Genomic DNA, 288,358 nt, shown 5'->3' with positions numbered 1-288,358 from the left:
TTTGAAACATTTCTTTAGTGAAAAAATAAAGCCAGAATACATGCAATGGTCTTCATCAGACATTGTTTTCCACATTACAAAAATGAATATGTTATCTTAGATGACTTGGAAATTATTTCTACCAAAACTTCTTCTTTTAAAAGAAGTTACATATTCCTTGTTATGATTTATTGATCTATCCATTGTAGATTTCCTTCTTTAATGTTGAACTGTAACTGTATTCTGGGACATAACTTTATTAAATGTTCATTTACTTGCTTTGCTGAGGTGCTGTCTATTATTTTCTAAACAGCGATTTTATGTTTGAATTTTCTAAGCACAGCAGAAAAGCTCTGAGTAGATAAGGAAGTGCTCTGCTCCCACTGTTGCTCTCCATTCCATAGGGATGCTATGACTAGCAAGGGAGAAGGAAAGAAAAAGCTGCCATTTCAGCTGGAAGAATCCCTTTCCTTCCTGCTCTCTCCTCTAAGAGTTAAAATTTAAGTATATATAAAAGGGTTTGTGACCTGCATTGTTTTGTGCCTCAGTTACTCTCTTCTGAGAGGAAAAAATGGAAAATTAGACAGAATTCATTTTGCTATGTTTACATTGGATTACATAAGCTAGAAAGAAAGTATAAGCAATCTGTACTTTATCTGTGTAAGGAATGCTGGATCTATGATGCTCCATTACTTTTTGGGTGATCTACCTGTTGAATATAAAGTTGGTTGCCTAGTCTGCAGGAAACAGTAAGAAAGGAAATCAGAGTAAGAAAGTAAGAATCAAAATCAAACACACTATGTTGCAAAATAGAAAGTAACCCAGGAAGAAATTAAAGAAAACCAAGAATGAAGATTAACCTAAATTGTATGAGCTACAGCAGAAAAAGCATAGCAGGCATGAACTGTAGGAAGAAGACACCTTTCTTACTACATAAACAAAAGTCATCAGTCTCAGAGATAAGTCAAAAAAGCAACACAAAGTTAATAACTAATCATTGAAAACCTAAACTGAGCAAAGTCCCAGCAGGCCTATTCTGAATCCGCGTCTTACACAAAATGTACAGAACTCTTGACCTTTCAGGAAATTGCTGTGTCCAAGTGTATTATCCCTGCAACAAATGAGAAATTTCACCATTGGTTTCCTGCATTTTCTCCCCATGCTGTTTGGCCACTGCTAATTACAATTTTCTCCAATTCCACAGATCATTTTCCTGAACATATTCTCTCTTTGAATTTAGCAGAATTTTTTTGAAAAACCATAATTTATACTTCTGCAAATGAAACAGATTTAATTTTCTTGGTAAATGTAGATGAAAAATCAAACCTAAATCCTCTGTTATACTGTAAAAAGATAACTAAATATCAACATCTAACTTAAAGAAAAATTAAAAGACAGAGCAATAGTGACATATTGTCTTGTATCCGCAGATATTAATGTGACACCATTTTCACAGCATCTGAGATCCACATATTTTTCACATCAGTCATATATTGTTCTCTCCTCTGCTAAAAAAAGATTCTTCCATTAAACTACAAAAGAGTGCAGAAAATTATAATTGGGAAAAAAATTATATCTCTTAAAAGTAGTTTTACTCTATAAAAGAAAGGAGCATAACATGCTGTTCACATCCTACCACATGCTCTATAAATTGTCCAAAATAACTTATGAGCCTCTCTTACTGAGATGGAGGGAATGTGGAAACAAAGGACAATTTATGCATATTTGGAAGCAAATCCTTTAGAAAAACCATGCTGGCAACAGATCAGGTAAATTTGCTATAAGATATGGGGGGAAAAGTAAATAAAAAGGGAGCCTTTTCCTTCAGAGAGTGTTCAGCTTTCACAGTCTGCAGCAATCTGTCCCTTTGTGTACACAGGAGATCTGATGAGTCATCCTACATCTCTGTGGCAGTGAGAAACAATCTTGCTCTGTATTGAAGATCAAAACCACACACATGAGTGGGCCATAGTGAAGATAAAAAACAACCATCCTTGAAAGGAAACAGGAGTAATTATGCTATTAAAAATAATCATGCATATTAATTATACTGCTGTAAATGGCATGTGTCTTTCAAGTTTGGAAGGCTTTTGCGATCTCAGTGGAATCTGTCTCTAGTGGAATTCTTTCCCCAATGTAAGTATAGCAGCATAGAAATTTGTGTTTGGCTTTGCACTGTGTAGAACTCACCCTTTTTATTTGTCCAGTTTAAAGAGAACAGATTTTTTTTTTCTTAGTAGGACAGAAGTATAATCAGTACTTCCCTGCACAGTTTCCAATTCAGTTGAATGAAAGAAGGTTCATTGGCAATAGGGAAGGGTTAGGGAGAACACAAATTGTCACAGCCTTCACAGATTTATTCTACAGTTATCCCTACTAAAGAGCCTTTCCTGAGGATGCTAAACCAGGCAGATATCTGATTGAGGAATCCAAATCCTTGGATACACATATCATCAGTATCAGCTTACACTGAACCCAGCACAGGGCTTTGTGGTTACACAGACAATGAAGAAGTTATTTGTTTTCAACTTCATGAGAGTAAATTTTATAAAGAACAAATATAGAATTTAAAAATCTTTTTATTCATTTAACATTAAGGTAAAAAACCCTAACAAATAAAACCCACTTCTGCAGCTGCTTTAGGGCATGGCATTGAACCATCCTCTCCCTCATAGATATCAGAACTGGTAAAGAAACAAACTTTCAAACAAAACAGAACACATAATTAATTTTTACTTCTACATTGAATAGGTCCTCATAGAGGAGGTTATAGGTGTTCCAACACCAGCAGCTCCTTATTCTGCTTTTCACAGAGATTTATAAACACGATCAAGAGGGGAGCGTTCTAGATAAGAATCTACACTGATCCTTATTAAGATCTTTGACACACAGTCAGAATCAAACACTGGAGAGGAAAACATCACTTGTGAACATACACACTGAAATTACCTTAACCCAGTTCGGATTCTTCTTTTTCCAGGTTAATATTTGTTTCTGCCAGACACTTTCTCCCTTTCCTCTGCTCCGCAGTTGCAGTTCTACAGTCAGTTCTACAATATGACAGAAGTTTATCATATGGCATGGAAATCTGGGGATGTCACTGCAACTGGACTCTACCTCGTGTCTGTAGATGGAGAAAAGTCCACAAAGGCAGTTCAACTATGAAGAGGATGAAGAAGATTCCTCAGGAGCCACTTCCTCCTCATTGGCTAGAGAGAGCACCCACAGTGACTACACTCCTAACTATAGTACTTCAGCTGTGCAGGGCTGATGCAAACAGTTTATTTACTTACTTAAAATAAAAGGCCCATTTCTTTGCAGTGAATATATCTATATATATTTGGCTTAAATTTTTTTAAGGTATGATTATTTTTCAAGTTGGAATGATAACTTGAGGTGCATATTTTGGGGTGCTAAATTTGGGTAGGAAAATAAGCAGGGCTATGGAAAATCAGGATGCAAAGGAGAAAATGCCACCAGAGGAGGTCTCATTAACTTTTGTTTTATCCAAATCTGCAGCGAAAAGTTTTCTTTTTGTACAGAATATCACTAGTCTTATCAATGTCTGAACAGCTGAGCAACTAAAATTAAAATCAGCTAAGCTTCAGTTCTATTTGCCCTCACAGAACTGCTACTCAGCTCAATTTAATACAAACAAAATTGACACTGCCTTTTTATGAGGGCACAACTGAGACTCTGTACCTTCAAACTACCCCTTTACCTGTAACACAGATTCACAAAACATCAAAACTACAGCAAAATGCAATTTCCTCTGAACAGCAGCCTATGAAAGAAGAAGAGAATTTGATTATGAGAGACAAAGAGATGAGGTGTCAGTTCCCATTTTGAAATGAGCTATCAAGAGGCACCACTTAAGGAGAGAGATTGAATAAGCATATTTCAGTTCTAACAGCTTTACTCTCTGCAATGTCACTAAACAATAATTATAATGCATTGTAAGTGATCCAGGGAGGCCCTCCATAAAGAGAAAAAAACCACAATTTAAAAGGGGCAGGAGCTAATGCCTCCTTCAGTTACTGTAATTTGTGTTAGTAGAGGGCTTCCTAACTTGTGCGTTACATAGCTCAGACACCTGAAAATTAAACACTGCAAAATCAGGATTAGATCGTGACAAGTTTAATTTGCAAATGCCCTGTCTTTGTTTTGCATTATAGTTACCATTAAAAAAAATAATCGTATTATATGTCGGTTTTCTTTTGCCACTTCACAGTACAGCTTTTATAGTGACAGATGTGCCATTCTGGCAATCTGCAAATGTGGCTCAGCACTTTCATCACTAAGACCCATTCCAAGGGATTCATAACACAGCTTGGAAATGAAAGCTTTTCTGTATAAAGGACTCCATCTCAAACTGAAAGAAAAAAAACCCAAGCACAAAAGAAGACTATTTTTTTTTCCTATCTTTCAGAACTACATGAGATAGAACAGAGTGGATGAAGGCTTCCTCTGAAATATTTAAAAACATGTCTTTGTTTTCTCTACTGTCATGAAATAAAAGACATCTGATCAGGAAAAAGCAACCCACCAGTGATTTTTTCCTTGAAATCATGCACTGGACTCATGTACTTCTTATTGGCTAAACATCCATTAGCATAAAAATGTGACCCTTGTTAGTAGCAAGGAACTCAACAACTGGGTTAGAAGTCAGGTTTCTTCCTCCTTTCTCCTTCTTGCTGCGAACAGTACCTCTTCCATCTATAATTTATGTGGGATCGCAATAACCAATTTAACTCATGGTTGGAATTATCTTTTATTAAACATGCACAACTCTTTATAGTGAAAAATAAAGACAGGATATTTTTGTGCCGATTCATGCATCTACTTTTTGATTTATATGTTTCATTTTGTGCTTTTGAATAGTCACATGCTCTTTAAATTGCAATCACTTTGCTATGGTACTTTTCAGTTTTCCTGTTATGCACAGAAAAAGCAATCCAAGTGATAAGATTACTCACACACAGAAATGGCTTACATGACTAAGCAATAGGTGAACAGAGCAATGTAAGCTAACAGTCCATCAGAAAACAGTCTTCTAGCTAAAACTCTTTTGAACAATTGGTTAATTACAATTAATGATACGGAATATTCAAACTTTACAGCCAAAAATTAGATTAGGATTTCCTGGAAAATAAAAAACATAAAATCACTGAAATCTATTGAAACCATTTTTTTCAATGAGGGAAGAGAGAGTAAAACCCTGAGCAATTTGGTCTGATTTCACAACTGCCCCTGCTTTAAACAAGTTGCATTAGAGTTTTTCTATAGTTCTGTGGAGAAAGGCGCAATCACATAAAATACTAACCAGAATTTCACTTAGACAATCCACAAGGTATGGAATCAAAAATTACAAACTGAATATACAAGAGAGAGAAGTTGTTATTCCAGCAGACCCACATTTGATCTTCACAGAACTAAAAATCACACCATTAAAAAATCGCAGCATAAGTTGTAACTTGCGCCAGTTTAAATCACCAGGGGAGAAACCTCTGTGGCCACACATTTGCTCTGTACTGAAATCTTGGCACAATTTATGTCAGAAAGAGCTGCATGAACAATAATAGTGAAGCTGATGGACAAATTTGAGAAGACACAGTGCACTGGATAAATTCCTATGTAATATAGCCTTTAGCAAGAGGAAAGGAGATACCAGAGAAAGATAGATATATTTGAAAACTAATGTTCATTTTTGTAGAAATGGTTTTGGCAATGATGTTCACTTTCAGATAGTTCAGACAAGTTCTTATTTAAAAGCAAACACAAGACTTAGAGAAATGACAAGATGACAAGACTTTTTTGGTATTTTGTAAAAATATTTTGGTAAGAATATTTTGTATTCTTTTACATGAACTGGTAAAAAGTTAATCCTTATCTGAGAAGCTCAAATAACCCCCATGCAACAACGTACATTGTTAGAACAATCTTTTTTGGCCTAAACAGAGATAATATGTCCCTCCTCCCAAAAACACACTCAAAACAAGACAAAATTTCTGAGGAGACAGCACTTCTGTCCACTTTTTTGCACTGAGCTCCAGACAGTACTTTTCAGAGGACCACAAGTAAGCTGCTGTAAATTAAAGCATTCATAGCTTGATCTCAGTTGATTTTTATTAAAATTTATTTCCATTTTCTTCTTGAAGTTCTGGGATGTTTGAAGTTTCTTATGCTGACCTGGTGGTTTGTTTTCAGTAGATATTTATCACATTACCTCATAGTGAATTTTTCCACAAAAATATGGCATAAAAAGTATTGTGTCAGCATTACAAAAACAACCAGGATTTTATTTGAATACATTTGAATATTTGAAACATGACCATTGCTGTTTTCAAAGATTTTCTAAAAATTACTTGTAACTGAACAATGATAAAAGATCGAAGAGCATCATGGCATCTGAGTCCCATTTTCTTTCTTTAGTCTGTAGCCTAGAAGAAAATCTCAGTAACATTACAGTCTTTTATATAACAGTTACAAATGATGCTCAGCATGAATATTTCCACTTTTCCCTTATGCTTCTTTTTGCTTTGAGACTCTCATCAAATGCACTGATTGGCTTTATTTTGAGAACTAGAACAGAAGTGATATAACTATAAAAATTTCATGTGTATATTTCCACTTTATAGGATGGAACTTTCCATCTTAAAACATTTCAGCTTAGCATTAGTGAGATATTTTTCACTCCCTTTTTTATTCAGTTGTTTGTTTGGAACCATTCCCCTTGATATGGAAAACAAACTGCTTAAATAGGGAGAACAGTGTCAGTCTGGTAATCAGACAGTGATTTTCTTGCTCTGTTTAAAGCATAGGACAGTCGTGTCCTTAAGCATTGTCTTATTCCAGTCTTACATCAGTTATGGGAAAGTTATTGCCAAACTATTAGATGTGGAGTGGCAACTGAGAACAAGGGCACAGGGATGCTTCTGAAGAGGTACCTCCTTGCTCTTGAGGAGAGGAAAAAGTGGGGATCTGCTGCTGATTGCTACCAGTGAATTTGAGATCTTTGCTCTCTGTCCTTGGCTCTGTGATGACACTCAACTACAGCCAGATCTGCTGATGCTGCAGGACACTGCTGAAGAATGATGCTGTTTTTCTACCAGGAAAGCAGTATTAATTCCACATTTTTGCATGTGCTTAAACTTTTCTTTATGTGGACCAGTAGGCAATTAAAAGAAAAACCAGACTAATTTCCTGGCAATGATAAGAAATTTGCCTGTTTTCTCACCTATAATTCTGGGGCAATTCACCAAAACCATAAATATGTCCTTATTTAATTGAATAAAAATTATCCATTTTGATAAATCTGAGAAAATTTTGAAGCAATTTGTGAGTATTTGGGAAAAAAAGCAAGAAATGTGTGATAAGTATCACAGTAATAAAGAACTCATGTCAAGCCAAATTATTTGCTTCTTTTGCAGACAGTGGAGAAACCATAAATCACAACTAAAGGTTTTGAAACTGCCTCAAGGTGGCTTTCTTAAAAAAATAATTTGGTTGATGAGATTTCTAGATTATGGAACTCAAACTTCTGAAAGCAGCTGAAGTGTAAGACACGCCAGGCAAATGGGCTGAGGCAGAAGGACAGAGCGGGAGGCATGGAGGGAGCCTTCTGCTTCATTCAGCATTGGAATGGCTTCAAACATGGAGGCTTTGTTTCAGGCCAGATACAAAGCTTTGTGTTTGCACAGCCAGAACAGAACTTAGAAATAAATCAGAAGAAGGAAAAGTATTGCCACAGTATTTTTGAAAGACAAAATAAATATACAAGTCATTACAGTCCTGAAGCATTCAAGCTACAGGAAAAAAAGGGAGAAAACTTTAAAATTATCATACCTATCACAAATATAATAATCCATCATAAAGCAAATGCACAACACTTTTGCATAAGATCGTGCAGAAAAAGGGAAAATAAGATTAAACTAGTAGGAGAAATCCAATATGAATAAAAATAAGTACTTTATACAACAGGCAGTGACCTTCTGGAACTTTTTGCCACAGGAGACTGAGGAGGCACCTGTCAGCTGCACTTTGAAAGGAGGATGAGAGAAATATATGGATCCACAACCAGATAACAAAAGGATCAAACTCTTTAAGGGATTGCAGAATTAGGCATGTAAACTCTAGGAGGCCTGGGAGCTAGTGAAGTGAAAGGGCACAGAAAGCATTGATGCTGATGTGCTCTCCCTAAGCAGCATTTCTCTCACAAAGAAATAATTTTCTCTCATGAAGTGAGGCATTTCTTACCTTCTCAGGATATGTAGGACAAGAAAAACTTATTAAGTAGCCACTCCTTCCAATTACATGTTCTTAAAGTAAAACCTGTAAAACATACACACAATTTTGATAATTAGGTAAGAAAATTATATTAATGAAATAAAAGAGGTACAGTTAATTCTGCTTTAAACTATGTGTGTTTCAAACTTTTGGTGCAGAACCAGAAATATCTTAGGTTGTATTTCACCAAACAGGTGCCCAGGGTGACAATTTATGCTGCTTACCAGTAAGTTTAGCAATTTTACTAGTTCAGGATTGGGTTGTACTTTATAAAGCTAGGATCCTTGGATCTCCCATTGTCTTGCTGTCCAGATTTCTGCTGCTGCAAAATTAGCATTGGCTTAAACAACAAGCTTGCAGGCCTTATGAACAGAAGTATAGTTTTATTCTAAACTCTATTTGACATTGAAGATAAAAGGAAATTGCAGCGAAATCCACAAATATATTGCCTGAGGTTGAACACCATCTTCAGTTCACTGTCAAGAGTTCAATCAGGATAGTAGAAACATTTCTGCAGATTATCTTGATATCTTGAAGAGAACTGGGGGCACCAGAGAAATATGATGCTAGTTTAGAGACTCTGGTGTGTTTCCAGCCAACCCATAACAGTTACCAGCAGCTATAACCACTGTAAAGGCAGAATTTGCTAGTGCTATAACCCATTTGTATACGGCAAAGTGAGGGAGGATACATTCAGGATACTTAGATCTAAGAAAATGTATAAAATTATATACAGTTTTATACATTGCAAGAGTAGCATCTTTTTGATGTGACTATATAATATTAATTAAAATCCAAAAGCTTAGCAAGGAGTATCTAAAGCAGTCTGATTCTTGAATAGCCTTGCAAGTAAAGGGAGAAAGCAGTTGATGATGTCCTTTTTCAGTGCAGAAATTCCAATAAGTTTAGAGAAATTGGCCTAATGACTCAATGAATAGCACATTTCCTACTTCATCTGGCAGTCAATACATAACTCATTGATGTATCAGGTTCCCTTAAGTAATTTTAATATATTTTATTAAAAGCCCCTTAAGAAAAAGAAAAATGTCTACATCATTAGATACTCTGCTAGTGATCATGAGTCTCCACTGACTCTACGCTCCCTAGAAGATATTTTCACCATAGATTGAGTTAGGGTAGAGTATTACTTTTTTACATTCTGGATCCTTTATGTGTTTGGATGAGCTCTCTGTCTCTTTGAAGCTAAGATTAGCCAGATATTTAATTTTACAATTTTAGATACCTTAAGAGTAAAATAGGATATTGATCACCAGCTTAGCATAAGATATTTAAACAATTAACAGGACACTGTATATTTATAGATAACTAACCTCTCCTAAAAGTTGTACTACTTACTGCAGTTAGAGTCATATATGCAGTTCCTAACTCTATTCCACTTCCGTTTTACAGAAAATTATATATGCGGTAATTTTAAAGAATTAGCTTCCTTTAAACAGTAAAAAAAAAAAGCTTTACAGCAAAAAAAATTAAAGCTTCAAAATTGTAATTGCCACATCAACACTGCAAATCACTTGGGTTGTCTAAATAAAAACCAGAAGGACTATGTCATCTATATTAAGTATCTGGGCTACTGTACAGTGAATGCAATTTTACTGCAGGTAAATGTGCACATATTTCAGAATAGATTCAGTGTAGTAATAAATCTGCAAAGGTTCAAGAGAGAAAATATAAATTACACTAAATGGAAGAATGATACAGCATAAAGACTTAAAAAAGCCCTCCAGCACCTCAATCAGCTCTCTAATCTGTTTCATTTTCCCTGTCTACAATTCTCCATGCAGTTTCAAATGTCTGATATTTATCTTCACTTCTTCGCTTAAGCTCTTTCAACCAATATTTGGGAAACAGGTAATTCACACATTTCTAAGGACTGAACACCTCATGAGTAAACAGATTCCACCTGAAAATATTTAATTCATCAAGTACAGTTTTCTCCAATTTAGGAAAGCATTCAAAATGTTAACACAGATGAGGAAAATTACAAGCATAAGGGATACATTTTCCTTACTAATGCATTCTAAGCAAGACCTGAGAAATCAGTAGAATTTGGAGTCAGCAAAGCTTTGTAGGGCAGAGCACAGCAGAGACACAGATGCCTAGGAATTTCCCTCTATACATTGAATGGCTATGCTGCTTTTCAGAGAGCCAAAATTCATTTCAACCCAGTGCAATGTTAAGATTTGTCAGAAAACTTCTGGAGCTAAAACACTAAGTAGTGGCTTCTAACACTGCCCTTACTTTAAACCTCAGTGAAAGGAATTATGATTAGTGCACTTTACCTCATGAATGTGATGGTAATTCATAAGAAAAAAACAAGGTCTTTCTCCACTTGTTCAGTCCAAAGAGTTAAGAGGCTAGGGTGAAACTGTCAATTTATCATGTTTTAACAGATATCGCATGTGGCAGTTGCTCCTACACTCAAATCTCTCTATGAGACTTTTCTTCTTATTTAATGAGAGATGAAAAATGCAAATACTTGCTGAATAGCATTCCCATCATTTATCATTGGTGCTTCCTTCCTCAATGTAATAGGACCTCCAATACCCAGAGACAAGATGAAGAGCTGTTTATTGAGATAAAGGGTGTGCTGGAAAACCAAATTATAGTGAAATGTAACTTTAATCAACATTTATTAGGCATTTGAGAATAGATGGCATTGCTAGAACAAAATGTTAAAGGTTTAACATCAAAAATATTGTGAACCAGTCATAACAGTGTTTTTTAACCCATGCAATCACGGAAATGAAGAAAAAGGAAATACTTTTCAGGTGTGCAAAATAGCATCCTGTATCTTGGTCTCTTGCCCATTGTCATTACTCACTGCTACTAGGGAAAAGACAAATGCTTTGAAGTAGGATTGTAAATCAATTGTTAGTCTGAGAGACATGATAACCATGGACACATAATAATTACAAGGGAAAGTCTGGGGAGACCAGACCTGTATCCTGTTTAGGAAAGCTGAAAATGTTTATGTCTTCAACTCATTTGCATTCCAAGTTATCATCAGTGGTAATAATGACAAAGACCTTAGTAACTTAAAGGAAGTAATATCATAAAATACAAGGCCCAGTCTAATTTTCTCTTTCCACATACATTCCCCCCGCCTTAGTTTTCTGCTTAATAGGTTTGGTTATTGCTCCAAGAAACAGTTATGTATAAAACTAATTCAGTTTTGGCTTGCTTCTGCCATTTGTTCCCTACAAAACATTGTATTACAGGGAGGAGGACCCTAGGCTTGGCAGAACTAAATAAGTAATTTTTTTTCTGTAAATATTTGTTCAGTTACCTTAATATTTTGCTTCCTTTCCCAGTAGAATGGGCTTCTTTTACTTCCTCACTTTCATTTGGTATCAGACCAAAATGGAAGTTTCAACTGTGGCACTGGCAGCTCATTTTTAGAAACAATGATTTTGTGATTCAATATCATCTTCATTATACCTATTGTCAATACTTATTGCTCTTTTTCACAAACTTTTTTTTGTATATTTCAATAAATTCTTCTCAAATCTCTACTAAAGAAACATATCTATATCGTATTATAGTGCCTTTCAAATAAAGAATTGTTGGCCATGCCCTTTTTCAGTTCAAAAGTAGATTATCAGGTGAGGAAACCAGAGGTTCTCTCTGTTTCAAGACATGAGTCTGTGCCAGACTTCTCAAGTGACCATGGGGACATCATCTATGATGGATAGGGATCTTGTCACTAGGGTTATGTCCCTATCAGCCTTCTGCAATTTTTGTGACAAGGATTTCTTTATGCTGACTCCGTTTTCTACTGTTAAACACGGGTATGGCTCACCTGTCTTTGAAAAATACAGATAAGAAATGCAGTGCAAATACCCAAGCAAATTATTTTAATTCTTGGTTTCTTGCAATATTTTCTTTTCTGGCATTTTACTAGTGTTGTATCTACATGGTTTCCCATCATCCAGGGGTAGCTGACATGCATTTTTCTCAGAAATGAGCAAATATCTTCTTGGATATCTGTTTCTTTCAGAGGTAAGATGTACATTTTGTAGAAATACAGCCCAGAGAAAAATCACTTATATTGATGGAAAGACTGTTCTTTATGGAAGAAGTTTGTGGGAGTATTATTTATTATATAAACTCAGTTAAAGCAGTATAAGGGAAGCATACCTTTTTGAGTAGGAGTGGCTATTTAAAACACATTTTAAGATTTTTGAATTTTAAAACTGTTCTATAAAAACAGATAAACAGTGAAGCATCTGAGATGCATGCTTGTTTGAGAACCTAAGGGTTCTCATGAGGGGCTATCCTTAAGTCACACTTGTGACCATCATATGACAGCAGGACACAGAGACATTAATTTTAGGCTGATCGATGTTACTATAGCAGTCCATCTGTGACAAAACACTTCAAACAGATCTGTGATCTGGTAAATCTATTAGCCTGTTAATTGTTTAAGCCAGTCAACGTTAATGGGGTTTTCCTGGTAATGGGACCTAAGCTGCCTTGCACTGTGCAGACTTCACTGGACTAGTGGGCAGTACCTTGAGCATTTCCAAGCCACAGAGGCAGGGTCTTTTAGCAGTTTGCTATTGATGGAAGTCTTTTTGCCAGGGGCAGCAACAAAGATCCTGTCTAACAGCTCTCTTAGTGAATTAAGTCGTGTGCATTTCAGTTTCTAATGTACATTTTTTTCTCTCCTGCCTTCCAGTCCCTTCAAGTCTCTTCGGAAGAAGTCTGGTTCTTTCATCTGGAAAAAGGAGAAACATCTGTTCATGTTACATAAACAAAAATTCTCAAGCAGTTGTAAATACAACAGGACCTTGATTACTGACTCTACTTCCAGAAATCCAATAATATGACACCTTGCTGTAAACTCACAGGTCACTAACTCCCACTCAGAACATACTGACCAATGGCTGAGTCTAACTCAAGAGATATGCTTTAAATTAGGTAATTTGCCATGGCATGTGAATATTTTTCTTAATACCTAGCTCCTATTTTCAAGTTACCATGGTCAAAAGTTAAGATTTCTTTAATCTAAAAATGTTTTCTCACCAAAACTGCAGAACAAGTAAGAGCAACCACATCTCTGTTGTTCTTTTAAAAATAGTAATCTTTTATGAATCTTATAATGTCATAATTTTTGGAAACACTTTAAGTATTTTAGATTGCATGGGCCTGAATCAACAAACACAATTATTTTATATAAAGCTCATTAAACAGAATAACAAGAAATATAGTTATTATTTCTATGATTTCAGCAAGCAGTGGAATTCTGTGAAAGTGTTACCTACCTTTAATAACACCTTAATTTTCCTTGTACAATTATATAATTTTTTAAATATTACTGCTGAGAAACAATGGCAAGTGGATTTGATAATTAAATTAGTATTATAGCTGAGCTATATGACCTTCTTTCATGTACTTACTGTATAGCAATGCCAAGAAGAAATCTGAAGGGAGATGACTGAATAGTTTGGGGGCAGGGAAAATGTGTGTCTTTCTAAGGACAGAGAGAAAAAATATTTCATCAAAGCTATAATAATTTTAAATTTTTATTCCAAACAGTAATTGTAAGGATTATTACAATTCTGCTCTTATTATCTCTCATGTAAAAAGCAGTATAATATATACAAACTACACATATTTTTGAGGATTCATTCTACCAGTTGTCTACTTCTATAACAAAATGGGAAATGAAGCTTGATTCAAGAACACTTGATATCAAAGTATAACAAATTAGAATCAGAAACAAAATATGTCATATTTTGCATTCTCAGACAAATGATCTACTATTTTGCAGCACTGAAAAGTAGGGCTATGCTGCAGATTTTCTAAATCTCAGATTTCACAATTGTGAAAAAAACAGATCAATTTCCTTGCAAGTCTTGTCAAGAGCAAATCCAAACTAGATAGAAATTATGTGCATTTTTATTATATATCAGTTTAGATCCTATATTTTTTCAGAAATTGTGTTTAGCATATCGTACCTCACATTTGGAGTCACTTTTTTATAGATTTCTCTAAGAGTATCAGCCTGTGATGTAAAGAATGTTTAGATATAGTGTTAATTTTCATTTGTATGCTCACATGATTTTATATTAATTATAAAAAAGGAAGAAAAGCAGAAAGCATGTATTGTTTACCTGGGAACAATCCTGCAGATTGTTCTTGGATAACATCTAGAACATAATGAGGGAAAGATAAGAGAATATATTTCCTAGAGAAATTAGAATGTAGTAAGATAACAAGATATTAATAAATCTCATCTAATAGAGGTAAAGATTACTTGTTTTCATTGTAATTCAGAATAAAATTAAAGATTATCTATTTTAATTACAACTCTCCTCTGAAAATCAAAAATAAATCCTGTTTATTGTTTTCTTTGTTTATTACCTCCCACCAATTGATTTCCCCACTGAGAAATGCTCATTCCACATACAAAATCATATTTCCTAACTTCAAACACTCTTTATATCCAGTCATTTTTTTGGTCCAAATATTGCTTTTATTAGTGCAGATACAGATCAAAGGGTGAAGAACACTTGAGAAAATCTCATAAAGCTCATCAGAAAAAACTTCTGTGAATGTAGTGTTATTGGCTTTACACATCTTACATCAACACTCATTTAATTTCATTCTGTACACAAGAGCAGTAGACTTGAGTGGGAAAATCAGATAATGTTCAATTCCTAATCTAAGTCATGAGTACTTTCTGTCAACTATAACCTCAAAAAAAAAGAAATTCCTGGTACTAATTTGATTAAACAATGAAAATAATCAAATTAACAATACTGTTAAGGCAAGAGACGTGTTGAAACCTGGTTCAGTTTCAACTTTATTGTTTTTTTGGCTTTTTGTTTGTCTTTTTTAAGCAAAAGACTAACCATTCATTTCTGAGAATATAGCTTTGCAAATTCCTTAAACAAGGAAAAAACTGGTGCTTTTAAATGCGTGAGCATGACATTTGGTGGACACTTTCTGCAAACTCTAGCACACTGTCAAGCTGGGTGACCTTTCATGAGCATTGATGCAAGATGGGCTTCTTCCATAAAAACAAGGCTACTCAGTATATTTTTAAAAATTCTGTTTAAATATTGCCAGACTCAATTCAATTAAAATAGTTCTTATAGTTAGAAGCTATGTTCCTTGAAAAGGCAGAACTTTAATATATTATTTGGATGATTCATGAGAACAACACTATTATATATAAATGCAGTAGTGAATCTTTTACAGCCTAATGGTCTTGACTGTTTTTTGAGATAATTGAGTTTGCAGTTAGCTTCAGTCTTGATCTCATTTGAAAAATTACCACAACTGTTCAGAACTAGTTAGATAAAAGGTATGTTAATTTTTTCATTTAAGTTTGCAATATTATCCAGAATATCTAAAAACCAGTAACAACGTTCTTAAAAGTAGTATCAAATTTCTTTTTTCTGCTGTATTTTAAAACCATTTTTCCTAGTTTTGGTTTGAACATATTAAGAGATTAATTCTAGAGATTAATTCCTCACCAATGATTCAGATGAAATGCTTCTGGAGTAAAAGAAGGCCAAAGAGGAAGGATGTATTTAATTTGAACTTTAAGTGAACTGGACTGCTGGCCTTTAAAAAAAAAAATCTTGCGAGTGAACTTTTAAACTGAAGACTGGGGAAAAGATGAGATGTATAAAAGAGCATGTCTTTCACACAGAACACCAAACAAATTGTATGACTTGTGAAGGATAAGAAAGAGTCCATTAAGAAATGACAGCATGCCATTTAAATGGGATGCTCAGAGGACCAAAACATGATTTTACAGCACTGCTAAAAATCTAGGAATTAAAAAAGCAGAAAAGGAAAGCTGAAAATGAATAAGCATGCTGCAAACTTGGTGCAATAAAAACACTGTCACTCAGGAATAATCAAAGTACAAAAAATTGAGAGAGTGGTCTGTGCTAGTGATGGAACCCTGTATCTTTAAAAGGCTGTTCCTATTATGACAGGACAGACTGTATCTTTGTGCTGCTTTATACCTCTACTATCACCCGAGTTTAAAATGAGAGAAGGGCAACAAGATACAGAGTGGCTGCTGGAGGAGAAAGAAGTAAATTGGACAAATAACAACAATTTTGCACAATCAGAAGAGGTAGGAAGCATGTTATAGGATGGGCCAACTGTTTGCGCTCTCTTCAAGGACAAGAACTGAGAGCTAGCAGCCAGGTTCAAACTAGCAGAAAGATTAAATTCTTCATGCAACAGGATGTTAGATAGAGAATATGTAGGCTCATGTTCACAGAAATAAATTATTAATAGCTACTGCGTAGATACAGATTACAACAAGGTAATAATTCCAGATGCCTATTAAATGAAACAGGTCTGCCTAATCTTACTTTTCCTCTCTGAGATATTCATGACCTCAGTTAGAATACACTGTTAGAGTATTCTGACAGTGGGAGGGAGGGACATGATCGTTTGGTGCAGTCTAGTAGAGCTATTTTTCCAATTGTGATGTGAGGAATATTTTATTCACAATTAAGTACTTGCTATGTGTTCTTCATAATTCACTTCACAGAGGGTATTGCCTCTGCTTAGCAGATATGTTTCAAACCTGAAGGGGTAAAAAGTTAAACCCTATGAAGTCTGCTTTTAAGCTCCAATTCAAGTATGATCGCAAATATATGTGCATACATTACTATAAGCAAAAAATTGGTCCCAGAAGGAACAAATGTGCCCACAATGAGAAAAGAAGTAAGTTTGTGCACCTCTGGCATGTGTATTTTTTTTTTAAGAAAGCCTTATTCTTTTGACATTTTGATCTGTTTTTATTCCTCTGAAACCTACTCCATGACAGCAAAGAGGATGAAAAATAAACCAATGAGAAATAAATGCCATTTTCATTTGTACTAAAATTAATTTATTATCACTAGATATAAGAAAACTGGAATATAGAACCAAGTGACTGTCTTTGTCTTCACTCTTCCTGAGCCTATTTAACCTACACCTGATTTAGCAAAATCAGTGTTTATTACACTATTGGGCATTCCACACAATAGCTCAGATCTTTGAAGGATATAAAGGAAATTTAATTCTCTGAAGGCTGCATGAATCAGAAGAAAGTTGTTAAAATCTTCTCTTTTTTACAAAAAAATAGTTGTAATCTATTAGGTTCATGCAAAATTATTTGTCTCTTATTTTAGGATTAAATACAGACATCAATGATACAACAATTATCCTGTCAGAGATTGATTGTTTAATTTTACTGACTATATAAGTGACTCCCATAAAGCAGTCGCTAAAAGAGACATCAAGCATGCTTTTTACAGTCTCTAGGTCCCATATATTTAGGTAAATAGTATTATCTATAAGACTTGCAGAAGCACTAAATATTGACACCAAATATTATTATGGTCACAAGCCAAAACAATGTTGTTGTTTAGCCCCACACAGCAACCAAGGCTCATTCAGCTGCTCACTCACTCCCCTACCAGTGGGACTGAGGAGACAATCAGAAAGTGAAAAGTTTGAGAATTTTTGGGTTGAGATAATGGCAGTGAACTGACAGATAACAGCAGATAACTAACAGTTTAATAGGGAAAGCAACATCCACACACAAGCAAAGCAAATCAAGGAATTCACTGCTTCCCATGAGTAGACACATGTTCAATCATCTCTAGGAGAGCAGCAGCACATGCAATGCTTACTTAGGAAGACAAGATCACTCCAAATGTCTTCCTTTTTCCTCCTTCTTCCCCCCACATTATATACTGAGCATGATGTCACATGATCTGGGATATCCCTTTGGTCAACTTGTGTCACCAGTCCTGGCTGTGTCTCCTCCCAACCTCCCATGCATCCATGCCAGCCCCCTCAACAGTGCGGCAGTACAAAAAGCAGAAAAGGCCTTGGCTCTGCCTAAGCCTTGTTCAGCAATAACAAAAACATCTCTTTATCATCAACCCTGTGTTCAGCAAAAATCCAAAACATAGCACCATACTAACCAGTGCAAAGAAAACTAACTCCATGACAGCTAAATCCAGCACAAACACAAGAATCTCAAGGATTAAAATGATCCAACTTGAAGACTGGCAGCTGAGGTTAGATAGATCCCCTCTCTTCCATTTCCTTTATATTACAAGATAGTCTTTGATGTAAGAGGGTGTGTAGTCACAAGCCACAAGGTGTCAACTTCAACCTGTCAAGAAAATATGCACATGAAAATAAAAGCATTAGGTGGTCAAAGGGTGAAAGAAAGTGATATATCAACTTTTTGGTCCTGAAGCTCCACTTGGAAAGTCCATATCTGCCACAATCCTGAAAGGTGGAGGAAGACTATAGAGTTTTGAAAGGGTCATTTGGAAATATCAAGTAACATGAGAAACATTCTCACTGCATGTATGTCTGATACTGTTCTGCTTCTTTGAGTTTGCAACACCAGCAAAGAAAATTCGTTAGTCTCCCTGAGACACCTTGAGGTGTACTGGTGTTTCCTGAAGAATTTAAAAAAAAAAAAAAAAAGAAGTAATACATCCTTCCACATCATGACTGCAGATACTTTGTGTCAAGTGTCTCATTTACATAAAAAACCAAACTATAACCCCCATCTTCTTTTTAGTTTGACTCCATCAATATTTCCTGACTAACTAACTACCCTCCATAGACAACTAACTTGCTCGTTAGTTTTCCTAGATGAATTTAAACTTCTACAATCATAGGGAAGAAGGGATACAATTATCCCACTTATTATTTTCTCAGACTTTTCCCGAGTCCTTTCTTACAGGCATCCTTAAATCTTCCTTTCATCTGCCATTCATAGTTATTTGCTACAATCATGATGCCCTTCTGAATTTTAAAGAAAAATAATAACTCCAGCACAGTAAGTGCCAAGCTTTCCATCACAGGTCCAGCTACCCATATACCCCTGGTATGTTTTGATCATCATAAACCATAGTTAGTGTTGGTTTAACATCTATTCTCCTGGAAAACTATTTCTGAAGACACTCCTGAAAGCCAAGAGAAACTGGTAGAACACTAAGAATAGGAGGATTAAGGTGGGCACTGAAATATAAACTGTACTAATAATGATACAAATCAAAATAATGTAATGCTGGCTTTGACACTGAGGTATTAAAAGGAGTAAATTCTCTCTAAGTTGCTATAATGGGGTGAATGCATCAACATCATCTTGCTTCTACTGTACAATCACCCACAGAAATAACTGCAGACAATTTACTTCTCCAACTCTTCTAACTCCTCAGTATAAAAGCCCTGTGTTTTCACCCTTTTCAGACTCGGTTCTTGACTGCTGTTCTACAGATGACTTATTCCCTCTCTTTCTGTAACACAATCTTTTATTTATATGCAAGAGACTCTATTACAACAACTTGGAACAAAGCCTGATTTTGTCAAGTAGTTGATTTAAAGGATTTGCATTTCTAAACATTCTGTATGCATTTTAATGCACTTAAATAAGAAAACCATCTGTGCATTTCTTTCTTTATTTGAAACTATGCTTGGCAAACAATCATTACAATTATAAGCAGCATACCATTAAGCATATGGTTAAATGACAACGTATTTGCTTATTTCAAGATCAACTCTCTTGAAAGCACTGCTTTGCTTAATATTGAAATTCATAAATCAGAGTTTTATAATAATAAAAGACATGCACCTATAAAATAATGCTGCTTTGCCTCGGGAGTAAATACATGACCATTGTGTCTAGAGGTTTAGAGTTGTACATAAAGTTAGGTTGTTGACACAGTTCAACATCCCACTTGGCCTCCTGCTCAAGAAAACATTTGTTAAATTCTGACAATCTCAGACACAGGGCCTGGAAAATATTTACCACTTTTATATTAACTTAAGGAGACCTCATCTGAGCTGCAATATGTATTACTGCAGTTCTTGCCAGCCCATAATAAAATGTCACAGTCCCCAAAAGAAAGATACTGTATGAATATTTGCAATATCCCTCTGCCTCACAGTCATCTTGGACTCTCAGGATACAAGACAAATAAAAGACAGGAGATCAGGCCTTATTTTAAAAAATGAACTCATATACAATTAAGCAACTTAGAGGCATAGGTCCCCTTTAACATTTATTCCTTCCCACTTTTGCCATGGAAGATGGTAAAGTTTACCTGTGAATGCCCACATAAAAAAAACATAATTGCACATTATCTCTCAAGTAGTGAAAAAAACCTACTTTAATTTGAATTCAAAATGTGATTCCATGAAGCTGTTTGACCTGCTTTATGAAAGAGGCTGGGATGTGACATTTAGACTACTTTTTTTCTTGCTCCAGTAGCACTCCCAGACTAATATTGAAAAATTTGAATGAAAAACAGAAAGTTTCCAATACATTGTCTCAACAATACATTTACTCAACCGAATGAACAGAAAAAATATGGAAGCAAGAGAGCAAAATGGATATATGACTGTCTGGTCTCAATTACATATATAGGATAGTGTTGTACTTTCTTAATTGCACTCTTTACATGTAAAAATTAAATTAACAAAATTATAAGCAGACATGTTACCTTTGGACAGTGCTGAAGAAATTCCTCTGTAAAACAGCTCATTCTGTTTTACCAGTGAAGGTGTGTAGTCACAAACCACAAGGTGTCAGCTTCAACCTGGCAAGAAAATATTTACCTGAAAATAAAAACATTAGATGGTCAAAGAGTAATATATCTGAGTTTTCTAGTCCTCAAAAACTCCAGTTTGAACATAATACCTGCCACAATTCTGAAAGGTGTTGGAAGTCTATGGAGGGTTGTCTGGAGACATCAAGTAACATGAGAAACATGAGTATTTGTTTATTAGTTGCTAGAAATAAAAGCAGATTGGGTCCTGTTCTCCTTTTGTATAATTTGCCACAGGATAATGAGCAGCTGATGTAAAGCAGAGGTAATGCTCTGAACATTTAGGATTTAAAATCTAGTGTGGTGAAGGACAGTTACACTTTTCCATCAACTCGATGAACAGGAGCAACATAGGGCACAAAGAGATCTTCTCTCATGAGGAGGTGTTTTGTGCACAGAAAGCAAGAGAAAACATTTTCCAAGATCAATGTATGAGAGGTTAGGCGAGCCAACTCTTCTCCTTCAAGGTAATCATGCAGCTTTTTTCCTTTTACTTTCTCTCTCCATGCTTTTCATCAGAACAGGTATTTCAGTCCTCTTCATTCCTGCTCTGAGCAATCTTTTAAACTTACTCCATAAGGAAAATGGATTTTTTGTTTGTCACAGGATGAAGCCAGGATATTGACTAAATCTATTTCTCCTCCTTTCTTGTCCTCTGAAAATGCATTTATTTTTATCAGTGGAATACTCTCAGTAGGAGAGCTCAAAAACCACCCTCAAACTTTGCTATAACTACCAGATTAGAGCCTTACTCTCACATGTAAACCATGGGTTCAGACTCCTTATCAAAATCCACTAGACATCCTAATTAAAACAGAACTCCAGTATGATGGATGTTTAGAGCTCTATCTTATTAACACCTGCAAAAGGACAATAAATTAATTCTAAATATTTGGCCTGTTTTCCCTGTAATTTTTTTCTCTTAACCCACTGTAGCCTAACAATTGTTCTATGCTGCTTTTCACTGCCCTGTCCACTTTTTTACCATGGCCTCTTTCATAAAACCTTAGAAGAAATACCATCTTAGTTCTGAAGTCTTGAAGTTTTTCATTAGTACTAAATTACTAAATACTTCTGCCTCACTGGTCACAAAATCATTCACAGGACTGCATACACAAGTAGTGTGATTTTCCTGATCTCTCAAGTACATACCATGTAATGGTATGCTTTATCATTCCTTGCATCTTTTCTAATTCACTCCTGTGATGTTTTAATTTCTTTCTTCAGTGAATTCTCAGGGCTTTTTCACCTAAAAAATAGTCTTGTCTATGTTTCTATAGGTCTAATTTTAGTTCTCTTCTAATGTATTCTTCTTTTTATAGCATTCAGTATTTTGCTTAAATTCTTTTCATGATTTATGTCTTCTGTTGTTGCTTACACTGTTCACATAGCTGTTGACTTTTATTCTTGTCTAAATTGGTCTAGTGATTTTATACTATATTTAGTCAGGATTTTTCTTATGCTGAATAGATATTTATATAAACTAGGATATTTATTACTGAGTCCTTCATATTTCACTCAAGTTCATTTCAGTCCAATAAGAACTTTCAGGTGCTTGTTATGTAAAGGAAGTAAAGGAAGAATACTAATGCCTTGAATCCAGCAAATTATCTAGAGGTCCCATCTTCCCCATCCCAATTCTGTTTTCTTAGTATTCATCATTTCACTTTCTACTCTAAACTAATTTAAATTTTTTTCAACATTTATTGTTTCATCATCTCCAAGAGGGATAAATAGCAATATTGTGCCCTTTGGATGAGCCAGGCAGGACAAGTAGCCTTCAGAACTGTCTCTGACATAAGCTCAACTCTCTAATATAGGATGCAGGGAGCAGGAGATTTGTAACAATTCAAATGTTTGTTCTGCCTTTTGTGCCACGGGTATGATTATGGGGAACTTGGAGCCAACAAAGATGCTCCATGTCTAGAATTATTCTCTGCACAGCCAGAATAAAAGGTTTTTAAATGAACAATGGATCAGGCCTTGAGGGAAAATTTTATGTAAACTGTAAATTATAACAGTTTAGACTCCTTCAGGCTAATATTTGATGTTGACCATTAGTCCTTTTCTGCTGTAATGTGAGCCATAATAGTTTCATTCACTATGCTGTTTTAATTATACACATCTAATGAATATTATGAGGCCTTGTTTCCCTGTTGTATTCTGTCTTTTTGAAATATCGTGTCACCCAAACTTAAGACCTAAATTATGGATCTTTAATGATCTGTAGGTAATGACCCTCATAACTTCCTCTTGCCAAATAAGCTTTCATTTCTGGCAATTTTATTACTCCTTAGCAATATAAACACAAGTACACCTTTTTTGTTTATGAAAGCTTTCATTCTTGGTGTTTTATCCATCCCTCCCCCATTTAATTTCTACAGCTATCACAGATTTTGCAGTTTAAATACCCAGCTAGGATATCCTTTAGGATACCCTATACAAAGAACAATTGAACTGGCTACTCACTGCTGTCTCATTCAGGGTATTCAAAAGCAAAGGGTATGTGGAGGATGATTTAAAGTGCTTAAAATCATCTTGCATTGAAATGATCATGTCAGTATCTGGTCTTAGCCAGTGTAAGGGCTTCTCTGCTCCCGAAGAAGAGCAAGGAGGACCTTCATTTACCTCTGCACATTGTGCACTTCTAAAGGTCTTTGCATGTCTCAGGCTAGGAAAGGCTAGTACCCTACTAGGGTCTCCTTTTTGTAGTTAGTTTGTTCCCTTTCCCATCCAAAGCATACACTGCTAACACAGGTCTTGGGAAGTTGGCTTCACCCTATCACCTTCCATTAACTGGGAAAAATTTGTGATTAGAATAGGCAGAGTATAAAAAAAAACAAACAGAAGTCTCCTGCTGAGCCTAAGGCTGAACTACAGAGAGAGGAGGAAACATCAAGCATTTCTGTTGATTGACAATTTTAGTTAAGGCTGATAGGTGTGTTGAATATTCAGCAGGAAATCAGTGCTCCAGCCACACTGTGAGTCATAGGGATCGATACCATTCTATATTTGCAACAAGACTCACTAAGGCTTTTAATGATGCCAGACATTGGATCCATGCATCAGAGTAGAGCATGGTGGGCTCCCAGAATCATAGAATATAATCATAGAATATAATCAAAGAATAGTCCAGGTTGGAAGAGACCTTTAAGATCATCAAGTCAAACCACCAACCCAGCACCAGCACCGTAACCCCTAAATCACTAAACCAATCATCCAGCACCTCAAATGCCTCTTAAACCAGGAACAGCAACTCCACCACCTACCTGGGAAACCTATTCCAATGCCTGACCACCTTAACAGTGAATTTTTTTTGAGAGGATGATTTTCTCTGCCATTTCAACATAAACTAATGACACAAATGCAATTTCTGGTCCCAGCTGCAATATTCCATCTCACCTGCCCCAGGACATTAGCTTTTGTGGTTAACTTGTCCCATAGTCAGCTATACTACTGACAAAATATAATATCCACACTAACAGAACTTAGAATTTTTCTTTGCAGCTATTCTCTGCTATCATGCAAAAGAATTACAGGGTATACTCATAGCTTCTTAAAAGGGCAGAGAAGGTAATGACCAGCTATCTCTCTAAGTTCTATAAACAGATCTTTGAAAACAATAAAAGTCTCCCACAGTTCAATTACAGAAACAATCTTCACTGAATGTATCTGTCCACAGAAACCTAAGAAAATACTCAAGAATATTTGCAACAGCCCTCATTCTCTTTTCAATGGAAGATTGCAGTACTGACTTTCCTGAGCTTCAATATATGAATAATACAAAAAAAAAAAAAAAAAAAGGGAGCAAAAAATGTAGAAATACTGCTGACTTGCTTTTGCCAGATGTCAGATTTGTTCTACTAGATAGGGAACAAAGAAAACAAGCAGAAAAATGTCTTTGATATATCTTGATTGCTTAACAGTTTGTTCCTGTCAGCAACCTCTTAGAAACTTCATTTTAGTGAAGAAGCTGTACCCCAGGGATAGATGGTAATATGTTTATTTGGTTGGGAATCACAAAGATTTTTGTGCTGTAGCTATGTGCTGTCATCCATTAGAGGAACTGCAGGACTGTCACAACCTACTGTTTGCTCTGATTACACCTGCAGCCCTGATTCCAAAATGCTCTGCAGTGTCTCCAACACAGCCTTCTTTCATCTATGCTGTTGTAGGAAGGTATAGAAGTATGGTAAAAATTTACACCAAAAAATGTCTCAGTACCCAGGGTATTGGTACAATCTGATACCAATACCCATGAATAGAACTGCTGCCTCCTTATGGATGATGAATATCTGTTAGGTTAAAACTGTACCTGATTTATACATGCTACATGAGAACTATTTTACAAAAGCAAACACTGACTGAAAATCGTAACAAATCATGGTAAAGTGAAGATAGGAAGACAATGCATGGCTTTGAGGCACAATTGTTTGTCTAGTAGCAAAATCAGCCATAAATTTTGGTCACAAATAAAACTGGGACTTTTTATACCATCATCATTGATGAATCATATTTTTCATATTTATCAGACAGTACTATATCATGCATATGTATACAAGGTCTTTTATTAAATTATTCTTTTTATTATAAATAATATGCTTGCATATTTAGATAGAAATCTACAGCTGCATAGAGAAAGGCTAACTTTATCTGCAGGGGAAGAAGATCTACTTACTGTAGTTTTTATTCTTTTACAAAAAATTGAGAAATACACAAATACTATTAGACCCACAATGAAGGTTAGTAGGATGCACTGTTGCCTGTTACCTTCTTTTACAAGTTCACTGAAGCTTAAACTACTATGCTACCTTTTCTCCACACCCCTCTTTACTGTCTACTGCTTAATAAAGAAGTTTAGTAAAGAAACTCATTCTTAGACATTTACGTGAACAAGTTCCTGGACATATCATCAATCCAGTCAGGTAACTACAAAAAACTTTGTGCATACTTTTAACTGATTGGATGAGAACATCCTTTCCCTTATCTCCAACATCAGCATTATCGCTCCATTCCACCTTACTTTAGGAACACATACTGGAAGCTGAAGCAATAAACACATTTAATCATTTGAATTTAGAGTCACCTCTTCTAGCAGACTCCAGCAATTCATATGGGTAGGAATCAGACTCAGCCAGTTCAACCTCAACCCATTCAAAAGCTTTGTAAATAAACCTGAGATATTTACTCTGGGACTTATCCTCTATGCAAGGCAAACATACAACTGAATATCACCACTCTCCTGAAAACACTACTCCTGTAGATTTCACATGAATTTTTACATTGCATATCAATCCCTGGAAGTGCTCAAGGACAAACTGGATGGGGCTTTGAGCAACCTGGTCTAGTGGAAGTTGTACCTGCCAAGAGCAGGGAGAATGGAACTAGATGACCTTGTAGGTTGCTTCCCTTTCAGATATTTATAGACAAAGATTTAAGAGAGAATAGTCACCATCTCCATCACTCCTCATTTTGTACCTGATGTTAAATATGTAGGTGTCCAGACTTCTTTCATTCAGTACTCTCAAATCTGATTTCAAAGTATTTTACTTCAGAGCTGTGTGCCCTCTCCTACTACTTACAACAGGATTAGTACAGAAATATATGTCATCTTTTACCACTTATCCCTATGAAATCCCTTTTCTTTACTGAAAAGTATTACTGGCACTTTCTCATTCTAGGAGATTATTCTCAAACATCACTGTCAGATCTCAGTTAAAGAAAATAACCTTTGCAATTTGTGCTACCACAAAAAAAGTATATTCTGACATATTTTTAGTGAGATAAAAATGCAATATAATTTTTATAGATGACACAAGAGAAAGAGATTTCATTTAAAAGTTAAAGAAAAAATAAAAACATAAAACCTGTAACATAAAACCTGAAAAATTGAACAGCAGTGTCTTCAAAAACATAAATCTGGAATTAACAATACTTTTATTTGATCTTTCCAATTCACTTTTATGACGAATTTTTGAACCAGCAACTAGTGAAGTACAACAACTACTCTGATTACTTGCAGACATCATCTACTGGGAGATGTAGTGATTTTAATGAATGTTGTCTCATATGAAAAAGAGCATTCTTTTGACTGAACAGCCTCCTGTGAAAATCTTATTAAAATTTCTTTTCAAGATAACCCACTAAAATGATTAAGTATCTTGTATGGATAAAAAGAACTTAAATTGTCTAGAAAAACATTTTTCAACTATTAGCTGAATTGTTTCTTGCACATGAAAGTAAAGCTCTGGCCTGGATAATTTTACAGAATCAGAGAATGTTAATAGGTTGGAAGGGATCTTAAAGATCATTTAGTCCCAAATTCCCTGCAATGGTCTGAGACACACTTCCTGGACCAGTTTGGCCTTATCCAATCTGGTTTTGAACTCCGCCAGAGCTGGGACATTTACAACCAGGGTAACTTGTTCCAGAGTTCCACCACCCTCACAGTAAAAAAATTTCTTCCTTATCTAACCTAAATTTCTCCTCTTTTAATTTGTACCCATTACTCCCTGTCCTATCACTTCTGTTCCTGATGAAGTGTCTCTCTCCAACTTCCCTGCAGGCTCTCTTCAAATACTGAAAAATTGCTATGAGGTCTCCACAAAACCTTCTCTTCTCCAGGCTGAACACTTTCTCAACCTGTTTTCATAGTGGAGGTGCTCCAGTGCTCTAGTCAACCTCATGGCCCTTCTCTCAATCTCCTCCTGCAGTTTGATGTCCTTCTTATGTTGGGAGCATCTTTTCAACTTTTTTGACTTTACAAAGAGAACCTTGCATTACCTTACATACCTCTTGATCAGTATTTTCATAACCTCTGTTATACAAACCACAAGGCACAAGTGACCCATTTAATATTTCTACTTTAATCACATATGGGAGAACCATTCACATATTGCTGCTGCTAAAAATTCAGTGTTCAGTATGAGTTTCTAGGCCAGCACAACCTGACATTTACACCTGCAATAAGACAGTTCAAGACAGCTTGGACACTGAAGGGATTAGGAGCCAAGAAGGACATTAGCTTAAGAAGTATTTCTGCTGCTTTCAATTGTAGTAAGCATTGAAAATCCAGTACTTCCTCATAACCTTTATCTGTGCTGTTTGACAGCCCTCAGAGGTTTGTCTGCCTTAAATTGAGAAGCAACTCATAAAATTTCTGAAAGGAAGCCATTGCAAAGTGCTCACTCCCTCCCATGAGAAACCAAAGAATTGCAAAAGAAGCTTCTTAAATTCTCTTTTCAAGCTGTAGACAGCTACAATCAGACCTGCACATGGAGGACAGAGAACGCAACAAAACCCCCAACAAATTCCATGTAAATTCAGAAATCCTCAGATTCTATTCCACCAGAGGATACAAAAGAAAACCCTAGTGACATGAATCTGCTCAGCTGTGCATGGATTGGCATGCTCTCACTGAAAACAAAACAATGGTAGGAAAAAAGATTAATAGCTACTGAAAATTTTCAAAGCACTGAAGTCAGATCTAGCTTCATGGAGATGTCAAACCGTCCAATTGAAAGAGATAGGGGCAAGTTGAAAACATGAGACATATTTAGCTGTCAGTTTTTAAGTGATAAAAGTGGAATTTTCTTTATGTGCCCTTGGGAAACTGCTGATAGTTATTGAAGCACATTTTCTTTCCTGTGTAACTCACTTATACAGAAACACAATATGTGAAAATGCTCTGACAAAACTCTGCTTCACCAACATCCTTTTAGATTTAAAAGTTTTGTTAATTCATCAAACTGAGGATGTCCAAAGTTCAAACTACCCTTCAAAATTCTGAAAAACCAACAGTGACATTTGTTCCTGCTCAGAGTAAGCTACCCCTCTGGAGCAGCAATTCATCTCACGCCCCATAAAGTCTATGTTAATAATGATCATAATTGCCAACAAGAAAGCACAAGGGCTGTGCATTACTGACTTTCAGGCTTGCAACTCTTCTTTTATGAAAGACTAAGGTGCTGTTCAAACTGTTTCTCTGTGTATAAATTATTCCACCCTCCCTTTTGATGTAGAGGTTTGATTCTCCTTTGCTTTCACAATTTCAAAACTCAAAATTGAGTGTAGAGACACTCCAGAAAACAATGGTGTGAATATTCAAGGCCATGATCTCCACAGTCGACATAAACCAAGCAAAAATAAAATCTAGAGAAACCTGCAGTGAGCTGCTGAATGTATAATGGTTGCAGTTTGCTGATGCCCTTTAACTGCTTCATTGAAAGAAAGAAAAGTTCCTGTAAAAATGCGAATTGCACCTTTCTTTTTGTTTCTTAATGCACTGGAACATCTGTATCTAAGGTATCAGTTTACAAGCAAAGACTCAATTGAATAATAAAGTGTCAGATCAGGAACATAAACCTGAGATTATTTAGAAGGTTGTTTTGAGCAGTCAGACCTGTGCTATGTCTGAGTTCAAAACTGTTTTAGCAGCAGTGTTTATTACTGTGAAATTGAAGCAGGTGGTATCTTCAGACAGAGATAAAAATATACAAAAACTGTTGATATCTACAAATTGGAAAATATATTTGTCATATAACATCCCCTGTTACATGATCTCAAGAGACATGCAAGCCCAAAACTGTTTCAAAGGTAGTAATGGCGTAAAACATCATCCTGAGAGATGATTAATCAGAACATCTGATTCCTGTTCTAAGTATCACTCGTTATTCCTGATTTCATCACCAATGGAGACATCCATGTTTCCTCTCTAACTGCATGGTCCTGGGATTTTCAATCTTTTTTAAAACACTAGGTTTTCTCTGGGTTTGGGTGTTTTTTTTTAAATGTCTGGTTTTCAAATTCCTGTATTCCTAATGTTTTTGTGTATTATGCTTTCCCTCCTTTTTAAGAAGGACTGCTACAGAAGGCAGTAGCTGCAGGAGGGCAGTTCTGCCTATGATTTGCATAATGACAGCCTACCAGTCTGATTTTGACTTGTTGCTTTTTGTTATGTTTAGGTACCAAACTCATACAGGTTGTAATATATGTTATAAATTAATTCATGCTTAAGAGGAGAATGTATAAAATAAAAATCGTAAAAAGACTCCAACATCCAATGAGCCTCTGACCACGAGCAACCGGGAGACAGATGACAACATTGGAATTATGAAACTCCTGGTGGCAGCAGGAGCACAGTTCCCCATTTGCTAATAAAAGACGTGGCCAGCAAGGAGATGGGCTTCCTCTGGAGCCATCAGGGAGCACCCAAGAGTAATCATCGCTTGGTAGGTACCATCAGTACCATAATAACCAAGCCAAGGAACATACATCTGAATAGGCGACTTCCCCTGACATGATCAGCACCTGCCACTGCTCAGGAAACAGCAATTGTCCAGCCCTGCACAGTGAAAGAAGCCTTCATATATATGCAGGGTGACAAAAGAAGTTGGGGCACCTCTGCCTTAGGCATAAAAAACTGTATAAAATATCCTCGCTGGAGGTGGCACTCATGAACAGAGGGAGGTCCAATGTGATAGAGGTCAGATCCAGGTTCAGCCAGCGCAGATCCTGGGCTCGACGCTGGCTGTGATTTTGAGGACCGTATTTTGGTCACGAAAATAAAATTTTTCGCATTTTTTAATTTGGATTTCTGGCTGATCATTCATAACAAGGTTGAGTCCGACCACCCTGTCAATAAGAGTGCATCTGTCCTCTAGGCTGCCCAAGGTGGGACTGCAGCCTGGGCATGTATAACACATCTGTACCCATAGATGTGCTGTTTTGGGTAAGGAAAGGACAGTGGTACAGCAGAAGCTATAAAGCCCTCCTGAGAAGCCATGCACCTGTATATTTAGGCAATCAGGCTAGGCCTCACTGCTTCTAAGTGCATTTTGCTGGCTCATGTCCAGCCTCTCATCCACCAGCAGCCCCAAGTCCTTCTCAGCAGGGCTGCTGTTGATGCCCCAGGAAACTTACTGCTGCTTAGGAACTTATCCCCCACACATATCAGGAGGATCCTGGACTGCCTATAGCTCACCATGACATTTTTCCAGTGGATATCAGGATGGTTGGAGTCCCCCAGCAGGATAGGAGCCTGTGAGGGCAATGCCTCCTGTAGCTGGAGCAGGATGGCTTCGTCAATAGGTCCCCTTTATCAGGCAGCCTGCAGCAGACAACAGTCACAAGGTTCCCTTTGTTATATCAGTCCCTGATTCTTACCCACAAGCTTTCAACCCATTCATGGCTAGTCTTCAGACACATCCTCCCAACTGCCCATGCCCAAAACTCAGAAGAAACTCATCAGTGTTTGTACTGGAATTTCATTAGTTGTCCCCATTGTGTTTCAAAAGCTAACACTAATGACACACTGATTGATACTGTGCATTTTTGCTTGCTTTGAATTGAGACAGATAGGAAATGTCTGATTTTGTTTTGGTTTTGTACCTTTTGTAATCAAAGAGTAAGAGCTGTCATTTTCAAGAATAAGAAGCACAATGGGGATACAAACTCTATTTTAAAAATGACAAAAAATTCCCTTCTTTTATATCATTGTTTTGAACTTCTAGTTTAGGAAGTCAGCCTTGATGATGCAATAATAAACAAAGACTTCAAGCTTAAAAGATGTCTTCATCTTGTGTTAAACAAAGCACAAACTGAATTTTTAAACAAAAGAGATGGGGAAATACAGTTGTATTGGCAACAAATCTAATTTCCATGCTGCCCTTTGGCATCAACGACAAAAGAATATTTGAAAGGACTGTGCAGGGGATTATTGTTTGATCCCTGTTTCAAGCTCAGAATTTGCACTGTGCTCCATTCTCTGATGATTAATATCTCAGCTTTCGTAGGCAAAGCCAGGCACTTTGCCTCACAACTCCAAATGCCTTCCTGGAGATTAGGTGAGCTTGCAGGGAGCAGGATGCAGCTCAGAGGATGTCAAGCCATGGAAGGGAAACAAAGAACACTTTTGTGCTATGGTTTTTGGGTTGTTTTTTTTTTGTTTTGTTTTGTTTTGTTTTTGTTGGTTTTGGTTTGTTTTTTGCGGGTTTTTTTTGTGGGAGGAGGGTTTGTTATTAACATTATTTCAGCCAGAAGTACCATGGAGTTGAACATGTAATGTGAGAACAATAGCAAATCAGTTTACCTAACTTTCCTGTATTTAAAAATAGGGCAAATTTACATTTAGGGAAGGAGTGTCTGAGATACATTATACCTAACTCCATGTCTTTGGGAACTATTTGCTTTTGTAAATTTTCTACTGTTCATAATATATGTCTATTACTTCCATTATACCTTTCACCTCTCTTTTGTATTCATCAGGAAATGAAATATTTCCTCTCCAAAACTGGTACAAAGGGAAGGGGAAGAAGTAGGGAGCTTGTCATCTTTGCAACACATAACACTGTTTTGGTTTTTTTGTGTAGAGGATTCTTTTAGTACTTCAATTTCAAATATTAGAGGAGACAGTGAAAAACTTTACAATTTTCAGATCAATCCCATGACAATAATTTTCAGAGGAACACCATTAGTTACAGAAAAAATAGAACACTAATGAGAAGTTAGACCTGTATAATTTTCATACACTGTGCATAAGCAATTTTCCAGGAAACACACAAATTATTTTCCTTTTTCCTGCTTATTTTTAACAGTGGTTCATCACGTTTGGGGGTTTATATATTTTAATTTTACACATAATTTTGCTTTACACATGTTTGAGATCTAGATTAAAACAGTGCTACTTTTTTGCCTTAGGAATTAATCTTAACAAGAGTAATCAATCAATTAATTATTTTTGGTTGATGATTAAACTTATTTCTGTAGTTTACTCCAGTACTTACCTGTATTGCAATTTGAACTCAGACACCTATGGATATTAAATCAAGATTTCAGGACTTAACATTTAAGAATGATGAGAAAAAGAATCCAGTGAATAATTTTCACCTTCCATGTTATGTTTAAAATGGAAGTACATTAATTGGCCAGAGATTACCAAAATTGTCCCTTGTTCAGAAAAATAAGTTATATTTCAGGTTATATTTCAGCATTGTGCCATGCTGAGTCAAAAACCTAAAGGTTGTCTGTTCTCCCTAGCAGTATACAAACGTTTTTGATTTATGCACACAAGCGTGCACATACATGCATACACCCATTGTGAGCTCTATTGCTAACTGGAAGACAGAAGGGGAAGTAAAGACTTTAAAGACTGTTCTCAACTTTCACTTTAAACAGAAAATTCTCTCAGCAGCTGTTGCTACTCATTGAAAAACACTATTCATAGCAGTGAAAAGAAGTGCTGTTCTTTACTGGACATTCAAGAGAAATTCTTTGTAGAATACAGAATTGGCTTGTGACAAAAGGAGAAAGCTTACAGTGAACAGAAATGGTGAAAGCACAAGCAGGGTCTCCAGTAGCTTTCAGAAGCTCTAATGATTAAAATTATTTAAAATGACGCATACTTTCTTCTACCCAAGTGAGCTAGGTCCAATAATTCTATGCTTACTGAGAAGATAGGCTTCATATTTTCATATTGTCCAAGAACAAGATAGGATTCCTATAATAATCCAACTTCATGACATAGAGTGGAAAAAAATAATAGTCTGGACAGAAAAAATTCCTATATAAAAGGACTTTCAAAGCTAACATAAGCCTGCCTACAACAGATACAAACTCCACTGGCAACTCGAGGTGACAGTCACTGTAATTGAAGACACATAGGTTAGAATCAGATTGAACTTTAAAGTGCTAATCAGAGCTATAGTGCTCATCGATTTTGAACAATTTTAACCCTACTTATCAAATTATCTGGACTGACAATTAAGTAAAATGTTAAAATAATGAGTTCAGGAAGAAAGACATGGTATTGATTGGAGACTGGAAGACAGAACACATGAATTTCAGAAATGTTTATTTCTTAGGTGATGGAAATACAAGTTCATTACTGCCTAAATATGGACAATAAACAAAAGCTTAATTAGAAAAAAAAGCTGTATTAAGTTTAGATGAGTGCTGTAACGGAAGAGTGGCAATGGGTATTATTAATCCTGAATAATGTATTCAGAATTTATAAATGCTTCTGTCTGAATGTAAATTATCCAAGAAGAGTGCATACGTACAGACATTAGCTAGATATTTTTAGACTCAGAAGTCTTTAAAACTCTGCAGTGATATTTTCATGAGTTTTTTGATATCTTTGACCACCTGTAGTTCACTGCTCCTATTGGGCAAACACCATGCTTCTCTGCAAAGAGAACTCTGAGGACCAAGATCTGTCCCAGAAAAATGTACTGCCATTTTGCATTACTGAAGTAGCTCTAAGCAACTGCAACCATAAAGAGAGGGAATTGCCTTGACTTCCATACCCAAGGAAAAAGTATAAGTATGTTAAGCAAACATCTATCAGAGACAATACAAACAAGTAATGACATCTGAATGCACATGGAGAGAAGCTTAAACTAGAACCACTGAAACTGTTCAAGTGGTGAATGTGCAGATTAGGACACTTTCTGTCAAACTGATGCATGTCCACTTAACACAATGCCCTGACTGATGTTGTCCTTTCAAACAATAGGCTGTGAATACAAATAATCCCTAAATAGCAGCAGGTCTGGATTCTGGCACAGATTCTAAGTGCTTGCAAACTTAAGAATGAGGTTTCAAAATATAGCCTTAAGCCCAAATTAACACCCATGAGTCATCCCTGTCTGTTATAGCTAAAAACAGAAGCCACCAGCAGCTTTGAGGAAAAGATTTTTGAAATCTGCAGCAGCACTACCACACCATAGGAATTGCATCATCCTAATAAAACTCATTTTACAGATGACCAGACCAGCTATTTGTGAACAAACACCAACACAACTGCACTTTTGTCATCATATATATGGGAAAGATAAGAGGGGAACAAATGGTCCAACAGGCTATACTCTGAACGTTTCCTCTTGTTGCAGTTTCAGACTCTTGACTGCAGCACATATTGCTCTTGTTTATCTCTCTGAAATACAAACAGGCTCCAAACCACTCAATGCTTCTTCCACTTTCAGCTCTATTTTTTGCTGGCTTTGTAGGATAAAGCTCTTCATGGGAATGACAGAGCCTTTAGTACACGCATCAGTTATTCTCTGGCTGTATCAGTAGAATCATCCCTGACCTACTTTCCTTTATTTCTTTGCATCTGCACTTTTGATTATGTTCCTATTTACAGGACTGCCACTTGATGCCTTCCATTTCCTCTTTGAAAATGTCTCACATATGGGAACAATTCTCCACTACTGACCTTTCCAGATTTGATTACTTTGAGACTTCCCTACCTGTTATGACAAATAATCATGCTGCTTAGGCTAGTGATTAATAGCAAACCAGAACAGGACAGCCCTGTAACAGACTATCAAACAGAAACAGAAAATATACAGCTGACAAGTTTGAAGATTTAGATATCAAGGCACAACAGAAATCATTCCCTTTAATATCCTATTTCAAAAGGAGGGGACTACAGCTTAATCAAATTGAATACTGTGGGCAGTTGTTCAGTATACCTCTGATGGTCAGAAATATTCTGAAGCATCTAAAAAAGAGACATTAGCCTAAAGAACAGGAACTAGTGGCAGATGCTGAATGGTAGTTTTCATAAATTGATGGTAAATATGCTTTCAGAATGAATGCCTTGTTTTTCTTTTTTCTTTCCCATATCATTGCAATTTTAAACCACAGAGTTCCTTTTCCAGAGTTCAGAAAACTTAATAAGTGCTCAAAAAAAAAAAACAAAAAAAAAAACCCCAGAAAACCATTTTACAAAGTCAATAAAGGTAGATAGTCACTACAGACAGAATTTGGTTAAGTCAGTTTTCCCTTTCCAGTCCAAATTAATCATTTAGGCTTCCTTTAGAGATGACAGAAACATTCTACACCTTTCCAGAGGTTGATTAATCCTCCCTGTTTTATGATGGGAAGCAGGCATCTAGAGATACAATTTACTACAGAGAAAAATAGTGTGACTAAAAGAATTTGCATATTCAGAAAATAAGGCAAATAAAAGGGAGAGATCCATAGATTATACTGGCTGAAACAACAAACACACACAAAAAAGCCCCAATGCAACAACACCCATGGGAAAAATAAATAACTTTTAGAGTATTGTTGGAATATGGCATAGCCAATAACAACATCCCAATTTTTGTTTGCATATTCATTTAACACATAATGCAAAATCATCAGCTGTTATAAACTATCATTTTCCCATTAAAGTCAATAAGACTTCATTAATTTACACTAATAGGATGTTTGCTTAATAAAATTTACAATCAAAGGAAAAATTAGAGCAGATGGGAGACAGAAACTAAGGGATTTTAAAGAAAGTAGAGAATATGAAGATGTAATGTGTTTATTCTTTGGAAAATAAACAAATGGACCTCATTCAGAAAATATTGAAGGAGCAGGGACAAATGTTTCATCATTAGAAAACTGTCACATGAAAGAACTCAGGGTATAGACTGAAACCTAAGGAAGGGTATAGACAGAAACCTAAAATCAGAAAAGCATACTTTCTTTCAGGGAGCCATGCAGAATACAAGTATATATTTGAGCAAATCTATACAGACTTTTCTTCAGCTGATTACCATAACCCATAATCTCCCTGTCCTTTTTGAACCCTGAGATGACTGCTACTGTACTTTCATGGGACACTCTGGAATTTTATGTTGCTGTTTCAATACCAGGAGTATTTACTGAAGAACAATTGTACACTTCAGTATGATGACCCTTAAAACTGGAGGAAGCAAAGTCCTACACCGCCAAATAATCTTTACAAGCAAATTACCGTGCAAACTTTTTGGCTCTCAACCTGTCTTTATAAAAATTTGTACAGTAGGAACTATTTTACTTAAAGAACATAAGAGAGTATGAATCTGTGTATCAGGAAATATAAATAGTTCCAGGGTCAGCTGTTGGCATTCTTGAAATACTTGTAACTGCATTTACAAGAATAAAGCATTGTCACCTATATTTACAACTAGCCGTGATTTTGTGTACTCTAACAAAGCTCTGTGTGAAAATTTGCTTTGAAAGGCATACAAGAAAGTTAAAATATTAAAAGTGCTTTGCTCCCCTGGGGACATAGTCTGTTCTCTTCCATCTTAACTGTAAATTACAGCAGTCAGCTTGTCAAATATTCTTCAGATATACCAGCAAAGTTTTTATACAGCTATGCATATCTGACAAACAAGAAGTGTCTTTGTCATCAGCCTATTATACCAGACTTTTCAAGGGATCACTGAAATACTGAGGAGTTTTAGTGATATGCATGTATGTATGTCTGGGGCACAGATGTGGGCATAGTTACACAAGTACTTTTCTGGTCCAACTCTGAAAAACTCAATAGACTTGATATTTGAAATGAATTTTAGGTTTTCTGTTTGTTATTACTCAGAAATATTGCCGATGATGCTAAAATTAGATGGACTTAGGCTATGCTGTATTTATCAGCCTTTGAATTTAAGCCATTGTGGACCCTCTTATTAAATCCCACAATACAGAAGGTAAAGATTTTTGCATATCTCTATGCTTTTTAATATATAACAGAATCATAGAATAAGTTGATTTGAAATCACACGGATCATCAAGTCCAACTCCTGGTCCTGCACAGCACCATCTTCCAATGTCACACCATGTGCCCAAGGGCATTGTCCAAATGTTTCTTGAACTCCGTCAGGCTGGTGCTCTGCTCACTTCCCTGGAGAGCCTGTCCCAGTGCCCAACCATCCTCTGAGGGAAGAACCTTTTTTTAATATCCAGTCTAAACCTCCCTTGACACATTTTCTGGACCTATTATATCTTCCCTCTTTCTCATGCTCATTACTTACGTAATGTGTAAATATGTATGTGTATATATATATATATATATATATATATATATATATATATATGAAATTTACACAAAGGCTTCATATATACACTTCTCTCCTACAAAGAAAAGCCCCCAACCTACAGTACTGGTCACACTAAGCTCCCCATGGTGCATGGCAAGTCTTCCACCTAGAGAAAGAGAGGAGTGTTGACCTCTGCAGATCATGAAATGCATCAGGAATGAGGAGCAAAGAGAAACAGCATTCTCAGACCTTTTCCTTTTTAAGTTCCTGAAAAGTGTGTGTATTCTGTCTTCAGTTTTCTTTAAACATTCCCAAATAAAGATAGCAACATAGCAATAATCACTCAAAACTGGGTCTCAAACTGCTTTGCCTTCACAGGTTTTCTTTGGGTCTCGCTTCCTGCTATCAGTTCTGTCTTCCTGAGTCTTCACATCTTCTGTGTTTGTTTGGCAAACAAGACAAGACAATACCATGTTTGTCTCTGTGTACTGGATAAAAGCTTTCCACTTCCCCTTCTGCCCAATGGTGCTGTTGCTGCTCAAAACACACTTTTAAGATGAAAAGCCCATAGAAAGCCAGCACACACTACAGAATTTCTGTTCTGTTGCTGACTACAAAATATAAGGCATAGCAAGTAGCGAGCTGCATGCAGAAGCTCTGCAGTTACAGAGACAGTTTCCCTTGCCATATCATCTACCACAATAGCATTTTGTGGATCTGATTAAATTCAGCCAATTATTGTGTACTCTGAATGTGCCAACAGCTCTGTAATGTATTCTTTAAGTGTTCAGAATTAATTGCCACTCCTTTTTTCATATGCAAAGAATCAAACTTATAAAAACCTGTTATTAACTACCTTGAGTAGTATTCTATACTGACAAACAGAAAATCTGAAGTAGAAAATGTCCCTATGCCTAAGAATTACTCATAGGTGAAGCCAAAAAAACCCAATTCAGTAAAACCTGCCAGTTGTAGGATAGGATTGTATGCCATATGACAAAGAATTGAAGAAATGGTTTAAAAGAAGATAAAGGCTCTCATTATTTGTAGATAGACTTTTCATTGGACTGCTAGAAAGATGTATAAGAGAAATAAAGGAGGATTCTTCTGTTGCCTATAAGGTTTCTTGAGAACATATAAAAGCACCTAAACTGACAAGAAAGCTAACTGAATGTTTATCAATTTATGCATTTGTCAGAACAGCTTGCAGGAGAAATAGGATATTCATCCATATTCTACCTTATAACTTTGTGGCCCAACCTGATGTCACATGGTTTCTTCCCTCTCTTTCATGATGAACTCTCAAGTGGCCTTTCCAGAATCAGACGCTTAGGCAAAAAAGAATCAGCAATTTCCATTATAGGAGCATCCCTCTACATCAGTGGTAGCAAAAAAAGAGAAATATTTCATTTTGCAGAAAAGTATGGAAGGCAAGTACAGAATGAATTTACAATTAAAGTCTTTGTGACATCTCTTTCCTCGCCTTAGTATTCTCATAGTTTCTAAATACACTATTGCAATACTGGGATAAGGCCTTAAAAGCATATTTAAAAATAATAATTTATTTAACATCAGAATATAGCAAAAAAAAAAAAAAAGAAAAGTTGCTTTCTCACATAGAATCACTTCAAGAGGAAGAAATTATACCATTTAATAGAGCAACTGAGAACTGAGGAGCACACAGGCAACCCTTAATGCCAGAGGCATAGCTGCTGCCAGCAGAGTTCTAATGAAAACATTTCCTGAGATTTTTCACTCCTTAACATTAGAGTTTCTTTGACTTCATTTAAAGGAATAAATGAGGAAAATACAACTATGTCTTAGTGTCTCTTCCTTTCCTAAGTACAGCTGTAAAGAGAAAATAAAGAGCAATGTTCAAAATTAGCCCAGAGGGAGGATGATTAGCTGAGTGAAAAAAATTACCACCACTAAAGCTGAGCTGAACTCATTCAGCTTTAAATTAAGAGACTTTCTTTGTCATGTTGTGGGTATGTAGCCTGACACCACTGGTGCACTTTATGAGAAATATTATGCTGTCAAGTAGTGCTATGGAATTTGTTAAAATTTAGAATTTTTTAGGCTTGTCTTGGACTTCAGGTATAAAATACTAATAATGCCCAGTGGTAGCTACTTGCATGTTACCATCACAAATATTTTTGTGAAAAGCTATCCTATGTTCACAGGGGGACAGCTGTTTGCAGCACCTCTTGTGTTCTTCCAGTAAGGGATAACACAGGAATTCTGTTAAGAAGATAGCACTGCTGAAAAGACTACTACTAATCAAGTATACTTGTACTCTTGCAAACCTTGAAAATTGTGGGGGCTTATGCAAGGAGGATTAAGGGTTTCTATAGGGACTTGATTTTTTTTTTTACTATTTTTGGTCCAAGTAATTCAGAGATGTGCAGCAGCAAATAGAGAAACAGCATGTATATTAGATTCACTTGTGTTCTATGAAAGTATAGGGCAGTGTCAGATCTTGTTCTGTAAAAACCATTATTTTGTCTTTACATGACAACAAAAGTTACTCTATACATAAGTATCACAACTTACATTATAGCTGTGGCTTAACCTAGCAAGAGGAGAAAGAGAACTATTTGCTGTATTTCATTTAACAGTCCCACAAAAGCATACTGTATATGACATTTAACATGCTCTTGCTTTCTTTTTGAATTCCTTTTGAATTCAGAAACACAGCTTATCACAGCATTAGGAGGACTGGACAGGAAAAAGAAATGGAACCAAATTAGAGAAAAAACAGCTTGCATTAGGTTGGGAAAAATTCACTATTAGAAGTTGAGTAAAGAGATGCAGTATCTGAGAATGAAGGCATGGAGCTGACCTTATGAATTCTCTTCATGCTTTTCTGCATGAAGAGAATTCATTCTGTGTGGGATTTATCATAAACAGCTTAATACTGCTAGACTTTAATACATGTACCATCAATATCCTGAAAATAACAGCATTTCTGTACCTCAAAAAGATATGAGAGCTGAATGCTGAGTGATAATGTGCTGAATCCTGGATTTTCTTTTACATCTCCTGTTTCCTTTATTCCTACATTTGAACAGACCTGTTCTGTCTGTAATTACTTGTGAAACAAGTAACACCCAGAGACTGCAGTTAATATCAGCCTTGCCCTACTATGATAGAACAAGCATGAAGAGATGAGCACACAGGCCAAAGATAACTTTGCCAGTTCAGGAGATGTTTGCACTCCACCTAAAGCCTTCTCATGTAAAACTTTTCTGCATGCATGTGCTGTCATTTTCCCTTGCCTAGGGCAGATTGTAAGACAATTTTCTTCTTGTGTAGGCCCCCTCTTAAAGCATTTCCCTCCAGTTTTATTCAATAGTCTTTTGTAATAAATATCTTACCTATTCCTTGCTGTCATTGGTTCCTGCATTAAATGGCCATGCAAATAGAAATTATACACCTCTAAAAAGGGCCTATGTCTGAATAAATCTGGCTGTCTGCAGAACCAAACTATACCTGGAGGTCCATTGGTCCATCTTCAGTTGTTATCTTTGTTTACACTCAGCTCTGAAGACCAAAGCAAAGCAATGGGAAGCCAAGGAGATTTGCTGAATTTGGTGTGCTGAAGTGGTACCTTTGGGGCTCCTGATATCACCTTTTGGCCAATCACAGCCATGCAATAGCTCTCGGTTTTGCACATTTTTGAAATTTATGAGCATTGAATGGCTTCCATCCAGAAATTCATTAAAATAACAGAAAATTTATAGTTGCTGGATCAACCTTTTGCCTATCAAAATACAACTCCCCCCACCACACTTCTTTCAAGAACACACTAAAAGGATTGGAAAAAAATCCTAAATTTTTCAAGGGTCTGAAAGTGGGTGAAATAATTTGTAAAAGTCTATTTGGAACAATGTTTGCCCAAGATTGGATGAAAACATGGACAGACACGTTTGCTTTAGTGAGACAATAATGTAGGAGCCTAACTCTCCCAAACTCCATATATTGGCAACAGACAGACAAACAGAGATGGGCCAAATCATTCCTGGGATGTGCTTATCTCTTCATATTAATTGCAAGACACTCTGTGGTAACCACAACTCTAACTCGAGCTTTATAGCTGAGTGTGTCAAATTAGATTAGGGGAATCTGTGGCAGAGTGAGGAATGATGTCAGGTTTTCTGATATCACCAGACTAGTACACAATCAAGAGGCAGGTAGAAATCCATATCAAATGTTTCTGATGTGTGTAGTCATGTGGAGCATAGTCTCTGCTCCTGGTAATGAGCATCCTTTTGGTCAAGTGATTTAAAGCTGTACCAGCTGTGGAATACATAAGCATGTGTAGGGTGAATTTACCGTTTTCTTTGCACTAAAGATTACACAAAACTCCTTGGTCATGTAGCAAAGAGAGCATGTCTTTTTAGGAATGTGTTAGCACACATTTTAAATCTAATTTGAAATAGCATATGAGAATCAAATTTAAACAACAGGGAGAAAAGAGAATATACAACAAAAAGAAAGGATTACTTTATCAGTCAACAGAACAAAGCACATATTTACCTTGCTGATGTGTCACACTGCTTTTTGCTCTTGCATTAGGCTATGCGGTCTCAAATTCATTATTCAAGGACTGAAAATTTCAGTAAAACGAAAAAAAGACAGAAAAGGTAAACATATAAAATTCTTTAAGGACTCCTGCTGAAATCATCTTGAAGGTTAGGTCAGGTTTGACCCTCAAGCTGTCTCCTACCTAACTGAGCTAAAATCCCTTAGTCTTGAGTTTCAAGACACAGCTATCCTCCTAGTTATTATGCACTAAAGGCAGAGCTCTTTATGGTTAGCTCATAATGCCTTCCATATCATACAAACTTCAATTCAAGTGTGTTTGAGTGATAGAAGCTCCCAGGGCAAGACATCCTTCTTTATTATTGTTTGGCCCATGAGTCCTGTCTAAAAATCCAATGAAACAAAAAATCCTGTCCTCAGTCTTAAACTATGATTAACTCAGAAAGACTTTGTATTAACAAACAAGCCCATTTCTACTTTACAGCTAGGAGCTGTTTCCACTGAAATAGCTGCTAAAACTCCCATTGACTTGAAATATTCAGTATCTTGTTCTTCACAGGAATGAAAATTGCCATCCAGTTTCATTGACTTGGTGGAAGGCCAACCCGTTTCAAAAGAACCAGGTTCACCTTCGTCATTACAGGTACACATTCTCATGCCTGTGAATGAGAAGGTGACTCAAAACAAGCAGCATGGATTTACTAAGTGCAAATGGCACCTTACCAGCCTGGTTGTCTTCTATGTTAAAATCGCTACAGCCACCATTTAGTCAGACTGCAACCAACACTCTGACACCGACAGGGTGTCAAGTTGTATTCTGACTCTGTCAGTGTTTTTGTAATGCTGCATTTTATTTTAATTTTCCCATTAAATTATAGTTCTAACTTAATATCTCCCACTGGTCTGCTTTCAAACCAGCAGAGTGAACTAGTGGATCAATAAAAAATGTCTGAGTGATCAGGCTTAGAGTGCCACTGTTAATGGATGATATGGAGCCAGAAAGCCAGACAAAAGTTGTCATGGTTAAGGAATAATATCTCCCAATTTAGTGCTGCCACTGAAACTGCTCCAGCACTCACTTTTCATTTGCCCTACAGTTGGAAGCAAAAAGTTAAAGATCACAGGTGGAGATAAGAATTTACTGGGAATAGCAATGAGATGAGAGAACAAACAGTAACAGCAACAATACTAATAGCAAAAGTGTACAAAGAGAGGGTGATTTACATGCAAAATGCTCACCAATTGCAGAACAATAAAAATAATGATGGACAGACTCTGCACTCCATGCTTTCTCTTCAATGGGAAAGGGTCACCCTTTCTTTCTGGAAAATAAAGAATCCTTTTCCCTGTCCCTGGCAATGATGTAAGGATGGTATAGAATAACATCAGGGTATTGGTCATGTTCACACAGCTCTGGGCTGTGGCTATGGGATGTAGTGCTGAAAGGAAAGCAGTGAAAATGTGAATTGCCTGCAGTGCTGAACCGACAGCTCCTATACAGACACTGCCACGGGGAAAGGAACAGCTGGGAATTACTCCAACCTGGCCAAAACTGTGGATCCCAGTGGAAGGAAGCTCAGCTGAATGCAGCTGAACTGACCAAAAGGAGTGCAGCAGAATGGAAAGCAGCAACAGCAGGACTGACCTCCGGCACAGCAGAGCCATAGAAACAGCAGCTGAGGACCCTGTGGAGACTGGAGCCCAGAGGAGTGGTAATGGGATCCAATTGGATGAGCAGCTTTTGTGGGGTTCGTTTGTCACTGATTTTTCAGTGGCTTGTGGGGTGGGAAACACTATCCATGGAAGCACCCTGCCATCTTGCCTTTCCTCTCTACTGTCACATGGGTGGCACATGGGAACAATCACCCTATTTTCTTTATCTGGGGAAACCACTGGACATGACCTGCAGCGACCATACGCCATCTCGTTTTTGTTCCCAGTGAGGAATACTTTTCTGGGGATGAAACACCTCTCTTTGCAAACTTTTGGTATTATTTTTGTTGTTATTGTACATTTCTTATTCCATTGGTTTTTGTTTTCAGTAAATTTTTACCTCAACCCATAGTCTCTGTTTTTGTCCCTCCCATATCAGAAGGAAGGAAATAGGAAGCAGCTTACTTGGAGTTTAATTTCCTGTTGTATTAAACCACCACCTGGCTTCAGTGAGGAGGATATCCCAGTATCTACAGGGAGGTCATCCAGGAAACAAACCCAGGCTCTTGATGACAGTGTGTACTGCAAGGAGAAGACACATCAGGCACAAATTTAAATAAGAAAGGCTAAAACTGCCCATAAGAAAAAGCTTTTTCACAGTGAGAACACTCAGATATTAGAGCAGGGTGTACAGAGAGACTTTTCAAACTTCATCCCTGGAGGTTTTCAAGTCCTGACCAAAACAGTCTTAAGAAACCTGGCCTGACCTACCTGGTTCTGCTTTGATCAGGAGATTGGGCTGAAGATGTCCTGAGGTCTTTTTCAACACAAATTAGGTCCTGAAATATGGATGTAGAAAAACAAGAATAGATGAAGTAGGATAGGAGGAATTGCATGTCAAAATAAAGCAAAGTTAGAGCAGTGAAAATATAGCCAAGAAGGCATTATTAGACATTCTTTAGAAGTCAGGCATACAAGTCTCATCTTCATAGGCCATGTTTCAAAGTTTTCTCTCTTGCACACATGAAAGGCTTCCCCCTCCCAAACCTTCCTTCTTCCACTACCAGGGATGCCCCCTTGACAATCAAAGGATTACAGAAAGCCTAACAGCTGTGATTCTTACTGACAAATTGTCTTCCTACTGATATGCACAAATCAGTAATTTTATCAAAAGTTATGTTTCTCATTATAGTAGGAACTGTCTTTCCAAATATTTCATGACAAAATCCCTTGATAACTATTCTGCAAGATCCCTGCATAGGACAGGCAGCAAATCAATTACACATAAAGCTACTATAAGAAAAACAGCTTTAAGGCATTAGACCTGAACAGTGCTTCCAAGCCTTACCTTTTTGAGGTTTGATCTCTGTTAACTCAATTCATACATGCAAGTGAAATTGCTGTCACAAAGGAACTGTCCTTTAATTCCTCGGTGCTTCGCTTTGCAATCATAAAACTGTTTCAAATGTGGAAGATAAACAAAGTCACAGAATGAATCAGGTTGGAAAGGACCACAGTGAAATCTGTGGTCCAGCCTCCCTGCTCAAGCAGGGTCTTCCCAGCACACATGGCACAGAATTGCGTCCAGACAGTTCTTGAATATCTCCAGTGAGGGAGACTCCACAACCTCTCTGGACAATCTGCGCCAGTGCTCGGTCATCTGCACAGTAAAAAAAGTTCTTCTTTATCTTCAGGTGAAACTTCCTGTGCATCATTTTCTGCCTGTTGCCTCCTGTCCTATTGCTTGGCGCCACTGAGCAGAGCCTGGATCTACACTCTTGACATATCTGCCCCTCAGATACTGACAGACACTGATGAGGTCCCCTCACAGTCATCTCTTCTTGAGACTGCACAGCCCAAGTTCCCTCAGGCTCTCCTCAGAAAAGGGGTGCTCCAGTCCCCCATTCATCTTTGTAGTCCTCTGCTAGACCGATTCAATGAACTCCATGTCTCTCTTGTCCTGAGGAGCCCAGAACTGGACACAGAACTCCAGATGTGGCCTCGTGGGGGCTGAGAAGAGGGGAAGGATCATTGCTCTTTACCTGTGGGGAATGCTCTTCTTATTGCACCCCACTGCATGCAGAGCTGGACTCTGCTGGAGCCAGTGAAGGTCCCAAGTGAAGGGATGGCCCTTGGGATCATCCCTGCTCATGTCTGTCTCACACACTGGAGGACAGAAGGACAATGCTATCAGACTTAACCCTGCAAGGACTCATGCAGCATCAGTCAGGCTTCATTGAATTTTTGTGAGTGCCATCTCTCTTAAAATACTTTGCTTATAGAGAACAGCAATAACCCTCTTGAAATGGACACGCGAGAGTGCATCCATGCCTGTCAGAATCGGTACTTTTCAGAGCGGACAGAAAATTACTCTTTTCTTAGCCATCTTGTCCCATTATGGAGGCAAGATACTTGAAAAACACTTTGACAGGGAAAGCAATTTCATATCTTGTAACTATCTTCAAGTTATTGGATCTTTTTTGGTATTATCCTGCATTTTCTCTTTCATATGCTGGGATGGTTTAATTTCTAGTCTTTCAAAAGTTTATTCCTTTATTTATTTTCAAATCACTTCTACATAGAGACTCCTATAAAAAACTTCACAATATTCTGTTTACTATAGAAACAGATAACTTTTTAAATTGAAATTGTAATGTATTATCTCAAAAAGTTCTTTCAAGCTCCCACTCCACCTTTCTTCAATTCATCTCTGAGTTTTTTCAATTATTCTGTCTTGAAATTATGATCAATAAAATTCTCTTATAAAAAGTTTGAATTGCACTTCTAAGGTTTCTTTTCTTTTACAATAACAACAAGAAAAATACTCTTAAAAGTAGAATAGTCCATTTGATCATCTCTGAGATCAGGTGGTTTTCTATGTTATGTTTCTATGTGTGTTGCAATACAGTTCACTTAGTTGCTCCTTTACTATGTCTGTATGATACCCTTCACAAAGACTTTAGAGATGCAGCAAAAATATCTTCATCATCTACACAGCATAAGTGTTAAAGTTTGATGGCAAAGTTTCACAAATTCCAGATAGCTGTTGCAAAATAAAAAAATATGGGGGATTTCCACACCATACATTGTTGAGTAACTTTGGCACATTTCAGATTCTAAGTTCTGAAATTTAAGATTTGAAGAGAAAAGGTAGGTGTTTGGATGGATTATGTAGGTAGTCAGAATTCAAGTGTTTTTGTTGGAGGGAATTAACCCATCTGAATATTTCCACAATGTTGTAGAAGTTTTTCAAAACACTGCTAAACCCAGGAAGGTGTTTTTATTTCAAGACATATCTAGGCATGAGGATGACTATTCTCTGAAATAAAGGTAATAAAAGCAAAGGAACAGCTCATGTCCTTTACCCAATTCACATATGGAAACATAAAAAAGAATTGTGTCCATAACTATTTCAGATTATTTAATAGAGGGATCAATGTATCTTTTAAAGGTGTGAAGTAATTTTTTTAATCTCTAAAACTCTAAGCACAGGCAAGCAAAAATAAGTAAGTGCAAGTCCATATTCGTCTCTCCTATGTAGACCTGAATTCTTCATACCTCTTCATACCTGTTGATGCCTAAATGCACCAAAACCCTTAATTGTATAAATCCCTAACAGGTAAAGCAGTGAGCCAGAGAAAGCTTACAGAAGGAGAGACAGGAATCTGGTGTTCTAATCTGGGCGCTCCGTGGCACTTTTTTAAGGTTGATTGAAATCTGTGGTTATGTTTATATCTTCAGAATATGATTCTTGATGTTATAATCATCAGGGAGTGATTCTCAAATTCATCACTCCAGCCCATCTGAAAAGCCTTTTCTGGGCACAGTCTGTAGGCAGCAAGTTGATACATGAGCATGTACTTGATCATCAAAATTCAAGATGCTCAGTTTAGCTTTAATTAAGTCCCACATTTCATTGTAGCAGATGCAAATGTGTTGCTACTGGTCAGTGAGGGCAGAAAGAATTTCAGATTTTCTCTGATATGCTGGTGAAAAAGGAAGGATTTACTTTTCTAGTTCCTCACATGCCTTCAGTGTAACTACTGCGACCCTTGCTAGAATAACTGGAGAGAGGAAAAAAGAGCGTAATGGGAGCTCTGATCTGATTTACTAAACCACTGAAAAAAAAAGAAAATATGGTTTCCCTTTCTATTGGAGGGCTGTCCACTACAAACTATGGTAAAAATAAGAACAAAATCACATTCCAAGAACACTGATGTCACTTTAAGCTATCTACAAGCAGCAATACCATCACTTATTTTCTGCAAATTTATAAAAGACTTCCTTTTTCAATCACAGCTAGGCTGATAATCAATTATATGCGAAGCAAACTTTTGCCTTCAACTATAATCTTAAGATTCCAGGCATCTTCTTTTTTGAGAAGCCTGTTTTTTAAAATCATGCATGAAAATATTTAAAAAAACCCTCACACTCTGGGTTGTCATTTTCATTGCAATCATTAAAGTAAACTCAAATTATGCCAACTTGATGAGGCTTTGGAACTCTGTGATGAACATTAACAGATCAAAGGTATTGGCAACTATCTTTAGCAAAAGTGGAAAAAAACCCCATTAACAATCCTGGTAGAACTGAAACTTTTATTTTAGTAAAAACACTTCAGACTGTGCCTTATTTGATGTCAAAATCAGAGTTCAGGAAAAAATTGCTAGTTGCCTTTTTTGTCAAGGTAATTGGTACATATTGTTTACAAAATATTTATCAATGCTTCCATTGCTCAGTGTACCATCATGAGAGAGAGAAAATACAAAATATAATATACATTACCAGCAGTTTCAAGGAGTTGTGTTGGCACTAGATAAATAATAGGCTATTACACAACAGCAAAAGTATAATATATCAAAATCCCTGCCTACACCTCCTAATCTTCATAGCTACTGGAAAAACACAGCACCCAGACCTGACTCACTCAGAGGTCCAGCTGGGGAGGTAAAGCTATTCTTTGTGCAGCTGTAACACTTCACTCCCACTTTGCAGAAACTTTTCACTGGGGTACGCCCATTTGCACTTGGGCCTTGAACCTCTCATTCCACTTGGGCATGCTGGCAGAGCTTAGAGGCTAAAAAAATATATAAAACACCTGAAATGTGATCCAAATAAACCCAAAGCTCAACTGTTTCCTATGATAAATCGTACAAATCTGCAGTGATGGCTCATACAGCATCTGAAAGCGAAGGTAGTTCCATGCTTTATAATGTGGGTATTACACAGACAAAATGTTCTTTTGGCACTTTGTGAACAGCTTAAACACTAGAGCCCACATTATCCTGTGACTGGTACAGATGAGCCATGTATTTAATTTCCATGAGCTCAGCTGACCAGAGAGGTCTCTGCATTTCAAATGAGAAGCAAAGCTCTCTCTCCAGGGTGCTGTGTGCTGAACATCTCAGCCTCTCACTCACTTCCACTCACTCTCTTCATATATCAAAAAGAGGGACAGCAAGTAAAGTAAAATTTTTAAAAGATATGCTCAGCTATTGCCTCAAACAACAAGAGAGCACCTAGAATACTTACGTTGAGGATCTTCCTTAAGTAAAAAGGTATCAATTTTCCAGCTTGTCAAAAGCAATTGCCAGAAGAAGGCACTATTTCTGACAGTAAATATTCAAGCAGAACTAAGCTAATCCTATCTACAGCTACCTATATGCATACCAAAGAAATCAAGAGCCAGTCCTTTCTCTTTCAATAAGTTAAAAGAAAGGACACTGGGCTGAATCATTGAAGTTTGTTGCAAAACTTTATTCAATATCACATAGTGGTAAAAAGGGTGAGCATGTACTTTTTTTGACCACAGATGAATTGCCTGATTTTAATAAGTGCTAAACACCTGCAGCTTTTATATAAGTGGAGATTGTCTCTGACAATAGATGCATAATTATCAAAACAGCAGCATATCTGGCATATGAATATGATGAGCTAAAATACTGCCCAATTTTAAGAAGCCACATTCACTTAATCATTGCTCTGTAAGTACATAAAAGGATTACAAAAATCAAGATGTTATTTACCCAGTAGATCCATTTCACTTATTGCTTCTGTGGCTCCTTAGCCCAAGCAGAGAAGCAATAAATTGAAGGCATGTGAGCAATTTCCACTACTTTCAATAAAAAAAATTTCTTCTTCTCACAACAATTCTTCTTTTATTTTCAGACTTTTCCAGTCTTCAACTTTATGTAAATGCAGAATTACTCCAGAGTTAGTAGCTATGAGTTCATATCAGGATAACTGAAAACTTTTCTGTTTTTCTTTTATAATCAGAATATATGGAAGTAAAATGTAGTTCTTTTTTTCCTATATAATAAATACATAATTTTAAAAGCCCTGCACTTATGAAAAAATATGCAATTAAAATTATAATGAAAATACATAAAGAAAATGTATTCTCTGGCTTTGAAAAAAGTATGACAGTCTGTATTCAAGTAGGATGCCATTCATTATTACCCTGGATAATACACAAATATTGAGACCTATTTCGTTTAAGGCTTCTCATGCACTGATTTCAATCATTTCATTCAGAAAACTTCTAGGAAGCTAAGATATATCTTCTAGCAAAAACATATGCAGTATACAAATATATATAGAGGCTGCCTCCTAGAATGGCTGGAATTTCAGAAACCTTCACAAAATGAAAAAAAAACTAAAAATATTTCAAATGAAAATTCTTATCTATTTTAGCTGCATCAAGATTGCTGCCTTCCATTCCAGAAAGAATGGAAGGCAGCAAAAAAACCCCCCAAATCAGCAGAAAAGTTTGACACATTCAGAGCCTATGTTATGCTGGTTATTTGAACACAGATGGTAATTCAAGATGGAGAGAGCTCAACAGCTTGGCTGATCCTTTACTCCTAATCATGGGACAGTCAGACAGCTTCTTTAGTCTATGGCCTTCTCTGACTCAAAAAATTACTGTGGGCTTGGGGTGAAAGTTGAGCTCTGACCTAGAGAAGCTAGATTTTATGATCAGAACAGTCTAAAAAACAGCCCACAGACTATGAACCTGGGGCAGCTTTGATCTCTTACTCTGAGGAGAGATTGGCTTCAGAAGCAGACAAAGGATGGGGTTTAATGTCTCTAGAATCTTGCATCATTCAAGATAACCATCCAAAGATGGATTAAAGCCTTCCTCATTCACAGAAACATTTTAAGTACATGTTAAATTCCAAACATGCATGAAATTCTCATTGATCTCAATGAGATTTAAGATTATTATTGAATGTTACTTTCAGTGCTGTCTTCAGGAAGGACATTTTCCTAACCTGGGATATGAAGTGACCAAGTGTCCTGGTTCTGGCCAGGAGAGGATTCATTTTTTGCAGTAACTAGGATGGGGGCATGCCAACGACACAGGTGTTGTTCTGTCCTCCCTCACTCATTTTCCAGAAAGGGGGGAAAGGGTTCAGGACCACGTGGCAGAGCGAGTGGTCAGGTACTGCAGGTGGTTTCTGCAGAGTAAGAAATAATATTTCTTTTCTTATACACTCAGTCATGAGTATTGTTGCTGTTACTGTTCATTTTCTTATCTCATTGCTGTTTCCAGTAAATTGCTCTTACCTTTTGTGCCCCTAGTTTCCCTCTCCAGCCTGCCACAAGGGAGTGGAGTGGAGGCATGAGGTGAGAGCAGTGTGTGGCTCAAAGTGGCTTCCGTAGGAGCACTAAATTGGAGAATACAGTTCCTAACACTAAGTTAATCTTTAGGGGCAGCGCTGTATTCCTAGATACACTGCAGAGGAATATGCTTCTGTACAAAATTTTTGTTAGGTGTTAACAGTAATGCACTTTGGATAAGTAGCAACAGTAATAATTCTGGCTTTATCTTCTCAGAAAAACAACCCTAATTCCAGAATAGTTCAATCCTCAAATTAAGCTTCAAAAGCCTTCTTGACACCTAACCTGCCACAGATACCACAGATTTGATTTTGGAATAAAGTTTTGTTTTTATAAATAAGGGTACTAAGAAATAAATATTGAAATGTTAGTACATGAAAGTTATTAAGGATGTACACCAAAAGTCTGGGCATCAGGAAAAGTCCTGTAGACTGAATTTCCAGTTCAAGGGAAAAACTGTTTACAGGGATGGTCCTGTCACTATAGCAGCTCTCACTCTGCAGCAGGAGTCACTGAGCACATGGCTGCACCCTATCCAGTATATCACTGCTTCACCCAGTCCTGGGGTGAGCTACAGTAAAATCAGAGCACTGGTATAAATGGACCTATTTTTGTTTGTTGCAAAAACAATAGCAAAGAAAACTGGGATGTAGCAGAGATATCAGCAAATGTAATCCAGAAATAAACTGAAATTTTTACAAAGGGTTGGCACTTCTTTAATTGTCAAGGGAGAATATAATTGCAAGGCAGAAGATATTATAACAAAACTACAAAAGGCTCACAAATATTGAAGTAAAATGTGCTATCTACACGGAAGAGGGAACTATTAAAGAAATCTCCACATCTCACTGCACACTGGTTTTTCATGCCACCATTTTACCTGTGGTTGGGAGGTGCCACTGCTGCCTGACATCTTGTTGGCATATTTAGAAGAAATATTGCAAGGCAAGGGCCAAAACAGTTAACATGGAATGGCTGATAGTGGAAGTCTTGAAGTGGCTATGCCTGCGTACATAGACCAGGCGAAAGAAAAGAGGCACTGAGTTTCTTCCCACTTCACCTTCAGAAGAGGCAACTGCATATTGGAACTTGCCCTGCCTCTTGCTGACAGTGTTTTAAAGCACAAATAAAGCCTCTCTTGGCAAGCTGGGAGAGACAGAATTCGAGCTCTCTGTACTGGGAACCTCCTGCTACACGTGCTCTGCCTCCAAGAGCATTCCTCTAGCAAGGGCTGCTGCCACCTGCCCATCCACAGCTCCCCCTAAGCCTTAGGGGCAGGTGTCACCTCGCATTGTCCTCAGACTGTGCATGAGTTGGCAGATGTCCTAGGCCAAGCATTTCCAAAGTTATCCTGCTCTTATTTATACAAAGCAGTGCCTAAAGTTTCCAAGAAAGACAAAGGAGAGCAGGAAAGAGAGAATTTAAATTATTTACCACCATGATGCTTGTGGTGCCTCATGAAAAACAGGCTTTTTCAGCACTGTAGAATTGTATTTAAAATTCATTGTACTGGCATTGTTGTTCACAAATCCCAGGAGGAGGCAGCCAGTAATATCAAACACACTAAGATGAGAATATTCCCCTAAATGTCTTTGATTTTCCAAAGCTACTGGCAGATTATAATTGAGACGAACATGCAAGTGGGCTAATCCACTTGGGTAAAACATCTATTTATTGGCTGGGGTGAATAACCAAAATGAAATGCTGTGCTCACCAGAATGAATTATTTTATTCTAGAAATAGTTAATATGACTGGGCAGGGGGGACACTAGGGAAAATATTCTCTTATCTGCTATAGTACTTATTGCATATCATTTCTTTTTTTAGTTTTCTTTTTATTTTTTTCCTTAGGACAGAAAGATTTAGGTCAGGAAATATTTTTCGTGGAAAACAACTAGTTCATTTACAAATCCTCCTTGGAAGGCACATGCTCTTGGCAGGTTAACGTTTGCCTAAAGGGGTCTCTGATGAGGAGAAACAAGGACTTCTGGTTCCATCAGAGCCAGCCCTTAGCAGTAGCCTAGATCAACACACAGTCGGCATTCAGAGATATGAAAACAAAAGCATCCCCTCAAAACCAGAAACAAAAAGGGAAGGGGGTGGGGAGGAGAAGGAGAAGAATGATGTTAGCGTATGTATGTGGGAGTAAAAAACAATAATTGGACAAAACATTACAAACGAACAAAATTCCCAAAACCAATGAAAAATATCACTTCAGTTTTGATTATGGTTTGTGTTTTGTTGGGGGATTTTTAATGGTGTATTAGTTTTATTTACCTGTATGGTAGGGTAGACCTCTACCCTAAGGATTCAACCTCCAGTAAGCAGTTGCATTTTTGAGAACTTTTACCTTCTTGCTCCCTCTAGTGCTCCAAGAAACCCTGCACAATTTTACATAGTTCTAACAAGATTTTCCTCATTATTTTCTTTTCTATTGCAAGCAACCAAAGTAACTTGATAGGAAAGGACCAAGACTGAATTTATTTTGGCAATAATTTTAAATATAAGCCTTCATTTGGCATGCTGCTATGTAATCCAAATTGTAGTGAGGTCCTTTCCACTGCTCAGATTATTATGGTTTATCATTTGTAGACAAAGCAATATTCAGATTTGAGGTAAGAAGTACAAATATGCACATCTCTACAATTGCTTTTGAACACTTTTTGATGTTGATGGCATAGACCCAAGCTGTTAAACTTTTTGCAATTAAACTTTCCTATTACCAAAAGGAAAAAAATTGTCCGCACGTTGTACTTAGGAACTTGTCTGCATCATGGTGCAGAGCCATAAAGCTAGCCACTCTCAGCTTCAAGCAAACAAGTGAAATAAGTTTCTATGCTTAAAGGAAAAGCCAACCTCTACTAGCTGTCACCATGAATATTTGCCACCCTACAGACTGCTAGAGCTGGCAACAAGCCTGAACTACTTAATTATACATGAGAAGCAGCACTGCTACATTTGCACAGGACAGCAGGTAGCAAATTCATCCTATTCCCCAAACACCACTGCTTCTACATTTTAAGAAGTTCACTTTTTTTATTTTTTTATTTTAAAGAGAAGTTATAAACTTTGGATCTGAAACATGAGCACAGCACAACACACTTACTGCCCATAACTGCAATTGGCCTAAGACAATGCTGCTTCCAGGCACCTCAGTGCTGCAAGTTAAAGTCTGAAATGCCAAGTTAGCAAGACAAGACAGAGATAATTAGCTTCCCAAGGAGTAGAAGTACTTACAGTATAGGCATCTACACAATCAGTGGTGGAAAACATTGTTCTGTGATCTAGACATGGGCAGAGCCCAGAAAACTACTACTTGTAGTTTTTCCAGTCTGACTTTTGCCAGTGGCAAGCTAGAAATTTTCTCACGGCAATAAAGCATAATGAGACCAAATCTTCTGCTGCACCAGCACAATCCTCCTGCCACTGTGTAAATTAGAGATGGGGAACCACAAAGCCCTTGATTCTCTTAGTTATTAAAGACATTTTTTAAAGCTATTTTGGCTACACACAGGAATAGAATGGATCAGAACAATATTAAAATAAAAAATTTTCTTCCTTTTTTTAAGATCTACAGATTACTGTGTCAAGCTTGTCAGAGATAGCAATGGTCTTAATATATAAATATTGTTTCAAGTTCCCAAGTCAAATAAACTGTCATATTCCCTAATGATACATCAAGAAGCCAACATATTTTGCTTGCATGACTTCAGTTGAAATTCTGTGCTCTTGCAATGTATGCAATGTACCCAAGTCCTTGAAGGAAGACTTAAGCCAACTGCTATGTAGAAGGAAAAACTATAATATAGCAATGAATACTGGAGAAAGTTTTAGTTACATGTCTAATGCTGATACAATGGCAGATGCATTTGAGTATCTGCCACAGGTGTACTCTTTGAGAAATCAGCTCAAAACATTTTAAATGGTACATATAATTCAAAGTCATACTCCTTTCTTTAGAAAATCAATTCAATGTGAACCAAGAAAATGAGTCATCCTTGTTTCTTCTAAGTCTTTAATGTTTCTGGCTGCTCAGAGTTCGGTTTCAGATCAAAGCAAGATAAAAGTGAATTAAAGATTCTTCTAATCTGTTATTCATATCTGTTTAAAATATATTTCCTTTTTCCTATTGCATAATACGTCATATATTTTGTTTTAATGTGTTTTGGCAAGAAAATGGAATACGATATGTTTGAGGAAAATGAAGTTTTATTTAAATTTAGGAAATCCTTTATCTGCACTTGTATCAAAACATATAAAATCTCTATAGAGGTAAGTAAATAAGTTAGAATAATCATTAACCTATCTGCTACCAAAATAAATGTTTATACTTAGTTGATCAAGGTTTGCATGGTAAAAAATAATAAAATTTTCAAAAGAATCTAAGTGATTTAATGCCATTTAGGAAGCTGAAAAAAGAAAAGTATAGGCTTAAGATAATTTTAAAAGATCTACTATTTAATTTGAAAAATTTCAGAGCCAGAAGTATTTTCTTCATCCACTTCTGCTCCTGGCTATTAACTTTTCCACATGAAAAAAAGAAGATTAAAAATTCTACATAAATATTACACAAAAGAAAACGTTTTGCTACCACCCAATTAAAAAAAAAAAACAAACAAAACAATAAAAACCCACAAATCAAAACAAAACAAAATAAACAATAAAGAAAAGACACACACACACAAGAAACCTCAAAAAATGGAAAGAGGAATAGCAAGCAAAACCAAGAAGAATTACTTGTATTTCCCTGGTCTCTTATCAAAGACTATTTGCTATTCTTAGTAAAAGATAACTGTTGATGCTTTTGAGTAGATAAAATTCCACAATTGCAGACAAGATGTCCCTATAAAAAGAACTTACTTTAACAGATGGAAAGTCCACGTAAGGATTTTTTGTTTCCCCAAACCAAACAATAGGGAAAAAGCTCTGTTGTTTCCTCAGTTACAGTACTATCTTTGCAATGCTGCCCTTTGACATAAGTGCTTCTGCTGGAAGAAACTGGATGAAAGGCCAGGTCCTTGCTTTCTCATGCTCTCTGGTACACTGCCATTGTTCTCAGGCATTCCTCTGCCTATGCTACACCTACCAGAGTGGCTTTTCTGGGCAGGTATTGTCTTTGAGATGGCTCTTACCATTGACTTTGCCTTCATAACATAATTGACTTGGACTGCTGCACCTGTTCTGGGCTTCATTAATGCCAAAGGGCAAGATGTAAACATACTATCTGCTTTTATGTCACTTTAAATTATTGTGATCTAAATCAGTGTCATAACTGTTTTTTATGCTTCTTGGCAACAGAGGCAGGAACTTCAAAACTGGGGTCACCTTGCAGAATTTTGTACATGTCTCCATGTCCCATTCAGTTCAGAGGAAAGAGTGGACCTGAGGACACCAGTCAGAAGTCAGACTGGCAACTGCAGCCTCACTATACTGGTATCAGAAGATTCAAACATTGAACAGAAAAAAAAATTGTATTGATTTCTCAACTCAGTTTGGACCCACTGAAAAAGCCCTAAAACCTGACCATTGCTTTTGAGACAGTTTTACTATTTGGACCCTTGATTGTGTCAACAAGGATTGTGTCAACACTTTTCACCACTTTCAAAATGACATGAAGAATGTGGTACAGCTTTCTTCAGTGGACATGGTAGTCAAGCTGATATTTTTCTCTAGCGCATGAAACCAACTAAAACTCTGATTTGTAGAGCCAATGAAAATTAGTTGCCAAAAGTCTTCCATAACTTTCTGCAATTACTGAGGAAACATGCTCAAACCTGTTCAAAACTGATTAGGCACATAGAGAAAATCTCACTCCCACCCTTGAATAATGAATGTTGGCCCAAATAGAATAAAAAAATGCTTTTTTGATTATTATCTAATGTTTTAAGCAGTTGTTCTTGTGAACACAGCTGCTAGGAAACATTCTGTAATACATAGACCCCCCCACACACATATTTTTGTAAGGGGTACAGAGTGTCTGTTTTCCTTAAGGCCTTCCTGAACCAAGCATTTTTCACCTGACACCTACTGATGCACTCTCTGATGGAGGACATGGACCAAGTCCAGAGGAGATCCACGAAGTTGTTTAAAGGACTAGAGAATCTCCCCTACAAAGACAAGCTGTTCAGACTGCAGGAGAGAAAGTTGTGTGAAGACCTCATAGCAACCTTCCAGTATCTGAAGTGGCCTACAAGGGGCTACTCTTCATCAGGAAGTGCAATGATGGACTAAGAGGGAATGGTTTCAGACTGAAAGAATAAGTTTAGTTTAGGTATTCAGAAGAAATTCTTTATAGTGAGGGTGGTGAGGCACTGGAATAGATTGCCCAAAGAAGCCACAGATCCCTTCAGGTGTTCAAGGCCAGGTTGGATAGGGCTCTGAGCCATCTGGTCTAGTGAAAGGTGTCCCTGTCCATGGCAGGGGGGCTGGAACTAGATGATATTTAAGGTCTCTTCCAAATCATTCTACGATTCTAAGATGCCAGGTAAGTGCAAGTGTGAGTTCTGGTACCAAGCAGAATAGAGGGAAGTCATTGTTGGTGTCTTTGAACTCTCTGAGAGTAGTACATTTATTTAGAGAAATTGCTCTGATATTTTAGCACAAGTGAAACAGAAAATTTCCCAGCTTTTCAGTACTCTCCAATGTGACAGTTTTAGGGAAGTTTTTCACATCCAAGATCTGGCAACCAATATAGTGAGCAAAAGACAAAACACCTACCAAGGGAAACATTTTCCTCAGACACTAAATTTTTTTCTGCTGGGGTCTATTTAAAGACCTGTTTAACACCACAGTATCAAAAAAACCCACTAAGTCAGCTGTCACTTTACAACATAGGGTAAAAGCCAAAGCCTGAAAACACTGATGGCTAACTAAGAACACTAAAATCTACTAAAAGAAGAATAATCTCGAGCAAAGTCATAGCAAATGGAACCTTGGTGCAGACAAAAATCTCATCCTTCCTGAAAACTTGAGGCAGTTTCTCTGCTACATATAGATGGGACGGATGGATGTGCAGTCACAGGTATTTATAAGGAAGGAAGGCTTGCAACAGGAAGTTTTTTCAGTTCTTCCTGCAGTGAATACCATGAAGTGGTTAAAAAGAGGGGTCTTCACACTGTGCAGAGACATGCACCCTCCAGTTACAGAGTTACAGAGTCTGTGGTCAGTCTCCATCCCTGAGTTCAGACACATAGTACATCTTCAGTGCTTCCGCTCTTCTCAGCTCAAGGTTGTGGGTTAAAGCTAAATCTATCCATTTCACAATTAGGAGCATATAATTATGGACACCTTTATTTGCACCTAGATTTAAAGTAGAAATCTATATCGTATATGCAAAGAAAAACTCAGTATTCTCAAACATTTCTGCAAAGACTCTTCTCAAAATTTACTTAACATTTTATATATAGAAATACTTAAATACTTCTATTTTACCCAGTTCTTGGACACTCAGAAAATCTATTTTTAATTGCACAGCTTGCAAAGGCCTCAGAATGTAATTTTATGCATTAAATTTAATTGCCAGTTAGTCTACAACATGCAGGTAGTAAAAAAAAAGAGACTACTAATTGATCAGCATGTAAACAGCCTCAGCTTTGGGCCACAAATAAGCATTTTCAGTGTGTAGCTGGCCACGGACAAGTGCCACTTCTAATCACTTAGTTAACTTTGAAAGGGAAAATAAACCCCAACAATACAACACTTCAACATGCTGTGTATGACCTTGATTCTTACCTTTCACATACTGCAAATACTCTTTTAGCTAGATTCAATCTGTTTTGTATTCACACATTGCTAACAGAATTATTTATGATAGCAGACTTCTAAGAAAACAATTTCAGGTTCTTCTTATTAGACAATTATCATTAGCTACAAAGTACCAGGTGACTACAACTCCTCAGCAAGAGCATTGCATGCATATTCCATTTGCTTCAGCATAAATGTCACATGCTCCTTCACTCACACACTCAGCTATAATTATGTAAGTTTTAAGGACAAGCTCTCAAAAAACCTAAGGTAAAAAAAAGCTTTCACATTTTGTGAAAGTTGAATCACATTTCAAAATATTTTAGTCTGAGGGAAGCAGTGAAGATTTTTGGGGCTCTTGTTATTGCATTTAGTAACATAAGTAGAACAGGAATTAAGAATGATTTTAAAATGATATATGGAATAAAGTTTGCATTTCCCTGTTTCAGCACACGCTAAGAACAAAAGTGTTTCTGATACTTTTCTCAAATTACATGCATTGCACTTTATTATTAACCAGCATTTATTGCCTCAATAAGAGGGTTAGAAAATTCCTGTTTGATCTTACCTTAGGGGATCCTACATTTTTCTGCTGGACACCTCAGAGGATCCTACATTTTTCTGCTGGGCACATTAGAGGATCTTACATTTTTCTGCTGAGCACCTCATAGCCCATTAATCCCTAGGCACTTTCTAAATTGCCCATGGCATGCACAGGCAGTAAAATTATGTATGTGTAGTGTTCTATAGCTGGAATTAGTCAGTTGCACATGGAAATCTCACCTATTGGTTTTGCTTATATAGCCTATAGTTCTTCTTTCTCCACTTGTATATCAGAGAAAGCAGATATGAACCATGGTGCTTTGATCAGCCTAAGCTAAAGATGTGCATACACCTCTACAGTGCAGACTCTGATCATGGCTTCTACAGGGCCATTGTGAAAGGAGCAGAATTTATCCCAGCACATAGCTCCATGTAGCTATAAGCACTGCTAGAACAGTATTAGTATGCGATAGAAAAATTTAGTAAAGAAGAAAGATGCTTTGATTTGTTTCAGTGACCCATATCATTATTCAGCATGGAGAACTCATCTGCTAAAACATTCAGCAGTACCTGGCCCATTGATAGCAGCAGATTGCAGCTTTCTGTGCAAGAATGAGACAGCTGTGATTTCTGCTCTGTACCTGCTGCCCACCCTCATTGCACCGGCAACAGCACCAGTTCTACTTGTGATGTAAGGATCTAATACACAACTCAGGAAACATTTTCTCTTTAGCTGTTGTGGGTCTGAGCTAGTCAGCTCTCAATCACTTTAAGTAAGATCTTTTTGCTGCTGGCTTTGTTCTCCCTATTCTTAAGAAAGAAAAATTGAAGGTGCTGACATAAAAAGATTAGATCATATTAAACTGAATCAAAGAAAGTGTCAGCTTTACTACTTACTAGGAAAAGACCAGGAAAGCAATATCCTTACCTAAATTGGTTTTAGACAGATCTAGAAGTTGAGCAGCTCCAGTAAGAGTTCGATTCTGCTTCCAAATGTATATGATTTCAGACCCCAGTGATTCAAATTTCACAAGGACAAGCAAGCTCAAAAGGCACCCAATTCCTTTGCTGAAAATCATGTTATATGTCTTTCACTACCCTGGGCAAAATTTATCATCCATGGTCATGACTGAACCGAGAAATAAGTTCTTTCTTTCCAGAAGAAAAAAAATCTGTAATTTTGTAAGAAGAAAAAAATTCTATAATCAGAAATTTAATATGCAGCCATATTCAAAGAGGTAATTTGTGAGTTTTGACACCCTGTCTACTAATACTATCACCCTTCCACCCCCACTGAATTTGTGATACTTTGAATTAAATTTCAGACCTACTGTTTGTTTTGGTCACATCATTCTATTACTGTATGAAAATAAAAAGAGGGCCTGAAACAATCTGCTCAAAGGTTGGCCAAAGCCCTTCTTTTGAATTGGGCTGTGGAACAGTCCCTTAAAAATATGACTATCATCTGCTCAGTTTTAGTGTTGAGTATTTCAGTTATTCAGTTGATTTCATAACTTTGAGCTTAATTCTAGTTTATTGCTCAGGTAGAAAGGCTTGCTTTCACAGTCAGAGAAATTTCCAGCTGAAATAAAATGAAACTTTCCTAACAAGAATCACACAAGAGAACTATTGTTAAAATCCTCAGCTGAGTTTGATTCCAAATCCAGAGGTGTTACGAGATATTTCTTCATGAATTATGAATTCAAGGATTCTTTCATCATTAATGTATAATTGACCTTTTCTGTCCAGACTCCTAGTTTAGTGATTTATTTTGATAAATAAATAAATTAATGAAACAAAAATCTTTGAAATACTTTTGCTGAAACTTGCATACATTAGGAATGCCACAAGTTAAAGAAAGGGAAAATATCCTCTGAGACAGAACCTGGTACAATGGCACTCAATTAGATTTTGACCTTCTTTACCCATAAAGGATTGGTAGACAGACATTGTTTGCTACTTGCCTGAATTAAATTGGGTCTCCTGAGATGCATATGAAGTAATTTAAAAAAAGAAAAACACTGTTAACTGAATTTACTCAACCATCAGTCTGAAGCAAACCTTATTTACTGTATTCATCTATTAAACTAATATAATCTTTCATATTTTAATCAGAAAAAAGTGACATTTAATTAGTGTTACACAGCTAAGACTTGAAGAAGCTCCCCTATCTGAGCATTCAGCTAGGCTATCATTTTTCAGTCTCACCACAGTGAGTCTTGTGCTTTTATGCTTCCCTTGGTCAAAGCAAACTGCAGGCTGTTTTATTAATTCAGCTGCCTGACACCCTTCCTCAGCAGGAATAAGTGCTCGTTTCACAATTTCATACAAATCACATATTTTGGCTCAACTGCCTCACACTGCAAGGATTGGAACCATCTACTTTCCCAAATCCTTAAATTTCCTTGAGTATATTTCATCATTTTTTCAGGGACTTGTGGTGGTTGAGACAGAGATATTAGTTTATTTAAAAAAAAACAAAAAAAAAACCAAACAAACCCAAAGCAAATCAATCAGTAATAATATCAGCAATCTACATGTCTAGACACACCAACAAAAATAAAAGAAAAAAGCCAAAAACCCTGTGCACGTGACTGCCATACTTTCCCTTCTACTTTTTTCAATTAAGAGCTACAGAAATGTTCTGTTGAGTGGCTTCGGGCTATGGCTCAGAGATCCTTGCTGTTCCTTGAATGCTCAGTTTCTTCCATCCTGAGATGCTGAAAGCATCTCAGAAGCAGGCTACTTCAATGATGGCATATTTCTATTTCTGCCAAAATTTCCTGCATATGCCTTCCTTTTCCTTTGATGTCCACTACTTCTCTCATGCTCTGCTTTGTAAAATTGACTGGTTTTTGTTCTAACTTAGAACCTTAGAAACCTTCCACTCCCAGCCTCATGAAGAAATTAAATATAACTGTTTTCACATCAAATACAGACATCCCATTGTGCTGTGGCACTTCTACCAGGGTGGTGGCCATTGGGGTTTAATGGCTCCTAGGTGCTTTGGGTCTTGAGTAGCTTGGCAGAGTTCTGATATTATACCAATCCATTCTAATGATAAAGCACTTTCATAAGCTCACTCACTCTGACCCATAAGCACATGCAGAAAAAGCCTCTAAATCTTTAGGATTTTATTTGTTTTTCAAGGACCTAATTTCATCTTTTTAAATAGGCAACCTGAATTCCTGATTTTAAAAAAGCATAATGGGCCAAAGCAACATGAACAAATCAAGCCTCAATAAACAGTCTTCTGAATCAGCTTGCAAAGCATAAAACACAAATATATATATTTTTAATATTTTATCATTGTACAGCAGGGGATTATAGCAGCGGCTCTGCAATACTGGCCATTTAAAATCAAATTCTCCCATCTCAAAGTGAACTTCCCTCACCACTGCACACCCAAAATCATATTGCAGCAAATAACTTCTAAGTCACAGGTTCTACAATTTCGGCTATTTGACAGTGTAGTTCAATAAAATGGCATGAGCTAATTTCGTAGAAGCTTCAAAGATTTGTTTTGGATGAGGCAGCCATTTACTAAAAAAAAAAATCACACTTTTTTTCTCCAAGCACAATATACAAGGAGTTTTATCCATTAAATGTTCACTTATTTTACACAAGTACCAGCTGAAGACTGTGGCCTTGTCTGAAGTATCTAACATCATAATATATTTATTGAGAAGTTTATTGATCACAGTCTGAATTTTCATCTTATTTTCCTTTAACATTCCCATTAAACAGCATTTTGACATTCTTTTTGATGAAAAAGGAAACAAAAATAGGAGAAAAACAAACTAGGTCATTAAAAAGGTACTTGAGAATACTTCCAGCAGCAACCCGCAGGCTTAGGCTCATTGTCAAGTATGATTTAAGAAAACTTGTTAAATTTACTTAAGATAACTGGGAGGCAGACTAGGCTAGTACACTAATAACCTCTTTAACATAAAGCCTTATGGAATACAGTATATCCTTTATTCAATAAAACGGTTAATTTAGCTTGTCACAACACAGAACTGAATTAACAGGGAAATTGAAAGGCTCTCAATTTGTGTGATTAAATAAAAATACTGGGTGATAGGCAAGCTATTGCTACCATTCAATTGTTTTTCTTGCTTTATCATGTAAAAATTAGTTATTAAGTGTGCATGCAAGAAAGTACAATAGTCAAACGAATGCAGAGCTATTACAAAAATAAAATCTACTACACACTGATGTTTCAGATCAGCCTTTTTTTTTCCTACATTAATTAGGCTATCTGTATTTTAAAATTCCAGTTAAATTAAGAAAACCTAATTTTTGGCAGATTTTTTGGTCCACAGAATCAGTTTCTTGCTTAACCAAGTACTGGTACCAATTCCTTTGGGCCTACAGATAAAAACTCACCTCTGCTTCTACTATTTGTTTCTCATACACAAATTGTTCACAGTTGAAAAGTTATTGCATGTAGCTTGTGTGTACCTATATGCACACACACACACACACTCATATGTTATGGTGAAGCTGTGTCCTGTTCCAAGCCTAGACTGGGAGATGATCATGATGAACAACAGGAGATCCTTGTGAAGAATGCGGGACTCCTTGTTGCTGTGTCGCAAAATTAATGAATACCTGTAAGACATGATAAAAAGCCAGATTTTCAAAATAAAAGTACTTGAATTCAGACTTTGGGAATATAGGTGATGGCATTTCTTAGCTGCTCTCCTTAGCTTTTTTTGACAAAATAATTAATAACTTTTGTTGAGGGAACACCTCTAAAAACATGTTTTATAAACTCTAGAAATAATCCCTCTTCCCCACTCCAGCTAAGACAGGGGGTGATAAATTATAAAAATTATGATAAAATAAGTTACCAGGATTTGAAAAAGGCATTTTATGCACAAGTAAATATGAAACAATATTTTAATTGTCTTTGAATGACATACCTAAAGAATCTGAGTCTGTTGTTTCTGCCAATAAATATTGATGAGGAGGGTGCAAATATTTCAAGGTGAAAGCACACTTCTGATTCAAAAACTAATGTGCCTCCTTGAATTGGTTTGGGTTTTTTTAAACACAGATCTTACTACATAAAGACTTGTTTCATTTTTAACCACACAAGTATTTCACAGTAAGGCATGTAGAGGGGAAAATGGCTCTTCTTTACTCAAATGATCCTCTTCATATGCAAGCAAACTTGGGGTGCATTTAAAGTATGTTTGTTACCGTGAACGACTTTTTTCCTGTTTAAAACTGACAGGGAGAGGAAGCGGTGGTAGGTGACTGAGGTGATGCATCACCAGGCAAAATGGAGAGGAAGTAAACAGTGAACAATGCCTGAAGAAACAGGCTGAAATTACCTTATATGCAGTCACTCAGTGAATAGATCATTTACAAGTAGTCAGTAGACCAGCACAGAGGAGAATACTTCAATAATGATTTGCACATGGCAGAAAGGAACAAATTCACACCATCAATCACAGAAAATTAATATTTTGACTAGATGTGCCTCTCAGTTTGCAGAATGAATAACAAGCAGCTGCCTATGAAGATGATGTGACACACCACAATCACCCAGAAATCCCATGCTTGCCATCAATGTGTTCTTTTTGTCACAATAAGATTTCACAATCTTTAGCAGTTGGGTCTCTTCTGTCTGTTTGTGCATTTAAAATTCGCGCAGAAGAATGTTCTGAAGGTCTAAGGTTTACCACAATTTACAGAGACCAATTCAGCCTTTTCAAGGACATTGGTAAGATCCCAACTTTTGGACTGTGGAAGTGGCAGTTCACAGTCCTATTTTGTTGTCCCACACAGCTCCAGATACATCTAAGCAGAGATTATGTTTGCACACACTACAAGTATGTGGCTTGCTGTGATGCCCTTACTATGCTCACCTCCAGCATAAAAGCAGTGTGGGACATGGAATCCCTGTGTGGCCTGAGATGGCCTGAAACTGCTGGAGTATTGCATTTGGGTGACCCAGCAAATGACAGAATATTCTACTACATTAATAACTACAATACACAGCACATTTAGGCAAAAAAAAAATGGGGCAGGGAAAGAGAAGAAAGAGAAATGATAAAATACCTGCTCTAATGTAGTTTGGCTAATGGAGTAGTGTTTGATTTGGAGAAAAGTTTTGTGATTCTCTAGGACTCTGAAGAGCTCTGCTAAGCATCCCTGACTTCTTGGTACATGGTACTCAAGCAGGTTAAGATGTTGTCCCTGAAAACAAGCAAAAATTATAAAAACACATAAAAATGAATGTACTTTGTGATGAACCTACACTGGCTTACAATCAGTCTACCTTCAATAGGTTCTTATTGCAGATTAATCTGGAAATTATGAGCTTTTAAAAAATAACATATTTTGTCTAAATTCATAGAACAAAGAGCAGTTCATACTGAGAGTGCAGATTTTGTGAGGTGACAGCTTGTTAATCTCATAAAAGATATAAAACTTTAGAACAATTTGAATCTAACAGACTAGGGCTGTTACAAGGCAGTCTGGGAAAAGGCTGAACACAGATGCACAGCTGTCTGAGCACAATACAGACTTATACCCACAAAGAGGTTCATATCTAAGATAGACATTGTTTCCCATGATTCTTTTCCTAAACACAGGTAAAGTAAAAGCCTTTGAGACTGTTTATTGAAATGTAATTGCTATAAGTCTTTTATAAGGCTTTTTATTAAATCAAAGAATTGCAGCAAAGGCTGAGACTTATCAACTCTGGGCTTTGAAAGCAATCAAAGCAAACACTCTTAGTGACTACACTGTAGTCCTACTTCAGGTGAACACAGATTTGAGTTCAACTTCAATAATAAAAGCAAAAGGAAATTTTCAGTCAGAGAAAAGGCCTTTTTATTTACATTGCCTGAATGCCTGTTTGGAGTTGTTTCAACCAACATCACAAGTCAAATTTTTATGAATTTCTTAATAGAAAAATGAAAGGTATATTCATATGTACTTTTCCCAAGAAGAGAAATATATCCAAACACTTAAATATTCAAACATGTACATACTGTTCTTACAAGCCCCAAATTAATCTTGCCATATACTACAACATGGAGTTTTATCTGTACCTTAAACTGTGTTCCAGGAAAATGCATTTGTAGACAGTCCAAAATCATTCTTCCATAACTTATTTCTTTGCTAAGCCAAACCTTGACAGAATAACCCTCTCCAAACCTGGGAATGAGACACAGAAACATACATTCATGAAGACACCATGAAGACGAGAACATTTTGTTCAACTGATTTTCCTACAATTATATCAAATATCATGCATGCTTATTGCATTATCACTGTGATTTTACTATACTGCTATTGAACAACAGAACTTCAATGAGAAAGTTTTAAAATTAATAATAACAGAGACAATAAACATGTTATGCCAAATTTTAGTAACTAATGTGTTTCACTACTTAATATACCTGAACTTTCGTTAAGTAAACTATGCTTTAATTGCTACATTGCTTTGAGTGGTCAGTATAAAACTATGAAGATTACCAATCACATACACAGAAAAAGAAAAAAAAATTCTTCAACTTTTCTGATGAGAAAAATGGGCATGTAGCACTATTTTTCAAATCTGTTAACAAAGTGCACCTTCAAAAGAAGATTTCAGCAGTGTGAGTACAATGCTCTTTTAAAGACATGCAAAGGCAAGTGCAGGGATATTTAGGGAGATGGCGAAGTTAACAAATTTTCTTTGACTTCTACTTCTATGACCATTCAATCTCTCTCAGAATAATTTAGGAAATTAACTTCTCTTTCTCAACACAAGTGTGATAAAAGTTAAGTACAGGCAATCTAACCAACAATATCTTTTTTATTAGCTTTACTCACTGCTGATGGTTATTTGGGAAAGTTGCAATAAACCAGTGAATATTGAACTGACAACTATGTTCTTATTCACATTTCTTAAGCAATAGAGGTTGTGTTGCACTAGTCCCCAGACTGGAGTGCACAGACGGAGCTCAGCAGAGACATGGGACACAAAGGTGCTGTGCTGCACCCTTTTCCTCCCTTGCAGCTAGATGTCCTCCTTCCTTTGGGTTCTCCTTCTTGGTAAATTCCTAGGGAAAAACACCAGCAGGAGGCACAGCAGAAGAGCTTTCCACTGCCACAGCTCTTCCCTGATGCCAGTGAGCAAGGGAAAGGCAGAGATGAAAGGGAGACAGGGAGCTTGTGCAGCACTGCCCATGTCTCCTCAGAAATCTGTCACTTCCACTCACCACTAGTCCCACATGCTTCATTCCAGCATAACTCCCTTTTCTTCCTTCTCCAGTGTGGCAATTGCTCACTGCCAAACCCTTTATTACAGTGGTTTAGTTCCTAGTGATTATCTCTGTAACATGCCCTTGTGCCAAAACCCTCCTCTCTCGTGCCTTTCCTGTGCACAGCTCATGACTCAGGGCAGCAGCTGGCTTAATTGGGTCTGCCTGGTGAGAGGCACATTGTCATGCCATCAAAGCAGAGCATATATCACAGCACACTCTACAATGCTGCCCTATATCAATACATTAAAAAATGTCTACAGATTATCAATCAAAAGGTAAAAATGACAGAAAGAACTATTTTGAGATAAATGTCCAGTTTAACCAGTGCATGAATGATTCCCAGCAAAATACCCCACATGAAACACCACATGTTCCTCACCTATAATAAGTACACAGCAATGTAAGGGCTTTAACTTTTATTTTGCATCGGGTCAGAAACTCTGTTGTTATAAAGGAAAAATCGGCATCGATTTAAGACCAATGCAAGTTTCCACAATGAAAAGAAAATAGACTGTAGATTTGATTCTATTAAGAATTTCACATGAATTCAAAATACAATTTCCAATGATCTCAAACAAAAATCCTAACTTTTTATGTAGCACAAAACAGTGGCAGCTTTTGCATAAAAATGAAAAACACCATCACAGATAAATGAGCATAGGTTTTTTTAGCCTTTGGTTGTTTGTGGGAGTTTTTTGTGGGTTGTTTTTTTTTGCTGTTGGGTTTTTTCTTTGGCTGGGTTAATTTCTTGGAGTAAGAAACATCCTGATGCAGTGTCCTGTCTGTTGGTTCCTGAAGGATGTTTCATGAACTAAATTGTATTGAGTCCAGACAGCAGGGTACTAAATATTTACTGGAGAGTGTAGCCTGACAGACAAGCAGTGCTGATTCATCAGAGATCCAGAATTAGGCGGAATCCAAAGCGGTGTCTGGCAGATTTGCTTTCCAAAGATTTACTATGTTTTAAATAGATCACTAATTAAATGTTTTAAATGCATAGCATCATCCCTGAAAAAAATACATGCGACAATAAAAAAAGTTGTTACAAAGATGGATATAGTTAACAAGGGTATTCAATTTAGTTGACAGCTAACCTGAGGCAACATTTTACAAGAGATCATTGATTCTGATCAGTTTTTTTGGCATTTCTATACAACGACCATTGAATTACAGTTTGAAAAATGCTGGTTTATGGAGACAGTCAACAGTCTCATAAAATGAAACTGCTGTATGCAATGAAGTTTCCAAAGAAAATGAATCAAAATTCTGATTAGCAAAGACAGAGGAGTCGGTGCAACTTTGGTTTAGTTCTAAATTGTAAATGGCATAAGTGCCAGCATAGCACCAATAAAAACTTTAAAAGATTTTCTTCTTTTGGCTAGTCGAGTTATGATGCTTCTATACCTTGATTTTTTACTTCATTTTAGTACGAGAGTTCCCCATATAGAGTGAGCTGATCAGCAATAAACATTTCCCCCTGCTATAATCAGCAAGCTGCTTTTGGCAGTGCATTGAGGAAATGGAAATTGAGTTGACCATTTTGTTCACTCTGTTTTGCTCTCTGATTCAGACAATTCAATTAATTCAGAAACACAAAGTGCAATTACAGAGGAAACCATAATTTGGTTTGATTAGCACTGTTAGCATCAAAACTTTAGCACCTGAGAGCTCAAGACCTAAAGAGGAAGAGATAATCATTAGAATGGCCTAAGTTGAGCCAGGAGATTCATTCAGCAGCCATCTGCTGCAAAAGATTCTTCATTTCTTCAAAGCTACTCAACAGAGAATGCATCATGCAGTGCCATGTTACTTTAACTACACCTGTACTTCTATTTTTGTATAAACAAACACAAAACCACATATATTAACAAAATAAAATATTTTTCTTCTCTCTATCCTTCCACTTATTCCTCAGTCAAAGTCCTAGTTCATGCTCGACTTTCACCTCATTAGTAGTTCTGGGAGTACAACTTATTGAGTGGTTTTTCTGTTAAAATGCCAACTGAATGAGACTGAAGCTAAAATATAAATTCTCAAATTGACTGTAAACTAATTAACTTGACTATTTAGAGACAGCATCAGCTGCAAAAGCAGGAGTTTAGCAAAAACTATAAATCCATGCCTCTAATTTACATAGGTCCTCAAGGTATCTGAGCACTCAGATAACAAGGGAGCAAAAGGAACATAAAAAGGTAGCAAGAAATGGAAATATTTCCATGCCAGGAATTACTAAATAGGCTAAAACTTTTCATCATGAAAGAAAGATGATGAGGCAGTCAAAAGGTATTTTCAGGGAGCCCAGAATCATGACAATGAAAATAAGAAATAACTCTTCACTCATGTGTTTCTCATTCAAGAGCAGGGGTCATAGAGTTAAATTATAGGAAAAAAGAAACACCAAGTCAGTAAGATGAAGTAATCATCTTCCTTACACTATGTAGAGAAACTGTACAACTCATTGACATGGGATGTGATAGATGTCAGAACTTTACATGAGTTGAATAAGAAACCAGAAAAATTCATGGTGGGGATCCACTAAAATCACTTCTGACTTAAGAACCAGAAACTGCTGAAGGTTGTTGAGTAATGTGGTAAAGTAACTTCCTGTGCTTATCTTGTTCCTGTACTTTTCCCTTTTGATCACTCTCAGAGAGAGAATACTGTGCTAGCAGGTGTATAATCTGACCTCAGGCTTCTTTTAGTATAAATATCCCCAAGAGGAGGTCAGCCTGAGTAAATCACCCGAATGGTTCCTCGGTTCTTGGAAGTTTTGCAGCCCCACAGCCACACTACCCGCAGTACAAAACTAGTTTATGTAAATCGACTTCATATATGTGTCTACACAAGCTCCAGTCACACACTGAAATGAAATGTAACCAAATCTATACTGAGGAAGTCCCCTGGATGCTTTCCTGATCCTCTTTTAACCTTGCAATGGTAATGGAAGTGGATTTAGTGGCCCAAAGGTTGAAAGTTCTCACAAAGATCAAGGAAAGGAGCTGCCACTTGGGGCAGGGTAACTGATCCCTTCTGCCCATTCCTTGGGGGTCCTGGTTCAGAGGTTTCAATGGGGACAAGAGTTCCCATTGAAACACAGCTGAGCCTGTATTTGGTCACAAGGAGTCCCTAGAAATCAACCCAATAGCTTTTCTTAAGCTTGACCCATGAAAACCTGTTTTATGTGAAGGGTGGAAAAGAAAGTACATTATCATCAGACTTCTATTTGATTTGCTTAAAAAATAAAAAAATCTGTATTTTCATTTTAAAGGCTTAAGAGTTTGCTCAAATGAACAAAACCAAACTTTGAAACCACTGTTTTAAGTTACAGCAGGTCCAGCATAAACACCTCATCAAATCACACTCTTCCCAAAGCCTATTTACCAACTCTTCTATCCCCCAGTAAAATTTGCTGAATGTAAACTCGGGAAATGAACAACATGGCCCCATTTTCTAAACTTTGAGGAATAAGAAAAGCATCTAATCACCCATATGCTTCTCTTCCCCACTAATCAAAGAGTACATTTCCTGGACAATGTTGTGTTATATTTATACATATATTCACATCAAAAAATTGCAGCTCACAGAAAGTTTACTGATTAAAATATAATGTGCATACTTTGTGTATGCACTAGTTCAATCAAAGGACTGCTTCAAAATAACATTTTTGGATAAAAAAAACAAAAATAGTAAAGAGAACATTGGCACTTAATGTCTGCTAGGAGCTGCATCTTTTAGAATATGTGCCATAAATCAAAGAGAGGGAATAATATTCTACTGTGCTGTTTATCCCTCTGCTTTGGTTTAATTTATTTGCAGGCAGATATGGTTCTACTTTCCCTAAGTGAATAGAATCACAGAATCGTTTAAGCTAAAATAAGCCTCATCTAGGCAAGGTAACTTAGTTACACCAGTATAATTGCTGAAGCATGGGATACACATCCAGGTCATTCCTCTCACAGCTTTATACACAAATACAATTTACAAACAGAACAAATCTTGAACAACATTGAAAACAAAGCATTTTGAAAAACATTGTGAAAAAAGAAAATAAAATTTAAATAAAATTATTAAAACAAATCAATCACACTTTCAGATAATTTTAAATCACACAATATATTTAATTGTTTCATCTATTAAAAAACAAGCAAAGTCAATACCAAGGAAAAAAAGTAATTAATTTTTAAATACTTGTATTTTTTAATGCTAAAAATTGTATTTGCAATTGTATTTACAATATAATGCTAATACTTGTATTTTAAAATGCTAAAATCAAATGCAAATACCCTGTCACTTTTAAAATGGGATTTCCTTCTGCATTTATTCAGAACCTCAGCCTTGCTGAACAGATAAACCTGATTAGATGCAAACAAACAGACATAAATAAATTATAAAGTCTCTCTTCCATGTACTATTCATAGAGTTTGTTTCATCATTTTTAAGTAATCGTGACTTTTCCAGGGTAACAATAGAAACACAAAAGCAGTTATTAAAATGATGACTAACACTTGTTCAGGTATATTGTACATGAACTATTTGTTTACACACACTCAGGCTTTCATATCAAACCATCTGAAGTTAATTTCTGTATTCAATATTATAATTGTCATAACAGTGACAGTCCCAGATTATGAGCAGTGCAGGGTGCAAATCTGCCTTGCTCTCTGTGCGCTTGTAAAATCTTAGATGTGATTTCCAAATATGTGGTGAAACCCTAAAAAATCTCGATAACTGTTTAAACAGGTGCACACATAAATATCTCTCCATATTTGTGCTTGTTTGTCTGCACATACTGCCAAGTATCAGGGATTTTTGTATACTTGCATTATTTATATATTTCACTCCCAGAGAAACAGGAGCAGCAGTGCTGTAATCCTGTGTAAACCTGATGGTACAGCCTATAAAGGATCCAAACTGTTTCCTCAAATCACCTTATGGGGCTCAACAGTGAAAAAGGCAGGAGTAAGTAACATTATCATTGTGTTTCTATGACTGAGTTTGCATGTACTGATTTTTAATAGCATAATAATCATGATACTACACACTAAAATGTCGACTAAAAGACCTTATCAACACCTCAGGGTCAAATCTCAAGCTAAAGATTGTTTAATGGAGAAAGGATTTAAAATGAAAATTTAAACCACAGTTATATTTGCTTTATGTAATGAACATCAATTACATCATCACACAGCACCTTGTAATGAAATCCCTATTGTGAATGCCTTACATAATACACTGGATGTACCTGCTCAGACAAGTAACCTTATTTACTGCAATGCCTAGAAAATGTTGCAAATAAGACAGCAGATTGATGAGGGAAGGGACGAGAAAGGGAAGAGTGTGCTTCATGGTTCTGGAACACCCTGGGGAACCAAATCTTGCCCTTTCATCCTCATATACCTGACTCACTTAGACCACATCTTCCTTTAGTGCTTTCCTGTCTTCCTAAGGGCCTACCTGGAAACCAAGGGCTCCAGTTGGCAGGGGGAATTCACAGTGCCTTCTGGAACACCCACAGCTACAGCTGAAGTTAATTGGAGTTTTGCTTTGAATGCAATGTTGAACAAATGTAAAATATTTAGTCATAAACTGCTCAGATGGACTGCCGAAACCCTTTTAACTTTAGCACCAAGCTTTGGTTACTCCTCTATAAAATGGGAGTAATTATTTCAAATCAAGTTTCTCAGAAGTGCTGTGGAAAACATTGTTGGTGTTTGTGATGCCCTGATCCAATAAATGCTGATAATACTGTATTTAAGAACAGGTTTGAAAAACTCCTAGTAAAACACATATTAGGGAAAGAGGAGAATATGAAATCTTAAGTAGCTGCTGCTGATTTAATGATTTATTTAGAGATACAATGCAGCATCCTGTGAAAAACAGTATAAAATGACAAAAAAAACCCAACAAAAAACATTCTAATGGACATGCACAGTAGGGCTGAATAAATATTGTACAAAGTTTTAGGAAGTCAAAAGATATTGTTCATTCCTGAACTCTTAATCTGTGTGGTTTTTAAGTTTTAAGAACTCTTTCCTTCAAACTTTCCTCTTGGAAGACAAACTAATAGCTATGTTACATGATTACACATCCACTGCCTTAATGCATTTTTCATGTACAAAATAAAGGCTTTTTTTTGGTCAAGAAGAATGAAAATTATTTAATTTTTTTATATTTTATAGCATGTACAGAAGCTTATTGCTAGTATGTCAATTTATAACACTGTGTCCACCCAAGGCTGAAATATTAATAGGAACTTTAATTTTAATCCTCTCTTTTCCATATAAGAAAACTACATGTGTAGGTTTGAGGAGAGCAGTAAAATATTCTCAATCAGCCTTTAAGAAAAAGGGTAAAATATGAATAGTCTGCCAACATATTTTCCATTCTAAGTCTTTAAGTGCACAGATAAGATTTGCAGACCTCTTTAATCCTCCCTTGGGTGAAGGAAAGGACTGAGTGAGAACATGTAGAGGAACAACATGAAGATACCATCATCAGTGAAGAAAAAGTCACGTCCCTTATAGGAGGGATGATGAGATGCCTTGACTTTGGGCTGAAATTCTCATGTAAAGCTATGTAGAAGAGTGTAGCTGACACACCAGACTCTTTTCCCCTGTAACTCATTGAAGGTATGGGGAGATGAAGTGTTCAAATTGTAGATATGAGAAAAGGCATCTATGCTAAAGTAAGCAGATGTTGATGTCGCTGTGATCCCAAGAGATGTTTGAACAGAGAGAGCAAGAAGAATGATGAATGGGGAAAGATCTCTGTTCTCAGAAATGAAGGTGATCTCAGAAATAGATAAAGAGAACCTTCGCTCTTGAACAGCTCATCTTTAAAATAGAACCCCATAAGCTGACATGGCCCATAAATGCAGCTGTGGGAAAGCTGTGAAAGATGGGAGGATCTTCACAATTTCAGATTTCTGTGTGGCTGCTATTCGTGGAAACTAAAAGCCATGAGAGAACTGTTTTCTTGTGGAGAAGTCTCCATAAATTGACAAGAGGGACTCCTCTCCCTCTTCACTTGGGACTCCAAGCTGAATAAAAACTATTCAAGAGATGATACACTGACTGAATTTTTTCTGTACATCATTAGAGGGAAAGAAAGAAGTTGGGGGGTGGAAGGGGAGGGGAAGTGTTCTGAAGATTTTATTCTAATTTTAATTATTTCTGTTTCTGTTAATAAAGTTCTCTTTGTATCCTTTTAAAGCTTTGAGCCTGCTTTGCCTTCTTCCTAATCCTATCTCACAGCAGGAAATGAATAAGTGTATTCTAGTGAGTGCCCTGTTGTTTGGCCAGCACTGAACCCACCACATTAATTGGTGCATTGGCCAGGAAATCTCAAATTGGCAAATCAAAACCACTACACAGCTATAGCAAATGAATTAATTGTTCAGTAATTTAATCAGATTGCTTGCTGATAAAATTTGAGAAAAACTTGATGTCCACCACCTGACAAATTGGTATGGGTTTTTCTGATATGAGAAGTCTGTCCAGATGGCCCTAGAATGAAGGATAATATTCAAAATGTTGTTCTCAGAGAGCTGGCCAGCTGTATCTCACATGAAAATGCTTTTGTGAATTTTTTAAAAAAGCATTAAGTATAATGGAGAATACTGAAGAGAGCATTTAAATGTAATCCATTCACAATTTAGAGTAATTGACTCTGTTGGCAGGAGTTGTCTGAAATTAGGCTTTAATGGGCACAACTGTTAACACATCAGTCTCAGACAAACTACATCTAGAACTAAGAAGCTAACTTTTGAAAATTGCCCTTCAGTTTGTTCTTCTACCCAATGCATTTCTTGATATTTTTTATAAATTTGCCACCTACAATAAAAAAGCCTTTATATAGAAGTTTTACCCTTATTATTCTGCTGATAAACATCTGTAGATACTTTAAATCTGTTTAAACATATATAAATATAGTCAAGGTTCAGCAGCTGGTAGCAAAAACCCAAACATCGACATTTGTAGTGAGAAGATATTTTAGGAAGAGCATTTTCTGACAGGCTTGCAGAAGGTCTGGAAAAATGGAACAAGTCTCACACATTAGAAGCAACATCACTTTTTATATTCCTATGAAGCATTTATGTCTCACATTAGCATCTTCCTGGAGTTCACCCATACCCTTCATGGCAGAATTTTGTCCTGCCATCTGACAAAGCTGTACTCAGTCCACAATTATGATCATTCACATCTGCCAAGGGCTGAAAGTGTAGCCAGAGAGAAAGAGCTGAATCCTTGAACTCCCCAGCATAGCAAAGAAGCAAATTTAACAGGGCCCCAATGAAGAACCATTAAACCTTCATCACATATCCATCAAAAAGGTGATCATAATCTGGACTCTATAGGCTGGAGTGGTACTAAAGAATAAACAAACGAAACAATTTTGAGGACTTCCATCAAGACAGAATTCAACAAGAAGGGAAGAAAGAATGTCATTTTAGTATATGTGCCTACATTTAGAAGAGGAAGAAATTTCTTGAGATATAGTAATGGAATCACGTGCAATATCAAAATATGCTTCTGTTTCTTACAGTACAGGATTTAGTCTTTTATAAATAAAAGCTGAATCAAAGTTTTCTTTGGTTTAAGTATTAATATAGTGTTTACATGTATCTCCTTGCAATCTTCAAAGTCAGATCAGGACATGTGTTGATTTCAAAATATTTCTTCAATTTTGATTTGTAGAAACAAATTGAAAACAGACTTAAGATGTCAAGAACTGCTTATAAACAAGAACAATTTTTAAAAAACAAGCCATAAAATCTAACAAAGAAACCATGATAATCTACAACTCTCACCCCATTAATTTATTTTAGTACCATTCTTTCCTGTTAATATGAATGTGTATATTACTAGCCTGATTCATTCACACACAGCACAAAAAAACACCATCCAAAAATACAAGCTTTTAGAGTATTGGTAATTAAATTAAATCAGATGCAACAAAATCAGTTTTGTTTATGCTTTCCTTATATTATTTCATGGAACATTTTTTTAACAAAATGTAAGAGGTGATGGGTTTTTTTACTGTGAGATGGTGCATGGGACAAATATAATAGACAGTGCTAATTGCAGGAAAACACTGAAACACTAGGAAAAGATTGGTGATTATATCAGTAGAGCTGGCTGTTAAGGAAAACATTCTTCCTTCCAGGTAGATATTTCCTAACAGCAGCTTAGATTTACTAATCCTTGTGGTCCACCACTTTAGAAGAAACAGTATTTTGGTCTGTAGGGCAATGAGAGTGATAGGGCTATTAAATCATAGGAAAACTGGGAGGAAGGAATCACTCAATACTCTTCCAAGTCCTGGAATCTTTTTAGGATGTTCACAGGTGCAGCAGAAAGTGAGAAAATGAAGATTTTAAAATTATTTAAAGCTTAATTGTTTCAATGGGTTTCTTTGGAATTCTCCTTCTCTGCCCCTTCCCCACCTCATGTAGATACAGGAATCGTCCATATAGTACAAGGTAGCATACCAGGAAATGTCTTCAAGTAAGTTTGGAAACTTTAAAAACATTGTAGATTCTGTGCAATTAATCTCCTAACAATTACTTTAAGTGTTAGGTGTGTGATAGCCTGGGTTTTATGAAAAAGGATCATGTTGGCAAGTGTTGGAGGGATGTTTGGAAGCTAGACTAAGCCAACAAAGTAACAGGAGTACAGGAACAGTCATTGACATCTTCCTAGAACTTGTCAAAAGATTTCCAAAGAAAAAACAGAAATGCCTTTTCTGAAAGCTTTAGCAGCTGTGTGTGTGATGCTTTAAGACTGTGCTCTCTATAGTGGTTTTGTTTTTCCAGCCAAGGAAATGTATCAGGAAGTCAGAGAAAATTTAGAAAACAGTATGATTTTAATTAAATCCTTGATAAAGCTCACGGCTATTTTTTCTTAATAAAGGGTTCTAAAGTTTTAAAAACATTCAATAGGTTCCTGAATAGTTAGCATGGAGAATTTGGAGACCAAGTCAATCAATAAGCTAGGAGTTAAAGGGAATTTAGTCCTGCCTTAAATGAAAAATCTTCGTGCAGCTTGAGCTACACAGTTTGTGTAGAAATTCTCAGCAATATTGATCTCAAGTGCACATATTTTCCCATGTGAAGGTCACTGATGGACATATATTAAAAAACTGCCATGGAGCACAAACCTGCTGACAGTATGAAATATTCTTAATATAGAGAAGGTGTGCTTTTTACAAAGTTACAACAATTTAAAAAAAAATAATTGCTATGAACATGACTGCCAAATATTTTTATTATGACCTTGCTTTAGAGAATTTGAAAGAGGCACTCATAAAGCCTTGATTCTGGAATGGCTGATCTGTGACTATCTCTACAGTAATAACAGTACCAGTATCATCTCAATAAGAAGTAATATGATGACACTTCCAGCAGGATACTTCTGCATTGATTTACTAACTGTGATCTGAAAGAAGTTTATCTACAGAGGCAGTGCAGCAAATCGAGAAATAACTGCCTTATTTATATGAATATGGTACATACTTATGAGTATGGTTTTGATGTCTTGTTTCCGTAAGAGGGAAGAAAAAAAAGATGCTGCTATCAGAAGTATAAAAAAAAATTACAAAGTCACTGATAAGATAAAGGGGAACATCACCTTTGTGGACTGTCTGATTTTTCCCTCTCAAGGTCAAGATGACAAGACAGAGACATGTACTCAATCCAGAGGATCTGAAACGTGAAAACTCACATTCATCCCAGCTAACACATAAAAAGTGAAGACTCACACTCATCCCAGCTAACTTTATACACTCAACTGAAATGCCTAAGTAATACTATTTTTCCTGAGTGGGGGGACACTCAACTTCAAAAAGCATTTTCACCTAAGATCTGCACTGTCCTCTACATACTGAGTTACACTGTCCTCTATGTATGATCTGTTTCTCATACAAAAGAAATAAAGGACACCACCACACTCACTAATCTACTCCAGCCAGTGAGATAACAGGCCATTCTATGCTATGAAATCTGGGAAGAGACAAGATGGCAAAGGCAAAGACCTAGATATGAAAGAACAAACTGCTGCCAATCAATTGACTTCTCATGCCTGCAGAAATTGAAGCAAATAGGCAATGAAAGGTGTGCAAAGATGAAAAGAAGGCTACAATCACACAGAATCATCAGAATTAGAGATGCAGACATCAATGTTTTTCCCACTATCTGGTTTGTAATATCTCTAACTGAAAGTTTACCTTCATGAAAAAACTTGTACGGAGGGAGCTAGTGTGAGTCAGGCCCATCTTGCTAATGCAGCTGTGGAGCAAGGATCTATGGTTCTACCCAAAGGGATGGCCAGAAAGCCAAAAGCACTTCTTGTGCTTGTTATCACAGCACAAGAAGTTCTCCAAAGCACATAACTTCTGCCTTATAAGCATGGCAGACAGCAATTCCAAAGCATTTCTGTAGAGTTTATTCCCAATATCACGTGCATCTGCACTTAAGACAATTAAGTGCTGAGCGAGTACAAAGCAGTGTAGCTTTGCGGCTTGTAAATGAGCTGTATCATCTTACACAGCTGACTGTCTGTGTGTCCTAACAATTACATTTACAATTGAATGCAAATGTTCTAGCTATAAGTTGCAGCAACTTTCCCCTCAGCTTCCGATCCTGTTTCCTTTATGGTGGTTTGAGCACATCCTCTGAATTAAACATTCTCATTAATAGATATTAAATTAACTCGTGAGCAGAGTTCAAACAGAAAAGAGGCTTATGCACACCAGGGAAAGGATGTAGAAAACAGCATAAATATCTGCAATTGTCACTGAATCTGGTAGGGAGCAGAGAGAGTTCAAAGTAGATGTTCATACTGGTTGCTGACCTGTTAAAATGTTTCTTTCTACTATGCAAAACCCTCAGAAGGAACCAAATTGTATTTCATTGCCGTGTCGTAGTCTCACAATGTATTCTTAAGATTATGTGCAGAAGTGCTTCATTTTGGATGCAGATCTGTCTCTTTCAATTACCAATGCAGACTACAAAGCATTTTAGCACTGTCACATGTCAATTTAGCTTGCGAAGTTATCCTAATTGGCTCTTTTTAACATTCAGTGACAGCAGGAAAAAGATGTTCTTAGCAGTCATAAGTGCTTATGCCTTGGCACTACTAAAGCATCTAGCCAGCTCTTAGATTGAATAAAGATGCAGAAGATTTGATGTTGATGCATAATACCTGTTTTTAATGTGCTGGGGAGAGCCAAGACACTTGAAAGCTCCATTGACCATAATAGCAAGCCTTGTGCAGAGAGCTTCACATTCTTCCATACTGCAAAATAAATCGAGGGGAAAAAACCAAATAATTAGTAGTGAAAACAGAGAACATTTTTTATACCTAACTTTAGTTAAAGTGGAAGAATCTGAACAGATTCAAAACAGGTACACAAAACCTTTGGCTTCAAAGGGTGATAGTCAAAGTTATAACCCTAATAGGTAGGTACCAAAAGCTGTTACCACATGACAGCTAGAAGAGAGCCTTAAACCATCATTTATATTTTAGCCCATACCTTATTGGACAATTCTGGTCAGAATATAAAGGTATCATTACCACAGGCAAACGCCTCATAAGCAATCTCAGGAATGCCACTGATGGAGTCATGAACTCTGTTATTCACTTAAATATGTGTTCATGGTTATTCTGAGCTAAAGGATAAAGGGAGAAGGAAAAGCTTGCTCAGCCTTTCTTTTGCATAGCACATAGCCTTAGCCTGATTGCAGGATAGAAGCCAATCCAAATCGCTACAATCCAAACAGAATTCAGGAAATGGAAATGCATCTGAATAGAAAAGCAGGGTCCTTCTAGATGTGACTGCTTCAGATGATAAATAATAGCTTTGACTTGTAAAACTTATGGCAGATGGGCTGCTACTCTTCATATTATGCAGAATTGTGTGAGCAGCTCTTTCACAGGAGCATTTTAGACATAAGGAACCAGTCAGGACACACCCACCATCTCAAAGAGGACTCAGAGATGCTTGGTGTTCCTACAATTCACTGTGTGCCCTCCCCAACCCTTCTGAGAAAGCTAAACAAGAGATGTCTTGTGTGCCTCAGCTGTGGGCCAGTCCAAATCAAAGTGATTTGACTGAAAAAACATTGGCAATTAAATTCTGCCCTAGAACAACTTCTTTATAATGTGACAGGGCTGTGGTGCAAACTGCCAAACTGCTGTGCCTGAGACAGACAGGGAGAGAGCTGACACATCTTCCCACAAATCAGGAAATTCACTGAATAACTCCTAATGCTCCTCTTGGCATAATGCTTCCCAGCCATAGCAAAATTACACAAATTTAGGGCTCTAGGGACAGTTGACAAAGCCTCACTCCTCCCAGTTAAAACAGAAGTTTTGTCTCAGATTTGTAAGTAAAAAAATTGTCTCAGAAAAGTAGGTGAACAGCCCTCAAAACCTGATTTTTACACAGCAAACCTTCTCCATACCTTACACATGTATTTGCTGACATGCATGAAAGTTCACTTCATATGTAAAATTCCTGTACTTATACAAGTAAATAATCTCAAAGCCCCAATGGCCTTCAGAAAATAGTAGAAATAGTATAAAATAATTTCTCCTTCCTTCACCCTGGCACAACAATGTGAACAGTAACACAGTACCTATTGTCTGCTTCAAGTCATTCATTTGTAGAGTTAAATGTGTACTTCGTACAATTTGATGGATTTTGTTTCTTTACATCATACTAGTAATGAGATCACAGGTCTCTTCTATTTGGCTGGTGTTTGACAACTAAAAGTTCTTATACTGGGCTGACAAGTCAAAGCATGTTTTTTCCTGAAAATCACTGAGCTGAATTCACAATGTATAACCCACTTTCCCTAAATGAGTGTGCTGGTAAGCACTTGGCCATCAAACACAGGCACATGAATTTTAAAATTCAGCTTCCATAAATAAAACACTAAAAATTTTTTTGAGAATTTTTCCATCAATAATGGACTGGGACAACAAATACATCTTAAGAATATATAAAAAAATCTGAAAATAGGAAACATTGCAGGAAGTATGGCCGCATTCCTTTATTAATTCATCTATACTTCCAATCTCATTTGGTCAAATGTTTCATTGCTGTCCTGATTATTGAATTTTGTCTTCTCTGGACATGTTTTCATGATCTTTCCCTCATTTAAAGGAATTTTATATATAATTATGCATACCATATATATATACATTACCTGAGGGAAGATTTAATTTATTTCATTTCACTATAGATGTTACAAAATAGTGTTGATGCTTCCTCCATTAAACCAATATGCCAGTGACCATATCAGAGAACTGACAAGGTATTTAATGCAGATGGACTCTTCTAAGAGGATGGGGTCTCTCCTACCATTTCCAGTAATGCATAAGAGAATAGCTGATGCATTCGTCTTCAGGATGCCACGGCTTACTCTTTTCTCATACTGATGCAAATCAGAAAATTAATAAAATCAGCAGGCTTTTGACTCAGGCCTCCTTTTGCAAGGATTTTTAAGGTAGCCAAATACAAAAAGTAACCTGATGTTCCAAGCAAGGAGAGATACTACAACACTGAGTAAAAAGAGCATGGAAAAAGAATTCATTACATCATCTTTGCTGTGCCTGCAGCCCCTTGAGCAATACTCTATTTTTTAAAATTTAAGTATGAAAAATCTTTGGGATTTAAATAGGTTTCTTTTTCATGAATAGGAAGGAATTACCATAAAATTTCAAGAATTAATCTATGTTTCACAACAGAGTGAGCATGTTTTCAAAATATACTCCTCTGCAGCACACGAATATGCTAGCTACTGGGATAAGGGTCTTACCTGTGGGATGTCAGCACAGCTGCACAGCCATCCTGAACTTCCTTCAGGATAGCTTTCCAAAGGTAGCGTTTAGAGCAGGGATCCATCCCAGAGCTGGGCTCATCCTACAGGAAACATGAAAATGACACAGCAGCATGGAAAAAGCATACCACAGGGTCTACCCAGTGTGAAGAATTAACACAATTCACAATAAAATAATATATTTTTCTCTTTAAATGTCACATTTTCAGAGGGCCACTTAAGTGACACCCTGATCAATGTTTTGCTTTAACACATACAGTTTAATATCTAAATTTATGGAAGACACATTTTAGTAAAGAAGTATATATATATAAACAATATTTAAATATAATCTATGTGTACTTATAAATGCTTATCATGTATATAAATTTTTATATATAGTATATGTATAGCTATAAGTATTTATTATATCTGTTTAACTATATGCATATACTCTTTTTTGATAAGAGAGTCTTGCAAGTGGTTCTTCTCATTTTCTGGAAGGATTTGGTGACTGTTTCTGATCTGCATACACATCTGCTATGAGCACAAACAACTGGAGAAGTCCTATAGTTCCCAGATGTCTACACTGCACATCCCACATCCAGGTGTTTGATAAGATGTTTGGATTTGACATCTTATACCAGTTACTCCCACTGCCCTTTTAAGAGGAATTTTCAATCACAGAGGAGAGAATTCACAGGATAAAATAACATTAACTCAGTGCAAAGAAACTGGCAAACCCATTTCCCACTCGGATGGCTTTCACGGAGAAAGACATGCTGCTACAAAATCTACATTGTCCCTTCCTATCTATTCCTCCTTTCCTCCCTAAATCAAATTTTTAAATTCATCCATTCATATAAATAAAAGGAATTATATTTGATTGATAAATCCAGTCTCTGTCACTACAAAACTAGGAAGAAGGAAACTCTTCCAGTTGCTTTTTATCCAGCGGAATTCCATGGGGAGTGTCAGCACATGTTAGACGAGTATGGCTTTGCCCAGAGTATTTTCAGCAAGGAATCCAAGCTGAAACCTGGAAGCAAAGTTTTCAAGAAACAAAGCAAACAAAACATCCAGTTTAAAGCTAATTTTAGTGCTTCACTACCAATGTCAGAGGTTAAAGAATTAAGTTCAGTCTCCCATTATCTGTGGATTGCTAACAAAGAAAACATAAAACACAATAAACATAAAGCAACCTACAATGTTGCTCAAATTAATAGCTATGATCCTGGATGCAATTTAAAAGCAGATTCAGTAGTTTATATTGCTGTCTTTGCTTTCAGAGAAAATAATTAAAAAAACCCTCCTTTTAAAATACTGAAAAACTCCTTTAGCTTTCTAAAGCCAGCAAATGTTTTAAAGAATTTTACATGTTTAGATATCTTTCTTTCCTCTTTTCATTCTATATGCAACAGTCTGTGCCCTGCAGCAAGTAGGCTGAAATGGATACTTGCCGCAGTATACTGTCATAAAGACATTCAAAACCAGTTGGAGCATTTCCTAAGATCAGGAAAAAACCACTGATTTAAGATAATCTCCTCCTTTTACTAGCTGAACCAGGGCCAGTTAAAACATAAAATGCAAATAAAACGTCTTCCCTTAGAAGTGAGGAAACAATAGGCAGTTAGAAGCAGCAAAATATGTCTAATCTTCTGAAACACAAACCCTAGAGAACACCTATTTTATCTGGTTCTGGTTTACCTGCGATCTTTTCCTGGAAGCCCAGGAATCCCCCTGAACTCTGAGGAGCAGCTTTCCTACCCCTGACTGTTTTGAAAGGTTTATTGCACTGATTTAACTCTTCCTAGCCAAGTTTTAAGAAATTGAGGTTCAATATTCTCTAGTGAAACAATAGGCAATGGTATGAAAGAGAATGCAGTGTTGTAGTGATGCAGTTCCCAAAGCTTTGTAGCTCCCTGATTTTCAATACAGAAGGCATTGTTTATGCTGGAGTGGCCAGTGTAAGGCCTAAATGGGCAGTAGTATGCAAGAACCAAAGCAACCTGGGATAAGTAATTCAAATTAATATAATTCAGAACTATTGCTTGATTGGGTGACTTGTAAATGCAACAAAATGTAAGAACTAGCCAGATTTATGAAATAAATACAGCCTAGTAAGAATTAGGAGTATCCTGAAAGAACACGGGTCAATTAAACACGTATTTGGACCATGGAATACCTCAATTGTATTTGTGTTGATGGCTTTTGTTTTATGCTCACCCAATTGCTCCAAGGAAGAAAAAAATAGGAAAAGAAAAACAGTTTTACTTTCTATTTTTGGGAGCACTGGAGAATAAAATTAAAGCCATTAATACAGCAGAACAAAGAAGACAGTTGTACATCAATCACTCACCGACTGATCAGGAAAATACCTGATTTTCTTTAGAGCAACATACACGGCAACAAAATTCAATGCAGCCCATTTTTCATAACCACAATATTACTCACCAGTAAAAGTATTTGGGGTTTACCAACTAAAGCCACAGCAGTAGAGAGCTTCCTCTTTGTGCCAGCACTGTACGTTCTCACCAGTTTGTCAGCATGGGTGCTGAGGTGTAACCTGTTAACAAGGTCCTCTGCAACCTGTGGTTTGCAAATTTGAAGGCCAACAATGATGAGACAGATTAGATAGTATTTGTGCATAGATTAAAAGAACATTCTGTTCATGCATGTTAAGAAAATGTACATGTTGTTTCCTTATTTATCCACACTTGCTGCACATTATTACTTTTGAATCTTAAACACAGGCAAAAAACTGCTCTGGGGCCCCTTCGTTCTTCAAAAATGATATGGATTTTCTCATATAGAAGTCTGGCTTTGTCACTGCTCAGCACAGTCATTTGTATTTGGTTTGTGTTCATGGGTCAATGATCTAAAATGTCTCTACTATTTGTGATCAAATACCTGAGTAATTGAAAATTCAAGAAAAAAAGACCTCCATCAGCTACAAAAAAAGATGAAAATGTCAGAAAACCAAGTCGCAGTTGTGGATTTAGAGCTTCTTTAAGACAAAATGTAACAGGATTAAATTAATGTAACTTTTTAATAACTGGGAGGGGTAAATTGATCCTAGCTGGATTGGTTTTAATTGCTTTAACAAGAATTTATGATCCGAGCAAGCTGGAAAGGCATGTGAGCACAGCTGGAGACTCATGCTGTCCCCTATGGCCTTTTTTTTACCGTGTCAGATACAATCTTGACATACAAGGCTCCCTAAAATACTGGCGCTAGAGAATATGAAATGTAGCAATAATCTTAATCCATCTATATCAGCTACTACTGCTAGATTGTCCATGGAGATACAGCTCAAAACCATGAGGGACACAGCAGAAACTGTTCTGCTTGCTGCTGCCAAATGCACCCTGCAAAGCAGCGGGTGTTTGGCATAGACTCCTGGGGGGCTGTGTCATCAAGGAGTGATCAACTTTGTAACAGAGCAAGTGCATCTTCTAGGACAGCTGGAAGATTCTTGTAAAACAAGGAGTTGCATGGTGCTGTTATTGCCCTACATTAACTGCCAGAGCACCCCTGGCAGTATGGTTCATTCTCTTTGCTTCCTCTACATTACCTTCAGCAAAAAGCAAGGAGGGACTTGAAAGCTTAATTATATCACATGGACAGTCTCCACTGAATTCAAAATTCCAATTGAAAAAAAATTCAAAAAACAATATTGTGAATTATTATTCACTATCCATCATAAACAAACTGCCACAAGCATAATAATTCTTTCTATAAAAGATTTTTATGCAAGCACCCTTGGAAATGATCAAGATATTCATGACCCTTTTAGCAAGATTTTTCAAGTGATACTTATAAAAGTAAGAGACATCTCTGAGAGAAATTTGTCTGTAAAAGGAACAATGCTGCAGAGGTGAGAATCTGCAATATTCTTGCAATGGTCCTTGGACTGGTATCCATAGTCACTGTGTTTGGGGTACCTGGAGGTATAACCTGACAGTAGTGCATGTTCTCATACAAAACCCACATTTCAGAAATATTGCTCTGTCTACTTTAGAGGCAGAGAAAAACAAAAAAAAAACCAAATCATAAGTGTTAAATTAGCCACAGGTAATATTATACTGAAAAGTTCAAGGCTTTTGCTGTATCAAAGTTAATTCACAGTAACTTCCAATTAGAGGTTATAGCTGTGTCTTTAAAAATGGTTAATCACCTAAGTTATATTCTAATTTAAGACAGCTGAGCTTTGTTTCGTTATGCGGATTTTTTTCACATTATACACCAAAGCAAGACACAAAGTGAAGTCTTCTAAAGCATGTGGTAGACACCTTATTCTGTCTACGAAATTGACTTGATGGCTACCATTGGGAATGCATGAATGTTAGTGACTAAAGGATTATCCTCCTACATATTCACCAACAGTCACACAAATTAGACAGAAGGTCTCATAAGAATTTAAGACCAGAAAGAGAAAAAAATATGCAACCCCATGTTTACATCAAATATACATTTTAAATTACAATAAGCTTCAAGAGTAATTAAAAAATAATCAAGGGAGGACCATGCATAACAGCTGAAACGTAGTTAAGACTATTCTTTAGCTATGACTAGAACCATTCTTTCTGACTGCTTTGAAGTGTCATCTAAAGTCAGCAAAATGCCTTTTTTTTTTTTTTAAGAGACAATGAATGCTGCATGGGGAAGAATTTGGAGGGTCAAGGAATAGTGCCAGAGAGAGAAGAAATAACTATTCAAGTTAGATGGGCTTCTTGTAGTCTGCAGCCCCCAAGGAGACTCAATCATGTCAGGTATGAATATAAAGCTCTTTGTAGGGAGCAGCATTAAAAAGAACGAACTTTGCAAAATTTGTAATTCCTCACATTGAATTCTCCTCTCTCTGGTGTGTGCTAAAGCATTCAGCATGACTCCACAATCTCCTGTTTCCTACAAGGAGGTAAAGCCTGGCAAGCATCCTGCTATAGAAATTTTCAAGACAAGGTTTAAAAGCTAAATAGGTAAAAGCAGAGGGATGGGAATAATTTCATAGTACCCAATTTGTCACTGCTTTAAATGTGGAGAGCTTCCAAGATAAACCTTGCAGATCATCACAGTACACAGCACAGTCTGACCTGATATCTAGATACAGTTCTTTGGTGCAAAACATATCAAATTAGAACTGATTTAGAACTGAATCACATCAGCAACAAAAAGGCAGAAGGAAGAGCGAACTTCCTTATTCCTAAATATTTCCCAGTTTCACCTAAAAAAGTCTCCTATTCCTGCTACCTCCCTCAAATCTTATATTTCAAAAGAGCACTGTAGACTATGGTTCCGCAAATATAAGAATATAGAGCTCAATCTTCTTTCAAGAGATGACCCCAAGACTTTTTTCTTTAATGCATATTATAAGTAATCTTTCAGCTTCATCAATAATACCTAAGCAACAACAAAACAGTAATATGAATAAAATTAGAAATATTACATATTAGCTATATTCTAGAGGAGCCTGAATATCTCCATTACAACTTCATTTGTCTGTATAGTCAGTGGTTTATATCATAGTACACTGTAAAGTAAATACAAAAATCCCTCTTGAACTACTTTAAATTAAAGTCAGAATTGCGCATGTGATCAATCTGCAGATACAGATACACATATTTATGCAAGAGAATTACAGTTCTAATGATTTCCTTCCTGTAGTGAATGTGAGATATATATGCAAGCACCTTCTCTCCCTCTTTGTCATATTCACTGTGATGCTCTATTTGAATGATATTTTCATTCATCTTCAGCAGCAAAGAGTGAGGAAATACATCAATTTATTTACTAAGCTAGTAAGATTGAGGCCAAATCAAAAACTACAGAGTTATATGCAAATATATATATTGTAAGCACACTTGAACCGTGAAAATATTTAATGTCTATTCATGACTGTAATAATGTATTTCAACTTTTTCCTTCCTTCCTCCCTACACTATCAGTAAAAATTATAACAGACTTCACATCTATCAGCTAGCTATTTCCCTATTTTCCAATATTTCTTAAAACTATTTACTGTTTTCCTCATCAGTTCTAATATATTTAGCAAAAGATTTTCCCCAAAGTTAATTTGAGCTATTCCACCTAGCTGTAGAACAGGCATTGGAATGAGCCCTTCAATCTGTAGCATCTTAACAAAATCCCCCAATACTTTGTGGAGTTCCTGAAGACAACATTCATTCCAGAAGAGGCAGTAAGATAACTTTTTACACACATGCCATTATCTGTGGATGTAAAGGTAAAAACAGGCATGGCCTCCTCCATCCACCAGGGAACTAAGAGATCCATTCCATTGAAAAGCAGTAATTGTGTAACCACTAATGCCTATGGGCTTCCACTCCCTTTTAAAATTACCTCCAATAGTCAAGTAAAATATTAAGTGGTGATAAGGACTTTCAGTGTGTGTGTCTTCCAGAAAAATCGGGAGTTATCAATCTATCGAAAGACTACAATCAATCTATTCAAAGACTAGAAACATCATCATGTGTCTATCTTGACTTGAAAGTGTATTATTTTTCATAATTTCTGACACAATAAATAAAATGGATAACTTCTTGCTTTATTTAAACAAATCCTTGTAAAGCAAATCTGATCCAATACTGAAAATGTGTATCATACCCAGTTGAAATGATAATAAACATGGATTAAATTTTAAAGCCATCTGAAAAATAACTTTACATGTCCAAAGCAGTAATCCAAAGTTTGAGGTTCTGAGTAAGAGGATACAGCGTAGTTTGAACATCCTAAACAGCAATCATTCATCAATTCCACACAAAACAGTATTTATTTGGCTTTCAAGTAAACTTAGAGTTGTTTGATTTCTTATATTTGGAAAGTGTATATCCATGGTCAAGTTTCTGGGGAAGAGTATTTTTTATCCCAAAATCTCATAAAACTGTACACAGTAATTCTGCTTGGGGTCTGAAAATAAGTAAACATACAAAGAATATATGAATTTACAGATTCCCATTTTCAGCCACCTATAGAATATAACATGTAAGGAAGTCATTGAGATTCTAGAATCAGACCAAAATCTTCTTGGAGAGTTATGAAAAGAGAGACCATACTGGCACTCCAAAAAAGTTACCTCAGAAGACCCAATAAAGCTTCTTTTGAGATTTGCAACAGAAGTTTTAATGCTAATGAGGGATGCCATTTGATGCTATGCTAATAATTTTAATTTTTTAACAAGATGAGTACTGTATTTTGGAACAAACTGAGATCTAGGAAGTTGATATATTAAAGAAATAAAAATTAAAAGTACTATGCTTAATCAATATCCTTCTAAATAACCTACAAGTTTTACTCTAATTTTTCCAATTTTGAACAAAAAGAAACTTTCCGAGCAGATTTGTGAAGTATAAAAACTTCACATTACATGTGAAGCTTAACACTTATAGTAAATGACCCATTTTTCTCCTCCTTTCCCATTCATTTAATTACTGTTTTGGAACATTAAGTGCACTCAACTTTATGTCAGGCACTTAACTCCTGCTGCTGATAAATTTGTCTAGCAAAGGATTTGGTCCTTGACATTAGTGCTTCAATAGACAACTTCAGCAGCAGCACAACCTGTGAGTCACCTTCCTGCTCACCAATTTCTTAAAAAACAAAGTGAATATATGTTTCTTTCGTTATCAAACCAATGTACTCTCTAGACTATATGTGTCTGTGCATATTAGTGTAATTAGTCACTGGTAAATATTCAGAGGCAGGCTTGGAGTGCTGTATCATAGGCAGGAGGGAATGATGAGAAAATAACAGCTTACGTTTCCATACAGCTGCTCCTCTAAAGCATTCCAAAGCCTTATTTTCTTTATAGGCAGCTAAAATGGTCACTTTCTCCAGGCACCAGCCATTTCTGAGTTGAAGCACAGCAGCTGTTGAGTGCTTGACAGACGTGCCACGCAATCAGGAGGGCCCACTGACAAAAACATTTGTTTTCCTCTGAGATAGATGCATTTCAGTTTTTGGTGGAGGACAACCAGAGAAGCTAAATATTACTTGCAGGAACGCTTTGATGCCTTGATCGCAAGCATATTGGCAACAAAGTCTGCTCTGCAATCCATGCAGGCAAAAAATTAAGAAAACTGAAAAGAAGGATGATCTTTCTTTCACAAATGGGATGCTAAGGCACAGAAGGCTGACTACAAAGAATAGTCTAAGCCTATACCTAGATCATCTGAGGTCCAGGAAGGTTAATGTTAGTCTTCTCTCAGTGCACACAGTAACATAACTCATATCTAAATGAATGATTTTCATTCATTTGAAGAGGGAAGTGTATTTGATGTACCATACCACTTCAGGAACTCTTCCCTAACTGCTATGGAGGAGCTGACACTTCATGGAGAAAACAGGTAATTAATTATAGTTGAGGGCTTCAGTGCAATAACAGCCATGCCTTAATATATTTCTTTTAGATCAAGGGAAATAGTTTCAATACTCTGCTAGTAGTCTGAAGTAAAAATTAACACAATAAGTTATGAAGGGTAAACAATCAAACAAAAGACTATATCATAATTTCTGAGTAGTCTGCAAGTAACATGTTAAAACATGTAAAAGTCCAGGCGTTGTCCTGGACAATGGATACCGCCGAAGACAAGGGGCAAAGGCTTGCAAGAATTACTTATTTTCCCCAGAAATACCCAAATTATCAGCTTAAAACAGTAAAAATTCAAAATATTGCCTGTCCTGATGAATACTCAATGTCCCTTACAGGAATCCTACTTTTTTCTGAAATAGCACCTTTCTGCTGAGGAAAAAGAAAACAGACTACAGAGAATCAGAAAGCAGCCCTCTCACATACAGTCAAGGAACTGGTTGCAAACCACTTATTAGACCCTGAGGCAACAGCCAGAAATGCACTGAGTAGTAGGAAAAAAAAAAAAAGCTATTTCAGTTCATGCAGTTTTGCTTCTGAAAAAATGAAAGGAAAACAACAGGCACTAATTTGAAGGTTACAAGGGCAGTGCTACAGCAATATCTACTACTTGGGACCAATCTATACAGCAGAAATTGAAAGATACCAATTTCATGTCACACTACATGTTTTCTCATGTTAATAGAGATGCAATTAAGCAGACAAGACTGAGCAGCTCAAGTCAGGTCATACTGTAAACTTCCATCTGCTGATACAGGAAAAAAACCCATATTTTACACAGTGAAGCAGTCCTGCTGGAGAAAGATTGTCCTTCTCAGACGTCCCGGCCAGCTATCCAGCACCACTAGCAGTACGGGGGCACTATCCCGATCTCCGTGGTTCGGGACAGCACCTGAGGCAAACGCTCTGTGCTGTGACAGCAGCGTGACCTTGTGGTAGGACGTGGCTTGGCTTGTGGCTACTGTCAGCAGAAATAAGAAGAGAGCACTCTCCAGCTGTGGTGAACCCAGGTTTATTGGGCCCCAGGGGAAACTGACAGCCGAGGAGAACAAGGGAAGGGTTGCAACAGCTTATAAGGAGGGAGGGACACAGGGGAGGAGTCAGTCCTGGGACGAATAGGTTTTCAGAGTGGGATACAAAAGATTGACTTAGGGAGAACACCAATGGGGATAACGTAAGGGTGGGGCCCGGTGGGGCCCCAGCCCCTGAGGCAATCACTCAACGCTCTGGCTGGAAGTTTCTAGAGAATTCTAGAGAGAAGGGTGGGAGCACCGAGTGGCGGACAGGGCACTGGGGAGGGATTTGAGAAAGGGTACATTGATCTCCAAGGCAACTGGGGAGGAGTTGGGATAACTGGCAGCACAAAGGAGGGAGGGGAAAACCAGGGCAGGACCACCACATGATAAGGGGGAACAGTACAGTCCAACTTACACAGACACAACACAACAACACAGTATCTGTTTCATACTTAATTTCTGTATTAGCTGACTTGTTGCCTCATTACAGAAAAAGTTCAGTCTGCTGATCAGCACAGCTACACCTCTATCTGTAAATCCAAGCTCCCAGTGATATTCCTAGATATTGTCAACTTGTATGCTAGTAAGTTCTTAAAGCATTTTCTTTGGCCTGTTCTCCCTGGACAACCCAAGCTTTGTGTGGCAGCTAGAGCATTTAAGAGAATGTTCCCATCTTGAGAAGTTTAAGACAGCAGAATGCTGACAGCTTCTATCCCAGCACCCAGGTGTTTCATTTATTTATACAGAATCATACAACAATTTTTAGTTCCTTCAGAGTTAAATGGTATCTCTGAAGAAAAGAGTTTTTCAGAGGTACAAGACTCAAAGCATGGTGTTCTCTAACAGTTCCTCATGTGGGATAGTGAAGGCATTGAACCATTCATAAATTTAATTTCTTTTAGGGGTTTTGTGCCCAAGATTTCATTTGCAATAATGTTATTTTACTATCTGCAGTGATGTTATTGTGTTTTGAACTGCCATAACAGACAGAAAAAAATCCAAATTATTTAAATAAAATTGTGGTAATGAAAAACCTTATTACTGAAGTTGTTAAGATGAAATATTAGACAGTTTCTCATGTTCAAAAGGTACAATTGTTCTATAAACCCCACAGTCTAGCCAGGCAATAGCTCCCCCTGCAAATCTGTTCTGGATAGTTACCTTATGGATATCTTGCTTTGGAATTCCACGCAGTGTGCAGTAATAATAAAGATGCTCCCAACCTGTTAAAAGTTCATCCAGGGCATCTTGTTGTGGACAATATCCAATAAGAATACCTTCAGAGCTAGCAGAGAGTATATCCATTTCAGAACTGTTCAAAGAAAAAGAAAAAGATTTGAATGTTGTTGAACACATCCCATGGCCCTGGGTTCCACACTTGGGATACAAGACAAACACACATAACCTGAAGTCTGCAGATAAAGGAGTTTGAGTCTCTTTGCCATGGTTACTTAGTGCAGCACCACCCACACACAATGCACACTTTTTGTCCCTTTTGGGTTAGCACAGCCACCAGCATGTCACTGTTGTGACAGCATGTGTATCAAGGTCAACAGACCAACACATGAAGAGGAGACATCCATGAGAATTAACACTCACCTGTTTTACTTCTCTTATCTTTTTGGTAGTACCTGCTCTAAAGAGACACATTTAAAACCATGCATTGCTCATATTGGATATTATACTATATACAATATTATATTCATATCAATCTCATTGAATATTGAAGAGGAAGGACTTGAGAGAGAGGGAAATTCTGCTGGGTATTCTTTGTGTGTCTATGACCACACATACGCATGCATGCATTCTCTAAACAACAATAGCAAAACAAAACACAGGATATTAAAGCCTAGTAACTTAAAAAACAATACAGGAAAAAGTATAAAATTATCCTGATTTAAGAGACTTTGGCCTTCACTTTGTAGCTCTACAGCATTACTTGAAATTACATTCATTGCTAAGAAGCAAGCTTGATTGCAAGGGTGTCTCATTACCCATAATGACACTAAATCTATCCTATTTATTCCAACATCTAATTCAACACTCAACGATGCTGATTTACATGTACAGAAAGACCTATCAAAATGAAGATACTTAATAATAAAAAAATGTGAGCTTTGAAGGAAAAAAGTTTTCAAAAGATTCTGAGTAACAGAATATTTTTCCTCTAAGTGGTTTTCTACATTTCTGATTAAAAGAACATAATATATGATTAATCATTTAGACACAAAGTAAATGCATTAACTTCAGGATCTACAAATACTAGCACTAGTGAAAATATAAATATGTATCTCCTGTTAACAAGATTCAGGAGTCTGAGGTGAAAAAAAAATCTGCATTTTTCATAATGAACCACAGCATGAAAATATATTTTAATGCTATCAAAAGATAAATTAACATGATTATGACAAACCTTGCCATAGACTAATTAGAATGGTCCTTTGCTGTTAATGGCAAACTTACAAAATCAGGGTATCTTGGCTGGTTTGGATGGTGCTACATAAGTTATCTGCCTATAGAAACCTCTCTAAATAAAGAGTTAGCAAAAAATAGAAGGTGATAGGGGAAAGAGGATAACAGGAGTGTTCCTCATTAATTTATATCCATCTATAGGACATTTTCAATGGAGTATATCCAGAATTTTTACCATCTCAGTTTCCAATAATACATATGGCAAATTAAACCCTTTTTCTACAGTCATCTTTACCATAAGATGTAGATTGAATAATGCTGATCTTATATAACTAGTCAGAAGCAGTGGATTCCTTATTTAATTAATTCTAACATAGTGAAATACTATTCACAGTGAACTGTTAACTAGATGCTGTTGAACATAGAGAGATGTATCTGAGGTTTGTTGTGCTAGGAAGATTCATACACAGGGTATTCTTTTGGTGCAGCTGCTGTCTTTTGAGAAAAAAGAGTCTGGGCTTTTGATAATATGCCAAGTCCAGTCAGAAGAGAACAAATCGCACTCAGGGGTAATTTCAGGAACATTTACTCAGCATGAACCCTGGAGCTGGATAGAAACATCTTGTCTGCAATGGGCCCCTACCATGAAGAACAAAAAGTTAAATATGGACAGCTGCAAAAAACAACAGACATCTAATGTTCTTTAGCCAGAACTATATTAGAGCATCCTTACCCTGTTTGCATCAGGAAATAAAAAGTGTTCTCAGTGTTAATTGTACACACAGGATTCTAGTGCTCTGCCCATCTAATGCACCCAGTCTTAGGTGAACAGCATCCTAGCCACTGACCTTTAGCTTTCATAAAGTGAGGGCAAAGTGAGAAGGCATCATTAAATATTCTTACTCAGTTTAGTCCCTTATCTTGTAACTTTATCCATTAGTGCTGACCCTGAACACTTCAAGACTTCCCATTAATGCAGAGATTCTACTGCATTCACTAAAGAACTCATGGACCTTTCCACCTCACTCCTCGCTCTCATCTCTGTATCTGTCAGCTCAAAAATAATCCAGCCAGAATACAAAAAAAAACCAAAACATATTAGGATACTTTTTTTTTTAGTGTGCACTATAATGCCTCATCTTCCCTCATCAACATCACAGAGTAGATTTCCAAATCAAAATTCTCGACATTATCATTCAGTTTTGTTTAGCCTGATCCTACATTTTTTCTGAAAGTATAAACAATATAAATTAAAAAATAGATGGAAGAAAAACACATTATCATTTTTAATTATAGTAGATATTGTACGACAGAAAACAAGCTCCTGTCTTAGCAAATTGATTTTCCTTGAAATTCAGTTAATCTCTCAGATTTCATTTTTATGGGTCTAAATTAAATGAACATTTCAAGTAGTGATGGCTTGATACCAGAAAATCTTCTCAGTAAATGATATACTGTAAATATTTTTCCCTTTTCTAAAAAATTTCTTATTCTATTCATTAAACTAATTATAATCTTCTTCTTCCTTAACAAACATCATGATATATGCTATTATCAGAATCAAATTCAAAAGATATATTTTTAATATTTTCTAAACCATAGATTTGCAAAATGCTGATTCTTTTTATTCTCAAGTGAGAGAAAAACAGCCATTTTTTTCTGCCCTATTATTATCAGGATGCCATAATTTTTCACTAAACTATTCACATTAAAAACAAGACATACAGGAGGAAAAAATCAGCTCGTTTTATAAATAGAGAGAAAGAACATGTAAGTATGAATTCCAACCCCTCTCAGGCTTTTGTCCATAGTACAGTAGACACAATGAAATGTAGCGTAATATCTAAAACTATGGGCAGTAAAACACTTTTACACTAAGCTTTTACACTACTACACAACTTTCTGTATCTTTATAATAACACAGTGTACTTGTTATCTCTAAATTCTGCTAGTAATTTTGATTATATCATCTGATCAAGATATAAAAGACATTTTCTTCATTTTTCTACTTCATTTTTAGACTACATCCTTATGCTCAGTCAATACTTCCCCTCGTTAGTTAAGCTTTCCTTTAGAGTGAACAGCTGCAACAAATGACATCACCGGAATATTTCCAGAAATCTTTATATTTTAAATATAGTTTTAAAGTTGCAGAATTGCATTTCTAGATCTCCTTTAGAAATGGTCAACAGAACATCTGGCATCCTCAAGAAAAATAGTGGAGTCTAGCACTTGAAGCATGGAAGATTTTCTATTCTATCCCTGTCTAAGTATTTTGGTGAGTATCATGATATTTTGGTGCAAGACATCCTGAGAAAATATCCAGAACTCAATGAGACTTTCCTCACCATGGAGTGTTCACCTTATAGGTTTATACTATTGAGGAAATACATTTGCCAGATTTTCAAGATACTGAGATCATAAACCAAAATCAGAGTATAGAAAATTTTAGATTCAAAATTGTTCCTCCACAGACCATTGCAAGGCTTTTTACATCGATCTATTTATTCGGAGTACTTAAAGAAAGCCATGCAATCTGATTACAGATTATATGGGGGTGGCATGGGGCACTCCAGTCAGAAAGCCTTTGCTGACACTGAAAAGAGTCATAACCACTGGGACGAGTGAATATGATCTTGGACAAAACCTGTTTCCTTCCCCTGTATAAACAGGACCTGCAGTTTCCAGAAGGCAGGAGTGGCTATTGTAGAACTAGATTTGATCTTGTTTTTTACAATGGTTACTATCAACATTGCTTATAGGTGGTTGTGCGCCGTAATTCAAAGGTAAGACTCAGTGCTGGGTTTCCAGAGACAACTCAGTCTCTGAAATCAGTCTTATGACTGGTTTTGGAAAAAGTTCTTTCGCTTTTGGCTCTGCTGTGCACTTTGTTTCACTTTTATATGCTTTTTCTGCAGTTTTTCAATGCAATAAAAAGCAGTGATATATTTGGTACTTACAATACCACATATATATATCTGCTTCTACAGAGTGATAAATTCCATTAATTAGTCAAAATGAAATATAAATTTACAAATTGCAAAAGTACTTAGACATTTCATTGTACTCATAACTGCACATTCAATTCAGTGCATACTAATGCGCAATTAACATTACAAAGAAATCAAGGTTAAAATATAATTAATGTAACTATAGCTTCATTATAATTAGACTAATTATACTGATATACAGTGTAAAAACAGCCATTTCAGCCATTATATTTATGTAAATTTATTCTTCCTTTCAAGTTAAGCTATTTGAACTACATTTTAATTATTTATCAAGCTGAATATCATACCTATCAAAAGAGTTGAAGTTCTAGCCATAAAGAAATATTTTACTTTTCCCTCTTTGTAGAGCAGTTCTTTGCTCCTATGACTTTGTAATACAACAGCTGAGATGACTGACACAATTCAAATAGGATGGGGAATTGCTGTCATGGAGGATCTCTGTGCAGAAGGAAGATGGAAATTCATGGGAGATAAATTAATTACATGAGGAAGACTGCCAAATGCTTCAGTCTTTGGTGGGGCAACTTATGAATAAGATGTTACCTGGTTTATGTACTTTTTTGCATAAGCATACCACTCTAAGTATGAAGTTAAAGTCATCTCTATTCAGCAAAGTACAACAGAAAAGATTGCAAAATAGAGGGCACCAAAAAGGCAAACAAACCACCAGTCACATTATTCATTATTTTACATTGACCTTGCCACAGCACTTAAAAGGATTTTGACACTTTCTCTTCAAAGCTGTGTTTAGTGCTCTTCACTTTAGAGAGGTTTTATGACAGAGTCACTAAGGAGGGTTTAAACACAAGTATAGAAAGGGAAAGAAAACAAAGCTTGGCCAAAGAATACACAAACACAAAAAAGTGGAACAGATGTACAGTATCTGCTGATACATTAGCCCAGCAGACATTCAAAGACTACGAAGACTCACTTTGTTCTCCTTTGTTATACCACTTTGTTAAGTGTCAGCTTTTCTTTGTACATATTTAATGCAGACCTTACTTCTTCAAGCTGTTTGACAGAAAAAGTAACTACAAAAATGTTTACAGTTTCATTCACTACCTTTCATTTAGACAGCTCCCACACTGGTGGCAATCTACTTATGGCAGTAGAGCCAAGCATGAGATAATTTTAGACCATTTTTACTCTTGTAGAGCAACAGCTGTGCTACAGAGAACACAAAGAACTCTTCTAATTGTCAGGCAGATCATGCAGTTAATTATTAAACATATTTAAGCTTTGCAGCTCTTTAAAAGCCTGTCGGTCTCTTAATGTCTTATAAAACCATACTTTCTAAGTAGAAGTAAACAAATCTTATTCAAATATTCTGCTTTCTTGTAGTTATTGGTTTTGCTTTTGATATTTCCGTCCTTTATGAGAGATACTCCTGATACTTTGCTATCATTATTTTGTTTCCAGGCCTTCTGAAGTAACTGTTTCAATGTTGCTTGTTTCTTTGTCACCCTTCAATATTGAGGTGGCAAATATCCCTAATATGGAGACACACTCTCTAGAAGCTAATTATTTTTCTGTTTCTTTTGCACAGATATGTCACTGACAACGTGATATTAATGAGGTACACAAAACAATTAAAAAGTAAAATCCCCTGTGAAAGGCATTATATTCACATGATTGGCTGTGGTTGGTCATAAATTCCTATTACTTCTCTGACTATTTTAATCATATAACAGTAACAACTAGAATGGGCCTACAAAGGTTATATAAGTTGCCTAAAATATTTTCTGCAGAGGGATATGAAAATTAGAAAGAAATAGGTTTTTTGTAGACTGCTCAGCTTGTATACTATAAATGTGCGTTGGTTACACAAATTGTAAGATACACAGCTCAGGCATATAATGCATTTAAAATATCTACTTAATTTGTAGTGTGTCAAAAAGAGAAAACCCCAATTAAAACAGATCAGAAGCCTTCCCTCCCCCAAAATCATTTCCCCACCAAAGAAGTCTGTAAAAACTAATATGCAGAAAAGATGAAGTTGGCTTTAGCTTTTCACAAATATTCCCACTTAATGACACTCTGACTTATGAATCCCAGTGATACTGAAAAATAACATACATAATACCTATCTTCTATGGATTTTATTAGCTTTTGTTATGAAAACAGACATAGATCTCTCTCAGATTCTTAGGAATGAGCTTTTTTTATTTTTTGGTGGTATTAAGCATTCAGCAAACAACCAACCTAGCAGACAACAAATCTTTAAAAGTATGTGAAGATGTTGTGAATCTGCTCTTATGTCCTCTTAAAAAGGATGTTATTTCTCAGAAGCATATTTTAAAAATTTCTTTGAGACTGTAGCAGAAGGTCCTTGAATACAAGTTTATTATTGGTGTTTGAGGCTCTTTCTCTATAAACCCCTGCACTTCTAAGATGTTTTAGGACGACCTTTCAAAAATTCTTCTTTGTGTTCAACTTATACCTTTCAAAAATCCCATCTTCTATTTCTAGAATTCATGTTCTTCCAAGGTGCAATGGCTGTCTAATAAAATTCAAGGTCATTATCAGTGCACTGCCTCAAAAAGACACTCCTGACTTCATTTCAAATTCTGTATCAAGCAGGAAAAGGTATGCATGGATTTTTTTGGTTTTTTGTTTGGTTTCTTTGTTTTTAAATTTCTTTTTAAACCAAAAACTTTGAAGCATAGCTATTCAAGGAAATGGAATCTGTTATGAATTAAGGATTTTCTGCATGGAATAAAATTAGTTAGGTTCTCCAATGTTTATAATAGTAATTTTACATACTTATTTAATTATTTGATCATGAAGAATACATCATCAAGGTAGGGTTAAATTAGATGTTAGCAAGAAATTCTTTACTATGAGGATGGTGAGTCACAGGAACAGGCTGCCCTGGGAAGCTGTGGATGCCGCATCCCTGGAACTGTTCAAGGTTAGATGTAGCTTTGATTAAGCAGGTCTAGTGAAAAGTGTCCCTACCCACGGAGGGGGGTTGGAACTACATGATCTTAAATGTCCCTTCCAAACCATTTTATGATTCTGTGAAGGATCCATCAAAGTACAATGTCTTGTCCTTTCACAGTGACAGCGGACAAAAGATGTATTCTTTCCAGTCAAACCCAAAAGAGGTGGGATCTATATCTAAGCTGCATTTTTCATCAGGAATAGGTATCAGAGATAATGTTTTTATGAAATCTCCTCCATGATGTAAATTTTAAGCAAAAAATCTAATTCTGCTGACCAAGAAATGTTCTGCAGCTGCTTTCTTCTGCTGACTGTAGTCTCTGTGCCAGGAACACCAGACTTCTGAGTATACTTCCAGAATAAGAAAAGAAGTAGCTTTCTTACCATACCTTCCTTCATTTGTCTGGGTCATAAATGAAAATAAATTCACCTAAAATTCCCTGCAATCAGTAATTTCGGTCATTCTTAGCTGCTGAGGAATGGCTCTCCAGACCTGTTGTGGTTACCATCACACCTCTGGAAGAGCCAGCAAACTTGCCTCTTAGTGATTTTCAGGGGTACAGCAACACATTGCACCATGATCTGCTCAACAGCAGTTTCTAAAATAATGAAGCAAGGAACAAAGTCAGGAGGGACATAAATTTCTTCTCACAGCCTCAAATCATTTGTTTCTCTAAGTTTAGCTACTGTGTAATAGCAGCTCTTACTGAAGGTTGCCTCCTTGAATTAGCATTAAGTTTTGAAATCTTGGGAATATGGGATTTACACTCACTTCAGCCCCTGCAAACACAAAAAATCCATAAACTCGATTGACACCACCATAATACAAGGCGATAATTAATGTTGTCAAGGGTATTTTGTACACTGAAATTCAATTGTCTAAGGCTTTCTCTCAAGCCTCCTAAAGTGTGTCAAATTTCATTACCTATGATTTAGTATATGGTAAATAACATTGCATCTTAATATATGCTTTCATGTTGGATTTATAAAACACAATATGGGAAATGAAAGTGACACACACAGTGTCCAGGGACAGCATTTAGCCTATTGTCAAAAGCCAGTAGCTGGCTAGTTGACCTCAGAAGAATTTTTAGCCATTTAACCACAGCTACATAGCAACACAACTGATAAAAGGAATCCAGGCATTGGTGAATTGTTTTGTAATTTTTTAAAATTATTTTAGGGGGTTCTAAAAAACCATGTAGCAGTCAGCAAACATACTGTAAGTGTCAATATATATAATAATGAATTATATTCTTATAACTTTATATTTGCTTTCAAGTAGATGTTAAAATTTTGCAATTTTCCTACCAGATCAAATCGTTTGCCCAAATACAGACCTGAAACAACATTGCACAGGGATAGTCATATGTGATCCATGAATGCACAGGTGAGACCCAAGACAAGTCCTATTAAAATCTACAGCAAAATACTGCTCAGAATCAAAACAAAACATGGGAGCTTAAATATCCTGATGCCCTAATGGAGAAATTTTATTTTAAAAAAATGTATTACAGATAATTTCATTTTTCCAAATCTCAAATCCTCCTCAGACTCATGCTATAAACTTCTGGCTTCCATTATTTCGTGTACCAGGAGGTAAAATGCTATTCATCAGTTCCAAAGAATAACAAATGTTGATTTTTATCCAATTTTAAATCACTTCTCTTATTTTTAATTTTGATCAATATCTGAAAAATTGTCTTCTGTTTAAGACAAAAAATTCTTTTAAAAATTCTCAAAAATTACAAGTGAAAACAACCATCAAAAAGTCTCTCTAACTATTTTAAAGTCTTGCTCACACCACTTCTCTTAAGAATACTTTTTTCAAAATCCATTTTTAAAAATGCTTTTTAAAAATCATTTCTGCTTTATGATCTACATTTCATATGATTTGCTATGAAAGATAATGAGAAAATACTTTGAATTACAATTATTTTAATATTGGTGATATTGTCCATTTCAAAAGTGCAAATTTTCCAGAAAACTGAATTTTGCAATGACTGAAGCTACTTATCTTTGAAGTTAAATCTGATGATCATTATTTCCGTAAAGAAGTAAGGAAACACTGACCTATGAAAGCATTTGATTTCTAGGCCAAAGAAATGTAACTTGCCATTTTGAAAATTCAAAAATGCTTCCTTTAAAAATTTCTTAATGAAACTCTTGACCTGTCCTTGTCCAAAAAAGATTTTGAAATTTACATCATTCAGGAAAAGAAAAGAGCACAAAAGCCATTTACGTATGTGTATATGCATATTTTCTACTTACTGAAAAAAAATAACTTTCTTTTCCTTTCAATTTTGCTGGGAAAACTTAAAATTATTGGTTACATCTGACCTAAAGTCCATTATTCTTTTATCAGTCCATCAGAATGATAAATCTCACCAACACTACCTCTTATCCTAATACATAGCATATTGATCAAGTAATTAACTAATGACTCTGAAGTACATTAGTGTAAGAAAATATTTTAAAATTACCCACTTGAAGCACTGCTCATCTACCTAAGCCTGGAAAACTCTCAGTGCAGAACTTTTAGGGGGATATATGGCCATGCATTTTAATATATGTTAAGCTTTTTTTAAAAGTTTTGAAAGGATGTATATTAAGTCTTCTTAGAGTTTCTCTTTTGCTAGTAGACAACTTTATTCTCAATTAACACAGCTGTCAAACAGAATTAAATAATTCTAAAAAGCTTTTCCACAGAGATTTAACAGCAACAAAGCAATATACATTTAAAAGAGAACAAAATAGATCCCTAGAGTACAGGATAAAAGACTGAAGACATGCTGAGTCTTTGATCATGTGCATTATCAATTAGCACTATTCTGATCAAACCCTGTGTTATTTACCCAGTAGGAGTCCTGATAACAGCACGTCCTGCAGATGGGATGATGTCTCCAGTCAGCATCTTAAATGTTGTGCTTTTCCCAGCTCCATTTGTTCCCAGGAGTCCAAAACACTATCAGAGATATTGGGAAAAAAATCAATATGCTATACTGAACAAATAAATATTACTTCTTCAAATTTCTCCCCTTTCCATGTTTCCTATTATATATCTATAAGAAACTGTATATGGGTACAATGTGTGTGCTAATTACCAGAAGTGACTTATTTAGCATTCTAGTCCTCCTCTTAAAACCCTGCCCAACAATCAAACCCATTATTTATCCATATTATCAGTAAATGCTACATTTGAACAGGAGGATTTTAGGTCCTGCTTCCACACCCTGGATATCAGTCCATAGAGTGAATATTTCCAAGCTTGTCATGAGCTGCTTCACTGTGTATGACTGAATACCAGACATCCAAGAGACACATTCATTTTGAACACTTATTTCAGGCCCCTAGCTGCAATAACTTAATGCTTAATCTAGGATAGGATTCATAATAAGTCTACACATAGCCCTTTATGATTTCTAAATAATTTTTTCATGAACTTTCCTATTGATTTATAGGCTTTAATCAACAATAATGTCCTCCTGGTTACCTCAGATACCCAACAGCTGATCAGTAAGTAGCAGGAACATCACTGCGCCTGTGCTGCCATGTGCGAGTTTCACAGATTTTCCAGTTTTATATTATCAACCAAGAAAAGTATTTTCTTTCTCAGTAGTTTAGAAATTAATATCTGCAATTCCCCAAACCATCCAAATAATGAATAAAGCCCCCAAACACAAATATTCTCAGCACTAAATTTTGATTTATTGAAATAGTTTCTTTGTATATGCCATATTCAAAGGTACTGTGATAATTTCAGCATGGGAACCAAAAATGTGCTGTGGTAACAAATTCAGGATGCAGTCCATAGTTTGCTATTGAGTTGGGTATTTTGTTTTCTCTTTGAACAATAAACTGCTATGCTACCTTACTTATGTTAGCCTGAAGTAGAGTAATTTGGTAAAGATAAGCAAGAAGTAAAAAATTAACACTCTGATGAATGTTTAACCAAAAAATAAATGAACAGTTCTTCTTCAGCACCACCAGAGTTTCTGCTTTTATCCAGTTTCCAATTTTCCAATTTTAGAAATTACTACAACTGAATTTTTTCTGCTGGTATCTACAGGCCCTTCACTGTAGACACACTGAGTATGTCTCAACAATTGCTCAGAATAAAGTGTTACTTTATAAAAGGGGGAAAAAAAGACTCTTTTACCTCTCCTCTTGGTATGCCCAAGCTTATGTTTTCCACAGCTGTGTTCTTCTTACTGAAACCTCCATAACACTTCCTGAGGTTGTACAGAAGTAGGACATCATTACCAGTTCTTCCACCAAAGAGTCTCTGTCGCTCCATTTCTACATCAACATCTTCTGAAGGGCTGTCCATGCTGTCAACTGAGCAATGACCCCTACAACAGAGGATGATAATGAGTGATACATGGAAAATTGGTCATCATTTGCTGCATTCTGTATAACTCTTATTTTCCTGGTTGTAATCCCTTAGCACTTGGTGATCAATTCTCATCAGAACTCAAGGGAAAAACTACTACTTGTATTTTTTCTGTAGTTTACATCAATTCAGGTACACCATGTTATAAGAAGTATTTGTCTTCAGTTGTTTAAAGGAACACACCATTTTCTTTCTCCGAAAATAAGTTCAGTGCCCACTGTGGCAGAATACAAATGATAACAAACCTTGATTTCCAGAGGAGATCCCAATGAAGGAAAAGACGTAACAGAAGTAGTAGTGTTCCCTGGAGGGACATTGCCACAAAAATCCAGCCCAGGAAATCCATCTCAAAGGGGCTCACGTAAGAATCTATTCCAAAGTTCCTGGTCAGGTCAAACTTGATCTGATTGTATGAAAGCTCTATTAAGCCCTGGCCTAGGCAGAATTGTGGGAATATGATGAATGCCCATTTGAGGATATTGTAGATGTTGTGAAAACTCTGTATTAAGACATGGGAAGGATGAAGGAGAATAAAGATAAAAGGGAAAAAAAAATTAGTTTTCTCCAACAGCCTAATGAGCAGACTTGCAAAACTGGATACTGCATTCAAATCTCATTTGTGGTAAACTGAATTCTAAAGTGAACATATTGTGAACTATTTTGGGGTTCAGGGTTATATAATAGTGCATTTTAGACTTTTTATAGCCATGGCATTCTGATCTTAGTTGAAGTTCATAGACAGTATCAAAACACATGGAACCATGATTCTTCTATTTCCTTAACATTTCAATATTTGAATAATATCAAATTTAAATCACGAACTTAAACCCAAGTGAATACTGAATTTGCTTACACACTTGCATGACAGATTATCCAGATTTGACTTTAAACATCAAGTTTTTGACCTGTACATGAATAGAGTCATACTCATTCTGGAAGTCCTTTCCATCGAGTTGTTTAAATACTGTTATGACTAACTAAAAATACATACATGGAGTGAGAATGTGCTGTATAAATTACTATTCATACATTTCATTAGTGATCCTAGGAATATGCAGCTTATCTCTTATGTCAATATTATTCAAACACATTTTACAATGCATATAATCTATTTAATCGACCAGAACAGCTCCCATTATGTGCCAATTACAACTTAATGGTCTAGAAAATGTCAAAGTTTCAATTAACACTGTTTTTTCATTATTACAGCATGCTTTTTTGGGTTATAGACAAGTTAAAATTCAAGACGATAACAGTCAATATAGAAAAATCATGAATATATAAGAACCGTATGTTTTTCTTCAGGAGAAATCTTATCTGTACAAATATATAAACACACATGAACATTCTCAAATATATATATGCATGTATGTGTGTGTATACATGTCAATTTTGAAAAAGGTAAACCAAAGATTTGATACTGACCTGCACTTTGGAAATTATAGCTAACAAGCGAGGTAAGAGAGTCACCAGCATGGTACACAGGCCAAACACAAAATTTAAGGAGATGTAGGAAATAAAAGCTACATCTGAACTTGAGAAGAATCTGGATGCAAGATACATCCAAGGTAAAGTTGCATATCTGAAAGTTTAAAGAAACAAAACTGTCACAAATAAGTTATTCTTTTGATCCCCAAAAAGCCAGTTATCACACTAGAAAAAAATCGTAACTACTGTTCCTTATTTTTAAGGCAGGCAAACAACTCTTCAGAACAAGTGATTTAAAAAAGGGACAAATTTGGGATACATATTCTTTAAAAAACTAGCTTATACTTCCATAGATATACACATATTTACTGCCATGTTATGTGCAGATATGATCCATTTTTGCATATATGAGGTGTAGATATTTACTTTGACTGTTCCACACAGCTCGCAATCCTGATTTCTGGATGATTGCAAATCCATGCATCTGACCAAGCCTCTAACACAGATATAGAATTAAAACCAAATATTTAAAGTTTAAATCGTGGATGCTGAGCAGTTATTTTTCTGAGAGGCTTTCATAGGAAGGAAAAAATAAAAGGAAATAGTGAGCAAAGGAAGAGAAGAAAAATAAGTAAAAAACCAATAATTTTTGAATTGGAACTAGTGTTTGTGCTGGTGATATGTGAGAATTGAAAAATCCTACAGACCATGTTATTACATTAAGCAGGTTGTCAGTAGAGTAATAGCAGTCAAAAATGAGTGCATATGAGGATAAGACAGCATGTCCATGATTACATCATCTTCACTCTTTAACGGAAGGAGGAAGGCACCTCCATCATGACAAATCAAACCATGCCTATCCAGAATGGAGCACACACACACACTTTTTATTTATAAAGAGATGTTTATAAAGGTTAAAACAAGGCCCAGGCAATCAGCATGTGCATGCCATGTAAAGAAAATTTATTTTCCATTCAGCATAGTGCAAGATATATCTGTCAAACAAGCAGTACATAGACTGCAGGAGCATATGTATCAGCATACACTATCGTACATCAATAAGTATATATGTAATGTATATATAAATACTTCCTGAATAATATTAATATGTAAGTGGTTTAATAGTGAGCTCAATGCAAGAGCAACTAGCCAAAAGTCTGTGAATTCACTTCTTCATTGCCCTAAAGTGTAGTTTAGATTACTAAACTAAGTCATAAAAGTCATTTTATTAAATGACTTTAGAATACTAAACTAAGTCATTCCCTTTTCAATTCAGTATTCTGTACTTTATAGATGAATCTTTTGCATTGAAGAATGCCAAAATCCTTTACCTTAAAAAGCAAACTTTCAAACTCTGCTGGGAAGTAATATAAATGTTATCTTCAGTTTACAGGAAGATAAAGGCTAAATGACTCAATGTTTGGGTCTCAAATGAAATTGTAACTATTCAAGATCCCACTATACTTTTCAGCATCCTTTTGCCAGTCTTAATCACACTATCTTTCCTTCCCTTGATGCACATACCAAAATCACTGTTCTCAGAATAACAATATCATAAATACATGTCCATCCTTGGAAACAGTTCAGGAAAGAGATGATTTACAGTGCTACTGCTCTGCTGTAAATGAAAGCAAAATTTGATTTTTTTGCTTATAACTGCTAAGAAATGAGTAAGACTTTCAGACTCCTAAAGTTATATGATGTTCAAATGCAGTCTTTAAAGTTGGGGCCGGTTACACCTACATTTCTGTCCTCTTTCTCTTCCCTCAGCTGCAGTTGCAATTTAGTATTTTCTAAGTATAAAAGAACAGTTTGGACTGCTTAAGCATTTAGACTAGCAAACACCTCTGCAATCATCTAAAAGAGAAAAAGATGCAGTTTAATTTTATTTTTAAAGAAAATAACTTTTAAAGTAGCACACTAAGAAACTTGATTATTCTTTCGAACACACCCTCTTCTCTTTAACTTTTTTGTATAACTGGGCTATTTCTATCTTTGTTCTAGATCTGAAAATCCACACAAATGTATCCTGAAGAGAAAAATAAAATTTTAAAGGAAAAAAACACAGATGGTGATGGCATGCAGATGAAAGAGGGTTATATGCACAGTATTGGGGAAGATAAAATGGCCACAATAGGCTTCATCATATTTTTGGTGTAGTTAGGCTGAATAAAGGGTAGATTAGGAAGAGTGGAAACTGTGAAGTTTATCAATGTCCTTGAGACATGTTAAACTTACAGACAGATATTGGATCTTTAATATATGTTAATACACAGTGAATACACAGATTTTCTTGTTAAAAATCACTGCAACATCTGTTATGTCAGCCAATGCCGAACAGTACAGTAGGGATTATATTGAGCTGATTAAGCTGCATCTGCAGCCAACAAAATAAGACCCATTTTCATTCATTGACTTTTTTTTTTCTGAAATATTCAAAGTTTAACTCAACTCTTTGGTTAAAACAATGCCAATATAACTGGCACTTGATAGTACACTGTGGGCAGGGCCAAAGCCCATGGCACACCAGAAAGAACCCTTTCATGACTTCAGTAGACATACAGCTCTGTACTGTGTGCTTCAGTTGCTGCTTGGCTAGGGTTTCTATAGAAGCCTATGCCTCACTATATGACAGCAACTGGATCACAAGAAGGATTCAGTGGTTGTAAAGCTAATAAAAAAAAAGGTGTGAGAATTCATAGTGTAAAATCTTTGCACTAAGACTGGTTAGAATTTGTGCCCTTAACTTGAAGGAATCACTTGATGGAAGTGCAGAAGAAGGGAAATGAGGGTGGTACACAAGAAAGATTCAGAGAGGAGGAAATTATGAACTTTGGATGTTTCATACAAGTTATTTACAAAATCCTAGCATCGTGACCTCTAGAATAGTTCATGCTAGTTTGGCTATTCACATCCAGGAAATAGGAGCTCAAACGGGAATTATAAGGAAAAATGATAAATAGAATTATGCAAGGAATTTGGAGGTTTTAAGGTTTTACAAGAGACGATTTGGCTTTTTTTGGCTTGCAAAAGGCATTTGATGAAGGACAATTATGAAGTATGGTTCTGAATAAACTTTGGCTAGAATTTTCAAGAAAAAAATCCAGATTTGAGGATACCTAAACACTTTCTAAAAAATGAGTTGCTGGAGGCACAAAACCTTGAAAACAGTTTTCAAGGAGCAATATAGTAAATTGGGGGTTTTTTTGAAGGGTTTTTCTGAGACTCTTCTGGAATAGAACATGACATGATCTCATAGAAGGTCCTTTCTTCCTTCCTTGCCTACCATTCTCTCATTCAGATATTTCATTATCTAAACATCTGTCCTGTAAGATATGCACTCACCCCTACAAGGGTAGCAACAATTAGTTGCTTGAAATAAGTAATAAAATTCTGAGAAGCCTTTTCCTTTAACAATTCATCTTCAGCATTTCTAACATCACCTAAGTCAGCACATGGGAAGAGTTGTGAGTCCCACTATGAGTTGAGTTCCAGTATGTTTCAACAGACCTGGGGCTTCTGTGTTTATATAAATAAATAACTTCAAAATCAAACTCTGTCAGAAATCTTACCCTGAAATCATGATGTATTACAGAAGCTGTACATGTACAGCAAAACAACTTTAATTCTGCCCCTCAAGTGACACAACAGAACACACTGTTAATATAATTGATCCCAGGGCTGAACAGACTTACTTTTATAGAGATATCAATTCTTTATTGAAACAGCTATTTTAACCTTCTATTACAGGATTGCTTTTGGTTGGGTTTTTTTTTTGTATTGTTTTTGTTTTCCCCTGTTTGTTGCTTGGGGGTTTTTAAGGGTTTGATTTTTTTGTTTTTTGGGATTTTTTTTGGGTTTTTTGGTTTTTTTTGTTGGGTTTGGTGGGTTTTGTGGTTTTTTTTGTTGGGGTTTTTTGGTTTTGTTTTTTTTTTTGTTTTGGTTTGGGGTTTTTTTGTTGCTCTTGTTTTTCACAGGAAACTAAGCAAGAGAGTAGCATGGCAGAACTTTCCTCTCTCACAGTACTATTGGGAGACAAAACTCCATCCACCCCAGTACTTCACATTGGACAGACTTCTCATTGGAAATATAAACTCCTGGAGCTATGTTGAATTACAGAAAATTGTTAGAGCTGTAAGAAAAAATGTTTCTTACCTTCTTGATGATATTCTGCACACTAAGCACTGAAATTCTGACCTATGTTAATATTCCCTCATTTTCTGGAAGATAACATAAAATCAGTTTCTACCAGTAAACTACTGTTACACAGGCTGAGTATCTTCTAAGATGTCTGCACTCCTTTTTTTTTTTTTTTTTAATGTGTGAGTAAATCTCCCTCCACTTTTTTTGTTTAATTTTCAAACTCGCATTTCAGCCTGTTTTCTCACTATGCTTTGGTGAATGATAATCAGTTACAAAGACAGAAAACCATGCATCCAGCAGCAGGTGCAAGCTACATCTAAAGATTTATGTTTGTTTCTTGGAACCTGTAATTCCATAGTAGCATTTCCAATCACATACCCAAAGAGTATCAGCAGGAGAACAGTGGCTGCCAAGTTCTTTCGGAAAGTGAAGGCTGATAGCTGGAAGGCACTAATAACACCAACACACAGAGTGACTGGAATCATGTAAAACAGCTAGAAACAGAAGGAAAAAAAATTGAGCAGGTGAGCATCTCTTACTGGTCTTACCAAAATTGCATAGGAGGGTTTTACAAATTAACTTCTCCATACTTTCAATACAATTTTACTATAAGTTAGGAGGAGATAGGCAGAAGAGCTTGGAGATTTGATAGTCTGCACTTGCTGTGAAACTGCCCTCTACACATGAAACAACCTGACAAGATAAAATCTGACTACAGAATATCCCCCTTAATCCTATTTTTATTGACCTTTCCAATACATCCATTTAACAAGCTAACTCTTCCAGATAATGAGTCCATGTGGGGCCATTGCTCCAAAACATCAAATTACACTGTGAATACATAGGCTTGGTTTCAGAAATAGCAGTTTCACTGACTGGTGCTGCATTCATGTGGGAGAACAATAATGATGCAATTTTAAAAGAGATTTTAATGAAGGACCATGTGTGCTGATGAAGCAAATTACATCTTTTATTTGGAATGTTAAAAATATGTAAAAGCATTACAGCCATTAGGCAACAGGGAAAGCAGTTTCTCTCTTTAGTCTCTTGAAATAATGGCAACCAATTCTTAGGGGTGGCAAGTAGGGATTGGTACAGGAGATTCATTTCCAAGTATTCAAGAGAGAGGGGTTCTGCTTGCAAATAGCAATGTCAGGATGTGAAGACCTGTTCTCAGCTCCATTTTCAGTGTCTGCCTGCTCTGTGCACTGAACCTGAGCTCACTAAGTGCTGACTGCCTCCATCTCTGCTTATGTAATATTTAGCTTTATAGATTTAACCTAATAGAACTGAGATTCTGAGATACAATTGCAATAGAGGCAACAAATCAAGGTCTAGCTAAATATTCAGTGTAGAAGAACAACGTACTATTAAAATTAGACTTTCATACTGAAGTACAGGGAAAACCTGTTCCAAATTAAACCAGAGACCATCATGTCTTTGCTACTGGGAGAACATACTTTTTTTTTTAAGAGAAGGAAATGGAATAAAATGTAGATGGATGCAATGTTCTCATTCACAGTGTACCTTTTCTTTGCCATATACAAGTATCACAGCATACCACCCGTAGATATATGTTTCAGTTATCCTGAAGCTGTTTAAAAATATTTTAGAGAAGTCACAATGCATTTGAGTCCCAGTATTTTTCAATAGGCCTGGGGCTTCTGTTGAGAAATAATAACTTTAAAATCAAATTCTATTGGAAATCTTACCCTGAAATCATGGTATATTACAGAAGTTGTGCATGTACAACAAAACAGCTTTAAACAGCATTAATTTTGCCCCTCTAGTGACACAAGCTTAATCTGAACAAAATGTCTTTATTTCTCTTTACATTTTCCTAGCACTTACACTTTTTCCATTTGTTGAACATAGTAATGAATATCATTCATGCCTATAAATACAGTAAGAACAGTCTGATTCCCATGAGAGCAATTTCATAAATCAAATACTTCTGCAGACCTAGTAAAGATTCTGCTACCAGTAATACAAGACACAGCCTGTAATATTTAAAATACGTAGAGGGATTTAAAATTTGACAGTTCATATATTCATGTGTTCAGTGTCCCTAAATGATCTGTAGCACAATTAGCATTTAAAGCAGTGTCTATTCTTTCCCACATCATGATTGATCATGCAGTACTGTCTTGAATTTGTGAGAACATTTTGAGAGATTGGCAGAAAATAATGAGGAGTTGACTTTGCTCACAAGGAGAAACCGAATGATGGACTGTTTTTAACCAAGCCTTCTTATCTGAAGCAGCAGCAAAACGAAATACCAAGACTGACTGCCCAAGTAAATAACATTTGGAAAAATGTTCTCTTACCACAAGATTGCTCAAGTGTGAAAATTCTGATTTCAAGCATTTATGGGTGAAGATCTAATGTTTCAGAATTAGAATGGTCTAAATGAAAACAGTGTTCCAAAAAAAGGACCTTAAGAACATCAGGTCCAGCCATTAATCCAGCACTGCCAAGTCCACCACTAAATCATGTCTCTCAGTGCCATATCTACATGGCTTTTAAATGACTCCAGTGATGGACTCCACCACTTCCTTGAGCTGCCTCTTCCAGTGTTTGACAAAAATAAAAGGTACTAATCATAAGTATCTCTCATATTATCCACAACAACACATAACACAATTGTGCCTTGAAGTAGCTGACTACTGTTTTCAGTTTTCTCCACTAATTTGTCAGGTTTTGCCAGTGCAAGGCAAAATTCAAAGCGTAGAAATTCCTGCTATGAGCTGCTATGTGGAAGATTCTTTCTGTCTAGGCTGATTAGCCAATTTCCTTTTATTTGTATAATAGTGCACATAGCTAAAGCTAGCAAATAATTTACAATTCAATTTTGGGAAGCAAGGAACACAATCCCTGCTCACCTTAAAGTAGGAATGGTGACTTAATGTTTGTTAGCATGTCAGCCAAGAGCTGTCACTGGGCAATTCAAATCTCATTCATTATCCTGTGACTCCTTTTGCTCATTTATAAGAAACTAGCCTAAAGTGCATACCTGAGCACATGCTGCCTCACCCAATACATACCATATCACAGCAGAAGTTAGCAAGCCAGTAAGTTTTGTAACCCAGGCCTGTGATGTGTTGCAAGCGTTTTGTCCCAGATACTCTGTCCTTCACTATGGCAGTTCCAATGGATGCAGTAAGGATGGAGAAACCCAGCATGACACACAGTGCTACCCCACACTGACGAACATTCTCCATTCTAGGGTAAAAAGCAAAATAGTGCACTGAAAACACAATGGGGGAAAACCCCTCAAATGCTAGCATTTTTCAGGCCAACCTCTCACCAAAACACTAGACATTAGGACCTTAATCCTGATTGCAAACACCATAGAATCACAGAGTGGTTTGGGTTGGAAGGGACCTTAAAGATCATCTAGTTCTAACACCCTGCAATGAGCAGGGACACAATGTCTCTTCACTGTCAACATCTCAATAAAGAACAGGAACAAGATGCGTTAAGTTACAAAACTATAGGTGAGTTACAGAGCACAGCATGTGTCTGAGTTGTAAAGTGAAGCTTACGCAAATATTTCCCCGTTACAGAAAACTAAAATTTAAACCCTCAAAATCATTTGAGACAGTAACCCTGCTTAAAACTTATGACACAACCAGCATAAATTCAGTATTTTTCTTTACAAAATACTGCAACTATTTTTGGTATAAACAGTGGACTTTACAGACCGACCACACTAAAAAATGCTTCACTCAGTAGAACTGAATTATGTCTTTCAATCCACAGCATCTATTCCAGGTAACATATATTCTTATTTAATTGATAGTTTTGATTGTCTGCTGATTACTGCTGTGAAACCTTTTAAGAGTTTGCTCACATTTTGTCCTCATCCAACAAGGCTCCTCCATATGGTTGGCTGTAGAGTGTTATCCCTGTGAAAAGAAAAATAAATCACGAAATAGCAAATCTTATTAAGGACTTCAAGTTCTGGAGTACACTGTTAACACTTGTTACATGTATGAATAAAAAGGCTAAATATTTAGTAATCAACAGAAAGAGGTCAAATACCAGTCTGCAAAACCAAACACTGTCTCCCATTGAGTGATTTCCAGAGTCTGGAACCACTAAAAACTAATGAATAAACAGAAGTAGTACTGCTTTCCTGTGTTCTGAAGTTGAGAAATTTGTTCAACAGTGCTGTATATTGCTACAGAATCTACACCACGGAAGAGACCAAATACAAAACCTAAAGTAGAATTTGTTCATATACCTAATCTTCTGGGGTAGGGTAGATTATTACTGCAATTTATATACTTGGTTTAGATTTTAGATTAGATCTTTCAGCAATTTTTAGATTACTGATGTTTTGCTGAGAAAAACTGTTAAGCTAAACTCACAAAAGGGAAAAAAAGTCACACCTTTGATTGAAACTGTGGAGCTCTACATTAATAACGTGCCTAGTTTGGGAGTCCTGAGCAGGCAATGAATTCTTAGGCTTATTTTGGTTCTTGGTGCAACCAACCTGTAGCAATCTAGCAAAATGAACTTTGGAATTGGAAGGTAGTTTATGAACAAACACTGTGTCTTTTTGCTTCTTTTCTTTTCAAGAAAAAGAAGAAAAATTGTGGGGGGTGAAGGTGCAAAAACATTGTCACTGCAGAAGTTGCTGTTCCACTGGACTTGATGCTGCTTGTGACTTATCTCTGCAGGTGTGCCTGACAGATGTGCCAGCTGTGCTGCTTTTGTGCTGGTGGAAATAATTTTCTCCATAGTAGCTCGTATGGGGGTACGTTTTAGATTTGGGCTGGAAAAAATGTAGATAACACAGGGATGTTTGTGCTGCTATTGCTGAGCAGCACTTGAATCCGAGATATTTTCTGCTCCTCCCCCATTCCACCAGTGAGGAGAATGGGGGGTGCACAGGGAGTTGGGAGGGGTGACAGTGGGACAGCTGACCCTGACCAAAGGGACATCCTGTACCATATGGCATCATGCTCACCCTGTGACATGGGGGAAGAATGAGGAATGGGAGGGATGTTTGGAGTGATGACATTTGCTTTCCTAAATCAGTGTTAGGCATGATGAGGCCCTGCTCTCCTGGGAATGGCTGCACACCTACCTGCCCACAGGAAAGGGTGAATTAATTCCTTGCTTTGCTTTGCTTGTGCGTGTGTGGCTTTTTTTCTACTTATTAAACTGCCTTTATCTCAACCCATGAGTTTTATCACTTCTAATATTCTCTCTAACACACCACTGGGGCACACCAAGTGGGCCTTAAGTTAAACCATGACATCAGCATTATTTGATCAGTGTCTGAATAAATCTATGCTGTTCCAAATTAAAACAAAGAAACAAACTTAATCCTAACAGCAATAATAATTTTTCCAGTAACTTTGTAAAGATATAAATTATTAGTAGCCTTACATTGACTCTGAGGGGCACCACTTAATTGAATTTATTAAAGTCCAGTTGCATAAAGACAAAAATAAAAAAATCTTCATTCTAGTAACAGGTGAAATTTAACTAAACATGCATTTATTTTGCCCTTTTAATTTTTCATTTCTCATCTTCAAGCCAAAGTAATCTAAACATCACTAAGTCACTGCATGGTAAAAAGCTGAAAAACAGGATGATGATTAACTCACACATAAAATTTGTACAAGGTAAAGATTTTTCAAATAACAGCTAAATGCAGTACACTGAAGCCCAACGGTAGTTAGAAAAACAAAAGAAGATTCAAGCCAATAACATTTTGATGTATCACTAATAGATATCTTGCTATTTGTAGAAGTCTTTCATGTCATGTACCTTCAGGGACTGTTTAAAATTTTCCTTTGTTTTTCTTTTAAAGCACTAATTTTTTAAACAATTGCTGCTATTTATGCTGAAGCAAAACAGGCATATCAAAGAAAATATTTTTTCCCCACTGGAACCATGGAATTTCCATTTATGTAAAGGAGAAGTAGCATGACAGGAAAAAAATGTTTAGTTTAGTTTCCAGAAAGTTTTTCTAGGTTTTTCTAAAGCTTGAATAAAAGTGGGCATATTAGAAGAATCATAGAATATGCAGAATTGGATGGGACCCACCAGGATCATCAGATCCAACTCCTGACCCTACACAGGACACCCCAAGAGTCACACCATGTGCCTGAGAGCATTGTCCAAACACTTCTTGAACTCTCTCAGGCTGCTGCTGTGACCCCTTCCCTGGGGCGCCTGTTCAGTGCCCACCCACTCTCTTTTCCTTTAGGATATCCAACCTAAATCTCTCCTGGGTCAATTTCAGGCAATTCCTCATGTCCTGTCACTGGTCACAAGAGTGAAGGGATCAGTACCTGCCTCTCCACTTCCCCTTGTGAGCATACTGAAGACTGCAATGAGGTCTCCCTTCAATTTTCTCTTCTCCAGTCTGAGCAAACCAAGTGACCTCATCTGGTTCTCATAACGCATCCCCTCCAAGCCCTTCACCATCCCTGTGGCACTCCTTTGGGTGCTCTCTAACAGCTTAATGTCTTTTTGGTGGCACCCAAAACTGTATACATCGTTTAAGGTGAGGCCATTCTAGTGCAGAGCAGAGCAGGACAATTCCCTTCCTTGCCTGGCAGCAAGATCTCAGGGGGGAACTAACAAAACTTTCAGATTATTGCATTGGTATTAAACAAAAGTCTACAGCAGCTGACTTGGGTTCCATATGCAGAACTGCACTGCTTTAACTTCCTTTTCTATTAACATACAGAATAAAGGGAAACTGTGAAAAAGAGGTAATTGCAGGGGAAAATAAAAATCCATGACATTAAATAGTATAATGCTCCCTGCAGTATTGTATCATACAATACCAATCAAAAGTCTGTTACACTGAATTAACTTCTTTCTATGGAATAGTCACAAAAACTAATCACACATCTTAAGAGCAGCAAACATTTTTGACAGTCAATTTCCATTCAAATCATGTAGATGAAACAAAGGATTACATTTTCTTTTAATTTATACTCACAACTGAAATTAAATTTCACAAGGTTCTGGCTACAAGTAAGAAAAGTATGACTGTGCTAAACTAAGTTCAGTTGTGTTTAGAATTCAAAATTCTACCACTGTATTAAACGGAATTCTTGCCTTTCATTCAGTATTTTAAGTTTCTTCAATTAGTCTGAGGCATGAAAATCTCTGAATTTGATACCTTTTTAGTATAATGATTTCTTCACCCCGTTGGCAAAAAAAGGATGATTTTTGGAGAGAGCCGACAAACTGGCCTGTAATTCACGGAGGAAAAAAGTTCCCTTGAACTCAAGAAAGAAGTTATAATTTTTCTTCAAATACCAGAACAAACCAACAGAATTAATATATTGGCTAGTATATATATTTTTTTATTTAAAAAACTCTTCCATGTACTTTTGTAACCTCTATCTCTTCCTACATTTCTTCTAACCACCTAGACCATCTTTTTTTACACATATCTCTGTCCCAATACAGCTGTTAAAATGATGCAAAATGTACTTATTGATACTTTCTTGGCTTTATATGCCTTCTTACTATGCAAAGCTGCTATAATGAGGCTCATTAAGTTGAAAACTATCTGCCATGTTTGAGGACTTAAAAAATATAAATGACAGATAAACTAAGAAGTTCTAAATTATAAAGCTACTATTAAACAGATGCTTCTGGTGTTTATGCAAGGATTTTTTTAAGGACTGTACTTGCAAGCCTTGTGTGAACAGCCCTCAGGGAAAATTTTACCATATCAGTATTCACTAGGGAAAAGCAAGCCAGGCAATAACACCAAATATGATATGATTCACCACTTAGTCTGTCTGCTCCTTTTCATAAATTTCTCAGTATAAAAATCATTACTTCCACAGCTGCAGATTGCCATTATATTCTCCTGACTTAATCACAACAAAAACTTTCTTTATCATCCTAAAACATCCTTCATCTATGTCCTCAGCATGCAGTTGGTCACATTCTTTTTACAGTGATCACTTAGGCTTTTTTATGGGCAGAGGTGAAAAATTGTAACAGGCATACATTCCAACTTTTCCAATACCAAGCAAAAGCAATTCAGGAACGGGAATATATTTTCTCAGCTTTTTTTCAGCTGTGAAGCTTCTCTTTCTTTCTTTTCTCTGTTGTTTTGCCCATAGTTAACTATATTTTTGGTGTGTCTTTTTCTTTTTTCCTCATTTTTGTCTTTCATTAATTTAAACGGCCCAGTTGTCATCTCTTGTATTGCTTGATGAAAGACTTTGTTTTTTATACAACTGAGAACAAGGGCATTTTTATCAGTCCTGCAAGTCACATTACTATGGAAAAAAGAGATGGGAAGTAGTCAGAATTTTACAGTTTAAATAAATTTCAGGAGTAGCATAGCTGGGACCTAGGCAGGAGAGTGTATTTACTTTAAAAATGACACTAGGAGCCCCATGCTACATGTTTAATAGTAGAAGAAGCAGTAAACTATTCATTGTACCCCCTTCAGCTTCTCTATGATTTCCCTTTTATATTCTCCCTTCCAGGTGGAACAATCCTCCTCCTTTCCATACATTGTTCTTGATTAAACAAATTTTAGATTCTAATTTGTTAAAAAGACATTCCTAACCTAATGAAATAAATTCTTCATAAAATATTAGAAGGATTGTAACATTTTGTACAATAAAATACTATACTTCATTCTGGATAGGAATGCTCACAGGAAAAAGGAAAATGAGTTCACATTAGACAATCTTGCTGTGAACATTCTGCATCCTGCCCTGTTGCAATTCAGGAGCTGCACAACTCAGGGCACCTTCCCCTGTACCAACATCTTACTAATAGTCTTCAATCTGTGCCTTCAAGAGAAAGTGCTCCAGATCTTTTACCTCACATCCTCACCCGCTGGCCCTCTGTCAGAAAATAAAGACATGCACAATTTGGCATAACTTTAGAGTTGGATGTTTCCATACTGTACATGATAAAGAACAGAAGATATTGGTAGTCAAGTCCATCCCACTTGGGTGCAACTTTCTACATAAATAGACTTCAAAATCTGTGGTTTTTCAGTAAAAATGAGGAAAGTGATATGAACCCAGCAATACTTTTTCAGTATCACTTGGAGAAATCTAGATGAAAAAACCCTAAACGTCTTCAAGATTGTATGCCATCACTGTAGATTAGTCAGAGTTGTCCTTAGGTGTATTTTCTGGTTCTGCACTGTATTTTGGGTGTGTCTCTTGGCACTCCTTTGTAAACTGTCTGTTACGTCAAGCTGAATCTTGTGTACATAGATCAGCTTAGATCTGTGCTACTGATTCTAAATATCATGATTGTGGCAGACTTGAATAGAAGACCAATCTAGCTTTCCTTATGCAAGACATTTTATTTCAGATTAAATATTATGTATTAGAAAAATTGAGGTAGTATATAGATATATATATATATATATCTATATATCTGAAAATTACAATTTATATGTTGAATTTCACAGGCAGCACCATCATTAATGATTTCTATTTTAGTTTCCCCCACTAACTAGATATGGTTAAGAATGCTCCATCCAAAGGCCATTTCACAGTTTCCTTTGTAATAGGGTTTAAAGTTATAATTTGCAAAGCATTCAGGAAACTATACAGCCACTTTCCACCAAAATTCAGCTGAAAATGATTCGCTTGATCCCTTCTTCTCTTTTGAGGAATTGAATCTGAAATAAATGAGGATGCTACATGAAAGCAATAATGAATCCTAGTATGAAAGCTTTTTTAAAAAATCAATGACTTCAGTATGAATCCTAAGATGGGGCAGCTGAATTGCAAAAGGCCCTTCTACACTGAGACATTTTTGTTCTTTGAACAATGATGTATGAACTTTTTTGACCGCTCGGCTTTATAGTCAAAATTATAATCAATAACTATTCCTTTTTTTCTTTATATAGCCTTACCCTAAGAGTGAGATTATAGTCCTTCTCCTATACTCCAGCATAATAACCCCATTCTGACTCAATATTATACAATTAGGTGTAAAAAATAACATTTTTACTTGATCAAAATTTCTATCTTAAGCTTAATCAAAAACTATTGCCTTTTAGTTTTTTATTCTTCTTACTTCATTAAGGCATTTTTATTTGCTCACAATTGCAATACTTAGTTGCAAGAATGCAGCATTTCAGAAAAAGATTAGAAAACATCATTCATATAAGCTTTAATAACAGTCAGAGGTAAAGGGTTTGGACAAAAATCCAGCATATTTACTTTCATTGTTGAAGAGTTTTACTAATTTTTTTTAAAACTATTTATTAACATATTCATTTTTATCATCTGTCCCTAAATTTATAACCCTCTAGGAAACAGAATGCATTTGATTTCTTCCACAGTTGAGACAGATGATTTTTTCCCACAATGGGATCAAAGACTTACATGATGATGAAAGTAGGGGTGAATATCCACATGATAGAGAAAATGACATATTTTTATACAAGAAGTATCACTGAACTGCTGTTCCAAAAGAGACATCTGATCCATTTACTACACTAAACTGACATAAACTGATTGGGCCAATTTCTGTTGCTCCATCTAGTTACGGGCACCTCCAGCTGGGCACACACATTTTCTTCAACAGACACATCACTATTTACATGAAAATTACAAGAAACAAACATTGTAACTTTCCAAGCATCCTCACAGAGAAATTTACCAATAATCCCGAATTGTTAAGAGACAGGGGTGAGGAGAAATCTCTATACTTGCAGAGAAAGTATTTGAAGATCAGATTACACAATAGCAAAAAGGACTGATTTTTTTAATCACGAAATAGATATCATTTCCTGCTGCTGCATGCTGAGGACTCAGTAACTTGGACTGACAGAACAAAAAGTAATAATTTTTTTCAAAGCTTTTTGAACAGATATAAATCCCTGGAGATATAAACCAGTGCAAGGCAGCATATGTCCTCTATGCTCTTGGGTAAAATTTTTTCCTTCAAACTTTCATATCAAATCATAAGTCTATATTCTCTGTATCCTCATGACTGCAGAAAATACATTAGACAAAAGCAATTAGCCTCCTGTTCAGCTCCTTTTTATCAAAACCTTTCACAAGCTTGGACTAGTGCCACTGATCTCCATTAAAAGTTACTGGATCTGTCCTTGTGGGCAAAGCAGGTAGAACTCAGTATGTGGTCTGTAATGGCTCTTCCCTCCTCCAAAGATCTTGGGAGAACTCCTACTGGGTTCATGTTCAAGAAATACACACAGGATATCCCTGCAAAGTGAAAGTGTTTCTTAGCTTTTGAACGAGCACTTAAACAAGTGGTTGATCTTGTTGACCTCGCTCAATGTTGTTTCAATATCATATTGCTGCTATTGTTTACATCCACGGCAATGCTCTATTGTAGTAAGCTTCTTTCTGTAAAGCAATATGATTTTTTTGGTGAAGGAAGAAAGGACTTTGTCCTTACAGTCCCTTTTAAAGCACCAAATTATTTTTATATCACTTAAAAGTAATGTAGAAGCATTCTGTTGACAGGAAAATGTTGTTCTGTGAAATAACATGTCATTAATGCGAAGCAGAACTACAAAGCCATGTCTGCAGCATCTTAACAAACTTCCTCATAGCAATTTCCAACAATATTCTAGAACTGACCTTGCCAATAAACAGAGTTTGGAAGAAGGAAAAAAAAAATCAAAAAGAATAGATTTCAGTCTTGGAGCACAGTTAGTGGTCTTCTGACTGCTGACTTACAGGACTGCATATAATAATTTGAATAACAAAAGCATATGAATAGTTCTTCTCTGTTAGAACAGTATCCTTAAATAAGAGAAAGTTAAACATCAAAGTGAACCGAGTTCAGATGGTCCATACAGCACTGGAAAACTGGTTTTTAGAAATAAAATACACATATATATTGGTCTCCACAAACATATACATGTGTGTTCGCACACAAACATGAGTACAAAAACAAATATATATATATACAGACATCTAGGTAGGCAACTTGACCTATCTTCCCAAGATTTCTGTCACACCTCCCTCCACATTATGCCTCCAGAGCATGAACAGTCCATCTTTATTGCACTTCTCCAATAGATGAAAAAAAAAAATAAATTGCTTTCTAGTTCTTAAGTAGAGCTTAAGAAAGCTCTTTGCAGGCAGCTAACACATTCTGCCACAAGATTATACAATGAACCCACACTTGTACTGTCGGTACCAGACTTGCATTTCTTAAGCGCTGTTGTTCTTGCTGTGTTTCTGTGTCATGAAATACCAAAAAATAAATCATTCCCACAAATCTTTGGGAAAGTTATCATTTTCTCTGAGTGTAAGCAGGACAGCAAACCCTGATTCTCCATGATAGATATAAAAGTAAGGGTACACAAACATTTAAGTTCCAAAATGAGATATCTAATGGTATAGAAAAAAAGCTAGCATCAGTAAGACTCATGAAGTGCAGGGAAAGTTGATTAAAAATTGATTTCTATCAAAAATTTTCATTAAAATATCTGATTTCATTCCATTCAAATTTTCTGTGTAAACATATTACCTTTGATCCATTCTCATAATTCATTTAGAAAAATGAAAGCCCAGCCATCATGAAAGCAAGACATTACTCTTTTTTCTTGGACATGCCACAAAGTTTTTTTAATGAATCTCTGATTTTAGATTCTCAGGACTCCTTCCCCATTTTCATTGATTTCGTCTTCTTTCTTCATTTAAAAACACTTAAAATCTTTTTTCCACTACAGAAAACCATCCTAATTTTACAAGAACTCCTAAAAATTGGTCAAAAGTTCTTTTTAAGTTTCCCTAAACCAAATTCCTATTTAACAGAATTTTTAAGAATGAAAGGAACTAGAATGAATAGAAACTAACATGAATTTGTGAAGTTAATCAAGCCCAGACTTCAAACTAGATTTCCACACCCACATCATCTGTGTTAACAGCTGAGTCTTTGGCAGCAGTCATTTTTATAGATGTCAGTTCATAGAATTTTTACTTTAACAATTTTTTATAAAGTTCAGGATATCTGAATCAGAGAATTCATATGCCAGATATATTAATTGCTCTTTTGTTTTGTACAATAATAATATACAGTAGCCTTTCCTGTTCCTTGAGTAACAGAATGATGTGAAACATCACATTGGTCTGTGAATTTACAGGCTAATCTGGATTTACGCTGGATATTTATATAAGGAGATATAGCAAAGTGCCAAAGAAATTATAAATCCATAGTCTGTTGTGCCTTAGTCATGCCATTTCAGTAAGCCCTAGCAGCAGATTCAGAGGGACTGACATCCCAAACCAATTTACACTTACTTATTCCACAGGAATGTCTTTGTAAGGAACTCACATGACATGTTGAGCTTTAAATTCAAATTTTACCTTACTGTGTACTATATTCTCCACAAAAACTTTGTAAAATTTTCATTTTACAGTCCTCCAGAGAAATTGAACCCTGAAATCCTACTGTAAACCAAAAATTTTCATACTTAAAATTATTATAGTTTATTTAAAAACTACTTTCCAAAACATACAAATATATACAAAAAAAAACCTATTACCATACTGTCTCCAATCCACATTAGAAGGTAAATTCAGCCACAGAATGAAGTTATTGAGTTCATTTAAGTAGGATGGCAGTGAATGGAAACCTTTTTGGTTATACCACACCTGGAAGAAAGAATGGAAAATGTCAATCAAAAATTAGTTCAATCTGCATGCTGATCTGAAAGTTCACATACCTTTAAAAATTGCATGAAGGATATCTAATTCTTTTGTTATGACATTTATTTATAGAAGAAAGTCAACCAGGCAGAACAGAATTGGTTGATTTGCATAAGTCTTTCAACAGCATGCAGCAGTTTTCTATTGTTGGAGCTGTACACATATGTTTATTACTAAATTGAGATTCTCTGACTTAATGGAACACTATGTCTCCCTTCCTTTACACACATGTGGTTGAAGAAATAGAGGGATAAAAATGTGAAAATAACACCTGCCAGTTTGATTAAAAATGCAAAAAGATGAGCAAAACTATTGCTCAAATTGGAAGAATCATTGAAATTCCAAAGAGACTTTTCTAAATAATACCTACATATGACACACAGCATAAAGTATCTAGGAACAGAATATTCTAGAAAGAGGGTGAAAGAAAGAATCAAGGAAGCACTGTTTACAAGGTATGAAGCTGTTCCATAGACAAAGCTGCTCACTTTGTATCAGTGGCTTGTTAAACATGGAGGAAATTGATGCTGACAAACCTTAAGGCAGGCAAGACAAGCCAGTCTCTCTGAGGAACACAGGGAAACACTTCTGTTGTAACATACAATTTATCTTCAGATCATGCAGATCATCCTGACTTGATAAAGTGCTCTTAGTCCACACTTCTACTTGCTAAAACCATTGCTGAGGACTTGATATGTCCCAAAACCAAATATACTGAGGTTTGAGTTTCCTCTGTAGTTAGAAACTGATTCTTATCACCCATTACTGTTAATCATAGTGCCTTAGAATATATATTATACATAATGAAAATGAAGTCAAATTATTATGGATGTTTATTTTCAGTCTCAGTGACATTTAAAACCATTTGATTACTAACCATTTCTCACATCATAGCACCCTTTCCTCTCCCCTTTTTTTTAAACAGTTGAAAAACTCCTGACCTTTCTGTCTTTGATATCAACTGTTTGTACTCTGTATTTTGTACATCATGGGTAGGGCAATTCTCATTGTCTCTCTGTACTCTGAATAATAATGCAAAGTGAACAGGGTTTAATATACATCTTTTTTGTCTTAACACTCCTAAGACATCAGTTTTCTTAATTTCATCATTTCTAGAATTGCCACCTATGCAGTTACATCTTAGGAACTTCTCTAAAGATTCTCTTATCATTCCTTGATGCTGTTCTCATTTACTTGCAGATGTTTCTGCCTTTTTTTTTTCTTTTTTCTTATGCTATCCAACTACAATCCTTACTTGGACCCTAGTTCCAGACTCTGACTGTTTTTTCTGACACATTCTCCTCTATATTTCCCAGTGTAGGCTGCCTTACCTTCAATTCTGTTTCCCTCTCTTAATAATTTTCTTCTGATTAGTTCTCCTGACTACCTACTTGTTTGAATCTCCACATTTTTGTGAGGTGAGGTTAACAGTACTCTGAGTCTGTTTTATTTCTTCCCATCTATCCTAGATCATAATTCCAAGTACCACTCTGAGGTCCACTGTCATTTCTTCTCTCACCATTTAATCTTTGCCACAAGCTCTGTTAGCCATTTTGTAAAAAATTAACAGCTTTGATCTGCCATTATGTTTGTCTGCATTATCTTTCATATTTTATACTCTTATGTGGTATTCCAAACTGCTTGAAATCTCAACAGCATCATCAAATCATCAAGGTTGGAAGAGACCTTTAACATAACCCAGTACTACCACTGTAACTCCTAGAACACTAAACAACATCATCCAGCATCAGATCCAAACACTTAAACACCTCCAGAGATGACTCCCAACTCCCTGGGAAAACTATTCCAATTCCTGACCCCCATATTTTTTTTTCCCAATATCTAATCTAAATCTCACCTGTTTCAGCTCAAGACAGTTTTCTCTTGTTCTCTCTGCAGGTACAGCAGAAGAGACCAGCCACTACCTCACTACAGCCTTCCTTCAAGGAGTTGTATAGAGGAATGAGGTGCTCCCTGAGCTTCTTGTTCTCAAGACAAAACAAACCCATCTCCCTCAGCCATTACTCATGAGACATGTTCTCTAGACCCTTCCACAAGCCTTGCTGCCCTTCTTTGGATACACTTCAGCACCTCAGTGTTATTTTCAAGTGAGCTGCCCAGAACTGAGCACAGTACTTGAGGTACCACCTCAGCAATGCTCAATATAAGGTGAAAATCGCTGCCCTGGTCCTGCTGGCTAGGCTACCCTCATCCTGTAGGCCAAGATGTCACTACCTGGGCACACATTGGCTCATATTCAGCTGGTGGTCAACCAGGACCCTCAGATCCCTTTTCTGCCAAAAAGCTCTCAAGCCACTTCTTCCCCTGCCTGTAACACTGCATGGGGCTGCTGGAACACAAGTTCTGGACACAGCATTTCACCTTATGGAACCTCATGCAGTTGTCCTCCATCCAATGACTGAGTCTGTCCAAGTCTTTCTGAAAAGCATTCCTACCTTCAAGCAGATCAACACCCACCCCCATACAGCTTAGTGTCATCTGCATATTTACTGAGGGTGCACTCAATCCCCACATCCAGATCATCCACAAGGATGTTAAGTAGGACCAGCCCCAAAACAGAGCCCTGGGGAACACAGCTAGTGACCAGCCACCAAGAGCATGTAGCACCATAACTCTCTTGCCCAGCCATATACTCAGTTTTTTAGCCATAAGAGTCAGCTATCCAAGCCACAAGAAACCAGTTTTAGAAGGAGCATGCTGTAGGAGACAGTGTCAAATGCTTTACTGAAATCTGGATAGACAAAATCCACAGCCTTTCCCTCATCTGGTAAGCAGGTCACTTTGTCATAGAAGGGCAGATTGGTCACGCAGGACCTGCCTTTCATAAATCCACATAGGCTGTGCCTGATCCCCTGGATATCTTCCATGTGCCATGTAATGTAATGGCACATGGTACTCAAATGTCTCAAACCCCTATGTCCCAACATTTAAGAAAAGAAAAAATAACAAAACCTAACGTCTTCTCCTCTTTGCAAAGTCATGAAATTCCTTTGTTCTTCTCCAGTTCAATTCCCACAAATTATTCCACAAACTAAATCCCCCATTCATTAATCAACAAGCGCAGTCTTTAACAAAAGGTAGTGAAAGAAATCCTAAGATTCATGAGGAAAACTGAAAATCTTTGCATTGCAGCGCCTCCTGTGCAAGTAGCAATCAGGACAAAAAGAAGCAAGTGATCAAGGGTAACCTGTCTTTTTCTCAGCCCCATGCACCCATCTCCAATTCTATAATGTTTTCAAATGTTTTCTCAGAATAGAAAGTTTTACATACATACATAATGAAACTCCTCTGCAAGTGTGTCTGTTGCATTGGAAAAAAAAAAAGGCAATTAAAAAAAAAAAAAACAAAGCAAAATTCTGACAACACATCCTCATTTAATTTAGGCAAGGGAAAACCCGCAAATGTTCAGAGAGCACCTTTGAAATAAATTAATGCAACCAGTATTGAAATGAATACCACAATAGAGCATTGTGTGTAACAATATATTTCAATATCCAACATGTTAATTGGAATTATCCTCCAAGCTGCATTATGTAACTGAATCAAATCATGAGGAAATAACCAAATGGATATTTAATTTATTATAAACAGGAAAAAGAGACATTTAAGGTTGTTCATTTCACCAGAAGTTATATTTAAGGTCTTTTTTCTAAAGACTTGTTTCTTATTCAAAATTATTAGCAAAGGTAAAATATAATAAGAGGAAATGTACTAGCTCTAGCTGAAACATCTTTCATATTTCTTTTGTGCCACACAGGTAATTATTTACAGAGGGCAGAAAAGAGCTGAGGAATAGAAAACCATATACATCAATATAATTAATTTTTACTTTATTCATAGTTAGGAAAATTCTTTCCCAAGGAAAAAAACAACCCCTCACCACATCAGATTGAAGTTCTATGAAGACATGTTTTACATTATTACATAATCTTTTACTTGCCATTAATATTCCAGAATAAAGCTAGACTTACATTTCAGCTAACATATGCCTATCAAGAAAAAAGGATGAGAAGGAGCAGAGAAGTCCCTCAGCATTGCTGGACCAGATTAATGACTGATATTAAACAAGAAAGATGTAATTTTTTCCTCTGGACACTTATACAATAACTGTACTGTAAAGCCTCAAGTCCCAGCCTTTGGGATTGGAAAAATATACTCTTCCAAATGACATGTGAACAGAATAATTTGCCTTTCGGCAGTATTTTAAATTACCACATGTTCTTCCTATATTTCATTATGCTATAAAAAACAGCAACTCTGAAGCTATTGTGGAACAATTTTTTGGCCATATTACCAAAGGAAGCCAAAAAATATACAGTCAGGAAAATACAAAAAAATTGAGAAATTGTGCTTTTGCTAGCTAGCACTGATCACCAATGAATGCCAATAATCAATGTTTCTAATCAGCCCTATTTGTCATGCCACAGATATATTCTCTCTCTTATATGCATATATACTTCATGTGCATGCAATATACCATATATGTAATATATACAGCACAGTATGATTAGGTACAGTAAAATGGTTACTAAATAAATATTTTTAATTTGAACAAGAAAAATTGTTGGCTTTTCAAGCACTGGAAAAGAATGTATAAAGATTCAGAAATTTTCTAAAATTAAGTGAATCATACAGTAATTCTCTTCAAATGCAAATTCCTCATTTTCTTTCATACCAGGCTATGTAAATGGTACATTCGCTGTCTCATGAACAGACCTGAAAGGTCAAAGTAAAAATCTGGTCATTAGTTACTGAAAGGTTAATGCAATAACTTGACATTGCATCCCTTGAAAGACATTTCCCGGAGATGCTTTAGATAACACAGTGCCCTTTATAAATTTACTCCACTATTTGCTTTGGGTCTGAAATATGAAGTTTACTCACTAAGAATATAACTATAATTTATCCCTGTCCTGATGGCAGGTGGTGCTCTATACCAAACACACTAAAAAAAAGAACCACTGTGCAAGCATGTCAAAACAAGAATCTAAAATGATTAAAGATACACAGGAAAAATTGGAAGTCAGAAAAAAAAAATATTGCTGAAAACTTTCAGGTTTCTCATGAAGGAATGATGGAACTGGAGTTCAAACCTATAAAATATCTGGGACTAAAAGAGAGATTACAAATTACCAAAATGAAAATCTGTATATGCTCAGATTTGTATATAAAATAGGAAGATTTCTAAAAAATTATATGGAAAAAAACATGAGAAACAGGAAGTTATTTTGCAAAACTAAGCATGAAATTACATTGGACTGGAGAAAAATCTGTATTTTTTCTTTACACTTTGTCTCAAAATGGATTTTGGTATGGAGCTTACTTATGCTGTTCCTTGTTTTCCTTTTTTTTAAAGACCAAATAAAATCTATATTTACATTAAAATATTTAAAGTCAGAAACATCTTTCTTTCATATCCTAATTTAGAATCTGGAAAATGCACAGCTTCCTCTTAAGAAATCTTTTTTGCCTCAAATTCAAAGACAGTGACCTCCAACTGATATGCATCAGTACTTCTCCAAGACTGCTCCTCTTCTACTTGTAATGCATCTACATTTGAATGAATCCCAAAAATCAAAGAAGGATTATTCTAAGCACAATTGAAATAATGGGTTTTTCCTTAGGGCCTTTTGGTATGCAGTGGCCATGAGAGGTACAGTATCTCCATATTGTGAAAACTTGGGATGAGACCTGGAGGCTAACACGCACTTACCAATGCAGGAGATTTTATTTCCCTTGGAACATTTTAGAAAGGTTCTTTTGAGAAAAGAATAGTATGTTTGTTATGCAGAAGGAGCTGCTCCTGGAAGATGTCTTTACTCTTAGGGGGAGGGTGGTAAGAGAAATGAAGCAAAGTAAAGTATCCCTTGTAGGCATGAAAAGCATCAACAGCAACCCATTACTGTGGTGTTCAATGCACTTTGGCCAATTCTGACATTGGCTTTTTGCAGAATACAAAATAATATTATTTGGCTGACTATCTAAAAGCAAGTTTTAAGCTTAGATTTTAAAATGAATTCACTGGGAGAAAAAAAAGTATATAGTTTGACTCATTTAAAACAGTTTATCAAACGCAGGAGATTATTTCAAGGATTATGAGCAGAGTTAGATGATAAAAGACAAAGGATTTTTTCCCAATTATTCAAGTGCAAGGATTTCATGAAATGATTTTTTATTTGCTAAGTGCTATGATTTTGGAAGGATGAAAAGGTAATCAATACATACATACATACAGATGTGCACACATACTTGCAACTCTTACCTTAGCCAGAGGCAGAGATTTGGTGTTATTCAATTTTTTATCTTGAAGTTCAAATGTTTTCATCCCTCCAAAAGACCAACCACCATATCTGATAGTAGAAATTAAAGTAACAAAAAGTTATCTGCCTTAAGCTCTGCAGTTTTCTTGCAAGGGTAAAGTTGAGATACCTGCAGTAATGTTTTATTTTTCAACTGAAAGTAAAACTTCACCCCTCACAAATGACTTCCTTTTTAAAAAGAAGAGGGACAATGCAGTTTTTAATCAGGTGAATATTATTGGGTTTTTTCTAGCAAAGGTATTCCCTTAGATAAGAATTTTTTCTTTCTGAAAGCTGAAATCTTTGAGCAGCAGGAAGGGTTGTGAACAAGTGAGAAGCATCTTAAACAGCTTTATTTCTGCCTACATCATTCATATACTAGCTCAAATCTTTCATCCAAAGATGCTTACCTCTATTTATATCAAATCAGATGCACCTTCTTTTAATATATAAATGGCTAACACTTTCTTCACCTCAATAAAATCATACATGATCTAATATTTCCACTTACATTATCAGCAGAGGTTGAGTTGTAAAGGCATATAAATAAACTTCAAAATACAGCAGATAACCTCTGTTGCAGATATCACAGAATATGAAGTATTGCCAGGGGCACACCAGCCCTTTTTACTTCAAAGAAAATATTAATTGGAGCATGTCCACCTCTGTTTGATTGAGTCTCTGAGGAATGGAAATTATTTTGTTCACCTGGTTTAGATATGCATCTCTGAGATGCTGAAATAACTCACTACCTGGAAGAAACTCCAGAGTATGCCTAGAGGTGATCATCATGCAGCTGCTGGAGGAAGTTCTGAGATGTGACCATTGAGGGTGTTTCATGTTACCTTGAATTGCAGCCTAACTCTACACCTTGATAACAATCACCAGATAAAGACAATGACCCTTTATATTCTCAGTGACAAATGTCTATGCTTTGGATCAGGAAGGACTGTAGGGTTTATACACAAAGGATAAACAAAAGCTAGACATTCTAAGGTTACCTTGTTTTGTTGGAAGACCTCACTAAATACTCTTCCACAGGGAACCCTGAAAGATTATACAAAATATGTCCTTTCTTGTTCTTCACATAGGGAGCAGAGGTATTGAAAGCTGGGCACATCTGAAAAAAAAGTACACATAAAGTAAGTAAAGCACTTTTTAAAAGCAGTGGCACTACATTTAGCCTTATTTTTGGATTTTGGTGTAGATTTCATAGCATTTCTTTTTAACTCTATTTGCCTTTCCCAGCTTTAACATATTTTCAATAAATTATGAATATTTTTATGTTTATAAGGCAACTCAAATGATTGTGCCACCTACACATTAGAAATCCCTTTGATTTCTCTTGCAGCCCTGTCAGTCAGCTTGTTTTGAAAACATCAAAACTTGTATATAAGCTTAGGAATGTTTACAGCATTGAAAAAGGCAAGACTGCTTTTTATTTGTTTTTCCTGAGAATAAACACAAAATAGGCACCACATAAATATGAGATGAAAGCAAAATTCTAATTAATGTTATAAGCTTCTAAAAATTTCATTGATGAGCTGAAGAGAAGAATAAAGGAAGATGTCTTCTAATGATTCAGTGGGACATTCTCACAACCAAAGAAAAGGTGACAGATATCATACTCAATTATCTCAGAAGTTTTACAAAGTACTGTATGCCAATCAACTGAAAAATTTTAATGCTGGACATCTCAAATCTACAAAAAAATAAAAATTCACTCTCAAACATTGCTCTTACATAGCTCACAGAAAGTTCTGCCTCCACTGTCAAGTGACTTTCAGTTTTCATGGTTAACAGACCTCCCACTGTGAAAGTTCCCATTTGTATTTAAGTCTCTTGAGTATTAGAGGCAAACTTCTTCCTCATCCAGAAAAGTAAAAAATAAGTTTCCTCCTTCAATATTTCCCAAAACGGCATTGCTATATTTCATATGCAACTGTTATTCTTATAAAGTTTCTTATAAATAAAAGAAACTTTTTGTAGGATATTCCTTTTTGGGGAAATACATTTGTCACCGCAGACACAGCTTCATATTTTTGTTTATTACTCAACTTAGAGCAAGTCAGCAGGAAAAATAATTTGTTAAGAAGGTCAGAAATTCATTATGTTTTTCAAAATCCTTCATTTCTTGAAGCCTGTTGTATTTTGAAATCCAAAATCCAAACCACAAGCAAACTCTAACAATTAAATCTCATTCATGTGTAAATTCCCTGGTGGGTTCTACAAGCTAGGTTCACCCACCCTTCCCTCTGAAAGTAGGTAGTCTTCCAGATGTTATGGAAGTGTTATGTTTTAACCTTGTTTTACATGGAGGTTTTACTTAATCAGAGTCCTATAACATATTTAAAGTAAGTTGCATTTGCTGAAAATAGTTCAGCTGTCTCTGATCCTGTTATTTCAGATCAATCTATAGCCATTTCTAGTGCACATATATTTTCATATATATATAAACAAGAAAATTGTGCACAATTTCATTAGGTGAAAGAGAAGTAAACCTCCAATCATAAAAAAGTCAGACCTGTGAGGATTTATTTCCTCATGACTTTCACCAGCCCTTCAAAAACAGCAGCCAAGGAATTAGAAGAAATATACACACATACATTTTTTACATATGTAAGTAAATAAAAAATTACATACCTCTTGTTCAGACAGACATCTGCATGAATCCTGAGGTGACATAGATTCTGTCTGCCAGCATGAATTATTTTTTCTAATAGGAATAAATGTAATAAAAATTATAACTAGGAAATGAGAGGGATATGTCACTTAAGAGAAGAAGTCCAGAGAGTAATGAGACCAGGCATGCTAACACCTTCTTAGCATTTGATCACAGCAGCAGCTGTGTCAGGAGTGATACAAATTTTACTCACTTTTATCGAAGTTGATTTATTAAAAATATTTATATAGGCGTCAAATGAGCTTCATGTCTCATATTTGCAGCAATTATTAAAGCATTGTCACCACTTCATTCCTGAATTTGGAAATCTAGAATGCTTCCTAACAAGTATTTTCTTTACTGTCTATTCATCCTTCATATGGACACCAGGCTTGATCAAAATCATCCTGAAATTAATCGGAAAAGTGCCACTGACTTTTAAGATGTATGGATCAGACCTTTAACAGTAAAGCCTACTTTGTTCTTCACCTCTATGCCAGCTCCTTTATCAGAAATGATTTGTCACTAACTCCATGCTGCCAAAAAAAGGCTAAGATAATCCATTACACAGAAAGAAAAAAAAATGAAATATTCGATATTTAAATTAAGGAAATAGTTACATTAGTTACAATTACCCATGTTGTGAATGTATGCATCTGTGGTCCCAGTCAGAGAAATATCCCAGCAGAACCTGAGAAAGTTTTCCTAGGTTATCATCTTCAGTGCTGTTCAAAGAGGACCATAGGGGTATAAGGAGTGAAGGGGAAAGAAAAAAAAAAAGAAAATAAATAAAACTTGTTAATATGGCTGGCTCTATTAGCCTTCAGTCTCAAGGTCCTATGTATTTTCCAAGAAATTAAAGGACTATAAAATCCATGCATAGGAAACATACCACAATAATCTCATTTCAAAATGAGAACTGTTCACTCTATGTGAACATGTAAAGAAAGTTCATTACGATTATGGCTAAACAAATCTCAACATCTACCCATGGGCATCCTTCTCCTTATAGTCATGCATTTCTAACTATTGGCATTGCTAAAGTGTTTTTATGCTTATAAAATAAATTTATATTATATCTATAAATTCAAACAGCATCTTGCTATCTTCATCTGTATATTTGCACCTATATACGTGATTAGCACTCTATATTGATTGATTCTATTGATACTGCACATTAAATATAAATAAATAAACAAATAATCTAGTTGGTTTCGAAGCTGAACATATAGAAATTAGGTTGAGTAAGAAGAGCAGCAGGCTTTGTAAATACTGTGTGGTATTTTCAAACCCAAGGATTGTTTCAAGAAAATAACTTCAGACCTAAGCAATTTTTTTAAAATGAAGCATGCAAAGGCTTGTTTAAATACGCTTGTTCATTTACATATAAATGGTCATGGCTAGTATTGATTTGAGTTCAATCTTCTCCAAAGTCTTTGCCCTTTCCTCCAGAAAATCCTTCACACAAAGCTTTTCTAATTTTATCTTTCACTTACAATAATCTATACAAGTGTACTAAACATCTAAAAAACCCACCACATAACTATTGTAAAAAGTAACCTATCATTCTTTCTAGAATACAAGAAGGTCTTTACAATAGGAGAGCTCAAGGGTAAAGGTCCCAGAGCCCTGGATTTTGATGATGATGGATGAGCCCTTTACCTAAAGAAGGATTCTGCATTGCCATAAAGTCTTGGTGTCAGCTGGAGAGAAGGATAATCGATAGCCAGTGGCTTCACACTAAACAAAGCCATTGCCAGTGCAACAAAGAGGACGGGCAGCAGAACATTTGACAGGCTTCCTCTCCAGTCTCGCCTTGTGTGGTGAAACCTCCTCATCACAAGGGCAACAATCTGTGTGAGAGCAAGGCGGGCTCCACGCACACTCGAGGCTCCCACAAGTGAAATACCTAAGTGAGACAAAGAAAACAACCCCTTGACAAACAAGGAAAACCAAACTTTCACGTTATGCTGTCAAATGTAGAACGTGACAGTGTTTTAACTCTAATAAAATCAAACTACACAAGCGTAGCATGCTCTCCTGAATGGAATAGTGCAACCCCATACCACATCACTTCCAAGCATAAGCTATTAACTAATTAACTCTTCCTATGATGGAAAACAGATATTCAGTTAACACATCTCTATAGGTTCCCATGCACAGGTAATGGTTTACTGAATACTATTTTCCCTAGGTACTCCCTGTGATCCTGCACTGGTTCGACCATTCCTTGTGGATTGTCACCTTTGACCCTGGACAAATTACTCCGACAAACATGGCCTGTATTCACACTAATGTCTTGATCTACCTTGACTGGAATCAAGGGCAACTTTTCCACAGAAATTTCAATGGATCCTCTTCAGAGCATCACAGTTGATAAGCACATGGATTCTCATAAAAGCATTCCCTTCATTTCCTTGCTCATATGGGACTGATAAAATTATCATATTTGTTCGTCAATTCAGTTTTCAGAGCTCATGGGCTGTCCTTCAGATTCACATGGGAGTGTGTCCACAGCTTATTCAATCACTTTCCCGATAGACCCTCCCTTAATTTTATTTGATCATTCTCTGTCAGACACTTGTGAATCACACCAATCACTCTGCCTCCATTTTAGCCCCTAATGCCTTCTAGGTATGTGCAGGCTCTTATCAAACCCTCTTGCCTGTGGCCTTCCCCAGTTAAATGTCCTTCAACCTCCTTACTTCATAACAGCATAGCAGAGCGTCTGACAGATTTACCACCACGGGTATTTGTACCGTAGCAAGACTGAATAGCCTGTTTATTACAGTGCTCAAAGTCATGCTATATTTTATCAACACTTCTGGTTTGCCTCTTTATTACCTTCCCTTCTGCTTATTGACAGGATTCTAACCAGGATTTCCACATTCCATGTTTAAACAGTTACGTGTATGCAAGTTCTCAAGTAACCTCAAATTAATTGTCCTTAGAACAGTTTTTTTTCTGAGTTAACAGAATTTTAATCCCAGACCCTTTGCATTGTTCTAACAGTATTTTTAGCCAAGAAGTGAGGCAAAGAGGGAGAAAAATTAATCAGATAATAAGCCAAACTTCTGACTGTGGTCATTGAACAAACAGCTAAAATTCTGCACTCATTACTCCAGGTAAATACAGGTTAATCACCCTCAGTGTCTGGGAAGGTCACATGTCAAATTCTCCAGAAAATTACTCCCAGGATATGAAAAACAAGTAATGACCGGGAATAAACTTGATACGTTTGAACTGTGTCACTTGAGACTCATCATGAATACAGGACTGGTTTGGTGAATGAAGTGAGCAGAGTGTGCTGTTTATTTTGATTTAACAAAGCCTGTGATATGATGTCCCACAGTTGTATGGGCTGTGGAGGACAAGGCCCACTGGCTGGACTGACAGGTACCATCCTGTAGGCTGGGAACAGGGATACTGATCCAACTGAGGAGCAGGTGATTAGCTGGGATGTCCCTTGGGGGCAAAGATGAGCAAAACACTGGCTAACAGTACCTTTTAACACAGACATGTGTGCATACCTGCACCTGGAGGGCATCCACCCTGTTTGGAATGATTTTTCTGTAAGGCACTGGGGACAAGGAGAAACTCCTGGCAGCAGGAGCAACTCTCTGCAGCATCTAAGAACCCTAGTGATATAAGGGAGCAAAATCTCTGCTCAGGGTAAGGACAAGCTACACAGGCACCAGCTGGTACTTGGAAAATTCTGATATCATAAATCAGAAAAAGAAATTTCACTGTGAAGAAAACAATCAAAGCTCAAGACTGGCCTGGACATGGCACTAAGTAACTTGCTCTTGACCTGCTTGACCTGCATTCTCAACATTAATATTCTCTGATTTTAACAGACTATAATTAATTAATTTGGGGGTTATTTTGGGGGGAGGGCAAGGGGGGAAACTCCAGTATTTGTTACTTTAGCTCCACAACTGAATTTTATATCTTTTTTTCCCAGAAAATCCCATTGAGCAGAAATTCTTTCTTTAAGACATTCTAATCAGCCATAGCTTGATAATTTGACAGTTAACACAAATGGAATTAAGGTTTTGAACCTGTGGAGAGAAAAAGTACCTTCTGAATTCAGATTCTGATTCAACTTTCAAGTGCTCTGATCAAGAAGGGTTACATTTTAGGCTTGGAATTTTTTGTTCCTTAAATTGGAGTAGGAGGAGACACTCTTGTTAAGAAGAATTTTTTTTGAAGGAAACTTCTTAGGAATGTATTAAGTTCTTCATATTATCATGGTAAGATAATATCATAATATCATAAGATAAGTCATAAGACTCCCAATAGTTGGTACAACACAGAAATTGAGACACTCAGAGGCAGAAAAATTTTCAAGGTAAGAGTGTTTTTAGACTAAAACACACCCAGTAAGTGCTTCCAGCTTAACATCTCTGAAATTGTAAAGTGTTCCATCTCTCATTCACCTAAGTAGTGAAATGCCAGAATATAAGCACAGAATTTGATATTTTCTGTAGTCCCAGACCTCATTACCATGATATGTGAATGAAAGAGTCTTCAATATATTTGACCCTTTGAATCTCTAAAAGGCAACAATGACATCTACTTTCTGGGGACAGAAAGGGAAATCAGAGCTGTCAACCATTCTTTTTTTCTTGACAAACAGAGCGGAGATAAATTATAACAACTTAATTCAGATTGCCAAAGGAACGGAAACTGTCACCCTGAATATAAATAATTGTCCATTTTGTCCAATATCCTGACTCTTACTCAATATTCATAATGCCAATGAGCCAAGACACACCACAAGAAGATGCAATAAACCATTATAAGTGGAAGTATATGTTTGACTATTTAACTGAGGCACTTTAAAGAGATTTATCTTTTCTAAAACCTCATATGTTTATTGTTTAAAATTTGAATTGAAAAGGGTGCCAAATACCTTTCTGAATTATCTTAAATTTCCATCTTTGCAACCTTGAATTTCGTCATTTCTTTGTGTCTCAGGCACAAAACGAAATTCCTGTATACTTGTTTTGAATTTTTTCCATTTGATGATACTGGATGGGCTCTTAAATCTTTCTTTAGGAGACAGGTTATAGAAGTTTTCAATCCATTTTCTGCATAAATAATCCCATCCTTTCACTCTCCTCTTTTAAAAATCTTTATACTCCTAATCAACCTTGCTGCTTGTCTCAAATCCTCTTATATTGACACTGTATCAGTCTCAAGATATAATGTGTTCAATGCAGCTGTCTATCAGATGTGGAAACATTCCTGATTTATATGTTATTATTATATATGCCTGTACTGGTCAACTTGTTTTCTTTATGCATCATACCACTTCATCAGATGGCAGCCACACTGTGAATAGTAGCCTGCATTGGGCTTTCCATAATAGACTCAATATGGCTTGCGAGATTCCCAAGGTATTAAATCACTCTTTCAACTAGAACCTACAGTTTTAATTTTTGCTTCATAAATCTTCTAAGTAATTCACCACCTACATCTGGTATGTATGTCAGGATGCATAAAAACAGCATACATTTATGGGAAAACAGCTTCTGATTATCACTGAAAATGATAAAGGCTACAAGACAAGACCAGCTGACCTCTCTGTTATGAAGTCAATTTTTATGCAGAAATCTTATGAAAATATCCTCATTAATAATTTAGATCACAGAATTAAAAACCTGACCCAAGTGTTAGAAGCTGTCTTGCTTGACTTACAATTGCAATTATCCACCAGAAGTGCAATTATGCTCACAATTAACTTGTACTTCCCAATTCATCCAGACTCTCCTTTGTATTATAGACAAGACTGATGCTACTGTCCAATATATATAGGTTAATATGAGGTACAGGGAAACAGAATAAGGCCTAAAATCCAGAAACAAAAATTGTCTAAAGCCTTGCCTACAGACTACTCTAGAATTAGGAGCAGAAACAATTATTATAAAAGTCTCTAACTTGATATTAAATGATCCTTTTCTCCTGTATTTTTCACTTCTAGAAAACAATGTAATTCTAATGTTTTTTCATAGTGCAGAAGGAAAGATGGGCTATGCAATAGATAAACTAACAGCCAGGAGCATACATTTTCAATTCTACTTCTGTAACTTTGGAATTTAGGCAAGTCATTTAGAGGAGGTCCAGATTTTGGGAAGGTAATACTTGGAGCTGCAATATCCTGGCAAAACAGGTGAGCTAGCTCACATGAAACTGGTTGCATTCGGAGGCTGCACATATTTATTGGTTTATCAGAAGTTTTTTGCCAACAAGTAGTTCTAAGCTGAGCAAGTGAACTGACATCACTCTGCATTTCAGCCCACACCAGAGTCAGTGCTAGCCCACCAATCTGTGCACAGCCTCCCATTAGAAGATATAAAAATGTCCTTCCTCTTCTTGCACATTTTTTTACTCATTATAACAAAATATTATTGTATTGATTTTGTTTCCAGGAGGATTTTGAAGACAAATTTTCATGTGGGGAATGTGAATAAAAGGCACTTTCATGGTGTAAAGTACAAAGGGAATGCATCTAGTCTGTGTTTCATACAATGACTGATTCTTGCTTATATCCAATAGAATAATGAGTTGTCTCTATCCGAAGCTGATCAGAAAAATATTTATTTTGGGGGGGAATGTCACAAGAGAAGTTCCCTTGGGCATTTTTAGATATAAATCCTCCTATTCCTCCCCTCAGGCTATTTTTAATTTTAGGCATTGTGAATATTTCTTCTAAAACATTGATTCAAATTGTTTCCATCTTAAGAACTTCCTGTCTGAGAGTTTCTCCCTGCTCCATACGTATTGATTAATCCAATTAAGTAACATTTTTGAAGGCAAAACATGTAGGGTTTAAAGTAAAAATTTAGCTTTCCATTCTGAGTGCCAGATCCCAAAATACTATTCTGCATAGGCCTGAAGAGTTCATCAGTAGAATTAACATGTTTTAAAGCCAAGGAATTGGTGTCTGTCGCTCCCCAACCTTGTAAAGAACTCCCTTCACAACTCAGATCTCCCAAGCCCTTTTCCTCAAGCCAGACAGTTGACTGATTAGACAATTTCCTTCCTTTATCTAAGATGATATTCTTGCTCAAGATCTGACACACTTAATATTTTATCACACTGAAGACCAGTGAAAGGATAGCTTGAACAACACATCTGAATCCTATTGAAAAATCAAGAACCAGCATAACCAGAAAAATGTGCTGTATACTCTCACTGAAGAAACTCCAATACCCAAATCTCATAATCTAAAAACCTGCCCCTAGAAAAACTACTAGCAAACTCATAAAGGTGCCTCGTTAATCTCTTTATTAGTTTTTATATCCTTGAATAAGGGGTATGAACAAAAGTTCATTTGTACACAAAAAGCTTAGGGAAAGAATGCAGCAAAGTCCTTTCCAATTTGTCATTGTATTTAAAAGAAATATATCCTAAAATCAGACCTAAGAAGAATAGGAATTATCTACTCCCAGCAATGTGTAAGGGGGGGAAGAACTGGTAGGATACAATTGCACTTAAATCTCAGAGGGAGAAAGGCTTTACAGTACCCTCACACTTGACACAGAGAGGAGATATATCTGACTTTCACTAGTTAAAGGAAAGACAGAAGTGTAAAGTGAGTTTGTGCAAATGAAAAGTTAAAACATCCAGGTGTTAGAGAGCAAAAAGCCTTCATCCATAAAATAATTTTCTTTACTCCGATTTGCTGCATTGTTATTGAAGCAGTGACAGAGGTGTATCTAAGCAAGAGCATTTGATCCTGGACATCACTCTGCAGCCAAGATTTTCATCCAGGTATGTCACAGGGTGTAAACACATTGTACAAATAACATAAGGCACATAATTAAGTGGCAATGGAAAATACATGTCCAAAGAAGGATAATGAATCTGATGAAGGGCCTGGAGCACAAGTCTTATGCAAAGTGTCTGAGGGATCTGGGGTTGCTTAACCTGCAGAAAAGGAGGCTCAGGGGGGACCTTATCATTCTCTACAACTCTGTTAAAGGGGGGTGTAACCAGGTTGGGGTCAATCTCTTCTCCCAAGAAACCAGTGACAGGACAAGAGGAGTCTTAAGCTGCACTAGGGGAGGTTTAGGTTGGACTTTAGGAAGAATTTCTTCACAAAAAGTGTGATGCAACATTGGAATGGGCTGCCCAAGGAGGTTGTGGAGTGACTGCCCTGGAGGTGTTTAAGAAAAGACTGGATGTGGCACTCAGAGCCATGGTCTAATTGATATGGTGGTGTTAGGTCATGGGTTGGATTTCATGATCTCAGAGGTCTTTTCCTACCTAAGTGATTCTGTGATTCTGATTCTGTATATTTGTTAACCAAAACATGAGCTCCACTCTTTTTTTATTATTTTGTTGGGAGAGCAGGAATTGTTAAAAAAAGGAATTTTCAGCTTGAAGTTTCACAAGAAATATGACCCACTTCAAGCACCAATCTAAAATACTCTACTCATCTTGGACCTTAACCCTACCATGGAAGAGTTTCTGGATAGGTAGCTAGCAGACTGGGAAATAATTAAAATTAGGACTAATTTTTGAGTACTGAATAACCTAATTGAAGAGAATACATTAGGATACACAACTAGATAGCTCTCAAAATAACCTGAATAGAGTACATCACCTAGATTCTCAAGAGCTCATTAAATGCAGCAAATTACTATACCTGTCCCCCAAACTCTCCAACTTTTGTAGAGTTTACTAGGTGAATTTGATCAGAATCCCTACCTGAATCTACTTTTTCAACATCCAACCACCATCACACTATGCTGCTGCAAAGATCTACAAAATAGTCAGAACACACTTTAAGTGTAAAAAAGAGTACAAGTCAAGGTCTTTATTTTGTCTCCCGGCATAGCATACCCTCATTTACATTATGAATATCATCCTTTAATTTCAAGAACTTGCATTTTCTCAGAGTTAGAGCATATTAGAGGTATGAACAATAGATAAAGAGATGAGCACCACTGAATGCAAGGAAAATATTTCTTCACAATTATACAAAATAGATTAAAACTAAAAATTAGATTCTAGTTTTCCCTTCCTTTATATGTTCACAATCACAACTACTTATAGTCAATATTATAATTCTATCTTATGAAATATGAATTTAAGTATCTGAAATGCCCATTCAAGACAGAAAGAAGGTAAGCCAGCCTCTTTAATTAATACACAACTAATATATACCTACAGAATTTCCTGACTGTTTTAACCCTCTATTTAATGCAAGAATATTCAATCTCATATCAATGCCAAAAAAAAAATTAAGCCTTATCATCACTCATATTAAATAGCAGAAAATCTTCTAAAAGTGCCACACCATGTATCACATGTGGGGTAGTAGATAAAAACGTTAAAACAGATGTGCATCACAACCACACTCTAAATGTAAATTTGAGGAAGCAAGAACGTCCAAATGGCGTTTAGCAAATAAATTTAGCAAATAAATAAAACAGTCAGAAAAACAATGATCTGAGACCTCTGCTGTGGACCTGCTTTATACTCATGCCTTCTCAAACCTATTTTTCTCTTTTATCTACTCATTGCATTCAGTCTTAAAACTAGACTGCAAGCTGTCAGAGGTGGTAAGGACCTGGGTTTTTTATTCTTACTATTAGTCTGTAGGGTGTCTGGAACAACAGGGCATGACTTCAGATTGGGTTTCCAAGGCACCGTGGCTCATACAATAAACAATAGCTTCCACTAGGAAAAACCTAGGAAAAAACAACACCCTTGTGTTGTTGTTTTTTGTTGCTGCTCAAGTGTGAGCTTGTGTCAAAACACCCCTTGTTGTTTTTACTAGTGTGGAAATGGGCAGGGATGTAGCCATAGCAGAAACTTGACTGAGCATACATTTATTTGGGAATGTAACACTTCCAGGTTATAAAAGCACTGTCATTACTTTTAATGAAGGGAATTAGTTTTCTAGCGCAGAATACTCTGTTTCTTTACCTTCTCGAGCCATAAGACCACAGACAGTTCACGAGCATAAAGAAATGGGAAACAATGGTGTCTTCCTATCCATCATCCTACAGATGCTGTGGAGAGCCAAATACAGTTGGTACACTGACAGCCAAGCTAATCTGGTGAATGGCCACCTAAGCTAGTCTGGGCCTGGTGGAAAAGGAGGACACACTACCGAATGCACTGTTACAATAATTCATAAATAGAGGGTTTCAACTGTTTCTACATTTGTGATGCCTAAAACAATCCCTTTTGATCAATTTTTATGGTTTTTTCCCACTTTGCCATAATTTATATCTCTTCATCCTAGTTGGCATTTTTGTCAGCTTAAAGCATGCTGAAAAAGAAGTTTGAATTAAACACCAAGTATTTTTATTAGACTTGTGTGGTGAACTCTACTGTGACCAGGACAACTTCATCATTTTGGGATGCGACTATTCTTTGGAAATTAAAAACAAAAACAAAAACAACAACAACAACACAAACAAAAAAACAACAACAACAAAAAAAAAAACACAGGTAGACAGGCTATCATGTCTTGGAAAAAAACATTACTACAGATTTGAAACCCCTAAGTCTCTGATTTTGGTTTCTGCATGGTCAACTTGCAACATTAACAACTAGGCTAATTTCAATTTCCAGGAGATAATTTTGCAAATAGGTACCCTTTTATTGCAGTACTGTATCCCCTGCAGTGATGCACCTGCAATGAATTGCCACGTGGAGGAGGAGACAAGTTAAGGAAGAGCTGAAAAACAAGCACAGATTGTGGCTACAACATGGAAACCTAGTTTCACCTTCTGTTTGTAGTCTTTGAAGGTACAACAGTAGAAGAGAAGCACAGACTGTTAGAATTGCAAAAAATATCCCAATTCGTTTAATATATATCATATCTATGTCAGACTTGGCCAAGAGAAAGAATACATTTGTGCATGCAGAGGTAAACAACCATCAGATATATCTTGTGCACTAGAATATACCCTTTTATGACAATCAGTAGCACACTTATTGAGGTTGGTTCCTCTTCTTTCTAGAACTGTAAATCAGTATTCAGAAGGTCGTTAGAATTTAACCCATTGAATACAACCTATAGACTCAAGTTACAACATTTCAAGATTGAATCCAATGCAGATCATAGGGCTGCACCCCACCGTAGTTTTGCTGTGTTTGGTGAAAAACTGGTAAAAGGGCAGGATGGCAATAAAATCTGAACTTTGCTCTACCACTTCCCATAACATTATGTGTGAGACTTAATGCTAAGTACCTTAGCATTTCCAACTAGACAGATAAAATAGAGCAACAGAAGAAACAACCATATATTCTAACCACTTCCCACTGGTTACTGCCAGAAAGGGAACTTTTAAACAACAACTGTCCATTGTTGTACCGCAGATGGCTTCTGTCATGCAGCTGCTCAGTTAGCCACGAGTGGCCTTTGAAAACACTGTGTACAGCACTCTGGAAGAAGACTCTCGGAATTGCTCAGAGAAATCTCAGACATTAAACAGAGGAAACAGCAGGGCCCAGATTTCACCATGACAGTCAAGGACATTCTTACTCACTTTAACTTTCAGAAATTTTGCAAGTATTATCTTAATACAAACAAAGGACTTGGTCTAAAATACTGCAGCTCCCATTATCAGGAATATTTTAGACCATATCTCTACTGGAGTTATTCTATTAATACAAAAATCATATCAAAGTTTGTGCAGGGAAGCAATTCAAAACTGAAAGTTCTGCAGGAGACATGTTTTATTCAGACCTGAAGCTATAGCAAACTATTGAAAAAATGTGTTTGATGAAGAATCTCATTCCTCAGGCATTCAGGTATCTCATAAATAGTAGTATTAAACAACTTCAAGGATCTGGATTAGCAGAAACAACAGCTTCATTTTTTCTAATGTCTCCAATGAATATGGTAACCTAAATAAACTGTAAAATAGATTTAGACACTGATAGAAAAAAATTACATGGCTAAAAATTTCCACCTATACAGAAGTCCAACACCAGGTCTACTATAATGAAGTCCCACTTATATTTCAAATGAGGAATTGGCTAGCAACAGTGTAATAAACATCTTGTATCATCCTGTAACAAGTTTACCATATGAAAAGTTGGCCAAAAAAAGGGTGTCCTAAGTGCTCCACATACTGCCCTTCATACTGAAGCCACTTTACACGTTGTCCCTGTACTCCTAAACCAGTTTTTTTGGGGTTTTTTTTAGTTTTGAGGAAAACAAACAAACAAACCAAAAAAACCCAAACAAAAACCATGTAGTACTGCCGAATGTTGCTAGTATTGAGGAAAAAAAAAGTGTGAATATTGCTGAAGCCTTTGTGGGCTTTTGGTGCACAAAAGGAATGTTTTAGCAACAGAGCAGAGACAACAACTTCACCAAAGGAAATTCTTTTGAGAAGGAACTGGTCAGGTGAAAATCTAGTTTCATGTAAAAGCATCAGCCTCAAAGAGAGTCTTACTAGCACAACTAAGATGCACAGCACACCTTCTACATATCTAGGGTATTTACTCAATAAATGAGGCAAGATGTTAGGAACATTTCATGAAGCCCCTTCCCTAAGCAATGTTCTGTTTCAGAATGAAAAGTAAACATCTTACTCTTGATAAGCATTTCTTTTAAAAATTGGTCATTTACACTACTTACATAATTGAAGTTAAAATATCTGTGTTTCTAGTGCAACAGCATTAATAAAGCAAAACTGTTTTAAAATACTTGTAGGCATGTGTGTACATACACACACACTTTCTTCATCTGTAAAAATATAAATACACAAAAAGATCTATAAAATATACACTCCACTTGTAAGCTCAAGCAAGGCAAGAAACCATCAGAATTTACTTTCCATATAAAACCTTAAGACTAGCTATTAGCAACAAATGCTTTCTGACACCATATGTATGACTTTGCATTGATTATCAAAGTGAAAATTTTGTCCAACACATAGGCTCCATATTACGAGGGAGAGAAATAATAGTTTATGTGGAATATGAGGTGTGAGGAAGGCAGGTAGGGTTAAACTAACACCACGTCTCTGAAATAGTTATAAACAGAGACACTGATGCTTCATGTCTACAATATTCATCTCATAAATCAAATTACATTTTGCAAGATGGAGCACTGAAGTAATTCCTAGGTTCTTTTATGCAAATTTTAGAGGGAATTGAAAGAAGTTAGCTCCATTTAAAAATGGATGTTAAAATATAACTTCAAGGATATTGTAAAAATCACTGTCAAGCCTTTTCATTTTTAATTGCAGTTAACTCAATTAGTCATATTTGATTAAAAGATCCTGTTTAAGAATAGAAGAAACCACTTGATCATCTACCAAAAGACATCAAATTCCACTCTGCTGCTCATGTGCAGAAATCAATAACACCCTTTACTATAGCATATTTTCTGCAAAGATCCAAGTCTTGTGCCAAATGCACCAGGAGAAGCAGCACACTTCCCTGGGTAGATAAAGTCCAACTGCTAATTAACTCTTGCCTGTCTTTAGATTACAGCTATTTGCTTACTTTTTTCTTCCTTTATTTAATTTCTCTCTTCTGCTTAAATAAAAGGTAGAATTATACTTTAACAGATGTATTCTCCATGGATTAAAAAAAAAATAGGATCTTTAGGCAAACCACATCTCTATCTTATTTTTGATAGACTTATCTTATTTTTGATAAACTACATAAAAGGAGCCCTGATGGTGTCTTTATAAGGACTTCACTGCCAACCTACAAATATTAATTCTTCTCTGCTCAGTTTCTGAATTCTCAATTTCTTCCTAAAGTCATTCAAACTTAAAAATGTGGCCAAAAATTGTACTAGTATTGTAGCATCAGTCTCATCAATTTTGAATGGATAGTCAAAATGACCTCTTCGCAACATTTTGTACATTCAGATCCAATATAAATCACCTTAGCTGTCTTAAAATGCTTCTCAACCAGGATCAGGAGATAACTCAGTCAGTATTTTCCAGGATATTACTCCCCATCACACAGACATGCCTAGCATTTGGCTTAATTAAAATACCCTTTATTTAAAATGGATTCAGCTTTTCAAGTGATCTAACTCAGTTCTTAGGACTGATCTCACTTATCACCTTTTAGAAGTGGTCTTTCTTTTTCATCAGCAAGGTTATGTTTACTTCAGCATCAGTCATGAAGATAATTAAAAGGCAGAGTTGAAACCCAGCTCAAATTTACAAAAGCTCTTGAATTTGATATTTCACTATTAAGACCTGCTTTTTGTCAGCTAGAATTTCGTAGTAAATTAGCTTTTAGCTGAGCTTTATGAGTACTGTATATTGTTGATTTCATCAATCCTAACAGGAGCAACATCACATTTGGCCCAATATTGGTTCAAAATGGCTAACACCAGCTGCTTCAGAGAAAGGGTAAAGCAACATTAAAAGGTAGTTATGTATCACCCTGCTTCCACACCCACGCTTTCAGAGGCTAATTCATCCAAGATATCCAGAGGCATATAAGCCTTAATAGTACTACTGTTACTATATGTGTTCATATTATACATCCATTAATAACCATTCTTTGGCTTTTAAAAATGTAATGCAATATTCTAAATCTCTGTAATATTATATGGCAAGAAAATTCAAATGTTACGTGTTACTCTGTGCAAAAATATAACGAATCAATTTTGAATTTTCTACAGTATAGTTTCATTTTACCTCAAGGGTTCCAACTGTAGTTTACTGCCAGATGGGACTAGATCCAAAGTTGTTATGTCCCAGAAATTTCTAAGACAATAAATGCTACAAAATTAAATAATTTGGCTCTTCAGCAAAACATCTGAGTATCTTAATTCAACAATATTGGTCCCTGAATGAGCCAGTGAGACTGCTCACTAGCCTATTACCTGCTTTTGCATATGTTCAGATTCTTTTGTCATTTATCCATGGTTAGCTATTCACCTTTTGGGCTTGCTCTTAGCTCTCCTGATTATTTCTGTATATATACTGCCTGCTGTGGATTATGTAATTTTATTGGCCTCCATAGAGCTGGTTTCTCCATTTCTCTAGGCTATTTGGCTTCAATGCTCTTGTCAAACAGTCATTGCAAGCTCAGTCTAACCATTTTTCTGCATGCTCTGTATACATCTACAACACAATAATTACTGTATGTTCCAACTGTGTATAAATTAATAATGCATGACTGTACTATAATATATCCATGTACTATGTCTGCACACAGTAATCCCTGACTTAAAAAAATTCTAACTCTTTTCACAAAAAAGTTAGTTTTAGCCCAAGGTTTTTTCATTGGAATAAAACTAAAAATTTTGAGAAAACCATTCACAATTGAAACAAACTACTATATATTACAGCGTGCTTTGCATCTTTAAAATTACCAGTGTTAAAACTGTTACAATTAATTTCATTAATGGACTGTTAATTAACTATAACATTTTCATTTAAAAATGCGTAAATAATTCTGAGTTTGTTTTACATTATTTTCATTGCTGACCTTAAGCAGCAGCAAAGCACCAAACAGTTGCTCACCCATACTCCCCCTCCTCCAGCAGGATGGGGAAGAGAATAGGAAAAGAGAAAGCAAGAAAAATTGTTGGTCAGGACACAGGCAGTTTCAGCAGTAAAGGAAAAAGAAAGAAAAATAAACCCAAAAGAAACAAACTAAAACAAAAAAAAATCCAACCCAGATAATGCAAAGGCAATCACCACCTCCCACAAGTAGGCATGCTCAGCCACTGGTAGCAACAGCTAACTTCTCAAAAAAGCTTTTGTTGTCAAGAATGGCGCTCTGTAGCATTAAATAACTCTCTGGCAAATTTAGCTCCTCTGTCCAGCTTGTGTCCTCTCACACCCTTTTTCCCATCCTCAGCTTACTCATAGCAGGGACATGGGAAAAGAGAGCCTTGGCACCACTAATACTTTTCAGTGATAGCCAAAACACTAGCATGTTATCAACACTGTTTCAGTCACAAATCCAAAACACAGCATCATAGAGGCTGCTATCAAGAAACGTAACTCAATTCCAATAAGACACAGTACACTAAGACACTGTAAAACATAACTAGAAATTATCTCAGCTCTAACTTCAGTGAGATACTGTCATATTTTGCTGAAATAATGTCTCTTGTGTGTTTTTGGCATTGGTGGTCAGCCTAAATCAAATACTGATTTTCTGCAGTTTCATTTAAGAAGAGACATACACACCTCTCTGCTAAGCCTCCTTGTCCAGGAGACATTAGACAACATTTTGATTTCTGCACAATCCTGACACCTCAAGAGCTCAGCAGCGTTAAAGGATAGCCAACACCCCTGCTTGAGCTCAGATCTGTGCTTTGTGAAAGCATCTCTCTAGTCTAAATTCTTTCACAAATCAAATAGCAGCGTCCTGTGATCTCCTCAATAATCCCAGCTGCTTGCTCTAAGGGGTTTTGAAAATTCATTTGACTACTCTGACAAAAGAAAGTTTGACTGCCTTTGAACCTGCTTTCAAAGACAAAGTTATACAAGTCCAGCTATTGCCCATGGAGTATTCTGGTTAACTTTGACAATGATGGATACCTTTCATGACCATTTCCCAGATCCCTTATGCCTACATTTCACAACTGTCCTTAATGATGAATGACAGTCATCTGCAATGAATGACAATTTTCCAGTACTCTCATCCCCAAAGAAATGGCATTATCATCACATATTCTTGCTATAATTTATCAGGGTGAAAAAATACAGAGTCTCTGATTACTCAATTCTTTATTAACGTAATAACTTAAACAAATACTTCTTTATACATTTTGAGATGAAGATAGCAAAGTATATCAAGTTCTTCAGTAGAATATACTGTCTTCATTACTTTAGGAACTGTAAATCTTACTCTTTAATGCAAATGCAATGTGGAAAAGATAGATTGTTATGATTTGAAACTAGTTCAGATGTCCTAGCTGAATCTTGAATAAATAAATTGACCCTTATAAAATAAGAGATATTCAAAACTGTGTTTTGAAAAGAAGTCTCATTCTCACCATTGAAAAAGTGGCAATTTTATTTGCTTAGTGTGGTTGTTTGAGTTTTATACACTTACATCTTCACTGATTCAAGATGGAATAGCCCAGCAAACACACCCTGTGGAAAAAGTCAACTATTCAAGCTTGCACTTTGTGAGAAAAGGTCTCACCTTAGACCACCATTTTTGGCAATGATTACTTATTACTGGCAGATTCAATTGAATTTATCTTAACAAATAAAGAAAGCTTGGCTGAAAATTGTTATTTCTGTTACAGTAACATTAAGGGTCCACAGATCAGGACTTCCCTGTGTCTGCACTTTATAAAAACATAATGAAAAACATAGAAAAAAGTTCTTGACATCTAACCAAAGAAAACTATAATCTAAATGTCAATCTTCAAATAGAAACAGGGTAAGTATAGAAGCATGAAAATCCCAGAACCAATGTGAAAACATTTATCAACTTGATGGGCACTGACATTAGAGAACTTGAGTCTTGGATTTTGTAATGGCATCACCTTATGATCATTAGTGATGATAAGTCATTCCTCTTATGAATAGAATTGTTAAAAGAGAAAAATCTTCCTGCGTTTTCAGAAGCACTTGGAAGGACCTCCTCCCAGGCTTGCAGGGCAAAAAAAGAGAAAGTATGAGGGGTTTTTCCTTAAAAGGAGATGTAAAGGAACCTAAAATAACATGGCACTTAAGAAGATGAATTATCTACTCCAAGGGGAACCAGCTTTTTATGTCTTCCTTTGAATTGTATGTGGATGAACATGAATGTACTTTTCTTAGAGTGTAGAGATTTTATATCTGTGGTATATGTCCATAATATTTATCCATTTTCAGTATGAGACAAAGGGGATAATTAGTTTCCAGGGACTGGTACAAAGCAGTTAGTCAATGCTGCTGCAGTGAGAGAATGCATGTGTCCACAAAAGGGTGGGAAGATGACTGTGAAGGGATAGAGGTAAATCACAGCAGACATAGAAAAACTACTTCCCGAGGCAGACACACAAAAAAGAAATTACCAGATGGTAGCAAGAAGTATTCTCCATTTGCTTGTGCATTCCTCGCTTTTGGGAACTTTGTGCGTGTTTACATTTGTGTTTTTGATCTTTATAAATCTAGTTGCTTCAGAAGGCACATCATTGTGTACTTACGGACTGGTTCAGCACCATTTGTATGGTCTAGGTGCGCTGCCTGTGGAACATAGGGCATCTTCTCTGAGTCCTGCAGCAGCTTCAGAAAAACCTTTCATGAAAGTAGAAAAAAGTACTTTAGAAAAAGTACTTTAGAATCGATTGATTTTCTAAAACTATTTTACATATATATATATCCTAAACCATCCAGAATGTCAGAAATTACTACTGACTGCTGTAAACACCTTACTAGAATATTACTATAAAATTAGTCAAGCTCTCCAGTTAAAATCTTGGGGATAAGGAAAATGAAATAAATGTCAATAGATGCAAAAATCCATGCAAAACATTGCTGACCTATGAACACTACTATCTGCAAAGATTTTTCAATAGACTGTCTGCCCTTGATTGACTTTTTATGCCCCTAAGCCTTGGTACGTTTTGGAGCTCAGTTACTGCAGTTTCTACCAAGGAAACAGCTTAACTCTCTTCTGATTTTCCAGCTAGAAATCTATGGGCACAACTAGAACTGTTACCAAAGAGTTCTAGTTGTACTAGAGCATCTAAATCTAATGTACAAAATCCTACAGAGCTGATAACCTACAGATTCCAGGGAATTCACAATGTCTAGGGACACTCAGAAAACGTGCCAGATATGTGCAAGCACATGGACAATAACATTACTGAAAGACATATAAAGGACAAGGCAATCATCAGAGACAGCCAATGTGAACAAAGTCTTGTAAAACTAATATTGCAGAGGAGACTGGGCAACAATGTGAGTTTAGTAGGAAAACATTAGCTTGCAAACCCCAAATTGGATAGAGATTATAGGATCCTGTTACCTAAAATCGCCATGAGAAAAACTGAAATTACTTTTCTATAAAAGCAACAATCTAAAACTATGCACTAGCTTGAAATTGAAAGGATTGATTTTTCTAAAGTAGGAGAATGCATGTCAGAAGGGACTTATAGTTAAAATTATAAAAACCCAGCAGAATTCACCAACTTCATAATCATGAGGTCTATTTAAATGCTATATACACTTTCCCTAACAGATATGCGTCCAACCTACTATTTCTTCCTTAAACCTGTTTCACAGTTCTGTCCACATAAAGCCTGTTGAATTTCATAGACATGCATTTCATTTATCCTTACCTCAGCCTTGCAGAAGCTTTCATAATGAGCCTTATTCACACACTCTCCACTTCTTGTAAGCTCAAACTAAAAACACAAGTAACATTTTCTTATCCTAACCTGAACTGCAATTTAAATAGTGATCTAAGAACCTCAAGTAAAAAGAAAAAAAATAAAAATTTACAGAAAATACAGGTACCATGAGCATCTCAAATTAAACAGAAAAAGAACAACCAAATTTTTTCTTTGTCTTGATCAAAGTTTTCTTTTGCTCTTACCTCTCTGTTTGGGTGGAGCTGCAAGACAGATTATACCCAGAGTGCAACTTTCAGAAATCATTAAGAAACCATTTATTTCTTCCCACAAAAGAATCTGATCTCAGCTATAACAAAGAATTCCTTGTTTCCAAGGAGCTCATACAATAGACAATAAAAACCAGTCAATGTGAAGTACTTTATAGCTCTTGAAAGATATTTCTTGACTTTCTAACGTCTGATTGTTACAAAAACCATATTTTGCTTAGTCAATATAATTGCCATTTAACAGTGGTTATTGATTGCATTTGTTACCTGCCAGCTTTCAGGGAGCAACTTTGGCCATTAACAACTGCAAGTCCAGAAATTTCTGGCCTGATATTTCTGTATTAGACCCTGGAGGCAGATCCTGACAGTCTAAAGCCACATTCTAATTTGTTTTCTTGGACCTGCTTGATGACAGCTATGAACACCAATTCTGTCAAACAAACCAAACTAAACTGCAACAACTGAATCATAGAATCACTGAATGCCCTGTGTTTGAAGGGATCTTCAAAATTGTCTATTTTCAACTCCTCTGCCATGGACAAGAACATATTCCAGTGGACCAGATTCCTCAGAACTGCATACAGCCTAGTCTTGAACAGTTCCAAGGATGGGACATCCAGAGCTTCTCTGGACAGCCCAATACACTGCCTCACCACCTTCACAAAATAGAATTTCTTCCTAATGTCTAATTTAAACCTACCGCCCCGTGTCCGGTCACTGCATGCTCTTGTGAAAAGTCCCTCTCTGTCTCATAGGCTCCCTTCGGTACAGAAGGTCACAATTAGGTCACCTCAAAGCCCTCTCCTCTCCCAGCTGAACAATCCTAACTCTCTCAAGCCTTTCCTCATGGGAGAGGTTCTCCATCCATCTATTCACCTTGGTGGCTTCCTCTGGACTCGTTCCAACAGGTCCCTGTCCCTCATGTGCTGGGTACCCCAGAGCTGGAAGCAGCACTGCAGGTGGGGTCTCACCAGGGCAGAGCAGAGGGGCAGAATCCCCTCCCTCACCCTGCTGGCCATGCTGCTTTGGATGCAGCCCAGGACACCTTTGGCTTTCTGGACTCTGAGTGCACATTGCTGGGCCATGTTCAATCTCTCATCCACCGGCACTCCAAAATCCTTCTGGGCAGGGCTGCTCTGACGTGTTCATCCCCAGCCTGTGTTGGTACAGGGGGTTGCCCCGACCCAGGGGCAGCACCTTGAACTTGGTCTTGTTAAACCTCAAGAGATTCCCACGGGCCCAATTCTTGATCCTGTCTAGCTCCCTCCAGATGGCATTGTGTCCCTCAGGTGTGTCAGCCACTTGGTGAAACCACAAACTACGTATCTGTGGCTAGGACAGTGCCTACACTACAGAATGTTGCCTGCATATTTTTGCTTCAGTGCTAAAATAGCTGCAGACACGTTTTCTTATTTAATCTCATTAAGTCACTGTAGAGAGGATGTAGTTAGACCTTAAAAAAAATTAAATAAACCCACCAAATGCTTTTCTAATACATTCTCTGTCTGTTGTAGCTTCATTGACAGATACTCTGATAGAGCTATAAGGGCAGAGGGCCACCTGCATTGCCCATTCTTCCCATGGTATCCAGTTTTCAAACATCCTCTTAAGAATAGGAATCATTAGGAACTACATTGTACAGAAGATATGATAATTTACCTGATGTTGCACCAGATATTGTGAACAGAAGTGGTGTTAGCCTAACAATGTTATTAACAGAGTACTGAGTACCTTCTGAAACACACAGGTATGGAAAAGTCAGGATTAGGCACCATGACAAAGAGACAGTGTGTTCTTGCTACATCTAAATGAAGGCATATTCTAGACCTCAGCAGAGCATCTTTTCCCCACATGCCCTAGCAATTCCTGCTTGCTCAGTTAGTCAGAGCATGGTGTTAATGACAGCAAGGTTGTGGGGTCAATCCCCACGTGGGCCATTCACTTAAGACCTGGACTTGATGATCCTTTCGGGTCCCTTCTAACCCAGAATGTTCTGTAAAATTCCGTAATGTAGCCAAGATATTTTCTGAAAAATCCCTTCCTTAGGATTTTTTCTCCTGAGAAACCTCAGGAACAAAATGTAACCAATGGTTATCTGCTACTGTGGAATGCAACAGGTGGATCTATGATTGGTCTCATGTGGTTGTTTCTAATTAATGGCCAAACACAGTCAGCTGGCTCAGACTCTGTCCCAGACACAAGCTTTTGTTATCATTCCTTCTTTTTCTATTCTTAGCTAGCCTTCTGATGAAATCCTTGCTTCTATTCTTTTAGTATAGTTTTAATATAATATATATCATAAAATAATAAATCAAGCCTTCTGAAACATGGAGTTAGATCCTCGTCTCTTCCCTCATCCTCAGACCACTGCAAACACTGTCACACTGTAATTTTCTGAAATTCTATTTAATTTCTGTTTTGACTAGCAAGTCTATATCTGACTAAGGACTTGTCAAGGACAAAAAGTGCTTTCTGTCCTTGAGGAAACAAGTCTGGCCAAATGACAATATTACAGTGAAACAGATTAATGTGGTTGTGCCATCACCAGAACGTGTTGGAGCACTCTGCATCTCACTAGAAGGTGCACATCATTTCAACTAGGTATATGCCTTTCCCTGGAAAGTTTTGATGCAAACTCCCAGATAATTTCAAAAGAAAATAATTTCAAATCAGTACTCAATTAAAAAAATTTGACACATCTTATTTTGAAAAGAAGTTACAATTGTTTTGTTCTCCCCTCAAGGAAAAGCAAGAAAGCAATAACCTTTGAAATCTCCAGAGTTGCCAGAAAGTGAAAAAGCATCCTCCAGAGAGCTCTTAGTATATGCTTAATTTAATTAACTACCCTTCTACTCTCCTTTTGGTTCTACCAACACTTTGGAGTACAAATATTATAAAATATACAAATACAAATGGTTGGAAAAGATATCTAAAGCCTAAATTTGAGCAAATTTAATATTAGTGATATTTAAATGTGTCAGAAACTGATTTGTTAGCACTTTAAGATTCCTTTGACATATGAATGGAAGTCTATTTTCCCTCAGTGAATACGATTTTTAGAGAGTGTGAGTGTCCCTCAGAATTAAAAACAATAATGATGAGTGTATAAGAGAACAAAAAGAAAGGACAAAAAAAATTATAATACATTTCTTCCTTTAAGACCAAGGTTCTTCATTTCCAGATTGAATTGTTTGAATAGATTAAATAGTGCTATTATGTGCTGTCCTTTTAGTTCCCAATGCAAAGTGGCTTTTGATAAGATAATAGAGAATTGAGGTTGTAATGACAATTAATGATGAGATGCAGAGATGACAGAAATCAACCCAAATTAATGCTTTAAATCTTCAAGCTGAAGAATGATACATTAATATCTAATACACATTTAAAGATGTTTTAAACTTCCCCTTCACAAAACAGCCAAAAGCAAGCTCTCAACTGAGACATAGATTCAGCTCACTGAAGAATCATCCTCATATCATGACAACTTCACATTTACTTTATACATGTCAGTTCTGGAAAGTCTTGTGTTATCTCATGGGGATGTAACCCAAAAGTATTCTTAATATATACATTACCTCCAAATCTATAATGTTGGCAGTGAACAATATTATTACTTATACCATCTTAATCATCCATCTTCTATATGAAAATAAAAACTTTTCAATATTTTTTTACTTGCCTCATGGAATTGTATCACAGGAATCTAATTTACTTCATAAGATTAAATAAAATGTTTATTAAAGTTGTAAATTATGTATGCTAGGAGACATTATCCTCCTATCATCACTTGAAGTGAAAAAAAATTATTTCTAAAGGATCTATAGTACAGTACTTGGATAGTGGTGGTTTAGGGAATCTTGTCATTTCGAAATTATAAATAGGGTAAAAAAAAAGTCAAAAAGAAATAACCACTTGCTGACATGGCTATTTACACAGAGCTAAATTCAGAATTATGAAGATGCATAACAGACTCTCTTCCTCTGATCCATTTAGTATATACACCCATATACATGTACATATATGTTTGTATATATGCTGATGTATACTTACATCAAAGACTTTGTCTCCCAGTATACACAAAAAATATTCTTTAGGTACTTAATCATACAGTTTGGCTAAGATCTAAGCTTCAGAACTAGTAAGTTGAAATGTATTCTTAGCATTTTTTTTTCAGTCCAAAGAGTCACCTGAGCTGAATCACCAGACTTGAAAGCCCAAAGTTTGTTCCAATGCTATGGGCTTAGGACAACACTGCTTCTCAATGTCAATGACACATTACATTTCCCTTAAGTTAATGCAGAAAAAAACATTTAAGGGTTACACAGTTCATCAGTCTTCACATTAGATTCTTAAAAGAAAAAAATATGCCATAGTAGAGTGGGTGGTGAAATTAACAGCAAAGCAAAACTATACAGTATAGATTTTACCTGATTTGGGAGATTTTGTTTGTTTGTTTGCTTGTGCTTGTTTTTTTGCCTTTTTTTCGAAAATGTGCTTCTCACAAGAAATTGTGCAACATAAAAGATACAATCAAGATTCTCTAACCAAGAAAATGTCATTACAAGAAAAACTACAAGTACCTCTTCCAAAGTTGTGTCAGAAATGCCATAGCCAGTCACATGTAGATGCTGAAGGCTTTGATCTAAAGCTTGGAAAAGACCTTTAAAAGATGTCTTATCTGCCCTTTCTGGGATCACATAGGTCAGCTCAGTCCCACTGTTATCTTTCAAGAAGGCCTCTGGAATGTGGGTCTGTACCAGAGAAGTGACCTGAACAATGTGCTTAGGGTCCTGGATTTCAAACACAGAGGGCTGTAAAGAAAGAAAGATAATAATGCAGAAAAAATTAAATATTACCAGAAGTATTGGTCTCAATATTAGAATTCATACAGGAAAAAGTCCACTAATGAAACTGCATCACAGCTGAGATACAGAGACTACCTCTCAGGAATAAAGGGCAGTGAGACAAGGTATCAGTATTTAGCTGAAACTGAGCATTTTCAAAGATGCTGTTGTATCCATTTAAATAGCAATAATAATACCATCCACCCAAAACAACTAAGGAATCCAATAAAAACATGTTTTGCTGGTTCTCTAATAATCCTATTACTAAACATATTACTTCCTGGCAGGGACATACATCTTCCTTAAACTGTACTTGATAAGTACTCTTGAGATCAGTACAGTACATTTTTAACTTACCTTTTTTATGAGTGTTAGACTGTGTCCCTGGCCATATGTCTCCCTCAGATAAGAGGGAGAGCCACAGCACCTCAGCTGGCCTCGCTGCAGGATGGCAATGCGATCACTGAGCACCTCGGCCTCATCAAGATGGTGAGTGGTAAAGATCAGAGTGCAACCTGCATGACAAAGATTGGTACATGTCTACAAAACCTGGTTTCCAGAGAAACCCCTCACAAGGGTCCTTTAGCCTTAGGGCAACATATTTTCAGGACTCTTTTAAATCTTTACTACACAAACAAAATATGCTGTCAGAATTACAAATTGAGTTACATTCAGTTCTAAACTAACTTTGCCCTGTTTTATCCTTAGCGAAGAGTATTAAGGCTTTAGAACCTCCAGCTGTTCTAAAAGCTTAAGAAATTCCTTAAAATGACATAACAGCAGTGTCTCTTTCAATGGATCACTTATGTGAGTTACTACAGCTAATTGATTGCTCACTAGCTGAAGAGTTTGCTTCCGACAATCAATTTTAGAATTAGTGTAGCAGACTGACAATGAATATATTTTTATTAGAAGTATATAAGCATCTATATACAGGTATATGCAAAACAGGAAATGGAAACCAGAAAGCAATTTTGGGAAGCTGAAGAAAGGGGAGAAACATCAGGACAGGACTTAGGACTAAACTCAGTCTTTAAGATTGGGCGTCTTTCTCTGCAATAGTGGATAATTCTTGTAATACCATTTGACTTGCCTTAAAGTTACCAAAATCAACTTAATGTTTCCTCAGAAATGAATGTATTTAGCTTTTGATAATATTTTGAGTACACTTTGACTATCCAGTTTAAATTTATTGAAAAAAATGCAGAAAAGAAAATAAGAAGCAAACAATGTGCATGAACTTTGTACCGGTTTTGTACTTCAGAAGAACATCCCAGATACTACGGCGAGAACATGGATCTACGCCACTGGTGGGCTCATCCAGAACAACTGTCTTGGAGTTTCCAATAAAGGAGATGGCAATTGACAACCTCCTTTTCATTCCCCCAGAAAGGGCTCCAACAGGTTTGTACTGATGCTGGGATAAATCCACATCTTCCAGAGCTCTGAAATAGGAATACAGAAACGACCAATTTGAAAATGCTTTCTAGTCACATTCTGTCCACTCAGAGAACAAGTACTGAAAATTCATTGTAAATGGAAAGCAACAAAATCACTACCTCTGTCTGATGATATACTTTGGTATCGAAAACAAATAGGAAAAAAAAATCTCTACCTACAAAGCATAAATGCTTATCATCCTCAGATGCACAGATTTTAAATAATATTGTAAAGGAAAATTTTAAATTAAAGATAATAAAATTAATACTAATTTGTCCAACAACTTCAGCAAACTACAGATTATAGCCCCTCTAAATAATGATAAAGGCTGCTAGTTTTGGGAAATAAACTGATTAGAGATCCCTGAGTAGAATGATATTATCTAATCAAATTTAATCTAATTCCTATGTTAAGGACTGGGAGATATCTTACAGATGTTTCCAATTCAGCCCTTGCAAGATGCTGGTCTTGCGTCTGAGCACGGTATGGAAACATGATTAATAAAGGCAACACTATAAGACCTTTAACTTATTTTTCATCACACTGAGAGTATAGTCACTGACCTAAGAGCTTTCAGCTGCTATCAGCTTGGCAAGCAAGACATAGAAGGCTCAACAGTACTAAGCTAAACTCCTGAATCATTTCAGTGAATATGCAGTCTGTAAGCAATGCCATTTACCCTGAGAGAATTTCTCATTTTTAAGAAAACACATTTCAATAGCTGTTCTATAGATATATAGTGAGAAAAATTATTCTTAATCTCTTTAGAAGCCTGCTCTTTTAGCTAATAAAATGAAGCTCTTTTGCTTCATTCTTTTGTTGCCTTTCCAATTTCTCTGAAGTCTTTTAAAAATAATTTTTCTTAGGAGCAAGGTCTGCAGAGTTCTGAGTGTTCTCATGTGCCATTAGTATGATGGGCTGCTGCTAGAATTACAATTCTGCAGTTTAAGTACATTAAGATACAGAACATTATTTTGCATCAATTTTAAACCATTTACTAAGTTTGTTTTGTCTCTGTAATTCTAGAGAATTCCTTCTGTTGTTTCTGGAGAGAATATGGTGCCCACACCTGAGTTTGTTCAGATCCAAATTTAAAAGTAACAGCCTTTTGTGATTGCTACCAAAAAGGAAAGCCACTTTGCCACAAATTCCTCTGCATATGCCTGATTGTACACCTAAGAAAGAGTCTCATCAACTTGACATTTTTTTCCATTGAAGCATGGAAATGCCCAGCCCTTCTCAGAGTCTAGCATGAGTCAGAAGGTAAATACAGACTTTTTACACTTCCACACTGTTTGAAAAGCATTTCTTTTATTTCTGAAGTAGAATAAATGCAGTTTGCTATTAATGAACCAGATTTCAGCTTTTACAGTTTTCTAGTTACTTTAATATACACTAGGAAGTATTATTATCTAGTCCTATATTGAAGAAGTATCAGCACAAAAACACTAGCAAATGTTTTTCACCTGACAAGTGGTAAATCCTCTGAATTCATGTCAGAGCTCTGACTTATTTTTGCTATTGTATTTTTCATTTTTAAACCTCATCATTTATTAAAAACATTTCAAGGCTGGATTTGGCAAAGGAAAATGAGGCGGCTTATTTAAAAATATTTGTAGCAATCACTGCCTTTACCTGGATTTTCTGGTTTTCTAGCCTTTCTTCTACTGCAGGTGAAGGAATACAGGATAATGAATATATAAAGTAATTTTGTTGATTTATTTAAAAACTCGGGGTAAGCACTGCAGGTTTTTTTTCTATCTGCTTCTCCATCAAGGATAGAGGTAAGGCAGACAGCATGAGGTGGAACCCCTGCAACTTTTACAAGGCTAAGCACTTCCACTCCAGTGAAAAACATCATTATTTGATGGTTCTGTATACCAGGTTTTTAACAGTTGACAGTTTTAACAATTGACAGTTCCCTCTACAAATATATTCAAGTAATAGTTAGGCACTAGGAAATTTATTTTCAAGTCATGATTTCAGAACATGAAATGTGACAAAAACTCACAAAACCCTGCAGCTTCCATTGTTTTTCCCTTGTAAGTTTTGCATTTTCTCTTTTTTATTTGGGTGGCTTGCAACAGTCATTACCAATTACTTGACAGATTTCAAGAAAAGGAAGGAAAACTCACCCACTGACTTGCTCATCCAACTGTTCTTTTGTCCACCCGGGTGCCTTCACTGAGCCGTAAAGCAGGAGATGCTCTCGCACCGTAAGCGTGTTGAACAGGACGTCGTACTGGGGACAAACACCCAGCTCTGTCCTGATGGCAGCCAGCTCTGTCCGTATGTCCTTCCCATCAACAATAATGGTGCCAGAGCTCGGTGGATACAGACCAGTCAACAGGGATCTGATATAAGAAAAAAAAAATCAGCAAGATAACATGCAATTAGCTCATCACTTAGATATCCTGAGGCATCCTTAGAGTAACACCAATTCAATCAAGTATAGTTATAGAGACATCACTAATGTTTTGGGTTTGGATTTAGCTACTTTTTTATTTTGGTGGCTTTTTGGGTTTGGGGATTTTTTTGGTTGGTTTGTTTGTTGGTGTGTTTTTCGTTTTGTTTTTTGAACATGATCTCAAGAGTTCCTAATTTCCCTTCTTCCAGAGCAAAATCTTTTTTTCCCCCCCAATCAAATATAACAGGTGGTGGTTTCCTTTTCCACATGGGTATTCTGTGAGGACTATTTCCCAGTTAGGTCCCATTCTGTGTCACTGGCTTGATGAAAGCTGATTATAGCTAACAGAAAGGTAAAAACATAAGCTTCTTAGTTGAGACATTTCTAAGGTCATTTTTCATTTTATTACTGTCATTTTTGGTCAACTTCCAAGAAAGTCCCCTGCAACTTCTAGGGACAAAAACACCATAAAATTCCACACTCTCCATGAGATGAGTAAATATAGGTTGCCAAAAAAGAACACTCCTTCAAGATGTGTTTCTTGACACATCTCCAACCAGACATGCCCAAGTCCTGCTTAAGCAGTTCCTGGGATATCATATTATGGTTCTGGTGGCACAGAGGACTCAGTTCTCTACTCATTACATTCCTTTCGTCATAGATATGTACAACCTTCACTTTCCATGTGCTTTGGGGAGTTTATCAAATATTTATTTGGGGGGGGGAAAAAAAGCATAGCAAGCAGTTCACAAAATTTTAAACTGAAAAACATAGCAGAGATCAGAGTAATAGCATTAAAAGTCAGGCTTACATAACTGTTGTCTTTCCAGCTCCATTAGGTCCCAGGAGCGCTGTTATCTGGCCCTTATGGAAAGTGAGGTTGAGATCTTTAACAGCAGCCTTTTGACCATCCACGTGCTCTTTGGTGAGGGACAGCAGCACAACACCAATGGTGGTGGCTCCTTCAGTGCAAGGGACTTTCCATCCCTGAGGTGCTGGGTCTGCATGGGGAAGAGCAGCAGAACAAGCAGGTTGCTGAATCTAAACATGTGTTTGTGCATAAAAGGAATAACAAAATTAGTTAACTTCTGCTACCATTTACCAAGGCCTAGAACAGACATTCAAATTGACTGAACTGACACAAACTACACTGAAATGAAAGATACCATGCCAATTAATATTCTCTAAGAATTTGGCCCATTTGTTACGCTGAGTTATGTGCATGTCTATATATATCTTGATAAAGTCATAAAATAGTTGCTATATTTTATTTCTAGTAAAAATACTTATAATAACATTACTTGAATCATTTTTTTATGTCCATAAGCATTAGAATATTGTAACTGTGCAAGCTACTTCATATATGTCATCCAGTTTCAGGCACACAATATTGACATAATAGTCACAGGCACAGGCAGTTACTCTTCTCAATTCCCCTCAGTCAACTAAGCAAAGCAGATCTCAAACTATTCAGAGCAGCCTAGTCCAAGCATAATTCAAGGTGCTCAAGGCAAGCAGATATCCAACAGTGTTCTTGCTGTGAGGTAATATCCTCAGCAAATTGAGATGCCATGTGACACCAATGAAGTTGCCTTCCTTTCCATGCCAGGTTTGCACTACTTTCCAAACAAGAGCGCAGTCAACCAGCAGCCCCATTACATTATTCATGTTTAATATTTTATTGACTCATTACTACTTAGAGATCTGGCAGTGAGTTGGTTTATTTTATTTTTAAGCAAAGGCAAGCCAGATTGCAATGTTAATCCAAAGAAACAAACTTTTATGCCTGAGAATTATGAGAAGAGAGAATTATTCTATGCATATACATACACATAAGATATTTATGGTTTATAGTTATATTCTTTGCAATACTTTTACGTAAATAAAATGCAAACATTACAAGAACAGAGAATTTTCCTCTACATGAAAAGCTTGAATAATATAAATCAAATTATAAATTTAAAAAAAACATAATTATTTCAAAGATTGGTTTGTTTACTCTGTGAATGAAGAAGTTGTTTTGCTGCTTTCACACTCAATTTTAAGCTTCTGGCAAAAATTCATTCTAAACTTGAGGTCACTTGCTAGCAAGATACTACCAGCAGTTGTGACACTACTAAGATCTCCTACCCATGCACCTCTCTTCTAGGAACCTCTCTGCTGTTTCCTAAATTTGCATCCTTTAAATTAACAAAAAAGCATTCAAGAGCAGAGGGCTGTCAGACAATGTAGCTCAGGAAAGACTCAAGACAGAGAGTTCCAAGTTACTTGCAAGCACTGAACTGATTACCCTGAGACTTCTCCAAAGGGGAGCTCCAAGTGGGAACACAGCACCCTGGTCACTGCCAGCCCTGTTGCAGTTGTAGTTCCAGCTGGTAGGACCTACACTCCCAGCTCTTCCCTCACACACCTCTGATTTCCTAAATGTTCTCCATGCCCCTGGGACCAGCCCTTACCTTGGCTGTATGGAACAAGGGAAGAAATTGCCTGGAAACAAGTCACCTTGCTCTTCCTAGAAAATTCTTCATGGCTGCATTTATCCTATTGTCAGTACAATGGCACCCAATTCTTTTAAAGGACAGCAAGCTCCTTTGCTGCAGACAGTGTTACCATTCACACACAGTCTGCTATCAACCACATGGCATGAGGAAATGGCTTAAATAACTTGAGCCAGAAACCACACTAAAACTGGTCAGGCAGAGAAGTTTACATCTTTGTTTTCTGCACATTATGTGGTGAACCCAGGAAACACGGGAAAGCTTCATTTTATGTAAGAACCAAACACAATTGCGTTAACAAAATGGACTTGTTCCAAATTGCAGAAATTCAGACAAAACTCATACAAATAATTTTTCCACAAGTGTTAAAAATGAACCTCAAGACATTTTGAAGTCTGCTCCAATCTAGGAGACACCTGTGTGTAAAAGCGCTGAGTTATTCAGCTTCTTCACCTATGCTACAGACAACTGAATAATTTCTAAGATATTGTAACTCCCAAAATAAGCACAACAACCCATCATGTTGTTCTAAGGCCCAAGATGGAACACAGGTGAGAGTGACTTACTCCTTCATTTCCAAAACCTAAACTAAATGTGGGAACATCCTTAAAGGGACTGGAGAGGGGGGAAAAGGTAAAAAAATCTGAATTAATTGTAAGCAAGTGAACATACATAGAAGAGCAGTGAAATTATCTCGATGCTGGAAAAAAATTAGGTACAATAACAGCTTTCTAGACAAATGGCTAAGAAGCAGAGACAGAAAGAACAGTGATTATAGAAGAGGGAAATTAGAAACAGAAGGGAAAGAAATGAACAAAGTTAATTTTTCCACTGAAACAAGAAGCAAATTTTAAAAAAAGTTAATAAAGTCCAGCACATTTGGGATTCATTGAGAGTATGAAACAGTTCAGTGGCTTCTAAAAGATCCAAATAATGCAAAGTGGCAATACACTGGGAGAGGATGAACCCAAGAGATACTTATTTGACATCTTTCAAAGAGTTTTCTTAAATATTTCTGTACAATAGTTTTCACAGAATAAATCAATCATTACAGGGGGTAACAAAATGAAACACTTACTATATAATATTCACAGTATATATTATATAATGAAAGAGAGAAAGGGATAAGCTCTAAACATATAATACAAGACCAAGCAATGATAAAAGCAGATTGACTATGACTAGTACATCATTCAGAAAAAAAAGCCCTTGTTCAAATTCTATTACTACAAACCTTTTTCTTGGAAGTTTTCATTGAAGAAAAACATATTAGAATTCAGATAATGTCTCTTGCTTCTCTCTGTACCACACAGGTTCTTCCAGTAGGAAAGAGTAAAGGGAAAGTACCAACGGTTCTTCAATCCAAATTTTCCTATATTAGAATTATGATATAAACTGTTGAAAATTTTATAGTCATTTTGCATCTGTTTGTAGACTAAAATGTTCTATTATTGCTTACAACAAGTTGGTTACACCATTTAATTAGCCCAAATACTTTTCTTTACTTAAAAATTTTAATAAAGTGTAAAAAAGTCATTTGGTCATAAAACCAGGTCCTTCCATAAACTAATCAAGCCTCAGTGATACTCCATCTCCAAATCAGCTTCAAAGTGTAACAGAATCATAGACCTATCATAATCTTGCAACCCATAGGGAAGGAAATGCACCAAATAGCCTGCCAAGAGAAAGAGCCTTTTTTTTAATTATAAAAATAGTCCATTGCACCAGTTCTTCCATTAATATCTACAACACGCAGACAAATCAGCCACCAAAAGAAACACTTATTGTGGCACATAAACAAAAAGGGCAAAAACACATTCCTATGTAGAAACTAATCTTTGGCAGTACTTGATCTTTTCAGGCATTACTTACCCATCGCACAATATACACTCTCTCTGTTTGGAGTGTCATTACACAGACACTGAAGGGCAAGTGTCAATTCAAGATAAAGATTTTTAAATTCAGTTGCATACTCCACCCACCCCTATCTTTCAAGGCAAATTTTAATTTTAATTTAATAAACAAAGAAATACAAAGTAGCCATAAGAAAAAGTGACATATGCAAATCAGAGGAAAGATATATCATCAGAGGAAAGGTAAAACATACAGTGAGGCATGAGGCCATGATTCAAAATACATCAACTAACTCAATAAGACTTATAAAACTTAGTTAATGAAAAAATTTCAATAACCACACCACTACTTTCTGAAAATATACTTGAAAATCAATTTGTTTTCTCTATACACTGGACCATGGACTGATTGGGAACAAGATACAGTTACTGTGCTGTCTGAAATTTTTTTTGATCTGAAAACATGCTGTTGTTCATGGGTTTCAGCCCAGGTACTGAGAGGAGATTCACCATTTTTCCAGGAAATTTTGCTTCTAGACTAAGCTCTCTTACTGTGAAGATCCAATAAATTCCTAATTCTATCAAATATTTGTCATACCCATCTGCAAACAAAAGATATTTCATGCCTGGCTACAAATTCTAGTCCATGTGTTAACACCAGTCAGTATTTATGTATTTAGGAAGATGTTGTTTCCCAGTCCCTAAAGAAAGACAGTTTTGCACAACAGAACCATAACTCAGAAAAATACATATTTTTGTTTTATCTGCATAAAATCAAGAAAGACAATGCCACAATAAGTGTTTCCTATGGTGACTGAATGTTTACATTGTGAAGACATTAATGGATGAATAATATTAAATAAATTCTTCAAAAACATGAAATAAGAACAAGCCCATGGTCTTACCAGGAAAAATATTGCTGAAATACCAGCCACCAACAAAATATAAAATGGAGTCAAAGAACATCATCCAGCACATCCACCCAAAGGTCATGTATCCTCCTTGTGCCGTTGACTGGTGCACATTATCCCACTGAATTCCTGGTAGTAATAATAATGATTTTTTTAAAGGTCAAAGCTAGATCAACACAGCATTAAAGATCACAAACACATCAACACCACACACTTCTGGGCATTTAAGCACTGGCACATGACCAACCATAGTTAATAATAGAAATCCTAATGAACAGAAAAAAATTTCTATGCCTCTATAAGCCTGTGTTTAGAACAGCAGGTGACAGTGCTGCTGGGATAATGTAGAGAAGATGTTGAAAGGGTTGTTTATGAAGTTTTAGCTGGCCCTTAATTTGGCAAAAGAAAAAGAACTACAACACTGACAAAATGAATCAGGCTTTAAGCCACTCTGCTAATATAAAGAAAAGGATTACACAAAGTTTAATATCATTTCTATAATGCTAAATCTGAAGATTTAAATCTGTGAATTCTAACTAAGAAGCATAATGTACATTTACTGCATTTAGAGGTAAACATGAATGAACTCACTGAATAATTGCTTCATAAGATTATTACGTTGCAGAAGACACTAAAGGAAAAAAGAAGGTGCAAACACCAGTGCTACAGAAAGCTACCATTCTGCTACATGAAAAACAAAAGTAACAAAGTTGTAAATTAATTTTAAAAATTGCATTTTTTAAACTGCAAATGCCACTTTGTTTGCAGTACAGTGGATCACGATATTCCTTCTACAATTCTTTTTCCGCAATTGTCAAGGAAAGTTGTTTCTCCCAAAACACATTTTGCCCTTCCTTCAATAAAGACGAGTCATTTTGATGAAGCATCTGGTGGGAAATTTAGGTAATATATTCTGCAACTGTCTCTTCCACTCTTACAAACTGTTGTACCATTATGACAATTTTTCAATAGTTTGAAACATCCACTGTTATGAATATTGTTCTTGCCGTAATACCAAAAAAAGATTGCATCCATTAATATAATACCTGAACTTGTTCCAGCTTATTAATTTATTAGAGATTTTTTCAGAACAGATTGAAAAACATTTCCAACTGTAGTTTTTGAAATAATAATTACAAAACTTTTCTCCTAACCAAAGACCTTACCTATTTCTTGGCCCTCAAAATATGTAATGAAAAATATTCCTTGCCCAAAGGCTGTTGTAGACAGAAGACACTGCAATATCAGAGAAAGAGTATGTGAACATCAAATAAAAACATGCTCTTATCAAGTTCCATGAAATAAAATATATTGTGATACTAAAATCACGCACAAACTAAATAGACCTTTTTTTTCCTCCACACAGGCTAATGGTTGCTATTTCATTTTATGTTTTAACCATACTTCCCCACAAACCTTAGTAGTATTTGCTCCACCTAACAGATCTCCACTGACCTAGTTATTAATACTGGAAAGTGTTACTTTATCTGACCAACTGAGACTGAAAAAATGAGCATTTTTTAACAATGTATGAATTATTCCATCAGCCTAATTTAGTGAGTTATTTTGAAATAGTGAAGCCATAATGTGTGAAATATGATTTTCTTTATATGATGGTGATACTTGATGTCACATTCAGGGATGTGGTATTTTAGGACAGTACAAAGACATAAAACAGGCTGCTATGGAATACATAGGACAGGAAAAGACCTGAAAGAACCTACACCAAAGAAACACATACCTCAGATTATATGGTTGGACAAATTCCTGATCTATTCTCCAATTATATTAACAGAAAAATCAATCACTAGTTTTTTTCCAAACAAATAATGACTTTGAGGAGTGAAATGTCATCAGCTGATCTTGAAAATTCACTAATGTTACAAATATTTTGAAGTCAAGACATTAAGAGAACTCACAGGTATGAGGAATGCAACTTCCTGATATGTTCTGTAGATTTACAAAATTACCCTGGCACATTATTTTTCATTCTTTTCTACCTTCTAAATATTTTTTCAGTTGGAGATTTATTAGTGTGCTTTATTTCCAATAATCACAAAAGCAAACAGAAACATGGGAAAAAAGAAATACATTATGGTCTGAAGTTTTGAAACTACAGAAATTCACAGCATAGTTGGAGGAGAAAAATTAGAAAAGAAGAAATATTTACCATTATAATCTGGTTGGTGAAACTCAGCTGGTTCTGCAAGACCAACAAAACTATGTAGGGTAAAAAGCTGATCATATAGACAAGGCTGGCACACAGAGCTGCTGTATCGGCACTGCTGAAAAACGCTCCCAAAAAGTAGCTTAACATGATGACTGTAACTCCAAATTCCAGGAGAAAAAGGAAGATAAGGAAGCCATTGCTATAAGCAAAGATACCGCTTGCTTTTAAAATGATGGCCAGAGCACAGCTGCTTACTGTGAGCACAATGACATTCTCCAAAAACCAAGCAAAGAAATGAATGGCCGGATACACACCCATTGTCTTCATATACTGCAAGACAACAGAGCAAAGAGAGTTAGAATCAGGAAACAAACTTTCTTTTCCTTTTTCTGTTTTAAACAAAACATTTTGTCACCAAGACATTATCAGCTTCCCAAAGGATGTCATCTTCCCCTTAAATTTCTTGTTTCTTTGCCCTTGTGCTGTGCTCTCTCCTGGATCAGACATGTTATTGAGCAGAGCAGGCTCTGAGATCATCACACATGAGCAGAAGGAATCACCAGGGTCAGAAAAACTCTCTTTTGCATAGGGTTTCAAAAACAGATGTCAGATTACTTCCAGCTAGGGAAGGATTTTGCCTTTTTATACTCTAAAAAGTACTGAGAATATCCACAGCAATATATATACAAATATTTTTTCCTCAGCCTAAAAGAGGCATATAGTTTGTAACCTTTATGTATTACCAGGCAAATAAAAATTTAGGCAGGTATGAAGTACATCCCTCTTTTTCTAAAAAAATGCTTTTGGATACAATCTAATAAAACCTTTGAAGCAGTTCTCATAAGATCATCAAAATTATTATTAAGTTGATTTAATATTTTGGAGCATTAGAAAAGTTTACAGTACAACAGAAAGATTAGAGAAATTAAATAATTCCTTAATAATTCCACAAATTAAAAATCTTACTCAAGAAGTAATTCTGATGATACAGTGAAATCAGTGTAATTCTTTAAAAAGTGTATTTTTCCCTAAAGAAAATATACCACAGAGACCCCATCCTTCCAAATGCTTAGCACCTATGAAGACTAGCTGTTGATAGAAGCAAATAATTGTCTCCTCTTTTTTGGTTTGCAATTTCCCTTTCATTTCTGGTAATTACACAGTTCATAACAAATTTTTAACTTATTTTAGGTAGCTTTATCATTGCTGACTACATAGCGCAAAATATGAAAAATAATCCAAAACAAAAATCATTCTAATCACAAGGTCTTCCCAAATAACACTTTCCAGCTTCAACTTTTGCTTGTTGCTTTTTGTCTCATGGACAATATTTGCATACTGATGCTCAAATAATGTTTTGAAACTGAGTTGGCAGCTAGAGCTAGAGCCTACTGCCCAGAGGAAACAAGTGAAAACAAAGCCATCTGGATTATGAGTACCTAAAAGTACCTCACAAGTTTTGTATTTCAGTGCACCTAAATGAATAAATTTTCTTTTTAGAGGTTAATCTGCCTCTTACCTCTTCAAGATGAATTTCCCTTTCATAAACCAGTTTGCGAACCATGCCAGCAACTGAAACCATCCATGTTAACATCATCATAAGTGGGAAAAAAAAACCTATGTTGTTCAAGAATCTATGAAAGAAGAAATTTGAAGAGTTGTTAGCCCACAAAGGTAAACTATTTTCTAGCAGAATGTTAATATGTTAATACTGGAACTGTTCTCAAAATAAGATCTGACATGAACAATAAGATTTATTCCTGATCTGGTTAGAATTACTTTTTTTTAATGTAACAAGCTAAATTTATGTACTGGTACAATACTATTGTATTAATTTTATATATTATAATATTTTAAACCATACAGCTGATATAATTACTCTTAAGGGCTCCATTCAAAGTCAAACAAAATTCAGATTTGTGTCAATGGCAAAGTAATATATTTGGACATCAAGGAATAACATGACCCAGTCAATTTTCACTCCACTTTAACAAATTTGTTACCATTGACTAATTTCAAAATCTAATAGTTGGGATGTTTTGGTGGTTTTACAGAGAACAACCTTACCCTTTTGCTTCATCAACTTCACCCTTCAAGGGACCAATTAACAGTTTGTGTATAGAACAACTAAGGATTTAAAAGGGATCTCTTACAATAATTTAAGCTAATTGCACAATATGTTGACACAGCCACTGTCCAGCAGACTACATCACACTATGACTGCAAACATTTTGTAAGGGGTCACTTGACAAACAATGTACAACATGTTATGTTAAACACAGCTGTTGGGCAATATTTGCTATACTGTAATACTCTAGTATTGAATATTCCTGTTCAAGACTGTGCAAAGATATACATTCAGCCACTGAAAAGTGGGAACCTAGTAGGATCCCAAGTTCTCTAGAACTAATCTAACAAGGATAATACATCAAATTAAAAAGCTGAAATTTTACTTACAGATCACTGGTATGGCAAGGGTAAGGCATGGCTTGCACCTGAATTGCTATCTCTGAGGTGTCTGTCCCAGTTTGTGCTGAAATAATTGCCCTTTCAATCATATCTTGAAGAGGAATAAAGACATGGTTGTATTTAAACCCATCCGCTGGCAACTTGTGGGGATGAGATTTCCATGTTGGATTTTTAATCAAATCTGTTCTCATGCTGTAGAGAACACTGGTTCTAATTGTATATGAAATATGTCTTGGAAGGAAATTGCTAGAATCTTGCTTCTTGTCCTCTGGTGTACTGAAGATGATACCTGACACAAGAAGAAAGGAAGCTTCATAACTAAGCTTATATAATTTATGCTATTTCCATAGCTAACTCATGGCTAATTACTATGTGATATAGGATGCATTAATCTGTCAGGGCAGGCCTCCAAAATTTCTTGATTCCAAGCCCAAAAATGGCAGGTTTCAGAGACACATTTTTCATGTTCATGAATATGAAATGTAAAAGATGATTCACATGATAAATGAGTTCGTAAAAATCATTTTTATCTGAGGTGATTTTTCTTTTTTTGAGCTGCAGTTTTTTCTTTGCTTCCACATTTAGCTCTTTTTGGGGGACTGATATCAGTTCCACAGTAGAAGCAGCAGCCATAAAATTTGTGCATCAAAGCATCAACAGCTTTCATAAGCAGATGATAAAGAGCACCAACCCGCTAAAATTTATTCTGATATTAATCTTCAAGTCAATTGCAGAAGTTCTAGTTTAGCACAGCAGAATTTGCATGTTTGTTTTCTCTAGCTGTGTATAAAGGAAAGGAAACCCCAAACAAACAGATGAAAGCTTAACATGTAGCTGTAAAGTTGAAGCCAAATAAATGAAACTGCTTGTGTTCTCTTTTTGTGTTATCCAGACTTTTTGGACTTCCTGATAAATGCTAGATGTTGCCCCTTTCTTCCTTGGGAAAAGGGAGCGATATCTTACCTACCAGCTGGTTCTCCGAAAGATAATAAAATAGAGAATACTGTCACAGACATATTTTATGATAAATCCTTTCTTTAGGATCTTTCCTCCTGAGAACCTAAGAAGCTTCAGCTTCTCCACGTTTAGCTGCTTTGGAATGTGATTTGGAGAATTGTTTACTCGGCATGCGAAATTGTTTTTACTTCATGACCGATGACAGCCACCTGTGTTGAGGCTGTGAGCAGTCACAAGATTTTATTATCATTCCTTTCTATTCCTTGCTAGCCTTCTGATGAAATATTTTCTTCTATTCTTTTAGTATAGTTTTAATATATAATTTTCTTTTAATACAATATATATCATAAAATAATAAATCAGCCTTCTGAAACACGGAGTCAAGATTCCCATCTCTTCCCGTCTTGGGGTTGCCTGCAAATTCAACAGAATACTGCAAACCTGATGTCTTTCAACCAGCCAATCTCATTTTTCCATTTAAATAAAAAGTTGATGTTCTAAGACATTTCATGAAGCTATGAAGGCTCTGAAGACCACAAAAAAAGAAAGGAGAATTCTATTCTAGTTTAATATCTTTCTATGGAAAGGAACGTATGCCGTCAGAGCATGTAACATTGACACTTTGGACACATTATGTTCCTTAGAACGCCATCTTCTTGATCTCTAATAATGTGAGGAGATAATAAGGCCAAAGTACTGAAAAATACACAAAATGTCTTGACTTATATTAGAATATGACCCTTCCCTAGGTAAGTGGAAGAAAAATGAAACTATAATTTGATCATTCAGTTTTCTGAGGGCCAAGACTTATCTGTCCTTTTCTTTCCTTAAAGAGACAAACACTTTGCCTTCTCCAAAGTACTCCTGAGCAACTTTCCTTGTCTCAAAGTATAGCCTGTTTGTTTCATTTTGATAGAGGGTAGAAATTGCCAGGGTACTGTGCAGATCACAAAACAAGCATGAGATTCCAGACTGAACAGTTTCCTTCTTTACAATTGCTTTCTCATATCTTCTATTATACACTTATAGGCATAAGGGAGACAAAAAACCCAAAAAAGACAGAGGGAAAACGTTGTGGAACACTTTTTATAGACTTAAGGGGGCCTCTCTTTTGGAAACACTACATGCAATCTACAGCATTTTCTGCAAGACAAGTGCATATGTTAAGGGAAAATGTTCTTGCCTTTTAATCTTTTGTAAAATTAATTGATTCTCAGCAATAAGCATATAATGCAGGAAAAAGAGAAAAAGTGTAATCCCAAGGAAGAAAATAAATTCCTAAAGAACTTATTTACTCTTAATAAACAAGCTAATTTCTCTGAGGGATTTAAGAGTAAATCTTAACAAATCCCCTTCCTTTCCTCCTTTTTAAAAAGTCCAGAATATAAAAAATAAATTTTGAAAGGATGTAAACTAGATGACCTTGCCATCTTAAGTTTCCTCAGTATTCCACATTTTTTTATCTTTTTCTTTTAATATTTATGACCATTCTTTTAAACATTTTGATAGAAATAAGAGACTCCAAGGACTCATTCATTTGGCCATTCCACAGTTAGAACAATATAATTAGTCTTTCCAGCTTACATTACAGCATTCAAATGTGCTTTATGTTGACTGTTTTATATGTGATTTAATGCATGCTTTGAAACTGTGTAACCTTTACCTACCTTATCAATAAACACAGACAACAAATACAAAGTCTGTAATTTTCTGTAAAAATACATTTCACATAAGGTACTTACTAGCCAAAAGATTATTTTCCTGCATGAGTTCATGAGCCTTCTCCTCCAATTTCTCTATAGAGTTAAAAGGCTGGAAACGGTCCAGTAACACACAGGAAGAGATATTTACAACAAGCTGTGTCAACAGGTCAATCTGTTTACTTGCTGAGCTGTTAAGCATCTTGTTCGTCATAGTTTCTAAGATGAGGAAACAAATTGGACTTGCTTAGTTTTAATGGTCAGAACAGAAAGGTGTGTTGTCACTTGCACATCCTATAAGAGTAAATCCTCATTGTATTTAAAAAAAAAAAAAGAATTTTAAAAGACATAGAAATTTTAGTGTGAACTTGTGGAAGTGCAGTTCATGTTTCAGTGGCTTTTACAAGCCCTCAGCTATTCTTCCCTTCCATTTCAGGGGAATAAAAATGTAACAAATTCTAGCAAAAGAAAGAGCCCACAACCTTGAACTTTTTGTTATGTTTCCATAACTACTTCCACAAATACAAGGGAATTACTGTACTTCAGATATCATAATAGATATTAATCTCCCATTTAGCAACATATTATGCAGGTCTTTTTCTCCTTGATAGTGTGAATATTTCAAGAACCATGTTAAATAGAGCGTAAGCATTTTGACAGGAGTCCTACATTTAAAAGAATCTGAAAAAAGCCTGCTAGTCTCTTAATTTTTACTTTATCTATGGATCCAGGAGCAACATATACCTCCATCAAAACCTTGTTTCTAAAAAAACTCAACCTTTGGAGGAATTCAGGTCATCATCTGTTGGTAGAGAATGTAGGTATAATGCTATATCCTTATGTTTGAGAGAATAATCATGAGCTAGAAACATGCTATCTAGATTTAATAAAACATCTGAATTTCTCAGGCAATAAGCAAGGCTATAAAACATTCAACACAATTTTCCATCTTGAATTTTTCAACACTCACTTGATGATATAATCTTTAAAAAAGGATAGGTGATGATCTCCTATGATAAGAGTGGTGACAGACAAATCCTGGATCATAGACATTACTCAGCATCAGCACAGGAAATATTACAATAGGAAGGCAGATAAGTGGAAAATGTATGAAGCAGTCTGAAGAAGAAGCATGATTAACAGTGAGAAGGGTAAAGTGCACAAGGAGAAAAAGCAGAGGAACTGACAGTCTAGAATTCAAAAGATAGGCAAACAATGACAGGGTGAATTCATAGGTTGAGAGAAACCAGAACAGAATAGAGATAATAAATGTCTTATTTATGGCTATCCTTGAGGAGGACAATAAAGGAAACACCCATGCTACCCCTTTTTTTTTACAGCATTAGAGAGAAGAGAATATTCCTAACCTTCAGCCCAAATGTCAGGGTTTTCATAGATTTTTATATAAGTGTATGTAATTATACAGAACCCTATATGCATTATTTTGTATGAAGACAGGCTGAGAGGGTTGGGGTTGCTCAATCTGGAGAAGAGAAAGCTCCAGACAGACCTTAAAGCACCTTCCAGATCTTATTGTGGCCTGAAAGGGACCTACAAAAAAGCCAGGGACAGACTTTTTACAATGGCATATACTAGGAGGACAAGTGGGAATGGCTTTAAACTGTAAGAGAGTAGATTTAGATTGGAGCAGGTTGCCCAGAGAAGCTGTGAATGCCCCAAGCCCGGAAGTGTTCAAGGCAAGACTGGATGGGGCTCTGATCAACCTGGTCTAGCAGAAGGTGGCCTCATGGCAGAGGGATTGGAACTGTATCATCCTTAAGGTCCCCTCCTACTGAAAGCATTCTATCATTGAGTGATACATGCACACACAAAATCCTAATTTGAAATCAATAATTAGGTAAGAAAAGCTCTTCTCATGAGTTAAATTATGGAATATTTTAGCATAAGAAATAACATCTATATTGCTGTTGGCTTGGAGTGTGGTATACATAAATATATCTTGAAAAAATATTGTCTTAATGTGCTTAATTGTCTTAATGAACTTCTGTACTCCATTTTAGAAATACCACATATATGAAAAATGCAATCTACATGAAAATTTTAAAATCAAGATCTATAGAGCTGAAGACCTTGTTTTTTCCCATTTATAAATGTAGCAATTATGAATGAAAGACTTGGTAAATCTGTGTTCACTATTATCTTCATATTTCATTAAAAAAAAATCAAGTCAGCCCTCATCTTCCACTCAGCTTGTTTAACCTATCATTAAGTAACTGGGAGAAATTACAAATGGTTTATGTGAAACCATTGGGTAGAAGTGCTGTTTAAGTAAAAATAAAAAGTTGCTGGAAGAATAAATTAGAATAAATCAGGAATAAATACATTTAGGTCAGAAATTAGAAAAAAAGTCTCTTGGATAAGAAGATTTGGTTTTGGGCGCTATTTTCAGTGATGGCACTATAGCTATTTGTTCCCTACCTTATAAATGCCCACAAAACTATATCATTAAAATGAGGGCAGCAAAAGGAGTAGCACAAAGGAAAGCTGCTTGTTTTGGTCATGTTTTTTATTGCCCTGGCTGTTATACACAGTGTCATATGTAACCCTCTTTAAGGAGAGCCCTTGATAGTGAAAAAGGAAAATTCGTATCTGGAAGAAACCACAGAAGAAGGACAAGAGAGAGACTCAGCAAGTAAGAATTTAAAAGAGGAACTTGCAGCACAAATGCCTCCCAGTGCTTCCTGAGGGTTTGTAAGGACTGTGCCCAGCAAGGAGCTCACAAATGCTAGTGGGTCATGTTTTATATAAGATCAGTAGAAAATTATTCCAAGTTGCTGGGCTGAAAAGCAAGCATAGAGTAAAACAACTGCTGTGCCCACTCTCAGCTAGCTTAGAAAGTAAAGGGATTAAAAGGAAAACCACAAGATTTTAGCCCTCAGCCTAAATATTTACCTTGCTCCACCTGAGTAAATATGACACAGTAATCCTGCTAAATAACAGTTTTGGAAATTGATAACTTGTGAGGTCTTGCAGCATGATGATTTTATAGAGACATTGGAAGAGGTCTACATCTATCTACTCTGTCCATGACACTTTGCAGCAGGAGTAGCACAGAAAAAAAATCACTAAGTCTGTCAACATTTTTTTATATCATTGTAGAGAAATAAAAAAAAAACGATACCAAGACAAGCACCTTGTATTTGAGGATAATTAAAAGTCATCTGTATGTGAGTATAGAGGTGATAAAAGAAGATATTTGCTTTAGTTAGAAGACATAATTACAGAGATCAGGAGATTTCAGAAAGCCGGAGCTTTGGATGAAAATTAAAAAGATTGTGAGTGGTAAAACCATTAACATGGATATATGCAAGGCTTTAATTGGATGCAAACAAGGTAATTACAGGACTGAACAGCTGATACAATATAAGATTGATGAAAATTTTAAAAAACAAAGAACAGGTTTACAGTTAAGTTACACATGATTATGGTCCAATAAAATAAACAAAGAGTACACAAGCTAAGATAAAAATAAGAGTGCATATCATTTTTCAAGAAGTAAAACAACCAAATGAATCTATACAAAGAGGCATAATAAATGCAGAGGAGTGCTCTGGTGCTTTGGAGAGATCAGTTTCACAGAGGCATAAATGCTCTTGTGATCTATAGCCCCTATTGATTTTCTTCAATTTTTATATGATGCTAATTTTACCAACTGTAGTCCCTTAAAATAAGGAAATCCTAGTTTCACAAACCACTCAAACCATACTTTGTCTTGACCATCCAAGCTATTAACCACTTATTACATATCATTAAGCATCCTTAGCTCTGTTAAAAAGCTATAGCTTGAGAAACACAGGTACAGATTTCTTTGATGTTGTCTGCATCAGTGAAGATGGATCTGATAATTCCAGAGATCATGATATCTATTTAATGGAATATTGTTTGTCCATAACCTATCTTGTGGTTCTCAGTGTTAGGTCCACACAAACAAAATCCAGCTATTACTGAACTAATAGATTTAGATAGCTATGTTTCCAGCACTCCCTGGAGCTTAAGAGACTTGCTCTTTCCTCCATCCTATCTTTCCAACATTGTGATTCTGTGGGCTTGGTTTTTAGCTGTATTATGATCCATCTTCACCTCGAGTGGTGTGCTGTGCCCAACCCAGACTAGGCAGCAGTTTATTGAAGAAAATCATCTGAAGACAAAGATTTGAATTTGAGTCCCTTGCCTACAGAGGACACAGAGCCCAGATTCTTTCCAGTTTGAATTCCAGACTCTGTTTGCCATTTTTCTTACTGAAAAAGTGCACAGGATGTCCTAGTCTTCAAAGAAAGCCTTCAACTTCAACTAAAATCCACAATTTCAACTAAATCTCACAACCTGTCTGCTAAAGAAAAGCCACACCAGCTTAGACCAACTATGACTGCACCAGCTCAGGGCAGTAGTACAAGACTGAGAGCACACTTCATTTACAAGCTCTCAGGAGCCTCCATGGATTTTGTCCATCTCCTGCCTAGAGGCAGATTCTGAAAACCAATAAAAAGTGTATTTCAGGTGCATTTATTTATTTTAGCTGTAGTCTTAATTCTTTGACTGTTAAGCAGACTTAATGACTTACATTTCTGTAAAGTGAATTTTTTTAAACCAGTGGGGGTCACAAAGTTCCTCTGTGGGGGTACCTGAGAGCTCATCACTGCCCTCCTCCAGAAAGCAACTGGAACAGATTTTGGTTTGGCTCATAATGATCCTAACAGGCAGTGACCTGAAACCACACAGATCTGTCCTTTCTACCACAATCCTCCTCTGGGAAGTACTCTGCTCCTTTTGTCCATGATGTCACACTGTCTGTTATTGCATTTTATCCCACTTTTGTCTCTTTCTGATTCCCAAAATCGTGAACTTTTCTCAAATGACACTGGAATCTGCTTCAATACAGAGTTTTTCTTCTGGAACATGCTGGAGAGCATTTTAATGATTGTGCACCTACCTTACTAAAACCTGGATGTACTGAATTTTTTCCAGTTATCAAATTCTTATAAAATTGTTAAGTAACATAAATTTACAGCATAATCCTTTCTCTTCTCTACTTAAATACTTGAATATCCGAAACTAGTCAAAATAATAATTCCCCTTCTCCTCCATTAGGAACCATCCCCCTTGGGCTATCTATCTAAACCTGGAGGCTCTCTGTTTGCCTGCCCAGGGTCACTACCAAGGCAGAAAGGGAGCAGCCAGGAATGGCTGTGCCCAGGGGGAGACTGCCAAGCAGACCAGTGAACCAGGGCCACTCCTCTCCCACCAGAGCTCCACAAAGCTGGGACTGGGCCTGGACCTGCTCCAGGCTGCAGCTCCCACCATTTCACAGCTGGTTGTGGACCTGGGCCCACACTGCTTCCCATGGGGTGGTGTTCTGCCCTCAGCATCATTCCCATCCCCAGGGCTGGGACTGACCCAGGTTGCTTCCTACTGACAGTGCAGCTCCCTGGTTATAACCCTCTCTCAGGCTTTTCTGAGGGTCAAGGACATGGCACACAACTGATTCTGAATAAACAGAAAATATAAATACAAAGAGTTTTTTATCAAACACACTGTATCCAATCTCATTTTCTATTTATTTCCTTCAAAATATACTACAAAAATATACTTCTGCCTAATGGAACTGTGACTACTGTGGCCTTTTAAGTATGGATGATATGTTTGAGACTCTCCCACGACACTTTCCCACTTCTGACTTTTTACCAATATTGTTTCAATATTTGAAATTCAAATTATCCAGTCACACAAAAGAAAAGAGACAATTACATTTGAGACTAACTCAAGAGGGTAAAGTCTATTATTACATTACTCAAGTATCACTGATGTAAGTAAAATCCTCAATTCCAACTAGATGTAGTTCTAAGTTGAAGTCTAACAAGGCTAAACATTACATGTACTTTCATATACGCACCATATGCTTTCATTTTTTTGAGGAGTTTTTCCATGTTGATATCCAAATTACTTTCTATGAAATGCTTTACAAAATTGTTTTGCAGTGCTTCCTGAAATGAAAAGTGATAGATGTTACCTCAGGCTTATCTTCTCTAAGAAAATACAAAATATACATATGTATTAATGTTCAATTCCATTACCAAGACTTATTCCATTACCAAGATTTCCTGCATGACACTGCAGAAGTCATTTAGCTTGTCCATGTCTTTCCCTCTTAACAGGTAAGCACTACACATTTCAAATAAATGGCAGGGGGGCAGGGAAGAGATTTAGGAGAAGTGACAGAGGAAAGCACAAATATGTACAATGGAAAAACCCAAGTAAGAAGAATGCTTTTCTTTTATAGTCCATATTTCCCTCATCTGTTTTTTTCATCGGTTTCACATCTTCCTGGCAAACATAAACAATGAACAAACAAGTACCAAAACCATTTTATTTCCCCTGTTTTTCATTGATACTGGAGCAATACTGGAGATAGTGAGGCAACATTCCTTTTAAGTATTTTCATGTCAGAAGTTTCTCAGCATCAGTTTCTAGGTTCTTAACCTAAAGCTAATCTACCTCTTTTTCAGCTCTTTTTAAATCTGAAATCAGATATATGGGTGGTTTTGCATGTATAGAAATAGTGTCTAGATCAAACTGCAAAAAGTTGGAAAATTGAAAGATCCCCCACAGTTCACCAACCTGCAGCCGTGAGACTGTGAGGACATTTCCAGTGGTTTTGAAAACCTCAGACATTCTAAGCCATGTCTCAGAATAACTCTTCAAGTTTTCCACAAAACCAAAAGTGAAATTAGCCTAGGGAAAAAAAAATACATGGAAACAGAAGAAGTGAAACATGTGCACAGTAAATTTTAAGAAATAGAAAAAACTGGAATGCTTTAGATCTTGTGCAACTCCTTTCCATTCCATTTTGATAGTCAACAGTAAGAATATCCATGTTTTCTTTTCTTTACCTAAGAAATTAAACATATTTTTTCTATACCAAGCAAATCAAAGTTTTCCTGTGCTCTGTAGGTTTCCCACCTGACATATCAACAAAGACTTCTTTATTTTATAGTATCTCTTTCATAGAGAATATCATGGGGGTGCTTGAGAAAGACAGAAAAAATAAATAAAGTTGGGACATATTCAAAAGAAAACCTCTCAGTTGTGGGTCTTTTATTCAAACTAGTTTGACTGAGTACATAATAAAACTGAAATTTGGCAGCACAGTTTGGACAATAAATATAACTGATCAATCAATCTCTTTCAAAATACCCTCACAGGGAAAGACTTCAGTAAAGAAAAATATTTTCTGTCCCAGTCAAACACAGGTTACAATTTCTCTCTTAGTAAACAACCTGCAATTTTTTTCCAGCCTGTTTTAAACAGATCATAAGTATACTCAAGACTAGAAAATATTGCAGTATCTTTTTCTTTAAATTGGTGTTATCAGTCACAGAAGTGCATTTAAGAACAATCCAGCATAGTTGTTATGATAAAAATTGTGACATTTTCCAGCAAAGAGTGTCTGCAGTGAGTTGTAAACTCCAATTTGGGACCATGCTTTTTGCAATAATTCCTGTTGAAAGTATACAATTTCTACCATAGTATCTTAAGTTTCTTTTTCGAAATCTCACTCTTAGCACAACAAGAGAAAACAATTTCTGGTGGCTCTTTCTTCCTCTTTGTAACACAGAACACTCTAAAGAGAACGCGCACGTAATTTTGTTTACTTGAAAAACATTATGCATTTAACTTCTATGAGAATCCCTATTCCACTTTAAAGAGTGATCGTTCATAAGGATTAAAGACAAAGTGATCCTAAATGTTAAACTAAATCCTGCTGTCAAGTAAAATAAATAAGTTCTTCTGATCAGAAATAGCACAAAAGCCTCATGGACTGAAACCCCCAGACCAGGCACAATGGTGACAAGATGAAGGAGACCAGGAAGGCTGCAAGGGTGCCAAGCAGGCAGTCTGGGAGACTGCTTTCTCCCCAGGACAGAGCAACTACAGTTCACACCAGAACACAAGGAGGTCAAACTTTCAGACACCACTAGAAACTAGTATACCAAGCAGCTTGTAAGATCTGGACTCAGTAGAGCTTAGTGCTTCTTAACTTGATTCTGTATAGCACAAAGGAATAAAAATTAATAATAATAATAATAATAATAGGAGTTCACTTAAAAGTAGTTTTGCTTTTTCATTCATTCATTGATGACTGTAGGCATTTGGGAAGTTCTTGTGTCAGATGCCTTCCCTACACAGACCATTTTGGAGAGTCTGTCTCTTATCAAAGCAGCACTAAGAAATAAAGTCCTACAACTTAACGAAGTGAATGATAAGCAGTTTCCAGGAAAAGATAATGTCCAGCCAAGAATTTCAAAAGTACTCAAGGATTAAATAGCTGAACTACTCACTGTAGTGTAACTTCCTGATTAAAATTCCCTTGTTATGAGGGAAGTGGAAAATAACAAATGCAAAGTTATAAATAAAGATGCTACTAATGCACACCAATAATTCTGAAATCTAAGAAAGTTTCAATTTTTTATACTAATAATAAATTACAATAAAGAGCAACAGTAAATAGAGAATAGAAATAACTATAGCTGGGAGATAAAAATATAGAGCATTAAAATAGAAGGTGCCACAGCCTGAAGTGGAAGAACAAGCAAGTGAAGAAGTGGTTGATGCAGAACTCACCACAGGCACAATAAATACTAGGAATTTATATAACCCAAAAAGCAAGTAGACAAATTATAGCAGCAAAGTCCTGGCAAGCCTGACCCCAACATTTTTTGGAAATAGCAGAAAATTATTCAAAAATGATTGTTGAATATAAGATCAACTCTGAAAATCTTCTGAAATAAGAAATACTTCCATAAAATCAGTTCATCAGTGGCAAAAAACTTGGTTGTGAAAGCAAAGATCAAAGACATCACATGAGGCCTTCGAAGTCCTGGATGCCAGATGGCACGGAACTCTTTTACCCTCAGTCATCACCACAGCCTGTTCCTGTGGCTATCACCACCATCACTCCACACAGTGGAATTGCTGCCTTCTCTGAAACTCAAACCCAGCAACCTCACAATTTATCAAAGAATGGTCAATTACATGCTCTCAAATTTATTCGTCCATGTGGAAAACTTAGAGAATATGTTGGAGTATACAAACATCAGTATTCTTCAAAGCTGTAATCTGATACTTTTTTCTTCTAGTAAATAGATGACATGTGGCCACACAGTCTAAAGGAAGTCAGAACTGTTCCAGTTTCAGTAGGAGATCAGGCTTGTAAATGCTATAGGGTTGGGGTTTAGTAGTAACATTTGAGCATTTGAGACACTGGGGACAGTATTTTGAATTTAAATTTTGTTTGTGTTCAAGCAATAGCTGAGAGATTTCTGTAATAAAAACAAGAAAATTTTCTACTAGTTTCATATTTACACATAAGTAGATACCCATTCATAACTACATGTTAGATTTACAGGAGTGGGAAGAGGGGCAAGAGTGTATTTACAGAGATTTCTGGATAAGCTCATAGAACTTTTGCGAGCCTAAGAATATATAAGTAGAATAAGAGTTTCTACCAGAATCTTTGTATTGTTCCAGAGCACTAAAATCCCATCCCCCCAAAAAAACCCAATCAACCAAAAAAACCAAAAACCAACCCTAAAGCCAGCTTCTTTCTGAACTGTATTACTCAGTCCAGATTTCACTAAAAGTTCTGTGGGGGACTATATTGTATGTGGAGGTATTCATCTTTCCCACAGATGTTTTTAAGAATGGAGGTTTAGCATATTAATTGGCAAAATAATGTGGAAATATTTTAAGTGGTATATTCTAAATGTCATTTTAACATAGAATATAAGTTCAAAAATATAAGTAATATTTATCATTTTTTACAACTCATTTTTTACAGAATTTGCATCTAGAAAGATCAAGAACAGCTTTATCTTTAACTGACTAGAAATTTTAAATTAATTACACTGTGCTCTAGAGTGATAATTGATATTCCACAAATTAAGTTATTTAACTGTAAAGCATGACATTATTCAATCCTTTTTTCCAATTCAGAGCAGAAACTATAAAGCTACATAGTATCTGCTATCTACAGTGGGGGTTTTGGCTTATTTTTTTGCTATATTTTTAAAACGCAATTCATAGTACCACAAAGTTTCCAATTTAAAGAGAATATAGTTACCACCACATTTAAAGTTATTATGGTCTTTTTGTGTACCACTTACAAGCAGCAATTTCTTTTTTCCAAATTTCCATCCTTACAATAACCAACATTGCAGGTTAAAAGTCATATATTTAGAAGATGAATGCAAAATTTGCAGAGAAATCTAAAACAAGTCATAAACCCTTCTCTTACAGAAGTGCCTCTAAGCTAGGCATGAAGAAACATGTCATTGTCAATAACCCCACTCAAGAAAGAAAATCAACCATAGCAGAACTGCAGAGATAGTACAACTCTTGAATACCATCATCAGCATCCGCACTTACAGCACCTCAGTTATGACTGATCACTCAGCTACTGGTGTCAGAAACAATCAATGAGGATGAACTACTGATTACTTAAGTTCTTTTCTTTTTAATTCAGCTCAGTGACTCCCTAAGAACAGGCTTTTATTTTTCCCTGGGGCCATCCCTTCCCACAGGTCTTTATGCAGCCCCATTACAGTTCCCATGATAAGAAAATGTTAAAGGCAAAAGCTTCCCTAGAATATGAGCACCCTACACCTCAATTCAGCATGCTAACCTGTTCTTTTTAATCTTTCTATACGCGCTTTAAAGGACTTTGAGAAAAGTCTGCTTTTCACACTGAGTTTGAACCACTGTAACAAGCAGGATAAAAGTTAAGAGAAGCATTAAGTTTAAAGTTGGAAACAGGTAAGGGCTCAGGGGGCAGGTTGGATCTATTTTTCTGAAAGGCAATTATCCAATTGCTTCTGCCTACCCTGAAAGAAGTGGACCTTTAAAAAGAATTGCAAGGACAAAATCAATACACAGAAATAGTGACATTTTTTGATACTCACCTTCTCCATCACCAGGTCAATCATGCTGATGTTTGAATTGTACAGTATCTTCCCATGTAATAAAGGTTTCAGGAAAGTCCATAGCAAAGCCCCATTAGGAGCCTGCAAAATCTCTTGATAAAGCTTCAAGCAAAAAGGAGCTGCAAAAACAAAGACAGATTCACATTTAAGATTGACTTTTTTTATTCAAATAAAAGCTCGAGTCTTATTTTAGAGTCTACCACAGCACCATGCCGAAAAACTTTTATGAGTGTTTGGGTAACAACACCATGCAACTGCCACTAAGTAATCATTAGAGGTTCCTATAGAAATTGTTTAAACAAAGTCTGTGATAGTGTTGAGGATGCAGAACTCTAAACACTGAATAGGAAAAAAATCAGAATCTAAATAGTTCCTCACATTTCTGAAAAGCAGCCTGTGAATCCTATCTGTCCTAAGTGTAACATTAGTGCATTTTAGAGCAGAAGGACATATGCAAGACCTCTGCCCATGCAAGTGAATTCAGAGAGAAAAGTCACCTTAAAAGAGAAAAAAAAATTCCTTCCACACCCTCCATTGCTCTGCAGCTTTAGATTCCTACATAAGAAAGAAGTAGGAATATACAAAATCCTTCAGAAATACAGACTTTCATTTTTGTATAATCTTACAAGAACCTGCCAAAAAAACAGGCAAAAAATTATCATGACACTCAACTTCTTGATCTAACCAATTTTCTTTTCCATTCCTCAATAAAAAACCATATTCCTACATCACATGGAGCTACTAATGCATTAGGGTGTATATCCTTCAGAACTAGGATCTAAGGAATAGTTTCCATATATCCCACTGCATTTGTACTCACATAAAGGCAATGAGTTCCTATAAGAAACATTTAGATTTTTATGCCCAACTCATGTGTTTGGGGGTTTTATTATTTATTACAAGTGTTTTCAAAATATCCTGTTTCTAGTGCTCTGAATAAATATTAAATAATATCAATGAACTCCTCAAGGAAGACAAATCATCTACATGATGGAAAACTGGGCCAAAACCATTTAAACTCCTGACAAAATTTAAAGAAAGAAGTGTCAGAAATGTTTCATCAAGAAACAGTTCTTTGCTCAAATTTTTACTTTCTTAAATGAAACAATCATTAGTAAACAATCCTTGCTAAACAATAGCAAAGAATTAAGAGCCTAGAAGTTGGCCAGACATAAATGACTAAGGACACTGAAGACTTGCTAATCTGGGTTTGCTGTGATCTTCAGAAAGTCATTAGGAAGTGTTTGGTATACGCGAAATACACATAAGTTAATCACTGTGAAGCAGTATGAAACAAGTTTCTGTGGCTTCAATTTTTTTTTTAATTTTCATTTTCCATTGCCCCAATTACAAATTAATAAAATATGGGCAACAGTACTAATTCACTTATGGAAAAGCTGGAACTAACTGATGCCTTAAATATTGCAGAGTCCCATGGTAAAAAGCACAGAAGAGTTGTGACAACTTGAAAAAAAAAAAAATCAAGAAAGAGTGCTTCTGGCCTAAACAGCTTTTGAAGAGACTAAGTTCCAAACAATCTGTCTAATCAGCCATCCAGCTGACTTCATTCTTCCAACAGGAAAGAAAAGCAGAGCTGCCTGCTTACCACTGCATGCCACACATGTAAGTGAAAAGGCCAAAGCAGAGCTCTGGCTCCCTCCCAAGGGTCCCAGCCAAGCCAGGAGCAATTTCTGCCTGTAGAAACCAATAGATGACAGAGGCTTCCCTAGTGACACTCTGTCACTGTGTTCTTCTCTTGCACAGGGCCACCTGAGGCACTAACAAGGTTATTAACAATATTAAAATTAATCAGGGTAAGTCAAATGTGTATTGAAGAAAGGGAGCAAAGGTGAAACTATATGAGAGCTAAGGGATTTTTCTGAGCACTTGACAAACAGAATAGGAATATCAACCATTAAAAAACTCATTCTATCCAGAAGGTTTGTATATTTTACTGCTCAAGAATACCACAGCTTTGTGTTCACCGAAGAAAGGTAAGCAGCAAGAAATTCTCAATCCAGTATCTCAAAGATATGTTTTTAATACCAAGTGCTTTAAAAATGTTAACAAAATATTTCAAAGACAGGAACACTCTTATTTACTATTTGCAAAGATAGAAAAAACAGAATCTCTTCTGTCTCACCCACAATTATCTCATAGCCACTTTTATTGATCAACACTTAGTTTTCAAGACGACAGTGTCAATTGAGATGTCAGTGAGTATATATACATTTCCATTTAAGTGGAAAAAACTACTCTTAACTCTGAATTCATACTGCAACTTGTCAGATTTTTTTTCTTACTTGAGTCTTCAGGAATGCCATATTTTGCCATATTTTCCTCCAAAAGTCCCATGATTCTAGGCATGTCTATGAACAGGTTTGCATTGCTGAAAAATGAAGATTCTTCTTTACATACTGCCTTGATTACAGAATCCAGGGATCCAACAGCCGAACTTCTGAACTGCCCACCCGGCAAAAGCTAGAACAAATGAACAAAAAACACAGATGAATCAAAGCTGCTTTAAGTAGCTTCAAGGACTAGCCCTGGTGTTCTGTCAATATTGACGTCTAAGGAGATTGACAAAATTAGGCTGTTGAAAGAGCCTGTTAGGATGAGGTCCTGCTGTGTTCATTTCTATTCTTCTGATCACCATTATTGAGAGGAAAGGTAATGTAGTTTTAATTGTCAGAATACTCAATGAAAGACAGCAGCATAATGTACCACACTGAAACTAGAAAAACACTGTGTAGCAGTTCAGCAGAAAAGGACCAAAAACACCAAGACAACTAGACGACAGATACCCTGATTCCACTGCCAATTTTCACAAAATGTGCTCCTCTGGTAGATTATTCCTGTGTCACAAAGGCAGCAGAAACAACCAAAGCCATTTTGCTATGAACATTTACAATGAAGACAGTTGCTAATAAGAAAAAAAAAATATTCACAGGCCCTAAAAGTCTATTTTTCAAGTACATCTTTTAACTTGTTAGATGTGCTTACAGTTTTTGCACATCTTGAGTCATACCAGCATTTATTATTGCCATTTGTTCATGACTAGCATGCATCTAATGAGGAGAGAGAGCAATCTGACTGCTTTTATGGCTTAAGCACCATCATTCACCACATTCAAAAAGGAAGAAGAACAACAATAGTCTCATCCTCTGTGCAGCTCCACTTTTCAAATAATGGGCTTGGATTGTAAGTGATATCTCATGGAAGTCTGTACAGGTGCACAGCTCTAAGAGGACACAACTGCAAGGCATCTTTCTGCTGTGGTGCAAATGAAGAGTGCACTGGCTCGCCTGATACTCATTACTGCAGCAGATGCTTCTCAAGAAAGGCATAACTAGACTATCAGACATCATTTCAAGACTCCACAACTGGCAAGTAGAAAAAACACTGTGGTATGTCAGACACACACATTCGACACAAGAAAAAATTAGCATTTTATTGCTGGAATTTTTTTAAACAGAAGAGTCAATTTTCAAAGTAATACAGCACTTTACATAAAGACATAATCACAGACAGTTTGGAAATTGCGCTGTTAGAAACAGTTTATCCTGATCAATGCATTTATTGAAGTGCCAGGTGCTTCTTTAGTAATCCTAGAGGAATATTAGTAAGTGTTGCTTAAAACTCAGTGTTAGCTGCTCCCAAAATCTTACTTTTAGCATACAGTTTCAGCACAGAAGAAAGTAAATAAGTAATACCCATATTTCATAATAAAATCATGCACAGCCCTTGAATGAATCTGCTGGCATGGACTTCACTGGAGAAATAAACTTTATTTATGCACAATGCTGTATAAAATTGGTTATGAATCTTTATTAGTGACTATTTGCACTAGAGGGATAAATGAGGCTTATTTCAGTCAAAGAGCACAAACGTACTAATTAATTCCAGTTCCAATCAAAATAATTTGAAACTGAAATAATGAATATTTATGCGGTAAGCTGCCATTAACAGGCTGGATCTACTTACTGTCTTTCAACTAAATATCCACTGACTCTAAAAAATATGTTTCTTAAAATTTGGCTTTGATAAAGTATGAGGAATATATAGTATGGCTCCCACCAAAAAAAAAGAGTTATCTTTGATCTAGATTAAACTGTACAAAGTAGGGCTGTAATCAAGACTGATAAATCCAAACAACCAGCCTCTCCTACAAACTAATCAGTTAAGCAAGCCACTGTAGCAAAGTCATGGAAGAGGAAAGCTGGTATGGAAGATTAAAAGGTTATCTGGAACTGGATTTTCAAATGGAGGCAAAACCTTCATAGCATAGGAGCTTCTGACCTAATAGAACAGCTGTATGCCAAAAAATGTTATTAGTAAAAACAAATTCATATGGAATAGAAATACCAGTTATTAATAAAAAGAGACTTCAAAGTCATACTGGGCTACAGTGCTTGCAAAAAATAAATCTAAAATACATTCTGAATCATTATATTAGAGAGAAAGAAAGAGAGAAAAAATAATGCAATTTTCCTGGAAAACTACAAGGAGCTTAAAGATAATTCAAAATTTGATGAAACCATAGGGCTAAAGGCAATAAATTCAGACAAATAGATAATCCTAATTCTTGGGAAAAAACATAAACAGAACAAAGTATTTTTCATCCTGAAATTGACAGAATCAGGGGAATAATAGCAAAATTGCTGATTTGATTAAACAGTTTTCAGAAGCCTATCAAATTTAGATGGCACTATTTGAAAAGTACAAAAATCATGTATACTCAAGAATGAGAAGTATAATGATCCAGGAAATAATGGATATCTGGTTCTGATGTTTATTAGAGCAAGATATACAGTGAAATTCAAGGGGAGAACACTAAAGAGAAAAAATATTTGAGAAGTAAAATTTAATGCATTCTCAAGTTATCATGCCTGACCAACACAACATATTTACGTGGGAGGGCAATTCCTTTCTCAACAAAATGTTACCAGTTGACTCAAGTTTAGGGGAACTCTAGCAACCAATTAATGTTCATGCTCCAGAAAATATTAAGCATCAATTAATCAACCGATTAATCAGCCGATCATTAGCGGTGAAAAAATGGCATTAAGACAATATTGCAGGGAGCCTGTTAACAGGAAAGAAAGCACAGGATTACAAAGAAGTTGTTAGTGTTTTTCCTGTGAGCCCTGAAAGAAGCAAATTGCCTACATTTGCCTATCATTTAATATTGAAGGCATTGCAGGAGAAAAGAAGATGAGAACCCAGTGTGGCAAAAAAACATATGCCTAATTCAAAGCAAGTTGAATAGAAAGATAACCAGTACAAAATCTTATTTATCAACTGAAATCATGAGATCTTGCTATAAAATGGAGGTCATCTCAGTATATCACTTATCCTTAATCATCTAAGAGACAAAACTGTGCGCAGCTGATGAAAAAGTTGAATGCAAGTTTAGGAAAGTCATTTTAGTAGGCACAAACAAGAATGAGCAGGCTACAAGAGTCATCAGTTGTAATTCCCCTCAAACACTGCACACATTTCTTCTTCCAGGCATTCAGGATTAGCCTTAAACCAGCATGCAAAAACAATGCTAGGCTGTCTTAAGCAACTGAGAGCCTGATAGAAAAAGCTAAAGCAAAAAACAGAGACATTAAAAATGCCACAGAACATTTTTGATACAAGAATAAACATAGTAGGCACAAATAAACCTAAGTCAGGATTTTGTTCATTTAAAACCCCAACAGGTTGTTCTACAATGATAGGTTCAACAGGGAATTTGTTCAAGTTAGTGGAAGGATTACAGAGTGAGGCCATCTCTCACAATTAACAGCATTTAGCAACTCAGGAAGTCCCCTACAGCTTATGTGTTGATGAGTGACAAGCATCCAAAATATTAGGTATGAAAATATAAGTGAATAATTTCAAACAGCAAAACACAAGCAAAAAATCATTATTGAAACCAGCAGTGTTTTTCTTCAGGGAGTTATCCATTCACTCAGTGTTTTTAAAAGTAGAACCTGGCACCATATTCCAGTTAATACTGACAGGTTTTACATCATCTTTTATTAAAATACATGTACCTTTTCAATTCAACTTCACATTTTACAGATACATTAAAGTTATTTCTTCCTTTCCAGTTTTTCTTTCAGACAGAAATCCATGTTGATTAGTATGCATAGTTGACAATTACTTTATTACCTCTTTCATTATAGAAGTATTTTTTAATTAGCTTCAATGTCTTTCTGACGAAGATCAACATATTTTACCCCAAAAACGTTTACATTCTTTATCTGATAATCTTTCAATATCACTGAAATACTTTGCTTTTGGTAATCATGAAAACAAAAATCCATAAGGATAGGCTCTTTTGGAAATTGAAGAAAACATTTAAGGAGGGAAGTGTATAAGCAATATATGCACTTCAGGGGAGCACTTATTCAATAGTACATGTTTGGTCAACATAGAAAAGAAGCAAAAAATAATCAATAAGTAAGACTTATTGCAAAGTATAAAAATTATTGGAAAATATAAAAATTATTGGAAAGTATAAAAAATCAATTTAAACAAAAAAAAAGGAAACTTCTACTAGTCTTCAAAATTAAAAAAAAAGTTATGGAGACAGAAGAGCCCTTGAAATCAAAAATGTAACTTATTAATAAAAGAAATAGGCACTGATTATTTTAATCTTCCACAAATTATTAGGTGACCAATAAGCCCCAGCAATTTCACAAGTAAAAGGGATTTAGCAAAACATTAGAAAATAAAGATTGTGTGAAAAAAAAGTGATCAAAAAAGGTTAGAAGTAAAAAAGAACAAAAATTATTCCAAGGTTAAATCTATGGTAAATTATGGGATAATAGGGGAGGCCATCGAGCATAGCTTAAAACTGTGAGCAGAGGGCCCTCTGCTGTTCCATTTGTTCCTTTGCAAACTTTTTTTGAGCAGCACCTTTTGAGAGGTTCTTCTATCAAATAAGGAGCTTCGGGGTTTTAGTCCATAAGGAATATTTCATTTGCTGGAAGGAAAGTCTGACTCAAATGGAGCTAGTTTAAGGAAAGCAGAAAAAAATGCAAATGTCTGGTGAAAGTCACCATTAATTGCAGCAGCCAAAGAGCTACCCCAAAAAGAGAGGCTCAAAACTGATAGATGCACCACAGCAGCATTTTTCAACATGTCTCTATCACACAGATTAGAAGATCTTGAAAAATGTATCACTAAGGAAAATAGTACTTAGGGCAGGGTTTACTCTGTACTCTAGCAATAAACCAGATTGCACCATCAATCACTATGGGATCTTTCAGAAGTTTGCAATTTTAAAACAGATTCAATCCTCAGGCTTCCACAAAGGACAACAAACCCAAAAAGTAATACCATGAGGGTCAGCATGTCTTCCTATGGAATTGGAACCTGCTTAGAGACAGAAATCCTTCTGATGATTCATTTAACACTAGATCCACCAGTGTGCTAGCTGTGCATACAGCAACTGCCCTTAAAGGCAGAGACAAAAGAAATACCCTCACTCACACCTCATGCCACTTTTTATAATGTCAAGCAGAGCCATCACACAAACCCCTTAGGTGACATGAACAGAAACACAAGGCAGATAGAAGAACTGCATAGGCTCTCTTGAACTTATATTCCTTAAAAAAGCAAAGATATTTCTTGTTTAAAAAGTAATGGTCTGCTCTTAAAAAACAAACAAAAACACACTATTAGCATAAAACACCTGCCTAGCTATCTCCAAATCACAGTGTGATAATGTTAGTCAGTTGACAAACACTGAGGTAACTTAGATAGAATCTCATAAATTAAGAAAAAAAGAGATGACAGAAACATCACAACACTAGTTTTAGAATTACCAGACTGCTTGAAAGAGACAAAATGAATCTTCCTAGTATTTATGGACTCTTCTTAGCATTCCCTACTTTCTAGGAAATAATTTCTATTAGTGTGCCTCCTTCCTAAGCACATATCCTTACCTAATCACCTCACAAGGGGAATTAATTTTGCATATTGAAATCTTACACATACCTGCTGCAATGCAGAGATGTCAAGCACACCAATATTTTGAATTCCTTGGAGGAACACTGGAAGCTTTTCCATGACATGTTGGACTTTATTGAGAAGCGAACTGATACTAGAAACCACATCCAGTAGTAGATTTAATACATTGCCTACCTCAGGTGGTATCTGGACCTTGGAAAAGAAGGAAAAAAAAAACAACAGGAAATTCCAGTTAGAAACAAATGTTAACCTTTCAATGAAGCGTGCAAAATTATTCAGTCTTTTTCTAAAACTGATAATACAATGTTCCTACAAACCATGTTTAACAAAACTCCTTTTGATATAACTCCCCGGTTACTCTCAGATTAAACTGAGGAGAAGTTCTCTGTAATCTAATGTTAGATCTGGCTTATGACAAAACAGAGATTAATATTCAGAAAACATGTTTACAACTGCCAAGTTGAAGAGAGCTTTCCAAGCCAAGATGCTAATGGGATCTGCAATATTCTATCCTTTTAGAATTCAGTGTTAATAAAAACTTTTCTTTCACCACTTTAAAAATGTTCAATGCAATAATTTCATATTTTAAAAATAATTTGTAAGTTAAATTAAATTTAGAAACCACTTTTATTGCTTAATATAACTCCTAAAGTAACTAACTTTCCTGACACACTCTTCCTGTCTTTGAATTTTTCATGCTGAAAATAATTGTGTGCATTTTATTACCTACTTGACCTAAGTTCAATTGGCTGTTTGCTATTTCCACCATGCAAATTTGTCATTATGGATTTTCTCTCTGTTCCCTTTGCTTTTGGGGATTAGTTAGATGATATGATAATACAAACTGATTCATTGTTACCTGTCTATGCAAAATAATAAAACCAATATAATCTCATTATATAGTTTCAGTGCTCCCTCTGATTATATATTTTATCCACCTTTGTCTTCCTACTATAATGTCTGTACTTGATTTTCTTCTCAGTCTTACACAGTTAAGAGAAAAAATTGAAAGATACCCATTAAAAAAAAAATCTTATTTTGCTAAAAAAGTAGTGAACTTCCATCACAATTTAGGATGAGCTGACAATATTTTTTACTCTTTGCTAGAATTTGATTAGGTGTCTGTAGAGTTCAGTAGAAACACTCATCAGAATAAGCACTGGTTTATTTTATTCTGGTTTTTTTTTCCCCTAGGTTTGCAGATAATTCAGGAAGTCTTTTCTTTCCCCTCAGGCATCTTTACCCACAATGGGAAATTGTCTTGTTTTTAAAATTCGATATCTATCTGCTTAACTGAGCATGCAGCATCCAGAATAAAACATGAAACATCCAGAATACAACCAGAGTCCTATGGCTTTAGAACAAGCCATTCTTCCTCACAATGTTATAAGGATATTTCAGCTATTTATGCTCACATTTTATGTTTTGTCAATCAGTTACTCCCAAAAGAACTGAACTAAATGTCTTCTAACTACCCCATTCAATAATTCTGCTCTTACAGATAAAACCATTATCTCACTGAATATCCACACTAGATTCCAGATTATCTACAGTTATACAGATAACACAGTTGTGCTGTAGACACCTCCATCCACAGTGCTATGAATTCTTCCTAGAAAATAGTTTTGTCATTCTTGTGATGCAAGCACCTATGCTGGTTTTAGTTCAAATATTGTCAGATCAGTCTTCCAGTCTTACAAATAATGAAGTGACTAATTGCATGAACTGCAAACTCTGCTAAAGATTATTAAAACAATGTCTTTGACCTCCTGTGTTTTCTGCAAAGCTTTTGTAATTAACTCCTCAGTGATAATTTTCTTGAGGAAGCATCTATCAGACCTATTTTTCAACTGTTCTATTTGGGGAGCAAAACAAAGACAAAAAGTAACATATGTCTTCTGTTTGCTTTCATAGAGAAAGAACATCTGAAGAAAAAACATAATTATTAATCTATCTACCTGTATGTTTCATATTACCTTCCAAAAAAAATCTTACCTGGTAAATGATGTGACGGACATTCAAATTTTGTATAATCAATACAAACATAGTATACAAGTCCAGTGCTGGTAAAGAGCATAATTCTTCCACTACCAGGGAAGTTCTATTGTTTTCAGGGAGCTCTAGCAGCAGGCTAAGTACTTCTTCATCACATCTTCCAGTTAAAGCTACCACAAGGGCACTGTAAAGAACCTATCACAATATATATGTATTAAAAATTTTTCTCTCTGAAATGCATCACCTTTTTTTATAGTCAATAAGGTGAAAATTTGTGTCACAGTAACATGATAATTTGCAGGCACCAACAGACCTGAAATAATAAACCATACAGCTTTATATCAGATTGCTATGTTCCTACTTTATGCTCCTTGTACATATAAAAAGATGAAGTATATTTCTTATAAGGATTTGCTTTCATTTTTCTCAGGTCAATCATTCATTCCTGAGCATTCATACCATAAGCAGGCATATTTACAATGCTGAGTATACTCCTTCTAGCAGATATACACCTCTGCTGCAGAAACACCTGAAGATCAAAATCTAGGTGTGTGAATCACTAACATGAAACAAAATGGTCTTTCCTTATTTCAAAGGACACAAATGAACACTTGGGGATGCCTATGTGGCATAATATCTACTCTGAGCCAGCTCACATTTCTCAGTTAAACACTGCTTAAAGTATTATTTAATAGCAGATAAAGGGACAAATGCCTAAGCAGACCCTGGGTGAGGCTATAATAAAACATTCTTGGATAATGGTTTGAAGTGCTTGAAGCCCAGGTATCCCAGGAGCTCTTACCTACCCATTCTCAACAAGTCCAGAAAAATTGCAAGTTTTTTAGGAGTCTTTAGGAGCCACAGAACAGGGCTCCGTTTTACTGCTTAGGACAAAATCTGCCTCTACTACCTCCACTGAATGCATCTCTTGCTGCTAACAGCACCCAATCAGGGAAAGAATATGCAAGACAGTCAGGATATGCAATTTAACTCTAATTCCTATGAACATTTTATTTTTCAACCTAAAAATTAGATTTTTTGATTTTTATTCTGGAACAGAATTTTTCCTTTGTGATTCTACAAGCTTTTCTATGTATTTAAAGATTCACTTTTTTGTGTGTGCATTCAAGGAACAGAATACCAACATAATTCTGCAAGCAGTGTAAGATGATACTGATTTGGACTTCTTGCTGGGGAGGAAATTTGACTGTGATGCAATTGGAAATTTATTTCAAATGTGCCTCAAATCTATATCACCATTTCAGTGCAGTTTTAACACATTCTATGTTTTATCCCCTGGGTTAAGTTCCTCTGAAATTTTCTTGCAGCTTTCTGAGGGCCAGAGCTAATCCACACTCAGTAAATGAACGCTTATAGTCTTCAGGTTACAGGTTTTAAGTGATTTCAAGTCATTTCATCAATTGGCAATGAGCACGGCCAGCACAAAACATTGTGGCAGAAATTATGGGTAAATAAAATAAGCACAAAAAATTCCCAGGGTTACTCTTACTGTTCCAGAGGAAAGCACAGTAGTAGTATATAATCACAGAAATATAGGGCTACAATGGGCCTATAGCTATCATTAGGTTATCAGACAGTGGCTTTATAGACAATAAACATAATGGGCATGCCTAAAATACAGCTCTAGAAAGTACTTGTGCAGCTTTCATAATCAGTAAGAGACACGGGCCTTTAATGCTCCAGTTGGACTGGGGGAGGATATAAGCACTAAGCAAACAAAAAATTCTTTACCATTATCCAAATGTGAGATGTGTGTATATATCTAAGCTCTACATAAGACTAGCAAAAAATAATGATGGAAAGTAATTTGACAATTCAGCTAATTAGCATTATTATTCCAAAGGATCAAAGGTGCACTGAATCCCATTTAACTGAATTGCTTTCAGATGATTTCTCTCATTACCATTTAGTGGTATCTCAATAACAAGCTAACAATAAAGGCAGTCACAGTGCCACAGAAGCAAAAGAACAAATCATCTATAAGTAGTTATGATGGTCTGAAATGCCTTTTTAATGCTGCACTTTTCACAAACAGAGCTTGAGGCCGTTTCTGCAAGCGGAGCATCACTGACACCCAGTGGCTGCTTGACTGAGCTGATCAATTTTCATCAAATGTACCCCCAGCTCTTCAACAGACACTCACAGCAGAGAGAACCTGTTAGGCAGCTGGCATTTCTCATGATTTCAACTGATCACTGGGATCACAGGAAAAAAGCAATGGTCCTTTCCCTCAGAAAATTACTCAAAAGTCAACATCTCAAGGTGAAAGTAAAGCAATACTGTGGTAAGATAATGTAAGAACAGTGAGGAACAGACAAAGGAATTTTAAAAAAATATATACATAAGACAACTCCATACCACAAGGAGCAGAGGTGGTAAGATACAAAATGATATCTCCAGAAACCCTCATCTTTTCCACAATACCAAGACAGCAAAGCTCCAATTCTGCATCAGCACAAGAGGGTAAAACATTGCTGAAAGTAATGAAGCAGTGCCATTTAGACAAGAGGAATAGTGCTACTATAAACTGACCTCTTAATGCATCACAATATTACTTTAAAGTCCTAAAACTCCCAAAGTATTTCATGTGGAAATCTTAGATTCCACACAAACAACATGATTTGTTTTGCTTCAGCTGGCACACCATGCTATAGATTAACCCACTAATTTGACACCTCTTTTTGATCTTTTACCTCCGAATGAGAGACACTGGCTTCCAAAAGGGTATTGACAGTTTCTTGAGAAATATTGACAGAAGAAACAATATCCAGCCTCAACTGAGTAATATTCTGCACAAGATCTTTGACTTTCACATCTGGAAGAGAAAGAAAATAGTACCAACAGCACCAAATTTATTAATTAAATTCCCTACAGATTGTATCCTTTCAATTCAATTCACTGTGCGTGACAAAATTGCCTTATGTCAATAGTAGGAGTGTAGTAATAAATAGTATCCCTTTGAAGTTGGAAAAACAAAGAAACAGTTATTGTCCTACAAAATTACACTTATAGAAAAAGTGAAGAAAACTGGAACCCACCATTCACAAGATTAAAATTCTTGAGGAAAGCCGCCGCTGGGTTTTCCGACAACTGTAGCTCCAAATTTTCAGTCACCCTGGAATGATAGCCTTAGTTTCACAAGCTATCAGAACCAAGTCATTAGCATTTCGATGTATGAAGACAAACATGAACAGTGAAACAGGACTAAAAGAGGCAATAGGGTCCCACTGTGCTCTTTGTGCACACAATATGCACACAGTCAGCACCTCTACAGACCTTCTCATGCAGCATTTACATGGTGCAGTGGTCATCATATTTCATGCCTAAATGAGGCTGCATATGTAGAGATACACGTGTGCAACTCTACATATATACATATGTAGAGATAGATTCCCATAATGGCTAAGGGCCCTAGCAAACAGTAGCTTATAGAGAAGGACAGGTCTAGCAATATCTCACTTCCATGTTTCTCACTGAACACACATTTTAAAAACCTAGAAATACAAATCACTGCAGTTCAGGATGAAAAGAAACCTATCTAACTATAATTTAAGTAATAAAGTGTATGCACTCATTAGATATGGTTTTCTCTTCAAAAGTGGACATGAGCCCATGGTGTTTAGGAGCAGCATCTAGGCTCAAGTTCTTCTGTATTATTATTGTAATTCACAGACACCATTCAAGCCTGTTATGAAAACAATCCAACAGTCAAACCAGTATAGCAATAATTATAATGTTATCTACTTCTAGCTGATTGCAAATTTGAAACACTCTGTAGCAGCAGCTTTACTTAAAATCTAATGGCTTTCCCCACGCAAATAACTATGAGAAGTTGTTTGGACTTCAATCCCGTCAGTTTACAATCACACTACTGTGTTTTTAACTCTTTGAACTGCTGAACTGATCTGAATGCTTAATATTTCACAAAAAGATATTCAGATTTTGAGAGGAAAAGCTATATTAAAAGAGCTATAAATAAAAAATTTGGTATCAAAATTTTGACCTAACTTGAGTCACAGGAAATTGAAAATTCTCTTAGTTGTGATCCAAAGCATTCGGCTGGTGGAGTAGCAAGATCTGCTGCAAGTTCTTGGCAAAAAAATGGAAGGGTTTTTAGGAATATTCAGTTATTCTTAATTACTTAAATAATTTCTATATTTTATCCACTCAGTTTGAAGTTAAATTAACAAAGCTTAAAAAGACAGTATCTCTCCTGTAATCACTTAGTTTAGAACACAGACATATGCACAGAATAACATCACTAATGATGAGGAACCATTTGAGGTACCAAAATGTGAAAGGCTTTACATTTGCAGTCGTCTCTGGACATTCCCCAACATTAGCTGGCATTCACAGCTGTCACTGCTGGTATTCTGCAAGGCTCCCACAAAGCTCTCCAAAGCATCGGAAAGTTTTTGGTTTATATATACCATACTCTCACAATCTCCCTTGTTGAAAGCGGTCAAGTATCTTCCAACATCCTGCAGAACACAGTGATCACATGGTTAGTAAATTCATGAAATTGTGTTACAGCTAGAAGTGGCAGCTCTCAGCAACTAGATGATTTGTAGCTTCAAATGAGAATTTGGGTAAAATAATATTCTTGTAGTTATTGTATGATTAACTGAAACTGGAATAAATGTTTTCAAGAAGCAAGGAATTTTCAAATATTTGAGTTTTGGAGACAATAAGATTGGAAATTTGAACTAGCCTGTCATGGACAGTCATCAACCAATAGAAATGCCAGCCTTTTAAAATTTGTTTCAAAATTAAATGAGCTGTTCTTTTTCCTTTTTTTATTTTAGTCTGACCATTTTATCTTTTCCACTTGTTTTGAGCATCTGTTTTGATTCAACAATCCAAAATATCTGGATCCTCATACCCAAAGTTTTTAACGTATTATGCTCTGCATAGTATGCACTTCTATGTTTTCTGCTGAATATTTACAATGTTAATTTTGCAAAGCTTTTAATATTTGCAGAAGTAGGTCATAGAAGGGTGGTGACTACACAACACATTTGGCCTGCAAAAGTCTGCTTTGAGTGATGCCACTTGTCATGTGTTTAACACATTGCTGTTCATATCAGAAAAATGTCCAGGTTGACACAGCAGAAGAGCTATTTAATAAAGAGAAGACAGATTCTATACTAAAAAGTATGACTTCAGTATTTTATCTGTGTACAGCACACTTGCCTGTTTACACACACGTGTGCTACCAAGGCCTGCTTTCAACTCTGGATGAGCCTCTATATGCCAAATATTACTCTCACCTGCTAGCAATGTCATGTTAAAGAAAAACAGACTGAACCCAACTGGTAATCATAACTGTTATTTTAGCCTTAATTATTCTGGCTAAGAAGTTTATTTGTTTCACGCCTAATTTCACAAATGTTCCTGTGAAGATTTTAAAGTATAAATATACTATAACTCATTAAATTAGCAGAATGATGGAATTTAATGAAATTAAAAATGGGCTGCTGTTTGACATTGATCGACAATCCAACTATCCTAGTTATAGGATTTCTAATAATTCAATGTCATACTTTGTAAAGCTCACCAATGCTAATTTAAGGAATTTCTTCTGGGTATCTCTATCAAAATTATCAGAGCTATACCTATTTAAACCTCAGGTTTGTATAGCCACTGCGGAGACTTGTCATTCAGACAGTGGGGAAAAAAGGAAACTTTCATTAGTTTCTGAAGTTTAATGCATGCTGTAAAGTACACTTGTAGGTGAGGAAATCATTCAGACCTGATAATGATCTTGAACCACAGCAATCCCTTCAAAGACAGCGAAGAGCAAGTGACTCATTAATCCATCTTTACACTTGGAAATGGCACAGAAAATGTTGCTAAAGACAATGGGTTCTTCTGTAAGAGAAAATGTCCAGATTTAATCAGATAAAAAACCAACTTGAAATCAAATTTAAAGTTGGCCAACAAGTAAGGGAGAGAAAATTTGTTAAAAGGAAAGAACATTTGATGTGCTAAGGCACAGAGAAATATTTCTAAGTAAATGTATGCATAATTTCTGAGGACAAGAAAGGCTGGTTTGATTCAATTTCAGTTACTCTTCTCCTTTACATTTTTATGATCAGGAATAAGAGCATCCCTACCTGCTACAGAACCAGAGAAGACAATTTCCTTTTTGTTCTTCATGAGCAAGAGCTCATGACTGTGAGAAGCTGAGTATATTAACCACATCTATCTTTTCCTCGGGCAGGCTCCCCTGATGCTATTTCCCTCTAGGAACACCTGGGTGTTAGTAACCCTCCAGTGAGCAGTAACTTTCAAACCCAAACTACAAGGGGAGGAAAACAGCATTACATAGGTATTATCCATATCTTGGGATAATGAAACCATACAGGGTGATAGTATTACCCCCTGGTCATCCATGGAGACTCTTTCTACCCAAGCTTGCAGCCACCATATCCTTGGAAAAAGCCTCCTTTCTGCTGTCTGCAGTGGGTTTGTACATGGGATAGTAGTGAAGGAATTTGACTTGACTGCTGCATTCTCATTCAATATCAAGGCAATTTTTTGAACTATGTTTTTTTTTCCTTAAGTTTGTTTCTTAAATCAAGTAGGAAGAATAATAAACATTAAACACTGCCTCTAAAACAAGCAAACCTTGATCTTGCTCATAGAAGTAATAAAATACTGTTCCTCAAATCAAACCAAATCAAGCAGTTTTTATTTTTTCTCATTAGGTTTCATAATATTTTCTGTAACAAATGAAACATTTTGAAACATTTCCACGAACAGAGGATTGAAATGACAATGACAGAAATTTAGTTCCCTAATCTCAGTTCTCTCAATAAAAAGACTGTTCTTCAGAGGTCAAGGACAGAACACAGGTACCTGGCTACACAATTGCAGTATCACTTATCCTAGCTCAATAGCACTACTGTTTTACTCTTTGGAACTACATCCCTCACAGGAGAGTGGAGAAGAGAGTCAAAACTGGGTTGTAATCACATCTTACACTCTTTTGGAAATTAATTTGGCATAAGACATTACAGATTTTGTCCCTTGCCCTAGAAGGGCAGGTTAATGTCTCCTAATTGCTCTTTACAAACAATTCGGGGCATAGTTGGCTAAAATATGAGCTCTGAAAAGCACTGACTTTTGTTTCCCAAAGAAATCATATTATGAATTTATACTCAGGTCAATATCTATATTGAAAGGTTTTAGCCTTTCTTAAATGCACACTTGGGAGCATATACATAAGGAATAAAACAAGGTAACACATTAAAATTTGAACAATTTGTTGAAGGTGAAGGTTTTCAGCTACAGGTAGCCAATTCACTGGTGTGACAAGGCCAGAAGTGAGAGAGGCTACTTCCTTTAAATACTTGCCCCGTTTTTCCTTACTGTCAAATACACACTACCCTGTGGCAAGTCTGCCTCATTAAAAAAAAACCCTGTGACCTGACTCAGCTCACTAGCTGAGGAGGAGCAGCATGCTTCCTGCTTTCCCTGGGATTTTAAGTCTACATGAACACTCCAGAAAGGAATGTTTCCTTTGTGTGATCTGTATCAGATTTCTTCATGTGCCTCTGTTGGTTTAATTTCCAGGCATCAGTATGCTTGGTGTGCTTGGCATCACCCAAATTACCTTATTTGTACAAAAGTTTGCTTAGAGTAAAGCCTTAACTTAACAGCACTAACACATAGGTCCTAGAGTCACTAATGTGGTAACCAACCTGAAAAGATTTTGAGAATATTCAAAATGGTAAATTGCAATTTCTGCCATAGTACGACACTATCAGGGTATAAACGTTCCTGAAGAATGTTGCAGATTTTAGATGCTCTGTAGAAATATCAATAAGAAAACATTATTTTCATTCCAAGGGTATACCACAGAAAAATTTCAAGTGACAAGGCACAAATACAGTCTTCAATGAACCACTCAAGGATTTCAGTATTAAGAGTTATTACATTTGTTTGAACTATTTCAAAATCAGAATATAATACTTCCATGTTAAAAAACATACCCTAGGAGTGCTAGAAAACACCTTCACAAAATAAGCAAAATCATAATAGCTTCAGAAATACTAAGAGGCCACAGAATACGTTGACTTGATCGTAAAGAGCAGATAACCAGCACATAGGGAAAATAAACCACTTTTCTAGTACTTGCTTTTGATATTTTTCAACAGATTAGGTTAATACTTGGCCCTGATGGACAATGGTTTCATGTATCAACTTTACAATGCCATTTCTCAGCTGGTTTATGTCAGCAGGGCCAGTAGCTCCACCAGCAAGATACCCTAGAGCTGTTTGGAGCAACCAACTTGTGTCTCATTCAATTTTGTTTAAATGCAGCAAATGCAGACCAGCAGCCTTTTTATTAAGTAAACCATCAGTAAATCTGAAGTGGTTTCCTCTGCTTCTGAATTATATATGCCTGATCTGAGTAATCAGGCAAATATGACTGTGGGCTCAAGATTCCTTCAGACACTGCATTTATTAAACTGAACAACTTAACTCAATAGCCATAAGACATCAACAAATTTAAGTTAAAGAAACTTTGTATAGCTCTATTTAGATGTAGGAAAAAACCTCCACTCATGCCACAAAGAATTAGGCCCAAGCATTCCTTAACGTTTAGCTCCAAAGGCAAAAATGACTGCTGCCTACCAATTAGTGGGGGCTCAGTATTCAGACTTGTAAGGATTTTAAAACACAAGTATCCTCAAATAATTGTTTCTATAATAGCTCCAAAGAAACCAATTCAAGTATCAACACATACGACTAAACACATATTGTAGACATAAGCTAAACACAATAATCTAGTCCATACAATGTGTTCTGAATACCAAATACAGCTGGTCTGAACAACATAAGTTGGAACAAATCTGAAATGAAACACTAATTAACTTAATAAAATTTTGATTGAGCTGTTCATAAACAGAGAGCCCTTGTGTCATTTTCAGCACACTTCCCAAAATGAGTACATGGAAAACACTTACCTCAGTTCTGCCATTACATCCTTATGCAAATTCATTAATAAGAGTTTTATTTTATCCCTGTCATGTTCTGCAGTGGACTGAAATATCATTTGCAAAATCTCTTCCATGATCTCCAGAGTTCTGCTTTGGGACTGAGTAGAAGTGTCTCTATACAGTGCATTATGAAAAAATGAATCAATAAAGTCAACTTTATGAAGCTCAGTATTGTTTGTATGCAAAGTTTCTTCTACAACATCAAGATCAGCAATTATGTTAAGGAGGCTGTTCAGCAAAACTGAAAAAGCAGGGTGAGTATTATTCAATTTCTCTTTGATAAAATGACTGTCCCAAAACCACATACCAGTATAGTCCTTCTTAGGCTTATTTTGAAATAGCTCCAGAAAGGCAATAATATTTTTGACTGCCAGCAGTAGGTCATTTGATGAACTTTCATTAGTCATAAGGAGAATTAGGGCACGCATTATTTTAGAATAATTTTTATCGTTACACTCGCATAGAATGACATTCACAATGTCTTGTAGATCTTCAAAATTTCTTGATATGGCTTCTACAGACGATGTCTTAAACTGCTCTAGTGAAACATCAGGAGCCATTGAAGAGGACTGTCCAGTGGCCAACTTTAGTAATTGAAACCCTTGATCTATCACCACAAGTAAGTGTCTAACACTAAAATTCACCAATAAATTTTCTATGCTTGTAACTACGGGAAACAAGAAGTTCTCAAAGTTGTCAGTTATATTGATGTTCCCACTTAAAGATGATATTGTCATAAGCATTGTATGTGTCTGGTTTCCAACAGATGAGAGCGTCATTAAATGCTGAATTACAGAAAGAAAAGAAAGAACAGCTTCAGTATTCAGGAGTCTGGAAACTTCACTGGTCATATTCTTAACATTAATAAGAACATTCTTAAGTGATGTTCTTGACTCTCTGTTCCAGCTTAGGCCACCATAAAGATTATCCAGCTGTTCAAGAAGCCTTTTTGCCATCTCTATTTCTGATACTGAAATGCTGCCCAGAGTTTCTATGATTTGTAAAGCCATTTGGCTCTTTGGTGTGGAGGAACAATTGATTGCATGTGTATTATTCACCTGCAGTGGCACAGCATAAAGGGATAGCTCATTCCAAAAATCTAGCAGCTCTTTGAGAACTGAGCTATTAATATGATGGAGCTCAGAAAACTTCAAAATTATAGAGTTCCATTCTTTAATCTGATGAAAAAAGCAAGTCAGATTACGAATTATATCCATCTGAATGTCCTCCATAGAACAAGTGAAACTGTCATCCAAAGCAATGAGTTTAAGCTCCTTAATGACTTCAATGACTGCATTGTAATGAAGAGTAGAATTGGTGTGCACCATGTCACAAGGTTTAACAGTGGTATCACTCTGAGGTGTTGCTGTTGTGAGAGTCCAGCAGAATGCTGCAGAAAAACAAACAAAGGCCTCTCCAGGTTCATCGGAGGTGTCTGCCAACATCTCCAGCAATGTTAGAAGATCTTCTACTTGGTTAGAGAGCTCCTCATCAGTAAACATTGGCATTTTTTCTTCCTGAGTTAGTATGAAAGCATATATTTCCGTTAATGCTTCTGTAACATTTCCATGTGCCAATCTTTCTGTAAGGCTGATGACATCAAAGAGGAGGTTGAACACATCTTCTGTGTTGTAGAGCTCATCATGTTCAAAAAGCTGTGTTATTTGGCGTACACCAGTCAGGTTCCAGTAACATGATATGTTCTCAAATGCATCCCACCAGTCTGTTAAGATACCTAACCCAGAGTTCTCAAGGTTAAAAGGTTTGATATTTTTAAAGAAACTTTCTAGGTTCTCCTGGATCTGTTTGAATCTACTTATCAAAAACTCAACATCCATGTTTCTCATGATTTGTACCAAGGCAACCATATGATTTAGAAGCTCCTTTTCATCTCTTAATGGAAAGTCAGCAAAAGAAGGTGACTTGAAAAGTTCAAGTGCCTTTCTTACCAGTTCAATATTCAGACCTGCTGTTTCTATCAGTTTCTGAGGAAATGTTTTATGTTCATTCTGCAAGTTTGAGTCAAGTTTTCCAATCATATATTGAAAGAACTCCATCAGCAAACTCCTATTTTTCCCATGCAAGAAAGGTTCAATCTCATTGTCCAGATGAGAGGAGCTGTTTTCTTGGAAGTCAAAAGTTTTATTTTTCAGAAGACTTTGGATTTCTGACAAGAGTTCCACTGATATAAGAGAAATGTGGTGAAAAGGATTAAGGAGCATTCTTGAAGTTCGGTTGAAACCACGGGTCGACTGACTAAAACGGGTCTTATTTGACACATACAATGAGCTCCCAACTAAATCACTGATAACGGTTTGTATTTGCTCTCCAGAATCATTTAAAAGTTTAAAAATAAATTCAAGCACATTTATGTCATGTTTGACATAAAGATCGGGGAGAATAAGTTTCAAAGTTTTTGCTATGATATTGAAATAAACACTTGCACAAATCACATTAGAACCATCTAGGGAACATTCAGGGAGTGTCAAATTAAAAACCAAATTAACGAAGTCCATCACATTCATTAGCTTAGCATCTGTCTCAGCATTTCCCAGAGATTGCAGAAGAAATAAAATATGTTTTGCACTTTCAAGGTGGGAAGGTGACTTGTTTTTTTCAGTGTGATTACTTAATCCATATATCCACATGTTACAATCCTCTGCTTCATCCATTATACTATGAAAGTTTAGAAAGGAGTTAAGAAGAGATGAAAAATTTGTTTGCAAGTAGCTTATGTCTTTCAGACTATTACCCAAAATTAGTTTGGTAATATTCTGGAAAATGCTGATACAAGCCATATATTTGTCTTGAGGTACACTTTTCAAAAAAGCAGATGTGGCATTTATCTCAGTGAGAATAATTTCAAGTTCCTCTTGGGAGAGCTTAAGAATAGTAGAAAGGGAATTTTCAATGGAAAATACACCAGCACCCTTATCTTCTCCCTCAGATGCTCCTGAGATGAAAGCATCTAGCCAAGAATTCAAAAACTCTTCATTAACAATCTTCAGTATAGATTTCTGAATTTTAGTTATCACAGCTCCTATTGTCTCTAAAACACTTTCTAAACTGCTATCTTTAAGCAAGTTTGTGACTTCAAATGCATTGTTAATTACACTTTGAAAATTAACAAGGAAAGCCTCAAAATCTTTCAAGTCATTTAAATTGCCATGTTCCTGAAAAACAGCTTTTAAAAGCTTCATTGCTGCTCCTGTAGCTTCAACAATAGCCATAGCTGTATTATTGCACAGTTCATCTTGAGTTACATTTAAAAGGTTTTCAGAGAGATATGCCAAATCATCTCTTAGGCAGACAAAAAAGGTTGAATTCAAATTTAAGATTTCCGATGCTTCTTCAAAAATCTCAGTCCATGCCTGAAGCCATGTAAAAGTGCAGTGCAAAGCAGAAGGCACGCTTACCTTATCTCCCCAGTTTGTTACATCAGACAGGACACTGTCCAATGGAAGCAGAAGTAAGTCATAAACCTCTGCTGAATACTCTACTGAACTCATGTTTGCTAGATAGAAATCAGTGCATCCATTATTTACCAGGCATTCTGGAGGGAGATCAAGAAACTCTTCCAAATAACATAAGACAGCTGTTTGGAGCTCTTCATCTATAAATAAAGTTTTAAGGCTGCTCAGAATGTCATAAACAACTTGTATATCTTTTTTTCCATTCTGTGCAAGAAACTGTGCTTGAAACTCTGTATAGTTGTAAATTAATAGTAATTTTTCACAGAGAGACTTACTGGTGAGATTCCAGAGAAGATCAAAAGTTTCAAACAGAAAATCAAAAACTAGTTCCTTATTTTGCAAATCATGCCATACTTGAGAGGATGACATACTTTTTGAAACCTCATGAAGAAGTTTTAACAGAGTGTTATTGCTCTTAATATTTAAAACCAGATCATCCTTCTGGTACAGAGAGAAAATTTTTGGAACAAGGGAGGCCACAATAGTACTGTTTAATTTTTGGATATTTTTGAGGAAATCATGCACAATTTCTCCTAATTCTTGTACCTTATACATAAAGGTTGGATTGGAGAGCAATAAAGAAGAGGTATTACTCACTCCAGGAATTGTGCTAAATGAGACATTGACATGATCACCAGACAATGATCCAACTTCATAGAGATTTCTCCGAAAGTGTTCACTAAAATGTTTTAAATGGTCCAAAGCAGTAATATTTAACTCTGGCCAATCAGTCAGGATCTTTTTGAGCAACACCATACTTCTGTTATAGATTTTATTTTCTGTAATGGAAGATAAAATTCTAGATAGGGTCTCAATTACCTCTCCCTCTTCTACTTGACTCAAGAGAGAAAGCCTAGAATCTAGTTCATGGAATACAATTTCCACTATACGCCAGAAAAGTTCTGTCTTCGTTTTTGTCCAAATGCTCTGAAGAGGCTGGAAATTTTTTTGCAGGTCATTATGGAGTCCAGAAACTGCAAGTGAGAAATTGGCGGCAGATTCCTTCCCCTCAGCAAAATTTTTTATCCATATAATTGCATTATTCAAGGCATTTTCAATTAGAGACTTGTCTGAAGAAACTGAGAAATCAAACATTATAATTTTTTCTATGGCTTCTACAAGGTGAAAAAGATGATCCATTTTGTTTTCACCAGAAATCCTTAAGTTTTCTTCTGTCTTCAAAAACTCTTTGAAAGACGTCAAAATCCTGAAAAATTAATCAATCGTAAGTTTTTTTCTTGTTATTTATCTAGCAGGCAGCCAAGGTTTTTTAACTATATATTATTAAAATTTTAGAATCTAGGTTTATTTACTTAATTCAAGGAAATTCCAAATATAATTTAAATAGCAGTCACAAATTAACCACAAAATCTGAATTAGCAAAACTGACAATTGTTTTGGGTTTCAAAAAGTATGGACAAAAACCCTACTGGAAAGTCATAACCTCATTCAAATCAAAACCTGAATGCAGACAGCAGTTAAAGAATTGTGCATTTATCAGTACTTATAATCAAGCTTGGAAGCCAGAGTCCAACACCTTTGAGTGCATCACATTTTCAGCTGCTGAAAAGAACAAAGATTTCATGTTCCACAGACTAACTATTTTACAGAAAGGAATGTGTCAATAAAATCGATCAAAACATCTAATTTTCCATGAATTCTAAATAATTTTTTGTTTTCTCATAATTATTGAAAGTTAAAACATTCCAACTGACTGCCTGGTAGCTGAATACTGTTATTTTAGTATCTACAAAAACGTGAAATCACAGTGAAAATTGGAATGCACCCTCTGATGTTTCTATTGTGTCAGTATTATTTATCAAAAGAAAAAACAACTACTAGCTCTGTAAGACTGGTCAAGAGGAGGTGCATGGAAAAAAGAGTCTTTGAATGTAGAGGCCTCAGGCTGAAAATATCTTCTCCTTAAATATATTTCCTTTCTCTCCAGACTCTGCAATCAACAGAGGTAGAGCACAAAAACATTGTGTGCTGCAAACAAAAGGATAAAACTGCTAAAAAATACATTGTTGTTGCTTACAACTGCAGCAGCACAGCAGTTTCCTTTTATAAATTAGAACCAAATTTCAAAACACCCTACTAAATTTTTAAACAATTTGACTGCAATCTCTCTCTTACTAATTGATAAGGGAATCTCTCTCTTACTAGTTGACAAGTAATTACAAGCAAGGAGAAACTGAGGTCAATATTATAACTCCTGGAAGCGATGCAAGTCATTCCATATTTGGAATTTCCTTTCTAACATGCCACTGGAAAGAGGAAAATATCAGTTCCTGTGCTCTGCCATAGACCTTTCTTGAGCCTCTGCCAACTATGACAAACATTATCTCCCTTTATGTACAGCTTAACTCCTCTGTAGAACCTTCCAGAGCAGGAATATTTGAACAGCTTGACAAAACATATCATTCTTAATAAGTCCAGGGCTTGCAGCCAAATCTTCACATAAAGTGTTTACATTTGCATTGTCATGAACCAAACAGAGAACTTGAAACTGTAAAGAAAGCTCAAAAACATCAAAAGAAATCACAGAGTGCCCTAGATGAGATTGCAAATTACATATGTACAACTAATTCTATATGCTTAAAATTCTGTTTTCCATAGGCTGTAGCTGTTGATGAAGGCTTCTGCTACAAGATCCCCTGCACAACTGGGCTGACCTCTACAATAAAAATTCTAAATATTTCAGATGCGCTGGACTTGCTATACATGAGAAGTATTACTGTGTCACACCAACTACTTGTGGGAATTCAACTTTGTTTGCAGAACATATAAGATAACAAATTCATGTCCTAGTTCAAAATGCCAATTATCCACAGCTGCTGATTCCTGTGAGTCCTGATCATGTAGTAGTCATGTCCTCTGCTGAACCTGTAGGAAGCTACATTCTGAAGCCCTTAATTTCTTTTCCAGAATATGTAAGCATCAGCACAATTATTTGACTGTATACAGGGTTTTGAACTACAGAATAAAAAATAAAATCACAAAACAGACAAAAGCAGAAATCAATTAAATGTAAAGTAAAACGAATATTCAGGTTGATCTCATTTTATAAGACAAGTTTCAGAAAGATAAGTATAACTTACCAATGAGATGGAACATATCCTTCTGAAAAATAGGCATCTGATTTCTCATTCCATTGCTGGATCAGGGTATTTATCTCCGAAAAAAGTTTTCTGTCTTCCCTGTCATCTAGAAATTGAGATATTAAATCAGCCACGATTCTTCTAAGTTCCAAAAGAAAATTTTGAGAGAGACTGCTGCTGTCGAGCCATTGCTCAAGTACCTAGTGGATTGAATGCAAAACAGAACATCTCATTAATCAAAGCTTTCTTACTTAGGCAGTACACAGAATTTGCATGTCGTTAAAAAATTCACACAATCAACAATGATACCAAAATTTCTCCCTGATAACCTGTCTAGACTCTGAAATTAGTGACATGACAACCTTGACTTTTAATACAGTTTTGACTGACATGCCAGTCGGCAATGTAACAGGCTACAGCACACAAACAACTGACATCCTATGTGGTGCTGATCTTGTCTAAAGACCCAGGAAAGGAAAAAAGATGAACTGAGGCTGAAAATCAACCAAAAGCTGACCTCCACCACCGATTACTCAGGCTTCTTTTACCAGACTTCTGCCTACACTACCAATATGATGGAAGATAGCAGCCTTAACATTTTTGGAGCCCCATAACACAGCAATGATGAAGACGCCTGCATGCTTCCCAATGTGTAGTCCAGAAATAAGCATAAAAAGGCCTGGCCAAAACTACTGACTGCTCTCCTTTTCTTCACCATTACTTTTCTTTTAAATGTCAAGTGAATATAACTGATTTGCTCTAAGAGATATTCTGTTCACCAAGATAATTCACAGTGGCCAGCAGCTTACATATTTCTGGTTCCCATAATAAAAACATCAACCCATGCTAAGAGTTTTAAAATCATGACTGAAATTATTACTGGGTTTTCCTACACAGAAATCAGTGCATTAGTTTAGGCAGTCACATTGAATTATTACCTCCTACTTCATACTTCATCATATAGCAGGGAAACCTCAAAGATTCCATTTTTGAGGAAATACACAGGAAGATCTACATTTTTTCTTTACATAATATTGAAAACATCTCCAGAGCAGCTTGATACATTCTTCTTCTTTTTTTAATGGAGAAAAATACGATGTTTCAGTATAAAAACAAATACCAGTGTTAAGGCAGCTAGGTGTTTTTCTTAGGAAATACCTGATATTTAATTCTTTTGTCCATGCAACTACACATATGCCATTACAGAGAATGCATGGCAAGCTATTCTGCCAGATAAGAAATTTAAGATGCTCTACTGGAGGTTTACTTTTATCTTGCTTCAGTCACCATTGCCAGAGACAGCGAGGGGAAAAAATAAATAAATTAATTGTATACCAGTGGAGGTGTCTAGCCAATTTTCAGTTTTGTTCAACATTCAATCTCAGGTGGAACAGTAAACAGTTTCCTCTGACAGGTCTCTGCACTGCAGCATATTTCATCACATTCCCTATTACTTTTCAAATCTGAATCTCCATTAATGAGAAAATTTGATTAAGTGGACACATGATGATAGATTATACTTCCACTATAATGATTCTTTATAAGGATTATTTCATTTTATTAGCAAGAAAGTTCATTAAAACAATTTTATTGATAACTTAGATTTTTTTAACTGAGTTACTGCTGACAACCTGCATGCAAAAAATTAGGAATTCAAACTATTAACTTATTAAAGTTACCTGTGCATAGAGTTTGAACTTGCTGACAGCATGAACAAGATACAGTTTGGCCTCATGCTGGGCAGAATTACAGCCCTCTCCATTATTCTCCTTGTTTGCTTCATCTTCTGGGACAACAGCCAGAGCAGAGCACACAAACTGCTCCAGTGTCTCTCCTGTGGGAATCTGGCAAGGACACAAAAAATTGATGAGTATTTCAAGAGCGTTGCTGAGTGTTAGCTCTCCTATCAACTTACTTATCTAGTGAAAATAAGAATAATACATAGCCTCTTCAGCAAGAACAAAGCCCATTTAACCCAACCTCACATTCCCAGGCACATACTTCAAAGTACTCCACTTGCAGGTTGCTGTATAAAATACCAATGGCCCCATTAAGGTGTTCATACAACAGGCAGAATAATGGGACTTGTATATGCAAGGAATTTTCACCTTGTAGCTACACTCGTGTTGCTACTTCTACAGTAATTTGCAGGCTGGCACTGAACTAACTTGACTATGATACAGTACCCTTACAGTAGAATAACTATATTGAAACAACTTCACAAGTACAAAAATTACTGATATAAAAAGCACTTAGTACAATGATGGATCTCCACCAGTCATTACATATAGCAAACTAGCTTTAAATTGAGGTTGGTGGGTTTCAAGAGAGTGGCCAAGACAACAAAATTTTTTCCTCATAGACTAATTTTTAAATTCTGTGATGAATGATTTCATATTCCCAAGCCAATAAATTGTGATGAATAATTAAATATTTCCAAGCCTATAATTATTAAAGCTTACAGAAATAATGCCACACATTTTAATTCTGGTATTGCCTTTCTGAGATACTTTGCATCCTTGCTCCTTTCAACTTTGACCAGAGAATTCATAAAAAATTTTGCTGGTGTTTTGACACCAAACAAAATGGGGAGCTACATACAGAATTGAAGTGCTCCAAACAAGTATTATCCAGGCTTGCATATTTGCTTTCATAGTTTTTGATGGTCTTCAATGTTCTGACACAAGCCCAAAATATTGAGATACTAGTTTAAATAGTTACCAAGTGAGTAGCCTGGGATTTTACAGTCAACCACAGCTACCAAGCTGCAGTGGAATACAGCTCATTTGCTCAAACAGGCCATCATGATATTTCATTAAAAGACCATTCAAAAGTCAAGTTTTTTTTTTCTTTTTATAATTTATCCATTTGTTTAAATCTGCTATTTTTACAATGAGCTCTTCTGGACTATAACCCTAAACTGTCCTGCTCTACAAAGAACAAACAGATTTCACATAAATACCAACGTGTTCTATTAAAGAAACTGTGGACTTAAGCACAAACTCAAAAGTTGTTTCCAGTTTTCTGCAGTCAAACCAGACCACCACAACAGACAACTTTGGTCTAGAGGATAGGTTGCTCTATCTGAAGAAAGAGATTTTCTTCTAGATGTGATGCATCTCCAGGACATTTGATTAAGCACCACTGAGACAACTCATTGTAGAACATTCATATCAAGATTGCACAACTGAGAAGAAAGGACTCTTGGTCTCCCTTAATTTACACACAGAAGAGACAGGCATTCTTTGTCCAGCAAATAAGATGAAAAGTGCTGCCAGACAAGCTAATCCTGTCACATTCAAATCAAGGATTTGGTTTAAAAGCTTAGTGGAGCAACCCTCAGAATTCTCTACAGGATAATAAACACAGGACTCTGTCATACACAGCTGTGACTTGAGAGAAGCATAAATTCATTAGTGCATAAAACTAGACCTATCAGTATCTTCATGCGCAGAGATTTCAGGTCAAGCTAGACATTTGTTTGACGGGAATGAAGCCAGGCTATTTAACAACCTTGTTGCTGCTTCACAAAACCAAGCTTCTGTAATGCAGGAAAATACATTCAGTACAAACAAAAAAAATATTGAAGAGTTAGACACAGAAATTTTCAACTGATTTACCTCTGTTAATTGCGCTGTATAACTTAGCAGCTTCTCAACATGAGGACCATCAAAACCAAACCTGGATTCAAGTTCTGCTTTCACAGCAAGCGGATTCCACAAAACATCCCCAAAAGAAAGATTGTATTGAAAACCTGAAAGAAATTAAATCTTTTGTTTATGTAATTCATTCTTTTTATTCATGTTGTTTCTTGGTGGTTCTCACTTGTTGAGATTCAAGTACTATGTTCCCAGCTTTTTTGGGGACAGCAGGATATGTGCACCTGAACACAAATTTACAGAGGAGAAAACCCATGATTGCACTAATGGTAAAGTCAATTAATGTGATGGCATTTCAGCAGTTGATATGCTGATGGTGGGATGCCCCTGCATAGCAATTGCCAGCAAACTCAGTAGGGTGCCATTCTGAACTGCACAGAGGCATGCAAGGTGTGTGTATGGACTGGATGTGAATTACTAGTGAGAGTGAGAGCAACGGGAGAACACCACAAATTCCAGAGAAATCAAGGTCATCCTCTGTACAAGGGCTCCAGCACATCACCTTTGTCCCACATCAGCCTTCACTTTTGCAGGTGTAGTGGGATTTAGACTTCATATTACTTTTAGCCTGACTTCCACATCAAGCAGACAGCTGCACCTATCCATGGTGTTCTTCAGTTTGCCCATGAAACTTGCTCCTGACCTTTTCTTGTTTTCCTGGGGCCAGCCTACCTTCTCCAATTAAATTCATCTTCCATGGTGAAGCAGCAGATGGAGAAATTTAACCTTTCAGCTGACAGCAGAATTTATGAGAACAGAAAAATGAAGCTTAAAGTAAACCAGTCATAATGCTTAACATGCATGTCCAAAAAAGAATTGCTGTCCTTCTGTTAAATGGAAGAAACTGTCCCTTGAATTGGTTTAGTCTGTCACCAAAATTCATTGCTAAGCCATGATCATTCTAAACACTATGTATTAGACCAGTTTATCTGATACTTTGTTTATCTGATAGTTGCCAGAGTCTGATAAAATTTAGTAATCAGTATTGGTATTTAAAAAGCAGATGAGTAAAGTAGGTTAGCAGTACAGCAATATAGTTTAGTCTCTGCACATCAGGAACTCAGCAGAAGGTCCAGCAGTTACTGTCCTATATTTCCAGCATGCTTATTAGGTAGTTCAAAGAAAATCTGAAGCAAATTTCTTACCTTCTAAGCTCCTATCCTGTACTGATGCAACAGTCAAATTCAGTGCCATTTTCACCACTTCATAGAAACTTTTGCCCAGTGGCATCATAGCTAAATCCTTCAGTGATGCCAAGGTACTGAAAGTGGAAAATAAAATGAAAAGCCAAGCTCTCTATAAACCCAAAACCCTGAAAGGACTTGCTGGAAAGAGACAACCTTCAAGCAACTGAATAATAAAATGCTTTTTTTACTGTTGAAAAACTGATGTTTTATGAAATTAGAGTTTAACCGAACAAAACACAAATTGAGATTTTACAGTTAGAGTATCAGTCAATTTCCATTAAGGACCAATGTCCTCTTTAAAAAAAAAAAAAAAAGGGATGAGGAAAAATAAGGGCAAAATTATCACAAACATTCTCTGTTATCTCCATAAGAAGGCAGGATCAACACAGAATACTTACATTTTACTTCCCAGCAATCTGCAGGGAAAAAAAATTTAAAGCAACATAATACTTGTTCTCAGAAGAGGTTAAACAAAGTGCATTACAGAATGCATTGATAAAAATATATCTATTGAATTTCTAACAAGTCTCTGTTACCTTATCTGTGAAAAAAAATTCTATTAATATAACTTAAAATTTATGTCGAATTTGCCAGTTATTTCCTACCAAGTAATCCTTTCTTATTATGCAAATGAGAATCCAGCTTTTCAGTGTGGATCATCAGTTTCCAACATTCATGAAAAGAAGAAAACAAACAAACAAAAAAAAAAGAAACCACCCCTGCCACAAAAACCCAAAGCCAGTCACATAGATGTGAAAAGTTCTGTTAAGTAGCTCTGAGAGACACAGCAAAACATGGTACAGACCTGGAAGTGGGAAATGTAAATAAAGAACCTTTCTACTGGCTTAATTCTGCCTTAGAAAGGACCACTAGAATGTAGTATAATACAAAACTAGTCAAGAAACAAGCATCGGGTTTTGTGGTTTGCTTTCCAAATTGCATCAATGAGGGTAAATTTGGTCACTGAAGGGCACAGAAATCTTAAAAAACCAAGCAAAAGAAAACACCAAAGCCCATATGTAAACATCTGAGTCTCCTATGTAGTTTTGCATGTTAGTAGCTCAGAGAACAAGCTGAAATAAGTTTACAAATTACTCAGGCATAAGGGAAAAATAATTAAATTTTAAAAATCAAGCATCAATATAGGTGCAATCCACATATTGTAAGAGAAAATTGTTTCCCAGTTTGACAAAGAGCTATGTCATCATATCCTTCTTCTGTGAGTGGGGAGCTATTTTTGTTGTTTGTCTTTGGTTTTAGATTGTTTTTTTTTTTTAATTTAAGAGAAAAAGACAGTGGGATGATAAAGGATGGTAGAATAGAACAGTAATTTCTCATTCATGATCTTTGAGCCCCTGCTTCCCCATGGCCTAAGGCTCATGAGATACCTGGCCAGTCTAGCACAAGCACCCAGGTTCAGAGGGCTTCTCTTGCTTTATGACTGTGTTATTTGACTACAATGATAATTGCATATCAACCCACTACAGCAAACTGCCTACCCTGGCAAACACATATCTGACTGTCACCTAATAATTACCTTATTTTACTGAAAATTCTGGTAGATCTATGCCTTGGTCTATGCTTTAATTCTGTGTCTTCCTCTGAACCCAGCTGTCCTTTACCTGATTCAGAACACAGTCTCTGGGGTGTTTTCCTTATTGCTTCACTTCTTGCAAAAGAACACCTAAAGCTATTTTGATGGCAAGAGGCTTAAGAAACAAAATTGAGTAATTTTCCTGATACTGACCAAGTGCTACATACATTCAGATCTGATTAGGATCAAAACTATTCTTTTCTTATATTCAAATGTATATGTTCTGTCTTTCAAAGACCCCCAAAGTACACTACAAGGTTCAAAGCCATATTACATGATGGGCTAATTTCAGGCACTCATAACATAGAGCTGCTTAACAAAGACTCCGAGGGCATCTCTGTTGAGTTTGGCAGAGATGCAAAACACAGTTACAAAGGAATCAGTGTGGGTGAAAATTCCTAAAAAGTTTTATAAAAGCAAAATCTGGTAAGGAGAAGAAAATTTTGGCCTCTTTACAATGTAAAGGATGCCTATTTTATTAAGTAGACAGTGAGAAGAACAAGAATTGCAGATAAAATTTTAAAACAGAGCACTTTCAAGAATGTGAAAGTACTTACTTTTGAATAACTTTTAGAAACTGTCTTATGGTAGCTAACTCATCTTCTGTATAAAAGCTGTTCAGTTCAAGATGAGGGAGTGAATGCAGAAGGTTCCAGAAATATGGTTGCTTGTACAGATTTTCTACTCTAGAAATAATTTTTTCTGCTTCATTCAAATCCATCTTTAGGTGGAAAAAAATAAAAATTACATGCAACACTTCCAATAACAGAAGAAAAATTAAAAACAAAAAAGCAGGTACCTCTTATTTCCCTGACTCTCTTGAAGTTTAAAGCATTCACAATATATTACTGAAGTGAAAACATACCTCCATATTTGGCAATATACCACATTATTTTGGTGGTATTTTGAACTCATGGAGGCTTTGTTTCTGATATGTCTCTCTGCTCTGATGGAGAAATGGAGCTGGAAGTAAAGCTAAGGCATCTCTTTCTGCTCAGAGGTGTAACCAAGGGAAGGATTATCCTGGAGCTCTCAAGCCCTGCAATGGATGGGACTGCCCAGGCCTTGCCATCCTTGCTTCACAGCTCTTTGCAAGGCTGGTGGGGGTCTCAAATAACAACTTATAAGAATGGCTCTTTAAAGGTGAACTCCCTAGGATAAAACAACTTCTTTCATAGGACTACACGATATGATGCCTTGCAAAACAAGCTTTTATCACATTTTTTTATTATTCATTCTTTGCTACTCTAAATTAATGTCTCACTAAGGCTTTTTTTTGTATAATGGTGACATGAGCATGCCTTATACAAAAAGAAGCTTGTGTATACAAGTTCTGTTTCTAATAATGATCATCTACTGCCAACTTAATATTTTCTTAATGTTGAGAAATACATTCTTTCTACTCTACATTGCATTCCAGAAATGAAATTTCATATTGATATGGCTCCTTTCAATCAATGAGATCTTATGAGCAATTAAAAATTGCCATCTCATTTGAAGTTATAAACTGGAAATCTAAGTTTCATGAAGTAGAAGTAACAATCAATCAAATATGGAAAAAGTACATCTGATGGTTGCACTTTCAAATTGCTCCTAATAAACAAAGACCCTTCAAATAGTTGTGGATTTTAGCTACTAACAATCTACACTGGTTTAAATAAATAATCTAGAAACCATTGAACGTCTATCAAATTTACAAGACACCATTTTTTCCTTCAAACATCTTTTTTTTTTAAGATAGTCTACTTAAACTTGACAGGATACAAATTTCTAACCATTATTATAAAGATCTTCAAACCCCAGAGCTATAATCTCAAAACAGACTAAAAAATACTTACGGTAAGAAAAGTGGTGATGTTATGGAGCCCTGTAAAATTAAATATTTTCCTTTAAATAGAAACATTTTTAGCTTTAGAAGGATCAATATTATAAGCAAGAGCAAACAGTGCACAAAGGGTGTTTCTAGATAAGTAAAGGCACGTGAAGCAACTAATACCCAAAGATAGTGGTCCATTTGATTTTCTGTGCTTCACAATACTTTTACTGAAATCACAAAAACAATTTAAAAGACATTGCTTACTGCTCAATTTTTTAGTGAGGCAAAAGGATCATGTCAACACTATATGAATGTCCTAGTTATCAGACAGCCAGGCGTGCAAACTGCCATTTCCCCTGAATATTTCTGCTTGAGAACTCAGCCAGAGACGCAGGGTAGTGGGAGGAGCTCAGTGCCCCCGGTACAGCAACAAGGCTGTGCAGTGTGGGTGGAAATGGAGCAGGAGACCCCAACCCTGCTACTTCCAGTCTCACTCTTTCTGCGCAAGACTGAAGGTCACCTAAGGTCACCAGGTGTGAGATACTGCTGTTTTCCATTCCCATACTCTTTATTACAACAGAAAAATACAGGGAGGGAGAGCTACGTCCTCATAAACTACTTTTGAACGCACGTTAGAAAAAGTAATCTTGTACTCTGATTATAATCCTTATCTTTTAAGCTTTCCTCTCATTGTTTTCATAACTCTCAAGTATACAAGGGCACAGTTTTAGAAAGCTAATTTTTTTCTCTGATAATTTTGATGGCCACAGTGTTGCTAATCATAAAAGTGGCTCTTTTTTAGATCAGCTAAAATTTCAGTTGCCTAGTTTTATTTTTAAGACCAAACTATTCTTTTGTTTGATGGCTATCACTAACCAATAGGCAAAGAAACTAATTTTTAGAAAAATCACAGCTTACCTGAGAGCCTTGAGTTTTCTTCCCATAGCTTTTCTAAGGCCATGGCTTTCTCTGTAGTATCAATAAATTCCTTTGCAAGTTCTTCTAGCTCTTCCATGAAGTCTAGATCAGGTCCAGTGGCTCTCTCTGGACCACTTTGGGGGCTTGCACTATTTTTTGACAGAAAAAAGAGGGATAGGTGACATAACACACTGAAATTAAGTAGCTGAAAAATGTGTATATACTCACAGCACTATTCTGATAATTTTTTTTAACAAATATGTATTTATACAATTTCTGTTTAGCTAAATTCATTAACATGCAAGTTGCAGCACTGGGTCTCAAAACCTCAGGAAAGTGGGCAATGAAAAATTGCTGAGGTCACCTCTGCCAATTCTGGCAGCAGCCAAGAACAGACATGTCAAAAATGTCTTTAATATTTCTGAACACACTCAACTTTTCTCCCCTGGATTATCATGTGTCCTGGTGGCAGTTCTTTGATGAGAAAGTTCAAGCTTTTCTGTTGCATCTAAGGTAACAGTTTGTTTTTTCAAATACACACAGCAATGGATAAAAAGAGTATTTTATTCTTACTACTGGCTTTTTCTTTATTTTACCCAGCAGACATACCACTAGTAAATGTTATCTCTTATCTCTATCGCATTGCTATCTGGTGACTACTCAACAGCACAATTTTCTGACAATACTTTTAAATGAAACCAGGAGTCAGAGCCATTTAAATGCCTCTTTACAGGACAAAATTACTTGGACTCTCCTAAAACACCATAAACAAGGGAATAATTCTATTTAGCATGTAACTAGGCAGTTGCATTCTGTTTTATCTAATAGGAGATTCAAATTATCTTACAAGCTACAATCTGTCTAGCAAAAACATTGCTATTTTGCATCAAAAACACAATTAGCTGTCACAGAATCACAAAATGGGTCAAATTGGAAGAGACCAGAGTGGTCATCTGGTCCAACCTCCCTGCTCAAGGAGGATCATCCTAGAGCACATGGCACAGGATTGTGTCCAGATGGTTCTTGACTATCTGCAGTGAGGCAGACTCCACAACCTCTCCGGGCAACCTATCCCAGTGCTCAGTCCCCTACACGGTAAAGTTCTTCCAAATATTGCAGTGCAACTTCTAGTCTGTCAGTTCTGCCCATTGCTTCTTGTCCTGTTCCATTTACAAAATATAATAAAGAGTTACATTCCTTTCACATTGAGCTTATATGCCAATACTTGCTTTCAGCACAATTTTTACTTATTGAAAGAAAAGCCTAATGAAATCAAAGAAGGCTATCAGTCTCCACTTTCTCATTCTCTTATTTCTCTTTCCATCCCTCCCTGATACTCATTTGTTCAGACACTCACAGAGCTGTTTGCAACTTCAGATTAAGGGAAACAAAGAAAATTTCATCTTAAAACAATCAAGTTCTTAATTGTTTCAGTACAGCTTATTTTGATCCCAACTTAGCCAACAAACAGCAGGATTGTGGAAAACTCTTTCACCAGCCTCAAACTTCAGTGGGCTAAAGGCAGAAAATTTCCTCAACATATATATTTCCCTTTTAAATGGAGTTTTAAAAAGCAGCTTTCTATTGTTCAGAAGGTGGCTTTTTGAGTGACTAGAAGTTGCACTTTAGCTGTTGTCTTTGAAAAATCACCTCATAAATTCCAATATTACTGAAACTCCCAGTGCCCAAAATTTCAACAGCTGAGAATACTCATGTTTACAAAGAACTGAAATTTTCCTAGCACTCTGCTTTTTGAGATGAACAAGAAGCCAGCACTTGACCAGAATAACAGCAGCACAGTGAGAATGTTAACAAATACCAAAACTCTAGCTCAGTTTCCATGGGATTTTTCACAGGTTTTGGTTGTCTGTTTTTTTGTGGGGTTTGGAGGGAGTGATGGTGTTGGGTTTTTTCCCAATAGTAGCTGAATGTAAAATTGAAAACTAAACTCTCCCAAGAAGGTCACTTAAAATTAAAAGTGTTCAGAGGAGTGCAGTATTTCAACCCACATTGTTTGTTCCCCAAACTAGACCCAAGTCTTGCATCCCCATCTACAAACCTCCTGGTTTTAGTAACATTGCAAACAACAATGCACTGGGGAAAAGGCCTTAATCACATAGGGGCACACGGCAGGACTCAATGCTGTCTCCAGGGGTTTCTGGGGCTGCCTAGCCTCCCCACCAGCTGCAGGGGGCACAGATAGCAGTGATGGAAACAATCAGTAATTCTTTCCACTCTATCCCCACCACCAACTCTCCTGCACCTTTGATCTGCAAAGCTTGGGTTGATAAACAGCAGGGAAACAATATAAAAGCATCCTCCTGGCATCTAATTTTATGTGCTTTAGCCACTTGTTTGGTGCACAGCAGAAGCACATTAGATAACACAGGTGTATCACTTGGTGAGAAATTTATGTTTTGGGATTTTTAGTATGTTGTGGATGGAAGAAAGATGGAGGGCACAGGGTGTCATCCTGGGTTTCTTCTTCATGCTTCTTCCTGGGTTTGTGTGGCATTTTTAATTAGGCAGAAAAGTCCACATTGTGGACTCTTTGGGATCAGTTATTGGGTTAAAAGGGAAAATAATCTAGGTGTCAGTTCTTAATTGGATAGTTTAGTCTTAAAAGACCTTGTAACAAGAAATTGTTAGCCATTTTGTGCCTTCTAATGGAAAGCTGCCAAACTCACAGTAATGAGACTGTTTTACTGATAAGAAATAATAAACACCTGAGTCCAAACACAAATTACTGTCTCAAGTGCCTTCAACCCAGGCCCAGATAAACTGAAAACTGGTACCCCTACAAGGTCCCACAGAGCACATGGGGACAGGGAAAGGAGACTAGGAAGATACAGACTAGCACTTGGAGCATGTGTTGTTGTTCTATTTCTAGAGTCTTATATTGTTGCTGTCAGATTTCTATGTTGTCAGTCCATACCTCCTCAGTGTGTTCTTGTGGCTGCAAATCTTCACAGCACAGACTCCTGCTGCATGCTGTTCTCTCTCAGGTCAGAGCTCCTCCAAGGCTCTCCCTGACTGGCTAACCCGCCCCCTTTTATCCCACTTATCTTCATGGGTCACAGCTGCAGCCCATCAAGGACGACCGGGACCTCCCGGGGCAAAGCCTCTATACAGATATTCAGGTACAATAAATTTCCTCTACTATAAGTGTGGTGGCTCTGAAGAGCTACGGAGCAAAGTGCAGGGAAATCATGTTGATGGTGAAAGTGGAGAGGGAGATGAGAAACTCTAGGGGGATGTAGATATTTGGGGCATGGCAAAAGGAGCAAATCCAAGGCATAAGGCCTAGCTATTAAAGGCTTCTCAAGCACATGAAAGACCCACAGATATGCCACTTTCCTAAGCACAAGCCTCTCAGCAGTCCAAGAGCAGCTGTTTGGACACGTTGGCTGTGAGCTGTGTGAGCTATTAGCTTTGTGGGGATTTCCAGGTCAGCTGCCATGTCAGCTAGCTGCCATTTGTGACCCTCTTTGGCCATCATTGCCACAGACCTGCCTCTTGCTATCCTTGGATCCGAGCACAGCCTCTTTATGAAGGGGAAATGGCAACAGACATGACAGTGGTTATTAGGCTCAGTTTTATGAAACAGATTAAATTATTACAGAGGTCTTAATTGCTGAATATCTGTGCTAAGATTAAAGGATTTTATATATTTTCAGCATGGTAATAGAGGACTACATTTATCTCCTAATAAGAGTGCTACAAGTTACTACCGATCTCTTAATTCAGCACAGCTTACACAAAATTGCAGGAAGATGTCAGCATCTTGCCAGAAAGATAAGAAACTACACTTTAAAACCAACTACAGAGATAGTCAAAGCAAACAATTTTCAGTGAGTGTGCCAATAAAAGTACTTAATTGTGTTACTGCTACTCTCCCAAAGAGCCTTCAAAGCGTGCTTTCTGGAGCAGAAGGCGGCACTAACGCATTTGTGTGTGAATGCGTAAAGGAAGTCCAGCAGCCATTCCAAGGAAATTCCTAGCAGCAGTTGCTAGGAACAGTAAAGAGAGGAAGCAAGGGATAATAAAAAAGACAAAAGGAGGAAGCAGTAATTTGTAGGAGAGGACATACATAATTAGAACTGGGGTCTTAGAAGAAGGGGTTGAGGAATGTATATATAAAATTTCATTATTGTCCGTGGAAGCTCTTCCCTCAACCGTACATTTCCACAAAGTTCATGAGAACAGAAATCAAACTAAAGACACACATTGGTACAAAGTTTTTTGACAAAAAAGATTTTGACAAAATACTGCAAAAGAGCAAAAAGATTGCATCTCTTTGAGCATGTAAAAGCAATTGTTATTTCCTAAAGCCATGACTCAGAAACATTAATTCTGTTCAATTTACTCAGTTACTCAGGATAACAATAAGAACATTTCAGAGTTCATCTGAGAACTCACTATGATGTGAAATGCCTTTTAGACTCATGATTTTCTTAAGCATCTCAGCAAACTCGTCTCAACCTCACCCCTGTCACCACATTAATAATTTCTCTCTAAAATTGCAAAGCCCCAGCTGGCTTTCATTCTGCACTTTATCAGAATTATAAGCCTGGAGACATCAATACCAATACACAAGCTGGACAATAACATACTGTGTGTCTCTTACAGAAAGATCTTTCTCTTCCATGTAGATACAATTATAACCTTCCTAAAATGCAATGGACTAAAATATATAACAAACTAAAAAAATATATTCTTCTTAATTTGCTCTTAAATTAAGAAAACACGTTTCAATTTCCTTTCCCCCGCAACTCTGGCAATCTATAAGCAAGGTCACAAAAACTGTTTCTGTTTTTCAGCTACACAGCCTGCAACTACAAAAGTTAGCCCAGACCACAGAGTTAATATTGCAGAAAGTTGCTGCAGCCATAAGCTATCTTGAAGAACTATTTCTCATTTGAATATATAGGTCATTAAAGAAAAATCTGACCCTTTAAGCAATTCTTACACAAGGACTTTTGCTGATGCTTAGACCTTCCTTGATTTTATTCTTCCCCACCTGCTGTTGCACATGAGCTCTTCCACTGGAGAACCTAGGCCCAGTATTAATAAAGCAAAAGGTTTAGAACAGTAAGAAGAAAGGGGCTGGCATGAGCAGGGCTGCTCCAGGAGGGGGGCCAAGCTAGGAGCTGGGACAAGCCTGGAACAGTCCATGCCCTCACCAGTGAGACACTGTCCCCCAGGCTGCCTGAGGCAGACACAGGAATGTGTTACAGGCTCCAGAGACAGCCCCAACAAGGCAGGGTGAGCCCAGGAGCCCAGTCAGGTGCAAAAGGAGACAGAGCTACTGCGTGGGTATGAGTGGCACATCCAGAAGAGGTGCCAGAGACAGACCCAGGCTTCTACCACATCGACTGGGTCAGGCTGCGCAGGCTGCTACCACTCGTAGCCGAATAAACTAATGTGCTTAGAGAAATAAACTAATAAAGAGAAATAAACTAATATGCTTAGAAATGACATTTTAGAGTCTTGCTTTAATGATATTTGTGGTTCCAAGTCTGAGAATGGCTTAATTTTCTTTTAGGTCCTTGAAAAGTCTAACTAATATAGATCTTGGAGTCGAGACTGCAAGGGCAAATCCCCCCATGTTCTGCAAGATTTGCCAGGGAATCCAGAGTACTGGGAAATCATGATGTTGCCATGCACATTCATGGCATGTGTGGGTGTAAAGCCACAGGACCCCTGGGCTGTGTGGTTTTTGTCTTATTTTCATGCTCTCAGTTTTACACTGTGCTCCACTAAGATGAGGTGGGGAGTGGAACACTCTGGAAAGAGCAGGGAAAAATGTCCTTTGCCATGGGAGCTCCTGAATTCTTCCTTGTTCCTCTGCTCTGAGAGGGGAGGGTGTATCAGGCTAGGGAATCATATCAGCTGCTGCCAGTCAGCAGCTTTTGCAGTGGCTGAAAAGAGGAGCAAGGAGGAAGCCACAGAGCTCTTGCAACTGGATGCTTTCTGAAGCATCAGAGGAGGTGGCAGATCTTGCTGAAAATCAAAGTTAACGTGGTTGTAGGCTCATCTTCTCACCATACCACAGGCTGTTGCCTGAAGGGACAGGGACACATCTGTGAGGGCATGGCCTGCACCAGAATCACTTCACCCTGGGCTCAGCCCCCCCATGGGGGGTGCTGCTCACTGACAAATGGCTATTTGTGGTTTATGGATTCCATAAATGGAAGTTCCAACAGTAGTCACAGAACTGCTTCCTCCCAAAGACAACTACTACATTTCAAAGTGAATAGCACAAAAGTGTTACATACTGTGAAACAAATGGTCAAGTGTCCATGCAAACTGTGAAGTCTCTGACTCACTCTTAAGAAACACAATATTATTGACATAAAAAAATGTTCCCTTATCAGACTTATGGTTTGATATAAGTCCTTGAAGGGAAGATAATTGCTATTACTGCTCCTATGACACCCCATCTCTCCAGTCAACAGGGACTGGATTCAGTTATGTTTGACTGATCAGACTGACAGTCTCTATTCCTAAGGCTGTTGGCAGCCAGCATAAGTCAGAGCAACCCTGAGGTTGATTTAATTTGTACTGATGGACCTGGTGTAACAGGCTGACCTCAGAATGAACTTCATCCTACCTTTTTAGTTTTTTCCTTACCTATGCTATACGCTACTCAGTGCAGCCTATTGAGTGTATAAATATGGATACATGCATGCATTTTATTTTTCAGTTGAATAATTGAAAGCCACTGAATAATTTCTCAGATTCTTAAGTAGGTCTAAGACTGCCTCCAGGAAATTCTTTCCTGATTTTCTATTGAGCTGGAACATAATTTGGGCAGTTCAGTCAAAACAGTGTAAATAATCATGCAGAGCAGTCAATATAGTTCATAGTTTCTAGAGATACAACACATTTAGATGGCATCTGAACTAGTGATGTAAATAAAAGCTATACTTTTAGGGAACAATTTTTTTTAAAAGCTAGAGTTAGGGTAACTCTTTAACCCAGTAAGATAGAATTGCTACTGCAAGTGAGAGGCTACAGGCTTTGTACTGAGTTTGAAAGACCACCACACACCTGGCCACCTTTGGTTTGCCTGAACTTGTTTTCATTTTGACTTGTGTTCACTTTACCTTTCTTTTAATTTTCCTGGCCAGGAAACTCTGGCAATTTGCTCTATTTTCACTTGTGATTGCATAACACCATCATAGTTTTATACAGATAGAAGTAGCAAGTGACCATTCAGGGCAAAATGAGATGTTTATGGCTAACAAGGCAGTGCAGAAGAACACAGGCCCAGTATAATAGGTGAGGCCTTGAGAGGTGGGGACAGAGATGAACTGGAATATAATACTGGAGTATCTGGGTTGATCAGAGGTGGGGCACAGGCTGGCTCTGAGGGCCATAAACAAGTCACCAGTGCTTACTTAAAATTCAGAACTGTAGCTGGACAAAGCCAATTTCTAAGCATCAAGAAAAAACAACACGTAGCTAACATTTGTAAAAGATACCATATACATTCAGGTGTACCACATAAATTTGAATGTCTCCCAGAGCTGCAGACAACAGAAACAAGCAAAGTATAAAAGCACACTAGCAAACACAAGTGACCCCAAGTGTACCCTCAAGTGAAAAAAGAAGCCATCAACACCACATTCCTTCAGGTAAAGTACTGTATATCATTACTTGCCATAACAACCCCATCTTCATCCATCTGCAGCTGTTTACATGACCCAGAGCACCAGTGGAAAGGTGAGCATAACCCCAGAGAAAGGACTGGAAACTCAGTGGTCATGCAAAAATTTTAGCTGTATTAGGGGGAGGAGGAGGAGGTGGAAGAGAACTTTAATAGGGGTATTTTTGTCTGTATCTTGTGTAACAATGCATCTTGACTAATACTGCCTTAAATTGTTAAGATTTCAATTCTAGAAACAAATTTTACCTTATGCAGAACATGTTTGCCCATAAACAAAGTTTGTTTTGTACGGTCTTATATTCAATCAACAGTTCTCTACATGTACAAATAACTGAAGCAGACCATATAGACCAATAGATGAGTATGGCCTGTTACTATGATACTGAAGCTTTCCAACTTGTTGTATGCTGAATTTATTGCTACCTATAAACCTCTAAAATAATAAACCATAAATATTTAATGCTCTAACACACCTGGCTCAGCCCTCTAAGATCTTTTGGTAGATATTATCAATTTTCTAGGAATAAACATACAGATATATTCTGATTAGCTGACCCTATTTTGACTTTATTGTTATATATTTTGAAAGGCTGTTTATGACCATAAACAGCCAGTTTGCATAAGTGTCTTTGCATCTCAAGCATTTTTGGAGTAGATTAAATTACTTCATTTAGTAAAGAAAAATTCCAAATTGAAATCAATTGCATTCTAGGATCTGTGACAAGGACTTCTAATGGATAACATCTTCCAAGTTCTGTAATAACAAAGAACTTCTGCTATTCCTTGCTGGCTCTTACATGAAAATTATTCTTGTTTCACTTTTCTGGGTTCACTTCTCCCACCACATATGCTCCCAAACTATTCAATGTTTAAATCCACATATAATTTTGGTGCTCTGCTACACTCACATGTCATAAAAGACTCTCTGGTAAAGGATAAAAGTATGCTCTGGCATGGTAGCAGTGAAAGGGAAAGAATATGACAAGGTAACTCTACAATTTCACCCCCACAGAGTGTTCAGTATCCAAAACCAGCATGAAATGCCAAGAAACGTAAACAAAAGTTAGCAAGAGGTACAACTAAGGCCTTAGACCTTTTACAATCATAAGAACACCAAAGGAAACTTTTAGCACAGAATAACATTGCTCATATTTTTCCTGTCTGCAAGGCAGCAAGAGCCTTTTCCGTAAAAGAAGATGCACTGTGGTGGGGGCAGCTCTGTCACACTGACGTAACTCACCCAGAGCGGCTGTGTCTCTGCGCTGTGTAACTGGCATTCCTGCACCTCGAGCCCACGTTACAGAAAAGGCTCCGCAGGAAGGGATAAAGGCCCCGACTCGGTAAATCACGAGCTTCTAAGTAACCTGAAACCAAGCAGCAGCAGAAATAGGACCAGTAATATTGCATTTGCAAGCTGTACCATCACATTTGTGCTCCCTCATCCTAAAAAGCCTCTTTGTCACCTGCAAGCAATGAAGTTGTATCAATGTCAGGTATCTCATTTAAGAAAAACTCAGTCATCACAGAAAATGAGTAACCTCTGTGTCAGATTGTGTCAACAAGCTACATGTGACATTTGAGAGCTTTGAAAATCTGATTTTCCTGGTAGCAACATTATTGCAGTATCACATGGTTGCTAGCCCCAAAATCATGTGACCTGGATTGGAATATAAACTTCTGCACAAAGTGGTATTTCCGCTTTTCTCAAAGGCTTTCAAAAAATGAAGGAATTGGTGTTCAGCAATGTCTGGACACGCATCAATCAAGACTATTTAAACAGCCATTTTTCCCTATCTCTGGAATTATCCACAGCTCTCCATAAAGTAAATATATATTATGCAGGCTACATTCTCTCCAGATAGGTCACTCTACAATCTAGAATTGTTTTACCAAACTTATTTTTAATGCAGCTAAAGCTGGTTTATCCCCATTTTACTGGCATTGGCGAATAACAGAATAATAAACTGAATAGATTATAATAAATAATTCTTTTCTAAATTAAGATATATTTTGACAAGATAAAAGCAAAAATAGCTTTATAAGGTGGAGGGAGTAATAAATTTTGAAGTGTTAAAGGAAATGGAAGAATTTAACAAAATATAAATCCTCAATCCCAGGAAGTGAGTAGGGGTAAGGTTCATCTTGTCTAATTGCAAATATCCACCTCTGAGGCAGTCATCTAAACTCCATTACTGAATAGAAACCAATAAATACAACTAAAACCTAAATAATCTCCCTTACTTGAAAACTTATATTTAAAAGTTGTCTTACCAAACTTAGCATTTCTTTCCCACATAAATACAGCTTCCTCAGATCTGTAGCTGGACAAGATTGAATCCCACTGTAGGATTCTTTCCATTAACTCCACTACATTTAAGTCCCCCCTTCTAGGATGTGTTTAGTGTTTCCTAAATACTTCTACAAGTAGAGGCAACCAAAACAGAACACACAAAAAAACAAAACATACAGTTTTCCTTGTATTTTGGGGGCTCCTGGAAGCGGATGGCAGCTAGAATCAAGAAAAGTACACATGGCCACAGTATTTCAGTGAGAGAGAGGACCTGAAAAAGGAAAACAGAACATCAGCACATAGGCTTTGGGAACAAATCATTAAAATTCATATGTCATTTACTTTAAAATAAAAACATTAAATATCCTCCCCACAACTATCTAAGGAAAAACAAGACCATTAAAGCAAGCTAACAACTGACACATCTATTTTAAATCCTTATAACTCTGTGAAATGCACTTCTTTCAGAACAGAAAAGTAGTTTTCATTTCAGTTTATATTGTTTGTAGATACTTTCCTCAGGTCAAGACAAAGACTGGCAAGGTGATGATAGTGACCTTCAACTTTCCCGTACCTGAGCTTCCTAAGAAGCAAGCAGCATCCTGCACCTTGGTGAAATTCTTCATGCTCCCCTGAGCCCTGTCCTTCCCTGACTTCCTGGCTGCTGCCATTACACCCTTTCTGTCACCTGCACTCAAACGCTCTCCAAAAGCCACCTGCACTCAAATGCTCTTCATTCAAAAGTCACCCTTGCCACCTCCAGGAGGGAAGACCAAGTGAGACCAAGCTAACAGGCCTGAGGCTGCCCCCAGCCACACTTCTCTTATCCCAGTGTTCCCATTTCCAGAGCCACAATGACAAGGTACACAAGCCAACATGCAGCAGGACTCAGATTTTGAGTGTGTCTTCTCTGAGCAGATTGCACATACACAGAGCACATTCATGCCTCTGCAGAGAGGGCACAAACTCTCAAATGGACTGGAAGGAAGAAAAATAAACACCAAAAAGAGCAATTGTGCCAGTTTTCAGCAGCAAAAAGGAAGAAACAGCCATTCAGCCAAGTCTCAAAAGGCTCCTAGACTCACTGGTAACAGCATTAGGAAAGTGTGAATAGGAACAGAAACACAGTAGAAATTACAGGCATGCTGAAGGTCTCCCACTAGGGGCTGTTAACTTCTCTGGAGCAAACAGGGGATTTTATTTCTAAACTGTCAGAGTTTACCAAATCCCATCACAGAAGTAAACTTGGGCATGTCAGAAAAATGCCTAACAACCATAACATAATGCTTAAGAACAAACTCCAGTGGCAGATTCTTCCCTGTGGAGAAGGACATCTGTGCTGAACATGACACAAGGAACTAATGGTTTCCTGAAATTTAGGGAAATCACCATTTCTCTAAACTGATCACCCTTAAAACAGTACAGAAGCCAATCTAATAAAAGTGGGGATGGTTATTTCAATCTTTTAGGGATCACCAAGGGCCAGCTGCTCCCCAGGGTGCAGGGATCTGTGTGTAACAGCGCCACCCAGCAGGGCAGGGGACCCGTCCCAGGCAGCCCAGAAGGGGAGCAGGATAAGGCCTGCTATTCACAGCCAGCCTCAGCCAGGAGTCCAAATCCTCGGTCAGTGTCACAGCAGGTCAAGCCAAACAGTGGCCAAGCACAAGGGCTGAGCTGGAGAGCAGTATGACTCTGACTTCTCCCAGGCAGGAGGGCACAGAAGCCCAGTTCTGGCTTGGGCTGCTCAGAGTCATTAAACTTAGCAGAGGCCCGGAAGCCTGACAGCATCCTCCCCTCCTTGGCATATTCATCCCCATGCCTCCTGCCTGGGGTCAGATGGAGGCCTTGCTGTGGAGCAGAGCCATTGCTGCAGAGTATCCCTGGGCTCTCTGTGGGGAATGGAGCCAGCTGCAGCAGCTGAGGGAAGGGCCACTGCGGAGGACACTTGGGAGGGGGTGTCACCAGGCTGCCCAGCAGGGTCCAGCTGTCCCTGGGGACACACACCACCACCATAAGAGCCCACAGTCAGTGGCTGCGGGAAGGGCCAACAAGAAGTTCAGGGGGTGGGAGACCAGAGCTCGAGGGGTTTACAGGGGAAGGCCCTGGACAGCCACAAGCTGGGCTCCCTGGTGCCTCCTCAGGGCTGAGGACAAGCCCAGCTGGCAGGGCACAGCAGGAGCCAGCTGCTCCTGAAGGGCAGGGAGCCAGGAGGGTGCCAGGGCAGCAGGGCCCCTGTCAGGAAGGGCCTGGCTGGCAGTGCCCCGGGAAAGCAGCAGGCTCTGCTGGGAGCCTGGATCTCTAGGTGAGCCAGGGCTAAGTCTGAGCCAGGAATGAGGGTCAAACACAGCCCTGTCATCTCTGGCATAGTCCGTGGGAGGAAGGTTCAGCTTGGATAGGAACTGCTGCTCCTGCTGACAGGAATTTGGGATAAGAACTGATAAGGCAGCTGCAGAGGAAACAACAGGTTGGAGGACACAATGAACCATCAGCATGCTGCAAGCATTAAGCATGCAAAACTGATCTTAACAAGTAAGTTATTTGTTGTAAACATGGCAAAATAATGCTGCTGTAAAAGGCTTACTTGTGTTCAAATAAGACAAGTACCACAGAAGGTCCAAGGAAAGAGTATTCATGCCATTGCAGGATTGCTGCCCTTGGACGGCTGCTTTGCCCAGGCACTGAGGAGAACTGGAGCCTGAGAGCTCATGACATTCTGGGGAGATGCACCTTGGAGGAATGGTGAGTTTTGGTAACAGAGCTGATTAAAATCAGCTGATTTTAATTCCAATTGTCCTCTAAATTAGGACATCAGAATTTGGCAATCACATTTCATCCTTTACCTAGCTACAAATTTGGATGGTAATAAACATTATTTAAATGGTAGTTAAGAAATGCAGTGATAGAAAACTAAAGTAGTATATTTGCCTGGTAGTGTGTATCTCCTGAGCTTCTAGAATCTGTAGTCCTGTAGTAAGAACTTCTGAAAAAAGAAATGAGAATGTGTCTTTGGCACAACTGCAATTTCAAACTTCAACAAGTGAAAACGTACAAAAGAACCTGTCCTGCCTTTGAATCATGTTGATAGAAGGTGCTGATGCCAATCTGAATTTCAAAAGACTTGTTCCTTACAGAACTCTCACATCTGTCACAACCCCTGCACCCTTCACTGTGTAATATTGACTAATGTCACATGGCACTCAGGACACTTTGCTAGTTCAACAGCCCTCTCTTCTCTTCCAGCTCTAACTGCTGATAAATAGCCATGAGGAGAAAATTGTCTTATACAGACAGATCTATATGATATGGAACAGAGCTGAAGCACATCAGATCTTTCAGGAGGTGCTTCTCTCTTCAGATTCACAAGGGTCTCACCACCACTGCACAGGTGGACGGTGCACCTGGATTTCTCCTCCCGTACTGCAGATGGAGCTCCTTCACAGCTCAGTGCGTGCACAACAGCACACAAGGAGGTTGTGCAAGTTCCCCAGGGCAGCTTCTGCCTCTCAACAGGCAGAACGAAGTTTGCTTTTGATCACCCTTGTGATTCCTGGCTTGGAGAAGTCTGCTTCTCAGTGAGTCCTCTATTCAGGAAATCTACCGATTAGACAAACTTACAACTTACATGAATTAAGATTTTTTTTTCCTTCAGAAATATATGAGGGAACACCACACAGAACAAGAAGAGAAATAGATCCACATGCAGGAAAACAGGAGATACAGAGAAGCCACTTGGTGCACCCCGATTGAACATAAGAACTCTTCAGGCATGGAGAAGAATATGACCAACAACATGCTTCCCCCAAAAGTATATTTTATATTAGAAAACATCACTTTCATTAATTTGGGGAAGAAATCCCTCTCTAAATCACTATTTTATTGAGGCTAAATATTTCGGAAACTGAAAGCTGTGTGCTTATTTAATTGAAAGTATCCTATCCAAAGCAGCCAACATGCTTCTCTGCAAATCCCCACATCATTATAGACAAGTGAAATCTGTGTGAAACTATTAATTGAAGTGACCTTTTTTCCCCACAAAAATGTTCTCTCACTTGAGAAAATTCACTTCCTTCTATCCTAAAAGATTGATTCTGTCACAGTTAAGGTAAAAGACATCTAATTTTCATCATTTTAATTTTGACTTCTGTTGAAGCAGCTGCCACATAATTTTGCATATTGGAATTGGAAAGGTTAAATTAGGCTTTGGAGAGCAGATAAGAAAGGACATTTAGAGGTTTATACAATTTTTAATACACAATACATTCTCTGTATCTAGACTTTGATCACAGTCATGCAAGCTTTCTTACATTACCTATAAGCACCTGTAATGTGAAGAAAATTGATTTTTTTCCCTTGCCACTGCTAACCAGCACTGCTAGTATCTAATGTTATTTAAAACATAAGAAGTGGCTCTTCAAAACTCTTATGACATTTGTCTCATTTTCAAATTGGAGCATTGCTGTATTCAGCCATTTTAGAACTAAAACAACACATTCTCTACTTGGGTTTTTAGGTGACAAGAGGCAAAACAAGAACCACTTGCAGCCAGCCTGTCCTTAACAATCTGCAGGGAATAGGGAAAATCAATAGATACACTCTCTCCAATACTAAATACTAATAGTAATATTTCCAGGTACTAAAAAAAATTAAAATATTCCTTTTTTAATTATTTCCAAACACTCACCGGTTGCCTCACATGGCAGAGCCAATTTTTCCAAAACAGAGCCTTGAATTGGTGTATAGCGTTCCCCATATCTTCTTTTCTTTCCTTCACCCACTTGCAGAGTGGGCTCTCTAACTCAGAATCATCTCACCAAGCAGTCCAAATGTATTATTCTGAAGCTGATTAATTCCAGCACTAGTGAATAGTGCAGGAGATTTGCCTGCTTCCTCAGAAAAGATGAGATTATGTTTCTGCCTCTTGTTTTGCTTTCATGGAGGAATCTCATCTTTCTGTTTTTCTTCTCAGTGCAATGAACAGTAAGGGGATGGGTTCATAGAAATGCCTTCAGGCTGCTTTACTCCACAGCATACATTCTGCACTTGTTTCTACTTTTCTGGAATAAAAATGGATGCAAAAAATGAAAGGGTAGGGAAAGAATATGTAACACACATTTATCTTTTTGTAAAGTTTTGTGACATTTTTTCACTTTAGTGTTTATGTCTGTTCATTTGCAGATGCTTATATTTTTGAAAAAAATAATGGTAGGAAAATAAATAGAAAAATAACTCTGTTTCATGACATAGTCCTAAAAATGTCAGTTTGCTTCTAGAACATCCTTATAAGTACACATCTAGCACTGTAGTGGTCCCAGTGCATCATCACATGACTGTTGAATTTTCTCTTGTGGAGAATGTATGTCTGACATTTCGTCCTCCTTTACCTACATAAAGGTAGGTATAAAGGGGGAATATTCCAACAATAAAATATACCTACATAAAGGTGGTATAAAGGGGGAATATTCCAACAATAAAAAATTCTGTTAATTAATTGCCACATGCCACCTGGGATGAAAATCAATCTTACAGCAGCAGTTCCTTCAGCAAAGAGGTGGGAGAGCAATTCCTTCTGCAGAAGGGGAGAATGTGCAGACCTGTAGCAGAGCCAGTGGGAGACCCAGCAGGAATCTGGTGGTGCAGAGGATGACCACCCTACCCACCAGGAATGACACTGTGAGCAGAGGAATAAACTTCCGGGTTTTTTTTGTTCTACACAAATGAATTGCATAAGAATCTGATCCCCAAAAGCTCTCTCTTATGGTCAATAGAGACACATAATACAGCCTTTATATAAGGTAATTCAAACCACCTAGAATCTCAGTCATGATTCACACACACACACAGGACAGCATGATGCCTGTACAAATATTCTTTATTTCTTATTATTGCTGAGTAAATTGCATCATTGCCCTTTCTACAAATGTATTCCTATTGAATGAAAGACACACCCTAACGTCCATAGCTATTTTTCTCCATTAAGAGTGAAATCTGCCAGAATATAAAAAATTTTTGGATACAGAAAGCATCAAAGAGGAATCCAACTTCCATTAGATTTAAGCCAAGGCAGTGATTTTAAAAGTTAATAAATCTGCTACTTCTGCAATGAACAACTGCACATCTGCAGGTCTAATTAATTGTGCCTGTTTCTATGAGATGAGGATCAGCTAGTGTTGGGTGCCTTAGCTTCTCTTTCCCAGGCTTTGGATTTGGGTCACCCAGCATCTGTTTTGGCCCTTAGAGCACATTCGAAACTTAGTTACTCCAGTTCCTGGGAAACTGACTAATTAGTCTGTTAAAATGTCTCTATTTGAAATGGTGCAAATTTCTGTTTTAATTTTTACCTTTTCTATGGCTCGAGGAATAGAGAAAAAACAGACTAAGTAGGTGTCATGAATTCATCAATTTTACATACTGGTAAAAATCCCTTCCCAAAGAGCAGAAATCACAGATGAAGTCATGGCAGAATACAACACCTTTTCTCAAATATGGTGGGCTTGCCTTTTATATTCTCTGCTCTGAGACTGAAAAGTTACTGAAGTAATAATTTAGTTCAAATAGAAATGTGAAAGTCCTCGGGACATACTAAAAAACTAAGTGGTTTAATGTTTACCTGAATGATGTTAAGCACATAAGTACCTTTGAGTGAGGATTAAGTAATACCTTACCAAGGAGCTCCACTTCACACTTGGGTGGCACTTCTGCTTTCAGTCAAGCAGTGCTAAAATGCCTGCTATTTCAAAGCATGGACAGTCATTCTTCTTGCTAAGATCAAAGGTGACATTCTGTGATAGCATGATGCAGATTCTGTGCACAGCAGAAGTATGCATTTTTAAACAAATACTTTTCAGAAACTAAAATTGAAATACTGTTAATTGTTAATATGTGTGGGATCACACAGCCATTCTGGAAAGCCAGGGAACAGACTCTATAGAATGTGATTTGTAGGAAGTTATAAATTACTCAGCATAATGAATTACAAGCAGCTACTTATCAAAGCACCTGATATGGAAGACAGTTCCTCTCTGTAAGGGTGTGAGCTAAAGCAGCTCGCATGAACCATCTGCCAAATTATTTTGAACAAGCCTTTCTGCAAAATCTCTGCCCATCCAACTGTGATGTGTTAATTTATTATGCTCTATATAATTACATTCTTATAAATGTGGCATACTATTTTCACAGAACCAACTATTTGGTATGCAATTAGTGTCCCATACTAATGAACTACTGACTCCCCATTCTGCTATATAAGAAACTCAACAAACACCTTTCACCATCAAATTACGTTGACTTCATTTGTCTCTTACTTCATTAGAGAAGTCTCTCACTTCCTATAGAAATTCAATCTTGCCTCTTTTGGTGTCCTCCAGTGGCAGACCTGTTTTTTCTAGAATGAAATTTAGGAGGGCAAAAGATATCCATTCCACCAAGAACAATCGCTGCAGTGACATTCTGGGAAATTTCTTCTAAAAGTAATTTTAGAAGACACAGATTCTATGAGCTTGATTGTATTATTTTGAATGTCATAGAAATATGAGAATTATTAAATCAAACCATCACCCCTCAACCCCAAACTAAACCCTTGGCACAAAAGATATATTATGAAAATGAAACACAGAGGCAGGAAAATCAAAGGAGTAATGAATATTTTTGGAAAGATGCATCAGCTATATTGCTGCCATCCTGGAAGCTCTTTTGAGGCCCCAGGTTTCATCAGGAGAGCATCAAGCAGTATCCTGTGCAACTATCAGCCTTAAATATCTATATTAACAATATAATTATTTTGCTATAAACAACAGGTATATTAACTGAATGTTTTCAGGGTTCCTTGACAAATTGGCTGTAGTCAACAGCAACATCTTGAGTATTGCAGGGCAAATTAGAAAGGCATGGATTTCATCATGTGTTCCACTCACTCCTTCTGGAATGGAAACAAAAACAGGCTCAGAATTGGGTCTTTGAGTAAGGATAAGACAGGGTGACCTGCCCTTTTTTTTGCTTCTGCTTAGCTTTAGCAGGATTTGCCTCAGTTTTAACTCAAAACTTTTCTTTTATAATATACAAGTTATCCAAAATCACTGGGGCTGAAAAGGCAGAAAAGCTCCTGCCAGCATCTAGCTCTCTTTTTAAAACTTGACTGCTTTATAATATCATACCATCAACACGCCACGTCTAGCCTAGAGTTTTAATACAATGTAATTAGAGTAGGCTGGCAAGCACTTTCAAAGAAACATAATTTCATATGTTAAATAGGTTGAAGCCTGGGAGCCAGCAATACTGTTTGGTATGGACAGGAATGCAGTCAAATCATGTGAGAATGATGGCTGGGAATCTGGCAAATGCACCTATTTTCCTATCACCACCCACCACTTCTTTCACAAGGTTTATTAAGTGATCACAAGGCTTTCCTTTTAACATTAATAGGAATACTACTTGTAAATATTTACATGGGCCAGACCTGTGTTCAGACAAAGTGCCTGCAGGATGACATCAATTAGTAGCATCTTTCTTTCCTGGGAGATGCCTTGTGTGTGCAAAGTTGGGGCCTGGTGAAAAATGTTAGTTGTGGGCCAGGTCAAATAATGGGGCTGATTAAAATGGAGCTATGTGTTAAACCAACAAAACAGACCCAATCTCCCAAGGAGGCTGGTAGTTTGTTTGAGCTTCTGGGGAGCTCTAGGAAGTTTACTCTCGTAAAATGACACACTGATAGGAAATTGAAAATTTTCTCACAGCTACAAGCTCTGCACCAAGAAGAATCGTCTGGAATCAGGCTCATGTGTCATGTAACACCAGTTCTTGTCTCTATTGCTGCTGCTTCACTTTGTTTGTAGCCCAAGCAAAAGCACTGTACCTGTCAGCACTACTCTTTCTTCTATTATTGTACCACAGAGTTTCAGATTTTATATTGCTCTGTTCAGCAACCTTTTTCTCTTCAGCAGAAGACTTTCTTTAATCCATACTCTGGAGTATAATATTAAATGGTAATTATTTTAGAAAGATAAAATGTTACTTTTAGTCACTCAAAGACTGAGAAACTTTCAGGAAAAGCAAACCTCAACATTTTTTAGCAAGCCATAATAGTAACATCAAATCACACTTCTGTGCCTTCTTGTATTCAGTTGCTGCACGCAGATCCAATCCCCAAAGCCCAATTTGCTGCTTTGGTTTTCTTTCACCTTCTTGTCAATTAAAATCACCCCTGATTTGATGATATAACATTTTATTTAGGAGTGTATATTGAGATCCTGACTTGAAAAAAATCCAGTTCTGTTACACAATGCACTGAAAATCCTTTACAAAGAAGAATGTTAAAAAAACATGTTGTTTATTACAAGCACATATTTTCAAGAAATACTGAAATTATCAATTCACTTGGTTTTTAAAGGACAGATAAAAAAAATAATTGTCTAACCACTTCTGGACATAGGTCATTCCATAATGTTCTTTTTCAGGATTTCTCACATCTTCAATTAAAGATAATCCTTCTCTGAAACATATCAAGATGCCAAAAATAAAAATCCTTTGATTCAAGTCACTGTCTGAGTTCCTGCTCTTTTTCAGTCTCTTGCAAATCTAAAACCATTGCATTATAGCCTATCTTCATTATGGTCTCAACCATTTCTTTAACAAAATGGTAGGAACAGGCCAGGACACCATGAATCACAGAACAAACCATTGGTAGGAACCACTTTTTTTCTCCCTTCCTGCTTCTACTCTATTCATATCTTATGCATTCCTTCTTTGTTCGTATCCCTTCTGACCCCTGGATTAAATGGTTTGTATAGTATTTTGCTAGGTACAGGATGGCACAGAGAATCACAGCAGGCTCTTGATTTGAAATGAGTTTCTGGAGTTTGCAGGATTTGTAAATCTACTAGGAGACACTGCATTATGTAATATTGAACATATATGTAATACCATATATGTTTTTTAAAATATCACCATTCCAAATCCTGACTCATGTTCTACAGAAAGAATGATAAAGGGCATACTGAACAATTGACTTGCATATAAGACCTTGTGGTGGTTTGACAGGAAATGTGTTTTTTGGGATGCTGTGTTTTGGGCCAATGGATATTCAGGCTTTAATATTGGCATTTAATCTGGCCATTTAGGACATGGATCCGCCTCTGAGAACACGGGGTTAAAAGCAGAGCTCTCCCCTGGGAGGGTCCTCTTGGGTTTCCGGCGGGAAAGAGTTCGGGTCTCTGCCCCGGCCCAGCTGCTGGCTGGGCAGGGGGAGGGGAAAAGCCTGGGAGAGGTAGGCCTGAGCCCGGGGGTGGAAGGGTGGAAGAGAGAGAGAGAGAGACACCGGGAGCATGAGAACTTTACAGATCATTGACCTCTCCTAGAAGATAGAGTGGAAGATGAGGAAGGAATGTGCAAGTGTGAGAGAGGTCTGGGCTAGCGAGAGATAGCAGAAGAATAGAGAAGAATCCTAGTGGGAAGAGATGATGGAGTGGCTTTTGCTGGACTCTTTTTGTATAGCCATGGACAGAACCATGTTCTTTGTGACACAGAGACTGCATTCTAGGGGGAGGCAATGGCCATAGAACCAAGAGGGTTCAGTGTTGGTGCCCCTCGGCCCCAGGGGGTGAAAAAATATGGGGGGGACAGGTGTCCCAAAGGAGAGATTGTGGGGACAGGTGTCCCAAAGGAGAGACTGTGCCTTTTTTGGATCGGGACAGAGCATCCTTAAAAGACAACCCTAGAAGCAGCTCTGGTCCGTGTTCAGTGGTGAGAGCACTGGACATGAAAAGGAAGAGGTCACGACGGCAGATGTACTCTGGGCGGTGCCATGAGTGACACAGAAACACACGAGGCTTCAGCTGTGTTTCCAGGGGAAGCCCATGGCACAAGAAGGACTCCTCTCCTCTTGATGAACTGAGGATTGATTGTCTAAAAGGTGGTGCTGGACCGAGAGTTGGTGATTTGAGGAATAAATGTATTGTGTTAGAAATTTGGTAGGGGGAGGAGGAAATGCATTTGTGAGGTTTTCATTTTCCCTGTGTGTGTGTTCCTTTTTATTTGTAGTTGTAGAGTAGTTAATAAAATTCTGTTTTCTTTTCTTTCCTAAGTAGGAGCCTGCTTTGCTTATTCCTGGTCACATCTCACAGCAGCTACCAGGGAGAGGGTATCTTCATGGGGGCACTGGCATTGTGCCAGTGTCAAACCATGACAGACCTGTAAATATTGTATAACTCTCTGTAAAGCCTACAGGAAGGTAACTTCTCGGCCGGATGCATACAAGTGACTCACTTCTTTATCTCCATGTCCAGTTGCAGTCAGAAGGGAAAATACAATTGTTCTTATCAGGGTAACATTCTGAAGTCAGGAAACTTTCCTCTGAAGTCAGGAAAGGTACTTTATTGCATGTCAGATGTGTCTGCCGAGTGACCTCTTTCATTAGGAACACAGCATCAGAGGAGGGGGAAGAGCAGAAACAGGAGGATACTTGGTATCCTTTGACTTCTAATTTTAAGCTTTCATATGCCCCTTTACTCCACTTGGTCAGGATGGGAAGCCCAGAAGTATATCTTTTAGCAGAAAGAAATGTACAATATCCTAAGGAACAGTGGGAAGGAGGAAGGACATACAGGGAAAAGGTTAATGGCTCATCTTTCAGAGGCTTCTGCCAGGGTCTTGGCTATTGATTTAATACAATAGTTGCCTCATCCCAAGAATGCATGACCCCTATCTCCAGCTTGGCCAGGCCACAAGACCATTTATATTTTAGCAGCCAGTACATAAGAGTTTTCATATGAGTTCTCAGAATAGAAGTGCCTACATTATTTGACTGTAAATACAAAAACTTTTTGGTTTCATTTGACAGTGCACACTATTAAAATAATTCTTTTTAACAAATTTCCAAATTAATTCTGTCCTTCCTTTAAAAAGACAGATCACATCATTTTAGATTCATACCTCCAGGACAACTGTAGTAACATGCTTCCCCTGAGCTTCACAGAGTCACATTAAATGTTTGTTTTCTAGGTAAAGCTTTTTTTTTTGTCTCTTTAGGTACTTCTTATTAAGAATTTCTTATACAACAGCCAACTGTCTCATCCAAACCCATGACAGTCAATCTGGTGTAAGACTTCCTTCATCATAAAGTGCAGCACACACTGATGTGATCTCATTTTTGTCTCCTTGTTGCTGAACAGGACCTTGAAGAGAAAAGATGTACTTTGTTGCATGAGGCCAAAGGGCCTCACAGACTTCACACAATGCCTAGGCAAGCACCACACATAGTTAAAAACAGATTTTTTTTTAATTTTTTTTTTTAATAAAGGAGAAACTGTTCAAACAAAATGTGGAGCCATTCCCACTTCTCTTCTTGCCTTAAGCTTAGGGAAAAAAATATTTTCTCTGAAAAATTACCTTCACTGTAAGTCCTGATTATAAATAAGAAAATGTGGCTTTAAAATTAACAGAAGATTAGATTGTAACTTTGTAAGAGTTACTAATATGTTTTCCAGCTTAAAGACTCATCAAATTTAGGGAGACTGATCTTCACTGGCAATTTCCTGTTCATGAGTCACCCTTCTTTTTTTGATGTTTTCATCACATTGTTTCCAGTCTCTGTCACTTGGTGACTGTGCCTACTACTAACATCCCTCTCTTACAGTTCTGAACCTTGTGCTTGTTAACAGCATTGCAGACTGCAATCCTCACAGAGAAAATCTCATTTTCCTGGGTCAGCCACAGCTGTTCTGAGAGCTTATTCAGACTTTTTGACCCATGACCTCGGCTAGGACTGGACCCTCCCCCACTGCAGTAGAAAGAAGGAAAATAAAAAAAGAAAAAAAAGAAAAAAAAGAAGAAGAGATAAACACATTTTCTTTAACTGATCAGGTACTTACACTCAAACCACAGCAGCAAACCAGCAAGGAGTATGATTAAAAAAAAAAAATCTCAAGCAGGCCAATGTTAGTGGAAAAACTGCAATTGCAGAAGGGGTTTTGATGGCATGTACCACTAAGAGGTACACTCCAGTTCTTCAGAAAAACTGGGAACCATTGCAACAGTCAGTGTTACATCCTGAGAAAGGAGATGAATACCAATTAAAAAAAAAAACCCAAAGAAACAAAGTGAAAGCAAGAAAAGAAAAGAGCTACCACAATACAGGCCTGTGAACGTGCTGTGCATCTCCTGAATGCCTTCGGTTCCTCTTCATAAGCAAAAGATTGTTTCAGCAAAAGATTACTAGTACCTTAATGCAAAATTACTTAATGCATAAATATTTCCTGGGTATTGATTCAATTCTTTAGTTAAAATATTGCTGGATTGATATCGAGGCAGTACAGCTATTCAACAGCTCAGTGTCAAGTCCTTAATGCTTAGAAACTTCAGTCCCACACTTTGCAATTTCATGAAATTTTAATATATGAAAATAATATTGTTTATTTGTCAAATTCTACAAAAAAAATAAACTGCATTCACTTTAAGTTTTATTTACAAGTGAACCAACAAAGACAATTATAACATATAATTTTTTATAACAACAAGAAAATTATTCCAATTTTTAAGTTAATTTGCTGGTATGCATGTACTTGGCCATAAAGTTTGATTTTCTCTCTAGTTTTCCTTTACAGCAGAGATAAATAGTTTTTCTATGTATTATCACAGCCTTGTCCTTCACAACAGATCCTCTTTCCAATTCACAGAAAAGTGAGTTTTCTATCCAGCAATGCATAACTAAGCAAACCTTAAGTGAAGTCCTTCAGCACATTCAGTTCCCAAAGAGCAGTGACATAAATGATTAACTTCCACTGACACACGGAATGCTGTAAGTTACTCTGAGGCAAAAGACCTGTAATGCACAGAAGTCATAACCGTGACCAGATCTGTACAAGGGCCTTCTCCTTCTCTGAAACATGAGATGGATATTTCATACTTTCCCAAGACTTTTCTTAATGAAATATCCCACTAACTTCTGTGGCCTCTGCTGGTACTCCACAAGGACGTCATGTGGGCTGCTGATCTGATCCCCTTCAAGTCGATTCAGAAGAGTGACACACACTACAGCAGCTAGAAATTAAAAGACAGCATTAGTTAGGACACTTTTACATTTTACAATCCAAAAGCATAAACATGTGAACAAACCACTAAAAGAACAGAAATACAAGAGGAAACAAACCCCAAAAAAGAGTGTGCAGTACCATGAGATGCTAGGGGACTAGCATGCTGTGGATGATACAAGGTAGAAATAGTTTAAGGGAACTGCTTGCTACACTAATAAAGCCAGAGCTCTCAGGCAGCTGCAGACACTTATTGTTATATCATGATTCCTCTGTTTTCCTTGATAGGAAGTATATTTCACAAGTACCCAGGACATGCCTGGTAGGAAGTGCCTGACAGAAGGTTCTAGCAGAGCCACAGTCCTGCACTGAGTGCCTGTGCTGTAGTGCCATCCCTCAGGAAGGAGCAGATAAGCTGCCTCCACATTCATGGACAGGGAACACTGCAAGCACATGAGGACCCCAAGGATCATCTCAGGTTCATATGCTGCCTTTCAGTCATCACAGCCCCAAACGCAAAACCCCTTCTTTCACTCAAGCTCAGGTCTGTCACCCAACCCTATAACTCTGCTCTGTCTGGGGTTTCTGCCAGGGGCAATTTGCAGAGCACAAACAGTAAATACATATTAGAGACCTACAAAGCAGAGACAGCCAAAGGCCTCCTGAATTGCTCAGGGATAGTACTGGTTGAGTCTTTAATCCCTTTCAAGCCAGTAAGAACTCAATGTGTTTGATATAACTGTTGGCCTTTTTGCTTATATTTCATCATTTGACTTCCTTGAGCTTCAAGGAGTTTGGGAAACATCAGTGTTTTAAATTGACATATTCCTTGCTAAGGAAAGTGAGAGAAGACAGTTAATATAATAAGAAGAAAGACACTGTATTACATTATTTTTAATTTCCCTTTTTTATTTAGCATGCATTAAAAAATTTAACTCATTTTATGATTTGGAACAGTTTATTCATGATACTACTAAAAATCCTCAACTGTTTAAGAATCATAGTCTTAAGTGTACAGAAAATAATTTTATGTTCCATTTGATATGAAAGTATAGAAACTGAGTATAGTTACATATATATAGATCTGAGAATCACCTGATTGCTTGAACTAAGCACTTGCTTTCTGTAAACTTCAAAAGCTAACTGGAAAAAACAAATTAATGCCACAGGGTAATTAGGTACTTTAATGATTTACATGGTTGCCATGGGCTGGAATAGCAAATGACAGAAGAAAACTGTGTAAAAACTGAAGGAGAAATTATGATAAATTGTGACAAAAGTGACGCAAATCAAAAAGTGATAGCAAAAAAACTATAAGCAGAAATATCTTTTATATATATATCTGTAAGTGCAAAAGGTATGTTAACATTCCTTTGCAGTTTTTAGCCACAAACCCCCGTAATACAGAAAATTTCCTATAGCTAGGATAAAGTAACTAAGTTAGTTACCTTTGACACCACTGAGATTACACATTGCAGCAAATACAGAAGACTCCATCTCGATGTTTCTCACACCAGACTCATAAGCATTCTTCAAATATTGCAGCTTTTCTTCTTCATCATATAAGCAGATTGCACCATCCAACCTGCCCTGTCCTAGAAAGTAATTTCAGAGGGATGAAATCACAGATCAAATTCAATTTTGAAAACATCCAGTTACCTTACAGTCTCCTCCATACAGTGCTCACCTTTTACTACTACTCTTTATTTTTGTGCATAAGACAAATAGGACAAAGTGATTCTTAGCTATTGCTAGAGCGTATACATATTATTTGTATTCTTTATAATCATGGTAACTTAGTGGTAATTGGTGAATCATGGTAACTTAATTAGTCTTCTTCAGCTTCAATTCTCAAATTCACCAACAGGAAAATGTATGTTGTACATTTCCACACATACAACAAGTACCAAAATTCCACAAGAAACTTTAAGTTTTATGGAAGAGCTGCATTTTTAATATGTTTAATCACTGTCTAAAAAAACCACCAGGCTTAAAAATGGTTTCCGGTTTCTACCTTAGAAGGATGAACATTTTATTACTTACAGATTTCCCAAGGGAAGAGATGTACAGTCTCTTAAGCTAACTAGCTAATACTGTTGTACATTTTGAGAAAAAATTTTACTCAAATTATTCAAGATCACCTACAGACAAGACAGCAGCAGGCTAAGTACAGAAGAGTTGAAATACACTGTATTTTACTCAGTCTTTTCTTGGGTTTGGGATACGTACTCCTAAATTTTGGGCCTCAATCCTGTTCTCAGCTTTTGCTGTATGAGTTGAAAACATTGCTGACACTTTTTTTGGTGTTGCCTGCACCTGTGGCTGGTGCCTGAGATACACAAACTGACAGTGTGTGCTTCTGCCCAAGTTGGAGCACTACGATGAAGATCATTTGTCACCTACTCAGCAACAGACAGAGAAAGTGGGATGAGGTGCCACTTACATTCTGTTCTCACAAGGTTTGAAAGATTTTTCTGAATGAACATCTAGATTTGGGAGTTCAGAAAAGCACCTGAATGCCTGTATGTTTATCCAAAATAGGCCTTGTCCGTTTGTGTCTCCTACATAGCTGCACTGACACAACTCAGCAACTTATCTTTGGTTGTCTGATCACCACTTTGCTCAAACTGAAATAAGCTCCAGCTCTTTTTTCATAAAATATTTGTTTTAGGTACTTAACCAGTGCAAAGAAAACCAACCTTAAACAAGTCACAAGTAATTCCCACTCCTCTATTCCCCTAGGATGCTTCAACAAATCACATAAATTTTGTGGCAAATATACCTGACAAGCACATGAGGACTGTGTAGTAGACTATGTGTACTTCAGAGGATCTATTAAAGCTGAGGAGAAATCTCCACAAAATTAAAAGTTTGATACAGCCAAGTACAATGCTTGATTTTACATAGAAGAAAAATGGTTTAATTGAGATTTGCGAGACAAGCCAGAGTAGGGAACACATTCTGTTAGTGAACTGGAAGCTTAATGTGATAAATTATTCAATGTTTATCTATTGCTGCTTACCAATACTCTTCTGTTAGTCTATCACCAGGCTTACCTTCATAAAAATCCAAAGTGCACATGGTGTTTCCAATGACTGTATTGAACTGACTGATTTCTTTACTGCACTGCATCAGCTCCTGAGCCAGCTGTTCATCCAGGTTGGTGCTGCGAATTACAGTCTTTCCCAGAACAACCTGTTCCAGCTGAGGCTTGAAGGTGGCATCTACAGACTGCCTAGTTATAACCACTGAGCCTGGCTCCAGACCTGCAGCAAAAGGAAATAGATATACCTTTGCAATGCAGTTAACTAGTGGTTTCCAGACACATAAAACATACATCTTGACCCAACACTGCTTCTCTCAAAGGTGGGGATTTTGCCTCTGAATCCACCAAGAGAATTTTTTGTCCATGCCTAGCTGCTTCAGTTTATTATTACAAATAATTTCTGAAATAATGAAATTTTTCCTTTTTCACTTATTTCTTATATTTTCCATATAGAACAGGAATGTCCTTCTTCTGACATTGTCAGATCTTAAAGTGCATTTTCCCTATGCAAAAGCAGATGTCGCCTTTACTTTCAAAATTACAGAAGAAAAATGATGCATCTGCTGTGGAAAACTGTTCTGACCATTAGTATCTTACATGCAGAGAGATGCCTTGCTCTCCTGCAAAGACACTTTGGTTTGCAGAAAGGAAGAAAGAAATCAAGAGGCGAAATACCTATTCCACCAGAGGTGCCAATGCGAATGATGGTTATGTCAGAACACTTGGCATGATACAACAGTTTGATCAGCTCGTGCAACATGATTGAAATAGAAGGAATGCCCATGCCGTGCTGAAAAGGAAACACAAATTAATTTTCCACATTCACACAGACAGCACAAAATATATATGGAAGAAGCAGCTGGACATTATCTCCTGCCTGATACTGTTTTCCCAAATACCACCTAACTCACTCCCAAAAAAACCCCAACCTTTGGGTCTACAGAAGGATACTGAAAAGGCCTACAAATAGACTCCCACTAGCTTTGGCAGACTGTGGATGAAATACAATATTTCCAAAAATCATGAATTACAGAACATTTACATTCTCAAAAGTATAGAGTGTCCTTTCCCAATAGCTGACTAAAGCACTTCATCATGGAGCATTTCCTAAACACAAGAAAAACACCACTCTGATTTTCCACCAATCTGAAGTGCTAGTGAATAGTTAAGCTAATTTGCTTCAAAACACAGACACCATTTTAGTGGTTTAGTCTTGACGTTCAGCAAATATAAATCCACATTAGCTTACACAATATTCTGATAATTACAGCTTACAAGAAAGGGTGTGAAATAATAGTACAGTTTTGCAATTGCAATTGAAGCATGTAATTCTATCTACAAATTGAAGCTATGAATTTCTTTAAAATGCATACATGGGTTGGCAGCACCAGACCCATGGAATGCTACTCTTAAGCACATTTGACAGTGCCATTGCAAATACATAAATCAGGATGTGATACAGACATTTTCCCAATACCCCACATGCACCAGTGACTTTTTTCCCCCATTTCAGGGTACAGAATAAGGATGAGACAACAGTAACTGCTCAAAAAATATGAGGCCATTCCTGCAACACCTCAGTGGTACACCGAGGAAAGAGGGATGCAAGAAGGAGCAAAGGTATTGGAGATTTTACCTCTTTAAAAAAAACAGCTAAAAAGGAATCCTTAATTAGCTGACTGCACTATTTTGAGCAGACTGTTTAGGACTGTGAAGTATTTAAAAGAAACACGCATTCAAATTTTCTGCTTTGAACAGCATCAAAACTGGCCCATGTCCCGTGTCAGAGGAGGGAGGAACTTACGCTGACGGACAGCACGGGCCCCACTTTGTACATGGCGTAGCGGTCGGTGCCCGCGCAGATGTTGGGGTAGTCACACCCGGGGCTCCCGAGCCCCAGCTCCTCTGCTATGTAGGCAATGAAAGCTTTCATCCGGGAAGGGCTTCCTCCAACACATACAAACTGGGGTGGACAGGGTTCAACAAAACAAAATCAGTTGAGTGATTCCATGTGTCAAAGAACATGCAAAGAACAACGCGAGTATGCAAATGCCTTCGGTTAGTACAGATTTATCCCCAGATATGGTGCTTCTCATAATCATTCTAAAATGCCATGAAGAAGAATTATGAAAAAAACTCAGCTGTCTACAGCACTCAATTGCCTTTGCCCTGTTTACTAGTGAAGGACAAATATTGATATGAAGACCCAACAAACAGAAGTGGTATCTGAATAGACCCTACAGCATTTGCCTTTTTACTGGATGAAAAGAGACAGTCAAAAACAATTACCATCAGCTTTGTTGGATAGCAAAAGTGACAAGAACCCACAAAATTTTTCCCCTTTTGCATGTACTCCTACATGGCTGGTAGGCTGACACATTTAGTCTTATTCTGAAGACAGCTACACTTTCACCTTCTGCAGAAAAGCTCAGGCTTGCTGAACAAAGCAAAGCATCTCACCTTTACATCCCCAAACAATGCCGGAAAATCATGGGTACCAGTCCCAAGAGCAAAATGGTACAGGATGTCTTCTTTCATTTTCTCCAGGTGAGGGTTGCAGAGACGAATAAAATTCTCTCTACCAAGAGAACAGCATTGTGAAACATATAGAATATATGCAAATATATATAGAATATATACAAACATTGAACAGATGACAATTCTTCAAAGTCAAGCAATCAAAAGTTGGGAAATGCCACACATACAAATTATTTTATATTTTTTTCTTGTGCATTGTGTAAAGAAACCTTAAATCCAGAAACACAGGATGAAATTGCTGTATAAAAGCCCAGATGTTCAGATGCATTTGCAACAGTGCAATCTTTATCTAATTTTTATCTTATTTTCTTAAATAGTATTAAAGCTGAGTACCATAGTGGGTCTTTATGGTGAGCAGAGCAATGGGAGCAGGACAAGGGAATGGTCAATAGCCCACCATATTATACAGGCAATCTATAGCAAAGCTGAAAAGCAAAACTTGACCTCTGTTTTGACTGAAACTCAGCCAGCCACCTGAGAAGGACGGGATGATTTCGGCTTTATGGACAAGCACAAACTAGATTTCTGGCACTTGGTCTTACTCTGTCATACAGACAGGAGAAAAAAAACCCTATGGCATGAAACTGATAACAAGGGTACAGAGGATCTGAAAAACAAAAGAGAAAAGTGGAGATCTGAAGCAAGGAGAAAACCATAGATGTGAAAAAAAAAAAAATTCAAGAAAAGGGAAAAGAGAGGAAGAGGCAAAAATAGTTCACTTCTTTTTAAGAGCCTCTTGTAAAGAAATGACACATCTTAAAAGAAAAATAAAAATTAATCTGTCTGAAGAGACGGCAAATGACAGGACAAGGAGGGAAACCTGAACTACTTGGCTGTGGGATCACATTCATGGAAAATTCAATAGTGGACTAACTAAACAAGCTGAATGATTTATAAAACGTCTGCTTTCTGTGCTTGATGTTTTAAGTTGAATTGAAACAGGTAGGAAAGACTAGTCAACATGCTTAAGCAGAACACTGGCCAGTACTTCAAAGTAATTTCTGAGAGATGGAATCAAGCAGTAAATAGCTTCCAGACACAAGAAGATGACTTAATAGTTTAATGAAGGCTCAGTGGAGGCACAGCATGGCTCAGCAAATTCAAACTGCTTTGTCAGAGGAGACAAACAAAAGACTTCACCTGGACTTCATTCAAAAAATCATTAGGGCAACTTAGGAACAACTCTGAAGCCTAAACAGAAGTGTTTAGCAGTATTTTAGATGGTCAAGGTCACAAAGTTATCTTATCTGCCTTCTAATGTCTCTCCAGAAAGGAGATAAGGCAGAAAGAACCTATGCTTTCCATTACTTCCTATGCCTTATCTACCTATCCAGGATGAAGGAAGTCTACATTTGCCAAGATGCCTGTGCTGAGGTCACTGAACTGTTCCTCGGAAACCAAATAGTTCCAACTCAGATATTCTGAGTACAGCAATTTCTTCTGTTCCAGATGGTCTCTCTCCAGCATCATTAATTATCCAGTAACAGCTGTACAACCAAGGAAAGAGGTGTCATCCCAACCCACCCTATCTGTCCCTGCCCACCACAGACAATCACCCTCAGCAACAGAAAGAGCTGCCCACCAAGGCAGCCAGTCCATTCACCCCTTCAGTAGGAATTCCCTTCCATCTCCCATGGTCTCCATTTGCCTCTCTTCGTACAAATCCTGCCTGAGGTGGAACCAGAGGCTTTGGCTGCCTTTGTTCTTCCTTCCAAGAGACTTGTTTGACTCTGGGAGAACTAAAGAGCAGGTTTATGGCTCGTCATGAAGACACAGAAAACCTAGGAATTCACCAGCTCATATTAGCAGAACTTCTACACTGCCTCCCCTGAATTATTCCTGCTCAGTTTTGTGGGACTCTCTACATTTGTTTACTGGGCCACTCACTAATGCAGATCCAATATCTGGCTGTGCTGATGTCCATTGGAATGGTCACATACAAATAGGATAGGCTATGATTTGAAATCATTTTACAATCTATCCTCAGGCAAGAAAAAAAAAATATTTTTTTTTTATTAACAGTGGCAATAAAAGCCTCTCTCCAGGAAATAAATCAGGGAAAGGCAAGGCCTTTAATAAGAGTTCAAGGAAATTAATGAGATATGTGCCAACACCACTGTTCTCATGCCTGGCCAAAGCACAATCTCCTTCCTCATCAGTAGCTATATTCCACCTTTTTCATCTCACAGCCCACCAATAGCATTCTCTGACCCACAGCCTCAACACAGTGAGGGGCTGTTACCAGCTTGCTCAGTTTATCCACACATCTGATTGCAGACTTGGACCCTGGGGTAAAATGAGCAATAAAAACTAGCATATTGATATGTGTACATAGGATCAATGCCATGGATTTACAGGAGAGGCAAAGGTTGCTTGATAAAAATCCTTGGCACTCAAAGCTCAGGAGCAGGAAATTTATTTCCCTAAAGCTGTTGTAAAGCACCTACAACTGCTAAGGGTATAAGTAAAATACAAATCCAAAGACAAAAGAAGCATGTAGCAGGTTTTAGTAAAATAAGCTTAAAGTAAGGATTAGAGAAAGCCACTGAAATATTTGCTTGAACTCTTGAAGCAGCAGCCAAAATCAACCTTTCAGCAGCTCACTGGATTAAAATAAAAATAAATAAAAACAAAACCCTGCTTTGAAGTATTCACTGTTGAGAGAAGTTCAAATGGCTTGCCAGCAAAGTCGTCTGTATAGGTGTGGTAAAGCAATAAAGCATGCAATTGTCAAAAGACCTGCTACGGGATACTTGGCATATCATAAAATTTATCTTAAACTAAATGAGTGTGTAATGAGTTTGGGGAGGAAGTTTAAGTGTAAACTTGGACAAAATAATTCATTTGTCAATCTTACTTTGAAGCCTGTCCATCATCAGTTTTCTTCTCATTTGAGGAACCAGGAGCCATGTATGTCTTAAACCTAGAATTATATTAAAAAAAAAAAAATTATATATGTAAGTGCATCAGAATAGTCCCATCTGTAAAGCTGGAAGCATTAACAGAGAAAGAAACCTTGTATTGATGATAACTACCATGAATATTAAATTTCCCAAATAATCCAGGCACACTACAGCTTTTATAACTGGAGCAAAAGGAGCAAAATTATCATCTACAATTTTTACAGCTGAGCATCACCACTTTCAAACCCTCAAGCCTAAATTAATTCCTTGCTATTGCAACTCCCACCTCACCACTACCTCTTTTCTGTGGGGTGAACAGCTGCAGGTTCACTGGCCACAGGGAGGCAAGTCTCATTGCTAGCTCACTCACCCTCTTTCCTCCATACCTCCCAACAACAGTGACTGCTGAACCAGCTTCACTCCCCTTCCACCTCTGGCTCCAGGTCTGCAAAGCTCAGCTCAGGCTGGCAGACACGTGAAACCCAAGTCCAGGCAGCATCTTACTCATAATATCCTCCTCACTAAACTCCTCCTACTGACATTAAGAGCACTTCTTTCTCCAGCATAAAGCAAGGAGCAGGAAACTAAAACACAGCTTCAAAAAGCCACAGCTCTCAGCTTATCATATATCCTGAATACCTTCTTTTCTGATCCATTACCTTAGCCTACATGCAAAACCTTCTCCCTGCTGCATTCTTCTTTACATTTAAATAGACAAATGTATCACTGAGGCTTTCATGCTGGTCCGAGGACAGAATTATAATTATAGGATGATTAATTCATTATTATTTTCAGAAGTGACTAAGGCTACGTGCCGAAGCTGGTACTTTCTGGGGATGCCCTTATGGGAAGTATTGAATCATAACATTTTGCTCTACCCTCCATTAAGAAGGCCTGACAGCACAGAGATTATAACAGAGACAGGACTGTAATCCCTAAAAACCCCAAGATTACACCACAAGGAAGCAGGAAGAAATCGATCTTGCAACAGAATTACATCATATGTGATTTTCTAATGAAGTCTAAAAAAATAAACAAGAGACCTGCCTGTTAAAAGCCACTGAGTAATGGAAATGTATTAAAATTTATAAGGACAATTCATTTTCTTCATTGAAAATATCAACCTTTATTAAGTAGACCCAAATTTGCAGGCACTAGGTATACTAAAAGTATGCAACCATCTATGATCAAGGAGGGGAAGTATAAAAGTTGCATTTATAGTCAACTACACTTCCTTATGGTGGTATGAAGTACAGTCAGCTACTACGGGGCAAAACCACATACCACACACATTACAGGAAAAATACATCACTTCTTCCTACAGTGCCATGAGTCCTGATAAAGAGGAGTTAGAAGCTAGGAAGAAGAAACAGAAAACTAATTTTTATGTAGTAAGAAGAAAAATGGCTGCAAATAAACCAAGGATATTCATTCATCTCTTGTTCACAGTATTAAGCATCCACAAGATTTGTAATTGTTCTGGGTTCTGATCCCCTAAGTAATCACAGGTACACAAGGTACACAGGCACACAGGTGAATACACTTAAAAAAGCTGAGAACAAAGTTCTGACAGTCCAAAGGTCCAGCTTACCCCCTCAAGAGCACCCAGCTGGAGGTGTCTTGGCAGGAACTGAAGGAAGGAGTGAGCATAAAGCAGCTTTCCCATGGCAGACCCTGACAGCAATGAGGTAGTTGACAAGCTACCAGTTAATATGAAACCACAAAACTCTCACGCTGTCTAACCAAATGGAAATTTTTACAGACATGTCAAAAGTTTCTGCAGTCTTCTTCAGCCAAAGTTAAAACTGACATTCAACAATAATGTGCTCCCAGCAGGACTCAGATAAAGAAAGGGCACAGCCTGTTTTAAGGTGTGTGCACATCCTAGAATGGTTTGGGTTGGGAGGAACCCTAAAGATCACCTGGTTCCACCCCTTCTGCTAAGGGCAGGGGCACCTTTCACTAGACCAGATTGCTCAGAGCTTCATCTAGTCTGTCCTTTAACACTGCCAGGGATGGGCATCCACAACTTCCCTGGGCAACCTGTTTCAGTGTCTCACCGTACTCAGTGAGACAGTGAGTGAAGGATTTCTTCCTGATATCTCATCTAAGCATCTAAATCCCCAGACTGGTGCTTTAAACCCACGCAGAATCCACTATAATTACCACCTCTCATTTCCCCCCACCACCCCCCCACCCACCATCCCTCATTTTTGAAGGAAGCCCACAGCCAATGGTTTCTGCAAGGAAAAACTCTTGTTCGGTGTTCGTCCATCATCAGCAAAAGCTGAAGTTGCTGCAAAATCGATTTTACCCTGCCGGTCCCCTCGCTGCTGGCGGAGCGCTCCCCCGGCTCCGCAGACGAAGTCAAGCGGCCCCATCCGCCGGACGCCGCGGCACGGCCGAAACGAGCGCTCGCCCGGACCCACGCCCGCCGCCCCCGCTTCCCTACCCACTCTCCGCCCCCATTGTCCCGCGACCGGGGCTGGGAGACACTGCAGGCATCCCACCATCCGCCCGGGAGCGGGCCGCGGGCTGCCGGGGCGCACGGCGGGATGCGGTTCTCACCGGGACAGCGGGATCCGCTGCTGGGAAACGAGGAGAGCGGCTCGCTGTTCCCGGGCGGGCTGCGGGGCGCCCGGCCGAGCCACATCCCGCCAGCGGCGGCACCGCCCCGCCCCGGGCCCGGTTAACTCCCTGCGCGCCGGGGAGGCTGCGGGAAGCGCCGTGTTCCGGGGCGGGCACAGGGAGCGGCTGTGATGCCGAGAGCGGTGGGGATGCAGCCCGGGGCTCCGGGCATCGGCGGGAGAGTTGCTGCCAAGGGAACGGGCCTTCGGGAGGACCTTATCATGGAGATTGCAGATACAGATACAGGTGATACAGATACAGATACAGATACAGATGTAATATATGTTAGAAATAATTCATCCTATTAAAGATTGCATGTTATAAAGATTGTCAAATCCGACACGTGTCTCTGACCACATACAGCCCGAGAGCAGACGTCTATTCAGATTCCAAAGAATTCCCGGACATGGCTAAGATAACGATCGACGCTTTAGCGTAAGAATAAACGCTTCCAGGACGATGATCGCCGGTATCTCGAGTTTTCGGAAACTGCCTAAGAGCGATCGTCGCCCTGCAGATTGCATCAATCAAGACAGCCCTCACGCCAGAACTATACATCTGAATACACGGCTTCCCCGGAGCCCATCAACGCTGACTATCCACCTGGAGACGATCTTTGTCCAGCTCTGCACACTGAAAGAAACAGCGATGAATGTGAAGAGTTACAAAAGAAGTTGGGACTCCTTCGCCTCGGGCACAATACACTGTATAAAAGCTCGCCGCAAAAAGCGGCTCTCGTGAACGGGATAGGGTCCGATGCGATAGAGGTCGGATCCAGGTTCACCCAGCGCCGATCCCGGGCTCGACGCTGTCTCTTTGGCTGTGGTGGTTTCGAAGACCGTAATTCGGTCACGCAGAAAGATTAATAAATCTTTTCGCAATTTTTGATCATTTGGCTCGCGATTGATCATTTATAACACAGATGATATAGATACAGACGCAGGTGTTGGCTGAGGATGGCAGTCAGCTCGGTGCCTGTGTCTGCCCTTGCTTCGGTGTCGGTCGGTGCGCACACACCGCGTTCCCGCTCTCATGGGCATGTGGGCACGGCAAACGCGGTGTGAGAAAAGAGCAGAGGCAGTTTCGTCTAGTGGAAGCATAAATTTAACATTGTTCATTGTTTCAGTAACTGAAAACACCAAACCCACTATCCTGAAATGCAATTTTTAAAGTAAGTTTTCCCACCAGAACCACACTGTAGTTTGTCATAGTAGAGAATACTTGGGAGACGGAGCAACTAAAATCTTCATGGCAGAGAACTTTCTGTGCCTCAGGACACAGAAGGCACAGTAAACACATTAGGCACAAGGAATTGCTGAGATGTATTTATTACAAAATCATGTCTTGGGTATTTAGAGTAAAATTTATTCATATCCTGTCTCACACCAAAGGACTTTGTATGGGAATATAAGTGAGAGAGAGATCCCTTGCACAGATACATTTTTAGGTATAAACAACATGCAAGAGGAATTGCTTAACAAACTCAGAAAAACGTCACCTGTTCAGCTTGTTTAGATTTCTAGTGGGTGAAACAGGACAGGTTCCTAATTTGTCTTCCATTTTCCTGTTCTTTAAATATTTGTAAAGACTCCCAAGCTACAGTAGTGGACAAACACCGTAGAAGAGTGTTTAATTCTGTGGAAGAAAGTTTTCCTTTAAACAGGAATATTATCTACTCTGTCATCTTAGGATCCAGTGAAAAGTCTGCTTTAGCTTTCAGGTCATTTTCCATTCAGCTATATATTAAGAAAATCAATGTAAATTGCTTTTTTGTATATAATAAGGTTACCATAGTTAACCTTGTCAGAAATCTTCAATAAATTATGCATTTCTATGAGTCTAATAATTGGTAGTAACCTTTGCTCTCAGTTATCAGTAAAAAACTTTAAATCTCCTTTTAGCTTCCTGGTTTTGTAGTGTAGTGTTTGGGTTTTCATTCCATTTTGTATTTTAGTGGGAAGGATACTAATGTCATTTAGAAGGGTGAAAAATACACAGCCACATACAGGGGTAATAACAACAATATGCAACTGGTGTCGGTTTTCAGGTTTTTATATTGCACGGGTGAAAATCTGAGTTATAGAAAATAAGGCTGTCTATCATAATCAAATGTATTCTCCCTTGTGCTCACCATAAACCATTTTCAAAGTCAATTGGACAAATAGTTCAGTGCAGCTGTTTTACCCACTTCATTTTGATTTTTCAGATATTCTGGATGTTTTGTATCATGACAATTATTAATAGAAGGACAAAATGTGCTAAGACTGAACTTCTTTATTTCTATTTCTAGCTTTTTCTCCCACACTATAGCATAATATATAACTACATTCTGAAAAAATATCTGCAGGGAAGAGCAAGAATATGAAGCTATTTATTTACAGAAAGAAATTGGGCTTCATCCTACATCTTTTACAACTCAGCCTGCATATTCAGCACAGATAATAGTATTTAAGAAATACATAAGCCTAAATCAAGGGAATTTTAGATGTTTCAGAAGCATCTAAAATGGGGCAATTGAATTTTTGTTTGTATTGCTACACAAAGAAAGTTAATGAATATGGACCCTTGATCTTTGGAGGCATGTTTATATTGTAGTCTAGTCCAAAAAGACAGAAGTGGTTAGAATTGTGTATTAGATATATATTAGACTTCACAACAGTGAAATGGCTGTATATAAAAGGAAAATTACTCTCCAGTCACTAAACTGACAAGTTATTGTTAAATCTTTATCTGGAATTCTCTTTTAGAAACATTCACATACTCAGTATCCTGGATGCAATTCATAAAAAGTAACTGCACTTTTGTTTTATCTTTGGGCTTGCAAAGCAATCAGTATTCAAAAAAAAAAGAAAAAATCTCACTACTTAAAGGCATTCAGTGCAGAAATAGAGCACAAGACAATGAAACAAATGTTTCAGCATTTAAAACAATAAGGCAAGATTTTGTAATAAATAGCCAGCTTTTGACTTTGGCAGTTCTCTGAAAACAGAAATGGAAAACCAGAAGCTTCCACCACTTTTACATGGAACTGCTGATGACTTTGAAAACTGCCAGCTGCATGACTGCATTGACTGAGAAGCAAATAGAACAACGAGATTACTGAGATAAGGTGAATTCAAGCAGCACACTTCCACCCTTGGGTTCAGCTGGAGCTTTTCGATTTGTTACACCGCTTTGACTTCATGTCCCTTGGAGAACAGGCAGGTTATGTGTCTGGAGCAGCTCTCTGTTATTCTGAATGCACAGATTCCAGAATCATCCTCCTGTTCTTGTGAAGAGAAATCTCAGGCTGTTAATACTCTACCTTGCAGTATTCAAACTGTGATCCATTCAGATTCAGTTGATCAACAGTGCATTTCAAACCTCTCCTTGGCTTGACTAAGGAAAGCTGAATACACATTAATGACCATCATTTAAATTGGAAAAGACCACCATGATCATCAAGTCCAACCTTCAGCTGAGCACCACCTAGCACTGTCATATATGGCTGCTTCTTGAACATTTCCAAGGATAGTGACTCCACCACTTCCCTGGACAGCCCATTCCAATGCTTAACACCCTCCTTTCAGTGAAGAAATTCTCCCTGGTGTCCAAGCTCAATCTCCCCCGGCTGTTTCCTCTCATTTTGTCAGCAGTTGACTGGGAGAAACCTACATCCACCTGGCTACAAACTCCTTTTAGGCACTTGGTGGTCAGGTTACCCCTGAGGCTCCTTTTCTGCAGCCTAAACAACCCCAGCTCCCTCAGCTGATCCTCACTGGACTTACTTTCTCAAACCTTCACCAGCTCTTTTGTTGCCCTTTACTGGAGTCACTCCTACGAGTTCTGTTCCACCTTATTTTCTCTCCCCTGTCAGGCTGGAAAGGGGAGTGATAGAGAGGCTTGGCAGGCACCTGGTGTCCAGCCAAGGTCAACACACCACAACTGGTCAGGTTTTAATGCTATGAGCTCCAACTCTGGCATCCCCTGATAAGGGTAGCCTAGAAAACTGGACTTCCTCAAAAGCTCTGCTTTCACTGCAAAATTAATGTATCTGGACATAATTCACAACACAAATTGTAAGTGAAAACAGATACAAGGTAAGTAATCTCACACACAACTAAAGTTACAGCTTGATGTAAGCTTTTTTTATATTTAGAAAAATTTGCTGAGCAGACAATAACTGTACATTTAAGAATTTGCATATGTCTTAGCCTTTTATTTTTTTAAATACAATTTAGTTGAATTGTTCAAAATAATGGATAGCAAAGATGGACTCAGGTGCTAGGTCTAACAACATCAACAGCAAAATTTCTACAGTTTGCTGAAAATTTTGAGGGTTCAGATTAGCAATGGTTTACCTATTTCAAATCAATTTTTGCATCAAGGTTCTAAAGGAGCAGTATTAAACCAAATACTCTAAACATTCTGTTCAAAGAAATCTATATTTATTAGTACATTTTAGAACCTTCAGGACTTGGATTGAAAGGTGTAAAATGTACTGAATGAAATCTGAAGAGGAAATTATAAAAATTGAGAGTTTGTTTTTCATGGTATTAGCAAAAAACATGGTAATGAAATTGCACCCACTTTCTAGTGGACTTTATAATCAATATTTAATTATTAATTAGATTTCAGGGATATATCCTAATCCAAGTAGATAAAATAGCAAGTGTTGGAATATCAGTGTATCTTAACTTTTTCAAAATATTAAAGTACAACATTTATACATTGCTATTTCAAAGTACAAACTTCTGCTGGTGCGAATAAACAGTGATCTAGCATATAATATTTTTGCTGCAGTCAAGACTTCAGGATAGATAATTTTTTTATCTAACAGCTGAAAGTGCTGACATCATAGATAGCTGAGTCCATAGAACTGTTAAGCAATGATTCAGCTTCTATACAATGAGACTATACCAGGAAATGCCACCAGATCTTTAATTATGTGGCTGAACACTATGACTGATCAACTAGTTCTTGTCTGTTCAAAGTAAATGAGCTTTTGGGATGAAGAAGCACTCTTTTCTGAAGGTTTGACTTTTTTACTGCAAGTATCCATACCAGTTCAGTTCTTTCTAGCTACATTTCATCCCATACCATACAGGTTCCCTTCACCTTTCTTTGTGGCATAATTCATGAGTACAGCTGTGCTTAACTAAAGAAACTTGTTGATTTGAGCACATCAATAGCATGCCTGTGTCTAGTCAAGTCAGCAGCAATATGGTAATCCTCTTTGAGAACAGCAAAGCAGCAGGAGTCTTGTGCAGGGGAAAACCTCAGCTCAGCTTTGTTAATTATATTAAGAAAAGGTCTACGAGTAAGCACTGACAGCTGTTGTCTGTTCTTCAAAATCTGCTGCAATCATGCCCAACGAAGTTCATCCATCTCGAAAACATCTCAATCAGGGATGCGTTAAGTTACAAAAATAATCTAGCCAACATGTAAATAGTGGGCTATATAAGCAATATAAAGCTTTAGTTTCCCCAAGAATCTTTCAAGTTACTTGTTATATCCCTGAAACGGTGGCTTTTAACTCATTGCTTGCAGGTGGTGATTCAGAGCCTTCTGAATCTGCGAAAGGAAAAAAATATTAAATTTCACAGAATAATTTCAACCACAATAATAAAAGGTCATCTAAAATTTTTGGTTTCTTCCTCATGTCAAAATACACATAAATTCCACTACTTTTAATTTTGAATTAACAAGATAAACAAGCTACCTAAGAAATTTGCAAATCTGTACCTACCCCAAAACAAAGAGATTATAGATTTACATATGGAATGGATTGTATCTCCTTCCTGATGTGTCTAGGGCTTATTCTGTGCAAGTAAGAACAGAGAAAGCTCCATCTCAAAAGGGAGCTGCAAGGTGCTCATGCTGCCAATTGCTTTGGATGAACAGAAAAAAGTACACAAGTGGGAAAAAAAGTAAAAGCACTTAATCAAAAGGACAAGGTCAAAACTGAAGGAAGACACACATCTGGATGAAACCATATTGTTAAGAGCATTAAAAGCAATCTCTTTTTACACTGCGATACAGAACCAATCTCAATTGGAGTAGCTATGATTGCAAACAAAGGCAATAGAATTAAAGCAGGTATCACACTATTGAAAAAAATGAAAAATAAAAGCAACTCAAAAATTAGATGTATCTATATGTCAACCTATGCAGCACACTGACTTTTCAGAAGCCTTTATAGTGTACCCATATTTTTCTTCCCTTTTGCCTAAGTGGTATAACCAAACCAATTTCATGCTTACTCCAAAAAATTTTCAAGTTTTCTTTGTATCTCAGATGTCTCGTTAGAGGCACACATATTAAAGAAATCAACTATTACCAAATTAAGGAAATTGAGATTTTGAAATCCCCTTTAATTTCACTCAGAGTAATGGGAAAGAAAAATGTCAGCAAACAAGACAGTTGAATAGAACCTGAAAACAAAGAAGAATATTCAAGGTTTTCTTTTATGATGAGGAAGAGCACTTTTAGGCTTCATGGTTGACATGTTGGGTCACTGAACCTCTCAAAGCAACGTCCTCTGCATGATCAGAGTTTGGATACTTAAGTTAACTTGAAAAGTGGCTTCTAACGTTAACCATTCTCCTTCAGATCCAGACCGAGATCTGGCTTCATCCCTCAGTTTTATGACATTTTTTCTTCTGAACAAAACCACACAACTTCTAGTTCTCTGTTTTCTCCTGATACTTACCTGGAGGAAGAGGTTTTGCACACACACAAAAAAAAATTTAAAAAAAATACACTGTAGATACATTAATGGAAGACAAAAAAATTAATTCAGACAGAGCTGAAGTGTCAGAAAAATTAAAATACCTGGCCTCTAAGACTTTCATACATTAACATATCAAGGCCAAGGGATACAAAAGGATTCCCTGACACAAATTTAAAAAAAAAAAATCCAGTGCAGGGAATGGGAGGTCCAATAGCATTTCCAAACATTGCTATAGAAAACTGATAGAGCCAGCATGGTTACCAAAGCAAAAGGTCTTTGACAGAAGAGAAATTTTCCCACCCTTTAACCTTTATATTTGTTTTCAAATGAAGTATTTCGTAGCTATTACTACTGTGAATGATAAAGTAAGGTTTGAAAGCATGACACTGGATAACTTTTTTCTCTTAAACTGCTGAAATTCCACTGCCTTCAACAATGGGCATATATTTATTTTGACAAATTTCTACAAGCAGTGCTCTACTTCTTAAACATGAGTATCAATGACACTTGTGACAGAAGTTTTCGGAAAAATATTAGGAGCAAAAGAATATTCATACCAACAAGGCAACAAATATTTTACAGTCTGCTTAAATTTAGGCAGGATAGCTGTGTCTCTGCAGCATTTTATGGAAACACACCACAGAGAAGCCCCTGGATCAGAACACAGAAGCCCCTGGATTGGAACAGAGCATACTGCAATTGTAGAGATGAAAAAAGTCCATGAAAGCGCCTGCCTTCACTAACTACAAACAGGAGCACTCCTTTCTTTAGCTGGTTATAGGGTATTGTAAACTAAGCACAACAATTCAGTGTGTCTCACCATATTCAGAGAGCCACACAAATACTGAGGCTGCCCTCTGCTGTTACCTTGAGAGCTCAGCTCATTTTAAAAGAAACAGCTTGCAATAACATTACCTTCAGAGTGCTCACTATTTTCTGATGTTTCTTCAATCTTTTTTGCCCATCCAGTAGACTGCTGCAACCAGTCAGTCCCATAACCACTGCTTATTAATTTGCTAAAATTTACTGCTTCACTTTTTCTCTGAGCAGGCCTGTAAATACAAATATAGTAAAGGAAAACAAAAGCAAAAGTAAACAGAAATGGGGGCTACATGGAAAAATCATATTTTGTACAGAAAAGGCCTTATATTAGAATTTATTTGTAATTATAATATCAATTTTAAAATATAACCATTTCTAGCCTTATAATTTATTTATAAATAACAAAACATATATTCTACATGTAATCATCTAAGAAGAAAAACTAAAAATGAACAAAAGCACAGAACTATGCCTGATTTAGTATTGTGCAAATTTACATGAGAAGAGACATCTGTTTCATTGGAATTTCACATTTATAATACTTACACAGTTCTGGTCTTAAAGACAAAAAGTGCAAAATAATATGTAAGTGAAAAAGACTGACAGTACTCATTCTGTGGTGCACAAAAGTGAAATTATGTTACAAATTTTTTCTTAAATTCATTTGACAGTTTAATTACTTATTTGGTAGCATTAAAATAGTTCTAAAACATACTAGAACTACTGATGACTGAGCAATAAATTTTTCAGACAAAATATGCTGAAACAATTCAGCTGTGCACACAGCTGATGATGTGATTACATCACATCACAAATAACATAAAAATTTGCTTACAATTCCTCTTTCAGGTGTGCATCAGAGTATTTTTGCTCTGTATAAAAGCTTATAAAGGCTTCTAAAGGCTACAGTTTATGTCTTTCCTTAAAGTGTCAGTCCTACTTGTTTCTCTGTAACCTGCACTAACAGAACAATGTAGATTATCATTTTCACCTGTTCACTGGTATTAAGAAAAAACCCAGTCTAGAATAACAAAAAATTCTGCTACATGAAGATATGCCACTCTGTTTAGTTTTCTTAACACAAAGTTATATTGAATAATTTTCTAATATGAGTTAAAGTACTGTTATTTTAGTTGCTTTAGACATTTTTAAAATTATTTTAGCATCACATATGATAACAAATTTAACAGCAATAAAGATCCACAAGGACCATACACATATCTGCTAATTCCTGCATTTTCACAAGAAACAATTTTACTTGTACACATGAATAGTTGCAGGCTTAGGTGTTCAATGATTTTCATAAATGCACTACTTACATGGGTGGGAAGGAAAGCTTATTTTCTCCACTAAATTCCTGGTTTGTAGAAACAGTTGGCATTCTGCTTGGATATTTAGGGCTTATAGGTGGAAGCTTTACCTGTGTTAGAGAAATCTTGGCTCAACAAAAAAGGAGTTATGAAAAAAATTAGAAGATAACACAATAGCATAGCCTTCAAAAGTGAGGGTGATATTAAAGGCCTAATTGTGTTCAAATTTCCATGTCTTATCTACATTATTTCCATAAGTACTAGTAATGGATTATTTAGAAATAACAAACGATAAAGCAGCCTCTTATTTAGTTATTCTACATGAGATTCGCTGTTTCTCTCTCCACAGTGTCCTCTACACAAGCCTTTCCCTCACGGCACACTTTAAATTAAGGCTTCAAATTCAAACTTATCCATAGCAACTTCTCATCTTGGACCATTTCTCTGTTTGCAGAATACGAAAACAGGCCAGTCTTACTAAAGTCAGGAAAACTAGAAATTAACTCACGGTTTAATTGCTACTTCTTTTTTAGTTTGTTCGGTTTTTGTTTCTAATAAAAAGCATAAAGCATCCGATATAATGAGAAAACTGTTGTGGTATATTAATAAGAGGTTTGATATTCAAACAAATACATATATATTGGGGGAAGCCTACAACAGAAAAATGTATTTTACTTTTATCATCTTTCCAATGACAGGTAAAGAAACTCAGTGTTGACTAGAAGACTGAAACATGACACCTAGAAAGCCAGAGAAAGACAACACACACTCCAGAACTGAAAGTGGGAAAACCAATAAATAGTGGAGAAACATGAGCAACACATACCAAAGCTCTTTATTTTAACTTTGATCAAAATCAACAGCTACTAAAGGGTCACCTTACCTCCCTCTCAAATAAAAGCATGAAATTAAATATCCTTAACAACTCCCAGATATTTTTCACTAATAGTTGCTAAGAAATTCTGAGTTAAAAAAAACCAAAACATCTTGAAAAACTACTTACAGCTTCCATCATTGCACAAAGAAAAGTGGACAAGGGGGAAGTCCTGAAGATAGCACAGAATTTTCAAAGCTTATTAACAAAGTTTTTGTGTTACACTAAAATATCCTTTGAGTTAGAACCTACATATTATTTTACTATTTTCTTTTTTAAACATGCAACACAGGAGAGTGCCCCATGGAATAAGAGATGTTATTTGCAGGTTATTTACAAAAAAATCAGGACAGAGTAACTAAAAGTGAAATATATTGTTCTGTAAATTTACAAGTACATTAAGGCTGACAATACTTTCCAAGTATGTGAACATAGATACTGCAATACAGTTAACAGAGCAAAAAATTATGAAGTGCAAAAATTAGATGCATGAACAGCAGTCACACTAGGATTGCAGATGCTACAAAACACCCATGAAAACCTCTGTAAGAAGATTCCAAAATGTCAACACACCAAGGACTTCTCAAGGAGCTTGTGCACAGTGAGTATGGAAAGAGCAAACAAAAGTATAATGGCCTTTGAATACATCTAATCAATGAACTAATTAGGAAGCCTCAAAGAAAAAGCAGATCTGAATTTTCAGAGAATGTAAGTTTTCTTATTATCTCAAAGAAAGTGAAACCTGGGACAGACAGTTGTACTGATTCTGAGCCAGGATGTCAATGCAAACACGTGTAAAGTCAGTGCTGAAATCCCTTCAGACTTCAGTGGAGTCAGACTGTGTCGGGTCCGGCTGTCTGTCTCTGCCCCGACACGGGTAGGGTGGTTCTTGGGCGGCCCGCGATTCAAAGGACGAGTCTGGACTCTTCAGTTTTTCGATCTTCAGGTTGTTTATTATTTCTTATCTACAAAATTTTCTGTCTGCCCAACAGAGGTCTGACCTGCAAGGCAGCCAAAGGCACTCTGACCACCCACAGGGCGGTCGTGTCTTTTTATACTAAAATCTACCTACATGATATTTACCTTTATTTCCCAATACCTTTCACCCATTTTAGCAAGCGCACCTTCACCATGAACCAATCCCCAAGTGCCAACATCACCACAGAAAATGGATGACAAGAAAAAGAAAGAAGAAGGATGAGACACGCCCTGATCCCTCCATCTTGTCTCCATAACCCCCCTGTACCAAAAACCCTAAAATCTATATTTCACCCTGTAAATGTGTCTTTTTTGCACCCTTCACTCCCAAGTGATTCTCACATCCTCAAACTGCTGTCACTTCCGTAGATGGATCAAAATCAAGCCACCAAACACTCCTGGCAACATTCCAGGATTTCTGAGACCCCCAAGGGTTCTCTCGGTAACTCTGGATATCCGGAGTGATGTGCTGAGTTCCCACAAGACTGGGCCATTTGTCAAAGAGGAGAGATGAGATCAGCAAGAGCATGCAGTGATATCAGAGACAGCTATGTGAGATGAAAGGGAGGGTCTTTGTCCAGCCTGGAGGTTAAAAACCACATTAGCTGCTTAGAACTGCATTCTCAAGTTTGTTCACACTGCTTGTTGAAGCAGTCTACTTGTGCTTTACATTTCAGAAATGCCATCCCATTGTGCAGAAATGCTAGCACTGCCTTCCCTCTATCACTGGACCACTTCAGATTTGACCTGCAAGTTTCAGATCCAGGACACAATTACCTACAGTTTCAACTGACAAAAACAACCTCAGGTGACATTTGTCACATGCTGAAGGCAGGATGGCACGCAGGGCAACACAGAAACACAACTCAATTCGATAGTCAGGATAAACAAATAGCAGATGGAGAGAGAGATTTCCCTCTTGGCATCAAACAGAAGCACAAGGAAAGGAGGTCTAGTAATTAAAGGGTTAATTAAAGGGCAAAGGGAGAGTAGAAGTAGAGAGACTTCGACTAGAGACAGAAAAAGGTTCAAACTGTCCAAAATAAAGTCAAGAAAAAGGGGACAGGAAAGACAAAGAGAAAAGTCTTGAAGGCTGTGAGCAAGAGCATTGTTTTAAATGTTGCCTTTCTCGGCATTAAATGAGAGGCCAGCTTATACTGCAGGGATCAAAACCCTCCTCGCTGTTCAAGTAAACTAATTAATGACAAAAGTAGCAATGGAACAGATCAGAATTTGGCTTTGGGGGGCACCTACAATTCATTCAGGTGCTATTTGTTACTTTGCTGGACAAATTCAGCATTAAAAGCAGACTCTTGTGCCACTACACTTCAGTGATTATAGCTGAGGGGGCTTTTTCCCTTTGACAAGTCTCTATTTAGTAACAGCCACCAATTTTCCCACATAAAACAAACTGCAAAGGGCATTTTTTTTTTTTTTTACAAACAAACTACACAGGACATGTTCTTGGTTTAAAGTGTTTTCTCCCTCTGTGAAGAGATGGTAACAATATACTCTAAAAATTACTATGTTTATTATAAATACATATTTATTAATCTTGGATTCAAGAAACATGACCTAGAATACGTACTGCATCTGGCTAGTATATGAAGAACAATGGATACCTGCAGCCAGATAAAAGAGATAAAAGCCTTTAGATTAAATCCTGGCTCCTGTGTGATCAAGGACAAAATTTCAAATCTCTCTCTGAGGTAAAATCCTGGCCTCAGATGAGCAACCATTTTGCAACAGCACATACATACCTAAGTACATATGCATCTATACACAGACATTTCAGACAAGTGCCTGAAAGAGAGGACTTCAGAGATGAAAGAATAATCTTACCAGTGCCACAGGGATATTGCCAAATACTGATGCAAACTCTGATGACACCTCCAACTGACCTCTCACCCCTACAGGCCTCCCTCCTTCTTAAAGCCACAGCTTTTTCAACCCAACCCAGCTGGGCCATAAGATGCACAGGCAAAAGGATCATTGAATCACAGAATGGTTTGGCTTAAAGGGTCCTTAAAGATCATCAAGTTCCACCTCCCCTGCCACAGGGACATCTTTCACTAGACCAGGTAGCTCAGAGCTCCATCCAGCCTGACTTTCAAGACTTCCAGAGATGGGGCATCCACAATTTCACTGGGCAAGTTGTGCCAGTGCCTCATCACTCTCACAGTAAAGAATTTTTTCCTAACATCTAGTCTAACCCAACTCTCTTTGAGTTCGAATCCATTCTCCTTTGTCCTGTCACTACATGCCCTTGTGAAAGGTCCCACTTTATCTTTCTCACAGGGTCCCTTCAGGTACTAGAAAGTCATAACTAGGTCACCCCAAAGCCTTCTCTTCTCTTGGATGAACAATCCCAATTCTCTCAGCCTTTCTTCGTAGGAGAGCTGCTCTATTCCTCTGATCATCTTTGTGCCTTCCTCTGGACTCGCTCCCACATTTCCCTGTTCTCCCTTTGCTGGGATGCCCAGAGCTGATGCAGCACTGCAGTGGGGTCTCACCAGAGCAGAGCAGAGGGGCAGAATCCCCTCCCTGTCCCTGCTGCCCACACTGCTTTGGATGCAGCCCAGGACACGTTTGGCTCTCTGGGCTGGGAGTGCCCATGGCTGGGTCCTGTCCAGCCTCTCACCCACAGCACCCCCAAGTCCTTCTGGGCAGGGCTGCTCTGATCTGTTCATCCTCCAGCCTGTGCTGATAACAGGGGTTGTCCTAGCAGAGGTGCAGGACCCTGGACTTGGTCTTATTAAGCCTTGTGAGATTTCCATGGGCTGCTTCTCCCTGGGCCACAAGTCCATTACTATGCCATGAGCACAAAGGCTAAATCCTTCATGCACTCTTTGCTGATTTGCAAAATTCTCATGTAATGGTCCCCCGGATCTCCAGTCCTCCTCTACACAGCAAAAACCACAAGGACCAGCAGAGATTGTAATACTTAGAACAAAGCAGCATAAAGGCTTTAAACCTTCAGAGCAAAGGCCCACTTGGGAGCAATGTTTTCCAAACCAAGTAGAAGAGGTACCCTTAGGGGTTAAATGGTTTTGCACTTGATCCTAAGTGCGCCCTTTGGGATTTAACTCCACAGTTGCATCATGCATGTCTCTTCTGAATAACTGCTTAGTCATACTGGACTGAAAAGTATTTTCAATACATTCAGTTTTTGTATGTATTGAATACTACCAGAAATACTTGAGGTAGTTTGCTGCTGCAGTGTGATCATGAAGTCAAATAAATAAGAAATTTAGAAATTTGCCTGTGGTGTTTTGGAATACATTATTCTTACCTTTCAACATACAAGTTGTATGGTAAAAAACTAAAATTGAGACTCTTTGGTAGGGTTAGTTCCATTGTCTCACTTGGAAGACTCTTTGGGACGGTACTCTAAGAGCATGGGATAGAAACTTCTCAAAAGAGGATATTCAAGAAGTAGCTGTGAAAGAAGCACCATGTGACATTTCAAGATACATGATACACTTTTCAGTGTACTGTGAGGCACAGCCAAATTAGAGTTGGTGGTGTGGAGGTAGAGCTAAACGTACCAACACAAAATCTGTCTTCCCAGGCACCTAATCTTACAGAAAAATACTTGGTAGATTTAGAACCTTAGGCAAAACTTAACTTCAGCTTCCAGGAGAATAGTGTAAATTATATATGAGGGCCTCAGCATATTTGCAATCTGAGCTGAATATATAACATTTATTAATTTTGTATTTAGTCCTAAATAAAGCACATGACTGAATGAAACTGGGTCTCAACCAAACTCCACCAAAACTGAAATGAATCTCAGTTTCACTTTACAAGTCACCACATGGGTTTGAATTACTAATATCAAAGTTAAGTTTGACTCTTAGGGCACTGAACATAATTGGTTCTTAAGTAAGGCAGTGAGGAACAGCACTTCCTTTCAGTCCTAGTTGAATTCCTTTAAGAGGCACAGCAGCAAGTCAAGTTTTTATTTTCAGTGCCTTAAATCTATGATAGAAAAAAAAAAGAAGCTTTGCCTACAAGCATCAGGCAAATTACAGTTTAAACATATGTTGCTTGTTTGCCTGTTGCCACAGACCCAGTAAACATTCCCAAGCCTATTCAGTAATGAGGTGTTCCCATTTACAGAAGACATCATTCTGAATTTGCACTAGTTACTCATCTCAGCAAAGGCTGAGGACTTTTTTTCCTAAAATGCCCAACATCTACCCTTCTGTTGAAGAAGGGAGGTACTAATGTTCAAGTACATCAAATGCCTTTCCAGGTATACCCCAAAGGCCTATGGGAGATGCAGCAACTGAGTTTACAAAGGATATTTAAAAAACATAAGGCTTCAGCATCTAAATTGGGCAGGGGCAGGGAGGATGAAAGAGGGAGGATAGCAGAAGGGTCTCCAAGACAAAACACCAGTGTCAATACAGAAAGGTTTGTCTGGGGCATAGCTTGTTCTATACTTACTTTGTCTTGGATACATCTTTCATTCAAAGACAGCTAACACAGTATCTCTGGGAACTCTCTTGCATTTCAAACTAAATTAAACTCTTTTGTCAGAATAGTCTTCTGTTCTCAAATTCTTTCTTCCTCACCCAAGATTACTAAACAAGATGTCTCTTCACCAAGAATGAATTGCAGGGGAAATAAAGCATAAGATAGAAACTAACTACTGCTTTTTATTTATACTGATGTATATATACCATATAATGGGAAACTGCATTTCTGGTTCTCACACTACATCTGCAGCACTTAAGAAAACATGGCTTTCTTTTTGTTCTCTAACTGCAATATAAAATTGATTCTGGAATATAGAAACATGGATTGCAGCTTCCCTCCTGTAAGAAGCAACAGAGATGTTTTCACAAACTCTACAAACAAAGCATCGTCACAGCATACCTCTCCATCCTACCTTCTTTTTATCTGCATTTTCTTTGTCCTCAGCTTCCCGCTGCCAAACACTTTTCATATCAAACTCAAAAGGCCCTCTTCTTCTCTCATAACTCTTACCATGATGGTCATCAGCCATAAACTCTCTGTGAACCATAAAATCTGGTAGAGAGGAAACACAGCTCCTGCAGGCAAAGATTTAATGCTTCTTTGTACAAGGTATACAAATCCTGCACTTCAGTGCAGAAGCAATCAGAAATCAGTTAATAGGTGAAGAGGGAGGCCAAGATGTGTTGGGCCTCAGCAATCTTACCGTGGTTTCTCAATCCCTGCAGGATTGGCACAGTGTGTGAACCAGTCAGGTGCAGCATATGCTGCTGGAGGGGACTTCATTACCACAGGAGTGTAGTGCTTCAGTAAGTCTGGAGAGAAAAAGACAAAAGCCAGTACTTTTCTGACTTCTTATCTAGTTGCAAAAGCACTACCATTGTTCTCAGATTGCTGTTTTGTCAGGTGTAAATTAATTTCCTCATTTTTTCCACAAGCTTATTTCAAAAGTCCAGAGGATCCTTCTGTAGCATCTACAAGCACTTTACACTGCACTCAAGCAAAACCAAAGAAAACAAAGGAAAACCAAAGAAGCAGATATAAACAGATGCTCACCAGGTCGGCCTCCTTGCTTTGCCAGCCTCACATAGGCTGAATCAGTCTCTTTGATCCTCTTCCCGTGGCACCCAGGCAGTGGCACTTCATGGGGAGCTCTCGAAAGATCACTGAGACCCAGAATCTGGGAGGGAAGTGGGCTCTTCTCTGGTTGTTTCAGTGGCATGGAGTATTGCTGTCCTGCAATAATGGAAAAGAAAATATTTATGGTAAAAGTTAACTGATATCATCCCTTTTTCAGGCAACTTAACAAATTGAGCCCACCCGGAACATGAACGAGATGCTACATTTCATAGTGAAGACAAAAGACCAGGCTTGCTCATTCTGGGGGATATAGCACAAGCAATTTCTAGAGAATCAGATGCAAAACACTTTTGTTTCAGTTCTAAGACAACATTCAAGTTTTCCTGTAAAGTACTCTTTACGGGATCCTTTAAAGAGGATCATGCCTCTTCATTCAGAAAACTATTTCCAAGGACACATCAAAAGCAGTGAAAAATACATGAGACAGCAGAAAACACTTCAGCCTTTGGTTTCCTTTCCTTCACATACACTAACTAAAAGCAAAGTCAGTAGCTGTCCATTAGCAGGTCTTTATTTGTAAAACCAAACCCGATCCCCAAATAAAAAAAAAAAAAAAAAATCCAACACCAAACGCCCTACTTCTCCATACATTACTTTCTCAACTTCTAGTGAGCAAAAGAAAATATAAACAAATCCTTCTAAATGGGAAAATGAACGGCAGATAAGTAAGAAAAGGCCAGTACTAGGTACTGTGCCACAACAGATGCACAGGCACTTACCGGCGCGACTCCAGCCGCAGCTGATGCCGTTCGTCGCTGTAAGGACCCCGCTTCCAGGAGCAGCTCGCTGAGGAGCTCTGGCACACACACACACGCTCTGGCTGTGCCCAAACTCAACCCCAAGAACAAGGCAAAGCGCTGCCGCTCCCCGGGGTCAGGACGCAGAGGCACCAGCCCGCTCCCGCTGCCGCCTCAGGGCGGGTCCGTCCCCGGGCGCTGTCCCGCTGCCGCTGCCCGGGGTCCCCGCTGCCGCCGTGCCTGCAGCTCGGAGAGCCGAGGGCGATTCCCCGAGGGGCGACCCGCACCCCTGGGAAACGGGCGCGGCGGAGCCCGAAGGGGAGAGGCGGGCGGAGCCGGAGCCGGAGCCGGAGCCGCCGGGGGCGGAGCGGGACAGCCTGCGGTGCCTCCCTCCCTCTTCCCTTTCTTCTGCCGGGCTGAAGCTGGGCGCCTTGCCCGCCGCCGCCAGCAGCAGCAGGGGCGCAGAGCAGAGTGGGGGCCGCTCCCGGCTCGGGAAGCGGCGGGAGCTGTGCCAAGAGGCCTTCTCCCAAAGAGGGAAAGACGCTCTCCCACTGTGACGCCCCCCCGGACCTTGCCCCTACTGAGAAATTCCATCCCAGCTGAAACGAAGAGAAAATCTATCCTATATTCCATGGCATTTACCATTCTGTACTATTTCATTTTTGCCTTCTGGCCGGTCCATATACTGAAAGCCTGCTGGTACCCTTTTGGGTCCTCGAAATACCCTGCTTTGAGATTTTCTTTGTGTTCCTGGAGCTGGCAAGCCACTTTATCCACCAATGCTGCTTCTTCATCTTTCCATGTCTGGGACCTGAAGAACATGGAAGGATGATGGGACATAGTGGGATGGTGGGATGATGGGATATTGTAGGAGAATGCGGAGGGATGGAGGGACATAAGAAAATAGCGGGGTGATGGAACATGAAGAATATAGTGAGAAATAGAGGAGATGGAGGGCCAGAGAGGTGGTGGAATGGGGGGATGATGAGTCATGAAGATGTTGGGATGTGGAAAGAATGGACAGATAGTGGGACATGGAGATTATGGGATGTGTAGGGACATAGAGGAAATGGAGTGGTAGAGAACATATAGGGATGGTGGGATACGATGAGACAATGGCCCATGGAGGAGATGGAGGGCCAGTGAGAAATGGAAGGTAACAAGTTGGAGGAGACAGGGCTGTTGGGCCAAGGGGTGGTGGAACGATTGATGGAAAGGCCAGACATCTGAAAGCATTTGGGACAGAAGGACAGAGGAACACAGTGGAAATGGAACATGGTGGGCAGTGGGACAGAGCAGTTGGTGGCTAGGGGAACACTGAGGCCAGAAGCAGCACAAGCTGCAAGCTCAGGAACCAGGAGATCCCTGAAGGGCTCACCCAGGCTCTGTGCTACATGTGGAGGTGCCAGATGCTGCCTGCCACCTCCTGAGGACCATCCCTCCTCAGTCCCATATGTGCCCCCCGGCACATCTCTTCCCACACACAGACATGGATTGGTGTGATACCCCGTGAGGCAGTCTGAGGTCAAGGTATACCCCATGGGTGAAATCATATTGCATTGTGGGGTGGGCTGCAACATCCTGTGGGATGCACCAGGTCCACACGGGTTGGCAGTCCACAAAATTTTTAGGGTTGGAAGGAACCTCAGAAGATCATCCAGTCCAACACCCCTGCCAAGTCAGGGTGACCTAGAGAATTTACACAGGAACATGTCCAGTTGAGTTTTGAATGTCTGCAGACAGGGAGACTCCACAGTCTCCCTGGGCAGCCTGTTCCTGTGCTCTGCCACCCTCAATGTAAAGAAATTCTTCTTCAGGTTGAGGTGGAACTTCTTGTGTTTTAGTTTATGACCATTGCTTCTTGTCCTGTCTCTGAACACCACTGAAAAGTCGAGCACTATCCTCTGGACGCCCGCCTTTGACATACATTGATGAGATCCCCTCTGAGTTTTCTCTAGACTTAGGCCCAGCTCCCTCAGTCTCTTTCCCTGGGGAGATGCTCCAGATCCCAGATCATCTTCCTGGTCTCCTGGACCGTCTCCAGTAACTCCTTATCTTTCTTGCACTGACTAGTCCAGAACTGGAACCACAGCAGATGTGGCCTCACTATGACTGAATAGTTGAGATAGAGGGGCAGGATCATCTCCTTTGACCCTCTGGTCACACACTTCCCAATGCACTCAGAAGACTATTGGCCCTCCTGGCCCCAAGGACACACTGCCAGCTCATAGTCAACTTGTTATCCACCAAGACTCCCAGGTCCTTCTCCATAGAGGTGCTCTCTCATCTGATTCAGCAGTGGCCTCATATTTTCTCTAATCTTCCTTTTGCTGCTGATATACCTGTAAAAGCCCTTCTTGTTGTCCATGTTATCCCTTGCCAGATTCAATTCCAAGGTGACTTTGGCCTTCCTCGCTGCATCCCTGAATGCTCTGACAATGCTCCCACGTGGCTTGTCCCTTTTTCCACATCCCATAATTTTTTTCTTCATAAATTTCAGATTTACTAGAAACTTGTATGGGCTCCATCCATATTACAGGTGCCATACCATGGGATAACCACACCCTCCCCACACAAATCCAACCCCACACAAACGGCTGCTGCTCAATGGTTTTTATTGGCTTTCCAAGCTGGGGGGGCTAGGGGGAGTTGGGCACTTGGAAGTCTAAATGGGACAGCTGCAAGTTCAGGTAGGATACTTGGGGATCCGGATCTTCACTCTTCATTGAGTCCCTTCTGAGGGAAGAGAAAAAGGGGATGTTGGGGGGCAGCCATGGGGCAGCCCATGAGGCACCTGTGGGCAGGGGAAAGTCCCACCTTGGCTCCAATGTCGCGGCTCTTGGCCCGCAGCTTGTTGACCTGGGACTCAGCAATGTCAGCACGCTCCTCTGCCTCATCCAGCTCATGCTGCGCCTTGCGGAACTTGGCCAGGTTGGTGTTGGCCTGTTCCTCCTGAGGGTGCAGGGACACCAGTGAGGCTCCCACACAGCTCTGTCTGGCCTCCTGCTCCACCCCCTCTGCTCCCCATAAATCTGACTTTTTTATTGCTCCATCTGGCCCACAATAGAAACACCTGTTGTGTTTCTTCAGACATTCTATTTTTGAACCACCCAACCATCTATTCAATGATCCGTGCATCCATCCATCCATTTAATCTTCCACCCACATAAGCTTTGAGCCAGCCTTCCTTCCTTCTTTCCTTCCTTCTTTCCTTCCTTCTTTCCTTCCTTCTTTCCTTCTTTCCTTCCTTCCTTCCTTCCTTCTTTCCTTCTTTCCTTCTTTCCTTCTTTCCTTCCGCCACTTCCGCCACTTCCGCCACTTCCGCCACTTCCGCCACTTCCTTCCGCCACTTCCTTCCACCACTTCCTTCCTTCCGCCACTTCCTTCCTTCCCACATCCAACCATCATCTCTCAATCCCATCACCAACCCACCCTCCTCACCCCCTAATACCCCAATACCCCACCCCTTGACCACCTCACCTCAAGGTTTCCTGCTACTCCCCACATCCTCTCTCACATCCTAAACCCACACTGTCCCCTCCAGGGTGGGGAAGGGGGGGGTGATCCCATGGCTGCCTGCCCAGTGCTCACCGCCTCCTCTGCCTGTCTCTTGTAGGCCTTGACCTTCAGCTGGAGCTTGTCCACGAGGTCTTGGAGCCGGATCATATTTTTACGGTCTTCCTCCGTCTGTAGGGTGAGACACACATGGATCAGGACCTGACCCTACCTGTGCTTGGAATCACCACCCAAGCTACGAGGGTCAGGAGACAGTTACTGATGTTCTTGGGGAGTTCTAGGTCTGTGGGTGGCCTCAGCTCTGGGAGCAGGAGGTGGATGTCTTCTTTCCCCTGATGAGGTCAGGGGATGGAACATGGAGAGACTCCATGGATGCTGGGACACTGAGAGATGACCTGGGTGCCTCATGACCCAGACAATATTCTGGATCCCGTTCAGTATCAGACATACATGCAGTGGGTAATCTAGTATCAAATCTAGACAGCCTCTGTCTCTCTGGCCAGCAGGTCAGCCATTTTCTAAGTCATGTTCAGCATGAGATATGAGGCTCTATGTCCAAGGGGCAGGAATTGACCTCGGCCATCCCAGGAGCCCCACCTGGTAGCTGAGTTCCTTGACACGACGCTCGGACTTGCGGAGACCCTTAATGCTCTCAGCATTGCGCTTCTGCTCAGCCTCCAGCTCATTCTCGAGTTCCCGCACACGAGCCTCCAGCTTCTGCAGCTGCTTCTTGCCCCCTTTGAGGGCCAGCTGCTCGGCCTCATCCAGCCTCATCTGCAGGTCCTTGATGGTCTGCTCCATGTTCTTCTTCATCCGTTCCAGATGGGCGCTGGTGTCCTGCTCCTTCTTCAGCTCCTCTGCCATCATGGCCGCCTGCCCAAGGAGAGAAGCAAGCAGGGAAGGAGGACCAAAGCATGCTCTCCTTCACCCTCCAGTGGAAGGTGTCCTAGACATAGGTCCCACCATGGCACTCACATCAGTGATGGCTTTCTTGGCCTTCTCCTCAGCATTCCTGCACTCCTGGATGGCCTCTTCCACCTCTGTCTGCAGCTGGGAGATGTCAGCCTCCATCTTCTTCTTCTGGTTGATGAGGCTGGTGTTCTGGAGTTAGAGGAGAGGATCTCAGGAGGTGTCTCTTGAACTGCTGACCCATCCTTCTTCAACCCCCCAGTACTTAATGCTCCCCAACTCCCTTCCAACTCTGCAGGCTTAAAGGATCTGGAGCTCTTGGTAACTCAACCCATAAGAAGCCCATATCTATTGGATGGAGGTGACCTCTATGCTCGAAAGTATGTGATGTCTCACCTGTGAGTGGAGAAGCTGGACCCTCTCGCTGGCCTCAATCAGCTCCTGCTCAGCCAACTTGCGGGCCCTCTCAGTCTGTTCCACCACTGCCTGCATCTCCTCGAGCTCTGACTGGAGAAGGTTGTTTCTCCTCTCCACAATGGCAATATTCTCCTTCAGGTCCTCATTGGCTCTTACCACATCATCCAGCTGCAGTTGGGTGTCCTGTTGGGATATACAGAATGGACATCAGCCAGCAGCTCAGGGGGCTAGGAAGACCTCCTTATAGGTGGGTAATCCCACCTTGAGGTGAGCCTGGGCTCCTTTCAGGTGGGACTGAGCCTCAGCAGCCACGCGATTGGCATGGCTGAGCTGAATCTCCATCTCATTGAGGTCACCCTCCATCTTCTTCTTCAGCCTCAGGGCCTCGTTGCGGCTCCGGGTCTCAGCATCCAGCGAGGTCTGCAGTGAGTCCACCACCCGCAGGTGGTTGCGCTTGGCCTGCTCCATTTCCTCATCCTTCTCAGCCAGCTTGCGCTCATAGTCTGCCTTGACCTGGTTGAACTCCAGTTGGGCCCTCAGGATCTTTCCCTCCTCATGCTCCAGAGAGGCCTGGTGGAGACAGAGAGAAATTAGAGGGACACAGAGAAGACTAGGACAACATGGGACTCATGGAGATGTGATTTGGCTCACCTCAGCCTCCTCTAATGCAGCTTGGAGCTCCAGTTTTTCGGCATCCAGCTGCTTCCGGACTTTCTCCAGTTCGTGGATGGTCTTGTGGCTGCCGCCCAGCTGCTCCGTCAGGTCCGAGATCTCCTCTGCCCAGATGATAACCAATCAGACTTGGTGGAAAATGGTGGAGAACAAGGTGGGCAGGGGGAATACCATGGTCTCACCTTGGAGGTTCTTGTTCTCCCTTTTGAAGGTCTCCAGGTGCTCAAGTGACTCCTCATAGGCATTTTTCAGCTTGAAGAGCTCAGTGCTGAGGGACCTGGCCTCTTTCTGTGATGCCTCTAACTCCATCTGTGACTCTTCAAACTTCTGCTTCCACTCAGACAAGATCTGAAACAAAGCTAGGGGTCACTCTCTGTCCCTGTGTCTCCCATCTGCTCCTGTCTCACCACTGCGTCCTCCTACTTTGTCAAAGTTTCTCTGCTTCTTGTCCAATGCAGCTGCTGCTGCATTTGACCGCTCCACATCTGCCATCAGGTCCTCAATCTCATTTTGCAGTCGGTGTTTAGTCTTCTCCAGGGAGGAACACTTGGCATTGACCGCCTCCACCGCCTCCTCAGCCTCCTGCAGCCTCTGGGCCAGCTTCTTCCTGTTGTGGGAGAAAACCTAGCTGTGGTGACCAAGTGGGCCAACTCAAACCTTATTCTACCTATTCATTGTCTGAGGCTCTGGATTTCTACCAACTCCAGATCCCTATACCTTCTCCAGATTCTTCTACAATGGAAGGGTGTGCCCTCTTCCCCGTGCCCCACAGAAGCTCCCTTCATGGGCAGATGACTCACTTGGCCTCCTCCAGTTCCTCAGTGCGCTGGATGGCATCTGTCTCATACTTGGTCCTCCACTGTGCCACCTCAGAGTTGGCCTTGGAGAGTGAGCGCTGGAGCTCAGCCTTGGCCTCTGTCTCCTCCTCATACTGCTCCCTCAGAAGGTCGCAGTCATGCCGGGCTGACTGCAGGGCATGGGCCAGTGCATTCTTGGCCTGGGAGGAAGAGGCAAGGAGTAGGTGAAGTTGACCTATATATAGGTCCTCAAACTCAGTAAGCACTGGTATTTCTCAATCAAACCTTCTCTAGATCATTCCAGCCAAATTCAGCACATCTAGACACAGAACAATGTAAAGATGGGTACATCTAGGCTGGCCCAGTTTGACTTCCCCATATCCTGTGCCACCCAATCACCCCTAGACCAACCCAGCTGCTTCAGAACTGACCTGCCCAGCCCAACCTCTCAGCTGTTAGACCAATGCAACCCAACTCAACCGCTCTTAGATGCAACCACCCCACTGAACTGGCCTGAACTTTAATTCTACTTGGTGCTACAACCATAAGGGTGAAGGAGACCCTATTAGCCATCCCACAAACCTCACCTTCATCTCCTCCTCCAGCTGCCTCTTCAAGTCCTCCATCTGCTGGGTGTATGACTGCTTGCCCCTAGTTAATTGAGAGACAAGGGCCTCCTTTTCCTCCAGCTGGCGGGACAGCTCTCCTGCAGAGGTAGGGCAGGTTTTCAAGGTGTGGCAGGGATTGAAGATATGGGACAAGGGCTGAGGATGTGGAGTGAGGGGTATGGTGGGTCAGGGTTTGCACCATTCTCAGTCTGGAGCTTCGCCCGTTGGGTACTGGTGTCATTGAGGACTCGTTGTGTCTCCTCCAGCTTGGCCCGGTGTTCAGCTGCCTGATCCTCCATGGTGCGAGAGATCTTCTCCATGCCCACCTTGGAGGAGAAAAGTATGGAGGGAAGGAATGAAGAAGGAGAATGATGCCCATGGTGGAGATAAGATGTCCACCTTGGCCTCTTTCTACCTTGGCTTTTATGAGTTGCTCCATGTTGGAGCTGAGGTCATCCAGCTCCAGCTTGAGCTCACTCTTCTCCTTCTCCAGCTTCTGCTTGACGCGCTGTAAGTTGTCGATCTGCTCGCTGAGCTCGGCCACGCTGTCGGCGTGCTTCTTGCGCAGTGCAGCAGCCGTGGCCTCATGCTGCAGCGTGGCCTCCTCCAGGTCCCGCCGCATCTTCTGGAACTCTGCCTCCCGCTTCTTGTTGAGCTCAATCTGCACTGAAGTGACACCACCTGCCTCCTCCAGCCGCTCGCTGATCTCCTCTAGCTCTCGTGACAGGTCTGAGCGCAGCTTCTCCACCTTGGCTCTGCCTGTCCGCTCCGCTTCCAGCTCCTCCTCCAGCTCCTCAATCCGTGCCTGTGTTCCGGGGATGAACATGTTTTCAGTGGGCTTGGTTTCACTCAATTCCTCCACTCAACTCAACCAACTGAGCTGGAAACTTTTCAACCCAACTCACCCCAATAAGCTGAAAACACTTCAGCTCATGCCAGACATCTGAACATTTGTCAGCCAACTGAAAACTCCTAAACTCAGCCTAACCTGATAGAGACTCTTCAGCTCAATCCAACCAGCCAGAAACTCTCCAGGCCAGCCCAAATAAGCAGAGAATAGATCCCTCACCTGCAGCTCTTTCAGCTTCTTCTGGAGCTGCAGAGCCAGAGCCTGCTCATCCTCAATTTTGCTGTTCTGCTGGTTGATTTCAAATTCCTTCCTGAAAATGAAAGTAGTACCAGTGAGGTCCCTGCCCTTGCCCCCAGTTTAGATTGAGGAAAGAGGTCCATTTTTACTTCTTGAGCTTCTCCTCCAGCTGCTGCTTGTCATTCTCCAGGTCCATGATATTCTCCTGGGTTAGCTTCAAGTCACCTTCCAGCTTCCTTTTGGCTCGTTCCAGGTCCATCCGGACCTTCTTCTCCTGTTCCAGGGAGCCTTCAAGCTGTGTGGAAACATGGAAATGGGGAGAACCTCAGTTTTCCGTCATATCTGCCCCAGAAAGCTCCTTAGCACTACTCATGGTAGGACCAGACCACACTCACATCATCCACTTGCTGTTCCATCTTGAGTTTGGCCTTTGTCAGGGTGTTGACTTTGTCTTCCTCTGCCTGAAGGTCATCCAGTGTCTGCTGGTGAGATTCTTGCAGGGCCTTCTTTTCCTTTGTTAGTTTTGCAATGGTTTCATCCAGCCCAGCCATCTCCTCTGTGAGGTTCTTGACCTGAAGGAGGAGAAACACTAGGCCTCCAGCTTGGTACCAGAGGTAGGACAAAGCTGTGTGATATTGCTGTTGTCCTTGTCCAATGAGGCAACTGCAGTGGTAGAGAACCCAAAGGATGTTGAGTCTTCATGTAGCCCAGATCAACTAGCCCTGGATCTCCTCAACCCCACACAAACAGGTTGTGTTGATCCAAATCCCCACAACTTAAGGTCAAGGCTTCTCTCCACCCTCACCTTGTTCTCAGTGGCATGTTTCTCCTTCTCCACCTTGGCCAGTGTCAGCTCTAGATCATCAATATCCTTTTTCAGCTCCGAACACTCATCCTCCAGCTTCCTCTTCCTAGCTGTCAGCTCTGCGTTCATCTCTTCCTCATCCTCCAGTCTCTCTGTCAGCTCCTTCACCTTGGCCTCCAGCTGGATCTTGTTCTTGATCAGCTGGTCACAGCGCTCCTCAGCATCATTGAGGTTGTCCTGCTCCTGTGTCAGAGTGGTAGAGGAAGTAGGGTGGCCCTGGAGGGCTGCTGGTCACCCCCCCTGACATGGCTTTTTGAGGCAGTCTCACTTACGGCCTGCACTTGGAGCTGAAGGTCATTCTTCTCCTGCAGCATGGAGACCATCTTCTCCTCCAGCTCCTTGCGCCGGGTCTCCGACTTCTCCAGGGCCTCCTTCAGTCGCCCAAACTCTTCCTTCATGTTCTAAACAAGAACCCAGGAGACCAGTAGCCACATCCAATCCCCTCCATCCATCAACCCCACCCAACCCATTTTGGATCCCAAGCTGCCCGTCTCATCACCTCCTCCCACCTGCATCTCCTTCTCTGTCTCAGCACTCTTTAACAAGGGCTTGATCTTGAAGTAGAGCTTCATCCAAGGCCAGTTCTTCACCCCCATGAAGGCCCTGATGTTCCACTGGATCACCAGCAGTGAGTCTCTAGAATGGTGACACAGATGCCACTACTCCACCAATCTGGTGACCCACCAGACATCCTTTCTCAAGGAGAAAGACCCTTCCCCTCTCACCGGCGTTCCAGGATCTTTTTGAACTCAATGCGCATGAGCTGCCCTCGGGCCTGAGCCTGGATGCGGGTGATGATGCGGGAGAGGCGCTCATCCCGCATCTCCTCCAGAAGTCCTAGCAGCCCAGCCTTGAAGAAGACCTGATGGATGAAGGAGGCAAGTGAAAGGGTGAATTGGTTGGGAAGAGTTCATGGACAGATAAATGGCTTGATGGGTTGTTGGGGGAATGAAGCGACTGATAGTGGGGTGGATAGAGAGGTAGACACATCAGTGGTAAGACCATGGGGTCACATGACCCCATGGGTGGTAGGACCATGGAGACACCATGTGCCCTTACCTTGGTGTGTCCAAATTTGTACTGGTTGTGGTCAATGTCAATGGATCCCAGGAGCTTTTCAGCGCCCTTGCGACTGTCAATGAACTGCCCCTCAGGGATGGCAGCAGGGTTCAGGATGCGGTACCTGGTGACCAGAGAGGACAGGAAAAGCCTGAGGTCGGCCCCAGTTGGGTTGTCCATGCCATCCCCACATTTTCTCCTCTGTGCCTACCGCTGTCGGAAGTCCCCATAGAGGATGCGATTGGGGAAGCCCTTGCGGCAGATGCGGATGCCCTCTAGCACTCCATTGCAGCGAAGCTGGTGCATTACCAGGGGATTGTCCATCACACCTGGCAGTGGGTCAAGGGGTGGTCTCAGCCACAAGCCACACCTACCACCCTTTTCCCTGCCCTCAGCCCTGCCCTGTGCTCACCCGGCTCCTTCCGCTCATTGGGGATGATGCAGCGGACAAAGTGAGGGTGGGTGGTCTTAAGGTTGGCCATCAGCTTGTTTAGGTTCTCCTGTTGAGGGAGGGAGGAGAGAAGAAGCTGAATAATGAGAGAGCAAGAGAGGGTCTGTGGGACTGAAGGGGTCTTCCACCACTCAGGAGATTGTCCTCCCATTGCCCCAAACCGGGTCCTCTATGTAGGTCACTCACCCGATGCAGTGCTGAGACGGTCTGAAAGGAGGAACCTTTCTTCTTGGCTCCTTTCCCCTTCCCTCCATCACCACCTGGAGAGAAGAGGGAGAGGGTAACAGAGGAAAGAGGCTGACTAGTGGACAGTAGTCTTCTCCATCAATTCATTGCTCCATCACCCCATCATCCATTCACCCACCAGCATCTGCCCCAGCGTAGTTGGAGAAGAGGTTGGCCAAGAGCTTCAGGGCTGATTTCTGGTAGAGCCCCACCACTGTCTCATTGAGGGGGTCCTTGTTCTTCTCCAGCCACCCGATGATATTGTAGTCCACTGTGCCAGCATAGTGGACAAGAGAGAAATGGGCCTCTGGCTTCCCCTTGACATTGCGTGGCTTCCCAAAGTTGGCTGACTTGCCCAGGTGATTATCAAAGAGCTTGGCCTTGAAGGTCATGTCTGAGGCTTTGGGAAACATGCACTCTTCCTCCAGGATGGACATAATCCCCATGGGCTAGGAAGAAAAGTGGTGGTGGAGGACACCAAGCACAACCCAGCTGATCAACTTTGGGGCTCTTGGCAGGCTCCAACTGAAAGGGCCCTTCCCCCAAAGTCCTTTCAGCCCCCACAAGACCCTGAGGGAGGTGATACCTTCTCAATGAGGTCAATGCAGGCCTGGAGGTCCATGCCAAAGTCAATGAACTCCCACTCAATGCCCTCCTTCTTGTATTCCTCCTGCTCCAGCACAAACATGTGGTGGTTGAAAAACTGCTGCAGCTTCTCATTGGTGAAGTTGATGCAGAGCTGCTCAAAGCTGTTGAACTGGGGAAGGAGAGAGAAGATGAGGTTAACTGGCATTCAACAGAATGTCTGATAGGTGAACCTGAGCCCCAGCTGGGTCAACAGAATGCCCAGTAGTGTCAATGAAGTCAACTCAACACCCAAGAGGCCCAACACAACCCCCAAGAGGACAAACACCCTGCCACCCCCTCAGTCCTCACATCAAAGATCTCAAATCCAGCGATGTCTAGCACACCAATGAAATACTGCCTTGGCTGCTTAGTGTCCAGGGAGTTGTTGATCCTCACCACCATCCAGTTGAACATCTTCTCATATACAGCCTTGGCCAAGGCCCCAATGGAGTAGTACACCTGCTGGACATTCTGCCCCTTGGTGACATACTCATTGCCCACCTTTACCCGGGGGTGACACAACCCCTTGAGAAGATCAGCTGAGTTCAGCCCCATCAAGTAGGCTGACTTGTCAGCATCTGCAGAGCATCAAGAAAAAGACGTGCTGTCAGATTCCACCTAACCTGGTGATCCCAAGACCTATGTCATCCTGTACCCACTCACCTTCAGTACCATCTGGTTCTGCCTGCTCCTCCCGTTGTTTCTGCTTGAACTTCATGTTGCCAAAGTGCATGATGGCGCCCGTCAGCTTGTAGACACCAGCCTTCTCCTCAGCCGTGAAGCCCAGGACATCAAAAGCGCTCTGGGTGATAGGGAGAGGGCCTTGCCAGCAGCTGTGGTCATGGTTCTCTGCTGACCACCATTTGTGTCTCTCTGCCCTTCCAGATCATCAACTCCTCTGTCCATCTGCTGACTCATCCACCCATGGACTTTCCCATTATGGATTCACCCATCCATACATGTGAGGACTCATGTATCCATGGATCTAGCTGTCCATCCATACATGGATACATCCATCCATCTATCCGAGGACTACATTCATCCATTTACCTATCCATGGACTCTTCTAACCATTCATCCATCCATAGACTCATCCATTTATGGAGTCATCCATCCATGGACTCATCCATTCACCATTAACTCCATCCATGCATCCATGGACTCATCTATCTGTTTAAGGACTTGTTCACCCATGGACACATCTGTTCACCTAAGTACTCCACCACCTAAGTACTGTTTTTATCTCCATCCAAAGCCTCCTCAACTCCCTGCCTCCTGTCCTACGTTCTATCCCTCACCCCACATCATCCCATTCCACCAACCCACCATCTTCCACCCTTCCTATCTTCCACCTCTCATCCCTATGTTCCTCCTCTCCTCCACCCATCCATTTTCTACGATCTCAACCATCCACGTGGCACTTCACCCTCAATTCATCACGGGGATGTCCACCTGCCCACCCCACCACTTACGTCAGTTGCCAACAGCTCTTCAGAGTCATCGATAGAGGCCACAGTCACCTCTCCTTGGGAGACATAACTGTAGTCATAGGGGTTGTTCGTGATGAGAAGCATCTCTGTTCCGTGGGGCCAGGATAGAGAGAAAAACTGAGCATTTGCACTGGCTAAACAGCCTCAAATCATCCTCAATTGCCCCAGGAAGGAGCGGAGAATTGGAGAAGAGGAGGTAGAAGACTCAAGGCCAAGCATCCTACTCACCCAGCAGCTCTGGCTTCTTGTTGGAAAGGATCTGGTAAAAGATGTGGTAGTTCCTCTCAGCCTTCAGCTGGAAAATGACACGGGACTTCTCCAGGAGGTCTGAGGTGGATATGGAGAGAAGGGGGATAGAGGTTGGGGTGAGGAGATGGAGGAAGAGAGAGGAAAATGGAAGGTCAGATGGATAGAGGGATGAGATGATGGATCCATCAACCATGAAGACAGATGAAGGGATGGACATGGGTGAAGGGGAGGCAGGCAAGGAAGGACGGAGGTAGACACAAGGAGATGGAGGGACAAAGAATTGGAGATGGAGGGTCAGGTCAGTGGTGGGATAAGGAGATGGAGATGAAGAGGCGACTGGATGGAGGGAAGAAGGGAGATGTGTGTGGATGAATGGAGCTCCTGGGTGGATGGATGAAGTTCATGGGTGGATGGAGGAGTCCATACATGGATGAGTCCTAGGATGGATGAATAAATCCATGGATGGATAATGGACTACAAGACAGCTTCTCACTGAGCTCTTAACCCACTCACAGGTCTCAATGTCAGCTGATGCCAACTTCCCGGTGGCCCCGAAATGGATCCGGATGAACTTTCCCTGGGAAAGCAGCGGCAGGAGGTGGAGGTGGCTGCCTTCACACACCAGATCCCACACCATAGATCCTGTCCCACAAAGTGTCCCACAGACCCTTCCTGATACAACCCACCCCATCACTCACAAATCGGGAGGAGTTGTCATTGCGGAGGGTCTTGGCATTGCCGAAGGCCTCCAAGGCAGGGTTGGCCTGGATGATTTGGTCCTCCAGGGTGCCCTGGATGGGGTGGGACAATGCTGGGTGTGGATACCACTGGGGTACACTCTCTGCCGAGGGTACATGGACTGAGGAACTCACCTTGCTGCTATTGGTCACCTCCTTCTTGCGGTCGCCAATGGCAGCAATGCTGGCAAAGTATTGGATGACCCTCTTGGTGTTGACTGTCTTCCCCGCCCCGGATTCTCCACTGGGGGAGCAACAGTGAGATATTGGAAAACATCCTGGTGGGTCCTTCATCCCACCCCATTGCTCTGGGGCAGGGCTGGACAAAGCAGGGCCTTACGTGATGAGGATGGACTGGTTCTCCCGGTCTGCCAAGAAAAAAGAGGAGTCAGGTGGGATGAAGCTGGGAAACATACTTGGGGTCTTGGGGTTGAGGCTGAGGTTCTCCATCCTCCCAGGTGAGAACCAGTTCTAAGTCAGGAGCCATTTATTGGAGGGGGTCCTCTAGTTTGAGGTCCTCACAGGACATCCTTACCTGTCAGCATGTTCTGGTAGGCATTGTCAGAGATGGAGAAGATGTGGGGCGGAGCTTCACTCCGCTTCTTTCCCCGGTAGGCAGCCACCACCTCGGCATTGTAGACGGGCAACCACTTGTAGGGGTTGACAGTCACACAGAAGAGCCCCGAGTAGGTCTGAAGAAAAGGGCAGGCAGGTCAGAGCCAGGAGGTGCCACCCCACCTGGTGGGGACATCCTAGGTCTGGGTGGCCCAAGGGATGTGGTGACAGGATGTCCTGATCTTGGTTGTCTGAAAAGGGGCTGGAGAAGGAACATCTTGGATCTGGGTGGCTCACAACATGCAGAGGGCTGGGATAGAGATGGGACACCTCTTGTCAGGGGCCCAAGGGGTCTGGGGATGGAACATATTGTGTCCTATCAAGGGAGCTATTGAAGTGACATCTTGGATCTCGGTGGCCACAGGGGTCAGGTGATGCAACATCTCAGGTCTTGGTGGCTGAGGCAGTCTAGAAATGGGATATTTTTGGTCTGGGTGGCCCAAGGGGGCTGGAGAAAGGACCACCAGGTTCTAGGTGTCCCAAAGTCTGTGAAAAAGCCACACCAGGTTTTAGACGGCCCATAGATATTCTGGAAGCCCCATCTGGTACTAGGTATCCCAAGAGCTTTAGGGAAGGGTCACTAGTTTCCATCCATCCCATAGGCTGTAGGGAAGGCCTCGCCTACTTCCCAGGTGCTCCAGGGGCTTGTGAGAAGGCTCACATAGATCAGCCAAGAGGCATAGCGTTCCTTGAGGTTGTAGAGGACAGCAGGCTCATGGAGGAAGGTCAGCATTGCCATGTCCTCAATCTTGTCAAATTTGGGGGGGTTCTGCTGGTGAATGTCAGCTTCCTTCACAGTCACCGTCTGGAGGGAATGGGGAGATGTGGGGGTGGGGGTTGGGAGATATCCATGGCTTGGGGGGTAGGGGGTGCTCCATTGGTAGGATTTCTTCCATGGGTTGAGAGGGCTTTCCTATGGTTTGGGAGGTACCTCCCATCGGTTGCGAGACTTCAATGGTCAGGGCCCCCACCACTATCAGCCTGGTTTCCACCTCCTCCATTTGCTTTCCCCCAAACCGTCAACCCCCCTTCCCCCTTTAACCACTCCCCCATAAATTTCATCCCGCTACTCCCTCCCTCCTTAACTCTTCACCCCCCTACTTCCCACCAACTCCTCATCCCCCGTGATGCCCAATCCCCTCTTTTTTCCCCCTATGCCCCATCTGCCATCAGCCCTTGCCATCCTTATCCCCTCCCTCCATTACCCCCTCATCCTCATTAACCCTTTGCCCCACATGGCCCCTTGCCTCCCTCCCCTCCCCCCCCCCCCATCCCCCATTCCCCAGTTGCCCACCTCTCCCAGCTCAGTCTGGACGGTGGCCTCCCCTCCTTGCCGCCCCGTCACCCGTCCCCGCACGAACTCCTCCCGGGGGTGGGGGACGAAGCACTCGCTGCGCGGGTCGAAGGGTCTGGTCTGCGCTGCCAGCCTCTCCCGCTCGCCCGGCCGCAGGAACGGCGCTGCCGCCCCCAGCGCTGCCAGCACCGCGTCCGCCATCCTGCCCCGCACCGACACGGACCCTGCATCACCTGGGGGCTGTCAGCCTGTGGCCACAGGGTCCTGCCCCCTGTTCCATGGCCCCACACAGCCCCACTGGCCAGAGCCCACTGCCATGCCCAGACCTCTATGACTGTGGCAGACCCCCAGAGCCAGACACAGAGCTTTGCAGCTGTGCACAGCCCCACGCATGGGTCCTGACAGATGTGCAGGGAGCCCTATAGCCCTCTGCACACCCACGTCGTCATGCACTGCCCCCTGCACAGACTCCCGCAGTGATTCAGGGACTCCCTGCAGGGACCCCTATAACCATTAAAGGACCCCTAATGGTGAGGTACAGGACTTCGTAGGTGTGTATGGCCCCATGCAGAGAATCCTATAGCCATTCATGACCCCATGTATTGAGCCCTACACAGTGCACAGACTCCCTGTAGCTGTGGGCAGACCCCTAGAGTCATGCAGGGACCCCAATCCCATGCACAGCCCCAAGCACAGACTCCTGTACTGATGCAGGCACCCCCACAACCCTGGAATGATGCATGGCCCCCTGCAGCACAAAGACCCCTATAGCCACACACAGACCCCCATAATGATTCAGGCATCCCTACAGTGATGCACAGAG

General features: G+C 37.9%; 5 protein-coding genes across 11 annotated transcripts; 1 reads left to right on the top strand and 4 right to left on the bottom strand.

The window, feature by feature from the left end:
• Positions 1-64,108: 64,108 nt before the first annotated feature.
• ABCA13 (ATP binding cassette subfamily A member 13) lies at positions 64,109-234,479 on the bottom strand. The gene is made up of 55 exons (XM_054640684.2): positions 234,411-234,479; positions 229,907-230,000; positions 228,680-228,803; positions 219,768-219,916; positions 218,872-218,900; positions 217,591-217,754; positions 215,398-215,513; positions 214,214-214,347; positions 212,273-212,437; positions 210,594-210,793; positions 203,987-208,699; positions 202,718-202,824; positions 200,764-200,882; positions 199,320-199,492; positions 198,050-198,126; positions 197,705-197,826; positions 194,991-195,185; positions 193,023-193,187; positions 187,334-187,511; positions 185,010-185,149; positions 180,670-180,783; positions 179,945-180,035; positions 174,076-174,252; positions 171,365-171,665; positions 170,427-170,541; positions 168,908-169,237; positions 167,904-167,973; positions 166,732-166,866; positions 165,208-165,345; positions 162,287-162,476; positions 161,204-161,422; positions 158,877-159,073; positions 157,986-158,143; positions 157,365-157,595; positions 151,367-151,457; positions 134,917-135,163; positions 133,890-133,979; positions 133,236-133,308; positions 131,594-131,712; positions 130,556-130,643; positions 124,110-124,218; positions 114,465-114,519; positions 113,656-113,833; positions 110,990-111,105; positions 106,466-106,622; positions 105,286-105,539; positions 104,807-104,999; positions 103,503-103,612; positions 93,443-93,593; positions 85,337-85,471; positions 82,883-82,986; positions 80,262-80,354; positions 66,862-66,967; positions 65,864-66,001; positions 64,109-64,405 (listed from the first exon to the last, which is right to left on the bottom strand). The coding sequence occupies exons 1-55, from the start codon at positions 234,477-234,479 to the stop codon at positions 64,316-64,318; spliced, it is 12,396 nt and encodes a 4,131-aa protein (XP_054496659.2). The 3' UTR covers positions 64,109-64,315.
• A 7,618-nt stretch (positions 234,480-242,097) lies between these two features.
• Positions 242,098-254,928, bottom strand: UPP1 (uridine phosphorylase 1). 5 transcript variants are annotated; one of them, XM_077182529.1, is made up of 8 exons: positions 253,826-253,899; positions 252,189-252,254; positions 249,254-249,371; positions 248,598-248,756; positions 247,469-247,583; positions 246,804-247,013; positions 245,196-245,342; positions 242,098-243,757 (listed from the first exon to the last, which is right to left on the bottom strand). In XM_077182529.1, exons 1-8 carry the CDS (start codon positions 253,882-253,884, stop codon positions 243,618-243,620), a joined length of 1,014 nt encoding a protein of 337 aa, XP_077038644.1. In that variant the 5' UTR covers positions 253,885-253,899; the 3' UTR covers positions 242,098-243,617. The 5 variants fall into 5 exon arrangements, with proteins under 5 accessions (XP_077038644.1, XP_077038663.1, XP_077038660.1 ...); XM_077182548.1 differs by lacking the exon at positions 253,826-253,899 and adding an exon at positions 253,519-253,537 and having other exon boundaries at positions 242,851-243,757; XM_077182545.1 differs by lacking the exon at positions 253,826-253,899 and adding an exon at positions 254,549-254,650 and having other exon boundaries at positions 242,852-243,757.
• Positions 254,464-255,753, top strand: LOC143694669 (uncharacterized). The gene is made up of 2 exons (XM_077182567.1): positions 254,464-255,108; positions 255,226-255,753. Exons 1-2 carry the CDS (start codon positions 254,468-254,470, stop codon positions 255,299-255,301), a joined length of 717 nt encoding a protein of 238 aa, XP_077038682.1. The 5' UTR covers positions 254,464-254,467; the 3' UTR covers positions 255,302-255,753.
• A 3,292-nt stretch (positions 255,754-259,045) lies between these two features.
• On the bottom strand, positions 259,046-272,256 carry C1H7orf57 (chromosome 1 C7orf57 homolog). Its single transcript, XM_077182556.1, has 7 exons — positions 271,900-272,256; positions 271,097-271,276; positions 270,747-270,855; positions 270,456-270,618; positions 263,716-263,816; positions 262,490-262,626; positions 259,046-260,415 (listed from the first exon to the last, which is right to left on the bottom strand). Exons 2-7 carry the CDS (start codon positions 271,260-271,262, stop codon positions 260,351-260,353), a joined length of 741 nt encoding a protein of 246 aa, XP_077038671.1. The 5' UTR covers positions 271,263-271,276; positions 271,900-272,256; the 3' UTR covers positions 259,046-260,350.
• A 2,376-nt stretch (positions 272,257-274,632) lies between these two features.
• On the bottom strand, positions 274,633-287,736 carry LOC129120821 (myosin-7). 3 transcript variants are annotated; one of them, XM_054633587.2, is made up of 38 exons: positions 287,536-287,736; positions 286,903-287,046; positions 286,162-286,318; positions 285,967-285,994; positions 285,762-285,870; positions 285,588-285,680; positions 285,403-285,466; positions 284,869-284,967; positions 284,623-284,726; positions 283,814-283,952; positions 283,460-283,728; positions 283,110-283,280; positions 282,663-282,972; positions 282,485-282,558; positions 282,260-282,347; positions 282,059-282,176; positions 281,848-281,971; positions 281,514-281,650; positions 281,298-281,424; positions 281,061-281,189; positions 280,729-280,971; positions 280,319-280,495; positions 280,073-280,218; positions 279,906-279,996; positions 279,252-279,641; positions 279,036-279,162; positions 278,816-278,934; positions 278,232-278,428; positions 277,855-278,038; positions 277,614-277,779; positions 277,411-277,535; positions 277,021-277,329; positions 276,739-276,942; positions 276,409-276,534; positions 276,031-276,306; positions 275,509-275,604; positions 274,735-274,869; positions 274,633-274,653 (listed from the first exon to the last, which is right to left on the bottom strand). In XM_054633587.2, the coding sequence occupies exons 1-38, from the start codon at positions 287,734-287,736 to the stop codon at positions 274,633-274,635; spliced, it is 5,817 nt and encodes a 1,938-aa protein (XP_054489562.1). The 3 variants fall into 3 exon arrangements, with proteins under 3 accessions (XP_054489562.1, XP_054489571.1, XP_054489590.1); XM_054633596.2 differs by having other exon boundaries at positions 274,633-274,650; XM_054633615.2 differs by having other exon boundaries at positions 274,633-274,650; positions 282,485-282,546.
• Positions 287,737-288,358: the final 622 nt, after the last annotated feature.

The sequence above is a fragment of the Agelaius phoeniceus genome, chromosome 1, assembly GCF_051311805.1.
Source record: "Agelaius phoeniceus isolate bAgePho1 chromosome 1, bAgePho1.hap1, whole genome shotgun sequence".
Taxonomy (NCBI): Eukaryota; Metazoa; Chordata; class Aves; order Passeriformes; family Icteridae; genus Agelaius; species Agelaius phoeniceus.
The sequence above is the reverse complement of the archived record's forward strand: the minus strand, read 5'-3'. Positions and strand labels throughout refer to the sequence as shown.

Excerpts from the sequence above, each read along its gene's own strand:
- ABCA13 (XM_054640684.2), bottom strand. The coding sequence starts at position 234,479 with ATGGGGAACGCTATACACCAATTCAAGGCTCTGTTTTGGAAAAATTGG. Across the intron at positions 197,827-198,049 it reads GAATTTTAATCTTGTGAATG|ATGTGAAAGTCAAAGATCTT; the intron begins GTGGGTTCCAGT and ends TTTCTCTTCCAG. Across the intron at positions 169,238-170,426 it reads GGGAAATTCATCTTGAAGAG|TATATGAAGACAATGGGTGT; the intron begins GTAAGAGGCAGA and ends GTTGTCTTGCAG.
- C1H7orf57 (XM_077182556.1), bottom strand. The coding sequence starts at position 271,262 with ATGCCACTGAAACAACCAGAGAAGAGCCCACTTCCCTCCCAGATTCTG. Across the intron at positions 270,856-271,096 it reads AAAGCAAGGAGGCCGACCTG|ACTTACTGAAGCACTACACT; the intron begins GTGAGCATCTGT and ends TTTTCTCTCCAG. Across the intron at positions 262,627-263,715 it reads AAGCTTTCCTTCCCACCCAT|GCCTGCTCAGAGAAAAAGTG; the intron begins GTAAGTAGTGCA and ends TTGTATTTACAG.
- LOC143694669 (XM_077182567.1), top strand. The coding sequence starts at position 254,468 with ATGGTTTCTGCAAGGAAAAACTCTTGTTCGGTGTTCGTCCATCATCAG. Across the intron at positions 255,109-255,225 it reads GATTGCAGATACAGATACAG|CCCGAGAGCAGACGTCTATT; the intron begins GTGATACAGATA and ends GACCACATACAG.
- LOC129120821 (XM_054633587.2), bottom strand. The coding sequence starts at position 287,736 with ATGGCGGACGCGGTGCTGGCAGCGCTGGGGGCGGCAGCGCCGTTCCTG. Across the intron at positions 281,972-282,058 it reads TATGGGGACTTCCGACAGCG|GTACCGCATCCTGAACCCTG; the intron begins GTAGGCACAGAG and ends TCTGGTCACCAG. Across the intron at positions 281,651-281,847 it reads ACAAATTTGGACACACCAAG|GTCTTCTTCAAGGCTGGGCT; the intron begins GTAAGGGCACAT and ends TTCATCCATCAG.
- UPP1 (XM_077182529.1), bottom strand. The coding sequence starts at position 253,884 with ATGCTCACTCCTTCCTTCAGTTCCTGCCAAGACACCTCCAGCTGGGTG. Across the intron at positions 248,757-249,253 it reads CATTGTTTGGGGATGTAAAG|TTTGTATGTGTTGGAGGAAG; the intron begins GTGAGATGCTTT and ends TGTCCACCCCAG. Across the intron at positions 245,343-246,803 it reads CACTTTGGATTTTTATGAAG|GACAGGGCAGGTTGGATGGT; the intron begins GTAAGCCTGGTG and ends ATTACTTTCTAG.